We start from the raw sequence: 288,358 nt of genomic DNA, 5'->3' as shown, positions 1-288,358 counted from the left end.
GCTAAAGAGAAAATGACTGATCTCCATGCTGTGACATCCTAAACGCTGAATGATGTCATGATCAGGATGCTACTTAATACTGTGTGAAAGTTAAAGGTAACATATGTCCACAGTCTACAGAACCATCAAGACAAAATATGAAAATTATCAAGGAGACAGATTTCTATTCCTGACCATAGCACAGAAATATGCTTTCTCTCTGATGAAGAAAAAAAAAAAAAAGTGAGATCTCCAAGACCAACACTGATGCTAAAGGTGAAGGGTTTTCTAAGAAAAATAGCTTTTCATACAAGATGCCAACTGAATTTTGCTTGAAATGAATCAGCATACCTCACCACCCTGTTCTGCTGCTTGCCAGCCTGAACACACATGCAAACCAATACCACCACTGCAGAACCCGTGGCATCACTTCTGTTTTTACAACAAGAAACTGAGGGGACTCCTGTGGGGGCAGCATCCTCCCCCCAGCCCTCCCTGACCTTTCACTCATCACCCTGCTCAGACGACAATCATCAGCAGTGTCTGCAATGGAGGTGTCTGGTCGTGACTGCTGAACCAGGCTCAGACAGCACACACTCACCACACATGGCTGGTATGCAGATAGAACTGGTAGTCAGACATCATACTCCCTGAACAAGGGACAGCCCAGAGCTTATTAAGCAATCCCTGCACATCCGCACACCAGGATCTTCCCCTGGAGGCAGGGATGCCTCTCAAGGTTACTCCTCAAGGTCAAGAGATTCCTTATTTGTCACAGATATGGATGAGTAATAGCCAGCTTCTTGAAACTTTAATCTTGGAAGACTGAAAGACTTATCTGCTAATAGCTTGCTACCTTGCTATTCAGTACTGAGTGATATGAAGGAGTTATTGCACGTATAATGGGAGGTGATTCTTCACCTCTACTTAGCCCTGGTGAGATCACATCTGGAGTACTCTGTCCAGTTTTGGTCTCCCCAGTTCAGAAAAGACAAGAATTTCCTAGAAGGAGTCCACAAAGATGACCAAGGGCCTGGAGCATCTCCCTCATGAGGAATGACCTGGCTATATGCTGCCTGGGGAAAAGAAGACAGAGGGGGGATCTGATTAATGTTTATAAATATCTAACGGGAGGTGGGAGACAAATGAGGGGAGGATCTCCTCAGTGCTGCACAGCAATAGGACAAGTAGGAATGGCCTAAAACTTAAAGATATAATGCTTTAGACATAAACAATTGGCCAGATGGTCCATCCTCAACCTCAAGTCTCAACAGGAGGGTTCTCCTTACAGTTTTGTCAGACTTTGTTCTCTGTTCAGTACATAATCAAGTAACCTTGTTATCACAAATTTGTTAAGTTAAAAAAGCTGCTTTGTTAAATCACTACTTAGGGCAACATTCATCAGCACATTGCTGTGTCTCTCCTATGAGTGTATAGCCTCACCTGCAACACCTCCTCCAGGTGAAAGAGGAAAGCTTCCAGAACAGACTAAAATAACTTATGTCTTCAAAATGCTCTAGTATTCTGCTGCTTGTACACATCACCTCAAGAGCAGTCTTATAAATCTCATCCATGAATGGTGATTCTTACATGAATCTACCCAACTCTACACCAACAACTCCATCTCATGAAGATCACTTCAGATGCAGCTGGTCAGCATCGCAGTTATTTAACCTCACTCTGTTACTGATACAGATACAGGCCATGATTGACTCCAAGCAGTGCGGTGCCCCTTCAGCTACATGTGAAGGACATACACCTGAAGAGGCCAGTCCTTCACTGGAGATAAGCAGCAGCAATAATGCAGAGTACTGGCACACAAAAAATGGACTGTTCCATTTGTTAATGCCTTCAAGAACCAAAAAATGCAGTTTGCCCAATCCCACAACATTCCAGCAGCAAAGCGACATGTTAGAGCAACCAACTCACGGAAAGTTTCCTCACATAAGAGAGCAAAAACTTAAAGTAAAGCAGAAGAAGCATGTTTTCACTTGAACATGGTTACCCCATACTATGCAGCTTGTCACTCAAGATATAATTCACCTCTGCCCTCCACGTATCAAATGAGAAAGAAATCTTGCCAATCGGAAGTTCCATGCTCTGATCAGAATAATGTTATTATTTACAAGGAAAAAGACTGATTTTCAAATTAAGAGCTGAAACACCACTTACATAGCTACCGTTCTTAAAACCAATGGGTGTTGCACCTCTTGCTGTGAAAATGACATGCTGAACTGGAACTCTAAACCTACATTCAAGCTAAGAGCTGCTGGTTCTGTTTCCCATATGAATGCCTCAAGGCATCAGTACAACACACCTGCAGCTCCCACAGACTTCACTGATGTTGTCTGTGCTCAACATGTCAAAAAATCTGGCTAGAAGTAAGGGATCCAACTAATAACCACTCATGAAGTCACTGGTTTGAAGCTATTAGCTCAGCATCAGGCAGGAAGTCTGCAGCAGGAAAGATGAGTCTGCAGACAAACGCAGCTGCAGTCTTTAAAACATCAGCTACAGCAGTTTATTGTCTGCAGATTTCAGTGGTCGTTTCACAAGGCATTCCGCCACTCCTCCAGCAAAATGTCATTCTCCAAAACAAAGGAAGTATAAATTAACAAGTCAATTTTACCTTTATGTAAAAAATATATGGAGTATGTTATTTCCCCAGGAATATCCAAAGCAAGACTCCAACACACACACAATCCTCCTAAAAATACAAAAAGGAAAAGGAAGTTGACTGGTCCACTGTCCACAATGCACAAAATTAAAGCAAGACTGTTTCAATTTAAAACCTAATAACAACCTCTCAAAAAAAATAACAGTTACAGTAACATAGACCACATATCTCGAAGCATCATTTACCTAGTGAAACACAGCAAGGGAGAAGAGAGGAGGCAGAGTGGCACAATGGAATTCAGAGTTCTGACATGACCAGTTCTTTTTAGAAGTGGCACATTTTTAGACCTTGTCAGTCGAAGCCTTGCTTGCAGCCACAACACTGACCAAGCCTTTCTCTCCACAGCCTGTTTTAATATCTAAATATTTTCTGTTAAGAGACTGTCAAATATGCATGGAACAAAGCAAAACACAATTTGTTTACCTTCCAATCAGTAGTTCGATATTGGCAGCAGCATGGCATGTTAGTAGAGCTTTCTGACTAAAAATCACTGGCACTCTTCCCTTTCCAGTTCGAAGAGCTATCACCTCTTTTTTTTTTTTTACTTTTTACTTTCTTTTGATTTATTTACTTCTTTTTTTAGGGAAAAAGTCAAAGTTTGTCTCAATTTTATTTCAGTCAGTATTTCAGTACAGTACTCCGTGCAAGACCGGCTCCCTCTACTCCATCCACCTTAATTCCAAATCAGACTGACAGACTGTTTTGATTCCATTGGCTGGTAGCCCTTCATCCATCTCTTATAAAAACTTTAATCAGCTTTCACCAATGCTTGGCAAGCTGCTTTAGCATTCATACCAGAAACAGCTTCTTAACCACATTATCCCAATATAGTTGGGAAAGAGAACTGTAACTGTTGGCTCTTTTACCTTTGCTGAAAGTTTATCACTTAGGACAAAATAAATAAATAAAATTAACAACAAACAAATACAATTTTGTGAAAAATAAAGGCCTGTGTATACAAGGAATACACACATACACACAAAAAAAGCACAAGAAAGAAAAAGTACAAATACAGAAGCGCAGTTACCAAGGTATGCTATTGGTTAAATGCCTAGTACTTCAGACCACAGCCTTGGTACAGCTGCAGAAACACACCACACTTCTGGAGAAGGTAAATCCTTTCCTGAGGTGTCATTTTTTTATTCTTACCTGACTGAATGTTGTTAGGAAGCTTGATACAGTTTTGCTTGGATATTTGAGTTATTTAAATGGACAGGGCATGCTGCCAGAGCACTTGGCATCTCTCAGAGAATGCATAATTTTTAAAATAGCAGCATCAGGACTCATGAGGAAGAATGGAAAAGCTCCAGCAATCCACCACGCTGATTTATTACCAACAGCTCCCTTCCAACTGCAAATGTCTTTCTTCCATGCAGGAGGCTACTGTATACATCGCTCTCTAAATTGTACAGCAGTTGTGCGAGTCAATTTGTTCAGACTGAAGTGTCAGTGAGTGTACATGCAAGTTGATCACAAAGAACAGTGGCTATGGACAGCTGTTAATGAGATGTATATATTCAACACTAGGATACTGGTGAATTATCAGTAAGCTGAACTACAAACAATAGGAAATACCAAATGGTGCTTTATTAACACAGATGAAAACATTCAGATCAGCAACTGTCCAAACATTATTACATCTGATACTGTCCTGACAGTCCTATTAGTGCAGTCAAAGACTGAGAACGTGAGAGAAATTCCTTTCTTACCCTTACTAGTGATCTCTGCAAATGAGAGTTGGGGTGGGCTTGTTTTGTTATCCTATTGCATCTCTATGGTTAAAGCTTTCTGCCTTTGCATAAACAAGTCTCCTATACTATCAACTTCAAAATCCCTTACAAACAGATGAGCCACAATATCAGAAGACGCACATGAAGACATACTTGGACTCACGTCTTCTCAAAAATAAAAGGAGGAAAATAATCACAACAAAGGGAAAAAAGAGCAGCATTTAAAACTAACGCTTTAGGCAGCAGCAAGTTACTGCACTTGCAGTAAGAAAACAGCAATTACAGCTCTGCCATTTCAGAAGCAAACATCATACCACTGAAACAGCAAGTCTCACACGAAGAACACACGAAGACAAATAGTTTCCTGTAGGAACCTTAACTTCAAATTTGTGATTCTGGTTAATGCAGAACAGATGTAAGGCCGTAAAAATTTCTCAGCATGGCAATCGAGCTCCACAAGTTGAAGATGATGCTGAACTTGCGCATTGCTTACTCGTACTGGCACAGGAGTGACTTGCTTTGACTAACTTCAGCCATCCTTCAGCTCTCATCTAGACTTCCACTACACAGCTAATGAAGAAATATGGATAGAAGCAACCATCCTCTGGAGAGCCTATTTCTCTCCTGAATTATAGTCCAGGTGTTTAGCTTTTAGGCAGGTACATTTTGGTGAGAGTAATTCTCAGTTTATGCCATCTTACTTCTTGCATTTTTTTCAGAACCAAACAAATTCAACTGAAAGTTACTTCTAAAGTGTTAAAAGAAAACTTTACAGTCCAGTGCTGTTTAAATAACAATTGAACTCTTAACATACAAGGGTAATTTTGAGACCAGAATTGCCTTATCTCAGCTAATCTGGAAATACACAGGAGATCTTATCTGGAGACATTTTGTCTTGTGAGTGCTAAGGAACAGAGCTACTTTTCTGTTACTGCAGAAGTTTGAGAAAGAATGATTTCATTCAGAGGTCAGGTTGGTGGTGCTCAATAACAACCAAAAGGGAAATTACATTGAGTATTTAATTATGAAGCTATGCCAATTATTTTGTGCCAGGGATATCTAAACGATACAAATAGGGATATCAGCATTAACAGCTGAAGCATGCTAGCAGCTCCACAGAAGGCACAATTCGTGCCTCAAAGAGCCTGCAGTCATCTTGTAAGCTACCACAAATGAGAAATGCAAAAGGGAACTTCAGTGTGATTACCCACAATGTCCTTCAACAACTGCATATGGTCTGAGCATCAAAACCATTTTTTTTTTCAAACTGTCATTAATCAAAATGAATTGTACAATGTAATCCTCACTTTGAAACAACATTCAGCGAAGAGCCAAATACAATGAAGTGATTCAGTAAGTGTAACTGTCAAATTATGTTTTACATTAAGCACAATGTTCAGCCTGTGAAAGGTTCCACAAAACTTAAATACAGCGTTGTCTGATGGAACAAAAACCTTTTACTTCAGGGTAATCAAATAATAGAATAGAGGGAGGAAGACTGAATCTCATCCTGATCTAAAAGGTAGTGCCTGAATCTAAAATAACCTTAGCAAACAGCAGTTTGAAAGGGAAACACGTATACACAAATCAATAACTTCTTCCATTACTGTACGTGCAGTCTGTGTATGAAATGCAACTGAAAAAGACTTTGTCTTGCTAACAGAACAAAATTAACCTAACCTGTATTTGGTAAATGGAAATGTGGTTTTCTCTTACCTCTAATTCCTTCTCTCTAATCTTTTTAACCGTATCATCTGCTTTTGTATGAAAAAAGGAAACTGTATTTCACTTTATTTGCATTAATAGGCACTTCAGTACAGCCTCAGCAATTCACCTGCATGCATAAAAGCATCCTTAAAAAGCAAGATGTGAAAGCATCTCTGCAACAAATCATGCCTCTAGATGACTCTGCAGACCATTTAAAGGTTAATCATATACCTTCTCTGCTTGGCCATATGGTCTAATTTAGAAATTGAAATTGCAGGCATCTGTGATGAACGGATGTCTCTTGAGTCCAGTATTTCAGAAAAGAAACAAAACACCAACTCATAACATGCATTAGGATGTAGGCAGAGTCCTAAATCCTAAAGGCTTCAGGAACACCACAACATTCACATATTAAACCATTAAGCATAATGTCCTTAGTATCACATGCTTGGACCTGTTTTGCTGTATGGACACACTACATCACTTTTTTGGAGCTAGGCTACCAGAACATTTCTGGCTGACAGCTTTATTATTAGAGCTAATATATAAAACCCAAGTTAGTCTCCAGCTCAACTTGCCACGAAGCTTTCAGAGGATAAATAAACTCAACAACAACAAAGTAGTGCACAATTGCTGCCTTCTCCCCAGTTTTCTGTCAGGCATAATCTAAGGAATAAACAAGTCTCACACTTGCAAAAAAAAAAAAAAAAAAAAAAAAAAAAAAAAAAAAAAAAAAAAAAGGAAAAATGTGTATAATGCCTTACAAAGGAATTTGTAATTATCAATTATGATTTCACTATATGACAATTACATGTGGAGATGACCGTAATATCACAAAATTTGCTCTCATTCATTACCTGCTTTACTTGTAAAAACCTGAAGATTCAAAGACTTGGATGCAACATCTTGGTCTTCACAGTCATCGTATCCAAAATTCACAAATCTAGGAGCAAATACAGATGACTACATAAAACAGTCCTTCATCCACAGGGATTTATCACAACAGAAAGACCATGAGAACAGTGATAACGTAATGAAAACGTATTAATTGAATTATAATCAAATATTGTCTAATGAAAGTTAAATAAGGCTTCAACCAATGATCTCAATGTTGCCAAAAATGAGAATCGTAAGGCTGCACTGTTATTAGAAAATTTTTTTTAATACAACTGCATGATTTCATATTCATTTATTGCAGTATAATCCAACCATTCCTATGCTTGAAATGTAAGTTAGTTGTAATCCAGTAACTCAGAGTGCCTGAGAACTCAGAAGGTTTTGCAGCCCAACTGCACCACTCTTGTACCTCTCAAGCTACATCTAAATCTGCAAGTAAGCACACCAATTTCAGTGGGTGTACTTGAAAAGGAAAGGATAAAATCATCCTCACGTGGATCCTACGTTACCACAACATCCTTTTTCAATCTTGTGCTGGCTGTACTTTAATGGCTTTTCAGGAGTAATAGAAAATCCCAAGTTGGAAGAGACCCACAAAGATCATCAAGCCAAATTTCTGGCTTCACACAGACCTACCTAAGAATCAAACCCTACATTTGTGAGGGTAATCCAAACACCCCCTGAACTCCAGCAGCTTGGGGCCATGACTACTGCCCTGCAAAGCCCATTCCAGAGCCTGAACATCCACTGGAGAACTTTTTCCAAATATCCAGTCTGAACCTCCTCCCCTACTGCAGTTCCATGATGTTCCCATTTTCATATCTTTGAAAGAAACAAGTACCATGTTTCCCACGTGGAACATGCAATAGAAAACTGCAGTCCATCTGCTTTGTTGGTTTTTATTTTTGTTGGGGATTTGGGGTTTTTTTGATTGGTTTGGTTTCCCACTACCCCTCCCAAAATGATTTTTGCTTCTATATGGATATTTATACCTTTCTGCAAGAATTTAAACACATATATATATACACACACGTATATATATGTTTTTACCTATTAAAATATATGCATGTACATAGTATTGAAGCTCTTACAAGACTCGAATTTTTTTCAGTACTAATTGCAAAATACACAGTACTCATTCAGGGCAACCTACAACTGCAGCAGCACTGTACTGAGCTTTCTGAGACGCTCTGTCCAGGATGTAAGACCTTCAGTTACTGACATCTGAACTTGTAGCTTTTACCTCCGTTGTTATTGATGAAGAAACACAGGCCTTTCTGAAACATAAATTCAACTGCGTGTAGAAAGGTGAGAATGAGATGAAAATGACTGAGTGACTATTCTGACTAGATTCTTCTTCACTTCAAAGGAAGCTTCAAGGCAGACCAGCTCAGATGCACCCATGTGCACCACAGTCACAGACAGAATCAGAAGTGTCTTTAGCCTTTGAAACTGCAGGCTGCTTGGAAATAGCATACTGGAGAATAAAAAGAACACAGGCACTGCTTCATGGACAACAAAAAGGAGCTACCAATCAGTAAAACATGTAACACAACAATTAAAATAGAGAGCTTCCCTTGACAGGAATCTCAACATCACTAATACAGCATGTCCAAGAATGAAGCAAATCCCTTTAAATAGGCACCAAATACTCAGAGAAAGGACTCTTTAGCCTATGGCTAACTCTCCAGGAAAATTATTCTCAAAAATAGTACCAAAAAAACAGACAAGGGCAGAATTATATTTTACTGCTATCCTTGAGGAAAATACGAGGTTTGGAGGTTTGGACAGTTTTCCTATAATTGTTATGTACCAGTCCCACACAGGTAACTCCAAACACAGATACATGGTTCTAACAGTAAATTTACCAAGGTTTATAAAGCATTAGACCATACATGAAAAGGAAACAAAACAAAAAAACCCTTACTTTACTTGTTTGTCATTTACAGAAATATCCAGTTGCGATTCCAGCTGTTAAAAAAAGAAAATTATCATTTACTGAGGTCAGTATAATTACTGAGCATGATTAATACTTCATCCCAGTGAAATGTGTCACACACATTTCAACAGATTGAACATTTTAACAAAGAAGTTTATGTATCCTCTAATCACCATCACAAAAAAATCAATCTGAAAAGAGATCATTTAAAAATATATATATTAACTGCAAGTAATTCAGCTGCTGGGATGGAAGTATATTAACAATTTTATGTTCAGTAATTTTTATGTTCTGCTCTTTGCCTTTGGATAGCTAAAACTGTCACAGTACTCCAGTTTTTGTCTAGTGAGTTTGATAACCCCACTTTTCAACACTTGAGTATCGTGTCAGCATGATGTAATGAATGTCACTTACTTGTAGGTCAACAGCTGTCTAGTGGCACAGAAATTATCTTACTATGGCATAACATGAATCTGAATGTATTTTTCTAAATAACATAAAACAAGGACAAACATCCTCCCTCCCAAAAGGCAAATCCAAAACCAGTCTCCCTCTGCAAAACATCTACTATTGGAGATTATACAAACACTGAGATTGATCTCATTATTAGTGTTCGGAAGACAAAATTAACCCAAAACTATCATATAAAAAAATACTAGTGACTTACTGTTGAGTTAAAATTTTCATCAGGGTAGAACTGGACACATTTTAAAGTACTCCTTGATTCCTACAATTAAGAGGATACATTTTGTAGCTAATAAAAAATTAAGTGTATTTCTCAGACTGAAAAGTGACCAGACAACGCACTATTCCACACACACACTTCTTTGCTAACAAATATGTAGAAATTAGGGGACAAAAGAAGACATTAAAAACCACATATACCCCCCACAATAGCACTCTGACAAACTTCCTTCCTGTCCTAGATCATTATCTACCAATCACCTCTAATTGCGTGGGCCTTCACTTGAAGCATACCTCACACAAGCTCTCTCTCCTTCTCCACTAGGTTAAAAATACTTTTCCGCAGCTACCTATGAGGAAAAAGGAACCATATCTGGCTTTAGCCAGTTCAAAAAGGGTATCTCAGAAACAAAACCAGGAATATGTTTCACAATCACAGTTTGCTTCCTGTTATTTCCTAACACATATTTGGTGGCTAAGAGGTGAGAAAAGCAGATTTTCATGCACGCAGAATACATCAAGTGCAAACAGTCCTTCAGTCAAATTGAAAAGAAAAAAAAAGTGAAAAACTTGGGTATTTCTAGCCATGAACTTGTCCTCATTTGGACTCAAGTCCGTGTACAACATTCTTTCTGAATACGAACTCTGTAGAAAAGAGGGAATATACTCACTGCTTTTCAGTAGATTTAGATCTTTTTGAACAAAAGACTTCTTTAAAGCAAAGAAAACTACCAAATTCACCAATCTTTATAGGAACCACTGAGCCTATCTGACTTCATGCATGCACACAAATGGCAGTCAAGGCAAGTGTTGCTTTTGATCTGGATTCTTCGAGACACTGACAATAAAGACTGCTATAATGAAAACCCAACTAGCTCTATTATTACCCCATACACTCAAAACTATGTTGCCATGAGACAGGAAAAAAAAACTGAATGACATTTAGTTCACCTTTGGAACAATGTAGAAGAGTCTTTGTTCTGTCATATCCCACTGTGCCCAAATGAGATCATCTGCAACTCTGGCTCTTGGAAGCTGACCTGAGTTCTGAATCACCTAAAAGGAAAGAAAGAACATTAGAGGTCATCAAGCACGGTTCTATACTGATGATTACACACAGCATTTGCTTTAAAGAGAAAAGCAACAACAGAAGGGCTCAAATACTATGGTACTTGAAGGGAGCATGTCCCTTGTTAGTAGCAGCAGAACCACCTTTGCTGTGTGCAAGATGCTGAAGTTCAAGATCAGTTTTCAGGGTATTCCAACTGTCAAATATTCTGAGATATCCTTGACTACAAGAAATTCACCGCTTTTGCTGCGCAAAGTATATGAAGAAAAATAGATGTCAGCCTTCATCAAAGGCAAGAGAAGGGGTGAAGAGTGAAATACCACAGCCAGTTTAGAACCAGCTACAGTAACTATTTAGGGAAGATGGCTTAGCTCTGAAAAGGATTTCAAACTAAAATCTCACTCGTGACAGAGAGGAGTACTGGTAGCAGAGTACAAGCCAGAATTCTGGACAATTTTTAGGACTCTATGAATGCTCTCTTGAAAGATGGAGAGAGATTTCATGTCATCACAGCACAGACTTGTTATTCCACTGTCAACCACCACGCAAAATCCATCGCCTCTAAAAGCAATGTTACACTTTTAGAATACCATGAAAGACTTCAAAATGATGAAAAATCAGGACTTCAATATTTTGCCATCCAAAGACTAGTTTTTCTCCATAAAATGAAACACTGGATTTTATGATGCAATCTGTCACTATACTAGAAGTATGCTGATTAATAATTTAAGCAGAATATCCACAATCAGTTTGCTGAAAACTAACTAATGTTTAAAATGTGAAAAAAAAAAGATTACAGGGGAAAAAAAAAAGGTTGAAACACTCACAGTACTGAGAGCACTGTGTTCTAAGGGTTTGTTTTAAATAAATTATTTCCTGGGATACGTGGGCATTCAGAAGGAAAAATTAGGAAGGTGATTTTACAAATATATTGAAAGATTTAAAAAGAAATATATACAATTTCTTCTTCCAAACTGTAACATCCAGACAAGTTTAGATCAACAGCAACAAAAAACCCTAACTTTCCTCACAAATTACTTGTTAAACAGTTTTTTTTTAATCAGCTTTGTGGTTAGAGGAATACATTGTCAAATTACAAAAATAATCAGCTAGAATTACAGAACAGACCCTTGAACTGTCAATTAAAGCAAAATAACAACCCTCAAACCCCAAGATTTTTCAAGACTTACCACTCTGTGTTCCTCTTCTGCGACAACATGGATATCAAACTGTTCAATGTCTTTAAAACAACACAAAAGATTTAAAGTTATAGCCATTCATTTTCAAATGCTTTTATATAGTCAATTAATCTAATCTCTGGGAACCCATAGATGACATCTAGGTTAGCAACAAAGATGGGTTTCTTCAAAAAGATGGGAAAAGCCTCTCATTCTTTGACATGAGGGGAAGGTAAGAGGGATGAACTGCCTTTTGCAAGTGTCCCCCTCTATCTACTCACTCGCACCAGAGCGAAGATCCCACTAGATTAGGCTGAACACACACAGTTAGCTGGATCCAAGGTGCTTTTGTCCCTTTCTTATCCCTTCCGTTATGCTGTTAAATCATAAACCATCTGTCATAATGAACTGGGCTGCTCTGAATTTATACAAACAGCTACAAAAGTCTAATTCAGCTTTTCTAAAAGTTAAGATGATCAATGAATGCATGAACAAAGGGGAAAAAAATGCAAAGTCGGCCATTCTGCTAACACTGGAAAAAAGCCTCAGTGAAGCACACAGTTTTTGAAAGACATTCAGGACATCGAGAATGGTTTTCTTCTCGTTGTTTTTTTTTCCCCACAGTAAAAGGTTATGACAAAATAATCCATGACGATCAGACTGAAGTAAAAAAATGACAACGTATTCTCAAAATATCAACTCACATTTATCTTCTGAAATGAGCAAAAGATGACTTTTTGTAGAAGTATTTCTGCCTTCCACTGGATAAAGAAACTATACAGGAAGTTTTACAACAGTAAGTAAATAACCAAAGTTGTTTACAACACTCATCTACAGTATCTATTTAGCCAAATAGTTACATATGTTTAAATAAAGCCAAGCACATGCATGATATTCAATTAATAAGAACATCTAGTATTACAGACTATAAGTTATCAATCACTATTATTGTAGGAGTAGGTGAATTGCAGAGATTAAAAAAAAAAAAAAAAGAAGTAGGCTTCATGTTAAGAGAAATGTTTGAAATATAACATTTTATGATGTTTCTCATCTTTTCAAATTTATGAAAACATTGGCACATAATCTCTGTAACATTCCAAGAAACGTGAGACATTTCTGCACTCAATCACTTTTGCACAGCAAATTATTAAAGTTTGTATTTAGATTGTTTGAATGATTTACCTGCACTCGAACACAGCTATCCACAGCCTTTAGGACTCTCACATTATTAACGGGATGAATTTCAATCAGCAAGGTTAAATACTTGGACACTGCAAAAAGGACATGTTTTAGGTAACTGTCGTTTCTTACAGTACAAAGTTGTATTGCTAAGGGAGAAAAAAAAAGGAAAAAAATTACTTCTAACAGTTTAAAACAATGCACTTGCAGTACCTGACTGTAACAGCTGGGTCACTCTTTCTTCCTCTGTATACTGACGGAAGCTGACTGCTAAACAAGAGAAAAAACACAGCACGTTTGCTATTAATCTCACTGAGCATTCTTGGAGAATAAATATCCCAAAACTTCTACAAAAAAAAAAAAATCTGTATTTTAAGGACCAGCAGGAGCTGCACTACATGTAGGAGGCATATATAAATGCAAGTGACAGAAATAAGCAAACCAAATTTTTCTTTCAATAAAACAACAAAAAAAACAGCTGTACTGATTGTACATCAATTACATTCTTTGGTGATGCATCCATTCAAATGCACAGACTGCTGTGAGCAACATATGGCTCAAAACAGACTGAAGTAATTCAAGACACAAATACAACATACTACTAAACTAAATTACCTTTGCCATGACAAAAAAAATTGATGAAACATATTTACCCAGTAATGTCCTTTCACTGTTGATTGAACAACTGATTATGCGTAGATCTTTCTCAAACGTATAGAGATGCTACAGAGAAGTACATTTATGATAAATTATATTTTAATTATATCAAGAAAATATTTTAATTACTCCTCCCTAGGAAAACACTGCTGACCAGTTCTTGTTTTTTTTTTTTAATTTCAGAACCAAATAATCCCAAGGCCAGAAAAACCATACTTTAAGCCTCAATTGTACTACTACTTCTTCTCATTTGTTTGTTTCTTATTAGCTTTTCTGAGCTCCATGTTGCCACTGGAGCTGCACAGCAAACTTTTACAGCAATATGAAATTTCACCAATTTGCAAAGGACCTTCATCATGGTTCCAGCCGCAGAACTGTGGGACCTTCCATTTTAGAACCATAAGCAGAAGCACCAGACTGAAGAGGTCCACATAACAAAACAGAAGAACATTTATTTTTAAGGACGTGCTCAGAGAGAAAAGAGGTCTTCAATTAGTTGTACAGAAACAAAGACTCAAGGCACTACACAGTGCTGCTCCCAAGTCATGCAGAGGTTCTTTACTCTTAACAGCACTGAGTGAAATTTCAGAACCTTCCCATTCTCTCCTCTGTTTCAAACACACCCATAATTCCTTATGGACATAACATACTGTGTTGTAAGGCATCAAAGCCTAAAATTCTACAGCATTGTCCTTACCAAGCAGAAGTATTGGACTCACCTCATTCTCTTTAGTTTGAAGGTCATACAATCCAATGTGGGTACTTTTCTGATTTCCCTATGGATGAAAACAAATCAACACTGACAATGCATATACACATTTAAACACAACCTTTGGTAATTTTTTTTTTCCTACTCCTCTTTTTTCTCCTCTTTCACTGACACACACCCACTTACACTTCCCTTGGTACTTAATTATCTCATTCCAAGAAGGGGAGGCAAGAACATTTATTTTTTTTCCTGATTGAGAATTAACACACAGGGCAAAGCTGAAACACAGTCAACAAGCTGTGCCATATGCCACATGCCCCTCTCTCACTTTGGTTCTCAGCTGTTTTTAGTTATAGGCAGTACAGGAAGGAAAAGATAACTCTAAGAACAAAAGGGGATCACAGAATGCACAGCGTTAGAAGGGAACTTGAAGATGACCACATCTGGTGAGGTGTGCCCCATGTTGTGTCAACATGCTTGGTCTTTAAAAGGTGCACCTGAGATCACAGAACCCAAAGCCCTGAGAGCAGCACCAATCACACAGCCAACCATTCACCTGAAACTATGCTGGCCCAGGAAGCCTGCAGGCTGGGAATCCAAACCTCACTGCTCCAAAACGGAGCACAGAAACATCATCACACAACAGCTTCCAGTGACCTTGCTGCAGGTTGGAAAAAGGATTTCAGCTCTACCTTAAGAAACAATTATTTGAAAGTCAAACATATTTCATGAGTGCAAATTACACCGTTAGCCTGCTGCTTATTGATAAAAACCATACAATGATTTTCTTTTGTTTTGGATACTCCTAAGGCTTTACAGAAGACAACTTTCTTCCTGGTGCATTTTACCATAATTTCAATTTTCAAAGTACATTTTAATTAAAAAAATTCAATTCTGCCCTACAGTACACACTTCATTTCAAATGAAGCTGAAATTCACTTGCATACTGTAGGTACATGTGCTAAATTGAAATTACATCCATCTACATAGCCTTGTACTCAAACAGTAAACATCTTTGTTTTTAACTGCTGCTTGAAGGGTGGGGGAAGAGTGTAGAAATCTATGGTTATTTACAAAGCATCTTGCTTTGTGATGTTAAAACAAAAGTGTGAGTATTCTCTTTCTCAAAGGTCTATTTGCAAGTATCTCATTATTGCTGTGGCAATGACAAAATTCTTCTAATTTAAACAAGGAAAACAAAATGTCTTTATGTTAAGATGCAAGCCTCAGGCCTACTAACTTAATATCAAGCAAATGATTTCACAAACAGCCATTCTTTCCAAAAGTGTCTGAAACTCTTACCCACAGTACTTAGCTACTGAAAAATACAGTTTACAAGATTGGTAGCAGCACTGCCAGTGCCCATTTCTGTACATAAGCTAATACACTTGCCATCAACTTCTCTGCAAAGATTCTTCCTACAGTTTTGCAAAACAGAAGCATACCTGTTAAAAATATCTTCCTTTAAGCCAACTCTCAGGGTAAGAAAAGACAGACACTTTAAATCTACGGTATTGTGCAATACTCCAAAACTCATTCTCCACCTATTCCTGGCTTTAGGGGCATGCACTTGGTTTTCTTCTATTTGGTAAAGGCTGTTTTCCATTTGCATTTATTAGGGGACAAGCCAGCTTTGCTTAGTTTACATCCTTGCTCGTGCTCTGTCCTCGCCAACAGTGTCACTGATAAAGTTTGCTGAGGAAAGAATCACATATAGCTGTTCTTGCAACAGTCATAGCTCATGAGTTATAAATAGTTTATAGAGAAAGGGGGAAGAGAGAGAAAAAGAGAGAGGTTGAACTTCATTCAGGAACTGAGTAAGATCTGTAGTTGGTTGTAGTTGTAGTTACAGTAATCGTGATTTCTCCAAAGTAAGTTTAAGGAAACAGACGGATAGTAAAGGCAGTCTGTTTTCTCCAAGTAAGCATTCTAGTTTGATGGCACTCATTAATAGAACAAAACAGCCAAGTGCAATCAATAGTCATCACTTAGAACAAGCCTGCAACAATCTAAAAGAAGTGTCAAACTGGGGCCTGACACTACTCCTTGTTCACAAAGACACATACACTCTTCTCCTTTCTTTATAAATATGAACAGATACTCCTCCTGAAAGGTTAACTCCAGAAGCACAGAAGTGTATGCATACATCATCAATGGACTGTATCAGTAAAGAAAACAATTGCATTGAATCCTTGTTAGTAGTAAAGAGTAAAAAGACAAATGTGGACACACAGCCCCACCAACACCTGTCTTGTTTTTTTTCTCATGAAGAGACTCTTTAGAAATACCATTCTAATCTTGAGACAAAAAAAACAGCCCCAGTATTCCAGTACTGCTTTGAAGTATCACCATCCCAAGGTATTTCTGCAGCTCATTTAACAGAGCACAGAAGGCTCAGCATTAATAACTCAGGTCCCTGTCTGTTCCACTCCCAGCTCCCTCTCAGTAGAGGAAGAACCAAGGTGCTGGTTCTTGTGCCAGCTGATTCACCCAAGAAGAGAAAGATCTGACTACTTTGTAGCAGTAAAAGAACAGGAAAAGAAGCAACAGTGGCATCTCCTTAGGGCTGATATGTGAGTAGTAACAACTGCAGCACAGCCCTGCACTTTGCTACCTTCAGCTCTGGGACTTTCTCATCCAACCACACACATCACACCAGCTGCAGAGATCCCTTTATTCCTCAGATCAGGAAGCCACAGCAAACATGTCTGTAACTCCTTGGGTGAACTTCACTTCCAGATTCAGGGAGCTAAGTTTACATATTTGAATCCTCCACAGCATCTCTGGCACTTCAGTCAACAGAGCCTAGTGAATATTTGTCTGCCTCCTCCACTTTGTACAGCTTCTCCCAAAGGCTGTGGGAGATGGGATGCTACAGGTGGCCATTTCTCTAAATTCCAGCTTCTGTCACATCTGCACCAACTACAATGGCAGCTCAGACACCTAGCATGCAAGCAGACACCCACGCTGAGATGGGGTGTCCAGCTACATCTCACCCCTTTCACCAGCTGCAAAAGCCCAAACAACACTCAAGGCAGTTGGACTCTTCTATCAAAAGCCCAAGAAAGGAAGGAGTCACTCAAAGCTTAGCGTGAGATTCCACTGGCACTGGAAAGCAGCAACATCACACATATGCAGGTCTCCTGTAGAGAGCTAGATGGATCCGTTTCATTAAATCTGGATAGAACTTCAAGCAATGCAAAACTTGACACTTTCTTCAGTATTGTTTTTATGATTACTGTTGTCTTACAGATTCTCCTCCCTAGGCACGTACTAAAGGAAACAGCCACCCACAGTTAAAGTCTGTTATACCTTGATGAAGGCCTCACCTCTTCCCTTAACCCTGGGTAAGCTGGAGAGTTGAGAGAGAGGGGAATGAAAAGCAGCTCTATTCTGCTGGAGCCTACTATCTCCACTCTGTGCTTTCCAAGAGCCAAGACCCTCCAGAACCCACCCGAGTTTTCAGATTGCTCTGAGCTGCACAGCAAAGAACGACAGCTTGTCTCCTCAAGGGGAAACCTTCACAAACCATTCAGAAATTTCTTGGAACTACATGAATTTCAACCTGATATGAAAAGGATAGCTCTAGTACTTCAGTACATTGAATAAGCTAAGGTGACTTGAGACTACACACAATGAAGTGCTACAGATGCAACTTAAAGCAACAAAAAGGTAGTAGCAGAGTTAGAGTTACAAATATGGCATCTTAACATACACATTGGTAGGACTGAATAATTAATTGAAGCAGTGCATATGAATCTAGCAGTCAGATTTCCCTAAAAAAACCTCAGGGTGAAAGAACATGCTGCTTATGAAGATTTTATCTGTTATGGAAATAGTTTTTCACTCAAGGCGAGATTCTGGCCCCCAGAAATCAACTGCTTTACTCTCCACTTCATTCCTCTTAATGTTTGTCTGAAGTGGAGATGGATATTTTCCCATTGCCCAAATGTCCAAGCTGCAACCTAAGTTTCTATGCTCTAGTTCTTCTTGCAAGAAAAATAAATAAATTCATGCAAGGACTCCAGGAAGTACAGGCAAACACACAGTAATATTCCCAGGAATACTTTCACAAAGCTCTGAGACAGACTTACCTTCCAGGTATAAATAATTTTTCCATTTCTTTCAACATTTACGATGTAAAGTGCTGATGAATTCTCTGAAGTATCTGAAATGATAACAAAAAGCACAAGATTTTCACTTTAGTTCCTCATACACAGCCACATTTTAAACAAAGATACCAGGTACGTTTTACATATATGTATTTGCACATGCCAGAAATGACTACCTTTTGAAAAAAAACAGATCAAATATTTCTTATGCTGTGATTTAACTCTCAAACTTCAAAACCAAAGGTCCTCAGAACACTACACAGAGATAGATGGAGCATGAGGAAAAGTGTCAGCTGCCCCAGCTCCCTAAGGAATGCTTAGAAATAAATGATGCCTTCAGAGATCAGCTCTACAACAAAAACAAGAGCCACAACACCAAACTGTATATACATGCAACATATTTACAGGTAGAAGAGAATTAAGCAATGCAGGACAAGAGAAAGGAAAACACTGGGGGCAAAAGAAAAGTAAAATACCATAGCACAGATAACAAAAGTGCATCTCTTCTCAATTCTTTGTATTCTAATCACAGTAATCACCAAAAGTGTGTTTATCTTGGATGGAACTTATTTAAAGAAGAAATTTTGCTCTTAGTAAGCTTGAGAGCTGCATGACTGGCCTTGATTTTAAGATAAAGGTAGCGTGTAAATATGAAGAATTCTCTGCAACTCCAGGCAAGCATTACTTTGCAGTTACCACAAAGCCTTAACTGGAGAAAGCACTGTGAAACTTAGTTTCACAAGCCTAATACTATGAACATTGCTAGTGCAGATTGTGGTGTTAAGAAAAAACTGTTCAGAAACATTATCAGAGGTGAAAATTTTGATGTGGGAGGACAGAGAAAATCCTCAGCCAATATTTAACAATACATCACTTTCTACTAGCTTGGTGTTTGATACAAATTACATGTCGCCATACGCTGTCTGTGGGAATATGTAACCAAAGGAGAAGTGGCAATGAACCCTGGCTTGGGAAAGTCCTGCAGTAAAGCTTTGCATGCAGGATCACAACTTCTTCCTCATCTCACAGCTTCACCAAGCAGATGAAGGGCTGCAAACAAATCCAATCCAACCTGCCTGCCCAGCAAACAAGTCTTATCAACGTGCTCAAGACAACGTGTTTTGATTTCCTGAAAGCCATTATATGGAAATCATACAAAAATGAGTGGAATTAAGAGAGCTGGGCTGGTTCTCTTCACCTACCACTCCCCTCCCTTGATCGCAGCTACTCCCAGCTCTCACACCATTAGGAATTCTCACATGCTATCACAGGGCTTTCAAGTCTTCAGAAAATAAAACAGTAAATGCAGAGAACTAAAATATCTGAAATCACTGACCAGAGGCACCAGGACGCCTAAAAATGACTTGCTTTCTGCAAAATTATTTCTCTGATTATTATATATTATTTCTCTGATGTTTAAAGTAATCTTTAAAGATTCCAACCTCCCATGTACACATTCCTAATATATCAGCATCACATTCAGAGGAAACAAAGAGTATACACAAACAGAAGCTAACATGCAATGCAGAAACGTTAGTATTGTGTCAGACATCCCTTCCAATCCAAATTCTGATTCTGTATTATCAGAATTATTGAATAAAAAGTCTGTCACTCTCCCAAGCACAGGTGAACGCCTTCCTGCCACCTCCACAATGAACACAGAGATTAACTGATTACACGAGTTTTCAGAATTTTACCTCAAAACCCTTTGGGGGAAACCCTACGCCTCACAGCTCCTCTGTGTACTTCTTGGTGTACGTGAAATAAATGTTAACAGATTTTGTCACTGGCACCATAGGAAGCACCTTGGTTTATGAAGCCAAAGGAGCTGATACGCTCTGACTTAGAGCCACGCAGGCTTTCCGTGGGACAGCAAACCTTTAAAGAGGGAGGTAGGTTAGTTAACTAAAAGCAACCAGGGCACCTGGACACAGTGCACAACCAGCCCGTGTTCCTACTACAGCCGCGGTTATCGTGCTGTTCAAATCGATGTTCAGACGAAGGCTTTCAGCAGTTTCAGAAAAGCAGAACTCTACCTGCTTCCTTGCAGACAGATGAGAACTACCACGAGCACAACAGCGATACCACAGGGCCACCAACACGGCACACTCACTGCTCCCAACCACCTGCTCTCGTCCGATTTTAATTAGCACTTATTTACCACACACACAGAAGGAGAATTTCGGTTGCTTTATTTTCGGCTAAGCGTTTTTTTGTGTTGCTGGTTTTGTGTTTGTTTTTCTTTCTTTCCCAAGAAAGGGCTGTGGGGCAGAAGAAAGAGGGACGTTAAAATTCCTTTTGGAACAAAAGGGAAGAAAGGGCTACGCGTGAAGAACCAAACGATGTGCGAGGAGCACAAGTTCCTTCGGACGTGAGAAGTGCCTCAAGGGCACCGGCTGCGCCACCCTGGGCCGCACTGACCGAGGGCAAAGCCCCCCCCACACACACAGACACGGCGGCAGGCTCAGCCCACGTAGCTCGGAGCGGCACAGCCAAGCACAGCAGCGGGACAGGCGGGCTCAGCCCACGCAGCTCGGGTCGGCCGCCCGCCCCACCGCCATTTCCCGTCCCCCTGTGGCCTCAAGGCGGCCGGGCCCGGACGGAAGGAGCGGTGAGGCCGCGCCGGGAGCGGCTCACGGGGACTCCCGCCAGGCCCGGTTTCTCCGCCCGCCGGAGGACAGCGGCTAGAAGCGGTGAAAGGGAGGGAAGGAAAGAGCGGGCTCTGCTCGGCGCTGCCCCGCGCCCGCCAGCGCAGCGTTACCTAGAGCCGCGGCCCAGCCCTGCGCCGCCAGCCAGGGCACCACGTCCCTCTGCAGGTCAAACTCGGCCGCCAGGCGAAGCAGCATGGCAGCCCCGCGGCCCAACCCGGCCACTCTCCGGCCGCCGCCGCCGCCGCCTCTCACCGCGCCGGCTGCCGCGGGGCGGCCTCCGCCACGGGCCGGTCCCTACGGCCCGTTCGGCGCCTATTGGCAGGTGTGAATGTCAATCAACCGGCGGCCACGCGGAGTGGCCGAACGCGGTCCCGCCCCCCTCAGTTGGTGCGGTGGTGCGGGTCCCGCTAGCCGTCCGGGTGCTGCCCGGAGCCCGGCGGTTCCCATTGCCACCTGCGGGACGTTGGCGCCGGGAGCTGCGGTTGTGAGTCCCCGCGCGCTGTCTGCAGCCGGCTGGTGGCTTCAGGTGGTCTGTTTTGTCCGTTAGAGATGAGGGGCCGAAGGAGATGTTTCTCCTGAGATGTGCTGCGAGGAATATTGATGTCTCAGGCTTTCCTCGAAGAAAGATTCAGAGCACTTTAAGCAGTTGCCTGTGGTTTAGGGCTGGTGTCAGAGATGAATGTGGAAGCGGTGACTGACAGAATGCCCTGCTTGTGGGTCTGCAGCCCCACGTTTGGCTGAGCAGCGTTCAGCATTTCCCGTCCCTGCACAGTCCCTGTTTTCTGTCATTACACAACCTGCAGGTGTGTGCTGGGCACATTGAGCCTCTCAGCACAGATGGCTTTGACAGAGCAGCTCGGAATGTGGGATGCACCCTGAGACCAGGCCTGGCCGGATCCTTCCTTCCATCCAACTCAAAACAGCAGAGGGGGAAAAGCTTGGTGAGATCCTCAGGGTCTTCAGGCTGAGTTACTGGGTTTTTGTTTGCTTAGGTGGGTTTTTGTGGTGTTGTGGGGTTTTTTTTGTATTTTTTTTAGCATTTGAAAATACTTGTAGCACTGATAAGATGCTGTTCATGTCTATCTATAGTCTGCCTGTAATTACCATTTCCCTTCTGGCACGCGCTGATGTCAGCAGCTAAAAGTGGCACAAATGTGGACAGGCTGTAGTAGCACGTACCAAACCACTGCACCACAAGGACAGAGCAGCTTCAGCCAGTTCTAACAGCCAGTACTGAGTTTTTACCCTCCTTGCTAAGCTTGGGCTATATGAAGACCAGGCCAGAATCAGGTACATTAGCTGAGTGCAGACAAGAAGCACGTTGTCACTCAAATGCAAAGCAGACTTGCTTTCTCTCAAACTATTGATAACTTTTACAATTCTATTACAAGTTTCAGGATGAGTATTTTTCTTAAAGAAAATTGGATCAAGTGATTGTGCAAGAATTTTCAGCTGATGTTTTCTCTGTTTTGAAATAGGTCTTGACTGGTATATTTGTTTTAAAGGTAGAAGCAGAGAACAGAGATAAGATCCCTAACTGATGCTTTTTCTAAGAGATGAGGCAGGGATAATTCATGGTTATGACTATTTGGAGTTAATGCAAAAATGTTTGGAGTTGATTCAAAAAGAGAAGAAAGCAAAGGATGGAAGCCAAGCCCAAGAAATGACTGATTCTCTAACTATGTGCAAAAAGGAAAATTTTCACATGGAGAAAATCTCCTGCCATGAGCTGCAGAGTTCAGCTAAGGCTAGGATGAGGCCCAATAGCAGGATTTTACATTGTCCTACTATAAAGCAGAAAACGTGGAGGATAAAAGCCTGCTCTCCAAATGCAAAAGGGGAAAAAGAAAAAGAAAAAAAAAAAGAAATTTAGACAGAACTCCCCAGTTTGATGGTTTTTTGTTGTTGTTGGTTTGTTTGTTTGATTTTGTTTTTAAGGAAAGAAAGAACAACTGTCACTGTGCTTTTGTTTCAAAATCAATCCTGACAGTACAGTTCTCAAAAGACAGCCCACAAAGCTGATGAATAAATTATTCTCTAACATTTACAGACTGAGAATCAAAAGATGATGCTGTTCTTTTAAGGTATGTTGTGCAATATGTGAAAGGCCTTTGAGCAGGAGGCAGGAGTTAGCCACGGTAACTGCTGAGTGTGCCATGGAACTTAAGCTAGTCAACATAATAAAAGAAAAAGAAAAATATTCTCATATGATATAAGCAGGTGAGTAGGTATACAAACAATTGGGTATAGAAGAGATCCATTCATTCACTTGTGGCTCATGCTTGGGATCCATTCCACAGTCCTTACTCAGTAAAACTGTGGTAAAAGTTTGTACAAGGCTTCACAGTCAGGTGTGAAAGGAAAAGCCTTTCCTGTTGAGAGATTTAAAACTAAATTTCTGCTAAGTCTGCGTTCCCACTGCAAAGGATTTGCTCTTCATTATTTTTGTACTACCAATATTTGTATTACCTCCCTAAAGTTAACACACACTTTTTCTTGAGACTGCTGGGATAGAGTGGGACTTCACTTCCTTTGCACTGTCTTGGGAACTTGGAAGCATCTCTGATGTTGTCTCTGAACCCAAGAGATGTGCTCTCAGAACTTACCGGTCTTTGCAGTGAGACATAGGAGGAAATGGTAGCTGGACAGATGAAAAGATTTGAGAAACAGGAAGGGATGACTGTCAGGCTTCAGAGATACAGAAACACAGGAAAAGCAACAAAGTAGAGCTGGGGAAGATGGGATCCACAGGAGCTGAAGGAATCGAAAGGAGCAAGGAGCCAGAACAGAAGAAAGAATCTGAAAAAACAAGACCTAGGCTTATAACCTGTTTAGAACTGAAGTCACACAGTCCTCCCAGAAATTAAGTTGGAATTCCTGAGTTTCTCTGTTGAACAGCAGACTATTTGAAAACCACTATTTTCCAGTGGCTTATCCATATAAAAAGGCATGATATTACTTCTCCCTGTTTTGTTTTTTGTTCCAGTGATAGAAGCTTCCTTGTGACTCTTCAAGATCCAACACTGCTGATGAACCTTGGGAGCTTAGGAATGTAATTTTGATTCCATGGAGTAATTAGCTGTTCTTTTTGTTCTTCCTCAAAAAAATTACACAACTGTATATGAAAAATATGACAATTTTTTGGTTCAGAAAACACTTTCATTTGTTATATCTTTTTTCATTCCTAAAACATAATCCACTCTATTAACAAAATAAAAGTGAAATCTGAAGGAGCAAGAATTGTACACTACAAGATGAATGATATTTCAAAGAGTTATCTAGTATGAACAATGTTTTTTGGCAATTTTTTATTTTTGAATTTTAACTTTGTCATTATAATTTACAGTAATGATGTACATTGGGACTGTCTATGTCTGCATTCAGTTCCTGAAAACGTATTTAGGAGAACACATATGGTTTGCCTGCCTGTTCATGTGTTTATCTAGCACAGATAATACCAGAAATACTTCAAATAAATGAGCTTTGCAGTAAATTCAGAAAGTAATGCAGTTTCTGATTTAATTTTTTTAAAATTTTTATAGGAAAGATCATAAAATGCTGAGAACTCATGTCAGCGTTAACCTGAAAGTGAAACTCAGAGTGCCTGATTACTAACATGTAAAAGATAGCCCATCTTTCAAGAAACAGCAGACCGTTGCAGATTTGGGATTTTTTGTACAGTCTAACATGTAAGGTGGGGCAGAGCAAGCAAGCTGTCTTGCATGAGAATTTGCAGTGCCACAAAGGAAGCTACATGTGCTCTTTCTCCTCAAGATAATCCCTAAGTGTTCACTACAGCAGCTGTCACCTGAATAGTGCCAAATACTTTTAACTGGGATGGAGTTTCTTCTTTCTCTTCCAGTGTTCCCCTTGTTATCTGATGCTTTTTTTCCCTTACTTCCACCTTTAATGTTCAAAGCAAATATCTATTTCCTTTACAACTGTAAAAGATAATTCACAGCTTTAGATCTCATTATATAAAACTTGTGATTTCCTGAACTGGCAATCTGGTTATACGTGTTATAGGCTGTATCTGCAGGACCAAATATCCAGACTGAATTCCTAGAAGCACAACACATTCTTTGGAAACCACAAAACTGACTCATTCAGTGTACTTCAAGTAACAGTGCAGAGTGTGATACCAATTCAGTCCACATACAGAAAATTAAAAGCTTGACACAAAAACCATAAACATCTAAAAAAATAACCCTTAACATTTTCTTCTGTGAGCTTTGCATTAAGGCAGGGATCCTGATATAATCCTAGTAAGGTCAGCTTTGCTAGATAGAGGAAGAAGCTCTTGTTTTTAAGAAAGAATGCTTATTCTTGTCTCTGCCAAGTGAAATTAGTGCTATAATCCATTTCTGAATTTTTCTTCCTTTTTCTTTGCATTGTGAAACCAAACCAGGAATTTCACTTTCTATTTCTATTCTGTTTCTCTTAGAAAAAGTTCTTAGAAAAAGATGACAGATTACATTTTTCTACTTTTTTTTTTTTTTTTTAATCAGGAACCTGTTCCTTTCCTACTAATGGGAGGACCTCCCTGGAGTTTTTAGCCGAAGTGGTTCTTGAACAAAGTCAGCATTAATAGGCACAGCTATCATCAAGGGACAGTGGCCCTACTGATTGCACTGCAACCTGCATCAAGATTTTCTGCCGCTGGCAAAAGTTGTTGTGCTAATTGCACATGTGCCTATCATCACTTTACAAACAGATCATGAGGCAGGAATTACAAAATCATACCTTTAAGCAAGTGTGAGGCTGATATGATTGACTGCCAACTTGGCATTAACCAGTCTAACATGCCTTTCAGCTCTCAAGAGAATAAAGACTCGTTCATGCCTATCAATGAGAAGGAAAAAACTGTATACAGAGCCATAAATCATTGATGTGTTCCACATCAGGAAATTATACTTAAGACTTCTTATCTTAGTGGGAACCGACAGAATGAATATCTGAAATAATTAGTTAAACTCATGACAGCCTGGCAAACAGCTCATAACTTCTTTTGAGAGTACTGCTTACCAAGGCCACCCTCTTTTCCCACCACTTGTGCAACAGAGGATTTATTGTGATCTTGTCTGCACAGTTGTTTCCTTGAAGAACATTTTAAAGCAGTTGAACACAAAATATAAGTCAGTTGGTTTCCTCAAGGAGATGGCCAATATGTTTACTAAATCCTCCAGAAAAAAAAACCAAATAAGATACCATTAGTATTTTGTAGTAAGAATTAAAGCTGTGATTCAAGAGTGGTGGAGTAAAAAATCCTTATCTCAGCATATGAAAAATGTCTCATTCATTATCTTTCACCACAAATTGTCAACATAAAACAGAGTAGATTCATGGAAGTCAGTCAGTATCCATTACAGATCCAGTGCTCCGTGGACATGTTTTTCTACGCTTTGTTTAATAATTAATCATAGGATATAATCTTCTAACTACTAATGATAACATTTCTGTTGTGCTATTCATGCTCTACTGAACAATACCTTATTCTTTAAATAGTGCAACTGAAGTCCATGACATTCTCGAGCCAATAACGTGTTTCAAGTCGAGGAGACTTTGCAAACAATTAAGGTATTCCTCGAAGTGAGGGAGGGAAACAGACCAGGGTCTAACACAATCTGTGGCCATATCCCAAGTGGCCTTTTTTTCCCCACCAGTTCTCTCCTCATGGCCCAGGCACTAAGACTCCTTTGTTCTTCACACAGAATAACCCCTACTAACACTGATGAAAGCTCTGTGAACACACATGGTCTCGACAGCTGTTGAAGGAACTCCTTGCTCTGTTTAATCTTCCAGCTACAGCCTTATTAGGTCTAGTCAGTAGTGTTTTTTGAAGCTTGCTGTTTTTTTCCTTTCTAATCTTTCAGTTTTGACTTCGTTTTGCTTTGTAAGAGAACACTGTCAATACTCTGCAACAGATTCATCACTGTTAAGGAATAGATGTAATAATGCATTTATCAGCATATTAATTCCAATTAGCTTTTAGATATGCTTTTATTTTCAGTGTTGTGTTCATTTTAAAATATAGAAGAAACATTTAACACGACGTAACTTGTCTTTCAAAAGACAAGATACACTGGGGACTATAAACATGGACAGCACAGGATGAACATATTGGTTGAATTTACCCTCACTGAGCTTCACCTTCTTGAAAATAGGATTCCGGTGTGACTGCTTTTTCTCATCTACTACTAGTTAATGAAGAAAGATAAGAACCCCAGAGAGCAATTGATACAGCCCAAGACTAGCACTTATTTTAGGGCACATTTTGTAAATCCAACCCAAAAGCGGATGGGCCTCCCACTCCCTCCACCTGCAGTCATACCTACCACCCACATGCAGCTGGAGGAAAGCAGGGCTGCAATTAGAAAATGTCAGCAATTAGATCGCACAGTGCAATTTGAAAAGAGTCCCTGAGGGTGTGGTTTGATGAGCAGCTGATCTAACCACTCATGGCCTCGAAAGGAGGTGTCTTATTCCCCCCCAGTTTGCTTGCTTGTTTTTTTTTTTTCCTCTTTCCCTCATCCACAGGTCGTCCTGCCTCTGTTTACCAGCCCTGCTGCACATCTGGTGCTTCTGTGGTCTGTTGATTTTTATTTAATGATTTAGTTTTCTGCCATGTCATTAAGGTGTCTCAGGTCACAGAAGGCTTTTACAAGTGCAGTTATTGTAAAAGGAAGTACTGTTAATGTGCAGCTGGCAGCAGGGAAGGGAACAGAAGAATAGGAGACCTCCCCGTACTGGCAGCAGTGAAGTGGCAGAGCCGCACAGCACATTCAGAGCCTTTGCTGGAGGTTTTCTAACATTTTCCTTTTGCTTCTGCTGTGAAAGAAACAGTCGTTTTCACCCAGCATTGCTCTTGGCCGTTGCCCGGCCACCACCACTGGCATGGCTTCCAGACCAGAGAAGTGATCCAGCTGAAAAAGAACCCTGAGAGAAGAAAGCAGAAGGTGGTCTTTTTAATATCACCTACCCATCAAGTTTCCTCCTTGATGGAGGAAACCTTTATACCCACAAAAATATTGTACAGAAGTGGGAACGAACCACTGGTGCTGGGCAAAGGGCCTTGGGGCAGTGCAGGTCTCAGTGCTGCAGCACAGTTAGGACCTCTTCCATTTCTGCCAAACCACAGCCTGGGGATTGGGTTAGTTGTCCACGGGGCCTGTGCTTCTTCCCACTTACAATAAGCACAGTCCAGGTATGCCCTGTTAGCTAATGTGAGTTAGATGACAAAATCCCATACTTGTATCATTTGCCTCATTTCCTGTTTCCACTGGAATCCTTAGAAACTAGTTTTTAATACCTTATTTGTATCATAACAACCTTTCCTTTGATACAGTACAGCAATTCAAATATATTCAGATTAGTCTCTCAAATCTGAATGCATTTCCCTGGCACATGCTAAAAATATCTTTAATTTATTATACACATTAGTTCCAATAAGTGCCACATTAATAAACAAAGAGGGTGTACTTCATTAGTCACGCGGCGATTTCTTTTTCCAAAATACATTCAGAATTCTATCATCTGACCTCCTTTAATAATGAGGTATTTATAGGATCCGTAAGGGCCCTATCCTCCAACCATGACTCAGCCAAAACTCACGACTGACCTTATCACCTCCTGTTGGCTGTTCTTATAGCCTTGCTCATGTGAAGAGCTTTTGTTCACTGACCTGGCATGGGGAGCATATTCTCATCAGTATGATGTTGCAGGCTTGATGCCCAGTTCATCTGCACTTGGTAAATGTCATAGAATCAAGTCCTAAGCATGCATATATTATTTTCACAATGTTATATATACAAAAACAAGGGAAAAATATGCAGCCAATTTCAGCTTCCAGTACCACGGGGATAAACTGAGCCTGAGTACTTTAGATTTTCACAGCTACAAACAAAACAATTGAATCCTCCTTATTTTGGAAGAGAGTGCATTTATCTTTAGAAAAAGCAGTTACCAAGTTTCTGAATCATAACAATTATTACTAAATAAAACAGTCATGTTTTTCAATGATACAGAATCATTTTAAAGTAAAATACCGTCGCAGTGTGAGGTGACTGCACAAGCTCAACATGACAACAGTAAATTGTATCATTTAATGTCATAATTATGCCAATATTCCTATGTTAGAAGAGCCGAACCTTCTGAAAAAAAACACCCAGAAGATTAAATTTTGATGATGCATAACAGCAAATGATTGTAATGGCTTAAAAACAGTGTATCACACGATCATGAATTAGCCAGTAAATCACATATAACATCGTTAGAACATTTCTGCCACACTGGGTTAGCTCAGTTATCTATATACACCGGTATCACAGACGTGGATACTACTAGATGTTAAAGTAAAAGATGCAAAGAGTCCATAGCAAACAGAAAAAAAAAATTCTCATGATCTATAACTACTATTGTTGTTCCTAATAATTATTTTTCTTTATGATATACAATGATTACCTTTCTTAGAAGCTAATATCTCATCATTAGCGAAGCTGAATAGAAAGGTGGGTCTGTATCAAAAACACTCTCAACAGTCTACTATCCTTCAGTTTGTCTGAATGATTCTTCCATTTATAAAGGTTCTAAATAGATAAAGTTCAGATACCATCTTTCCAAAATATATTGTTACATTCCTATCTCATTTTCCTATTTTGTCCTTTTAAAGTGGAAGAATCCAACATTTCAGGTGCTTTTCTAAGTCCCTAGTGCTTTTTTTGACTCAGATCTCAAACAATTCTGTTTCCCTGCATTGAATTATACTCATGGCAAATCTACATTTATTAAATATATGAATCATTATTATATTATACGAAGGTGGTTTGTAGCTCCTGTATTTTACTTGTTCTTTTGAAAATGAATGAGCAGTATAGCAGAGTCTTCAGTTAGCTGTCTGTTAAAATGCCTAGGCCTTTTTCTTGAGTAGTTACAGTAAAGGTAGAATCAGTTGTGTTTATGACGAGTTGAAGCAGTTCCTTCAATCAGCACTGTCATGCACTTATCAGCATTTGACATCATCTCTTGATACTGCCAGTTGGGATACTTTCACAAGCCTTTGGAGCTTTTTTGTTTTCTTTTATATTTCTAATTTCAGCTCTTTTATTCATTCCAGCTCTCTTATATAGTCCTCCTGTTTAATGACAAAGGTCACTGAGCCTGATGTCTGAAAGGAGCAGTCTTTATGCCTTGTCTTTTTTTTCCTCCCTAAGGTCTCCAGGTTCACTTCCTTACCTCCAAAGCACTGCTGCTTTAGATTGCTTTAGATCAATTTCCCTACAAGCATGGACCAGCCAGCTTCCTCCTTCATCTATTCTTCTGCACTCCACTCCTTGTGCCTTCAGAAAAGGTCAGTTCCAGATGCTGCACGGAAAGTAGCAAGAAGCACTGTGGTTGTCAACTAAAGATATTCTGCAACTGTCTTTGGAGCTGAGTTTCGTTCTGATCTCTAAATTGTCAGATTTCCCCAGAAATAGACAGATACGTGGTACAAAGATGAACATTTAATATTACAGGATGTTCTGATTAATTAGAACTCTGTGTCTTCTTGTAGTCCATAAAAATGTATAATTCCTTTTTAAATTTTGGCCTCAGTGATCTTTTTTATCTACGGCCTAATTGGTGAGTACATGAGAAGTAAGAGAGAGGTACAAAAGAGAATTATTTAAGAAATATTCTTGTCTTCATTTAATTGCTTTGAGTTAAATTCAAACTCCTGCCCTATCTTTCTTATATAGCACTTTTTAGTCGTCTAGTGCTCTTTTCAATCTTTTCTAAGTTAAATACAGTCTTTTAAATTTGTCTTCTGACTAGAGGCTTTTTATGTGTATAGTCTTTCCTGGACAACTTCTGAATAAACGTTTTGGAATACTTTCTTTAGAAGACAGAAATAAGGTATCTGCATTTGATTTTTCATTTCATCATCACACTCTGATGATAAAGAGCGTAGTTCTTTATAGAGATAGAGCTGCTGTCCCATCATGCTGTCTTTAGGCTTATTTAAGTCTGTCATCGGAGACCATCAACAACTTGACCTTGTCCTAAAAAACTCTCGCTGTATAATTCCTAGAAATCTCTTTAGTGTTAATTTTGTAGATACATACACATGCTGCACAGCAGACTTATGATACTATTAGAAAATTAAATAGAACGTTATCTCATTAATTTTTTCATTCTTAAAAGTGAAGTTAAATGTATTGTGCCTGTTTCTCATTTTTAATTGATCAGTTTATATTAACTTCCGTGTTATTTACTTTGCAATCCTTCTGCTGTTGCCTTATTTGTATTACAAGAAAAATGTGAGTTTAGCCATTGCTCTCTCCTGGGGAGAAAAAAAAAAAAAAAAAAAGGCAAAATGGAAGTGATTATTTGTGCTGTATAAAACTTCAGATTAACTGAATCTGATGGTGTTGGATTAGATCTAATTCCATCTAAGCAGCATCTTGCTTCTGAGAGTGGTCAGTGTCCACTGCTAAAAGATAGCTATACAAAACATGAAAGGCTGTGTCTACTACTTCTGATTCAGAAAGGATCAAAACAGTTTGGAAACTATTGATTATTTTAGCATCCAGAAATTCCTGTGACAATTAGTTTCATGATGTGGTAAAAATGCAGAAGTACATCTGTCTGTTTAATTCTCCCATCTGATAATATTGTTCACTGTACCCTATTTTTTATTTTAAGAAAAGCAGTGCATAATTACACTTTAATCAGGATTTTAAATATATTTATCACAATTTCTTTACTTCTCATCTTTATTTTAAGGCAAGGAATCTGTTTAATGTCTCTTTACAAAACCTATCCTCTACTTCTTATCCTCATTACTCTTAGTGCTTTTCTATGACTGCGTATTATACAGAGGTTTAATCCTTTGTAGTTGTTGTTCTTTGTTTTGCTGGGAAACTCATGGATCCAAAATTTGTATCTCTTCCATTGTAATAAGATTCCCTGTGACTTGTTTTTATAACACTGCCTATTTGCTTGTCAAATTTTTTCCTAAGACTTCTAATTTCCATTTACTACTTTACTTTCCATAAGTATCTTTTATGAAGGCATGTAAATGAGCCATTTGTTTTTCAGAGGCACAGAACCCATCTAAATTTAATTACCAATTAGAGATCACACTGCATTTGTGCTGCAGTTCCTGTGTCAGGAGCTGGCAGGAACTGAAAGGCAGCTCTTGCTAGGGCAGCAGGCTGGTATGAACGGCCAAACCGCTGTAGAAGCAGGCTGCGCTTGGTGCTCTCCACACCGAAGGCTTCAGAACGGTGACATGAATCGATTTCAACAGTTCCAGTAGGAAGCTGTATAGCATCACTGCTTGCCAAACCCATTTTCTTGCCTGCTTGTGACCCATGAGGAAGAGTGGCCACCACACAGACCAATCGTGCCTGGCAGTTTCAATAGAGTCACAGAATATCCTGAGCTGGAAGGAACCCACAAGATAACTGAGTCCAAATTCTGTCTCTACAAAGCACCACCCAAAAATCAGATCCTGAGAGCAGTGTCCAAACGCTCCTTGAACTCCAGCAGCTCCGCGCCGTGCCCACAGCCCTGGGCAGCCCGTTCCGCGCCCACCGCCCCCTGGTGCAGAGCCTTTCCCGAGCCCCTTTTCCCGCCCCTCCCCTGACGCAGCTCCATGCCGTTCCCTCGGGCCCTGTCGCTGTCACACAGAGCAGAGCTCAGCGCTGCCCCTCCGCTCCCTGTGAGGAGCTGCAGTCGCCATCAGGCCTCCCCTCGGCTCCTCTGCTCTGGGCTGAGCAAACACAGGGAGCTCAGCCTCTCCTCACACCTTGCCCTCAGAGCCTTCTCCATATTTACAGCCCTTCTTGGAAGCTCTCTAATAGTTTTATGTCCTTATATTGCGGTGTTCACACGTTTGCATGTCCTGGTGGTGCTGTGCAGAGAGCTGTGCAGGGAGGTGCTGGGCACACAGGGAGTGGATCCTGCTGTGGGGAGCAAGATGCTCACCCAGCGTTTGTCTTCTGCATTATTCAAGGGCTTCAGATGAGTTGCTCTGAATTGCTTCTGCACTGAGCCTAAAGAGAGTGCTGCTGTGCAATACTGTGCAGGGTGAATGTTTCTTCACAATTTTTATTTGTAAGGACTCCATGAATAATAGCTTCAAGCTGTGTTCTCGGCTAGAAAAAAAATTACATCCAAAAGTAAATACAGCATTAATTTTTTTTTTTTTACTTATTTAGGAGCTAAAACACCAAAGAATGTTCTAATTCTAATGAGTTGATTGCTGAGTGACTTCATGCTAAAGTGAGGTTACAGTCATTAGGGTACCTTAAATACATATTGCTATTTTTTATTATTATCATTATTGTTATTTCTACTGTACCTAACCTGAATTCTGAATGTTCTGGGCTCCAGAAAGCTTTCCTTTTCCATAATGACACAGTCTTTTCCTTTATTCTAGATATCAATTCTTTATTCAATTTCTTTATTCTAGATATCAATGTCATCACTGACATTCCTTCTTCCAAATAAACCAAGCTATGATAGTTTAAAAAAAAAAAAGTATTGAAAAAAAAACAAGCAAACGTGATCAGTATTGATCTCCTTTGCTGAAAATTCTGAAATGCTATTATTGGCTCTTGATGTTAAGATCCTATTCGTAGGTCATTTTAAAAGTCAGCACATCTCCATTTACCTGAACTAAAGCCAGTGAAGTCAGTGGAAAGTAATTCAGCCCACTGCTGGTATACTGTTTGTCATTTCTGGAAAGGTTCAAAGTTGTTTGGTGTATGGAAAGTTTGCAGAGGAGTAACTGTTCTTAAAAACAAGATGAAAGTAGAAGGTGCGCTGTTGTCCCCACAGTGATGAAGCCACTCTGAAGTTAGGCAGCGTCCTGCAGAGCCACACTGCCAACCCACAGGTTGGGCTTTGCTCATGCAACTGAGGGTGACCTGAGAGCACTGAGTGAATGCACAACGTGCAGACCAGAGTTTTATCCTATGTCTACTGATCTAAAGATGGGATTCCCAGGGCATCACGTTCCCCAGGCCACAGAGATCCCCCCAGTGCTTCATTTTAAGATGTGGAGGTCTGTAATGCCATACCTTCTCCAGCAAGCAAACAGGCTCACAGGGGAGCACTGTATACTTCTCATTTTCAAACCACCAGTGTAAGAATAGCTTTCAGTGAACTGAAAACACCATATGAGTATATTTGCTTGTGCCTGCTAGCTTCAGTTTTGTCCAGTTCTGCAGTTCTGTTGTAATGATTTCTCTTTGAGCACAGTTTTGATAACAGCCATGTTATGTGCAGGGGAAGCTAGGATTTTTTAAACACACTGCTGTTCCTGGAAGACCAGTTTTATCAGAGCAGACTGGCTCTTTCAGGTGAAATGCCATGAATTTACTTGTGAATTTTGAACACACAAAGTTTGCAATAGCTATGTGACTGCTTCAGAAAGCAAAGTAAGAAGCAGTCTGTGGTTAAGGGGGAGGAAGAGCCCTGTGGTTAATGCAAGGAGGAAGGCTTTGTCTTCTCCAGGCTACAAAGGGAATTTTCAAGAAGCAGCCAAAGGCTAATGAAAGCATCCAAGCAATCGAGAATTACCTAGGAAACGAAACCTCTGAAGCTGTTTAGCCAATAGAGCAGGAAGGGAGAGAGTTATTCCCTCACAGCAGCTTTATAACTAGCAATTTCATAATGTGAAGCCATGCAAGCAATTTGTGCAAATAATGAACTAGCAAAACTTGCAGCCATGAGTGGGGACTGCTGCTGAGCTAAACTGGGCTCAGGCTCGGTAGTTTGCTGAGGGAGTTGTGTTTGTAAAGGTGAAGGGGATCTCATTCTTCCTAGTTCATTGGGATTGGACTAGATGGGGGTATAAGTGGTGCTAAAGCAAACAAGCATAGGAATTACTACTGGCTTGATGGATAAATCTGCAAGTTTTAGCACAAACTTGTGTGTAAGGCATGTATCAGTTTTTCTTAAAGCAGGCATATTTGAACAGTAAGGTGTAGCTCTGTTAGGATCTGCAAATACCATACATCATCTTCTATTTTTATCTGTCCAACAGTGAATCCAATGTCATAGTAATTTTGTTGGCTTATTGGTCTCAGACTGTCCCAAATGCTGCTGTCCCACGAGTACGTAGCTGCAGCTACAAGAACTTAGATTTTACAGCATGAATTTTAAATACCATCCATAATCAGATCTTTCTTTAGATTTTCATCTTTAAGAACTCATATAGAATACAAAATAAATGCAAAGAGAATTAGAGGCAGGTACTAAAGTCTTGGAAATACAACTAATAAATATAAAGGCTGGAAAAAATTGTATGCAACAAGAATAATTTAACATGATTAGTGCAGTATATGCAGGCTTTCTCTTTTTTTTAGGGGAAACAATGCCCGAATTAAAGTCACTTATAGCTTGTCTTCAGGCCAGACTGACTGGAAAATGCTTCAACTTCAATAAAATGCTGTTTGGTTTAGTCTAAAACTAGTAGGACGTGAAAAACCTCAACAAAATCTCATTTAAATATAGTAATGTCCAATTTCGGTAATGTAACATGTATAAACAAGTTGTCCATCAATTTGGTTGGCAATTTTGAAAGATTTCCACTAGATGCTCTGCAATCCTCTGAAGCATGTGAGAACTACAAATACTATGCACTTATTCTGTCTGCTATTTAGAGAATAAACGTAGCTTACTTTTACTGCTTTTTGTGCCAGTGTATTTTAGTCCTGCTTCGGTGCAGTTGGTGCAGCAAGCTTTTGCTCAAAGCTCAGCTAGAGTTTTCTATGCTCATGGCTACTGCTTGTGCTTTTGACTCGCACTGGGGATTTTCTGGTGTGAAACTGGAACATAATTCAGTTTTGATGTGGATTAAAATTATGATGTAATGTTTGTAATGTTTGCATTCCTTTTGCATATTTACAGGTTGTACTTATGGCAAAAGTATGGATGCACATTTAAAATCAGCTGTTAGTTACCCAGAGCCTAGATAGAGAGGTATTTTCCTGGTGGCAATAGAATCATATTTTAAGGGGAAGATGTCTGAAATTTATCCACTGGTTCCTTTTTTTTTTTGTGTGGTCAGGTTTTTTGTTGATGGTTTTCCTTATTGGTGTTGGTAAGTAATTCATCTAACTTAGAATAACTGAGTATTTTCAAATATGTCATTTCAACTTTCAGTTTCTAATTTTACCATATGTAACAGTCAAGACTATATTTAACTCAAGAGTTGGGATTTTTACCAAAAAAAGTTGTAAATTTGTGAAAGCTGAAGAGAGCAAAAGTCAGGTTTACGCACAGCAAAGGAGTACCACCAGTGAAGACTTGGGCTGAGAGGCCAAGCTGAACCAAACCATTTAATGGGTTTGTCCTGCCTAAAGGGTGATGCAGACAAAATAGCTGCAGTAGGGTAGCTGTTTTCGGTTTTGTTCATTTCAACCATGTATTTAGCAGAGCTGTAGGCAATTAGCCATAAGAATGGACAAAACAGGAGTGTATTGTTCAAATGTTTCCACAATCAAAGAAAACAAGCAGAAACCCAAGCTGGCTTGTCCCACTTTGTGAAAGTCCCCTCAAGTCTCGCAAAGATGGGGTGGTGTGAAATGTGTTGAATTTATGATAAAGAATTCTTTGAGAAAATTCTGAGGGCATAAGCCACATTTCTGAAAATTGCAATGACTCGAATGACCTCTTGTTCTGACAACTGCAATTTTAAGCCTCTGAGGCTCAGATCTGTAATCAAGATAGGGGGAAAAGAAACAGTGATGTGGGTAGCACAGGCAGAACTGGATTGCATCAGAATATGGTATTTGTTTTCTTGGCTGACCCAATATAATATGCAACCTTGAGATAAAGAGTAGGAATGAATCTGTAAGGGTATTTCCTTTCTCTTAAATTTATTCACTTATATAATCATTTTTAATTAGTCATTTAATTCCAGGATTGATTGCAGCGCTGCTGTGTGTGGACAGTCCTCCCCCCGTGCAACTACAGCACAGAAAAGCTGAGTGGGATTTCAAGGATCAGTCCTTGTCTGTCCCCCCATACTGCACTGGTCAGCTCTATCCTACACTATCTTCAATAAAAGTGTGCCCAACCATTCTTAAAACTTCTGGTTCTTAAATCCTTTCTCATCTGTAGCCTCTTGAGGTAGCCTATTTTGGTAGAATTTATGTTGGAATTACTTTCCTACTGCCTATAATAAATTTCCCATTCTATAAATTAAGCCAGTTGCTACTTGTTCTTCCTTTTGTGAACAGAAATAGTATTTCTTGTTAGTGGCAAAAACAGAACCCAAGGTCTGGTCTCACCATGACATGAATGGTGGCTCTTCCCAGTGGCAGTAGTTGTACTGCAGTTTGTTGTGGGGATATGACATGGGCATTCAGGAGAGGAATTGCCCAAAGCAACTCAGCAGGGGCAAAACTAGCAAAGTGTGAGTATTCCTGCCTTTTTTTAAGCCTCCTTTGTAACACTTCAGTAGCAGTGCTGGATAACTGTTTAGATGCTTGGCTTGATCACTGTACAAATCCTCCTCCAGTATTACCTGAGATGAAACTCGTACAGCTGCAAAGTACAGACTTGCAAATTCTGCATTCTCTTAACCTTTCTTCAGCTCCAAACCTCCCTGCTGAGATGAAACATCATATTCCTGAATGTGAATTGGTGATGGCACCTTCCCTGAAAGGAGGCAGGCAGAGTCTTCTCTGTTTACCACAGACCTAAGTATTCTGTTTAAAATATAGTGGGACTTTTACAGAAAATTCAAATTAAGTGCATATTTTCACATGGGTTGGAAGAACGGGAACAAATAAAAAATGTTAATGACTCCACATCTTGCATTCAGTGCTCTAATGGAAAACCCAAGTGCTCTGTTTCCCAGCAAAATTTCTTGGTGCTAATTTTCCTGCAGACAAATTAGTACTTGGAGTGCTAATGTGTGTTTTGCTGTGACTTGTGAGACATATTTAACTGTTTTATAATATTCTTTTGTAGGTGCAGTAGCAATGTATTGCCTACATAAGATAAGCATTTTCAAAATGTAGATTTTTTTGTTTATGCATCATTATTCCTGTAATTTGAATTGCATACAGAAATTAGGATGGACTTTTGCATTGTAAATTGGCTCCTAATATGCAAATTATAGTTCATACATGGAAGTTTTTAGTTAAAGCATTGGGAAAATAGACACATAAGGTGCATTTTTTCGAATGAATCAATAAGGAGATATGTGAAATATGCAAAAATATGTTGAGGTAGATAAAGTGTCGGCCTTGACATTTTTGACACTGATCATTTACATTTTCTAGAAATGAAATGAAGTTCAATAAAATGCCAGACATGCTTTTCCTTACTTTGAAGAAATATTTCTTACGGTTAAACAACACTTTGAATAGTTAAGCTCATGCATTTACCTTCTGGAGAAGAATGGTCTTCTGTGGTCCTAACTTTAAGCAGTAACTTTCAGTGAAATCTTTCCAGAGTGAAAACTTGGAGATTTGGTTCCCCTAAAACAAAACATGACATAGAGTTCATAGAAAAATTCTTACTGCTTGGAATGGGCTTTCCTTCTCAAAACAAACAAGCAATGGGATGATACATCTGTGCTCTGTGCCCACTGGAGTCATTAGAAAATCTGACATTAAGAAAAGGGAGTATTATAACCAGTAATTAGCATTTTCTACAGCCCAGCCTGGACTGCAAATATTTCTTTGCATCAAACGCACAGTCACCTAAAGATCTAAATGCATTACGGCTCTTTGGAGTTGAAAGAAAACCTCACATATAGGCTATGAGCTAGTTCCAAGCAGCCTCCAAGCCTATCTCTACAATTAAACATTTGGAGCTCTGCAAATGCATTTTATTATTTTTTTAATTAAAATTATCTTGAGTCAGTATGCACACAATGCAAAAGATTAAAAGATAATTCAGTAAACAGATGAATAAATGATAATCAAATATTAATAATCTTTCATCTGTTATTGATAGAGGCTACAGAAGACAAGTCTTCAGGTGGTGTTCTGAAACACAGGAAGGCCATATGTGGAGATTGGTAGAAGGTACACAAAATATACAAAAAAAGCAAACACCTACTTAAGATTTGTTGGAGAAAAATCAACAAAACCTCTGTAGGTGATGTGCTGTTTCACAAAGTTATTAGAGATCCAGAAGGCAAGGGTGGCCCAGTGTTTCTAGTATCTTTATGTTTTAAGATTTTAAAATCTGAGACTCCCCACCAAGTCTTTAAATTGAGGTATCATATAATAAAAGAAGATATTCTCTTCAGGGTTCTCAGCTTCATAATGAAGGACATTATTCTATGAAATGGAGGTGGATACTACTCAAGAACAGTCATAAAACCCGTATGAAAAAATCACGGCTCTCAGGACTGAAAATGGTGAAAAATTATTCAAGATAGCCAAAGATGACAGCTATAACTACAAATACTGAACAGCTAGGATATCTTCTATATGGAGAAAGAGAAAATAGATTTGGACTCTCCAGCTTACAAAAGAAAATTTAAGAAGGGATTGGAGAGAACTCTGAATTTGTGAATGCAGAAGAGTCTGGTCACCATTTGCCATTATGGAGGGAAGGAAATCAAATTGTATCCTACCAGGTAACAGATTTTAATTGAATAAAGTTCATTTTACTTTTTTGCATAACATGATTACACCATGGAACTCAGATTTTGGATATGAAATAGTGTCAGGAGCAGAAGCTGGCCAGTTCTCAGATGCTGTCTGGTAACCATAGTGTAGGATGGGTCACAGAGCAGGATCCCCTTCAGCTGCAGTGTGCCAGTGGCTGTGGAGGAGTGCTCCATGGAGGTTTCTCAATGGACTGGGATCTGACCAGCTGTGGCTGTAACTACAGAAATGTTCTATTTTCTTTACTGAAATTTTAGAAAGAAACACAATTGAATTTAATGTTTGAGTTGCTGAAATCTTTCCCTTGATCTCTGTGTCTACCAAATACCATCACAAAAAATAATGAGGGGGCATAAAAATAAACAAGTTGATAATTTTAGTTGATAAGGCTTTTAGTAAATATCATTAGTAGACTGTTACTTAACCATTGTGCTGGGGCACCATTATCTGTAGCATGTCCCACCTGTTGAATTTGAGAGGAGAAGGAAATGGGGAAGAGGATCAATGGATGTCACCTGTAGTTACACATACACTGATGTGTATCGAGTGCATTCAGGAAAGCTATACTTTCTGTACTTAAACTGAATTCCTAATCCTAATGTTATCCTATTCCAACCAACATCACTGGAAAAACTCTCTCTCTGTTAACTGCTTCTCCTGGTAGAAAAATTGACCAGATGATATTCCTCTCTGCCTGTCTCGTGAACAGCTATTTCAAGCTTATAAAGTAAGAACCAAGCTTTTTAAAGCTTGGCTCTTGAATCTTATTCAACTTGTAGGCATGAAAGCTCTTAGTGAGTAAAAAACTACGTTTAGTTACCATCTACTGTAATCCATTATGAATGACCAACTCAAAAAGTGGCAAGAAAATAGTAACAGAAAGTGTATTATCATAAGCATTGCTAAAAATCAGCTTTACCTGTGAAAAACCACCTGAGATCACTGTCAGGGTGGAACTAAGAAGTTTGCAGTAGACAGGTTTGTGATGAATAATGCACACAAAAGAAGTGAGAGGATGAAATCCTTAGTGTCCATAGGCCATAACATGCACCCAACCAAATGAAGTAGTAACATTCAAAAATACTCAAAATAATTACACAAAAATAATTACCTTCAAAAAAGGCCATAAACACTATCCCCACACTGCCCTGGAGGGGCCTCGGCTGTGCAAAAGACCTGGCACAAATAGGAAGGGCTGTTAGCAGCACATTTGTCATTTGGGGCATTTGTCTGTTTAAAACATGATTCTTTGTAAACTATGAATTAGTCTGTTCAGTATTGATGAACTATATTTGTTAGGCTGTCAGCGATGAAATGAAAGGAATCTGCAATGAAAGTGTATTCACAAGTATAATGCTTCCTTTCAGAGAAGTCAAGCATTTGAAACCAATGCAGGCTCAGCTTTTTGGTGTTGGAATTCTTACACAGGGCTGACTGCTGAAAGCAGAGGGTATGCAGGAAAGCTTGCTCACTCCTGAGCATGTGGAACCAGGAGAAATGCTGCAGGCATTTGGGCTGCCTCATAAGCAGCCCTTGGAGCAGCCTTGTGGCAGGAATAGAGCAAATGGAGGACACCAGTGCTAAGGGAGCAGAACTGTGCTTGAGCAGAGAAAGATTTGGTTCACCTTGTCCCCAGAAGGCTTATCTGTTGTCATGCAGCAGCTGGCAAAAGCATCAACCTCCTCACAAAAGTAGGAAGTCATTTTAGGAACAGTAAGGAAACTTTCCATGTTTGGTTGTGAGATGCATGAAAATCACAGTGCATCTGCAGAAAGCTTGAAGTCAGGCAGAATGAGAGTGACAGCAATGGCAACAGTCTAGGCTAGCCCTGGATAGGTGAATTGTGAAACAAACACCTCAAAAATATTCTGGAGGAAGGTTTGGTTTCTCTGCAGCCAAGTTCTCAGGGAGAAAGCTTAAAAGATGAGAAAGTACAGCATGTAACCTTATAGAGGCCTAGAAAAGAACTTTGAGAAACAGGCCTCCCTTACTCAACTGCAGATGTAGAAGGTACGCAGCCAAGAGACAACGCAGTTACCTTGATCTATAAATGACCTCTAAGAAATAGACACAAATATTGCTAGGATTTAAATGAAGAAAAAGGCCCAAGTTTCTGGATGGCTGGTAGAAAACTCATCAGTTCTTACAGACATTTGAGAGAAGAAAGAATGAGCTGTAGGAAGAGGACCAGGCCTAAGAGAAAAAAAATACTTTTTTCTGAGGAAAATGCACATATCTGGAGAAAATCCCACAGAACTCGTGTTGGTATTGCATTGATGAAAGAACATACAAGAATAATTAAAAGAAAATACATGAGGAAGAAAGAAAAAGATTCCTTCACTCTACAGAGAATGCTAAGGATAAAGTCCCATAAGTTTATGCTGATGTGTGACGCTAGTAGAGCCTGGAAGTGTTTGGTAATGAAATTGAGCACACTTGTGACCAGGAACTGCTCAGAGTGGAGTATTGCACTGCTCTTATTGAAGAAATTCAGCTAAGTAACTTGTTAGTCAGCGAGGAAATGAATCACAACAGGACAGCGTTAGCAAATGACATCCATGATAAATGTATTTCAGATAACAGGACACATTAAATACCTCAGGAATTGCAAATATTTGAAAGGTATGGAGATTTCATAGACACACTTGCAAGCCTGTATTATTCAGAGGTCAGCGGACTTTGAGAACAGTGTCGAAATAAAAAGCAAACACTAACTAAGCCAAATGAAGATAATTAAGACCCTATGTATCTTGGTTTACTTCACTACCAAGCCACACCTCTACCCTTCGTGAGCCTTGTTCACATGTATAACACAGACCAGAAAGATGAGTTTGGCAAAAAAATGCAGATGTATAAGCCTGTTCTCATGACCTGAACCACCTAAAATTGGCAAGGTAAAGAAAAGAAACCAAACCAAACCCTAGGAACCTACCACCAAGCAGAGAAAAGACAGTTCATTTGCAGACAATGAAAACAACCACTAAATGATATAAAACCTGTCTTTCAAGTCAGAGAAGCCTCATTCACTCCAGATTAAAGTGATATTCCAAGTAGAACTACCATCCTTCTGTTTTCTCATGAATATATCATCTTTCTCACTTGGAAATCTCGTCTGGTCAGATGCAGAGATATACTCATCTCGGATTTTTAGGTGTGCAGCAGCTCATTTCCCTGTATATCTGATGACAAGCACGCAGCTGAGCATGTAGGGTTGACATGGACATTCACAGAATATTGGAGATATTGGGTCCAGGCGCACAGTAGGTTTGATGTTTCTCTGAAAACAGCAGCCATGCCAGCAGTTTGGTCACACATGCACGGAAGGGATGGCACAACCCAGAAATTCCAGTAGCATTCTGCAGGAAGCTCTTAGTTTATAATCCTAATTCAAACTATAGCAATATATATTGATCATATACATATATTATTTATATATATTATCTCTATATAAATAATATATATAGATCAGATATTTACCTGGCCCTGTGCTTTGTTTCCAAGAGCGAGCACCAAGTGTGAGTGTCCCAAAAAGGTTATAAGAATCCTGGACAGAGCCTTTCCAAAATATTTTATGAGCTTCTAGTGATCAGTCATTCTAGGGTTTCCTAAACCAAATGCTGTGGTTTTATATTGAACAGACCTTGGTGTCCTTTCTTTCAAACTTTTTTTTTTTTTAATTGAGGTACGTTTTCAGCATCCACAATGTCTCAAATTCTGCTGGTCAATTACATGAATGAAGACTTCGCTCTTTATTATTATTTCTTAGAAGCTAGCATCTCATTTTTATTTGATTTTTCATATTTTTATACTGAAAAATTATTTCCTACTCACCTTTCCAGAACAATCCTTATTTTCTCATGGTTTTTTTTTTTAGTGCTTTTACTGACAAAAGCCTTCATCTATTCAGTTGTTCTGTTTACTACAACTGTTCCATATCAGTAACCACACTTGCTAATGCACATGCTTGCACTAATTTGTGTGTATTTTACCATACTTCTCTATCTTTCTTCAGATGAATGCATAACTACAAACGCTCTGGAAGTTGCAGGCGTGTCATGTGTTTATACAACAGCAAAGGGATATTTTTCTCACATATTCTTGATTCTTTTTCTAGTGATTGCTGGCATCCTGTCTGCATTCCCTTTGCATCTCCTGACAGGGAGCTTTTGTTGCCTAGTCATTAAGTGACTGGGTCAGAAGTTCTGAGTCTGCAATCATCTAGAGTCTATATCACTGACTAATTCACTGTTATCAGCAAACATTTTCATTCCTTTTCTACAGTTTTTGATCATTGTGACCTGTGTTGAGCAATGCAGACTTCAGCATAGAGCCATGTGTAACGCAACATGTGATTCTTTCTACTGTGAAAGGCAATTGTTTGTTCCTCTCCCTTATTCCCATCCTCTGGACATTTCTTCATGTCTGATTATCTTCTTCTGTAGCCTCTAGGGAGACAACTGTTCCAGTGCCTTCTGAAAATCCAGGCAGATGGTATCAAGCAGACAGATCTGTGTTGCCAGCATGGCTTATTAACTATCTGAAGACTTGGGTAGATTTGTGACGCATGACCTCTCCTTACAAACACCACAGTACCTTTTCTTCACTGTAACATGCTTATCCTGGTGTCTGCTAGTGCTGTTTTTTGGATGTCCATTTCTGTGAGAATCTAAGAGACCATTCAAATTTCATTTAGAATTAAACAAAGGAGAACAAAAGATCAGGCAGCATGCAGATATGAGAATATGAACTTAGCCATAGATCAGGCTTTTCAGGATCTGCAATTCTACAGAGCTTATTAAAACGCAGTTTATTTTGTTCTACTAGTTTTACAATACCACGTGTCCGTTGACTTCCCTGTCTTTCTATGATGGAAATAAAGGATAAAATTAAAAGCATGTTAAAGCCATTAAGCAGTACAACCATCCTCTTTAACATTCTGTTTTAGGAGTTCCTTGTGGATCTGAGAGTACTTTGGTTCTCTGTAGCTTGATATTTAGCATTCAAAGCATTCAGGCACTATATTACCTATTCATTGCCTCTGCCAGACAGAGTAAAAAAAAAAATAATTGGATTATTATGTTACAGGCTCTCAGGTTCTTACTTACTTGGGAGGAAAAGAATGTACTCCAAAGAGATTTTAATGGATTCTGCAGGTATCTCCAATAGGACAGTCTACACATTTATAACAGATTTGATCTGTGAAATGTTTGTCAATTATGTGGCTTATTGCAGGAGATTTCCTTGCCACTTCTTCTGTACATACATCCCTCCAAAACACAAAACCCATGGCCATTTGCAAAAAAAAAAATAGCAAATTTCAGGCAGTGCATCTATCACAGGGCATGTGCTGAAACTTCAGAAAAATATTGATGGAAAAGATCTGCTTCATATATTGTGTATTGCTTGCAAATATTGCCATCATTAAGAAGTACTCAGGTGTGTTCTCTGTTGTGCACATCTTCGAATTGGGTTTGTTGTTTCTTTAACATGTGAAAAGATGCTGACTGTACCAAAGCATAACTTTGTTTGCTGCTCTGCCCCCCTGCTAATGCTGAAATGTAGCAGCTGCACTGAATTCTACCCTCATCCTTTGTGCAAGTATTCTTTTATCGCAGCTGAATCATTGTTTTCTTCCTCTTTCTATTTTAGTTCATAAATTTATGGATTTTAGTATCTATTTTAGTTACTGTAAAACAAAGAAGCCCAAAGTCTCTATACTCAGAAAATGAAATTACATTATCTACTGGATGTTATATAGATCATGCTAATATTTTTGATTCTACTAATTATTTAATTCCATCACATTTAGTGCAAGCATCAATAGATTTGCCAGCAGATCTGCTTTTTTGAAAGGATGTTCCATCATCATAGCCTGCTTGCAGAAGCTGAAATTTCATGACTTTTTTAATGGTCATGTATTTTATTATGCAGCCTCAGTCAAAGGTGATTAGTTCAAGGAATGTAAGGTAAATATGCAAATCTCTAAAACAAAGAAAGCAGTGGGCTGTCCTGAGGAGGTGATCTCCTGGGACGCTGCTTACAAGGGGAATCTCTCAAAATGCAGTCTTGGGCACAGCACCATTCAATAGTTCTGTTTGCTAACAAACAAAGGTAATAACGCACTAATGACATTTTTTTATGGTAGAACATGAAAGACATATTTAAATCAATAGTAGAGCAAGAATGAAGAAAGGAAGTCCTTGACACTGAGAATACAAACAGGCTGGAATTTCAATCAAACTGCATTGTCATGGAGCCTGCATTTACATCTTACCATCATCTAGGCTGTGTAAAAACCCTTACCCTCTGTGCTTCCATATCCTGTTATGTTGCAATTCCTCTTTCTCATGGCTTCTGCTTACGTTCTGCCCATGCCACTGAAGATGCTCATCTTGGAGCCTCAAATGAGCCAGGCCCCACCTGTCTCCTCAAAGCAGCTTCAGAACAATGGTTGCAGAACCAAGATCTTCAGCTCACAGCCAAGACTGTGCCTGTGTTCCTCATCCCACAGGCTCTGTCTTCCTAAAAAAGCTCTTCTGGACTTCAGGGGGAGAAAACACAGGGTGACTTATGTACTTACCCAGCACTCCCACTGGACCTGAGGAACCAGGATTGAATCAGACTTTCTGCAGAAAGACGCATCCTCAAATGCTGGGTCAGTTGGCTTCCTTGGCTGCATGTCCTACATCAGCGTCACAAAGCTCACATCAATGATTAGCTGTTAATGGAATGTGCCAGGAACGTCTGTGGCTAACTGATGGCTGCTCCATATTGCTGTTGCAATACAGGTTTTATGGTGGGGATACTGGTGGCTATCAGGGTAATTCACTTCACTCCTGTGACCATTCCTTGCTGCTGTTCTCAGGCATCAAGAATTGTCCTTCAGGGCTGTGCCAGTCTACTCTTGCTTACTATTAAGCAGACAGACTCTAACCTTCCTCCTGCGTTCTCTTCTTTTCCATCAACACTGCAGCTATTCATTATCTTTTAACTTTCATCCCTGGCAAGCAGACACAGATAGTAGGAAAATATTTCAATAAAACATAATCTGAAACTTGGCACATATCTAATCACCCTTATTCAAGAAAGATTAATTCAACTTAACAATTTAATTCAATTCTCCAAATAACGAGGTAGTTAGGCTAAACTAGTCACCACACCAAAGAAGAACAGATGGAAAGCTTACCATCATCCTGGGTTCTCTAAGAAAACTCCAAGAGAAGCCATCTCCAAAAGAGATCCTTCCCTACTGGTAGTCAGCTCTTAAATGGGGGTCAGGAGAGGTGCAGTCGGGCTCCACCCCTTCTGGTAGGGCAGGTGAATTACCTTCACCTGTGCTCCCAGAGCTGACTCATTGCTCACCTCAGGTGGTCGATCAGAGGTTCAGGCCATGATTCAGCAGTTCCCATACAGTTGCTTAAATACATGCTGCAGAGTTACTCCTTTTCTGAAAGACTTGTTTTCTGAGAGAGGCATAGTCAGAAATCAGAAAACTCATAAGGAAATAAAGAGTGTGGGGGGTGCCACGAGAAATGTGTGATGCCATTCTGCATGGGCTGCTTTAGAACTCCTTGTTCTTCTTAGAATAAGATACCTAACCATTTCTAGATTTCATTCTCAATGAATTTATTTATTCTCGTGACAATGTTGTCTAAAAGCTAAAGTAGAATCTTCTCTCTTTTTTTTTCTTTTTTAAAATACCTTGATGTGTGTATAGGGCAGTCATGCCCATCTTTAACTTCTGTCTCCAGGGTCTTATTTTTCTCTGAAAGAAAAGGCTTTCTCTTCTCCATTTCATGCAAGCCCCTCTGGATATAAGTGCAATCTCATCACAGAAATATTCGTAAGTCAACACTAAGACTTTTAAAAATATAATCTGAAATGTTCTGTCTGATCTTGAAAACTGTCATTTTAAAAATGAGTTCACAGAGAGAATTGGCTTTCTTACCTCTATTCAAGCTGTTTATTTTTAGCTGAGCGTTACTGAATATGGAAGCAGTCCAGTTTACATCCTGGTTCGATTTCCTGTTTACTGGAGCCAGCATGGTGTCACCACTGTATTTCTGGACCACTCTGGAAGCCTGTGTGCAGCCTTCTTTCTGCATCTGAGCAGTGCTGTGCTGCACAATGGAGCTATTGTTGTGCTCTCAGATAAAGAAATATGAATACAAATGAATGTGGAATATGTTAGGTTTATGTCATTTGGTTAAAAAAAAAAATATATATATATATGTAACTGTAAACCTCTTCTTGAAATGTGTGGGAAAACAAAGTCAGAACCATACCTGTATTTGTCTGAAGTTATCATAAAAATAAAAATAGATCTGATTGCACATAGGGTGGCTCCCTATAGCACAGTTTTAATGGGCTGACAGAGGAGGTGTGATTTTAGCCTTCTTTTCCTTTTCCTTTTTTTTTTTTTTTTTTTTTTTTTTACTTCAGTCTGCTATTGTTTCTTGAATTGTAGAGCTCACTGCTTCCCTTAAGAGAGTATTAAAAATATATATATTTTTAAATCTCCAGACTAGATGAGAATCTGAGCTGGCCAATATAACCACTAATGGTCACAACAACAGGCAGCTCACACAAGGAACTCTTGGGGAGCTCAATCTCCTCAGCGATTCTGATGCACTGGTAGCAGCAGCCTCAGACCTTGTTATTGTTTTATTAGGATTGTCAGAATGAAATGGCATTAAAAATATAATCTGAAATGTTTTGTCAGATCTTGAAAACTGTAATTTTAAAAATGAGTTCACAGAGAGAATCGGCTTTAAAATTCTCTGTCCAGGGAATGCCAATGCCAGGTAAAGGAGCAGAGTCTTGTCATTATGGCTCAGGTACTGTCTAATCAGTTCTACTTTTGTTTTAGTAAAGACAAGTTTTAAAGAAGTGAAAATATTTTAATTTCTATCATTTAATCTAAAAGGATAGAGACAGTCATTAGCCTGAACTGTATTTAAGGACAATACAAATCTTGTTACACCAATGGACAAGAACCTTGAAAGAGAACTGATAAAAAAAAAAAACACATTAATTCTGTTGTTGCTGAAGTTGACAAAAAGAAAAAGAAAAACAAAACAAACTAAGCAACAAATGATGTAAAGCATATTAGCTTTTATACATCTTTCAGATTCACTTAAGCGAGATTTTTGGATTGTTTTTAAAGAGGTGCTTAAAAGCTGTTTTTTGTTTAAATAACCCTTTTCAAAACCAATTTCTGAGTGAGTGCCTCTAATTAGAACACCCAGAGCCTTTCCCTTTATCTTCCTAAGCATGCTGATTCTGTTAATGCTTATTTCTGATTCCTGTAGGTGAAGCTTTGGGAGCACTAACATCTACCATGCCCTGTGCGCAGGCTTTCCTTCTGCTGGCGGTATTTCCATTTCAGATTTGCTGCTGCACCTGGGGAATACCCTTTACAAAGGCTTTGTCAGAAGCAGGCAAATGAGGTTCCCCTGGAGCAGCCCCAGAGCAGCCTACAACAGCGTACAGCTGCTGGAGCAGAACAGACCTGTGTCAGGCGGGCAGCGTCATCCAAGGACAGCACTGTTCCTCTTTTAGACATGATTTGCCCAATTTGAATACGGTCAAAAGATACAGATGGAAAATAGCTGCTCATTTTTCCTCTCATGTTCAATACTGCCGATCAGGTCTGCCGCTGATTTCAGTGTTCCTACGTGAGGGTGAAATGTAAATAACAGTCACACCTATCTGGAATACAACAAAACCATTGAAAAAATAGTGATCAAAAAGGCACACAGCAATTAATTTGTGTCCCATGTGCTCTTTATTCCCACATGGTTAAAATCTTGCAGAAAATATTAATTGCATTCTGAAATAAACTTTTTTCTTTTCCTTTTTTTTTTTTTTTTTTTTTCTGGTTTTTGTTATTTTTTTTTTTAATTTTATTTTACATTTGCAAGGATCAAAATACCTCAGCCAACAGAGTTGCATCTTGAATCATATGAAAACCTGAAAATGCTAAACAGAAAAGTTCTGTGTCTGGACAGTACTGCACAGCTGCTTTCCTTTTGTAACAGGTCCTGGTGGAGGCTGAGGCTGATGATCACGATGCATGTGCTTATTTTAGTGTAGTTAGTTTCAGTTGCATGTCAAAAACCACGTTAGACTCGAATGCTGTTACAGTAAGGACTGCAGCAAGAGCAAGGTTTGTTCTATGTGTGGAAACTGCATGCATATGGGGGAGGGGGATGTTATACTTACAGGGGAACCCAAATTATGCACAGGTTATGAATGTCAGTAATTATGATCTAAAATATTTATTACATGTATAAGAAATATTGTATTTAACGTGTTTTAGTAGTATTGAGCAATGAATCCCGGAAGAGCTGTAGTAAAGACTGCAAGCAAATAATTAAAAACTGAGCAAGCCAAGTAAAATCCAATTGTAGCAGCAGTATTTCCAGAGGTAATCATAGGAGTCTGTCATTACCTGACTAAAGGTTACAGAGGCAAATGTCAAGAAATTCAAGGGTCACATGGCACTTAATTGGTTTGGATGGAACATATTATAAAGAGATCAGGACTTTATGACTCATTTAAATAGCGATTAGCTTCAGGTTTAGATCTGAAACAGTTTACTTGTTGTATACAAAAGTTACAATGCATTTCCCTCAGGTTTAATGTTCTTGGTTTTCTTTGTGTTCAAAGTACTTTAAGAATCCACGGGGATTCCCATTGCTTGGTTCTTTGCTTACAGGCTAAGTGGTTAAAAGGTAAATTGGCCTCAGACAGAAAACCTGATACGATTTTTTTTATCCTCGTCAGAAACAAGTGACTAAATGCAAAAATGTTCTGAGGGTCAGAGTATACAATAAGTATTTCATGCTGATATTCTTCAATGTTTCACTTAACTATTTTCAACCAGCATGAAACATTTTGACATTTGTGGAGAGACACAGTGCTTTTTAGTTTGTCAGATCAAAGACAAATGTTTCATTTGGACTTTGTTTAACATTTTATGTGTACCCTTGAGCTGTTGAACAGCTTCCTGGCATTCATATTCTATGTTCCAGTTCTTTCTTTCATGTGTTGGTTCCCCATCCCAAATTGTGCTGTCTTCAATGGTAAAGGCATTTCTGCATCTGTAAATATTACAGTGCATTGTTTTTGTCAGAAAGCAGAAAAAAAAAAAAAAAAAAAAAAAAAAAAACTGGGGAAAAATTGTTTCCTGTGGGAAATTTAACCTTTACAGAACAACATTTTCCACTGAAATACCACAGTTTTAGAAAACTTCCAGCCAACTGTACTTAAAGCATATTCCAGGAGTGTTATTTACAAGCTATGAGTGTCAGCTCCAGTGTATAGCTCCAAATGATCTCAACTATAAAAAAAACTTTTCAGATTCTCAGTACAGGTAAAATTAATTGAGATTCCATGCACAAGATATGTCGATCAGAATGTAGCTATAATTACAGAAATACATCAGCATTACTAATAGGTTACTTCATACTGGTAGCTGAAATTGGAGAAACTGAACATTCTTGAAAGGAGGAGGAGAAATTGGTGAAGTGATCATTGCAATGTAGTCATGCTGAACCGCAGGGCATGGACAACATCTTGTTTTGCTGGACAAAGGAGATGATGTCCTTACTTGGCATGTAGGGGTCTTCCAGTCTCCCTTCCAAGCAGTTCTTTGATGTCTTCCTGGAGCAGTTTTGTGCAGAAGTGTAGTGTTTTCTGAACATAGCTCCAAGTTTACACCAGAGCTCAAATTGGCATTGCAGCCAAATAGCTTCAAAGAGCCCATTTTGCATCACAGCCTTTGGGAAAACCAAGGGTTGGTGAACTAGGAGATTTGCAACTCGCATCCATCACCTGAGTACAGGCACAGCCTGGACACAAGGCATTCACCCATCAACACAGATACCTTGTGGGAACCTGGGAAGCTGCTTGTGAACAGCAAACCTGGATGCGCACCTTCCTCGTGGCAGCCAAAGCAGTGCATGGCAAGGCAGAACGCGATTTACAGCAGATAGGCTGCGCGTGATCCATTTGACTTCCTCCAAGAACATACCTGTATGGATTGTTAGGACAGTTGTTAAGACAACCCGATTTACTTGTACAGATCTTATTTGCAGCTTCCTGTTCTGTTTATAGTGTGAGTAATGCAGCTTGTGTCGTGCTCTCTTTTTCCACCTCTCTCCTACAGTTACGCAAATACACACTCATGCACATATGCTACATTGGTCAGATGTCTGGGTTTAACCCAGATGGTTTGAGTTTCAGACCAAAAGTCTCTGCTAAAGCATTGCTTCTGCTGCTGAAAGTTTAGGTTTCTGTGCTCACAGCAAGGAGATGAGATAGATGAGTGCAACATTTGCAGGGCTGAGCTAGGTAGAACTGGTGCCATTGGGTTGAAACACTTAGACATGCATATGCAAACAGTGCAAAGCAGAGGTCTCCACCCAGGTATTTCTAATGGCTTTGTTTTATAGAAGTCTGTTTTGGGTAGTGACACACTTAAACAACACCTGAGACACTGTATGTTCTTATCACTTAATTCAGAGGAAAGGTCACTGTTGCACTTGATAACTTATAAGTTTATTACACTGTGATATCAATTATGAACTAGGCCAGATGGGTAATTTGGATCCTATTAATAGGCGGCAAAAATGACGTGAGAAATCACGACCTTTCCCTCTCTCCTAATCAAGTCTTCTGCAATGCTGTTGCGTAAATAAATGAGTGAAGACTCATGCTCAAGACTTTTCATCAATTGGTTGCTTTGTCCCAGATACCACTTTTCTAAATTTACATGCCATCTGGCACTGCTATCAGGTTTGCCAGGATAACTGCCGAGCAAACACAGCAACCTTCCCCGAGGCAGAAGGAAATCAAGCAAGGTGCCATGAAAAGGTTGTCAGATGGCACCAGTCACAGCTCACTGGCGTCATCTCTGTGATCTCTGTGCTCTTTTTATCTGTGGCTATGCCTTTATTTATTTATTTACTTATTTTCCTGTAACGCTCCTTATCAACGAAGGGGAATAACGAGGCCCAGAGTAGGAGGAAGAAAAGAGGGTTTAAAGCAAGAACAGCAGACGTCTGGGTGGCTCTTCAGGACTGATTAGCTTACTTACAGAGAGAGGTGCCAGGGATGTGAAGAGGAGCACATCTGACAGCCAATGTGCTTGTGCAGTTCTCAGCCAGTGCTCACATGCAGTGGAACAGAGGTTCCAGTGCAGCGGGGCGAGCTTCAAGCCTCACTGCCTCAGCTCAGACATGACTCCCTTCCTCAGTTCCTTGATGCATCTTTGTATCTGCCATGTTAGTTCCCATGAACATCAACTGCTTAAAATAACCCTTTTACAGGAGGTTGCAGCCTCTGGCAAATCGTGCAAGAACACTAACCCTCTGCATTTCCCAACCTCTGCCGGAGATGACTGCTACTGCAGCAGAAAGAAACATGTCCAAGTACAGCAGCCACAGTTCAGTGCTACACAGCTCAACATTTTCTGTCACTGGGAAGCTGGTGTTAAGTTAATGGGCACCGAAATGGGCTGAGGGCGGTAACACTCCATTTAGCTAATTGTTAGGAAAGTAAGTGGTCATCTAAACCCGTAATACCCTAGATAGCTACAGGAAAAACAAGCTAACATAAAGGCTTGTTTCTGTGCTACAGCTAACTGAATCACCTAAGAAGAAAAAAGCTTTCAGTGGAATTATATCACAGCTCAGCTCCCTGGCTGGTTTCATGGCACAGCCCCACAGGGTACATGCGAGGAAAGGGGCAACGGGGCAGAGCGCCTTCAGCAGGCAACGCTCCTCAACACTGAGCTTCGGCATTACACTGCTAGAAAGGATAGAATCAACCACATCAGTGCATGCCCTGCACCTGTCCACCGTTACAACTGTACTTTAAGAGACTCAATGTTGTATATTTATTATTTTATAAGGCTTTGTACACATGCTTCAAATTATTTTGCTATGCTAACGTGAGGTTCAGCAGAAGTTACACACGTGATCAGGGCACAAATACAACGTTTTAAAGAGGCTGACTAATTTTTCCTATGAAGAACTGACATACATTTGTACATACAGTGGAAAATACCAAGCAGCTTTATTCTCAAAACACAGTAAGTCACACTTCCCAAAGAATTAACTTCAAAACCTCTCTGCTGGAGAGCGTTTGTTGTCTTTTTAAAACTGAGACTCAGAACGTTAACTCTTCCTTTTTGCTTTTATTGAAGCCCACCACAAAGCAGAAGCAGCGTTTTAAACGCGATATAACTCAGGTTAGTAACACGTCACCGTAAATAATCTTCCCCACGTAAAAGCCCGGCGGCAGCAACGCTCTTCCCTCCCGCTGGCTCTCGGACGCTGCCGGAACGCGCGCTGCTCCCTCAGGAAGACGCGTCCCCAGGACGCGCAGCGGGCGCTCCCCGCTCCCCAAAGCCTCAGCTCCGCCCCTCGCTGACCCCTCCCGCCGCCCCGGGAGCTCCGGCAGCGCTCCATCCCCACGTGGGGCCACTTTTGTTAGAAGAGCGCATCGGCGGCAGCGGGACGCGGCGCCCGGAGCGGCCCGTTGCCGCCGCCCGCCATCTTCCCGCCGCTCCGCCTTTACCACAGTGGCGCCGCCCGCCTGGCCCTGCCTCGGTCACGGCCCCGAGGCCCCTTTCCATGGCTTCGGGTTTGCCACCCGCGGGGCCTTTCTCCTTCGTGGCGTTGGAAGGGATGAGGACGGGTGCCGGAGCCTTTCCCCGCGGCGCCGACACGACTACGGGTCCCGGCACGCCGCGAAGCACCGCCCGGCCCGGAACGGCGGGCGCCCGCCGCCGCCCCATTGTACTCCGGCCAGAGAAAACGCCGCTCCGCTCCGCCCGGACTTCCAGCCCCCCTCCCCCGCCTTCCGAGTGGTCCCTTCCAGCGCCAGTGCAGCGCCCTTCGGAAGAGCCCATCCGTGGGAAACGGGAGGGGCCGACGCCGCGGGGCGAGGCGAAGAGCGGAACGAGGTTCTCTCCGGGGGCCGAGCCGGCCGCTGATGAGCGTGCCGGGCAGCCAATAGGACGAGGAGATCGTCAGAGAGAGCCAATGGGCGCGGAGGGGGCAGGGCTTTCTCCGAGAGGGGCGGGGGCGGAGAAGGCCGGGCCGGGGGCCGCCGCGCCTGCGCGGGGGGAGGAGGTGGGGACTTCGTCGTGTCCCTGCGGCGGCGGCGGCGCCTGGGGAGGGTCGGGCGGAGGCAGGCAGGATGCGGGAGGCGGCCGGGCGGCCGTGAGCGGAGGGAGCCGTGCGAGCGGGCCGCGGGACAAGGCGGGACCGGGCAGGCCGCGGCGGCCGGAGGGGCTCGAGGCGGAGAGCGGGCGGCCGGGGCTGGGGCTCCGCGCGGCGGGGCGGCCGCGGGGCAGGATGAGCCAGGAGGAGATCCTGAGGAAATTCATTAAGCGGGTGCAGGCCATGAAGGACACGGACCACAACGGGGAGGACAACTTCGCCAGCGACTTCATGGTGAGGGGTGGCGGCGCGGGGGGAGCGGGCCGGGGGTCGGGGGGCTCGGGGCCGTGGCCGTGCCGTCTCCCTCGGCCGGAGCGGGGCTGCCGGGCGTCGTGCAGCTGCGGCGTGCACCGCGCTGCGCAGGGAGGGGCCTTGGTTCGCTCCGCGGCAGGATCTGCCCCGCTTCTCCACCCCGGGGCTGTGGGAAAAGGCACCGGGAGCGTCAGACCGCCCCCCCTAACACACACAGCCCTCCTTCCTTCGGCAGATAAAGGGACGGCGAGCTGTGTGTCTGTGTGTTGGGGGGGGGGGGGGAAGGGAGTACTCGACCGCTGCGCGCGGGGCCGCCGCGCTCCGTGTCACGGGGGGATCGCCCTCCCAGTCTCCACTGGCCGCAGTGCCGCCCGCGGAGCCGTGCCGGGTGTTCCCCCGGGGATATCCATCCTCCTTCCCTCCCATCCCCCACTGGCTCCGTCCCTTTCTTCCCGGCCGAACTCGGTGTCTGCCGGGGGAGCCGTCGGGAGTCGCCCCTTTCCCGTCTCGTCCCTCCCGTTCTGTTAAAGGGCTGGAGGCGATCAGCTCGGGCTGCCGGCCGCGGCGCTGACACCTCTCAGCATTGTTCAAACAATGCCAAAACGCGCCGTGACCCGTCGCGGAGGTGAAGGCGAGCGCCGCGTGCGCGCATCTCCGCCTCTCGCTCCGTCTTTATCCGCCCGTTTGGGCTGACCCCGAGTCGCCGGCCATCCGCAGCCGTCAGCCCCGCATCGCGCCGCGGCGGCGGGAGGGGCCGCGGATGTTGCGCAAGAGCGGGCGGTGGGAGCGCGGGGCGGAGGGCAGCGCCGGGCGGGGGCCCGTGGGAAGCGGCTGGCGGGGCCGCGTCGGGAAGTGCGCGGCTGTGGGAAACGGGGGGGGGGGGGGGAGGGGGGGCGCGGGGGGGCGGGCATGGGGGGAGCGGCACTAGGGCTGGGGCCGTGCGGCTGGGCTCAGCTTGGCGCAGCGTCGCCGCGGCGCGATGTGAGGGCTAAATGCTTTGGCAGAACCCTGTCGTTTAAGTGATGGTTTCAGTGTCGTTGCCGTCGGACGCGGCCCGACTGCTCGCGCCGTGCTCTTCGCTCTGCCTCGTTCGCATGGGCTGGATGCGCTTTATGGGAAGGGCGGCGCAGGATGCCGGGGCTCTGGCGGCCTTTCTGCTAGGCGCTGTCTGCCTTACATCTGTAATCGGCTTCTGCCGTCTCAAAGCTGATCCGCAGCCTAATGCCTGAGCTTCCTTACTGCACAAACAGTTGTGCCATCCTTTCTTCTACGTAGTGACACCTCTGTGGAAAAGTCGATTTTGTTTCCAATGCCGTGTTTATTTTGCTTTCACTTGAATAGCCCGGCCCTAAGCTTTCCTATTGCTCACACGGAGCACCAAGTACTGCTAGAAAGGAAACATGAGGAAAAGGAGCTCAGAAACCAGCTTTAAGGCATTTCAAGATAAAGGTGTATTACCAAAAATAGCATTAAATGCCCAAGCAACGTCCCTAAGATGGATTACATCCAAAATGTTTTTTCTTCTATTTCAAACTTTCTTGTTTTATTTCTGCATAATAAATTACAGGAGAACCAGGAAACCAAGATGCTGTTCGTTGGTGTGAATACTCATGTTAGTCTCAGCATTCACCTGCATGTATTAGAGAAGATAAAGGTTACTGTGGTGATGAGAATCACAGTTACTGATTATTTTCACTCAGATCATCCTCAACTTGTGGTTGTTGTTGTGCTTTTGGGATTTTTATTTATATATGTATTCATTATTTTTGCAGCACAATGCTTAGGTGCTCACTGAGGTGATTGAGGAGGAAAAAGAAGAGAGTTGAAGGGTGCAAAAGGCTTCTGTACTGTTTCCTTTAAGATTTAGCAATGATGCTGTGGGGAGGAAGAGGAAAGCGTTATTTTCTCATGTAAGCGCAGGATGTATTGTTGCTGCAATGCAATGGCATGTTTGTAGAAAAGGAATTGCAGTTACTCATCCTTTCATTTCCAAGTCAAAATGGGGTCTAAAAATAGGAATGGCATAGTGGTAAATGCAACTGAAGGTGGTTCTTTGTGTAGCATCTTTATTGCCTTTGAGTGTTGACTAATTGGCTTACAGAATTATGGTTAGGGCACAGTGAATGAACTAAATGTATCTGACGGGTGTCAGCGAGTTCTGGAGGAGGTGCTAAAAATGCTGGAGCTGTGGTCAGGTAGGCTGGGTTTGGCTGGAGTCACCTGCTGGTCTGTCTCAAAGTCCAAAGTGCCGATCAATACAGCTGCTATTTAGTGATGCTCTGGGTATCCCTGAGAGCGTGCTCTGCTTGGAAGGGGGAGGGCTGGTATATTTATTTATATTTCTGCTTACAAGGTAAATGATATTGTCTCTTACTGGTGATCAGATGGATTTAATCTTAATTGCTTTGCATTCATAAGTAAGCAGGACTTTATTAGGAGATCTCTTGAGTGTTACGGCTGTGTACGGTTGGGTTTAAGTGAAGCGTGAGTCTGACAGCAGTGGAAGCTTGCCAGTGCATTTTGCCATGGGCAGATGTCTGTGGCTCTAGGGACAGGTAGGCCTCAGGTAATCAAGGTTAGGTTTTCACTCATGTGCTTGCAGTACGTGCAAGCTGACACTGATACCTGGGTAAGAAGAGGAGATTACTTCCTCGTGGTGCTTTGTGTTGTATGAGTACAAGCCACCTGGCCTGGATTCTCGTTTTCTGCAATGAATATGTCTCCTCTCAAACAAGGATTGGAAGTCAAACATTTTCTCAATGAAAATAGTTTTCCTAGCCTCTAGTTTTTGGGAAAACTTCAATAAATACAATTTTGCTGATGTTCATTTAGTAAGTCCACAGGTATTACATTTATTTTTCTTATGTGAAATTTTAAGCAGGAGTGTTCTGCTGCTGTCATGCTGTCATTTCTCTGATGTAGGTTGCCATTGTAATGTGGGAGAAATGAGTGATGAAACAGCATTTGATTTTTTGAGATAATGCTTTACAAATGCTTTGCAGTATATATCTATTTGACAGTATTTGGGTTATATCCCTGATTAACCTGTTCTCACGGAACACAGAGAGTGGCTGAATCTTTCTGCTTTTTGCACTGGGTACCATGTAGGAGACTCAGCTTTTTGGAGACAGTGCTATAAAGACCATCCTCCCTTGGATCATCAGTCTAAATACTGCTAATGATATTGCTTAATGATTTTGCAGAGAGTTACTGGGTCTCAGGTTGTCTTTATACCTTTTGTTCAAGAGAACGCTGGTAATTAATTCATACAGGTGAGCATTGCCTCCTGTCTTCTGTTCATTCCATCAGAGCTCAGACTTCTGGGTTTGGAGATATTGTAGAACTTGATGTGCTGTTTTCTAAAGTACAAGAGGGATCTTGAACAGCTTATTCATTTGAATTAGATAAAGAGGTTTTTTTAATAGTGTAGGTGTCCCTTCTAATCTCCTGGTCTCTTTTTTTTGATGTAGTTCAATTTTAGATCCTGCTCTCTCATTACTTCATGGAAAAAAAGAGGAGGTGGGATGTTATTTACTTCTGAGGAAATTGCATCACCTCAAAAATAGCTGAGACTACCAACAGTGGAATGACAATCCTGGCTGTTCTAAGTTACTGATCAGGACGACTCAGTTACACAGTAATAGCCCACAAACTGATGATAAGAGTGCCATTGATTTTTTTTTTTTTCCTAATTCTTGTGCAATCTAATATACCATCAAAGAGAGGACAATACATTCAACCATAGCACTTAGGGAACACCCTTCTTAAAAGCGTGTCTGTACACTGATGTGCATTTGTGTGAACTTCCCTATTTGAAATACCACTGATGTACCTCTGGAGTACCTGTGAATATAATTGTTTTAGAAGATGTGTAATAAGGAAAATTAGCAGAAAGGGTTAAGAGTCATGTGTCTCCAGAACACATTATCAATTACTTTTATGTGCTCTTAAAAAATGAAGTGTACAGATACTTCTGGATGTGATGTTTTGTAGTGTTTACTTACTGGATGAGTTTCATGCTTATAACACAGTTTGAAGCATGAGCTCTCCACTTCGACACATACATTACAGAAAGCACAGTGGCTTTTTAAGAGGAGCAGTTTGTATCTGCTCTGGCTAAACCAGGGAAACACTTGGTTGGAGTCCACTGAGCCCACTGGCCTCTGAAGTTTTAATTTATAAAGTGCTTGCTTGTTTTTTAAAGAAGACTGAGGCAAATTTTACTTCGTGTAAGTACAGGTTGGTAGGAAATTCATGTAAACTGGGGGCTTTTGGGGAAACATCAACAATTCTGAGCGTTTGTCTTCCTGTAATTGTGATAGACAGATGTTGGCCTTGGAGAACGCGCCCATAAGTACAGATGTGTCATAAGCAGCTCTGCTCTTACGGATGTCAGTAGGTTGCAGACCACTGGCTCATGATGAAAGTGGCTGTTCTATTTTGTCTCCCACGTGAGGCTTTGCATGGAGTGTTAACATATTCTTGAAGCTTTATTCCTGCTAACTGTGTTTCAGTTAATGCTGTTAATTCGATCTGGGGCGTGGGGGGAGCAGATTGCTTCCTTGTGAGCAGCGGTAAGTCATGCACGCCATTCCCAGAGCTTCCTTGCTGTGCAATACTTCTGCTTGGAGCAGTATGACCGCATGGTCACTGCAGTCACCCTCAGCTTCAGAGGCTTCTGGAATTTTGGGAACTGCTCTTCTGGAGATGTTATATGAAATACAATGTTTTGTGAACGCCATGAAACTGACAGCTTTGTCCTGTTCTGAGTGCTTCTCCTGTTGTTTCGAAGATGCCGTTCTGAGCTCTCATAGAGGTGGCTGAATACAACCACAAAGCTCCTATAGAGACTTTGGGATATAAGATCTTGCAAACTAAAATTGCAGTAGTTCTTTCAAGCAAATGAAACTTAAACAACTTGATTGGGCAATACTCTGGGTTTTGTCAGAGAACTTATTTTCTCTCCTACTTTATGTACTGAAGGTTTGTGTATGGCCTTTGGATACTGTAAAAATGCCCAGGAGGAACATATGATAGTCTCATCGTTGCACTTTGTGGCATGCACCCCAAGTAATGTAAATGGCATGTCAGGTACTTAGCTTTTATTCGGATCTCAGTCCTACAGTGCCTTTTGGTGTAAGCAGGTATGCACAGATACATACTTCCTATATAGGCAGATGCTGAGAGAGATGGAGGTCTGAGAGCACCATAGTTCATCTGCACTGCATTCTAATCTGGAGCTCTGCACAGCCCCATATGTACACGTCTGTACATATTGGTACACATGTCTGTATATTTCTGCATATGTGTGATTGCTGTAGAAACAGTTTCTTGTTTTGAGGTATGCACAATTTACCTTAAAACTGTGATGTGTTCAGGCTATTTTTCCTGTGTGGAATTGTTGTTAAATAGAAGTTAGCAGCTCTGCAGGCAAGGAAAGGTTAATCTGAATATCTGCTTATTTAATGCGTATTTGTTAATAGAAGTGCAACGAAAATCCAAAACTTTTAGAATTAATCTGAAAGCCATTAATCTGTAGTAAATAGGAATTGTTTGATTTTCTTCACTGTTACTATTTAAAATTCGTGGGTTGTGTGCTGAGGATATGTTCAGTATGTAGGAAGCTTTGGCCTAGAGAAAATAGCAATGCATTTTTAGTGCTGGGAGCAGCAACACGAGTACATGTGGTAGAACTGAAAGCAGAGGATAGATGACAATTTTCTTCTTGATTTTCTGAAACACTTTCTTTAGGGCGAGGCATTGAAGGTCATTTGTGGAACTGAGTGGAGCATAAATGAATTGAGTAGTGCAAAAGCTCTCGGTGCTTTTGGGAAGTGCAGGATTTTCTTTAAGTGAAGCATGGATATTCAGTTCTATTTCTGCCAACTAGCATGGGGATGTCGCAAAGAGGCTAAGCTCCTGGTTTCCCTGCTTCGTCTGATTAAGAACTTGACAGTGTAAGGTCATCTCATGAGCAAACATGAGATTTGGTCAGAATATGTTCCTGGAAGGAGAGCACGCTGATCCAGCTGCGGGGGTTTGGATCCAGAACTGCAGCTGTGGGCTGTGGCTGCACTGTTGGGTCACTGCCTCAAATCCTGCACCTTCCAGACATGATGTGCGGCTCTGGCCCAGTGCCACTGAGGCAGTACAAGAGTTAATGAGGAGCTCTGCTGGGAAAGCAAGTTCCTCAAAAGATGAGGAGGGAGAAAGGGCAGTGAAGGACCATTGTTCTGAGTTGGGAGCCTTGTTTTGAAGTGTCTTTGCGTAATGATATCAGAATGATTAAATCACGTGAGACTTGCAGAGGAAAGTTACAGCTTGTATCTTGGAGGGCCTCTTCTATCTTCCCTTCTGCCATCAGCTTTAACTGTCTTAGGAGTTACGTTCTAAAAAAGATGATACAGAAAAAATCCCTGAAGATACTAAATAGGAGGTATAAATGGATGACCTAGTTTGGGTGACCCAATTTTTGTCTTGCTACAAATGGATATTTTCATTTCTTAAGAAGCTGATCATCAATTTGTGGGAATGCTTATAGGTAATGTTGCTGTAACAGAATTGCATTTTGAAAGGAAAGTTTGGAAGAATTGACTCAGCAGCTTAAAAAACAAGTAAAAAATAGCTAGCTGATGTAGCTACTGACCCCAGTGAGAAGAAACAGCTATTGTAAGAGGACTGAAGCTATGAATGATGTTTTCTGGTGGACTGAGAGGTCCGTGAGATCAAAAGTGCAAAAGCAAATAAAGATAAGTTTCATTCATTAGGATTTCTAGAAGGAAGCATCAGCAGTTCTGAAGGAAGTTCTGCCATTATGCTCCTGACAGTTACTTGTTTTATTTATTTTACTTCTGAACTCCCTTAATCTAATAAAAACAATCAAATCGGTGAGCGTTATTAATGTGCCATGGGCAACTAAATCAGGAGAGTGAAAGTAGTAAGTGCTGTATGGATTAGTTGCCTTGTTCAATGTTTAGGTTGCTATCACAGACTTTCTAACACAGTTGCTAAGTGATCATAAGCTTATCCATGTAACTTAGATTTCTTCCTCTTTTAGGGGAAGGGCTATTCCCTTACTCCTGGGTATGTTGGAGGGCAGGCCTTGATTGTTAAACATGACTGAAATGTATTAGTTTTAGGCAAGAAGTCTCAGTTATCAGTTTCGGTGTCTGAAGTGATGGACTGGAAAGCTCCCGAGGGGTAATTAGTTTAGTTAAAGCCATGCTGCTTTAAAGAACATATGCACTACTTTCATCTCTTATTTAGTTACAATTTTGAACTTGTAAATTTTAAACAAACTTGTCTTTCATTAACTCCCTTCTTATGTAGTCGTGTCAGTCCCAGCCGGTTTTGTTTATTTCTCTAAGGTCGGTGTTCAGTGGTGTTCTCTCAAATGGTTTTGCATCTTGCTGCATTTGTGTAGTGAGTCTGTCTTATTGCCTTGTCATTCCTACTGGCTCGTGTGGATGACATCTGCTTTTTGCTTTTATCTAAGAACACACAGATGTTTTGTACCCTTTGTGATCGCAGGAAGAGCGGCTTCTGCATGGATCAGTGAGATTAAGAGCAGCGCTTGTTTTGGTTCTGGAGAGGTACTGACTGTCTCTCTGTTGTGCAGCAGGACTGCAACAGGAACGAGTGGTTGAAACTTCTTATTTTAGACTAAATTAAGCAGGGAGAGTCAATGGGAGGCTGAAAATGAAGTGTGGTATACAATTGACATGGCCTCTGCTTTGTGCTTTTGTTGAGGATGGGCCGTAAGCAACGATAGCAGAGATGTGCTCTGTATCTTATCTGCTGCTGGGTGGATAGTGTGGATGAGAAGCCGGTTTCTTCTGCTGAGCCAGAGAGCTGCAGCTGTAGGTTCTGGTCTGTGCAGGTCTGGCTGCACTTCAGAGCCCAATAGGCGTGGTTCCAAGCTGCTGACCATCTCTGAGAGCTTGGGGGGGCTTGCTGGTTTGGAATAGTGAACTTCTTCCATTGTTTGGTTGCTTTTTTTAATAGTCTATATGTCTATCATTTATGTTATTATGCCATGATGGTACATGATAAAGATGGCTGTCTGGGTCCGCATTTCGAAGGATGTTATATGGCTTTCCTGTCCATAAGTGCTCGAGGGACTTGCCAGCGTGTATTACACATCATGGTGAAGTGACTGATTGCTGTGGGAGCTGCGCAGCTTCTGAGAAGCATGAGTGGTCTTCCACTCTGTCCTAAATGTTTTACTTCTTGTTGGACTGTATTTGACTTCCCAATGCATAACCCTGTGATGGAATAGTGTCTTTTCCCAATGCACCCAGTCTCCTGGTAGCATGTATGGCACTTGCATGTAGCATCCTACTGGTACAGATGTTCTTAGGTTTGTTGCCCACTATTTGCACAGCCTTACTGAACAGAACTGAATAATTAAAAGAACAAACTCAACAAACAAACCCAAGTGATGGGCACAGGGTGCTGCACTTTGATGGGGGATGTCTGGGGTTTGTAAGGTGTTGATGGGCTTCTGTGGTGGGAAATATGTTAGGGTTTGCATTTCTGCAGTGAATCAGCTTCTTTTTACTGCCTTTCTGTGTGTAGAAATCAATTTTAAATCTTTTTTTATTTTCTACGTCAGTCTTTGCCTGCCTGTGTAGAAAACAAAATTGTGAGTTGTAGCTGCGCTTTCTTTATTAGTTGCTGCTCTCATATATTGTGATTATTTTAGCAAATAGGTAACTGTTAATTGAAATGAATACAGCTGTCCAGAAGGAGTACTCAGTGGGATCATTTAACTCAAAATAAAGCTGGAAAATGAAAACCTATTCTGGAGGGAAGGAAATATGTAGGTTAGCTTATCTGCTTCAAGAACCTGGGAATTCCTACAGAAATGAATTCATTATAAATTGCCTCCAGGGCAGCACCCCTATTGCCCAAACTGTGAAAGGAAGGAAATAATCTTTCAGATATGGTGAGCCTCCCCAGATCACTGACTGTTTTGTCGTTCACTTTTTGTCTGAGACTTCCATTTTTAGCAGTGTAACACACAAAGGTACCTTGTTGGTTTTCTTAATGACCAAACTAAGGTGTAAAACTAATTTTAATTTGTTTCCTGTGAGGTGGCATCAACGTAACTGAGTGTAAATGGTAATGGAGAAAAATGACTGTTTGTAGGCACGTGGAAGGATCTTGTGCTTCAAGCACTCGCTGGAGTTGATTGTTCACGAAGAAATGTTCTGTTTTTTATGGACACTGTACTTTTCTGTTCCTTCCAGTTCGCGAAGTGTAGGCCTAGAAGGGGAAATATTACTTACTTTGCTTTCTTTAACTGATTTTTGCAATGAAATTCTTAACATCAGGGCTTTGCACTTAAACCTTTGGACACCAGTGTGTTTTCTAAACTCAGTGCTCAGGGTAAGTTGTCCTTATGCTGGACGTCAGGCTTTACAAAAGTTGCTCACAAATCTGCATTCTCAATGTTTTTATACTTTTCTTTACAAATGGAAGTTTTTCAAAGGCTGTTCCACAGAACTGCTGTGGGAATTATCATAAAAATTGCTCTACTGTTCTGTAGAAATGTTGCACCAGTTGTTTCCTAAACTGGCGCCAGACACTTTTTAAGCATTTTCATCAAATGATGAAATTTAGCCTTTAAACAATCTCTTAAAATTTAGTTACAGCGAAAATGCAGACTGGAAGTTGCTTAGAACTTCAACTTACTGCTTTTTCTGTCTGAAGAGAACAGGTAGAAACCTGAATACATCAAACTGTGGCTGAGGGAAGCCTACCTGTATTTTTATTTTTCACTAATTCCACGAATCTGTAGCCTGTAAATAAATGATTTGAATTGGGAGACCATTAACAGTGTCGTTTATAGACTGCCATTTCCTAATGGGAAATATTTAATGCTAAAATTGCTCGCTAGTACCAGTGGTGAGTTTCACTACAGACTGCCCTGCATGAGAGCATGGCTCTGGCCACGTATAGGTGATTAAACACGATGGTACTTTTGGTGCAAAGCTATAGCAACACATCCTCCTGGTGCAGCACTTAAAAAAGCATTGCACTGTGTAAATGGGTGATTGTGTGAAAACGAAGCCAGCATCCTGTTTGTACAGTCTTATAGCATACATAATAAGCTTCCCTTCCTGTATTCATAGAAAAAAAATGTTCTGTGTCTGGTAAGGTAAGGCAGTGTGACCATCCAGTGAAAAATGTGTGCATATTTAAAAATAAAATAAAATAAAAATAACAGCAACCTTGGTAATTGTATTTTTTGCTCTTTAGTGGTGAAGATAACTTCCAGACATTAAATGTACATCAGGCCAGGACATGCTTGGAATTGAGGGAAAATAGTAGGCAAGTAAAAAGAGAATTCAGTCAAGGATATAACGAAGTGATGAACTGACGTATTTCAGAGATACTGACGGTACTGCGGAGGTAAATAGGAGCGTATTGAGTTTGATGGGAGGATCTTGTAGGGCACGTCAGGGAATCACTGGAGCTAGTTTGAGAAAGCAGATGCAGAAGAGAATCCTATTCTCGCATTTCATGGCTGAGTCCTTTAGATGTTGTGGGGTCACTGAAGTACTCACTGCTTTTAAATCTCCAGAACTGAGTCCTGAAGTGGTGAACTCACTGGATCTTGCTGATTGTGTGCATTTTCCAGCTGTGTTCCTTGTGGCCTATTCCAAGAGGAGTGACAGTCACAGAATAGACAATATTTACTTTAAAGATCTGATTTTTATTTTTTTTTTTCCTTTCCCTGTTAACATAACAGATTCCTGCTAGTGTGGTTCTGGAATTTAATGTCAACAGGCAGCAACTGAGAACATAAAATGCTCTCTTCATAGGAATTCATCTCACTGCTTTTATATGCTGGTACTGAAGATTTGTTTGGAGAGATCACAACTCTTCACTTCCTGTGTTAGGCCAGCTTAATGTGTATACAAGTGTCATACTGAGTGGAAAGTACATCAAACCTTTAGGCTTGTGAACTGGGCTCGAGAAGAAACAACTGTGTTGGGGAACTTTGCTGGTGCAAAGTGTGTATGTTACAGTACGTGTCCTTCAAAAACCTCCATAGGCATTTGCAAGCTAGAAGAAATGCTTGCACCTGTGGGCTTCCTTCTGCATTTGTCTGCTGCTGTCTCTTGATTTGTCTTGAGCTTGTTGGATCTCTTCTGAGCACTGCATAAACACAGTACCCTTTTAGGAATTCTACAATTGTCAGCTAGTAGTTGAATTATCCCCCTCAAGTGTGTAGTTTTCCACTGGGCTTAGTACTTGTTTCAGATCTTATGCAAATTGCAACATGTGTATTTGATTGAGCACATATCAACAGCGATCCATCTTGGATATTTTATTTCCAGTCTGCTTCTGAATGCTTCTTTTCTCCGTTCCCCTTTACTACTATTATCCTTAGCACTGTATTTCTGGAATGGCTTCTTGATTTTTAAACCATCAGTTTTTTACTTCTTTGGGAATGCTGAGTGGAAGGAGGGAGTGGAAAATTGTGTGAACAATGTGCCTGTCCTCATCTTTATCTTCCTATAGTTGAGAAACTTCAGAACAAGCTTTAGGTTTATACAAATTATTATGGGTTGAATGAACTGAAGGCAGGTGACTGTAGTGTAGATGTGTCTGTACTTGGCATTTCAAAGTCAGGAGGCAGTAATGCTGCACATCTCATCCTATTGCTTGTCATGCCCTTACTGTCTCTTAAGGACAAATGTGTATTCCTGTCTGGACTCATTAGCATTAATAGCCATTCTTGTTGCTCACTGGAATACTGATGTGCAATGCTAGGAGCAGAATGAGGGGAAGGAAGCCTTTGAGGGAAGGCACCATGCAATGATTAAAGGTGCCAAAGCTTTAGGAAAATGCTGCTGTTCCTACAAGTGAAACTAAAGCAGATGTTGCTGCAAGGCTCAGCTTAACTGACTGTTGGAATTAAATTGAGGTATATTAAAGCTATTGATTTTGTTTGGAATGCTGCCATGTCCATTGAGGGAAAGAAAGATTGAGAAACTGGGTATGTGTCGTACTTGGTTAAAATAGTGTCTTTTATTGAGTGCTGGATGCCATTATATTTGGAAAGGAACATGTCTCACCCCAGTGTAAACTGCACACAGTTCCTGGCCTATTTCCTTGCTAGAAGTGTTGTAGTAGGCAATGAGAGCTTCAGAATTTTAGAAGTTGATTTTTTTGCTGACATAAGACATACCTGTTTCCACACTGAAAAGCAAGTCAAATAATTTTTGTGGATGTAAATAGCAGTACAACGTGTTCCACTGAAGTTATTCAGTACTGTGCCTCACTTTCCTAGTTCTTTTTTAATGTTACATGAAAATCCAAACTCACTTCACTTCTGCTGTCTCCTACCTTACTCTAACATTTCAGACTTTGTTCTCTCTTATCTACCTTTTCCCTGTGTAGCTTTGATAGATCTGTTCCAAGGAAGTAACTTCATAATGCAACTTTCCTCTCTTCTGTGCTTCATCTGCTTGTTTTGTCACCCTGAAGAGCCATGACCAGTGCTTTTCCATTACCTTAAAGTAGTTGTGTCAATTCTCTACTTTGAAGGCTGTACTTGGTAAGATGCTATAAACTATACCCCTTCTTGAGAGAGGTAAAAAAACTATTTTGATGGAGACTCACAGAATCACAGAATGGCCAGGGTTGGAAGAGACCTCAGGGATCATGAATCTCCAACCCCCCTGCACATGCAGGGCCACCAACCTCCCCATTTAATACCAGACCAGGCTGTCCAGGGCCGCATCTAATCTGGCCTTAAACACCTCCAGGGACAGGGCATCCACAACTTCTCTGTGCAGCCTGTTCCAGCACCTCACCACTCTCTCTGGAAAGAATTTCCTGCTGACATCCAACCTAAATCTTCCCTCCCTCAACTTCAAACCATTTCCCCTTGTCCTGCAGTTATCAACCCTTTCAAAGAGTTGAAGAGAAATAAGCAGTAAGAAGTTTCAGGAGGAAGATGCTCAAAAGCAGGAGGTTCCCTGTGGGGATGACGTGGTGTCAGGAGGGTGCACACAGGTTAGTTGGCTGCGATCCCTCTGGCTGCAGGGAGGGCACTTCGTGTAACGCTGAGTGAAACAGGCAGCAAAAATGAACAAGCTGTGTTTGTGCCAGGAATTGTCACCGGGATTTTACCATCAAATAAGGCATAGCTCCGGTTTCTGCAGACAATGAGCTTTGTAATGCTGATCTCCCCGTGTCTCTTCTGATTTGTTGGCAGTCAGAGCTTCTCACCGAGTCACCTTGCTAATTCTATCTTTATCTTCTGTTTCTCCAGTATGAGAATGTGGATTTTACCACAGCTGTAGCACAGTCTCAGAGTTTGTTGAAGTGTGTCTGTAAACAGAGAAGAGGCATTTAGTATTGAGCAACTTTCCTGCTCTTAGATGGGCAACTGTGGGCTGCAGCCAGTGTCGGGAACGAGTTACTGTAAGGGCAGCCTTTGGTCTAATATGGGGAAGGAATTGCAATAAAGGAGATTAGTGGCTTAGGAAAAGAAGATGAAAGAAAAGAGAACTGAAAGAGAAGTCTAAGAAAATATTTAAATTGTCTGGGGCGACTGTGAAGTGATTGATATGAAAACAATAAATTGACTGTATAAGAAGCTGTTGTTCCTTGTGTTAACTGTTGCTTCCCAGACAGTAAAAGCAGTCAGACTGCCCTTTGTCTGCAGCTGGTGGGGATGGAGCTCCATTCTAATGGCAGTTCATTGATTGTGAAGGGGGTTGGCAGTCTTGAAGAAGCAGCATGGCTCACTGCAAGCTTTAACACCTCCAGAACTGCAGAAGTAAAATATACCTATGTCCACATTTTAGAATCATATCGATAACCAAAAACTGTTCTTCCCTGGATGCCATGTGTTAGCTCCCCTAATCTACCATGGAGAATGGCAGATGAGTGCACACTGGACACTTCCAGCTGTAGCCAGATGAAACTTGGCCTAAGTCTGAACTGAGCCATAAGAATTGAACACAAAATATTTACTTTCTTTCAGGTGTTACAGCTGTAATTTGCCTATGAAATGTAAAGGCCTAGAGTCTGCTTTTGCGATCTTATATTTTTGATAATGTCTAAAGAAACTGAAGAGTTGTATCAAATCCCATTAATCCATTAGTGTTTGTGATTCACAGGGTTTTCATAGTGTTTAAATACTTAATACAGAATTATTAATTCTAACTTACTAATTATTAAACCAGAAAGGAAATAGATGCGGATACAGCATAAATAAAACTTGTAGAAAATGTTGTTGGACTTGGGACTTGGTTGGGATGCTCTCCTTATTGCTGTTATTGCTTTAGTGGGCCACTTGTTCATTTAAATTATCAAAGTAATTAACTTTGGACAAAGACAGAACAGCAAGAAGAGTGTTCTTATTGTATATATGTGCACAAGGGTAGAAAAGCCTGACATTATTTCCTTACTGAGCACAGTTGAGTGGTTTCTTTGTACTCTCAGCCTATGAGCCAAGAGGTAAAACTATTGAAGACTTGCTCAGGCAAATGTGAGTTTGTAGGAGATGTGGTTTCTTAAAAACATGAAGGAATGAACAGCTGAAGTGATCTGAAGACTGTCCTGATGGCAGCCATGATACTTGGGTCAGAGCAGGAACATGGAGGAGATGGTATAAAGCAGCCAGGAAAGCACAATGTCACATAATGCAGCAGATGTATTCTTAACTGGGGAGAAAGATGATTTAGATGAATTTTAGGACCTTAAGGTATTATAGGGTTTCTTTCAGAATATTAAAAAATGTCCTAATATGTTTCAGCCTAATGCCTTATTTCTTTATTCTGACTAGTGGATAATGAGAGAGACAAAAAGGAAAAAAATCATCCTCCCCATTTCTCTCAGGGCACGTTGAGTTCCTGCACTGATACTGCTTCACAGCCCATCCTTGCCTTACTTATAAATGCTTTACTCTTTTACTGCTGTATAATTTCTTTTTGTTCTACTTCCTCTTTTTTTTTTTTTTTTTAGTTCCCATTTTAAAGGAAAAAGTTGTGGTGAATGTGCTTTGCCTGTCTGGCAAGGACGTATCAGTGCCAGTGGTTCTTCTGGCTGTGACTTCAGCCAGGTGCTGCACCTGCTTGAGCCCAGACCCGGATGGCTTTCCTGCTGGGAGACTGAGTGAGAGGTGTGTCTGGGAAACTGCTGTGATTCCTTTAAAAAGAGAGAAATCTGTATTTTGTGATTCACTGGGTACTTTCTAATTTGGCACGTTTATGGTTCTAAAATGAATTTCTTGTTTTCTAAGCTTCATAGCCTTCCCTGTCTCCTTCATGAGAACTACCATGTTTCTTGTGCTTGCTGTCAGTGTTGTGATTGGTTCCTTAATAACAGAGATCTTATGCAGTCCCAGCTATGCTCATGTATGTTACAGAATCTCAGCTTGACTTCCCTTCAGACCTTAACCAACCTTGCTTGCCTCTGCTTTTGTACTGAAGCTGCTTCCCCTTTGGCCTGTCAGTCCCTTGTCAGTTCCCCTGTTGCCATTAGTTTCCCAATCAATCCAGAGTAGAAGATTCCTTTTATATTGGTGTTCTCCTGGGCTCACACATACAGTTTTTATGAGTATCTAGGTTTAGTTCAAACTCATAGAAGCACTCACCCACCCTTTCTTCCTGCAGCAGGCACATGTGTCTGAACTTTGACTTCTGCTCTCTCCCTCTGTAGGTGTGGTGTTTCTATGTCTATTACAGAGAATTTCACTCTGCTATGAGCATTTAATCTATTGTTTCTGAGCCTAAGCCTTTAGGCCTGGCTTCATTTAGGCTTAGAGAAGTACTATTCTTTTCTTTTTTTTTTTTTTTTTGTCCAAAAGTATTCTGTGTGTTGGTTTAGCTTTCGTGAACTTCGGTTACTTTTTTTTTTTTGTTAAGAGCTGGGAAGCAGAAGTGCAGCCTTTCTATCGCCAATTCTGAGTGCCTTCATATCTTTTGATATGTACATTTTCTCCATTGTGTTCTCTGAAGCAGCTCATGATCTTCAAACTCTCCCCATAATCCTAGGGGTTGGAAGGGACCACTGGAGATATCTAGTCCAACCTGTGCTAAAGCAGGTTCCTGAGACAGTAGATCACACAGGAAAATGTCCAAGTAGGTCTCGAATATCTCCATGGAGAAGACTCCACAACCTCGCTGGTCATGTATTTCAGTGCTCTGGCACCCTTACAGTCAGGAGTTTTTTCATTACATTTGTGTGGAACTTACTGAGTTGCAGGTTTTGCCCATTGCATCTTGTTCTGTTACTGCACATCACTGAAAAGAGCCTGGCCTCATCCACTTGCCTCCTGCCCGTTAGCTATTTGTAAGCATTGATGAGATCTGTCTCCACCCCCAGCCTTCTCTTCTCCAGGCTGAACAGCCCCAGGTCTCTCAGCCTTTCCCCATAAGAGAGATGCCCCAGGCCCCCATTTGTTCTTTGTGGCCCTCCACAGATACATCCTTTGGAAAGTAACAATTTTGAGTCTGTCTTGATGGTTTTGAGACTTAGGTTTTGCAGCAAGGAGCTCTGCAGAGACAATTCTCAGTAAATGGTTCAGTTTCAGTGTGTACTATTCCAATAATCTGATTGAGTTGATGGAACAAAACTGATTCATAGGAGTAAGTGCTTTTTTGGCTGAACCTTGGGACCAGGGCTGTGTTATTGTTCTGTGTGACAGCCACAAATATTACTTTTGCTGCTGCTGCTTCAGTGGGGGCACAGGTCACCGTAGGGGATGCTTTGTAAGGATTTCCTCTTAACAATTGAGCTGATGAGCAGGAACTGTAGGTCACCTTCTTTTCGTTGGCTTCCAGTGTTTCCTCTGCCCAAGAGAACACTGACATCTAGTGGATGGGTTCCATATGCACTCTGCAAGCAAACTGCTGTTCTATGGCTATCTCTGGTCTGTGAGGCTCTTGCCGAAATTTGTTCAGATTCTTAGGATTTTTCTCAAAGGGGAAGAAAAAAAAACAACCCAAAACAATCGAGAAAGCAACCTGGCCAATGTCAAGTAACTTCTCTTGGGGTTTGAGATTTAAGGGTCGCATTGTCAAACCAGTTGTTGCTTGTTGGGAGCGTTTTGTTCAGTCCTGTTGAGTGCATGTGAGCCTCAGATGTTTGCAATACAATGATTTAAGATACTGCTTTCCTCAGTCGCCCTCCCAGCCTATGAGGAGCAGCTGCTCCCTGCACTGCGAGAGAAGAGGCGGATGGGGCAGTTTGCACCTCTGAGACAAAGAGCTCCTCTAAGCTGCCTTCAGGTCTGGGCCTCTCCTTCTGATGAAGCTCAAAGCCCGGTGATGCGCAGGAATGTTTTCTGCAGCTTGTCCCACACATCTGGTGGCTCAGCTGGGATCTGGTTGGCAGGGCAAGTTTTAGCAAAAGCACAATTTCTCCTGAAACGTTTCTAAGCAGAGGACAGCACGTAGCTTTTATTTTAACGTTAATATTGCTTAAAGATAACAGAAATTTCAGGTGAATTAATGAGATCCTACTTCTTTAACGAAGAAAATAAACACTGCTAGAAAATGAATAGTTGAATGGCCAGGTGTGATACCTTAAGGGTGTTGCTATTGAGCCGTTGTCTGTGAGCAGCTAGCATTCCTGCTGTGGGTTACTGTTTCATCTCTGAGGGTTAAAGTCATTCTCCACAAGCACTTGTTAAGCGGTGACATACTGTTGGGAGGCTTGTTTACCCTGCAGCCACTTTCTAAATGAGGTTAAAATGAGGCAGTTCCAAGGTATCTAAAATCGAAAAGAATTGTCAGAGAAAACATGGCAGTGCTTAAAATGGGAGCGTTAGACTGAAATGAATTGATGACAGTATCTAAAAATGAAAATGCTGCTTCCTCTTCCTGAGAAAATGTTACATTTTGTGCTGATGAGTGCTAAGGTTGTTTTATTAATTGCTTACGTTCTTTGGTTACTGCCATAGCTCGTTCATCGCTGGATGTCCCGTGCCCCATTTCTTTGTGTGACAGCTAAAGCAGTTACAAACTGTCACTCAGCTCATTTGGTTCTTAGTCACACGGCCACCATCACTGTTAGTGATCAGTGTCTTCAAACCTTACTGTACTTCTATTAATCTCAAGTCTAAGTAAAAAGTCTCAATAGTCATTGCTTCATTGCTTCTTGTAATATTTTCATCTGCTTTATTGATTGCTTTCTAGCTTTGTCATCAGAAAGTCTATTAGCATAATCTGCTTTTAGTGATAAGTCATTAATGAATATGTCTGACAGGACTAACACAGAGCTGTGTGTGTTGTTGTGTTTTTGTGATGGTTTTTTATTGTTAAGAAACTCTACTGGTGAAATCCTTTCCATCAAATGGTTTGTTTGGGATTTTTTTTCCACTGTTTCTCTTAAAAACCCCGGTCTGGCCTGAATTCTTATGAAAATTCACACGCTCTTTGCAATTGGCACTGAGTCAAACACTTCTTCAGGGCTCGGATGAGAACAGCTTCCTTTCCCAAGAAAGGAAATGGGCTCTTCTTGCTATGTCACTTACTCCAGAGATGAGAATTGCAGATAAGAATCTTGAGGTTAGATCTGAAAGTATTCCTGTACATTTCTGAAATTCCTGGAAGTAAACCTGTCATCCAGAACTGGGTGTGTTGAATAAAGTTGTTTGTATCCCAAATAGAGGCTTTGGCTGTTGTTTACCAAACAAGCAGTCTTGTTCTACCTTCTGGATTGTAAACATGCAGCTCTGGAAAGCAATAACAATTGAGGTTTACTTGAAAAACATGATCAGCACCTTGACTGACAAGGTGCTTGCCTGAACCAGATTTATTTTACTTGTTGCTTTGAGTAGCTTTATGGTTTTTGAAATTTGGTGCTGTAGAAGGGCAGTGTTTAACAGAGGAGCAGATTGAGAGGCTGCCTGCAGAGTATGGGCATGGAGGGAGGCTTTGTAGATTTCTTTGCAATTGAGTGTATGCCTCATGAGGTCTGCAACATAGAAGAATTTCTGAGATATCCTGTTAATTAATTAATTAATCCTGGGCTCCATCAGAAGAGGGGTGGCCAGCAGGGACAGGGAGGTGATTGTCCCTCTCTATTCTGCTCTTGTGAGGCCCCATCTGGAGTACTGTGTCCAGGTCTGGAGTCCCCAACACAAGACGGAGCTGCTGGAGAGGGTCCAGAGGAGAGCCACTAGGATGATCAGGGAACTGGAGCACCTCCCCTATGAGGACAGGCTGAGGGAGCTGGGCTTGTTCAGCCTGGAGAAAAGGCTGCAGGGTGACCTCACTGCAGCCTTTCAGTACCTAAAGGGAGCCCATAAACAGGACGGGAATCAACACTTTGAAAGGGTAGATAACAGCAGGATAAGGGGAAATGGTTTGAAGTTGAGGGAAGGAAGATTTAGGTTGGATGTCAGGGGGAAGTTCTTTACAGAGAGTGGTGAGGTGCTGGCACAGGCTGCCCAGAGAGGTTGTGGATGCCTGCTTTTGTCTGAGTAGTTTCTTTATGGCTTTCTGCTCTGAGAATGGTCTTGGCTCCTACATTCTCTGTTCTTTCTGCATAGTCTGATGGAAAGGTGAGCTCTTTCAAACAGGGATGCATTTCTTAACCAGAAATAGACAGGTGGAACAGATTTCCACAACTAGCATTGCAAAGTTTCTTTGCCTATTTATAAGTATCCTGGTGGTGATTGCTAGGGCTATTGCAGTTGAAGTCTTAGTACAAGTTTGTATCTTTCATGAGACTACTTCTTTCTGGCTCTTAAAATGCTATTGAACTCCATCATAAATAGCCTCTTTATAACTAGCACATTCCTTGGCTTCCAGACACAGCCTTGAAGAAGGAGTGAAAATAGTTCTAAGCGTGTTTTCTGCAGTTAATAGAAATGTATTTTCTACTTGATACCTTTATTTCCCCCTCCGTCTTCCCTCTTTTTTTTTTTTTTTTTTTTTTGCTTTTCGTGTCAACTACACACTTAAATAAACTCAGCTGTAGTATATATGTTACTGCATGGATGTACTGATATCAGAAGGGTGGTTTTGTGCTTAAGTCTGGAAATGTAATGACTTTTTTTTATTTATGGGAGCACTCCTTAAAACCTTGTGGCTGCTGTATTTGCCAATTACAAACTAACATAACTAGTGAAGGGTATCCTCATCTTGCCTGCTGAATAACAGGGGTTCTACACTTCCAAAAGTCTCTGCACATAGTGTATTTCTATATAAGTTCACGCCTGCTTCTGGGAAAAAGAGAAATTTATTGTTAGACTTCTGGTGAGAGAGGAAACCAATGCCCTTTTATTGCTCACATATCCAACGTCAGCATGTTTCACACTGAGCTCATGTCATCACATAATAATTCAACTGTGATTGAAGTTGAGTCACAGTTACTAAAGAAAGTCACGTAAATGAAAGGAGTAGCAAGTTTGAGTTCCACAGATGTTTCAGGAAGGTAATTTGGCCTCCAAGCTGGATTTTAGTTGCAATGCTTCTTGAACATACACAGCTATGCTTTTATTAGAGGATTTGTTAGGCTCCTGCTTTTCAGCATCAAGTAGTTCTCTGTGAGCCTTGCTGGGCGGTGCCTCTGTTTCAGCTCCATGGGCAAGAAGTAACTGATAAGAGCCATAGCAGCCACAGCTGACTTTGCTGCGGGGGCAAGCGGGGACAGGACGTAATACAGCTCAGCAGTGTGGTAAAGGCAGTGTGCAGTTGGAGTCTGACTATTATGTGAACCCTGTCCAAATATTTGACTGATGATCTCTGGAATTTGATGCCTCATTCTGCATACAGTGAAGCCAACAGCAAGGGAGTGGTGAAGGATGTTGGGAAGAAGTTTTAACAGCAACAGATTCTTTAACTATGTTAATTCTCCCTGAAAAAGTTGACGAACTAAATGTTTTTCAAAGAAGGGGGCTGAGGTGATATCTACTTAGTTCCTAACGTTTCTAATTTGTCTGGGCTGTACAGTATCTGTATTGTCTGTTTCAGCTCCTGCTTTCAGCATGCTTTTTGCTGGTTGGGGTTGTAATGTGCAGTAAGGCAGAAGCTCTGAAATGAAGGAGCTGTGGAGTTGCTGCCAGTGGTCACTGGCTCTGCCCCTCGTACAGCTCTGAAGCTTGGGTTGATTTCAGATGCCTGACTGAGCTGGAGTGAAACCTCCTGCCTGTGGGGTGTTCTCTGAGGAGAAAATCTCAAGTCATGCTTAGGCACTTCCTTCTGTGCTTCCATGGCTTGTTTGTGGTAATGCTGCTACTCTGGCATGTGTTTTTATTCCATCATGCCCCTCATGTTTTGACTTCCCCATCAAACTTTAAGTGTGCTGTAGGAGAGGTAGGTAGGACAAGTCTCTGCTTTGATTTCTGTTTCTGCTGAAGGGCCCGCTCCAATTAGCGTCACTCAAGTGGTGACTCAGTTCAGGTATGATACTGACAGTGTCAGCATCACATTCAGGACTGTCAGCATTTGACTTCAGAGCTAGGTCTGTCTGGGTGATGGTCTGTGCTGTGCTTTCCTCTCCTGGCTGAGGGAAGAAGAAAGGGAGTCTTTGAAGACAATTCTTACCTCTGTCTGTAATCAGTTTGGAGTTTAGAAATGAGCAAAAATGCTCCAGCTCTGGTGGAATGGAGTGGAAAGCTCATCCTACTTCTCTGAGTTGCTTTGGGCCCAGCTTCTCAGCAGACCTCCTCTCTGGTGCTGCAGGTTTTTCTCCTTGCTGTTGGTGACTGAGATGAGGATACTGTTCAAACTGCTGTGTACATCTGTATATATGGGTACATCTCTGCCTAACATCAGTGAAACTACTTGTGGTTATGCCATATGAGCAGCTGAAATCATTGGGACGTAACAAGACTGAGCAGTCTTCCTCTTGGTTCTGGATGCCGTTCAGCAAGATGCTTGCATCATGATTCAGGGTTTTGGGTACATTCCCAGCTGACCTGTGGTTGTGCTGCTGAATCCAGCAGTGGTTCTGTGGGCTCTGTAAATGCCTGTGCTGAGTGCACATGCAGATGACATCTTGCAGAACAGCTACAATAAAGCAGCCTGTCCTCCTCCTCCCACCCCCAGTGTGCCTGAACCTTTTCTGTAGGAAGCTGCTGAAGGTGGGAGGGTTATTCCTCTTTGTACCCTTGTTGTGCTGTGGTACAGGGCTTCCTGCTGCTAAGGAAGTATGCATGTAATGAGAACCGAGCAGTCAGCCAATTCTTTGTGCCAGCTATTTACAGGCATCTTATGATAAGACCTTAAATTCCTAGTCAGAACTGAATGCGGATTCAACTGAAATGAGACTTAAATGTGTCTGTCAGTTTCTTGAACAAATCAGCTGAACTATTGGAATGCTGGCGGTAAAATTGTGTAGCACTGATAGAGTTGGCATCTACAGTCTCCTGAAGAAAAGGTTGCAAAAAAGGTTTGGAGGTGGGAAAACTTTTTTTTCTTCTTTAGTGCAAGATATGCGTTGTATTTGGTAGGTTGACATGCATAGCTACGTGGCAAGTTTTAAGAGTTCTCACAAAAGAAGTTGTCGTCATTTGTTTGCATTAACATGAATATTAGTTCTTTTGAAAGCTTGCAGAAGGTTGTATGGAGGACAACTCAAGCCCTTACTGTCCTGACTTGAAAGCTGAACTGCTTGTGAAAAAGGAATTGGTGAGAAGATTGGTATGACATACCAATCTTCATACGAAGATTGGCATATGTTGTATGTTACAGTTAGCTCAGTTTTGAACTGTATTTAATTGCTGTTTTTTTCACTAAGAAGCCCTTGGCTCTTTTTGCAGCCCTGCTGATTGATCCCACTGTAACAATTAACTGGAGTGCTGTAAAAATGTTCTTACAAATTGTTCACTGTAGCTTTCTGTAGGAACGTTACCTTTGCAATCACACAGCAAGGTAAGATGGATAAAAGCTGCATGCGTTCGAAGGAAGACTTGAGAAGAAATTCAAGGTTAGATGAGAATTTTTAATACACTTATTCTGTCAGTGCACGCATAAAAATACTGGAACCTAAATGCTAAATGAGTAAGAGGATAGCAGCAAATCCAGTCAACCTGGAAGTTATGCTCCTAAGCAGGAAGGTTCTTGGGGTATGAGTTCTGTTTCCTGGGTCTTCGTGTTTTGTTTCCTTATTCTGTTTGTGTTTGTTTTCAAGAACTGAAAATGTTGTGGCCTGTTAGACAAACATGAGGTTACTTCCGTTAGGAATTATTGCTGTTAGGAATTATTGCTGAGCTCCTTTCGTACTGTTAAACAGCATGTTATTTGTGGGATGTGCTAATTATAAATGCCTTTTCTGTTTTTGCACTGAGATGTGTTTCCTAGACTTCAAACCAAAAGTCAGACTGCTTCCGCATGACATATTTTCACATTAATGGAGATGTTCACATTAATGAAATCACAGAATTACAGGGGTTGGAAGGGACCTCATGAGATGATTGAGTCCAACTGCCTGCTAAAGCAGGTTCCCTACAATAGGTAGCAGAGTTAGACATCCAGCTGGGTCTTGAATATCTTCATAGAAAGAGTCTCCACAACCTCTCTGGGCAGCCTCCTCCAGTGCTCCATCATCTTTATCATAAAGAAGTTCTTCTGCATGTTTGTATGGAACTTACTATGTTCCAGTTCCAGGCCATTGCTCCTTGCTGGCCATGCTTTTATAATGCATCCTAGGCTAACTCCTTGGCCAGTTCATCACTCACTGTGATTGCTGATGTTCTGCCGGCTGTGTTGTCCTGCACATTTTCACTTGACGCATTTGTAGCAATAGATCATGCTAACGCAACTGCTCCATTCAGGGATAGAAAAATTACAACTTCAATTTGAATGTGCAAATTAAAATGCTGTGGAGCTTCTAAAAACATCTGAAGTCATATGTTAGTAACTTAATACGGGATAGTGAAGTTTTGGTAGTTCAGTGTTTTGCTTTATCTCCTTTAAGCAGGGGGTTTCCTTGTGTGTGCTGTCTGCCTTGGCTAATGCTTCTTTACTGAATTTAAATCTCTAAATGCTGCAATAAGGTGAACTCTGAGAAAACAGCCGGCCAAGTTCAGATAACACAATGCAATATGCCACCTAATATTGGAACAGTGTGGATCCCAGTTTGCTACCTAATTGTAGAGGGACTTCTCTTTTATAGGGTTCGCACAAGCTTCCTTGAACACAGTGGAGGTTTTCAAATGAGCTGTCTTCCTGCAGTGAAATACAGAAGATGGAACTCTCAGTGGAATCTCTACATCACTCCTGCCTATTAATCACTTCAGCAGTCCTTTGGAGGAGTGCCCAGAGCTCGAGTGTCAGTGGGTTTTGCCAGAAGGGAGAGCTGAGGTAGTACGGGCTCCCTCAGAAGTTTGGTTCTTCCGATCAGTTCAGCTTGCAATCTGTCTTAGCTGGCTGAAGCCACAACGCAGTCCTATTTCAGGGCTTTGTTTCTGAGAAATGGGTTCAGTCTGAACTATTTCTTACAGCCAAAGCCATGCGGAAGTGTTGAGATGCAGTGAAGCTTTTTTAATAGAATTGGATCATTTTCCTGTCATTGTTTATACTTAGTGTTTGGGAAAGCTTTTTCCTTGCAGCACGAAGTCTAGAAATTCTTAAAAATAGTTCTTTGCAAGCTGACAGGAATAACTGGGAAAAGACTGACATTTGCCACAGGCATGGGCTGTTTTTCAAATGCTCCCAAGGCTCAGTGGGAAAAGGCATAATCCCAGAAATGCCCCGTGCTTCCTGTGCTGGCAGTGATAAAAGGCAACCAGGTCTCTGCATGTGTTCCTTCCTGTGCAGCCCGGAGCTGCAGAGGTACCCATGGCTCCTCTGAGAATCCATGCTACAGCTGAGCTCATTCACATCATCCTGCCCTGGTGTTTCCCAGAGCTCTGGGTGATCAGAAAATGATGTGGGGAAACATCAGTTAGATTTGGAAGGACTGTAGGCTGGAATACTTGCAGAACCAAGATGGTTTTAGGAGAGTTCCTTACAGGTATACTTTCCTCTCTGCAAAAGATGACTGGGAATTCTGCTTTAGTAAAGTGTATTAAATTACTGGGAGGAGAGCACAGCTGAACATCATGCACGTGTTTTTATTCCCCTGCATGCCAGTAAGCACAAAGAAATGTTAAGCTTATGCTGGAAAGAGCTGTCTTAGGAAATGAGTGCATTAATACATCATTTCTTTTCAAGTGTTTCCTGGTGTTGTTTTATGCTTCAACTATTAAAAGAATTATTATAGAAAATTTCCTTCAGTGTTCAGATTTTTTGAGTATTTGATACACTGTAGTGAATTTTGAGAAGCAAAGTACATTCTTGTGTGATCAGTGCTGTCTCCCAACCCCGCTGCCACAGCTGTCCATACGGAACCTATGAAGCCTGTGGCTGTTGCCTGTTATCATGTGGCAAATGGGTTGTGGAAGCCTTGGAGCACTCCAGCAGCTGAGTTTAATGCTGTTATGTGCTGTTCCTTAGGTACAGTCAGAACAGCAATGCTTGCTTCAATCTGCCTTTTATGCTAAGGTTTTGGAAAGTAAGTCTTAGGAGAGTTGCAGAGGGTTTTGAATAAGCAAATTCTTGGTGAATATTTTTCACGTATCCCTTATGGAGGATCCCAAGAAAGAGGCACAAGAGCTTAGATAACTTAAATAAGGTTCAAGCTTTCAAAGTGAGTATAAATATTTTCCACAAACAGCATTTTTCTAGAATTAAGCTGTATGTCTTAACAGAATCATAGAATGGCTTGGGTTGGAAGGGACCCAAGGATCAACAAGTTCCAACCCTCTGCCACAGGCAGGGCCACCAATGTCCAATCTGGTACTAGACTAGGCTTCCCAGAGCCCGTCCAACACATCCTTGAACACCTCCAGGGATGGAGCATCCACAGCCTCTCTGGGCAGCCTGTGCCAGCATCTCACCACCCTCTCTGTGAAGAACTTCCCCCTGACATCCATTCTAAACCTTTTCTCCTTGAGCTTAAAGCCATGCCCCCTGTCCTATTACCTGAGTAAAAAGTTGATTCCCCTCCTTTTTATAATCCCCTTTTAAATACAGGAAGGCTGCAATGAAGTCTCCTCACACACAGCCTTCTCCAGGCTAAACAAGCTTGACTTTGTAGGGAAGTGCTCCAGCCCTCTGATCATGCTTGTGGCTCTCCTCTGGACCCTCTCCAGCAGCTCCCTGTCTTTCTTATGCTGGGGACTCCAGACCTGGATGCAGTACTCCAGATGGGGCCTCACAAGAGCGGAGTAGAGAGGGACAATCACCTCCCTGTCCCTGCTGGCCACCCCTCTTCTAATGGAGCCCAGGACACCATTGGCCTTGCGAGCTGCAGCACACTGCTGGCTCACATTCAGTTTTTCATGTCACGCTTTCTGAAGTGTGAAATAGACACACAGTGTTGACTGTGAAAGTCAGAAATGTTTTTTAAACTGACTGGATGCAGTTCTTTTTCGTGCACTAGGATTCCATGTGTTGGATTTCAAGAGTTGGTTTGTCTCGCTAAAAACACTGAAGTAGAACTTTAATCACATTACAGAATATAAAACCACAGTGGAAGTTGGAATTAGGCTTCTGAAACCCACCTTGTTCCAAGGACTTGCCCCAGCCCTCACGGGGTGTTTGTCACCATCCCAGTAACCACAGCACAGTGAGCAAGCAGAATTAAACTAGAGTATTTTTAATGAGAATGAAAGTTAAGGCCTTGTGAATGTAGTTCTTTGTCACAAATATCTGGTTACTTTTTGTCAACTTTATTCTTAAAGGAAGATGCGAATGAAGGTTTGTGAGGTCCTGGAATAGCTGTTGTGGTGAGTGTGGAAGGGGTGTGGGGCTGGTCTGTGTCCCTGTGTGTGGCTGTGCGTCTCCTGGCAGTTCCACTGCCTTACTTAGCCCAAGTGAGCATTGCTTTGTATTGCAGACAGCTCTGTATGATGAATTAGCATGAAAGTAGACCGTGACAGATCTCGCTGGATATCTTTCATTGATTTAACGTAGTCTGAACAAAATTCTTTCTTTCTCTGCCCTGCCATTACCCTGTTCTGTCACTGAGCACATTCTCCTTGCTCTGGTCACTCCAGGCTGTAGCCTAGGAAGCACTGCATCTCTTGCGCCCTGAAGCAGGCTGTGTGCACACTACAGTGCCTTTGTGCAGAAGCCTCCTTTTGCATGCAGTGTGAATTCTGCTCCTGTGGTCCAGCATTCCTCCTGGTGATTCAAGGCTCAGTTTTCAGAATTCTTTCCTTACTTTTAAGTGAAGACATTCCCTTCAGAAGCATAAAGTAGGTACTATTCTGTGTAGCTCAGAATACTACGCTAAAGAAGTATAAAGATAGTTATTCTTTTTTGGTTGCTCTCATGGCTGTGCTTACTTACCTGCTATTACCCATATCACAAAGCAGCGGACAAATATGCGTGACAACAATGAATCCAAAAGTAATTTAGGAACAGAGATGTGTATTCTGCCACATTTCTTCCCTGGTTTTTGCCTCAGAGCTGGCCTGTGCTAGTCCTGCTTTCCACTCTATTTTGCAGATTTTGTAAGGGAAAAGGATATGATGAATTATCTCATTGGTCTCCAGAGAATGCAAGTTGGTACTGGGCCATTTCTGGTGCTTTCACCTTGCAGTAGATCCATACTATACCCTATACAGTTGTTTTTTTTTTCTTGCCCACCTTTAAAATAGGCATAGCTTTTTGATACCTGTTATTTCTCCTGTACCACTTCCTCAGGTGTCTTTTTTCACAGAAAACAACTTCTGCTTCTATTCATGGTGTTTAGAGGTTTCTTTTCCCTCTAGACTTTACTCTGTTACTTTTTCTAAGCGCAATCAAAGCACTTGTCCCAGAAAAATAAGAGGAGATGAAAAATAAAATATTGAGATGAGGAGCATATTTGTGGCTATGCTTGGGAAGAATCACTTTCTTTTTGTGGGGTTTTGTGTTTTTTGGATTGTAGGCTCATCACTTCTTTCAAACTACTTTTCAGTCTTACAATTGTTGGCTGATATAGCTGAATTATATTTGCTATTTGTAGACTCCCGGTTCAGTGTCCAGTCTTAGCACTACCAACTTGTGTTTTAATTTGACAAAGGTAAGGGCAATGTTAAATAGGGCAGTGAGTCCTGTGTGCATTTTTAAGAGGAAATGTTTTACTCAGAGGGCAGTGAGGAACGGCTGCCCAGAGAAGCTGTGGGTGCCCCATCCCTGGGGGTGTTAAAGGCCGGGTGGGATGGATGGGGCTTGGGGCAATCTGATCCAATGGAGGTGTCCCTGACCCATGACAGAGGACTGGCAGTGGATGGTCTTGTAAGGTCCCTTCCAACCCACACGGTTCTGTGATTCTGTGGTTCACCATTCCCTGGTATTCTTTGTCTGTACCATGTCATAAACTAGAGTTCTCCAATTGTCTACTATATCACAGAAAATCACGGAAACACCAAGGTTGAAAAGACTTACAAGATCATCCAGTCCAACCATCCACCTGTCACCAATAGTTCTCACTAAACCATGTCCCTCAACACAAAATCCAAACGTTCCTTGAACACCTTCAGGGTCAGTGACTCCACCACCTCCCAGGGCAGCCCATTCCAGTGCCTGACCACTCTTTCAGAGAAGTACATATGCAGGTTGTGAATTTGCTTTTGGTGATGCAAAGGTTAGCATGGTCTGCGTGGAATCTTCTTGCCTGGGACTGTTAACAAGTCTGCTCAAGAATCGAATCTATTTGTTGTATAATCTTTTCAGGTAATATATTTAGCACTTTGGTCAGTGTTTGGTCAGACTTTCTGTTCCACCTAACATTGTAAGTTTTACAAGAATAGTGTTAGAAAACAAACAAACAACAAAAGAAAACAATGCACTAATTCCATTAGTCGTCCTGGCATTCAGTGGCTTCATCTGACATAAAAGTTCTCTTTTTATAGAGAATTATAGAGCTTCTATATATGCTTTTTTTAAACAGTCTTTATTTTTGCTCTGTAAACACCACTTTTATGAACTTGCATGTGTATTAGGAGAATCCGTGCAGTTTCTGTCCATCATTTACATGTTTTTCACTGTGTCCAAATTTCATGGAAGGATTTTTCTGTAAGTAGCAGAAATACTAAATTTCTTTCTTTTCTTTCTGTTTTTTCTGGAGGAGTCATTGAAGGGAGTTGAATTACCAACTCATTTTTCCTTTTTGGTTAGGCTGATTGCAGTGATTCTTCCAAGTGTTTTTGTAGTCTTAGAAGAATTCAGGAAGAAAAGTGCCTTTCCAACTGGTTCAAGAGTCCTGTCTGCATGTTGTTGTGCAATCTGTGACAAACACAATGTGCGTTTCTGATTAACAACCAGCCTTCCACAATTCCACAGCCTAAAAGAAAACCATAAATGTTTTGAGAGTTCAGGACTGATTTTCAAGCATCAAAGATGAAGGGGAAGCATGAGCAACCTGTATCCCACTCCCTGCACAGGACCCCCCTCACTGGAAATACTGACTTTTAAAATTCTGTCTTCCTGCTGCCCGTTCTGTGTGCTGCTCCCCTGGCAGTGACAATAGTGACTGTTTAGCAACTACTGGTGGTGGCTGGAAGCCAGCGTTTTCTTTTTGAGGCCATCAGGTTCCTTTTTAAATCTGTGTGTCAATTCAGAATAAGATTAGGTACTTTTCTCCCTTCTCAGTTTAAGGTTGCAAGTACGTAACTTGAGTGGGATGAATGAAGCTGTACTGCTTTTATTTCCTGCACTGCAGGAAGGGATGAGAGAGTTTTTATTAATAGAGGCTTTGCTTATTTCAAATCTAGAAGATTTGCAATAGGTGCAGAGTGAGAAGGTTAGAAGGTTCAACAAACCTTCTGTCACCCACTTCATTAAGAACAGCGTATACCTGAGCAGCAGGGCCTTTGAAAGAAAGACCAGAGAAATCTGGATGAGCTTGAAACTCAGTGGGAGTTGAGTGTTGGGAGCTGATAGCTGCCCAAAGCCAGGTTCTTCCTGCTCAGTTGTCAGTGTGAGCTCAACAGCAAAATAACAGCTGTTCTTAAGCCAGCATGATCTGTGATGTTCCTCCGGGAATCCTGGACAATAACAGATGTTTGTTTCTCACATGTATTCTTGATAATGCACTCCTTATTCCCTAACATGGCAGTGTGTGTTCTCATTAAAATGCAGCTGTGTGACCACAGTCTAGCAGCTTATTCAGAGTTCTGTGTAGAGTCTTTCCAAGTTGGTTGTAAACTGCTGTTGAGCAAAAAGTACCTACCGGGTAATCAGGCTTTAAAAAAACAACAACAAACTGGTGAAAACTGTAAAGATGTAGGGGAAGTTTTTTTGAGTGATCTGTTTATCCATATACATCAATGAAGCTGATACCTAGCCACGTCTTTATTGCCTTAAGGCTTGAAAAGATAACATAAATGTTTTATTTCAGAGATTAAGAAGATTATCCACAAAATACAGAACAGAGAAGATCTATCCAACAGCCACTGGTGAAAAGGAAGAAAATGTGAAGAAGAACAGATACAAGGATATATTACCATGTAAGTCTTATTTGTTTGTTAATAGAGGATAAAGGAAGGATAATAGAGGATAAAGTACTCTTAATGTACTCTAAATTTCGTTATGTAGTTAACAACAACAAACAAAATTAGAGATGCTTTGAAAGATCATTTTCTTGGAGTTTTTATTTTTAACTTGGCAGGCAAAGTGGAGATTTATGTATTTTGCTGGGGGAGTTATCACCCAAATATACAATATTCGCTGGGTCTCAGGCCATATCAAGCTGAGGCTTTCATTTTAACTCTAGGACCTTACTGTGTCCTTAACTGTATGTATCTTTTTCATTTTCGTGATGGAAAATGAACATCAGTGTGAGATCTCACTGAGATTTTAAGGAAGCCCATGTTTGTGGTTTGAAGTAGAATTGATCTTTTCTTGCTGGTTCATACTCTGCAAGCCATGTCTGAGAGCGATCAATGTTGAGTATCTTCTGTTTGTATTTTGCTATGGCCCAAGTAAAATGGTTTCATGTTCAAGCACACAAAATGTGACTCAGAGCAGAATTTAAAATTCTAAAACCAAGTATACAGTTATAACAGATCTTGTGACAGGATTGTGTGTTGCAAGTTCACTTTGTGCATCTCATGATGCCACACATCTCAGCAGTTCTTGCTGTGCTCTCAATATGAGTAACTGTCAGCAAGATTAAAGGCTGGCCTTCTGACAAGTGCCATTTTTCATATCCCAGAAGATTAACGACAAGTCTGTTCCACTTAGCTCTCTCAGAAGTGTTTGAAGGCTTATAATCCATTTGAAGCTGAAAATGTTCTTAGGCATCATTAGCTTTCGGCTTCAAGATATAGTCTGGTAATAAACTCTGCATTTCAGACTGTGGTGTATCTGTGGGTTTTGTTTCTCTAGAGATGGAGTTTTTACCCCTTTCCAGAGCTTGGAGCTATGCTTCCAGCAGTCAGCTTAGGCACAGAGCCACAGGCCCCAGATTGCTTAACAAGGTGGGCATAATGGCTGCTGCTGTGGTGAGAAGGCAGGACATGCACGGCACTGAACTCAAAAGCAGCAAAACAGTGAGATGTTATTGGGCTTTGTTTTAATTTGTGAGGAAAAATGTTAAATGGGAACAGTGAGAGAGAGGAAGTTGTTGTTATGATACCTTTATTCTGCTTATTCCTTGCAGGCTTATTGATAATTAGATAAAAATACAAGAAAAATTCTGTAGCACTGAAGCTGAATCCATGAGTCACAACAGCCATTGTGGCAATAAGAGGCCATAGCTAGAATGAGGGATGAGCTTTTCTTTTAGTACATTGAAAAAATCAAAGCATGAGGCATTAGGATCTGAAAGAATATACAGTGGGGAAAATGAGCAAACCTCAAAGCTGATGATGAGGAAATCGAAGGTAAACATTCAGTTGAAGTGAGAATATCTTTGAATGCCAAAAAGTTCTAGCAGTGAAGTGATGGGAGACCAGCTTGACAGAGAAATAAAATCCAGAAGATGTTTGTGAGGAAGAATGGGTATGGTACTTATTTTGTAAATGCAGAAGGTAGCTTACAAATGCGGCTTAATAGGAGATTAACCCTGTGTATCAGAAATGATTACTACTACCAGAGAGATCAGTTCTTCAGTACTAACTTGATGCGGGCTTCAGAGTAAATGCGGTATGACCATGCGTGCTCTTTTACGAAGCCATCCTTAATGACACTCAAATTAACCGTGGTGTTCACTGATTACTTGAAGACACCAATTTGTAATTCTGAGCAGAGCCTTTAAGCTATGTATAAAGCTCAAGAAAAAAAAAAAAAAAAGGCAAAACCAGTTAATCTCCTGAACCTGGAGCTTGCTTTAGAATTTCCTTTGGAGAATTGTGTTTTGAAGCTAAAATGGGAGAAGAGCTGAGCTGTGGCAGATGAAGGAAGGCTGGAAGTGCTGACATCTGGCAGCTGCTTTAGAATTTTGGATCTACTGTGCTGGAAAGATAGGAGCCCTCATTAGCCTATAGTTTTAATTACTTTAATCCATCACTTAAGAATACTTTTTAGTATTTGTGAGATCACTGTATATTTATGAAGATTTCACACTTTTACACTGTACATATGATAGTGTATTACAGAGTAGTATGTTGTAATGGTTTCTCTGGGTATTTATTTTAGTATTGCCTTTGCATTCATTGAGGTTTGTCCAGTTTTAGGAAGCAACACACAGTGACACAAATGTTTTCTGCATGTTATCAGGCTCTGGAAAGAAATTCCTTGTCTTGGGATTTTTGGAAGAGTTTTCAGTAGAGAATTAACATTCAGCATGTACTTCTTGAGGGCACTTGTATTATCAGTCATGTTTTGCACCAGCAAAACATCCCGACACCCCAAAACCATTCCTATTTCTTCTTTTTGGATGGACTTGTTCTTTGTTTTTTATTTAATTTAGACTCTTAGTACAATTTCAGCTGCCTTATGGCTTAGGAATCAACCCTGGAAGCAGGAAGTATTAGAAACTACTTGGGCAGATACTGTTTCTGCATACACTGTATGTTCTCCAATTCAAATCTATAGGATACTTTCTTCATTCTTCATTTCCAATTTATTGTGGTGCTACATTAAATTGGTTCTTATTGTGGAGACGTTTTGAATGATATGTTGGTGCTTTCTAGGAAACGCTGGTATCAGCCAAAATGTTGGCAGAACAAATCAAGTAGTAAAGGATATTTTTAAAAGATTTCTGGGAATTTTGATCTCCAAAGATGTATTCTTACAGGAAATGTTCTCAGAGATGTTCCTTAATGACCAGTGTTGAAATTTGAAATGTCAAAATCTTGTAAATGAGGGAGTTGGCTGCTTCAGGTTAAGCAGGGAAGGGTTCTGTGCCGCAGCCAAGTGCCCAGCCCTGTGTTTGAGGAGCAGAGGTCAGGCTGTGCTGAAACAAGAAGCCACAGTGCATGCGTAGTACTGTAATAGCTGATGGCCTACTGAGACCTGCCCACAGCTTTAACTAGGCAGGTGGTTGTGCTTTACTCTTTCAGCTTTATGGATACAGTAGGCGTTTGTTTAGTTCTGTCCATCGTGGTCTGTGATAATGTTGTGTGACTGCCACTTGGCTTACTTCTAATCAATTGAATTTCAGGTTTATTTCATTAATGGACCTGTTTCTCTGATGCAGGTTTTTGGGAATGCTTTTTCAAGGGTTAATATGTCCTTCTGATACTCTATTTACAGTGTGTTCCATATTTACTACTATGTATTGATTTACATGTTGTAATTCTTTACATTAAAAAATATATTCTTCTTTCAGTTGATCACAGCCGAGTTAAACTGACCTTAAAAACTCCCCCCCAAGATTCCGACTACATCAATGCAAACTTTATTAAGGTATGAATTATTATCCTTATGGGTTTAAAATTTGGTCGAAGCTTTTATTTCAGATCAGTGCAGCTTTTGTGTTTTACCCTGAGATTAGAATTCAGAGCTGGGAGGAAAAAATGTTTTTTACTCTGGCTTAAATAAAATTTACAAACCTAATGTCATTTATAGGACAATATTGTAACCTGTATTGCTTCAGGTTTAAACATAATATTGAAAAACCTCATTTTAAGGTGACAGACAACCAAACTGGACCTTTATACCATAGCAAAGTTTAGATAGAAATATTTTGAACAATTGATGCTGTTGAAAATGCTGGATATTAAGAGAAGCTGTTTTTAGAACATAAGTGAGGCATTGTGTGTGACAAACTGTGCCTGCTTCTATGCATTCTTAATGTCTGTGGCAGTAGTAGTTGTACCTAACACTCTTAAAACCAAGGCGCTGTAAATGTCTTCAACCTTTTTATATAAACGCTTCAAAATCTTTGGGTTTTGAAATAATTGTATTCCTTGCATTTTTCAAAGGGAGTACTTTAACAGAAAAAGAAATATTCCAAAGATTTCACGGAATCGTAGGGGTTGGAAGGGACCTCCAGAGATCATCGAGTCCAACCCCCCTGCTAAAGCAGGTTCCCTACAGCAGGTCGCACAAGGAGGCATCCAGGCGGGTCATGATGACCATGACATAAGTAATAAACAGTGCAGACTTACACCTTTCAGCAGTGCAGCATACAAAATTGTTAAACTCAATGCTTTCTGTTGCAGTCTCTGCCACTGCAGTAGCTGTTATCTTAGGCCTACTTGAAATCACTGGCAAAATTATGACTAATGTCAACTGGATTCCTATTTCATGTTCACCTTTCCTGTTGGATCAAAATCAGAGTTCTAATTTTACATAATTATAAATGAAAGCTTTTTATTCAGTGCAGATAAATTGTCTTTGTAAACATTAATGGTTCCTTTGTGCTGTCCTAGGGAGTACATGGGCCGAAGGCGTATGTTGCTACCCAGGGACCATTAGCAAATACAGTAATAGATTTCTGGAGGATGATATGGGAATACAATGTGGCTGTAAGTACCTACTTAAAAACAGGAATTGTGTATTACCCTATTTCATGGTACATCGATTGTATTTCTTGTTTGAGCTAGCTATTAACAAGAATTTTGATGGTAATTTAGTAGAGGTTTGTCTCAGAATGCTACTTAAACTACAAAATTAACATCTGTGTGTCATTATTCAATTCAATAATGTAATAAAATGTAGTTATTTGATTATATATGAAATAATGTTTTTTTATGAACAGTTCAGTACTTAATCCCTTCTCCTCCAAGAGACCGTGCCATTTTGACTCTTAATGTGGACAGACAATCGGATGCAGAAGGAGCATTAGAAACAAAAGGAGTGTCTAACTTTTAGTTACGCTAATTCTGGATAACTTGTTTTTCTGAATTTTCTGAGTCTCTTCAAACAGTTATTGTCAGGAGTTAAATTTTAAGTACTATTCAAATTGGATTCAACGAAGAAATTTTTGTTTCTGAATTTTTTTTTTGGTTTGTTTTTTACCAGACCCTTTAAAGATAGCTGCTTACTATTGTAACAAGTAGGTACTTTGTGGTGTTTTTTTGGTGGTGTTATTCAGATTATCATACCTGAAATTTCTTTGCCTAAGCAATCTTGTTTTAGTTTTTGACATAGTTTTTTGCACTGATTTAAAAAAGCAGTCTGTATTGTTATAAACAGATACAGCAGTGTTTTTTCTTATATTTAGCAAATGGTTCTGCATTGTTACAGTAGTACAGTCTGGCTAAATGAGTAAGATACTTATATGGGATTGCAGTGATTTCAAATGATCCAATTAGGTAGGCTTTTAATATTTTATTAGTGTTTTGGCTTGTTTTGTGCAGAATAGAACTCGGACACTATTTTAGTATTAAAAGAATGTGCAGCTATAGATCAGTTCCTTCAGTAGCAGCCAGTTAAGGAGTATCTGTATTGTCTTAGCTAAAAGCAAGCAGTAAAGTATTTGTGATCTTTCTTCTATCTAAAGCTAGCTAACATTTTTCCTTTTCAGATAATTGTAATGGCCTGTCGAGAATTTGAAATGGGAAGGGTAAGTGTACTAAATACAAAACTAAGTGAGCAGTTCCTGTGTAGGACAACATGTCATTACCTGTTAAACTGTGTGTGTGTGAATTCTGTAACTATAAAAGTAATTTGATTGAATGAGAATACACTTATTCCTATGCACAGAAGAAAGGATGAATGTGACTGCTCTTCTTTGTTCATAGTGTTGTGTTATGGTCTAGGAGTTCTGTCAGGATGTGCATTATGTCTCTGTATACAGAACTGAACTGATGGTCTGTTTCTGCTCGTGTTATTTTGAATTAAAGAAGTACATCTTAGTGAGATGTATGCCAACCATCAAAGCACCAATTCCTTCAGAATTTCCTCTCAAAATTGATACAGCTGCAAAAACAATCCATCTTTTAAAATCTATTCTTAAGATCCAAGAGGAAGAAAAGCATTCCGCAATTCTTAACTCTGAACTTGGGCAAAAACTGGATTAGCTCTTGTTGCCTCCCTCTGTACGATGGATGCATGCTTGCAAATATGCAGGCAGTACTGAAGTTCATGTTCTTATTTACAAAGACTCCACAGACTATATTTATTGATTTAGTTCTTGTGGGGTTTTTTTTGTTGTATTTGTTACACCAAAACAAAGGACTCCTTACTTTCTTAAGAGACAGCTTCAGCTGAAATAGAAGAAAATAGAATGAAATAGAAGAATAGAGAACAAGGCATTAGTAACTGTCATTTTGTCTGCTCTTTCTGTTGTTAACCATCTTTCAATATCATGTACCAACTAAATTAGGGTTCTTTGCTTCAACAGAAAAAATGTGAACGTTACTGGCCATTGTATGGAGAAGCAGCAGTAACTTTTGGACCATTTTGTGTTTCATGTGTAAGTATTAAGCTTTATAAAAGAGTTTTGCTCCATTAGCTTATAGTAGGTACCCAACTCGTGTCAGGCCTTGTGTTATGGAAGAAACATTCAATTGTTCAATATCAAATTTTACTGAAGACACAAAAGAAAATGATGGAGGGTGGTATGTGCATGGAAGTCTTGCAGGATTTTTGAATTCATTGTGATTTTTTTTAAGCGGGGGTCATGTGCATTGGATTTGTTTCTTGTTGTGCCATTTCTTTAACTTTACATCACGTAGTTTTGAATGTCTGTAGCTGATCAAGAATGTAGATAATATTCAAGTAGCTGTTTCTTTACATTATCGCTTATGCTTTCTAGATCTGTAAGAGGAATAAAAGTAACACTGCATTGGTTTACTTTTTTTGAGGAACATGAAGTTAGGTATCATAAATAAAGTAGATACTAGACTTTTTCTTCTCTTCTCCTGACAGTATCTTTAGCTTTATAGTGGTAACCTGGCTTGTATCAGAAATAGTGCTAGCAGCAGGAGCAGGGAGTTTATCGTTACTCTGTACTCAGCACGGTGAGGCCACACCTTGAGTGCTGTGTTCGGTTTTGGGCTCCTCATGGCAAGAAAGACACTGAGGCCCTGGGGTGTGCCAGAGAAGGGCAAGAAAGCAGCTGGTGGGGGGTATGGAGCACAAGTCTCATGAAGAGCAGCTGAAAGAACTGAAGTTTAGTCTGGAAAAGAGAAGGCTCAGGGGAGACCTTATGGCTTTTTACAACTGCCTGAAGACAGGTTGTGGCGAGGTGGTTTCCCACATAACTAGTGATAGGACTGGAGTGAATGGCCTCAAGTTGCACCAAGTGAGGATTAGACTGGACATTTAGAAAAATTTCTTCTCTGAAAGAGCGGTTACATGCTGGAACAGGCTGCCCAGGCAGGTTGTGGTGTCACTGTCACTGGTGGTGTTCAAGAAATGTTGATATGTGGTACTAGGAGACATGGGTTAGTGGAGAGAGAGTGGTGAGGTGCTGGCACAGGCTGCCCACAGAGAAGTTGTGGATGCCCCGTCCCTGGAGGTATTCAAGGCCAGATTGGATGGGGACCTGGGCAGCCTGGTCTGGTATTAAATGGGGAGGTTGGTGGCCCTGCATGTGGCAGGGGGATTGGAGATTCATGATCCTTGAGGTCCCTTCCAATGCTGGCCATTCTGTGATTCTCTGATTCTGTGATTCTGTCTTTTCTAACCTTGGTGATCCTGTGGTTCTATGATTGTGAGGTATTCAGGGTGTGAGTAAGAATGAGGTATGCAGGAGCATAACCACAGAAATAATTATAGGATTGTAAGATTGGTGTTTCCTGGGTGGAAAGTAGTACCTGGTTGCCTTTGTACACATCTGGTGATGTATCTTTGTTTCTTCCATAAATTGAGGCCTGTATATTGTACTTACTGACAGTTTCAGGTGCAAGTTATTCACTTGGAAAACCCCAGTTTTTATTTTAAGTGAAAGCAAAATCTTTCAGAAGTATATTGTTTGCAGCAAGATATGTTGCCTTTGGTTTAGAATCAACATTTTAATTGTCCATCTTTGGAAAAATAACAGATATGAGAACTGTAAATTAAAAAATGAAAACAAACACTGAGTTTGGATTTCAGTTATGTCCTGTATGTGTTCTAGTTACATGTGTTTGTTTCTTTTTTCAATTCATTACTGTTTTATCTTCTTTAGGAAGCTGAGCAAGCAAGAACAGATTACTTCATTAGAACGTTATTACTTGAATTTCAGAATGTAAGTACGTGAGGAATTCTGGTCTTATCTGTGACTTAATGGTTGCCTAGAAAGTTCTCTGCAGTGATACAGCGAATGGAGCTGAAGAAAATGTCTTCCCTTTTATTAGGTGATGATTCTGTATGTATGTAAATTGTCAAATGTAGAAGTGATGTTAAAAACTACAGTACATAAGAAAAGAGTAGTGAAACTACATTTCTTTTTGGTTGGACAAAGGCATGTGGTCTTTATTATCGTGCATTAACAGCTGGAAAGCTGCTGTGAACCTAGAAATATTTTATTCTTTACCCAAACTGAAAACCTGATCACAGGCTGAATCAAACTCGTCAAAAGAGACTGCTTCCTTTTAGCCTTTTTTTTGGGCTGAGTGTAAGTACTTGTTAGAATTCATTCCATAATTTTTAATCAAGAGGGGCTTTGCAATGCTAAGGGATATTTCTTATGCCCATTAATACACTTGTCTTGCTAAATAAAGCAAGAGTGACAATATCATGATTTTTTTTTTTCAAGATTTCTATTTGTAGCTTTGGGGGAAAAAACGTTTTTAGCATTTAAAATGGTAATATTTGTGAAAAATGTGGTATATTCTTGCTGAAGTTGTGTTGTCTTTTTGGTTGGTGAAAGTCTGCAAGGGGAAACATGGGAGAAATGTGTGTGATTATATAGAAGGATAAAGTAGAAATGTACTTTTAAAAGAGAGCTAAGATGAATTTTTGAAGAGTTATCTTAGTGTTCACGAATATGTCTGGTAACTCAATTCGTATACGGTATTTGTTGGCAGTTAAGTAAGATTACAATCTGTCTGACTGTGGAAAAAATAGTTAATTTATCTTGGTTAAAGTCTTTAGTCCCAAGGAGCTGCTGTAAAGCATGAAATCTGCTTTGTAAACTGAGTATCAGAAGTGTTGATTGTAAGAAGGAACTGTAACCCGTTCAATGAAATAAGAACACTTGTATTTTCATGTAAAGGCCAAGAGTGAATGAACTTAAATTCGAAATTTGAGGTGAACTATTTTTCCTGAAAGGAATTCAGTAAACAAAAAAATAAACGTGTAACACTCCTGCAAAAACAGGAAGGTTGACAGTCTCTTTTAACGAATGCTTGCCATCCTTTTTGGCATGATAAATTAAGAAATAATCTATTGCAACATAACTCATGTTTATTTTCTGTATTCCATTTCAATAACTGATATCACAGCAGTTGTCAAAGCCGCTTATTAATGCGGTGCCGTTTGAGGGGTGATTTGTGTTTGCTGTGGCTTCCTAGGTGTTGGCAGCAAGACGTGTGCAATTCATTTCTGTTCGTGTTTTCTGAATGCTCACAGCTGACCATCCTATGAATTTTTTGATATGGCAGCAATTAACTGCATAACAGTAACTGGTTTTTGCAGCGTTTACTGGTATGGTGAATTAAAAACAAAACCGAAAAGATTAAAAACCCCAAGGCAGAATCAGGTATTTTTATTACCCAAACTTCGAGAAATGGTTACTTCAGAAACCATAAGGGGTTCCTTATTTGCTTGTCCATACCATACATGCAAATCATATTCAGTTGCTTGACTTCTGTATTTTTTTCAAGATTTCTTTGAGGTTTCATCCTCGTGATAATAAAAGATCTATGCTGTATATGTAAAACACATACTGACAGCGACTTACAGGCTTATCTTGAAGAATTCTAAATGTAGTCTTGGACCAAGGAGGTAAATCTGCTTTTGTGGCAGAAAGATCCTTCAACACACTTTCTAGAATGTTTTCTAGAATAAAGACAACTTTTGTCCCTTCTGTAGAATGTTCAGTGGGATATCATTCAAAATACTGTGGGGGAAATTAAGTCATGTGAATATGGGAAGTTATCCTAATTGCCGTGAGGAAAACTAGTTTGAAAGCTGAAAATTATTATGAACTAAATCAACGGGATTCTTAAAAAGTTACAATAAAGAGGACTATGAAGATTCCTTTTCATTTCTAATTTATATATAAAAAGCTTAGATTTAGAAATTATTTTTTCTGACTGTTCTGCCGATGTGGAAAAATGACTCTTTAAATGTAATTAAGTGGAAGTTCTTGATGGACCGTAAGTATTTGTCTTCCCTGCCAATGACATTGATTTCACATAATCAGTTGGATTTATTTTTGTTTTCTTACACTGGACATTCTTTTGCTACCTACAGTGTTTTCACAGATTTAATAAAAGGAACATTTCCGAAATAGTTGTTTCAGTTGGAAGACCATATAAATTTCCACGTTCAAAAGTCCACCAGATTGCTTCTCAGATAACTAAAAAGAAGATGGTATAGGTCCTTTAACCTGTAACCTCTAATAATGACAAAAATTTCATGCTCCTGCCTCTCCAGTTATTTTAAGTGCATGCTGAAATCGAGAGATGTGTCAACAGCATGGAGAGCTTCAGTACCAGTGGCTTTCCTGTGGGCAGTTTGGGTAATAGTGAAAGTGAGAATTTGAGCTGTTCTGTAAGGAATTCTGGTAGCTGAGCAATTGATGTGATTTAAAACCTGCTGTTTACCTACGTCCTATTGTGAAATGAGCAACTAGGATAAAAGTATACGACAGAGTTGCAAGTGTGAGCCATCTTGGATGTAGCCTGAATTATTCTAAGTTCCTCAATTTTTACCTGCATGCACACTTTATTTTGCAGTCTGTCAAAGCGACATGACAGAAAATTTCCAGTTATAGCAGCATGACTGGAAAAGGGGGTGGTTTCCTGATGGTCTTTGCTTTCCTTTCATCCTTTCAAAGTTGAAGACTGTAGGGATGGAGAATCTGCAAGATGGTGCAGCATTATGGGTCCTATATCCCATGTGTTCATGAGGTGTTTTCTTTACTCCTTCAGCAAACTGTCTTGCAATGTTTTCATCCATGCACCTGTAGTACTCAAACATTTCAGAATTTCCTGGGTTTTTTTTAGCTGCGTAAGTTGTAGGTGTTTTATATACTAAAATGGCTTTGATTGTCTGGGCTATTAAGGAGCTTCACTAAATAATTTATTTCACACAACCTCCTCAAATATGCATTGTAACTAACAACTTTCATTCCTCTCCCTTAGGAAACTCGTAGTGTCTATCAATTTCATTATGTTAACTGGCCTGACCACGATGTCCCGTCATCTTTTGATTCTATTCTGGACATGATCAGTTTGATGAGAGAATACCAGGAACATGAAGACGTACCAATCTGCATACACTGCAGGTATCAAGTACATTTAGTTTTAAAGTTTATATACGTTTTAGAAATTTAGACTTCTAGTATGGGATGGGCTAGTTTGATTCCAAATTGCAATTATTTTAGTTTATAAAAAGGAATATTTCCTCATGTCAAAACTTGGCTCAGGTTGATATAGTCCCCATATAGTGCACGTCACAGTAGAATTCTATTGCAGTTGAGAACATTATCCCCATGGCTCTTAAAGCATTCATCTCCTCTTTAGGACAAACTTCTGAAGATCTCTTGTTGTGGCTTAACCTGGCAGGTGGCTTCTTATCACACAGTTATTCACTCACTCCCCCTCTTCCCAGGGGGGTAGGAGAAAGAATCAGAAACAACAAAATAGGACACATGGGTTAAGATGAACTATTTACTAAGATAGAGAAAAGGAAAACAGATATGACAATATATATTGTATTATACATTTATTTATTTATTTGTTTGTTTGTTTGGCTATAAACATGATCATATATATATATATATCATATATCTATATCATATGTATATATTAAAAAAGCAAGTAATGCACAAGTAATTGTTTTCCACCCCCGGAGTGATGCCCAGCTAGCCCCCCAAGCTGCAGAAGAGGGTGCAATTAACTCCCTCCCTTCAAAACTCCTTCTGCTTAATGTCACGTGGTATAGAATAACTCTTTGGCCAGTTTAAGTCAGCTGTCCCAATTCTTTTCCCTCCCAGCTCCTTGAACCCTTTGCTGTGAATTGCCTTGGCTTAGCAGGCAACAACAAACATTAGTGTGTTATCAACATTGTTTACTGTGCTGCATGTAGGAAAATACTCAGTTTGTGTTAGTTAGCCGGGGAATTATGAATCCTCAGAGGCTTATTAATTTTGGGTGTTCTGTACAAGTGTTAGAGAACTCTTCCATCTTAAAGCAGCATGCAGATAACTTGCTTTTCTAAGCAATTAGGTCTAAACCTAAAAGGAACTTCTTTAGCATGGAGGTTAGTTTCACTTTGTTCTGTTTTTCTTGAGTGCCAGTACAACTTCACAACTATGTATTGATACATATTTATTGCAGTGTAACTCTATCTGGAAAACTAGGTGTTTATGCATTAGGAAGAATAACTGCTACAGGTCACTGTCACTTTTTTCAGCTTGTTTGCTAGTAACAAGCAGACAATACAGGTGTGCTGCTGAAGCAGAAAAATGCGGAAGCTCTTTAAATGTGTTCCATTCTTCTGCTTAGCATCTGTCATTAAACTTGGATAAAATCGCTGCTGTTGAAGCAGTGGTAACTAGGAGTAGTGCGAGGAAAGAGGCAACGAAAAAGTCAATATCAAAATGTCTTTCATGACTGCAGTTCTGGTCAGCCACAAGAAACTTGCATTGGAAGCTTTAATTTTGCTCTACTAAATTTGTTATTTGAAAATGTTATAGGTTTAAGCTTAAAATGATAACTGGGTAAATTAAATGTTTTTGGTTTTACATGGGTTCTGGAAATATGAAAATTGTAGTGCCTTTTCAACCATTTAAAACAGTTTCTAATGTACCTGTTTATGTTCAAAGTGCAGGGTGTGGAAGAACAGGAGCCATCTGTGCCATAGATTATACATGGAATTTGCTTAAAGCTGGGGTAAGGAACCTTATAAGAAAAAATTGTGGCGTTCCATCATTTCATAACAACAATTGATTGAGCTTCCAAATGTTCTGAAACTGTGAAATGTCTCTGTGTTCTAAAATTCTTACGACAGGTTGGACGTTTACCTTCATCACATTCATGGTGTGAACTTTCCTTTGACATCAAGTTTTTATTTTTTGGGGAAAAAAAAAAGCACTGAACTATATTCCTCATTTGGATATGTTTCAGTTTTAAGTGATTTTGAATGTTGTTTCCAGCATCTCTGATTTTGCAGCTTTTGAAGTCTTTATATTTAGATTGTACAGAGATAATGTCTTCTGGGGGTTTCTAGCTTGTGAAATGTTAATGTTCAGATGTTGTGTTAATGCTTCCACTGAATGTCTCATTTTCAGAAAGCTTTTAAATGCTCTCATCTGGTCCAAATGAAATGTTTAAAAACAAGTTCTGGAGAAGGATTGCTTTATAAAAGAATTTTGAGTAGTTACAAAGTCAAGAGAATTGATTGTTTGCACTTGCAGAAGTTAGGCATCCAAAAATATTGCTATTTTACAAGCAGTTACATCAATATAAATGACTTCCTTCTATATTTCAGAAAATACCTGAAGAGTTCAATGTATTTAATTTAATACAGGAAATGAGGACGCAAAGGCATTCTGCAGTGCAGACAAAGGTATAGTTTGTTTTACAATGCATCTTGTGATAATATACCACTCATTCTCTATAAATGTCTTTTGCACTAATTTTTATCTGATAAACTACTATAGGAGCAGTATGAACTTGTCCATCGAGCCATAGCACAACTGTTTGAAAAGCAACTGCAAAAATATGAGAGCTGTACGGACTGGAAGATTGCAGATGGAGTGGTATGTGCCTTTCCCATATGAGTTTTCATCAGTTGTAACTGTGATTGGGTTTTTGTTGTGAAGTCTTATTTTCAATTGTTCCTTCCTGTTAAGGAAGATGAATAACTTGGTTTGCTTGGTTTTTGCTGAGTAGGGAGTTATTCTGTACTTAGCTTACACTGAAATTTGATTGTAAGAATTTTTGATAAATAACAGAATAATTGCCACATACACCAAATGCCAACTGTGGTGGGAGAAGCAATAGAATTTTAGTATACATGAAATGCAAAACTTAGTTTGCACGTAAGTTTGTGTGTATGAACTCAGCTTAATTCATCCAATTTTATTCTCCCTCCCTCCCTGCCACCACTGGACCCAATTTTAAACCAGTAGATTTGCATTTATCTTACTACTGCACTTTGCTGCAAAAAATCTTTAATGTTAGGGATTTAGCATTTTTATATGGTTCTTTGTAGGAAGTCTAAGGCACTTTTCATTCCTGGATTTTTCTGTTAGTTCTCTTAAGACTCTGTCAATTCGTGCAATAGTTCTGAGGCTTGTAAGTCATCACTGAAATAACCTAATGGGCTAAGTACAATGTGGGTAGGACAGGTTGTTGTAAGTGAGTTGAGTTTGATATTCAGCATAATTGGAGTGGGAATTTTCATTTTACTTGTTATAAATAAATGTAGTAGCTTTTGGAATATGTAGATCGAATAGGTTTGTACAGAACAGATTCCTAATGACATTACTTTGTCTTTAAAAAAAAAAAAAAAAAAGAGGCATAAGAGTCTGCAGTATCTTCTGGCTATTTGACTTTGATCTGACCTGTATCTGCACTCTTCCTAGAATCAAAAATGTTTCATGTTATTGACATATATTCCTGAACATCTGTGGTCTGGAAGAAGTGCTGAATGAGGTGACATAGTTTTTTGATGCATGTCTTAGTGCCCTGGAATGCATGTTTACTTTGAGATGAAACTAAGCCTGCTGCAGAAAGTTTTCAAATCACTCTGTTAAATTGTAGTGGAATATGTTTACATTCTGTCCTAGATCTTAGTCTGCCTATCAGAATTGAACATTTATAATTTATAGCAATAGTGGGGCAAGTGAAAAGCATTAGAATGGGTATATAGGAATAAACTCATTAAGTTAATGGGTGGTTGGAAATGAGTAATAGGTGGAGGAGTTCTTGAATGTTTTGGTTGTGTCTTGTCTTCTGGCTTTGAGCATCTCTTAAACATGGACATGTTTTCTGTTACCAAGAAAGTACTTTGCTATGAAACAAAATTATTACTTTATACTTGTGGAAAGTATGGATACTATAGCAAGTGTAGAATCCTGCTTATGTGAGGGGTTTTAATTGTGTTCAGTGAAAACAATTCCAGATAAAAGAATGGCTCTACTTCTGATATAGTACTATTATAGGATGCTGAAATGTGTTCTTTTTTGCCCGCTTGTTATATTATGAATATTATATTCATAATATTATCTGAAGTTTTGGAGTACTCCATAAGGTTGACTTTGTAATTTTATTGTCCAATTGCTTTTCTTGAATTGAGGTACACTTTGTAAGCAGTCTGCCAGCAACATCACAGTAAAAAGTTTATCTGATTGGCAATGAGTAGCAGTATTCATGGAGATGTAACTTAGACACAATGCTGAACGTGTGTTCCTGTGAACTTGCCAACTCTGCCCTGCTGGAAACAATACTGTACAAAGTCAACAAAAATGCACTCAATGTTTAGAGTTCAGTTAGGTTGTATCTTAATTACTACGTTTTGAGAGAAGAATTCAAAGTCATGTAGAAAATGCATGTGTAGTAAAGTATAATGTAATTACTACATACTACTACACAGTTGTACTTACTGTGAATTCTTAGAACTGTAAATGTGTTTAAAATAATACGCAGTGTCTAAAGCACAAGTAAGTGAAAGAAAAGGTTTCTTTAAACACAGTACTTTCAACTGTCCCACTACTAGACAAATTCCAGAACAAAGGTGAAATAACGCTCGGAAGTAGGAATTTCACAACCAGGTAAGTGAGTGAGGTACTAAATTTGATGATCAGAACTATTTTTTTATTCCCTCCTTGAATAGTTGGACTCTTGATGTCTCAAACAGTCAACTGGGGGCTGAGTCTAAGACTTGATGACTTGGTTTGAAACATCAAGCTGAGTCTTAGACTCAACCTTCCTTCCACTGAAACTCTTGGTCATCCTGTTTGGAGTTGCCATCTCTGTTTTTTTTCTATTAAATCAAAAGATTACACTTGGTTTTAATTTTGGAAGTTATGCAGCAGGTGTGAGCTGATTTGTGTTGATCATTTGATAAGATATCAGAGCTTTGTCAAAATATTTTTGAGTTATTTGAGGGGCATCTCTGTGGGCTGAAGTGCATACCATGGTTGTCATGGAAAAATGAATCAGATGGATTTTCACGAAGTTGAATGTCTTGTATGTAGAAAAATCAAGATTGTTTAAGGGACGAAAAACCAATAAATATACAATTGTCTGCTGAGAAGTATTTCTTACTTTGTCACATCTTGACAGTAAGAACCATGCTACAGTACTGCAAGTCTTTGTGGTTTTCCCTTATCCACTTTATTAATAGAACTTTTTCTCCAAAGCATGACATCGTTAGTACTCTTAAGAATCGCTCACTCTTGTAGAAGTGGCACATTTGTTACTGTAGTTTGTGCTTCTAGAAGCTGTGGAAGAATCTGCTGCTGTAAGAAGAATGTGGATATTCAAAACATTAATGGTTTGACAACTAGGCCAAAAGTTTTAACCAGTGAAATTATCATCGCTGTTTTGCACCTTGGAGAGAGATTTTGGACCATTATAGCACTGTGAAGAAATCTTAGGTGTCTTGGGAGACATTTATCTTGCTGTCTATGATCAGAAAATTGTGTTCACTCTGAATCATTTGAGTGTATTATTTCAGTCTATTTCCTTTATCTGCTGATGCACTGTGGTTCTCAGGCAATAAGGACTAAAGGAATGCCTTGATTCCTTTTGAGGGAAACCATGGAATTACTTCTGGAAGAGTCTTTGCAGGATATCTTCTAGTAATTTCCTAGTAGAAAAAGCTTCTGGCTGACATGACGTTTTCTGTATGTTCTTCTAAAAGAAAATATTGCAGTTCCTGGGCAGATTCCTCAGTTGTAGGGGATGCCTTGGACGTCTCAGTCCAGAACTGCAATTCTCTAGTTAGTCATTTAGTGACAGCTCGGTTTCATACTTCGAGCACAGGAGGTTGCAGATGGTGAAAGAGACTTTCCCTTGGGAGATGATAGCAAAATGTAGGTCATCATACCAAGTTGAATTCAGAAACGGCATCTGCTATGAGAATTCCTTGTTTGTCTTCATTAGCAAAGGAACATGAGTTACTCTGCACGTATTGATACAGGCCATATAAACTCTGCTTCTTGTCCAGGTGATTGCCATGATTCTGATACAAGCCAGGATGCCATTGGCCTTTTTGGCCACTTGGGCACACTGCTGGCTTACGTTTGACCAACACTTCCAGGTCTGTTTCTTCCGCAGTCTTTCAGCCACTCTGCCCCAAGCCTGTAGCATTGCCTGGGGCTGTAGCTGAAGTGCAGTACCCAGCACTTGATCTTGCTGAACTTCATCCCACTGGCCTCGAGCTCATTGATCCAGACTGTCTAAATCCCTCTGTGGGGCCATCCTACCTCCAGGCTGATCAACACTTCCTTCCAACTTGGTGTTGACTGCAGATTTACTGTTTTAATGTGGGTGTACTCAATCCCCTTGTCCAGGTCATCAATAAAGATACTAAGCAGGACGGATCTCAGTTATCAACCCCTGGGGAATACTACTCATGATTGAAGTCCATTCACCACCATATTCACTTATATGTACAGAACTTTAGTATGCGTGTGTTGGAACACTTGAACTGTTCAGTATCTGAGGAATGTAGAGGGTAAACCTAGGAAAAGTTCCTATTCATTTTTTTATATGCATACTGTTACCCGTGTTTTCTTCCAATGAGAAGCTTGCCTAGATAGCATAGGTAAGAAAACTTTGTTCAATAAGAAAGCAGGTCATTTGCACTCTTACTAATCAATTAAAAAAATAAGTAATATAATTCTCTATGTTGGCCTTTATAAAGTATGTATGTTGTCCTGTTTTTTTCCTAAGCCGATACTTTTCTTTTCAAAATAGTATTCTGCCCTAAAATACAACATCTGTTCAGACAACCAACAATGTTGTCTGATGCCAGTAAGCTGTGATTAGGAAGGCTGGAAAGCTTTTTGTTAATACTGCCATCTGCTCTTAGTGATGAGGTCATTCCTGTGAGATACCCTATATTTGCTTTTACAGTCATACTTCTCTGTTGTTCTGTATGGTTACCAGTGCAGTTATTTATATTTATGACAAAGGTGAAATCTCTGAGTTGGTATCACTCAAGGATGCTTAAGATGCTGGTTGTTTGCAACTCTTGTGGCAGCTGAGAACAAGTAACAGACTTGCTCCGAGAGCTCAGTAAGCAGTATTTGTTCAGTTAAAAGTAAGAAGAATAAAGTAAGAAAAGTAACTGAGTACTGTTATTTAAAAATGTTGCAGCAGCTTAAAGTTAATGCAAAGACTTCTACGTGGGTTAGTGCATCTGGCCTTCCTTCTTGTTGTTGACAACCTTTTAAGTAAAAATCCGTTATCTCCTGGGGTATGAATTGTATAAAAGTGAATTGATTTATGTTGAAATCCTCAGTCTGTTCAGCACAGTGTTCCTCTTTTTTTGGTGACAATTCCTATGTTCTTACTTTGAAGTGACTTAAAAGTGATCCTGATTTATAAGCTAACCTCTTAAACACGTAATATGTCTGAAGCTTTCCCAGTGTATGACAGAGTACTGCAGCGTCTCTTCAGTTACTGTTGCTTGTCTCAAGCAGAGACTGAGCTACTCACTGTATGAATATAGAACTTCAAAATTTTTGATGTATATTAGCTTCTTCAATAAGCTTTTTCTTCTGCCTGGGAGAAAAGTGTATCTCATGCAAAAGTCTGTTCAGAAATGCTTCTCTTTACAAACAGAAGAGCAGGGATGCAGCTCCCGGGTTGTGTCCTAGACTAGTTGAAGTTTATGTTGTAGGAGGCCTTTGCCAGTAACTCTTTGAAAACCAGGGCTTAAATGTGACATCAGTGCTACTGTAAGCTTCTGCTCTGGTGAGCTCTGATGCTCAAGGGTAGGAAACCCTTCCTGTGCAATCTCGCACTTTCTGGTATCTCTGCCTGATGAAGCTTTGAAGTGCTGTGGTGAAACAAGGTAGAGCAGCCTGCCCTCCAGCGTGCAGTTGCATTCATTGTTCCTAACTTTAGATTCTAGTTCTTACAATTAAAAGTGCCTTTTAAGCTCTAAACACATCCATAGTGATGGCTGCACACAGGAGGCAGTCAGATAACTTTTATGGCCTGGGATGGGATGGAGATGGAAGGAGTCACAACTAATGAGCTGAGAACTGAATTGATGTTGAATGCTGTAACCCCTTGCTTCTTTGGCCTCAGCTTTCTGAATGGCCGATGAAGTTAGTTTTCACGTATGTTAAGGATGAAATCAGTGTGTACGGTTACCCAGTGCCTGAAGCAAAAAATCTGGAATTTTCCATTCTTAGTATTTGACAGGAAAGTAGTAGAGGGATCAGATGTCCTTGTTACGTGGTGATTTTTCATTCCATCAATGTCTGGAATGTTGTTACAGAGATTTTTCTAAAATTTGCTTGTCTAGAATAGTTTGAAGCTAAATTTAAGAAAATTAAGAGCCCAAAAGACTTCCACAGTGTGTGGGAAAGCAAGGCATCAATACACTATTTTAAAATACGAAGTCCTGCATTCAATTTACAGATATAGCATTATACTGATGTTTGTTTTTTCTTACTATCTCATCAGCCATTTCAGTTGCTCTCCTTTTCTGGACAATCAGTTTCGGAGTGGTGTGCTGTGTTATCAGCACTTTGTGTGCTGAGAATGATTGTTGAGGTAGTACTGATGCAGTAAATCTCTGAAAGGGTTTGATTTGCAACAAATGTTATTGTTTTAGCTTCTTAATAGGTACAAAAAAGTAGTGCATTAAGTGTGTTTAATCTGTTTCACAGTACATTTCACATTGCTACCCATTGGGTAGAGCTTATTCAGTGTGCAGTTAGGTGCAACTTGGTCAGATACTCTATTTTTCTGTTTCTTTGGGAAAAGGAAGTCGCTATTTATAGTTTTCAACTGACAGAGACTTAAAGAGAAACTTTCGTAAAGATGTCAGCTTTTTGGCAAGTTGAGTGAGTGTGCTTTATTGTTGCAAAATGTGAAACCACGTATCTGGAAACAAAAATTGGCAGACCATGGTTTGGAATTCAGGCTTTGCTTGTAATGTAGGCTCGAGACTCAGCTAGTAGAGCTGACTGGTCTGTTACTTTTATGCCTGTTGTACTGACTGGTCTCTAGAATGTGAGGTCTTCAGCTTGGCTGACAATAATGGAAGCTTCAATTGTGATGGTCTAAATGTGAGTGGCTTTTATCTGCTAACTGAATCTCACTCCATAATACTTGAGAGGTATGCAGCAGTGGTCAGCAGGACAAGGAGCTCCCTGTTTAATTTGTCTGAAAGGGCTTACACAATCTGCTGACACACAAACAGTAGGGCATCACTGCTAGTGTGCATGTAGCATGTTCAACTGGAATTTATGCGAGGGTAGTTAGCAGTTGAGATAACTTAGTTATCACCTGTCTTGCAAAGGAGAAAATGTTTGTCACACTTGCATTTGACAAACATTAATTAACAGGGAGTTTTTTGATTGTTTTGTATGAGCAGAGGAGGTCAGTCTCTGTCACCTCTTATGAACAGATTGGCTGAAAGAGGGTAAGGGTTCTGTTGTCTGAACTTGGTATTGTCCTTTGAAATCCATTGCATACATTAGAGATGTTTGTAGTTCTTTTTTTTTAATCACTTTTCAAAATGAAATTATTGGAGTTTAAAAAATAATAATTATTGTACACTAAACTTGAGAGCACTAAATTTCTCCTTTGTTTTATTGGATCTTTGGCTGTAGTGTGTGTATGGAAATCGTTTATCAACTTTAGACTCGTGCATATTGTTTTTTCTATGTAGAAATGTGTATATATAAAAATATATGAATGTGTGCAAATGCATGCGTATCTAATATATATCTTATGTACTTATGGTTTTCCTCATGTGCTTTATCAAGTAAGCTGAACTTTATTGTAGACAAATGGGAGATTATTTGAGATGTTTTATGACAATGCATTAAACCTTACCAACTTGTAAATTAAGTATTGCCTTGTGTGATGGATCTTCAGAACTCAGTTATTTTGCTTATCAGCTTTACAGCTATGATTGAAAACGTTTTCTTTTTATCAGGATGAAAACAATACAGAGAACGCTGTGAGTTCTTCAGATGCTCAGAAACAGGATTCTCCACCACCAAAGCCTCCACGGACCCGCAGGTACTTTATTATCATAATATAGTATTCTAAGCTCTCAGATTAAGTTGCTTTGTATATTAAGAAGTAGAATCAAACTACTGATACTACAAAGACTTTGTTTTTTTTCTATTTATAAACATATATATATATATATAATGAAAATAGAAGTCTTGTAGTAAGCTCTGTAAACAGAAACCTTTGATATCTTTGTAAAGTCTGTGTTTGAATTTATCAGTCTTGCAATAATGAAATTCAAGTAGACAAGCACATAAGATTAGATGGATCTACTTGATCCACTTGATTATAGCAGCAATAAAGCACAGTACTGCAAAAGATTAAAACAGCAAAATAAGCTAAAGAGGTGTTAGAACCCTCATTTTTGGAGGTGAAAGCATAACGGAAAGATTATTTGTTTATTGAATAAAACATTACCTCACAGACGGGGACTGTTAATGACTAGGGCACACCAACCAAATAGTTTCACTTTGTAAGTGGGAAATTGATCTCACTGGACCTTCCATTCAAACAGAAGAAACATAAAATCCACTCCAGTTTTTGAAGTACGTAGACTTTGAAAGAGTTAATGTTGTCTGTCCATTTGCCTTTACCTTTACCTAAAATGGTACCCAACCTGAGCATGAGCTGAGAAGCTCTTGTGTACCAGGCTAGTATCTGAAAGGATGTGGGGGCCTTTGGCAGGTGATCTTGCCTGTTCTCAGTTATCTGTAGTTAGATGGACAGGAGTTGCTTCAGTTCTTGCTAAGCACTGGAGTTTCAAGATGTTTTGTATGACACAATAACCATCCACTTACTAAATTCTATGCAAGAATGCTCATATAAGGAAAGCAGTCAGTTTTTAAGACTATGATCTAACTGGTGTAGTGCAAAGTCAGGTCAGTAGCAGGAATTTTTTCTTTCCAGCCCTGTATTTGGCAGGGTCCAAGTAATGCCAGAAGATGAGTCTATTTTTGAGGGGCTGACAAGATTAGATCAGTGATTATATAATAAAACAAATTTTAAATTCTAAAGCAGGTTAGGTTTGGTAATGGAGGAAAAATTACAAATGTGTCTTAGTAAAATATAATTGGACATAAGGAACTATTTGAAAATTGGCAACTCAAAATGGGTAGCAGTGTGCATGTCAGTATTGCAACATCATCTTGTTCAAGAAATAAATGTAGTTTAAAACAGGCATGTAAGTATTGTACTCTAAAACCAATTAATAGTTTAGACCAGATCTGGAATACTGTATGGGGTTCTAATGTCTACTTACTGAAGATATATGCAAACTACCACAGGTGAATTTGTCACTCAGCTTCTTTTGTTGTCTGAGAATGATATTTGCAATAATGTAACATTGGAAATAGTATTTGGTAATAATCATTAGTGATTAAATAAGAATGTTAGTAGTCATTATGGTTAACTTATCTCATTAGTAGTTACTTGAAGCAGAAGGTAGAGAAGATGACATTGAAAGAGAGAGATGAAAAAGAGTTGTAGCTTTCTACAAACACAACAGTTTGTGCTATGTAGATAACACCATTTAACCTTGTTTAGATCAAAGGTAATGTATCTAATTATGTAGATAAAGATTATAACAGTGAAGCCTTATAATCTGTGTTAATGGTGAGATCTTAACTCAGAGACTATTTATAGAAGATATGATTTCTATCCAATAGGTAATTCCCTTACTGGTTAATGTTTCCTGAAATAATTTTAGATCACTACTTGCCATTTTTCTGTAGTCATGTAATAATCATGTATATAATTCATAGCTAGGCATGCGTCTGCTCTCTTATCTGCAGATCGTTGTTCTTTACTGCACAGTTAAGTTAGTATATTTTCATCTCTGTTATAAAACCTGATCTTTTTTGGGCTTTCTTCCATACTAATACTTTCCTATCTGCCAACAATGGCAGGAAGGTTTGTTTCTTGTAGGTGAATAGATGGAAGTGTTTAGCAAAGCTGCTGTCCTTTTAAAATGGAGATAATTTTTTTTTTTTAAAAACCATTAACTGCATCCTTCATGGAAGAAGCTTCTGAGGAAACACTTTGTTTTCCAATGGCTGTGTGTACACAAAATACTTGCATCTATTTTCTTGATGTGGGAGATAATTTTACAAATCTGTAGTATGATACTGTCTGTGGTCTGGAGGGTTTTATTATTATAAATGTTTTGGAATAGGTAAATACTTTTTTCCATGGTAAGGACAGCAGTGGAAGACCTGAATTTAATCTTAGCAAGAAATATGTAACTGTTAAACACGCGTTTCCATCCAGCTTGGATCTCAGGACTACATTTCATGATACGGTGATGATTCTGACTCCTCTTTGCTTTGACACACTTCAGCTTAATGATTGAATGAGGTCGTGGCATCTTTTCTGTAGCACTTTCCAATGACTAACCACTATAAATTGTAGAATTTTTCCCAGGAAGGTGTTTTTCTTGCCTGTCTTTTATTACCCCTGCATGTAGTATCTTCCTGTATTTTTTACACAGGTTCTAGAATTGTATTGCCTTCTGACCTTTCGTTTTATCACTTTGTAATGCTTTAATTTACATTACTTTTTTAGTAATTCATTTGCTACAAGATTTGTGAATATAGCTGGTTCTGTTCACTGAATTTGCATTCAATGTTAACATTTAAACAAACAAACAAAAAAGAACTATTACTCCTCAGTTATTACTGAGGTAAACAGGAACAACTCATGCTTTGACAACATACATCAGCACCTTATTTTAGAGACTGCTTGGCTCTGTAATTTGCAATTACTTGTGAAAATCACCTTGAAGCTTAAGTCTGTGTTAAATATTGCTTGAAAAGCATTCTTTCCCTCTTTGTGAGACTTGTCTATTTTCAGTTGAAGGTGGGAAGAGTGCATGACTAAATTTTGTCTTACATTTACGACCATAGGTAATCAAACTGCATATATATTTAAGACATATATTTCAGTTGGAGCTTTTGCTTTAAGTCCACAGGAGATAATTGGTACATCAGAATTTGTAGAGACGATGTGTTTAGCAAACAGTCTCTGATCTATTTGTGTGTTCAGTAGTTCATTTTAAAATATTTGAGAGGAAAAAAAAAAGGTTAATTTTAATCAGGTTGTCTGTGTAAAACTCTTGAATGTACACAGAAGATGACACAATTTGAAAGAAGTTGAGAAACTGAGGCATAAACACATGAAAGGTAACAACTCTGTAGTGCTGCAGTGCACTGAAGACATACATGCTCTGAAGGAGAAAAAATACTAAAATATTATAGCTGTTTGACTTATCTTTCAGTTGTGCTTGCAATTCTGTCTAATGACTAAATTTTACTCCCCTAAAATCTCCAGTAGGTGACTTCCTTATTTATTTCTCATGCATCCTCTATACATTATCTGTAGTACAGTTAATGATAACCTCACCGAACTGCAGCTGTTCTCCCATATGGATAGCAGTGATTTAATGCTTAAGTTCTCTGACTTCTGCCTGCTTATGCAAAGTTTAATTTTCCTGTTTCATTTATGAGGGAGGATGTAGAGCTTGGTATCTATTTTTAGTTGATCAGAGCCACGTTCCTTGACCTTGACATCACTCTCCTATCTGACAATAAAACCCTACATGATGCTTCACAGAATAGCCATGGATTGCTTGAAGTGTTTTTTTTCTTTTGACCACTGGCCAACTTTTATTTAAATCTGAACCCACATTGCCCTGCTTCTGATAACATGGCCCTTTTTCATTAGGGCTAGAAGGGCCTCTAAAATGTTCAAAAAAATAGAAAAATAGCTCTCCTCCCAAGATTATATGTTATAATGACATGTATGTAATCAAGTTGAAAAGATGTTGAATCTTGTATTAGCCACTGCAATTTTAAACAAAATCTACTATCGGGAAGTATTTTTCCTGTAATAAGTCTTTTTCTGTCTTGCTACAGACTTCTTTTTTTTTTTTAACCAGTGATAGACTCTTGTGACTTCCAGAAGGAATAGATACATGCCTCAAATTTCTCATGTTCTTTTAACTTCTTGCTTTAAAATGGTTTTTTTTTAATATTTTGGAGGCAAGTGCCAAACTTCTTGAAACAGGCAGTGTATTCAACCATTCCTCCTACCCCCATTCTGTGCTGTCAGTTACTTCAGCAAATAGCTGAATAGTCCTATGCTCATAAGCTTTTATCACTGCTGTTCAAGTTCTGTTTCTTAAATAAACCTTTGAGTGACTGTCTAGAAACATCCTCACAGTTGTCACATGCAGCTTCCCACGACTCAATCCTTTGGCTGGGTGGCAGCTTGGAGATGGCACCAGGTTCATGGCTTACCTGGCAGCTGAGGGGTCAGTCACTGCGTTTGAAGTATTTGGAAAGCAGGACTTGGCAATAAGATGCTGTACTTGCTGTTCAGATTGTGGCAGTAGAAACAGGTGGAAAAGCAGTCTTGATTACTGAAGGAAAATCCCAGATTGTTACTTCTGTGGAAGTGCAGAGGTAGCAGAATTACCAGGCAGTCAGTAACAGTTGCATACAAAGAGACATTGTCAAGGTTGAGTTATGAGGAGGTTTTCTATTTTTTAGTGTGCTGATTTGACAAGTGAACTGGAGAAATTCTTGCCTTAGCACTATGTAAAAGCAATGCAGGGTTAACTTGTATCTAATACAGGAAAGGTATTTTCAAACGGTCTGTCATTCTTCAGTTCATTGAATCTCTTCTGTCTCAATATCCACTTACATGAGCTTTCCTGGAACTTTCAATCAAGCTATTTTTATTATACTGCCTTGTGTTTCCTGTTTTTGGAATAATGTTAGCAGTTGAGATAATTTTCTGCCTTTTGGGGGAGAAGTGTCTGTAGAGCACAGCTGTTGAAGGAAATGCCTGAAGAAAGCATTATGCATCAGACCATAATGCCCAACATTGTCTGGCAAGACTTTCAGAAATAGCTTCTGCTTAGTGAAGAGCTTTTAAAGGTGTACTTATCCCAATATTTCTGCTTTCCATAAAGAAACAAAAGCATTATTTCTAATGCAGTATGTGTGTAATAATAACCCTACGACGTTAGTAAAGTGGAAAAAAGCTTGCATGCTCAGAGAAAGCCAGGAAGTCCCGGGTGACATCTATTTCCCTTAAGAAAAAAAACTCCCAAACACTGGTCACCTAATTTTCAGAGAATGAATATTCTTCAATGTTAATATGATAAGGAGTGATTTTTTTAATGGATCATTTCCCGTTTGATTACTCTGTGTTCTCATTTGTGAGAGAAATAGTTAAATGTAATAAGTAACTTAAACAACTCTGTTAAGCAGTGTGTGAGGGATGTCTAAACGGGTGTGAATTTTGAGTTGCTGACTTGGATAGTACTGCTCTGTCATCTGCTCTATTCATAACCTCAACAGGGCAGTTTGATACAAGAGAATCAAATGGAGAAGAGATTTCATTAAACAGTAATCAGTGAGTGGTATTATGAGCTTGTGGTCTTGTCATATCTGATTTAATACTAATTTGTTAGTTAATTGTAATGATTAATGGTATATCTGTACCAGATAAGGATTTAGTCTCACTGATTGCAATATAACAGTGGGTCAGGAAAATGAGGTCAGTGAGGGCAAACCTTGTTCAGCAGGAGGATTTAGTGGTGGTTATTTAAAAGAATCATAGTTGGTAAAAGGGGAGCGTGTAACCATTTGTGTGTGTGAACTCTCCCTTCTGGCATAGGAGGGGGAAAACTGAAGGGAAATTTCCTGTTGTCTTAGTGTGTATTAAATTGGAGAAAGACTTTTTTTGTTCAACTTATCTTTACTAACTCAGACAAATAACTTACTCCCTAACCTGTTCATTTTTCAAGAACAGTAAAACAGCAAAAGAGTTCCCAAATGATCTTTAGTGAAGCTGCTTTTATGTGCTTTGTGTTGCTTCTATCTTAATGTAAAGTGAGATAGTAATATATGGTCGCATGAAAAGGAGAAGCTATTTGAGGCCCAACCCTGTATCATCCAGCAGAGAATGGAAGAAAGTAACTGGGATGGCTGCAGGAGTTGGGTTTGGGGATTTCCAAATACAAAGATAGTAATTTTGGAGAGAGAGTTTGGAAGCTGGAGAGCTTGCAGCGTTTCAGTGGGTGGAGATACCAATAAATGAAAATCCAAACAATTCTCTCTTCAGTTTGGAATCCCTTGTATGAGGGTTTTGGTTATCCATTTCATACTGCTATATCCTTAGAAAATGCTAAGAAAATCACAAGGATTAAATTCAAGCTATCGTCTGCCCTGGATCAGGTAAACTTTCAGAACTGCAGAATATCCAAGTGGGGTAGCAGTCTGTTGTTTTTTACATAGCTGCTCCTAGTCTCAGCAATTTGCTCTGCTTTAATTCTTTTTAGACCTTACTTGCAAGTTGGGGAATTAATAGTATTGCTTTGATTTTTATCTGTGACATGTAGGCACGTGATGAAAGCTTGCCTGATATCTGTCTGTATAGACTGTCAGGAATCACTGTGCAATGCTTTGGTCTCTAGCCCTATTCACTATAACTCTTACAAGCAAGTGCACTGTAAACAGTGTGTTTGATGCTTTTTAAGTGATAGACAGAAGAGGCATGTCCTTGGGCAGTTCAGTTTTATAGCTGTTGAGGTTTTCTGATTGTCCTCTGTGCTTTCCAGTAACCTGGAAAATGCAATTAGGATTTCTGAATCATTCTTGCTTCTTGTTTTGCTGGCAGACAAAGATAGACTGATGTATGTGAGCAGTGTGAGAAGAAACCTCAGCATAAATTACTGGGTAATGCGCTGAAAGGATAATGAATGTAACTTGGAGCCTTGTGATTTCTATATAAGCCTTTTACCTACCTTTGTAATGAATACTTTCTTCATAACCTTGCTCAGGAGGTAAACATCCTTTGGCCCATGGAGCTGGCACTCGCCTGCTTTCTCTCAAGTGAGGGGGGAAAAAAAAAAAGCTTTTTCAGTTTTCTGATTGCAACAGAAGGGAAGTGGAGACTTGTCTAGGAAACCTGAATGCCGTGATCGACAAGGCAAATGTAATTGTTAATAACAGCCCTTTTCCTTGGTCTGGTCCATGTTTTGGCAGTACTGACTGTCTCTGTACAAGTTACTGTCTGCTTAAAAAGAACTTCAAAAAGATGCATCTTGTTTCTGATTGTGTTACGTGACTGAGTTGAGCCAGTTGAGTTTTCTGAACTTCCCTGCAGTTGCTGAAACTTACCTATGTTGGACTCCAGACTTCAGTCAGAGCTCCCTTTACAGAAGATACGTAGGAGGAAGAGATCTAATGGTAGAGCTGTATGTTTCCTGGCAATTGAGTGGCAGCCTGTATTTGGATACCAGCCTTCACTTACAAACTCCAGAGGCTTGGTTTCTTTGTTAATTGATGGCACATCATGAAATTTTTCTTTTCTGCAAAATCTGTCGAGTCTCATCCTTCATCAGTGGGTTAGCACTGTATGATTGACTGCTACTGAGAGGATGGCAGTTTCGTGTCAGTAGCCTCAATGCACAAGGTCTGGGCAATGTAATCTGCTGGTCCTTACAGCATGAGATTTGTTACTGGCACATTTCCAGGTCTATTAGGTGTGTTACATTCTTTCAAGTTTTCCACAACTGCAAATGCAGTCAGACAGACAGGTCTGTCATCTAGCAAGCTAGTAGGAGCTTTTGCCTTTTTGAAGGCCTCTGCTTTTTGTCTTTAGCTTTGTTAATAGAAGTATATTTTACGGAAGTACTGTGATGGGTTTCTTTGAATAGGTTCAGTTCTACAAGGTATTGGAATACAAAAGGAAACCTAAGGTCTAGCAGTAACCTTTCAAGAGAAAAGAAAGTTCTGTGATTACCTTGTCTGCAAGAGAAGGTTCTAGGCCTCCTGCTGCAGAGCTGGGTTTGGGTGATTTATAGTTATCCCAAAAAACTTAAGATGTATGGGGTTTAGTTGGTTGTTGCTTTACTCAAGGTTACCCTGATACTGGGACCACCTGAACCAGTCAGTAAAGACTCTGGGAACAACCTGTCTAGCTGGCTGGGAGCATCTGTCTTCTACTGATCACTGTCCTGGACATTGTGCTGGCTTGTGTCTCTGCACAAGTGAAATACTTTCTCATGAAGATGAATGACTTTGCCAGCATCAGGCCAGTTCCTCAGTCTCAGCATATGGCCAAATTGAAGTCCTTTGCAAACCTTAGTTCATCTTGTTTTGATTATATCTACTGGATCGAAGCCGTTGTTTCTTTAAAGTACTTAATTGTTTTTCTGTTCTTTTCTCTCAGTTGCTTTGCTTACGTGATGGAAGGAAATATTTTTAAAGGCTCTGAAATGAAAATGATTCCTATTTGTAGACAGGATCTTAGTTGTGCAAAATATTTGATAGTAAATATTCTTTATATAATGTGAAAGTCAATTGACTGTATGCCTGTAGAGCTCCTCCTTTGAAAAAGCTGAAAATGAGCTGCAGTAATTGCCAATAATCTTGATAATATGCACTATAATTTGAATGGTGCTCTACTGTGAATGTTTTTATACTGCTTCCCTCATGTCAGTTAAATTTGATCTGCGCTGTTAGCCTTGCATCTATGAAACAATTAAATACACAAACATAGTGAAATCCTTCTGGACGTATGAAGTAAAATAAAGATGTTTGGTATTAGACAAGCTGTATTCTAGCTCATATAAGGTCTTTTAAAGATTTTTTTTCCTAGCTTTATTGAAAATTATATTCCCTATGCTGAATTCTGTTGAGCTACTTCTTAAATAAGAAGAAAGCCAAGAGTAGTGGAATGCTGCCGCAAGAGGGCCTGGCAGACACATCTCTGAAAGCATGCTTCTGGGAAAGGATGTGAGCAATCTTTAAAGCATCAGTGAGGATTAGCTTTGGCCTGAATTTATACCCTGTTATACTGAAAAACTTTTAGTGTGTGTTGACATAATTCTTGCCTGTTCCATGAGTCATATTTTATGAACGTCATTTGTGTGCAGTGAAAGTGCTTCTTGGAGTTCAGTATTGGTATCAAAGCATTACTATGGCAGTCAGATAGATGGTTATCTAAAATGTTACCAAAATACAGGAAACTTACATCATTGTTTCTTGCAGTTGCCTTGTAGAAGGAGATGCTAAAGAAGAAATATTGCAGCCTCCGGAGCCTCAGCCGGTACCACCTATCTTAACACCATCTCCTCCATCAGCCTATCCGACAGTTACTACGGTGTGGCAGGACAATGACAGATACCATCCAAAGCCAGTTTTGCACATGGTCTCATCAGAGCATTCAACAGACCTCAATGAGAATTATAATAAAACCACAGAACTTTCAGGAAAGAGTGAACCCAGTGAACGTATGGAGAAAAGGCTGGAGCGCAACTTGAGCTTTGAAATCAGGAAAGTACCTCTTCAGGAGGGCCCACGAAGCTTTGATGGGAACTCCCTGTTGAACAGGGGACATGCAATTAAAGCTAAGCCCGCATCATCCTCTGTAATTGATAAGAACTTGAAGTCACAGGAGCAGGTTTCAGGGGATTCATTTGTGGATGCTTCTAAAAACTCATGTATGGAATGCAGCGTGCCACAGTCTAACACAGCCTTAATACCTTCACCAGAAAGTCTGCAGGGCCAGCAGGTGTCTGATGCTCCACCAAGACCAGATCGCCTGCCTCTAACAGAAAAGGGACACGCCAGGTGGTCGCTGCATGGGCCTGAGAATGCACTGCGTACATCAGTGTCTGAAGACGTGTCTTCAGATGGCTTATGTCACGGGGTTAATGCTCTCTCTCTAGTATCGAACACCACGGTTGAACTTCCTTCCAGTGGTAAAGGTGATCATACTGCTGTTTCTCTTCGAGCGCCCCTCTGTTTTACTAATCCCCTTCATTCAGATGATTCTGACACAGATGAAATGAACTTTGATGGAGCCATGAGCAGAAGTGCATCTAATATTTCAACCGCAAGTGCCACTGTTTCTGCTGCCACTACTACCGAAAACATTTCTGCCAGAAAAATATTGCCAATGTCAATTGCTAGGCAAGACTTAGCTGCTGTAATGTGTTCTGAAGATGGCAAAGGTATGTGTTGCTGTGTTTTGGAAGTGCTAGTCTTTATCCTGGTTACATCTGTAGAACGGGGCTCGTTTCTTTACAGTGCAGATTTTCAAATGGGAATTTAAATGGCGTCGTGTGGCAGCTTTGCAAAGGATGTAACTCTTCCTCAGTTCTTCATGAGAGCTGTGTCTGTTAGATTATAGGAACTACAGACCTCACTAATCTGCTTCAAAAGCATTATTGCATAGTTAATTGCTGGTTTCTGTGTTACTGGTTGCCACATTTTTCCCTCGTGTTAGAATTTTACTTTCTGATTTTTTGCTGCTTTGGTTTTAGTGGAAGTATCTATAACAGTGCCAGCTTTGGGTAGCTGAAGTATGCTGTATGTGAAATTCCTGTAGAAATTCATGCTTATTGGTGGAAGTGCTGATCTTAAAAATGTAGGTGCATTTTCTTTCACTGTAGCAGTCTTGGAAGTTGCTCCAGATTAGACTGTTGTGTTTTCATAGCACTGTAAATATTTAGCCCTACTTTCCTCCTCTTCTGTCTGTGGCCAGAAAGACACAAAGTAACAATCCTGTTCATGTGAAATTAATCCAAATTCTGCTTCAATAATTATTTTAACCAATGAACTCAGCTATGCTTTGAAAATCTTACTGCTTTTTGGAAATTATTTGAGCAAGGGAAGTTTGCACAAAATGAGGCAAGAACAGTTCTGCAGAGTGCCAGCATGCTTCATTAAAGGTAAAAGGGTCCTAAAATGTCCAACTTTGGTTTTCAGTCAGGCTGGCGCACTTAAATCACATGGAGGACAGAACTGGGAAGAAAATTAGGCCTCAGAATCTAACAGTGCAAAGTCCAAGAAAGGAAGTGGTGAGGCAGTGCAGCTGGAAGGTGACTGTGCTTCTCTGTGTAGATCAGACTTTTGCACTAGGCAGTCCTTAAGTGATGCCCTTGCTTCAGGACTGTGTACACCTTGTGCCTTTTTCTCTGGCAAGAATGAGTTCAGTTGATGATGCATAGTGCGGCCAGCTGCTTCAAAGCTCACATATTCAGAAAGCTGAATTATTTCCAACTTTAAAAACACTATAGACTCTGTAATTGTTATTTATGCACACAAAACAATACAAGCATATAAACATACCTGCAGTTCTTAACCCTGGGGCACATTAAAAGTGTTCTGTAGAGCAAAGGCAGAGAACTTTGTCATAGTTTCTTTAACATTTAAGTAAGCAGTCCTTCTCAAATAGCAGGCAGGTCCTCCAAAACCAAGTTATTGTGGCAGTACTGACTTTTTTTCCTTATTGCCCAAGGCAGTCACTATTTATCACTGTTTGAACACTGTTACTTCCATACATATCTCTTCATGTAGATGCTCTAAGAACACAACACGCAAATGTAAAATAAGAAGTCAGAAGTAGGATAAAGAATGGGAGAAACATCACACAGCATCTTTTTCTGTGTAACTGCACGTGGCAGTTATTCTGAAATAACAGTACAGCCTTGGTGCTGGCATGTTGCTGAATTCACAAGAATGGCATAATTTTATTTTATTCAATTTTTACAGTTCGTTACTTGTTTTTCAGGGTCAGTCCGGTTTGTTTGTGTTACATGGAACTATTATTGAGCACTTCTCATTTTAGCTTAGGATCATCTCTCATATCAAAAGATTGACTTCAGAAATGTGTTCTTTAACTGAACTAAATGTCTTAACTAAATTTCATTTAGATGCTGATAATAGTGAAGACTCTTCTCCCCCACTCCCAGAAAGAACACCGGAATCATTTGTATTAGCGAGTGAACCAAGTGAGTTTTTTATGCTCTGTGACAGTTGTGGAGAAAGTGTGGAATTCCTTTCAGTGTTGTATTTGGATGCTGCTGCTTTTTGGTTAGTTTTGAGGTGTTAGAGCAAATTGTAAAATGGAATGAAATGTAGCAAATTTAGTTGATTATTTTGAGCTTGCTTGATAACTTCCACAAGCACTTGAACGCAGTCAAATTACTTCTCAACTTCAGACCAAGAGTGCTATGGTGTGGTACTTCATTATGCTGGAGATGTCAGCGTTGGTTCTAGTGGAGCTGGTTTTCAGTCTGAACTGTATGGAAATAAAGTAATTTTTCCATTTGGGGAATTCCTTTGATATTTTATGTGGCATTGCTACTGCAGGTAGGGAACAGGAAAACACAGGACTTCCTTTGCCCAGAATCAGATTAGCAGCAGAAAGTGAAGAGGAAAGATCAAAAGATAATGACATACCATAATGCAGTGCTTGTGGTGAACAAGTCCTGTTATGCTAAATACAGTTTGCTATTTGCCTGAAGCTGCAAGAGAAAAGTGATACTTACAAACTTGCTGATATCTTTGCTTTTCACTCATCGAACTAGCAGCTGTAGAGAATTCAAAAGATAAATGAAAATTAAGTCACAAAACAGAATGATGTTTGGTATCTTACAAACAAGCAAGAGGAAAAACATAAAACACAAAAATACTCCTGGGGTGGAGTAGTTTTTTACTCGGGTTTTGGTCTGTTATCACTGTGCAGAACTTCCAGAAACATGTCTGAAGAAGGGAATGCAGGTATTTTCAGCCTAAACATATTAGTGCAGTAAGCGTGTAACAGCGTACAGTAAGTAAAGCTGAGTCACAGGGATCCTTTTGTTCGATATGCTGTGGTAGGAAAATACATAATTTTAGGACTTCTGTAAGAACACAAGCAATACTTATCTCTTCAGGCCTGAAGCCACTAAAAGTACTTCAGTTTTGATTGTGTTTTTTCATTATTTCAGCAAAAGCTGGTAAGGCTGTCCTTTCTTGTGGGGGCTTTTTTCTGCTAACTGTGCCTTTTTCAGATCTATTATTGTTAAGTTCAATTTTAAAAACACTACTGAAAAATTCTTGTATTGGGTAGGAACCCCTAAAGATACAAAGTGTGAATAGAAAATGCACAACTGTGTTTGACTTCTGCTGTCAAGCCTTCCTGAAACTTGAAAACCCTTCATGAAGAGAGTTTCAGGTTGTACAAGCTTTTGATTAGAATAAGTTGCTTTATATCATGTTGCTAATGCTGTGTTCTAATGCCCCGTCATGCAGAGGATTCAAGTATGAAGATTTTCATGTAATTCTTCCTAGGCACACCCTTACCGAAGTCAGCTATGATTGCACAGTCTGAGTGGAGCATACTGCGTGATCAGCATCTCCCTGAACAAACAATCTATACGGTAAGCAAAGGAAACTGTACTAATTATTCATTTTTAGTTTCATTTGGAGCTACTGAAAAAAGCTCATTTGGAGCTAATGAAAAGGCAAAATACATACAAAAAAAAAAAACTAGGGCTGTTGAGCATCTGCAAGCCAGCTGATTGTTGCCCTGCTGTAGCTGCTGAATTGATGTGTGAAGAGCAAGCTTCCAAAAAAACTGTTTTTAAAGTCCAGCAATGTCATCATTAATATCCCTTAAACTGCACCTTCTAGAATGTAAATAAACTGCTTTTACAGGGCTTGCCCCTGCCCTTAATCAATCATAGCACAATTTGAGCTGGAAGGGAATTGCTGTTTCTAATTGGATTACCTGCGCAGTGTGTGTCAGAGCAGGGCTTTATCCAGTTGAGTCTTGAAAACTTCCAAAGACAGAGAGCTCATAAAATGTGGACAATCCGCTTCACTGCCTGAAGGTTTTATTGTATCTATATTGATTTTTAAGCCATCCCTTCTCTAACCATTGAATTTCAGTATTCACATCAATCTGCTAATTGCTCAAAGTCAGTCAGTGTAAACTCTTGGTAAAAATTCTCAAATTTACACAAATTCTCTTTGCATTTCTGCCTTTTTCTACGCCTCCCCCAATGATGATTTACTGCTGCCTTTGCACACTATTTAAAAGATTGCCAAAAAGGCGGGTGTGAATTTCCAGGAACTTTAGTTTGAGAGAGAAACCATTCAAGTTTGCAAACAGTCTGTGATGTGATCCCTTCAAATTTTTTGAAATTTTAAGTGCAGTCCTGATAGTAAAGTGTTAATTAGCTACTGTAACATTTTGTTTGTGTTATAGCGAGTCTTTAGTGCAGGAACAAGCAGGTATTCTCACAGATGTTACACATTCTTTGAGGATATTTTTATCTTTAACTTCTTTTGTCTTCAAACTAATGAAAAGCATTTAGTAAAACTATTGTAAATATTTCTCATCCACAGGGTTTGAAAACAACTTCACCTGTAATACCTGGTAAGTGATGGAAAAGGTTGTGGCGGTTATCATTGTTTTTTGTTTTTCCAATATGAGAAAGAATGCTTCTTCCACTTAGCAATTTGTCTAGCAACCCTGTAAGAGGAAACAGTTCAAGTAATTCTAGCACTTGAACTGATAGAGTGCATTGGGTGTATTTTTATTAGAAGATCAGAAAGTAACATTTTTTTTTTTCTGGAGATGCAAATATTTCACACTCTAACTTTGGAAAAGAAATGTGATTGCTTCAAAAGCCATTTCCAGCCCGCACTGCTTCTGTTTCCTCAGCACGTCTCTAGAAATGATGGTAGGCCTGCCACAAATGAATCTCTCACTTCAAAAAACATATTTCCTACCCCCAAAAATGTTTAGGCCTTGACTTGGCTCACCAAGTATTTTAGGTATATTTTCAAAACATTGGCATTTCTGAAAAGGCTGTCTGTTCCTTAAACTACTACCTGCTTTCTCAGGAAACGCTGTAAGTCACATTGAAAAATTAATATGCTTTTGGTACACTAAAATAATTAAGACCAAAATAACTGAATTTTCATCTTTGTTAAAATAAAAATATCTTTATTCAGCTAAACTAAAACCTTCCTGTGTTACTGCAGTAGTAATTGTGGAAGCTTGTAAATTTATTTCATGTTACTAAATTACAGAGAAGCAGGTGTTTCTGTATGCATTGCATAATTAGCAAAGCATTGCAGTTTTGAGCTTCTGAAAAGGTTTCAGTAAGCAGAGCAGTCCATTGGCTGTTCAGTAGTGCAGCAACCTGATCAAACAAACGGCTTCAGCTGCGATCTTGGTTGATCTGCCACGCACCTTCTGTGCATGCTGGAATGGGCTGTTGCAGTCTATTTGGGCTTGTGTTAAGTGCTTGGTAGAGCTAATTTTAAACAGTGAAATAGTGTTCCAAAATATTACAGATTTGCTAGTAGGTGATTATATAAATAATGGAATACATAGTTACTTAATGTGTCCTTAAGCACCTTCCATTTAGAAATGACGTGGACAGATGAGTTTGTATTGATGTACTAAATGGTACATTGTGACCTCTGCGGGTTTTAGACATCCTTTCAAACTTCCTTAAAAGGACATTTTGTATTTGGTAAGCAGGGAAGTGTCTCTGGAATTGCTGAGCATCTGCATGTGAACGATTTTGAAGTGTTTTTAAGAAAAATGTGCTGTTCAATCTTTTTTTGTAAACAGTATTTGATGCACTTAATGTTCCAAACTGAGCTGTAGTTAAAAATAGCACCAAGTTCTGCCTGAATGAGCACTGCATTCAAGGAGTGTCTTTGTTTTCCAGGTCGTCCTGAAATAAGCAACAAAACACCAACGGATGTTTTACCTCAGATTGCTTTTTCTGGTTCCAGTGATCCGAGAGGTCAAATTTCAGATCTTCCCGCAGAAATAACAGATATTGGTAATTGCAGTTCATTCAAAGCTAACTGCTTGATATTTGAAACAGGAGATTTCATTAACAGTACTGGTTTGGATAGCTGCTGCTACCTTCCTCCGATTTACCAGTGGGCAAAACCTGACCAAGTAAGCTGGTCCTGTCTCATCAGTGTCACTTTTACCCAGAATGAGAAACATGGGTGTTCTTGGGCATTAATCACTTCTAAAGTTGTTTTAATGAGGGTTAGGTTGTAGTTGGACTTGATGATCTTTAAGGTCTTTTCTAACCTGAGCAATTCTATGATTCTATGATATAACCTCTGTAGAACATTGGAAGCTTTCAGAAATAACATTTGGAAAAACTGCTTTGGTACTCAGGAGGAAAAGTATCAGTAAATAATAACAAAGGCTGGAATACTGTATGTACTGATACGTACCTTCCAAAAGAGGGTTAAATAGCGACACACAGACATGGGCAATTTGTATATAGTTGCATTTTCTATGGCTTTAGTACCTTTAGAGTTTTTGATACCAGAAAGCAGCCTTTTTAGCCCTGAGAATATAGCTGTTATGTAGGAGCTGGAGCACATCTTACAGTGGTCCTTCTGACTGCTGCCAACATTGGTGAGGTGGTGTTGTCCAAGTGCACAGCAGTATTAAACATGTGTGTTTCTTTAGGTTTTGGTAACCGCTGCGGAAAGCCCAGAGGACCGAGAGAGCCACCTTCAGAATGGACATGATCCAAGACTTATGGACATACTATCAATAAATTATACTGGAAAACTCAAGTGCCACTGAACTAGAAAAATAGTATTCCACTCTTCTGGGGGGCAACTAACACAGAGCAGTGTAGATCTAACTACCAGATGGTACACCTTTACAGTACATCCCACGCAAAACCTTAAACATTGTTCACAACAGTGGATTCCAGTATTACAACTTAACTTTTTGCTGGGGCCATCTACCTGCCTTATTACACTTAGGAGAAAGTATTACATATGATTTATTTTGTAACTTCAAGTATTATTGCCTTAATGTCTTTTAACCCTGTTACACGCTGCTTGTAGACATATGTTAATATAGTAATACTTCGGACAGATTGTGTTTATGGACTACTTTTTGCTAACGTTTGATTACCGTGTATGCATTATTTTGTATATGTACAGGGCAAGTATATAATTTGATAAAGTTGCAATCATAAAATATTAACAGAAGATGTAAGAAATCTCTGCATGATCTAAATTTTTGTGTACCTTATTTGTAAATTATTTGCCCTGAAGTTTTAGAAAATAGTTTCTGGGGTTTTTTGTTTTTTTATGTTTTTTTTTTTTTTTACAGAATTGCTGGACACACACAGCCAGAATTGCAGGTTAGCAGAGATAAAGATTGTAATACATTTTGTAAATTGTAAGCAAAAGGTTATTTTTATATTATATACTGTTTAATTGTCAGACCTGATTTGTTCTGGTTTTCATCTAGTCACAGAGATTCAGTAAGTGCCTTGGAACAATATTGAATTCTCTTAGCCTGTGTATGTTACTTCAGTGTTTTGAGTTCATCTGGAATTAGATGATTGAAAATATTTGTATGTTTCTAGTATATTTGACCTGCCAGTAAAAGAGAAACCGTTCTACATCTTCAACACTCCTTAGTTTTCATTTTGATGTTTCATCAGTTGCAATTTGTAGAAAATTCATCCCTGTCAACTTTCTGTAGAATAGTTTTACAATTTGAATGTGGCATGTTTCTAATTTGGGGAAAACCAGAACACTGGTGAAAGGACTGTTAAATACCACTGTCTTCTCTCTCAATGGTAAGTACCATTTTTGTTGTTGGGAAACTCTGTATGTAAGAAAACAACTTATATGAAGGTTCAAGTAGAGCCCTTGCAGCTACACTGTATCTTGGCAGTATGTTACATCGAGAGTTAATCCTTATAAGGATTCCTTACTTAAACTTTTCTGTAATAGAATCTTTAAATTAAAGAAAGTAAAAATTGCAGTATGGGTGTTTTTACTCTTAGGAAAACAAGTGTATTCAGAAGCAGTCTAAAACAGGTGGGAGGGTGGCAGCCTGGCTTAGTTTATAGCTTTTGTACATGAATACAAATAGTGATCCTCAGGTCTTCATCTCTGTTAATGACTTAAAGCTGTGGCTAGCAGTAGTGCCTGACATGTTCAGGGTAAAAAAAGCTTATTTTAGGTAGAGGAACTGTCTATTAGTCTGAATTTTAGCTGTGGAAATGTGTCAAATTGTGTATTTGTACCTTTAGGGCCTCTCTGCTAAAGGAGACCTAATGCCCAGGTGGCAGCCCTGCAAACAATTTGCAAAAGATACATAACTTGCAACAACTGTTTTGGACTGTGGAGAAATCCCAGTGTGTTTGGTACAAACCACAGCGTGCCTGCCTGCCTGGGGAGTGCTTTCAAAGAACTGAATGTGCTTGAAGTACTTCACCTTAGCTCCCCCTAGGTATGATTTTGCAATTACTCATTAACAAAAACTCACTCACAGATGCCATTTGGGCTGACCTGTATCAATGGCTGCCTGCTTTGTAGCAGCTGGCACAGCTGGACTGTCCTGCAGCCTGCAGAATGAAGGTGGTCCAGTTACACTCCTTGCAGAGAAGATGAGCTTTGCCTCCCTCTCACAGACGTCCCGCAGTTCTGCGGTGGGCTGTTGTTACCTCTGGGCAGTCCAAAGCACAGACTTCTTGAAGCAGCTGCTCCATAAGAAGACTTCCAAATGTCTGTTAGGTGTATACTTTCAGGGTCATTTCTATTTCTCTGTACCAGGAATGTATAAAATTACACAGATTGTGGATAGTCCACTTTTCACATTTGACTCTTGCTCATGGCTGTCAGAAATCATGTGTACTGTGCAGAACTTCTAGGCTCATATTTTTCCCCTTAAATTTGCATGAGTTTTATGGTATTCCAGGCTGAGTTTGTCATAGCAGATCCTCAGCCTTGCTGTAGCAAATATGAGACTGAAACCATCCTGCACTGATTTTTTTTTTTTTTTTTTTTTTTTTGGTACTGATTTTTGCAGTCTTTGGCAGATCTGTTTTACAGCTCATGGTCGCGTGCTTACGTTCGTCTGAATTTAATATTTTCCTTATTTCATTTCAGGAAAACTGACAGCTTTAAGTGCAAGGCCAAAGCTGCCCACGTCGCTGTGTCTGTGGGTGGTAAGAGATGAGCACAGTGTAACTTCAAACTGTAGCTCAGTCTAACACAAAAAAACGCATGTCAAAAACTTAGAAAAAGTTCACAAAAATTATCACTGGATCTGAACTAGGCCAAATAATTAGACCCTGTGTATTGAAATCAGCCTGATACGTTCTTTCCCAGAGGGTAGCTCCAGTGTTGGTTGTTTCTCCACTGCTTCCCAAGGCTCTTCAGCCTCAGCCTTCAAAGTGCAGCATGAATCAGGTGTGCAGTTGGCTCAGTGTGACAAAGGGCCACGCACTGCTCAGCCCAGTTTCATTTCTCGCTGTCTGTTAAGAAAGCTGGCTGCATTTGCATGTCATTTTCCTTAAAGAAGTTTCTCACTCACACCTGTGAAAGCAAGGAGAAGTCTGAAAGGATCACCTCTGGGCTTCTGTGTATTGCCAGCAGGGCTTGGTTTTCTTGGCAAGTGGGCTTTTATAAGGATGGATGTAGATGAAGGGCAATACCACAAGCAGGTTCCCAAACTCTGTGCTGTCATGATGGCTGCTTTTAGTCCTTAGTTGTACTGCCTTGGAGCAGTGTTCTGCTGTACAAGTGTCAAACCGTGCTCTAGGTGGTAGTTCCCAGTGGGCAGAAAGCTGCATCACTTTCCGAGGGCAGTTCTCTTTGGTTTAAACACATTGGGTAGGACATGACCGTGGGCTGATCTAACTTCAGTTTGGGGACTGTGTGCTCTCAGCTGCTGTGTGACATTGTGCACATCCAGGAAAATACTTTTTGTTTGAGCTACAGTTGGGGGCTGCCCTTACCAACAACTCTGTGATGCAGTGGGGCCAGAAAGATCAGGTGAGAGCAAGTGGGGATATGGGAGGGATGCTCGATGTGTAAAAGTCAGGGGTTTTGCAGCAGAGGAGGATATTTACAGTCTGCAGTTAGAATGGGGTATCTTAATGTCAGTCATTTTCGTCAGGTGGTGGTCCAGTGAAGGGCCACTAAGGTGATGACAGGGACTGGAGCACCTCTGAGGGGCTGAGGGATCCACGCCTGCACAGCCTGGGGAAGAGGAGGCTCAGCAGTACCTCATCTGTGTTCCTAAGTACCTGAAGGGAGGGTACAAAGGGGCTGGAGCTGGGCTCTTGTCAGTGGTGCCCAGTGCTGGGACACAAGGCAGTGGGCATAAATTGAAATACAGGAGGTACCCTCTGAACCCCAGGCAGCACTGCTGTGCTGTGCAGAGGGCTGAGCACTGGCACAGCCGTACAGAGGCTACGGATCTCCTCCTTGAAGATGTCCAGAAGGTGCCTGGCTGTGGCCCTGTGCACTCTGCTCTGGGTGAGAATTCAGGAAAAGGAATAAGGCGTTCAGGGGAGTGAGGAGGCATCTGAAACCACAGTGATTTAAAAACTGGTACCAAAGAGTCCCGGAAGGCAGCCGGGCTGACCATAATGCAAAATGAAATTTCAGGAGACCAAGTGAAGAAAAAGGCATGGAGGTGAAAAAGAAAAGAAATACTAAATGTTTTGAGAGGCAAAAAGCTCAAGTATTACATACACACGCCCCCATGGGCACTGCAGTGTCTCTGAAGCTCTGGTGGGGCTGTGTCCATTAAGGTATGTGTGTAGAAGCAGTGGGCCTCTCAAATGTTTATTGTAAACTTCAGTGACATCATGCTAGCAATGTGTGGATGTGTTCATTGCAGCCATTAGCTCTCCTGATGCCTGTGAAACAGGAGAATGGCATTAACCCAGTTATCTGCCCGGAATGAAGAGTAACGTGGATGATGCTGGTGTATGCAAGCTCAAAAGCAAGGGGATTTACTATCTGAGAACTTCTAGGAATGCAAACCATTTTATAGTGGTCTAAGTAGATAAAGTGTGAGTTGAAGCTTTCTACTGAGCCATATAGAATTCACTTCCCTCTGTCACAGGGTTTGCAGGGCAGCATGGCTCTTCTGAAAGTCACATACTGAGCACTGCCAGGGTCCTGCTTTTTTAGCAGTGTTGTAATTCAGTCTAAAAGCCTTTAAAGCCGCATGGGATTCCATGCTGCTGCCACAGGTGTGTTGTGATGGGATGTTGCAGGCAAAGGGCCTTTCACGTGGCATCGCTGCTCTCCAGACACCACCTGAGGATGGAAATCACTCCAGGGAGGGTTTTGCTGCGTGGGCTGAAAGCTGAGCTAAGTGCAAGGAGCGTGTGAAATTAGGGCACAGTGCAGCTTGGGCAAGCCAGTGCAGTGCCCTCCTGAACCCTCAGCGTGTTCTGGGCCTGCTAGGCAGCACGAGGCCTGCACGGAGATAGAAACAAGCAGCAGCAGCAGCCACCAGATGCCAGGCTCTATTGGCGGGACTTTTTTCTGACCTTTTCAACGCAAGCACTTGATCAAAATATGCATTTGAGTGTTGGGCTGTCAGTAAATCTAGAATTCCCCGCTTGCCCTGAGGCAATGCTGGGCTGTCCCCCCATCACCCTCCAGCTCTGTACCAAACGCTGAACTTCCCTTGTCCTGAAGGCTGTGTGGCAAAGCTCAGAGCTCTCTTGATGCAGACCATGAGTGAAGAAAGCCTCGTTGGCCTGGTGCTCCCATCCAGCGAAGGGAACTCCTGGAGGGCTGGTGTCTCTGCAGGCTTAGCTGGGAACAAGTCTTGATCTGTTGTGCAGCTGTATATCTTGGCTCTCTCCTCCACAGACCACTGCAACGTCGTGCACCCTGTGAAGTACTTACTGTGGTGATGCCAAGTCAAGAAATCAGGTTTTGTGTTTTGGCTTAAATCCTGCGCAAGCAGTTGTGTGAGTAACTTGGGCATGTAGGCAGCCACAGGGAGCTCAGTGCAGGGCTGTTGAGCAGAGTGTGCAGGCTCACGTTTGTGCTCTGGGGCTCTGCTAAGGGCAGCAGGCAGTGCTGTGCTGGGGATTTCAGCTGAGGAGGGGGACATTTCCTACACTTCCCACTCTGAGCGACAGAGATACTGGTCCTCTGGATGGACCTGTTGGAATGTGCTCAGAGGAGGGCTGCGAAAATGATCCAAAGGATGGAACGCCTCCCCTACGAGGGCAGTCTGAGAGAGCTGGGGCTGTTCGGCCTGGAGAAGAGAAGGTTCCGGGGAGACCTGAGAGCAGTCTTTCAGTATCTGGAGGGGAGCCATAAGGAGGAAGGGGACAGATGCTTCAGCAGGGTCTGTTGTGATAGGACAAGGGGAAATGGTTTCAAACTAAAACGGGAAATTCAGACTGGATGTAAGGAAGCAGCTTTTTTACAGTAAGGGTGGTGGATGCCCCATCCCCGGAGATACTCAAAGCCAGGCTAGATGGGGCTCTGAGCACCTGCTCTAGCTGTACGTGTCCCTGCTCACTGCAGGGGGGTGGACTGGATGACCATGACTGGGATCTCTTGGAAAGAGTCCAGCGGAGGGCCACGAAGATGGTGAAGGGCCTGGAGCATCTCTCCTATGAAGAAAGGCTGAGTGAACTGGGTCTGTTCAGCCTTGAGAAAAGAAGACTGAGAGGGGACCTGATCCAGGTCTATAAATATCTGAGGTGTGGGGGGCAGAGTGGCGAGGCCGGACTCTTTTCAGTGGTGAGTGGAGACAGGACAAGGGGAAATGGCCAGAAACTGCAGCATAGGAAGTTCTGCACAAATGTGCGCAAGAACTTCTTTACAGTGAGGTGACGGAGCACTGGAACAGGCTGCCCAGGGAGGTGGTGGAGTCTCCTTCTGTGGAGATGTTCAAGACCTGCCTGGATGCCGACCTGTGCGACCTGCTATAGGGAACCTGCTTTGGCAGGGGGGTTGGACTCGATGATCTCTGGAGGTCCCTTCCAACCCCTACAATTCTGTGATTCTGTGTGACTCTGTGACCTTCCAGCTCAGGTGATTATATGATTCTAAGCAGATCACAGCTGAGATCACACAGAGGACTGGGCTTTCCAGTCAAGTGAAGGAAGAGCTGCACTGTTCTGAGAGCAGGCCGTGGTTATAACACAGAGCACCAAGGGCTGCCCCAAGTGGCTCAGTGTGCTGGATGTGCCATGGGCCAGCAGAGGAGAGCTGTGCTGCAGGACTGTGCCTGCCTGCATGTGTTCTATCTCCAGCCTAGTGGCAAAAGGAAAAAATCACCTTTGTTAATCCAAAATTAAATCACAGAATCACAGAATGGCCAACGTTGGAAGGGACCTCAAGGATCATGAATCTCCAACCCCCCTGCCACATGCAGGGCCACCAACCTTCACGTTTAATGCTAAACCAGGCTGCCCAGGGCCCCATCCAACCTGGCCTTGAACACCTCCAAGGACGGGGCATCCACAATCTCTCTGGGCAGCCTGTTCAGTACCTCACCAGGTACCTCACCAATCTTCAGCTACATTTATTTAATTTTTTTTTTTTTTTTTTTTTATCAGCTCTTTCTCTGTTGCTGTTCCTTTTTTTTTTTTTTTTTTCTTTCTTGCTGATCACTGCCTTGCTGCATCTCTGGAATAGTTTTGTGGTTTGCTGAGAATGCTGTGTGCTGAATGCAACCAACTGGTATCACTTAGATGGTGTGATACCAGTGCTGCCAGCACTCTTCTCTTTGGGATTTCTCCCCTACTAAAGGTCTGTCTTCATGCCCTGACTGCTGTTAGGAGAGAGAAGGTTGGAGCTGGTAGAGCCGATTCTATATGCTGCTGTGATATCTGAATACCACTGAACCCACCAGTTGAAGGCTGGGAATTAGACGTAAAATTGAAATAAAATAGCTCAGTATGTTACACAACACAGTTCAGAAACTGCAATAGCCTGTGAGCTTTGCTAAGGAACGTGGGGTTACATTCCAGTTCGTGTTAACAGCTCGCACCACAGGTGTGGTTTTGGGGAAGCACATGTACTGTGATTCAGGAACAAGTTAATCAGGTGGTGACTCATAGCCCAGTCCTGGGGTGAGCAGAGAGCAATCTGAGCCCTGCAGGAGTGATGCACCACTGCCTGGTGGGAGAACCTCGTCCAAAAGATGGAGGTAACGCATCCCGGTCTCTGCCTGGTGCAGAGTGAGGTGGGTGCAGCAGGAGGAACAGGGAGCTGGTGGTGGCTCAGGAGGGAGGTGGTGGTGGCTGAGTGGCAGCGGGCACGGGGAGGGAGCTGCCTGTGCCTGCGGGTGGTGGAAAGCCCAAATGAACTTGCTGAGCAGGTTCCCAGCTCGGAGAGCTCCTCGGAGGGCAGGAGGGGTGTGGTTATGCAGCAGGGGTGCAGCACGGGGAAGTCTCTGCTGTTAAACAAATTGCTGGGGTTTGAGTTTTTATAAAATCCACGTGCGGGGATGGGCGTATCTGTGTCTGAACAGGTTCTGGAGAGATCACTGCCCGGGTGGGAGAGAAACTGGTGGTGGCAGCCAGCAAGGATGGTGCTTTGGGACGTCCTGAGGAGGTGGGGAGACCAGGGATGAGCTCAGAAGCAGTGATTGGCACAGTTTAGATTTTCAGACCTTTAAGTGTCACCTGAACAGTGGCTATTTGAAGTCGTTTCTGTGCAATGAATGTATATTTATCTGAACGTCTGCAAATGTGCACTGCTCTGATAAGAAGAAAGCAGTACAAGTAATGATTTTGATCGTGTAAATCAGCTGTTATTGTACTGAGACTAGTGCAACAGCTAGCAGATCTCAGCAGTGCTGCTGGCTGGCTCTTTCCTCTTCTGTGTCCTTAGACAGCAAATAAATACAAGTTTAAAGAGGCTGAAAAGAACACTGAAGTGGTAGATTTTTTTATTGTTTTTAATCTACCCCACAGAACTGTAGGTAAATGAGGACTTTACATTGTGCATAATGCATGGTATCCAAGCTGGCCTTGAGTTTAACCCTGTTACTCATTAATTTCTCCTGTTCAGTTTTTCTGTTTAGGGGAACTGAGTCCCACTTGGTTTGGGGCTCCCTTGGTGCGCAAAATAGGTGGGTTTTTGTTTGTTTGTTTGTTCGTTTTTTAACTTTTCTAATTAAAAATCAGCGAAGGAATAAGGCCTTTGTTGGAGCTCAAGCAGTGCTGGCCTTCTCTTGGTTGCACCAAGCGTGGGGCTCTTCTCCAGCTCTGCCTGGTAGGTGGGCTTGCAGCAGGCTTTGCCTCCTGCAGGGAATGCTGCTGAGAAGCAGTTCTCTTCCTGAGCTTGTCAGAGCACCCAGGCTGTGCGAAGTGTTGTTGCACATCTCCGTGCTTTGTGTTCTAACTCAGGGCTCCTCTGCATCACTTGTGGCAGTGGGACAGCCCTGGAGCACCATCTGTCCCCACCCATAAAACCCACCAGGAGTTCTTGCAGAACAGCTCATTGCGTTGCTGTGCCTACCTCAGTATTTAAAGCAATGAAACACATCCCCGTTCTGCTAGAGAGCAGAACATGCGAAACAGTAACCCTAGAGAACAGCACTCCGCGTGGCTCCATGGCATCTCGCAGTGAACCTCAGTTACGATATTCAGAGGGTGAGCTGGGGCCAATTTTTAGCTCCATGATACTCATTTATCAAGTGAGGCCTTCCCAGTATCTCTTCTTCCTGTGATGAAGCTCCATTTGCTCCGTGAAGGATGGTCTGGCTGCTTTCTGGCCCAGCAGCCCTGCTGACTCTTGCCCCAGCGCTCGCTGCAGGCCGGGGCTGCCCATGGTGTGTGCAGCATTCCTGCCTCCAAGCAGGGCAGGGCTGTGCATGTCTCAGCACACTCGGCCACTGCAACGTGACGTCAGCAAGGTGGGGAGGAGTCGGGTTATTGCCTGTGTTCAGGATCCAGGTGCGGTCGGTCTGTGTTAGGCTCGCTTTAACATCGTTCATTCCATCATGACTGGATCCCAAAGCCCTTCCATGCCACCCAAGATATACATTTAAATGCTTTAGGTGTCCTTATTTCATGTAAGTATATTCTAATGAGATGTAAGTGCAGTATCTTCCCCTCAGCCAGCCCTCATGTGAGGACTTTTCTACTTGCATGGTCTAGAAATTTCAGGCACAACAATCCGGTTACATCAGTACAACAGAGACAACCCAAGGATTCTCAAGAATTCCAAGAAAACAATGCTTTTCTGGTCTTCTAAAATTAATGACACTGTGACATGATGGAAGCACGTTCTCTACACACAAGAAGGCTCATTTTCCCCTCGATTTTCCAAGGTGAATAGATTGGCTTTTAATGAACTGCAAGGAAAAAAAAAAAATAAAGAAAGAAAGAAAAAAAGTAATAGCAGCAATAATTGCATTTTGCTTATTTTGTAGACAAAAAAAAAAACAGTATGAAGATGCCTAAGTGTTATCAAATGTTTTCAATTTACTCTTGGCACATTTATTTCCACGCTTGAGCTAGAAACTGAATGGATGCCAAACCAAGAGAATGGGTGCCTGGAAACCAAGCTGTCAAGAATTGAAATAACGTTTCAGAAAGCCGTACTTTTATTTGGAGACATCAGCAAGGTTCTGTTGCATTGCTCTGGTAAGCGGCAAAGAGCATAAAGCCAAAGGCATTTGATCGGTCTGTGTGCAGCACTTAGGTGCAACAAGACAATGTATTTAAACAAATGTTTTGATTAATAATCCATTGCATTTGCTTTTGATACTTCATAATTATTTTCATTAAAGTGGCAATATGTTTGTAGTAAGCAGTACTCTGCCAAGCTTATCCTTAATGTGTGTTGGACACTGAACTGATACATGTCTGGCATTTTTACTGTTATGGTTTTGCCTCTTTTGTTTTTTACGGTCTTGACAATGATCGCAGATGTCCCTAAGTGCACACGGAATGATAGAGAGAAGCACGTTGATCTAGTTTCCACAATCCATTTAAAGTCTTCTGGAAAAACTCAGCTCCTATTGTCTGTGCACTGTGGGTTCCGTATCCCGCTGCAGCCACGCAGATGAGTGATTCCCACAGAGGCTCTCGAGCTCATAAATCGCAGAGCAGCCACTGCAGGGTGAGGGCTGCCACACAGCCACTGCTGTACCGCTCTGTTACAGTCTGGTTTAGGGCAACTTTTTTTACAGAATCATAGGGGTTGGGATGGAGTTCTGCAGATCTTCTAGTCCAGCTCCTGCTACAGCAGGCTGCCTACAGCAGGTTACACAGAAAAGCAGTTGGGCGGGTTTTGAGTATCTCCAGAAGAGGAGCGTCCTCAACCTCTCTGGGCAGCTCCCAGCATCCTGTCCTCCACACAGTAAAGTTCTTCCTCATGTTTGTATGGAACTTCCTACGTTCCAGTTTGTGTCCACCGAAAAGAGTCTGGCCCATCCACTTGCTCCCACCCTTTAGATATCTATAAGCAGTGATGAAATCACCAGCCTTCTCTTTTCTGGGCTGAACAGCCCCAGGTCTCTCAGCCTTTCTTCACACAGGCGGTGCTCCAGGCCCCCAGCCATCTTTGCAGCCCCGTGCTGGACTCTCTCTAGCAGCTCCCTGTCTTCCTTAAACTGAGGAGCCCAGAACCAGACAGTGCTTGATGTTTTACTATAAGCATTTTTATTCTGCTGTTTCTTTTTTACATTGGAATGAATCCGTGATTCTAAACAGGTACTTCTGCAAGATGCGCGCTTTCATTGCTTTGTACAGATTTTGCCTTCCCACTGTTATAAAAATGTAGTAAAATATTGCGTGCAGTACTGAAGGTAGGCCTGCCTTTTTATTGTAACACTGAAGACAACCTATTCCCAAACGGCCTGTATTTACAAAGAAAGACACATGGATATTTGATTTCAATATTTTGGGATGGATGCTCACCGTGAGAGCAGCACAGCAATTTAATGCACTCTGTCACTCTGCAAGGGCTGAAGAAGGGCTGAGGACAACACTTATTTCACATGTGCCACACTGCAGGAGGATCGGGAGAACTTAAACACAGAGCTGGCACTGGAATTTCAGGCATTGTATAATTTTCCTTGCTGACAAACGGATAGGAGATAGCAGCAGAAAGCCTCCAAACATTAGCCACACTGCACTCCAGCAAGCAACAGTTACACACAATTGGGTACTATGTCACCTTGCTCCGCCATGGAAATTTCAGAAGAACGAACCAATGAAAACTTGGCGTTGTGTTTACAAGCAGAACGTGCTACCCGGGAAAGCAAAGGGAACATCCTCGTGCTGCTGGCCGCGCTGCCTCTGGGCCGCGGGCGTGGGGCCGGGCTTCGCAGGGAGGCTCCGGGGGCCGTGCCAGTTTCCTCTGGGCGAAAGCACGAGGGATTCCTCCTGCTGAAGATCGAAGCCCTTAGAAGCGCCGTTCTTTTGTTTCTCAACGTTCCCAAAGCTGAGAGCTTGAGCGTACAGCGATATCTTACCCAAAGCACAAGCGTACCGAATGGGCTTGACGTAGTGCTGACGTGCTGCTGATAGCAGCAGGGACTCAGGGCTTTACAGCCTGCAGAGTTGCCACGAGGCGCATAAACTCCTCATTTGCAGAGGTACCAGAAGGCAGGGGCTGTTCGTCCTGCCTCGGGCAGGCGATACATTCCTGCGAGGGCCACGTCTGGATGTCAGCAGTGAGGTTATCGTACAGCCCGGCAGCAGCAGCTCAAAAGGAAACAAGGCGCGAAGCAGGAAAGACCAGCACAACCAATCCCAAAGCCCAACTCCGGGCTTTATTCATCTTCTTACGCAGCGAACGCAAAACTCAACAAAGCGCTCCGCTCAGCAGCGGCCCGACAGACAAAGCCCGCAGCGGGAGCTGCCCTGCTCTTCCCACTGCGCCGGGAAGGAACGTTCCCAAGGAAACTCGCCGCCACGCGCGGTCAGTTCACGCGTAGCACTCCTCCGCCCGACCGCGCCGGCTCCGAGGAGCGCCTCCCCGTGACGCAGCCCCACGCGCCGGCCACCACCTCGCCGCCCCGCGCCACAGCCGCCGGCCTGGGCTTCGGGTTGGGGTTATGGCTGGAGCCGGGCCCCGCCCCACCGAGCGCCGCCCACCCCCGAGCTGCAGCGCCCGCAGCCCCCACTCCCCAACTATACGCACTCGGCCGAGCTCGCCGCCCCCAATCCCCTCAGAGCCCGCCCCTTCCCCGCCACGCCATTGGCCGATCGCGCCGTCTCTCCGGCGCCGCCTCCGCCGATTGGGCGAGGAGGGGGCGCCCCCTCGTCCCTCCCGGTTCTGTCGGTTGAGGCGAGCCGAGAGTAAATAGAAGCAGGAGCGCAAAATGGCGGAGCCGCCGAGCTCCGGTCGTGGCGCGGCGTCGCCGGAGCGAGAGTCGTTCTGCGTCAGGCCGGGCCCGGACGCGAAGGCCTCCCGCGGGTCGCAGCCAGCCTCCAAGAAGCTGAAGGGAGCCGACGAGAGGGGCCCGAAGGGCACCAAGCGCGTCAACGGCGAAGGGGGCGGCGGCGGGAGCGGGAGCGGCAAGCAGCAGCAGCAGCAGCCGCTGCAGCAGCCGCTGCCCGCGGCGGTGCCGAGCTACAGCAACCCCGCGGCGTGGGGCTTCGCCGCGCTGCCGCCAGGGCCCTCTGTCAGCGCGGCCGGCTTCGCCTTCCCCTCGCCGCTGCCCCGGAAGCTGCTGCCGCCCGCCCTGCTGCTGCCGTCCGCCGCCTCTCCCTCCCCGTCCTGCCCGCAGCACCGCCACCATCGGCACCGCCCGGCTCCGGCCGGAGAGGCCGCCAAGCCCAAGAGGCCGAAGGAGAAGCGAGACAAGGAGAGGAGGAAGCACGGAGCGCTGCCCGCGCTCGGAGATGGCGGCGGGGCCCTGAGCGCGGCGGGCCGGGAAGAGAACGGCGAGGTGAAGCTGCTGCTGCAGAAAGGTGGGCGCCGCGCCGGGAGCGGCGGCGGGGCGGGGCGCCGGGGGCAGCACCGTGCGGGGCGGGAAGCCGTGTGGTGCGGGGCGCAGCGGGACGGCCGTGCCGAGCAGGGGAGGGGAAGCGCGCGTCGGCTCCGCGGGAGCGCGGTATCGTAACGTAACGAGCGGTAAGTGCGCGGGAAGGCGGCGGCGGCCCGACCGCCTTCAACGCTGTCAAAAAAGGGGGTGTGGAATTAGCTATGGCGTCAGGCAGAAGCTGCCAGAGGCCTGAGGTTTTCTTACCTATTAGGGAAGTCAGGGTGTCTGGTGATTGCCTGGAGATCTGCGAGCAGAACTGAGTTTCTGCCGTTGCTACGGAGAAGACCGTATGTTTACGCAAAACATATTTGTGAAGAATTAAAAGCCATCTCATTGATTGGGCCGTTAATTTGACGGGCGAAGTCGTGCCCTTTGCGTTGAGGCGTGCTGACCTGCGCGGCTCCTGCAGCTGCTCCCGGGGCTCCTGGCTGGAAGCTGCTGAGCGATGCTGCGGAGCGCTGCCTTGGCTCCTTCCTGGGAAGGACTAAAATTGCCGTTGCCGCTGGATAAGGCGTTAGGCCGAACTTGGTGCTGGCAGAGACCGACGGTGGGTGCTTAGAAAGTGCAAGGCGGTGCACGAATCTGTTTTTTATTTCCAATATATCCTCTCCTGGTCTTTGGTGACCTTAAAGCAGATGTTGGTGCGATTGCATTTATGTTAAAAAAGAAAGAGCTTGAAACGTTTGCTCTGATGAAGTTTCTTTCAAAGGAAAGATAAATTCTAGCATTTACGTAGGCCGAGCTTGCTTCAGTTTTGGCTTCTACATTGTGCTTCCAAGGTGAAGATGAATTCTCAGTGTGCCACTTTTTGTCCAGCTGCATTTTCTGCTGGTTTCCACTAGTATCTGAGTCTCTGGTTCAGCTTTAGATATTCAGGTTACATTTGAGATTTGGGTTTTTTTCTTTTTTTGAATTGTGTGTGTTCCTTTGGTTCAGCACATTGTATGCATCTTCCTATTGGGGTCTTGATCACTACTGTGCAAGCAGGCTCAAAGTGCATCGCTGTAATGCTTTCAAATATTTCAGTTCTGATGAGCTTCCTTTTCTTCATTCTTGTTTGAAAGATGAATTGTGAAAAATCTTTAGAAACGATTTTCATTACAAACTTAGTTTTGGTGAAACCTTTTTGTTGTGCTCAATAGCTGCTGAGAAACTCCCACTGTATCTTCCTTGCCAAAATGTGGAAGTAATAACCATATTCACTTGGATTGCCATGATGTCCTACGCCACTGTGCTAATAAATCTGTAAGAACAGTATTACAGTAATGGGATGAAATATTCTTGCAAGTTGGTGAGAGAAATGATGACAGTGATGGTGTCAATGGAGTCATTATTTACCCTGGTAAAAGCCTGATAGAGAACATCCTGTAGCAGGGAAGGATGCTTTTTGTGACGAGCACAAAGTTTTAACTGCTGTTTGCTCAGAACAGGTGTTTTTAGCTTTAATTTGTTTTTGAAAGCTTGAATACAGGCAACAAACAACATTTTCCAAGGCAAACGATCCCTTTATGGTGTCAGGGTCTCAAGATTTGTTTAGAGGAAGCGGTTTCTGTAACTATAAGTTGGTGACAGTTTTGTGCAGGGTTGGAAAACTTTGTGTTCACTGAACTGTGTATTTTTTTTTTTTTTTCAGAATTGTGGGGTGCACTGCATTCTCTGCCGTGAGCATCCTGCCTTTTAGAAGTGGCTCCATATTGGATATGGATATATCCATATTGGATATGGATATATCTATTTATGTAGATTAAAGATCAGGTTTGTGCTGTTGATAGTGTGAATAATTTACTTGGAAGGAGGAAGGCAATTATGATGCAGGGACTAAAAGAATGACCCAGGAGAATGAGGGAGGGCATTCAGAATGCTCACTGCAGAGGAAGATGAAGAGTGGTATGGTAAGGCAGGGGGAGGGTGGTGTGTTCTGGAAGAGGATACCAGAGGATTTCAGGGTCCAGGGTATTTTGGAGTGTGTGAATTTAAGATCCTTCCATGAAGGAGGGAGGAATTAGCATTCAGAAGTTGTTCAGGAGGGAGGTGATCTTGGTATGGGGTGAAAAGCTCATAGTTAGATGCTGTGGAAAAGGAAGGAAAGATAGAGGAAGAGGAAGATGGGAGAGAGAAGTGTAGGCAGCCTGCAGGTGTGATGATGGTCAGCTTAAAGGATTTCATATAATTAAAAAACAAAACACCCACAAAACCAAAAAATCTGAGAGGCATGCTTGCACAAATTATATAGGGAGAAGGTAGGGATTAAATGTGTCCCTCCTAAATGAATGAGTTTGTAAAAGCTGTCATATGTACAGCTGGTAATGCTTTCTGAAAATCAGCCTAATGCAGGCAAATGCAGTCTGCTTTTTCTGCAGTCTGTGGTTAGGCAGCCTTCTTTGCTTGCAGTGCTGTGGAAAATGAGCAGCAACATGGGATTGGCAGTACTGTTCTTAGCATTCACAACTGATAGATATGTCAGTTTCTTGCCTGCCAGAAGGAAAATGGTGCAGCTTAGGAGGCTGTGATCTAAAAGAAATGACAGTGATTGAAAAGTAAGCAGGTGGGACAGGTGAGACTTCCATGGTTGTTATGAGGTTCTGAAGGTGCAAAAACTCCACTGTCTCCTTTGCAACTGAAGTGCATGTGAATTGCATGTAGGTACAAGAGGTGCAGTGAGCTTGGTGCTGAGGAGGCTGCTGGGAGTTGGGCTTCTGATCTGTGTTGAGCTGTGTGCGTACCCTTCTGTGTGGAGCAGTTTCTGAGCTGAGAGAAAAAGCTGGTAAAGGAGGAAGGGCCTGTGTGAGCTTAGAGCAGGGAAAATGAGGAGTGAAGTTAGGGGGAGGAATGGCCAGATGTGTGCCACGAGGCTGCTGGGACTGCGGGGCAACAGGAGGCATCACGGTGCACAGTGATGGGGAGTGAAGGAACATGAGGGCTGGATTTGGAAAATGGTCATCACAGGGCTTGCAAATGGAGTGGTACCCATAGCATTCTCCTAACTGTAGTGCTGATAGCATGGTGTGTTGACACAGAGGAGGAAATGGTGAGGAGTTTGCACCTACCATCTTCTTTTGCACCTACTGTCTCTAGAAGAGCTGAATATGAGAGCTGATGTCCTTGGCCTGCAGTGCGGTTCTGAGGCTGCAGAGCCTGGCTGTGAGGTGCCCAAGGTGTTGAGCTTGGTTACGGCGCAGATGGATGATGACTTTGAGAGGTGTTTTCGTATCTCCTTCCTTGAACAAATGTTCACTCTATGATTTTTCTGATCTTTTCCTTCACTGGAAGGACCTTGAACTTGCAGAGTCATAGCCAGGCCTGCCAGCCTGTGGCTGGAGGAGGTGAATGGAGCAGAGTGAGTCTCGGGGTAATAGTCTGGCATGCAGAGAGCTGGGAAGAGCACTTTGCCACCTGTGTAACTTATCCTGCAAATGAGGGATCGAGTCTGTTTAAAATAAGCTTAAATTTTACTTGACAAGTCTATTTTGGGTAATGGAATTAAAAGTTATGTAACTAGTTTTGTTTTAAAAACATGGTGTGAATCTGATGGAAATGTCTGCCTTACCAGTTTATGACTCTACCAGTTCAGTTAGTTATTTAACTGATAGCCTGCTCGAGCAGTTCATAGTTGAAATAGTTTTGTTAGCAGTGCAAAGCTCAGATGAGCCACTCCCCACTTCATCAGCCTAGGGCGGCTTGTTTTTGTGTTTTGTTTTGTTCCAGGCTTACTGCAGGGCCTGAGCCAAATTCATCAAACATCTTCTGTGTTTCCTTGCCATTTCTGTGTACAGCTTCCCTCTCTCTCCTTCCCTCCTTCAGTTTTTTTTTTTTTTCCTCAATGATGTCTTTGCTGATAAGGCTGCCTCAGTATGCAAGCAATTACAAAACGAGATTGGTATTTTTAACTTGCTGATGGGGTTTTCCCATGTGAGCAAGAAAGCAAAGCTGAGTATGGTTCTGTAGCTCTTAGGTCTTTTTTTCTGCCTCCTGCTGCCTTTGAAACATAGATTAAATAGTGTTTTAGAACAGTTGCCAGCGACTCTTCGGATACCTTTGTGGCTTTGACTTGCGTGGCACTTCTGGTTTGTAAACCTGTAAAACATAGCACTTTTCAGACTTTCTGAGTTCAGCTTGCATCTGGCAGAGGCTCATTTCATGGTCTAAATTGGGTTGGAGAAAGCTTTGGACATAATTCTGTTTCCCTGCTTTAGATCTGGGGCCACCATCTGATGAAATAGATTGTCTTTTTCCTTCTGCTAAACGTTACCTTTTTCTGATATCTTCTCCTTCCTTTTCCCTGTTTTTTGGTACTGTCTTGTTTAACTCAAACACCATCTTTGCCCCCAGCTGCTCTCGGTTCAGCAGTCACATCCACACTTGTGAGGCCTCTCCTCTGAATTCTTTGTTCCTGTCTGGAAGCACCACGTCCTTTGGTTGTAGAATCGCAGGTCGTTTTTCTCACTTGAGGGAAGTGCACTGAGTGGTCAGACCTGAAACCTCTTTGCAGGCTGTTTTTGCAGCTGCCACGTTCTCTGCTGCTGATTTCTGATGCAATTCTCCAGTGCTCGTGCTTCACATTGGCTCATGTGCCGCTGCATGTGGAAGGTCTCCTTTCAAACTGCAAAGATCAGAGGAATGGCGGAGATGAAGTTGAAAGTAATTGCAGGTTTTCTGTTTCTGAAAAAGATCTTCCTTCCCTCTCGTTTGTGGAGGGGTTGGGGGAATGCACTCAGCTGGCAAGGGGATTTCTGTAGTCATATTGTGCATTTTAAACTTGAGTTACTGAGTGGGTTGTCTATCAAATATTCCTTTTTTTTCAATAAAAAACTGCTGGGACTTCTTTTGTCTCACAAGTATTTTAAGGGTTTCTTTTTGTACGACAAGTCAGGAATGTGCTCAACAACAGTACAGGGGTTGTCTGACAGGATACAAATGCAGGTGACAGAACCGTTAACGTGGTTACATTAAATGCACATAACATGTCTGTGTACCACACTGAGGTGAGTTTTTTGGGTTTTATTTCATGGATATTTGCATTGAGAGTAGGAGAAACCAATGGAAAGATGACCGCAGGGCCGCCCTCCTCATCCCCTTTACCTTCGGTTCTGGTACTGCTGATGTTCACCATACTGATGGTGTCCATTAGAAGTAGTTTGTAAATATGTTGCCTGATGTGCAGTGACAGCCCTTAAATCAAAGGGAGGAGGGAGAGGCAGGATACTTTGAACATAATCTCTGGCTGACTACTAATGTGGGTTACCATCTGGAAAGCTGATGCGAAGCAGCTGCAGCTTTTGGCTCCTGACAAGGTTCTGAAGCTTGTCTCGTAACGCGCAGACGTCCAAGCTGCAGTGTAGGCCTGAAGGTGCAAACTTCACAACGTGACAGCTGCTACTTTGTGCATAATCCAGTGCAGAGCATTTTTCACTTATTCAGTATGTTCTTGATTTTCCTTTTTCCTCTTGAAAGCTTGCAGTAAAGAACTGATCACATCTCTGAAATCTCAGTGGTACGGTCTGTCAACTTGTGTCAGTATTTGTTGTTCATGAAGGCGTTACAATCACTGTGAGAAGATATCTAGTTAGGAAGTGGAAAACTCCTTCTACAGCCTGAATTAATTCAGTTAGCTGTGTGCATTCATTTAGAATAGGAGGTGCAAAATGTCTTCACAGTGGATTGTTTTCTGCCTGTATGTAGCACAAGGCACACTGCTGTTGCTGTATTTTCATAGAAAATCATAGAATCATAGAATCACCAAGGTTGGAAAAGACCTAAAAGATCATCCAGTCCAACCGTTCACCCATTCCCAGTAGCTCCTACTAAACCATGTCCCTCAACATGACATCCAGCCTTTCCTTGAACACCCCCAGGCGCGGTGACTCCACCACCTCCCTGGGCAGTCCATTCCAGTGCCTGACCACCCTTTCTGAAAAGTAATACTTCCTCATGTCCAGCCTGAATCTCCCCTGCTGTAGCTTGAAGCCATTCTCTCTGGTCCTATCACTAATGACACGAGAGGAGAGGCCGACCCCCAGCTCACTACAACCTCCCTTCAGGAAGTTATAGAGAGCAATGAGGTCTGCCCTGAGCATCCTCTTCTCCAGGCTGAACATTCCCAGCTCCTTCAGCCGCTCCTCATATGGCCTGTGTTCCAGACCCCTCACCGGCTTAGTTGCCCTCCTTTGAACACGTTCCAGGGCCTCAGTATCTTTCTTGCAGTGAGGGGCCCAAAACTGGAGGTCATGGATGTGCTGTTTCTATACCACAACCGTTCTGTGGTTGTTAGAAGTGGCAAAAGTTGCTGCTATGGCATAATGCGAGCAGGATCACCTGCTCCTTGGAGGCAGTCCCTGAAGCGGCAGTGAGTCGTAAGTCAGGCTTTTGTGGACTGCTGGCTTCCTTGAGTGCCGTATGTCACAAGAAGGTTATTGTAGCAGAAGTAGGCATTGGGCTGATGGGAAATCGCTGTCGGCTGTTCCCTGTGTCAGGACCCAGTGGTGAGCAGCATGAGGCATTGATCATCCAGCTGGGTTCTCACCGTGTGCATTGTGTGGGTTTCTGGTTGATGTTAAGGTCAAGGACTGTGCTATGAGTGATGTGCTGATAAAGCTGGAGGTGTTAGCTCAGATGTCCAACAGAAGGATTGGTATTTTCCCAGGGGCTCGTTTCGTTGCTTTTTCTTTTTTAAATTGGAATCATATATGGTTTATCTTTTTCCTGTCACTTCCACGGTGATGGATGGCATCGTGATTGTCGTCTTCCCCTCAAAGCCCTGCAATGGTAACATTTAAGATTGGTATATTTTCCATTTTCTGAGCAGACAGAGCAGACTTGGGAGGACATTTAAAAAAATTTTAAAATCATTTCGATCCATGGAACAAAAAAAAAAAAAATCCTCATATTCAGTACTTGAATAATCTTTTGGTTATCCCTTACCAGAGCAACTTTGTTAAAAGAGAGAAAGAGCACATAAATCAGCTTAAATAAAACTGAGCTTTGTATTGTGAAAATGCCTGCTGGAATGGGAAAGCAGTGATTAATATGTAGATATGCTCAGGTGGCTTCACTTAAAGGTAATCTACAATTTTGATGATGTTTTGGCAAGGGGGTCATAAACCTTTCTGTGAACCTATACTGTATCAAAGGACTTAGTTTCATCTTTTATTTAGACTTGAGCATCTTTTTGTTCATTAGTTTTTTAAAATACTTTTTAATCAGCTTTTAGGAAAGTGCTTCCACCCCCCCCAAAACAGCAACCCTATGGCAGATAGTTCCACAGCTGTTTGGTGACTTGTTCTGGTGACTAACTTGTGCCTTTGTGTACTTTATTTAATTTTGTTATCTTAACTGAAAAAAGTGAATGCAGTGGGATGGTTTTTGGAGTAGGAGTGTTGAATCCAGCTTCCAGTCACTGGTACCTCTGTGTCTGCTGTTTTTTCTCTTGTAGTGCAAGACTTTTCTGTTAAAACTGGACTTCTCTCTGTGAGTCGAATGATCCCGTCACCTTCCTTTGGACTCAGATGATTGATCTCCTCATTAGTATATGAAAGTTCTTAATTCATTGATTGCTTTTCTGAGTGTTCAGTACTCCATCATAGTGAAGGCAAACCGTTCTCCTGGCAGTGCTGTGACATACCAAGGTAGTAGCTGTTGGTACTTGATGTTCTCTTGTCCCAAGTTGCTGCTGTCTGTATTACATTCTCACCTGGAGGACTCTCTTATCCTGCTAACTGCTGCAGCTCCAGCCTTTTCTTTCTTCCCCTTACATCTGTATTACAAGTGGTATTGGTGGAAGATCACTGCAAAGTATCTTATGGACACAGCAGGGTTACTCCAGTCACCTCTACCTTTTTGCGGTTGGGGGGTGGAGCTGCTCTACACATGAAGCAGGGACCAAGCAAGGTTTGGTATCAGTAGCAGCTGTTCAGAGATCTAGCAGCTATATGAGAAGTTCCAAGCGCTGTTAACTTGCTCAGTGAAACAAGTTTTGTCCTATTAGTCATTAATTGTACAACACGTAGGTTGTTAATTGCCTAATAGAGGGTGCATTTGTCTTAAAATGGGCTTTTCTTTTCGTGTTGTGAAGAGGTTTCTTGTTTCTTGGTTGAGGAAGTGAGATTTGGATTACGTGGTGTACAGCTGCAGGGGATTGATCCTTTCTATTGGAGAAGCCGCTCAAAGGGATGTTGTTCTGGGGCTTTTTGGAAACTCGTAGGAAGCTCCAGCCTGCACTGAACTGTAGCAGATGTTCTGGGCAGCACCGTATGTTGGCAGGAGTTTGTGTGGAGACTGTTTGGAGAGCTGAGCTTGTCTGTCCTGGTTAGATGCCAGATGTGTATCTTAACCATGTGTATGGACTGTACGCTCTGTTGGGTGCTTTACAAGTTACTGACTGCAGTTTCCTTTGTGGTAAACTGAATCTTATGGGAATTTGGTTGCGTTTTATCTCTGTGTCCCATTGGAAGCTGTGAAGTGGGCCATCTGTCACTGCAGAACTTGAGAGCTCTGTGTGAGTTCTGCCGGCCAGACTAGAAAACATTTATTTTCCTCTGAAGATGTTTGACCTGAAAATTCAGCTCAGAGGGAGGCAACCTGACAATTTATACTTGTCAGCTGGGACTCTCAATTGTTTTTACTCTCTTCAGTCTGTGCCCTGGTCCTGTGGTAGCTTGGTCCTGTCATTCTGCAGTGGAATTAGTTGTTCCAATCCTTCCTTGGATGCATCTACGGTATCTTCAGGTACCGTTTGCTTGTGGCTGTTGCTGGAGGAGGTCACAGGACACTTCCATTGTTTCTTTTGGCTGGAACTTGCTGCCATCATCCCTGCTAATAGCTTTCTAGATCTGAAAATAAAGTGGAGGTTCTTATAGACTTTTGGTTCATTCTCTGTTCTTACACACTGCTTCTATCAGAACTGCAGGATTCCTCAGCCTGGGTTGCTTGTCTCATGCCTACAATAAAGGATTCTTTCAGTCTGTTTTTCATCCTCTTTCAACCAGGCTCAGCATTTGTATGTGCTCTTCAATCTCTCTTTGATTTCTAAGTGATAGAAGTCAAGTGTACCTCTTAACAGTATGCAAATGCTGGGAGAAAATCTCATTTTTTTTTCCATGATAATGGTAATCCTGGCAGAGCTGAGCACTGATGCATGCTTCAAGTCAAGCCTGCTGTTACTGCCTCCTTGCAGAGTGAATGTCTGTGTATAATCAATGAATATTAAGATGTTATAATTACAAAATAAACAAGAGAGTTTAGCAAAGCAGATAATGATAACAAAAAGAGAACAGATAGAAAGCTTACCTCTATCCTGGGCTTACTTACAAAACTCCAGAAGAGATCCTTCCCCCCTGGTAGCAGCTCTTAATTAGGTCTAGGTGAATTGCCTTCAGCTGTGCTCCTCTGGCTGACTCACTGCTCGCCTCAGGTGATCAGTCAGAGGTTCAGGCCGTGACTCAGCAGTTCCCATACAGTCTGCTTTCAGAGTGGTCAAATCTGTTGTATAATTTATTGCCTACTTCATACTTCTGTGTTGCTGGGATCTACAATTTGGGGGTTTGTCTGTGTGAGGGGAGCCAATTGGAGAGGAAGATTAACATCTGGTTCATCTGCTGTTAGGAAATACAGATTTGTGCTGCTGAGAAAAACGTCTGGGTGCTGTAGTCTGCTGCACAGATCTGTCTGATCTGGAATCCTCTGTCACAGAATCATTGGAGGCCTGGTCTTGGGCATGGTTGTTTCATTTGCTTGGAACTAAGACTTCTGACAGTGTGAAGCACAGCTACCTTATTCCTTGTTTTTTTGTTTTTTTTGTTTTGGGTGCCATCAGAGGTTTTTCTCTCTCTCCACTGCTTGCACTGATCTGTGCATAGGCAGCAGATATGTGTCACTTGCCATCTCTCATCATTTTTTTATTTTCTTTTGTTTTGACTTTACCCAAAATGCATTCTTCCTGGCTGCTGGGCACGTGAGTTCCATGGCTTTGTTAGAAAACTTTAGAATGAAAGGTAGGAATGCTGCACAGTTGTTACAGCATTTGTTTATGTAGATGACTGTCAGACCCTTGCAATTTTTAACTATTGACATGCTTCAGAAATAGTTTGGTCATATATTGCATTACAGAACTGAAGGCTTTTGTTTGGTTTCAATAAATATTTCCAGTTTGTTAGTATTGAAGATACCTGTGTTTATTTTCTGTGAATGCGTGGGGTAAAGTAAATAGGTTTCTCCTTATGTCCATGTGGGGTTAAGAATACAAGCACCATAAATGGCACATCAGTGTTGCCTCTCAGCTGTGTTACTGACAAAGTGTTCTGAGACATGGCATCGTGTAGAAGCCTGAAAAAAGTGGGGTGTTCTTTTCCCTGAGGAGGTTAAAAAGCCCAGTAAATCTATAGAGGAGGTCTGAGAAATGAGACCTGCAGTGTTGATTGTGAGGCTTAAATGCTTCATCTCCAAGGTGATTCTAAAGTCTGCTTGAAAAGATAAGTCCTAGAAATTTAATGACGAAGACATGACAAAGGCATGACAATGTGGAGTGACTGTCAATAAAGTAAATGAATAAATAACTGCTTGAATTAGATCTTCTATGAAAATACAGATTTTTCCAACAAATAGTAAACTGGCATTCCTTTCCATCTCACACTGATTCTCTTAGTCACACCTTACAGCTGTTAGCACAGTATGGGTGTGGTTGGTGAACTGGACAAAGATTTGTTTTGTTAGTTGAAAACCTTTCATCTTTCCAGCCATCTGTGGAAGCCTTAAGTCAGGTGAGATTTCTAGTGCAGATGCACATTCAGGAAAATAGAAACCCCTCAGTTCTCCTGTTCCTAATCGAATGTGTGGAGCTTGAGTTTCTAGAAATAAGAGCTGCATCCGAATGAAAAATAAGGACAGAGGTTTGTATGAGTAAATAAAAATGGTTGTTAACTGTGTAGAGCTAACAGGCTGAGTTGTTGGATACAGTTCTGGTGTAATACGAACAAAACTGGTCTAGGTTCTATAAGCTTATGTTGAATTATACAACAGATAAATATTAGCTTTCCATATTGTAGGTCCTGGGTTTTCCTTGTAACACCTTTTATCCTCTTAATAGGGCTTGCATAATACTAATGCAAAATGTGCACGCGACAAAGCTTGCTGTTCCCACTTAATCATAAAATATTTGCATTTCAGCTCAAATCAAAGAGAAGATGAAAGAAAGGGAAAAGAAGCAAAAAGAGAAGAAGAAGCACAAAATAATGAATGAAATAAAGAAAGAAAATGGAGAAATCAAGTTACTGCAGAAAGGTAGGTTAAACTGCATAGTGTTTTTCTTAGCGGTATTTAAAACCTTTGTAATTGGATTGAGTGCTGAATCTTAATACTGAGTTTTTTATTTTAACTTGAATACCATTTTCTCAGCATAGCTGCTATAATGCTTGTAATTTAAAACTTTAATTATAAACTTGTCAACTGTGTTAGGTACTGCGATTAAAAATAGAACTCTTGCCACAGTGCTTCTTGCGCAGAGTTCCTGAAAGGCAGCTGAAGGGCAGTATGGTTCTTGGTCTCAGCCACCATGGGTTCATGAGTGAAAGGTCCTGCTTAACTAACTTAATTTCCTTTTATGACAAAGTCACCCATTTAGTTGGCCAGGAGGGGCCAGCTGATGTTATCTTTTTTGATTTCAGTAAAGCTTTTATACTGTTTCTCATACTGTCCTTCTGGACCAAATGCCCTCTCTGCAGCTAGATAAAAACGTAATGTGAGCAACTGGCTGACAGATAGTGTCAAAGGGTTATAATAAATGGGGTTACATCAAACTGCTGGCCAGGCACTAGTGGGGTACCCCTGGGCACTGTTGTAGGGCCATTTCACTTTAATGCTTTCAATAAATGACTTGGATGTAGAACTGTAGGGTGTTTTGAGCAGGTTTCCTGACAATATTAAATTGGGAGTAGCTGTTGATTCTGTCAAGGGTGGAGAGCCCTTGCAGGGAGAAATCCTGCTTCTCTCAGCCTCTCTTTCTGTGAGTGATGCTGTGCTCCCACAGCCATTTTCCTGGCCCATTGCTGGACTTACTCCAGTATGCCCATGTCTGTCTTGGGCTGCTGACCCCGAGTTCTGTGTAACACTCCAGATGTGTTACACCAGTGCTTAGTCAAGTGGAAGAAAAGTTGTCACCATCAGCCTGCTGGCAGAGCTCTTCCTAATTCTGTCCAGGAGGCTGTTAATGATGGCTTATGGTCAGTTTGTCATTTGTGAGGACCACAAACTCCTTTCCATCTAGGCTACTTTCCAGCCAGTTTTGTCTTCAGCCTGGATGGGGGCATGGCTTTATTATTCAGTGCAGTACTCTGTGCTTCCCCATGTTGACTGTGTGAGACTTTTATTGGCTCAATTCTCTGCAGCCTATTGGGGTCCTTCTGGCTTGGCAGTACAACCTTCTTGTGCATCAACTGCTCCCTCCTTCCAGGTTTACACTGTCTGCAGACCTGCTGAAGAGAGTGCGTTGCCTCACCATCCCCATCATCAATAAAAATGTTGTGTAGCGTTGTCCCAAGGTATCAGCACCTGGGATTCTCTGGTAGTGGCTGTCCTACTGGGCTCTGTGCTGCAAATCACAGCCCTTTGAGCATAATAGTAAAGTCTGTTCTTGATCCCTCTGCGTTTGTTGAGGCTGTTTGAGTAGATCCAATATTTTTTATTTTCAGACTCTGCTTTCATAGTTCAAGAACAAATTTCTGATAGATTTTTCTGCTACTATATCTGATGTAGGATTTCATTTACAACAAGAAATAAAACCCCCATATCAAAACACTGTCTTCAGTGCATTCATATAAGGTCATGGACAAGCGATCGTGTAATTACTGTGTCACAGTTCAGAGTATAAATGCAGCTCCAGGTAATTGCATTAGCAACTGGCAGCTGGTCACCTGTGCTGATCAGTCTCAGTATCAGCTTAGACACTGTGGAATGTTCAAGCTGATGACTTCCTGTGAAAAGATGCAACTTGTTTTTGTGTAAAAGGAAGTTGGCGGTTGAGATACTGAGCAACGCATAACTGCCTTAACAGTGAGAATGTTCAGGTTGTGTTTCTGTGCTGTTCTTTCCTATCTTGTGTGCTGAATGGCAATAGAGATGGGCCGCAGGGTAAGAACTTGCAAAGACAGCAACTCTTGTTACACAGATCTAATGAGAGACACCTAATGAGGATATTGCACCTGAAATGGTGCTCCATTGTTTAAAGTGGGTGTTTAATAAAAAAAAAAAAAAAAGGCATGTGCCACGGGTTGTGTAAGATTACCTCTGCTTGTTAGAGCTAGTTGAATAACAGAGTGTGTTGTCCTCACACAGAACAGTGCTGTAAGTGGGTTAAATGCCTGGTCTGTGTTTCACAGTCTCATTATCAGACAAGAATCATATTTTGGGTTTCCTTTAGAAATTGTGCAGCAATGTTTTGTAGAGGCAGTGCTGGGTTTTGCTGTGTCTGCAGTGTCCTGCAGAAATGGCTCCTGTTTCAGGGAAAGAAAGGGAAGTCATTAGGAAAGCAGGCAGATTCCCTCCGCTGGGTTTACATCCTGTTCAGAACAGCAGTTCTGGATGTGTCTGTGGGCCTCCTGAGATCTGGCAGGGTGTGCTTAAGTGTTCTGTGATGATTGTACAGCATTTCCTGATTACTTCTGCTGATGTAGCTTTAAGTGCTGAGCTGAGGGCCGGAGAGCGAAGGCTGATGTGCTTGTAGGTGCAGCTTGTATGTGTCTGTGGTCAGCATCTCTGTGACCTTCTGAAAGGTTGGTAACTCTTTGTCTAAGGATATCTTCTTCCTGGAACAAAATTAAGCTCTAAGCCCTCTTATTCTCAGCTCAGAATTCACTGTGTGGACTTGAGAGCAGAGAGACTTCAGTGCCTGTCTGTGAAGACCACTCACTTCCTCTTAGGTGTCAGGTCCAGATCCTGTTCTAAAAATGTCACTGACTGTCTGCTGAATGCTTTTATTCTTAAGTTGTGAAGGTGATGTTAGTGTTTTGATTTGTCTTTTTTCCTTTTTTTGCCATTTGTTTGAGACTTTCTTTAAGGTGATGGTGGTGATAGGCTGTTTAGCTTCAGACAGTTAAACCAGTGTCCAAGATAAGGGTGGCTAGCTTGGGGAGAGGAAGTCAGTACTGAAGCTTTGGTGCTCTTTTAGGGAGTTGCTGTCCAAGCCTGATTTTAGTGCTTCAAGCTGCATGCTGGCAGAGTTTGCTACTACTGTTTGAGAAGCTTAAGGATGTGGGCTGTTCATCTGCCTGAATTTGTGTTGCTGTTTCTGTTGAAAGCAACTTGCCCTAGTTTGGAGGACAACTCTGAAAGGGCTTTTTTTTTTTTTTTTTTCCAGCTCCTGACTTTCTAAAGGAAACATTTTCTCTTTCAGTGAGCCTGGTGGCTTTTGTATGCATCTGGGGCTAAATGCTTTTTTTTTTTCTGTCATCGTTTTCACTAGCAGGTGTGTTTTCTGCAGAACAAGACCATGTAGTTGCTGCTGCTGCTTCTCTCTAGTTTTCTATTCGGAAGAAAGACCTGTGTTTTTTGGAAAAGAAGAAAACCTAGCAAAAGCATATTGTTTAATGTTAAAGAAATATGAGCAATTTAATTGTGCACTTCCAAAAATCTGCATGGTTGGGAAAAAAAAAAAAAAAAGAAAGAAAATTGAAATATTTTTGTAAGGAATTTTTACATTGCTGTGATGACCTGGTTAAAGGCTACTGGAGGACCTGCGAGAAAAAGAGGGGGAAAAGAAAAAGGCTCATTTGTAAACAGTATCATCTTTTTTTCCTTTTAAAGCAAAACAAAAAGTCAGCCCTATTTTCCTGATATTTTTTATTTCTAAAAATGCAGTAGGAGAAATTGTCAGTGTGTGTCTACAAGGTTAAATGTGTTGGCTCACGGAATGACAGAATACAGGGAAGAGCTGAGAATAAACATCTTACTGGTATTGAAGTCTGTATGTACAAATTATTTTCGAAAGCTTTTTTTTGTTTTGGAATTACATTTAATTGTACTTTCTCATGAACCTTCTAGATTTTTTTTTTTTATAGATGGGTTCTGCACAGAAGTGATTATAAAATCCGTATGCATGCAACCTCCATCTGAGTCATACTGCATGCTTTTTCCCCACTTGCTATATTTGGTCTTTGTGTTCCTCTACAAATCCTCGAGTGTTTTCCTTATTTAATACACTTGAGCGGATGGGGATGGAAGATGCTGAGGTAAGAGCACAGGAGGTGCAGCCCCCCACAGACTGTGTGCAGCAAGTTGCCAACTTCTACCTGTAAAATAGATGCATGCAGAGTAAGACACTTAAAATAACAGGTATGGTACCTGTGATGAGATCATCTGAGAGCAGAGCTTTCATTCCTGTGGGCCTCAGACATTTTTCAGAGATAACACATGTGCTTACCTTGCGTTTCCAGTAGATTGCTGTTACGAAGTTTTATGCAGACATCTTCATTTCCACTTGCTCTTTGTTCCTCCCCTCCTCTTTACCTGACTGCCTTGTTTCTACTGCTGAAGTTGTTGCTGCCTGTGCTACTCCTGCTTAGCTAATGCCTTCAGTTGGCATGGATTGCTGAGACCCTGAGTGGATCCAATAGTGCTGGACTTGGGTGAGCCTTGCTGTGGTACAGTTGACATCATGGCAGCAGCTGCCAGCAGGAGGAAGAGGAAAGCTGCACTGGCACTGAAGGAGGGGAGAAAAAATCCACCAGAAAAAAACAACCCAAACCCCACACTGCTGCCTGTGAAACCTGTGCAAGCTGACAAGTTCTTTGTGTAATTTCTTTGAAAAATATCCAAATAATTTGTCTGAAGGACGTAAGTACGAATCATAGGCATATGATGGTAGGCTGTGGGTATAATGTGCACATGTATCGCTGTGAAGTAATCTGAATGTTTTCAATGATTCTATTTCAAATACAAGGAACTCAGAGGCAAGATTTGCAAGAGAATTGCAGCGCTGTCATACCTATGGAAAGCTCTTCCTTTGAGATCAGTGCTTCTGCCCTCAGGCTGTTATTGCTAGTAAATTGTTTTGGTTAACTTGCTAGGTGATTCCAGGCAGAGTGGATGCACACAATACAATCACAGGGCAAAAGATAAACATTTGGTATGTGTGAAGTTGGCTTCCTTTCTGGAGCTACTGGAGAGAACCCAATGTAGGGCTATAAAGACTAAGGGGACTGGAGCACCTCTGAGGAGGGGCTGAGGGATCTTGGCCTGCACAGCCAGGGGTGGAGGAGGCTCAGGGGGACCCATAAGTACCTGAAGGGAGGGTACAAAGGGGCTGGAGCTGGGCTCTTGTCAGTGGTGCCCAGTGCTGGCACACGAGGCAGTGGGCACAAATTGAAATACAGGAGGTGCCCTCTGAACCCCAGGCATCACTGCTGTGCTGTGCAGAGGGCTGAGCACTGGCACAGCCGTACAGAGGCTACGGATCTCCTCCTTGAAGATGTCCAGAAGGTGCCTGGCTGTGGCCCTGTGCACTCTGCTCTGTGTGTCCCTGCTGGGACAGGGGTTGGGCAGAAGGGCACAGAGCTTCCTGTCAACCTCAGCCACTCTGTGATTATAATTTTTATGTCATAGATTAATTAAAATATTTTTTTCTCTGGACTGACCAAAGTCTTCAAGAGGTTTGGTATGGTTTACTCTGCCTGCTTTGAAAGTGTGCTTTTTCCAGCAGGGTGAAGGAGGCCTGTATGCTTCCTGTGCTTCTTGAAATAGAAGGCTTCATTGGCTGAAGATAATGAAATCAACACTTCCCACTCCATAATGGATTTTTAAAATCCAGATGTGAAGTTGTACAGAACTGTATCATTATTGGCAGCGGTGATTTTTGTTCTCATTTTTCTATTTTAAGTGGCAGTACTTCCTATAACACTCTTGCTCTCTAGGACTGCGTGTTTTATTTATTTATGGGTTAGTGAAAGGGGTCTTGGCTACTCCTGTTCTGTGCTATTTTTTTGTTGCCTGTGGCTATGAAGCTTAAACTCTCTGGAACACAAGGGGTAATTCATCTTTCTGGCTCAAAGTGGAGTTTCTGTGCTTATTCTTTGAAGACACAGTCTGAAGAAGTGGAGCGGAACTGAATCTTGATTCCTGTATGTCAGTACCTTCAGTTTGAGTTGCAGTGAGAATGGCATAATGTGCTTGAGCCGTATGCCTGACTAGCCACATGGGACTGTGGGAGGAAAGGAAAGACCATTAATGAGTGTATTTCTTACCTGTCCCCCTACTGGAGAGTAGAAGGCGGAATTTCTTGATGATGCTGCAGTAAGAGATGGTTGGTACAGCACCAAAGACTTCAGTAATGTTTTGCAGCTGCTGACAGGAGTACCCAGGCTAATGTTAAGCTGCAGAACAAGTACTATACCAGCAGCTGATTCATACTTTTTGTGCCTCCTAAAATGAGGAGTAAAAAGATTCAGTGTTTCTGTCTTTGAGTTGAATTGGAAAAAAATACGGAAAAAATGGTCCCTTTTGAGACTCTTTGCTGATGTTTTTTTCCTTTGTGTGGCCTCCCACCAAATGCTCTGTAGTTTTGGTGACTGAGTTCTCCCAAAGCAGGGAAGTGAGAACTGACTTCAGTGGCTGCCTGCAGTTACAATTCCTTGCTGACTGCTGCTGGCAGTCAGGAAGGCTGTGGGGTTAAAGGAGTGACTTAGCATTATTATTGATGTCTTCTGAAACTTCTGAAGTGCTCCCTACTCTGCCAATAATTTTGAGGGCTGTAACCTCAGAGTTGAAACAATTGGATGAAATAAGAACTCTGTGGCTTCTGCGAACGTGTAGTGTTCAATGAAGTAAGTCTGCGGACAAAGCAAAGTACTGTAGGTAACTGTGGAGTTCTTTTTACTTACACAAGTAAGTGCATTTGGAAGGAACTAATCTGCAGTTACCAAAGTTGAGGCTGTTTGTTGTCATTTTAAACAACAACATAGTACTATGTAATAATAATGGTGCACTGGAATATTTGTAGAATTCCAAAGTTTTGGATCTCAGTCCAGCCAGTAGATCTTGCTCTGCGTGTGCCAGGGATAATGTGGCACTGCAGTAAATAAGTTTTTAACCAACCTCGAGGGAGAAACTTCCATGCAGGTATTTGTGGTGGATTCATAGGATCACAAGGTTGGAAAGGACCTACAAGATCATCTAGTTGAACTGTCCTCCCATCACCACAAACTGAGCCATCATCCAGCTCTAGCTCCTCATCCAGGTGCCTCTTGAACACTGCCAGGGACAACGACTCTACCACCTCCCTGGGCAGCCATTCCAGTGCCTGACCACCCTCTGAGAGAAAAAGTTCTTCCTTATATCCAACGTAAACCTCCTCTGGTGCAACTTGCAGCCATTTCCTCATGTCCTGTTTGTTGCCTTGGGGAAGGGGCCAAACCCCTCCTCACCACAGCCTCCCTTCAGGAAGTTGTAGTCTCCCCTGAGGTCTCCCCTGCGCCTCCTCTTCTCCAGACTGAACAGTCGCAGCTCCCTCAGCTGCTCCTCACAAGACTTGTGCTCCAGACCCCTCACCAGTTTCGTTGCCCTCCTCTGGGTTAGTGCTCATTGTCTGATGTTTGTGGTGTATTAGGCCTGATTTGCATAGAAGATGGTTAAAAATCGTCCAGAGGGAGTTGTGTTGTTGCTGAGTATATGCATGCATGAGCAGCATGTGAAGAATGGAAATCTGTATTCATTCCTTGACAAATACAGTTCAAGTTCTATAACTCTAGTCATGAGGCTATTGTTAGCCAAGCAGTAACACGGCATTAAAATGTATTTTTCTTTGGTCTTTTGTACCCCAGGGAAGTATGAGCTCAGTCTGCTTCTTAACACCAGCTCAGGGGGAAGGGTTCTCTAAACACTGAGGGACGCTGAGTTTTTCTTCCCTGTTGTTGTTTGTTCCTGGAGTCCTACAGGAGTTCTGACTCACCTTAAGAAAGAAGCTTTTTTAAGAAAGAAGTCACAATCTTCATCTGTGTTTATGTTTCTGAATCATGCAGTGGAAAAAATGCCTTGTTCACAGGTGCTTGTTAATGCATCTCGGAGTACAGGGACAGGATGTTGTCATGCAATTCAAAATGTCTCATAGCTTGGTTGATGCTGGACTCCTGCAGTTCTACGTATACGTGTTATGTACATGTATGTTGTGATTGCTAGAGAGGACTGAAACAGGTGTTTTGAAAGCTTACTGCCTCAGTAGTAATTAGCTGAGAAGTGAAATAAATGAGCTTGCATCAAGGGCTGCATTCATACTGCTTAAACCAAAGCTAGTTTGGATATGTCAGCGTTAGTGTTGAGATCTTTATTTTGCCTTTTGGATGACTTTCTTACATTTTCACCAAATTCTAGACTGTCTGCTATGAGACGACTTCCCTGGCATCCTAGGAAAGAGACGCTGCGTGTATGTAGCTCTTCTTTTCTTTATGGCAACCTTTCTCCGAGTGTCAAAGCAGCACTGTAGGTTTTGGAAAAGGCAGTGCATTTTGCTTTACAGCACTTGTATATATGCAGCAGTGAAGTGACTGAATGGGTGTGGTTCTGCTCCTCTCTACAGATAATACAGAAGAAGAAGATGGAAGCACTGTATTGGGCATTGCTGATAGGAATTGTATTTCAGCAAACTGATTCCTCTCATTGTTCAAGTCTTGGCAACTTCTGAGCAGCTATAAACACCTACTTCAGACTGTGTGTTTAAGTTCAGCAGAGCAGAAGCCTGAGGCTAAAAGAATGCCACTTTCTTCTTTGGAGTTCTGTTCAGGTTTTGCTGAAGAATACTACTACTAGAAGTCATTGCTTTCCATTTGGTGTTTGTATTCCTCAGGAAAATGTCAGCTGTGTGCTATAATAACTGAATGCAAGTACTCTAAAGTTGGGTCTAAGTGGATGTCAAGGCAGTTTGAAGGATATGCACAGTTCAGTGGATGTGTGTGCTGTAGTAGCTGAAGGAATTTTCAACTAAGATATTACACTTTCATGTGCAACTAAAAAAAAAAAAAGGAAGACTTAAAAATCTGAGTCTTTGCAGTGAGGTTTGCTGGGAACTTGTTCTTTGTGTGTGTGTGTGTGTGTGTGTGTGTTAAGGCAGTATTGTGTGTACAGGGTTTCTTCCACTTAAGAAGTCAGCCTCTTTTGGGGCCTGGAGTGGGCAGGTGAAGGCAAGGTGGGGGGTGGGCAGCCTACCTCAGCAGATCAGACTGCTACTGGCAGGAGCTGGTTCTGCTGCTCCTTTCCTCTGCACGCTGTCACTTTTTTTTCGGTGCTTTAGCTCCTGTCAGGCAATGCCAGGAAGCAGTTCTGTTCACTGATGTAGCAGCAGACAAGCAAATAGTTTTCTGCTGAACCGTTAAGTCAGTTTGTTTTGCAATCAGATGAGCATCAGTCAGTACAAGGAGGAGGTGCTGTGGAATTGTGTGCCAGGAGCTGTGGGAGAGAGATGAGTGGGAATTGGGCTCCGCTTATCCATGGCCATGAGCCATGCTCAGCTGTGTCGTGCATCCATATTTGAAGGCTGAACAAATAACTGAGAATCTGACATTTTTCTCATCTGCCAGTATTGTGTTTATAATACAAAAATCTTTCTCTGAGAAATATGACATCCGGAGTATCAGACTGGTGCATACTCTAAAAATAATGTTTCCTGAGTACATCATTGCTGCCAGTATGAAAATAGAGCTCTTAGCAGAATTGCAGTCTTGTGTAGGCAGTAGCTTAAGCCTGTGTGAATTTGAGGGAGGCTCAAAATGACAAACCAGCTTTTCAAGTAAGGCTGTCTTTCATTTTCTGCTTGAAGTGCCTTTAGAGATGTTGGTATGTAATTTTTTCAGTTGTGTTTCATTCTGCTATTATTTAGAGTCCTACCTGAAGTCCTTTCTTGTGACTTTTGTGTCTCAAGGTCTTTTTCCTGTCCATTGGCATTGTTAATCTTGAAGAGAGCGTTCATACATTGTCTCCCAAGGGTGGAGACGGCCATTTTCGTTTCTCTCTCTCCATAGCTCAAGCAGCAGTTCAGGCAGCTCTGTTACTTCCCATCATAGTTGTTCTGGTGGGCTTTTATTACAGCTGTTTGATCTTTCTGTGGCTGTTGCTCTCTTGGTTTTCAGTTATCTTGGAGTTGAAAGTGGCTTCAGTAAAAGATCTGTGGGAGAGAGGTGTTTGGAGATGAGGGGTTGCCAGCAAGTATTTATTTGGCTGGGTATTTTTGTACAATCGTGTTACCTGGGTAAGCGTGTACAGATGAACTTTCAGTACTTGATATGTATAAGAAAAACTCTTGCAATCTGTGAGCAAAAGTAAAACAAATGAACAACGCCAACAAGCAACCAACTAAAAAACTTGCAAAAAAAAATCAAAAAAACCCCCAAACCCTAGCCCAAAAAACTACCTCTCCCCCCCCCCCCCCCCCCCCCCAAAACAAAACAAAACAAAACCAAACAAAACCAAACCCCACAGCCCAGTCTATACTGTGCTTGTACTCCAAGTGAACAGAAAATCTCCCTGATGCTGGAAGGGCAGTTGTGTTGGTTACCAGGTTTAAAAGAAAAGTTCTGTGGTTAGCTGTTTTCTTTCCTTCTGAAAGCTTCATGGAGATGGTATGAAAACAAACCCAGGAAATGATAGATGTTCTTTGTGTCAAAAATGCCTTAATCCCTCTTAAGAAGGTTTAGAGTACTTAAGTAGGTGTAAACCAAGTTAACTAAACTTGTTTTTACATCTGGGTTGACTGCAGACCTTTTTGGATACATTCAGACCAAGTTCTTAAGTTTGGTAGTTTATTAATGTACTGGATTACATTCAAGCTATTCTAATTGTGTATTGTTAAATCAGTGTTTGCTTTTAGTGTGTTTTAAAAGCACCACTGCTGTTAAGACCTTACTTACCTAATTAAGTGCTGTTTTGTAACCTGAAAAGTTTCTATTTTGTCACTCATTCATTGAGCTGCCTCTGAAATGTATTTGGTGATGTGTTCAAAAAGAAAAAAAGTCAACCATGGCACTTTGCAGAAGGCATTGAATTAAATTGGTTGCTACTTGAAAAGGCTTCTCAGGAGATGCAGCCAAAGACAGAGAATGGGACAGAGTGAAGATCGGGTAGTCTTTCTTCTTCTGTCTGTATGCTGTAGAAATTGAAGTTGGCAATTTTTGAGATAGTTTTGTGCAAATACAGGTTCACAAGCTGTACAAATAGCATATATTGCAATTAGTAGTAATTTAAAGTCATCTAATTGCTCATGTTCAGCTAGGACATATAAGTACTAATCTTTGGTCTGAGGGGTTCGTTTAATGACTGTAGATGTATTAAAATATAAGAGAACACATAGCAAGTGGCTTCTTGCTTTAACTTCAGATTATGTTGTGTTTGGTTGCCAGTGATTGTAACCCTGATGAGCATAACTCCCATCCCTTTCCTGGCCTACATCAAGTTCTGGATCTGAGTTGCTGGTCCCTGGAAAGATGTGGGCTCTGCCTGAAAGCAAGAGAAACAGGTTGGCAGGTAGCCCCTGCTATCTCTAGAGCTATCTCTAGCTCTACCTTGCTACTGCATTCAGCACTCAAATTCCATATGTTATATATGCAGATGGCCATACTGTTTGGAAGTGTTGGACTTCAAGTATCCTTCAGTATAGCAATGAATGTTCAGGTTTAGAGTGGTGCAATTTTTTGGATACTGCAGTTTTTTGGATACTCTCTTCTGGTGCGTTGACAATCAGGAGGGAGAATGCCTAATTCTGTAGTCTGTGTTCTGAGGTTTGGGTTGAGATTTTATGGTCTGTAATATGGAACTGTTCTTTTGTCATAAGCCACCGAGTTATTTTTATTTTCCTCACATGAAACTAGTGCCATAATGACACCAGTCCAGTACCATAATGTGGGTGGCAGTTGATTTTTGTCAGGTGATGATGTTTCCCTCAGGTACCTTGGCATCCTTGATGAGTTATTGCTTACTCCTGTAAGGATTAGGTAGCTGCTTGCACGTGTATCTTTCCTTCCTGGTCTTCCCATGCTAAAAGATTTTAGAAGTGCTGTGGCAGAAAATGTTAACAAAGAAATAGTGACTTGTATCTACCAGATGAAGCAGTACTATTACAAAGGTCTGTGCTGTTTTTACATTAAGTTTAGCCTAATGGAAGGACAGATTTTCATGAGGATCCTGTGCCTTCTGACAATTGAATGTGGTTAGCTAAAAATGAGATTGTGCTCGTAGTTTGCTACATTAAATCAGATTTAGATGGGAGTCTTTGTAGCTCTTAACTGTGTGGATTAAGTTAAGAAATCCCGGAGCCCACTTCCTTGTTTAGGCTAAGTAAGCAGCAAGTGACCTCAGGGCACTTCTTCCCACTACAAGATGAGAAAATAGAAGATAGGGAGATAACGAGCTTGCTGCCTGCGCTTCAGAAGTCCCGGAGGCATTTGTAACTGCTGTTGCAAACCTCAAGAAACTCAGAGGCAAGTGGCTTAATTGCTGCTGCTTCTTTCCAATATCTGCATAAATTCCAGTTCCAAACCTTTTAATTACCAGCAAGAATGTGTGATTCTATTCACCAGAAGTTGTGATCTTTTTACTTCTGTAAGGACTGCTTTGTGAATTACTTGAACTGAGGATTGCAAAATTAAATTAGTCTGCTGAAACACAGCAGTAGAGGCTGCCTTGAAAATTAGTATGCTACCAAACATTTGTAAATTTGAGGTTACTTAGAAATTGTGCATTTCATTGCAAGATTTCTCTAAACTTCTGTGTCTGAACATGCTTATTTGGAGTCGCTGATTGTGAGTGTGACGTGGTTAGTAATTTGATTCTATGAAATCATGATATGAGATTGTATCAACTGCTTTGTTAGACTGCCCTGAAGTCTAGAAGTCTTTGGCTTATCTCATTTATTCCAGCCCTTGGCACCTCTCCCCCAAGCACTGGAAGAACAATGCTTACAGAGGAGGCATTTATCTTCAATATTGCTTGAACACAGTGTCTACTAATGACTACTTACATGCACAGATGTGCCCTTACATCTTATTTTCAATTTAGCTTGCATATTATGTAAGGTTATGAGGTCTCTTTTTAAAAACAAAACAAAAAAGCGTATGGTCAGGTTTTTGGTGTTTCCACATGTATTTCAACAACGTTCTATTTTGTTTCTGGAAGAATGCCATGTAAAGCCATCTGACAAGGTAGGTCATAGCAACATTTGTAAGCAGCTTGCTGATGGTTGATATTCATTGACTGTAAATGTCTTGTTTGGCAACGTTTATGGACAGCTGTTGTGTAATTGATCTGAACTTTCTGGTGTAGAAGTTGATGAAGAGCACTTAGACAGTGTGGCTGTGGTCTGTGACCAGTTACGAGAGTAGCCCTGGAAATCTTTTTTCTTTTTTGCTGTAAGTTGTTTTTGTTCTCCTTTATGTTAATCAACAGTTGTAGCCTGATCCTTGTGCCTGTCCCTAATAGTCATTTTCATTAAGATACACATTTTGGGATGTGTGCCTTGTTGAATGCTTTGATAACTTAATCCTGATCTCTGGATAAGTGTTCTCTATCTGAATGTGCTTACAAAGTCTTTTTTTCTTTTGACAGCTGGGAAGGAGAAACCAAAAATGAACGCAGAAGAGCTACAGATAAAAAAGGTTAAGAAGAAAAAGAAAAAGAAACATAAAGAGAATGAGAAGAGGAAGCGTCCAAAAATGTACAGCAAATCCATTCAGACTATCTGCTCAGGACTGGTTTCTGATGTTGAGGATCAGGAAGCCAAAGGCATCATAGATGATCATCTTAAGGATTTCAATGGGAAAAATATGGATCCCAAGAAGGACTGTGAGTCCAAGATACCAGAGAACAGTGAGTTTCCATTTGTCTCGTTAAAGGAGCCACGGGTTCAAAATAAACTCAAAAGGTTGGACACATTGGAGTTCAAACAGCTGATTCATATTGAGCACCAGCCTAACGGAGGTGCATCAGTTATCCATGCCTACAGTAATGAACTCTCCCACTTATCTCCTGTGGAGATGGAGAGATTTGCAGAAGAGTTTGTGGGTCTGGTTTTTAGTGAAAATGAAAACTGTGCAGCTTACTATGTAATGGGTATTGTTCATGGGGCAGCTACATATTTACCTGACTTTTTAGACTACTTTTCATTTAATTTTCCCAATTCACCAGTGAAAATGGAGATTTTGGGAAAGAAAGATATAGAGACAACGACTATGTCAAATTTTCATGCTCAGGTAAGAGGTTATATATTTTACTTTCTAAAGTCATGTAATGGTTTCAAACAACTGTGAAATGGATTTTCTTAGAATACAGTCACCATTTAGCTGTGCTGAGTGGATGAAACAAGACTGGAAGCAAGGTTGTTCTTTGTTAGTTCTGCAGTGCTAAGGAGCTTATTAACTGAGGAAAAGTTGCATTTTGTGTGGGAGGGGAAATGTTTGCATGCACGTGGTCATAGGTTTCTTTGGATTTGTCACTGTCTGAAGCCTGAGTTTCTGAGGGCTAAAATGACTTAGCTGCAGCTCTCTGGGCATCTAAACTGTAGCTTTTCTATATGAGCTTCTTCATAAAAACTGAAGTACTTTAATACATCAGAAAAACGTTACACATAAAACCTTTGTAGGGAACAGTTAAGGAACTTCATATGTAGTTTGAGACTTCTAAATCTGTTCATAAAGGAGAACTTGACAGTGGTTCATAGAGCTATTAATTTGATCCTTCCTGGTTGCGTTTGCCCTCAGTTAGTTGTATTCCCTTGAAAGCAGTTAAGCTGTGCGGCAAAATGGCAGGCATCTTCTGAATCAATTTCTTTCTGTTTTCATTTTCAGGGAGAGATGACTGTATAGTCTCATAGCAGTCACTACAGGTTAAACACCACCTTGCTATTTATAAACTTGCTGTAAATGATATGAATAGTCTGTATGCAACAGTAATGTATTTCAGGTCCTGTAAGTTTAGGAAAAGTGCTTTCCTAGATTGCAACCTTGGTAATGACAGTATTGTGTAAAGCTGTTAGAGATAACCTGATACTATTATGAGGACACTTAGTCCAATTTTTCTGTCTGTATTGACTTTAGTTCACAGTTAACTGTTTAAGTTGCTTAGAAATAGATTCCTATTTGTGAATATTAAATGTTATTTGGGACACCTATTAACTATGTTAGCCTTATTTAGACTGTTATGAGGAGTTCAAATGTGAGTCACGCTGTTTGATTTAAAAAGATACGCTTTTGTTTCTACTACATAAATATTTGTGTGGAGCACTGCTGAAAAAAGTCATGCAGGTCACCTGCAAGTGTGTATAGAACTGAATTGTTGCTGCAAGGGAATGCTTGCAGCCCTGGTTTAAAGAAAAGAAACAAACGAAAAACCCATCCACTGCCACACAATGTGAATGTTCTGTAAATCCACTAAAATGTTCTGAGTTTCACCAACAATGCAATGATTCTGTGTACACGATACCTTATGGGAGCTCCCCAGAGCTGTTCTGTCTGATGCCATTTCACATGAGGAAGCTGGATCTGTGTATGTATTCTCTTGGGCAGCATTAATGGAAACATAACTGTGTGCTAATATCCATCTTAAAGACATACTTAAGAAATGCCTGGACTTGATTTCTGTGAATTGCAATGGAACTGTTACTGGTTAATTTGATGTGACAACAGTAATATCCAATATCCGCAGCTGAATCACTTCTGTGGTCACTGCTTTTGAGATCGTTTCCCTACTCTACTGTAAGTGAAGGAAGAACAGAAAACGTAGTAGATGAAAGAAGCTGAACTTTACATTGCAGCGTTTAAATCATTCATTGACTTTGTAGTCATCAAATCTACATTTCACTTGTCTAGAGTCTTAGTTCTGCTGTCTTCCTTTTGTTTTCTCTATTTTTCAGCAAGCTTTTGTAGCTTTTTATCACTTGTCAGGATTTGGTTGCGTGACAGACTGCTGGGCTCCTATTACAGTTTTGCTCGCATAAGAGGTGCCATGTGTATAAATGATGTGTATACGTGTACGCCAGACTTCTTCATGTGGTCTTTTACACAGCATTACTCGTATCTGGAATACAGTGGTCAATACCTTGGTTGACTAGCTATTGATTCTATTTTTCCTTACTGCTGTTATTTTAAAATCTTCTTCTGTCTGCATACGTTCTCCATGTTACCAGGTGACTTGCTGCAGCTTAGGTTTCCTAGCTCAGTGTTTCCTTTTCTGACTGGAGCCAGTATCAAAGGTTTTTGGGAAGGAGTTTGAGGGCATAGCAGTTATAGTGGTACTGTGCCACAGGGCTCACCTTCCACAGGTGTCAGAGGGCCTTTTCAGATCTGAGGGCTGTGAGTTGTGGTTTTTGACCTCTAGCTGTACTTCTGTTGCATGAATCTCACTTGTTAGTGTCCACCTCTTTTTTTCTTTTTGGTTTTCTGTGTCTTAATTTAAAAAAAAGTACTGAATGATTACATAACCTGTTACTTTTTTGGGTGCAGTTCGACACTATTTTCCCTTTGTGCTGAATTTTTTGTTGAACTTGAAGAGGTTGTTGTTGTTCTGTATTGCCTTGAAATTTTAAATGTAGTTTCTCTTCCTGCATTGCAAAAGCTCTGTACTCGTGTGTTATGCGGTGCTCTGAGCTGCTTGTGCAAAGGTGAGTGCGTTTCTGATGCCCAGGTAGGAGCTCAGTGTGTCTGGTTTGCTTTGAATATCTGTCTTAACCTTCTTTAGTATTAAAAGTGTTCAGTATTAAACTCATCTGTTGCACTGTTTAAACTAAAACACTGAAATGAGGCCAACATCAGTAGGTGAAGTTCTTTGGTTGTTTTTGAGACCTCTTTGTGATGTGTGTAACCATTCTGACAAACCTGACATTTATTTAGCAAATATATTTCGTACCACCAAAGTGGTATGAAAAGAATGGTCCAGAGAAGGAGGAATGAGTTAAGCCTGGAGCAGAAGTATTGGAGTGTTGTATCGGAGGTGACTTTAATTTTTTCTTCCTCTGCTGGATTCTTTCAGTACCACTCAGTGAGCTTCAACCCTGTTTTATCAATTCCTTTTTCCCCTGTGTCAGATAGAAGTGATGTATTTTCTCTTGTTGGGAGATGAGAAATGGGGTGAAGCTTGTGAGACAGCTGCAGTAGGTTTGAGTTGGGATTGGTTCTGTTTCATCAGAGTGAGCTGTTAAATTTTGGAGAGAAAGAAACTGGAGAGTTGTACGTCACCCATCTCAGGTCTGTACTTAAGCACTGCTAAGTAAATTTTTTTTGTTGTTAATATAACAGTTCTTTTGTGAATCATTTCTTGATTGAGGCTTGATGACTATAACTAGACAAAATGGAATTAGCTTGGATGTCCATCCCTGGATTCCTTCATCCCTGTAGACTGATAGCTGCATCGTTTACCTGATAGCTTTGAATCTTGTCAAGTTCTTAGGAGCATTATTAAGAATGCTCCTGAACGATCAGCTTTTGCCACCTGCTTGGAGCTCATGTCACTTGAGATCAGCTTGTTAGTGCTGTCGAGGCACATTGCTTAACATTTTGAAGCTGTGATTGTGTCCTTGTGCTGGGCAGGTGCAGACTTTGTATCCTGCTAGAATCTCAGAGCTCAGGCTTCATGTTCAATTGTAGCAGTGCTTACTGGGTTGATTTTTTTTTTTTTTTTTTTTTTCTCCCCGCTCTTCAGCCTGGTTGGAGAAAAAGCATAATTTGTGCGGGTAGAAGAAACCCTGAGCAATACAAAACAGTTTCTGTGCTTCAAGGCAAGGCTTGACTGTGTTTGAAGCCTTATCTGACACGTCCTTATCTGATGTGCTTGCTGAGATCTCCAGGTGATTCCACACTTCCCAAGGGAATCTGGTGAACAATCTTCTTTTCTTGTTTGTCCTCTTACCTTAATCCTCTCTCTATTGCTTTTATTCTTATCAGTAGCAGACAAGACAAGCACCACATGCCTCTCTTTTAGTGTTTTCCAAGTTTGACACCTTATATCCTTAACTGATACATGCTTCCTGAGCCCTCTTTACGCTGCTCTCTGCAGTCAATCCTTCTTGTTGATGTTGAATTTAAAAAGAAGACCAGTGTCTGGTATGTTGCTATTGTAAAGGAGTATGAGAGGATTGCTTCAGGTGGCTCATAAATGATTGCTCTTGGTTGCTTACTCCTGCCTTTCAGAGCAATTTATGATCTGTTGTAGCAGCAGCTCTTGCAAAGTGAGTCAATTCTCTTTTCATTTTTATGTGCAATCAATTATGTGTAGATACAGCTGAGTATAGTTTTTGCTTTCATGCAACTTGAATTACATCCTGTGCATTTAGAGCCCTTTCGGAGATGTTGTTTTGAACCTTTCCTGTAGCAGGCTTGGAGCTTTGTGTTACCTGCAGCTTTGGTAAGCACATGCTATTCAAAGGAAAGATCCTTGGTGAGTATCACAGTGCAGGGCCTTTCATATTGATATTGTTGTGATGAAATGGTTCCACTGTTTGCAGTTGCTAGATTCTATTTCTGTCCTTTGAGAATGCCTATACTATCATTGAAGGAAAGGTTTGTTTGTTTTTGTTTGGCTTCATTGTTCTTTGGCTTATCCATACTTTCAGTTTTTGCCATTTTATTTTTTAGGCTGAAACACTTAGCTTATTTCCCCCCTGCCCCCAGGTGCTTCTAGGATAAGTGTTTTTGTCCTGCTTCTCTCACCACCTGTTTGTATAAGGTTGTGTGTTTATCTTACACCTTGAAGAATGTGTTTTGACTTCTCACTGAATTGCTGCAGCTTGCTTTCTGCGTTGGCTACCTGCTTTGTTACTGTAGGGGAGGTGAGGATGATCATCCTGAAGCCCATCTGATTTGGGACAAGCACTGTATGTTTTGCACCATTTGAAGTGTGGTTGTATAAGTTGTCAGAGCTTGCCTAGTACCTCTTGCTGCTAAAAGAGGATGTGCTTGTTCTTGCTTCCAGCTGTGTGTCCTTGTGCCAAGCTGTGGCGTTTCTCAGAGCTCATGGTGAGCCAATTTGGTTTGTTAATCCAGCTGAAAATTTTGTCTGCTCCCATATGATTGGTTTTAGTTCATGGTACCAGAGGGACAAGTGCAGGACTACACAGTCAATCCCATTCTGTGACAGCAAGCGATTTACTGCTTCAGAGATGGAACTTGACCCCTTGCACCTTCGGAAGTCTCATATTCCTGTGTTAATTGGAGTAGATGTGGGGTATTTGGGTCGTGTAAAGAACAGTAAGTGTGCAAGAGGAAGGAATGCAATGGTGATGACGCTGATGTTCATGTAGTCACTTCTCAGGTCAGTGGTCATCCTTTCTTTCTGACAGTTCTGGGAATCTTTATCTTTTATTTTTCTTTCCCATCCTCCTCTTTCAGCAGGTTTATCTTTGGAGAGATTTTCCTGATGTTCACTCTTTCTGATTTGTCAAATCCTGCTTGCTTGAACATACTTTTTGTCTGTTCTCCTACTTGAGGGGACTTGCTGAAAACATTTTTTTTTTTCCACAAAAATCTGAAGTGTTTGCATGCTATTTTGTTTTCTTATCACTAAAGATTTGTCTGTTTTCATATATTGTGTTGTTTGCCTTGATTCAGTGGTCAGAGGAATTCTTTATATTATACGTTATATGCATCGCATCAGTTGTTTCAGCTTTCACTTTAGGTAGAATTCACCTTGCTTTTAAGCTTTCTGAATGTTTGTTTGGTTGAAGCTGTAAAGGTTATGAGTAGATGCTTGCTGTTACACAAGTTTCCCCATAATAAGGTATTTTTTCGTCTTAGATGATGACAAAATAGAATTTTTAGCTTGTTAAAACACATTGTACCATTGTGTGTTTATCTCATAATGTGTAGGATTCTGCAAGAGACTTTTTTGATGGATGGTGGCAGCTTACTGTCTTCAAAGCAGAACTGTTCTTGTTTATTAAATGGTGTTGAACAGAGAATCAGTTCACATGGAATGACATCAGAAGCCTGCGTTATTTGTTTTGCATGTATAAGTTTGTAAAAGTTTGCTTGTGAACAGTGTTACCAACAGATACCAAATGAGTTGTATGTTGCTTGTTCTCATTGGGGTATTTTGTATTGAGGGAAAAACAAACTAAACAAAACTGTCAAGGTATGCATTGGAAACATGGAGAGAATCTGAGACTGAATGTTGTCAAAGCTCTTCTTGAGTTAGAGTTGTGTAATAGCTACTTTGGCTTGGCAAGATTGTTTTATGTGAAGGTTGGAATTCTTTGTCAACTATTGCACTGGTTTTTGTGTCAGTGGAATACAGAATATTAGGTTATCTTGCTTCTAAATAGTTGGATTATCTGTCCTTTGTTGTTTGAGGATTTCAGCTGTGATGTGAATGAAGTATGTGAAGTGATAGTATTGACTGCAGTCATAAAAGGACACTGGTGGAACTGTACTGTGATAAAAATGCTGGGATGTGTCTCCTGAAACTTCTGTTCAGAAAGAGGCATACCGTGTGTGCGGTGTGAGGACGAGGATGATCATCTCTGTCTGTGGCACAGCTAAAGGAGGAGGTTGAAGGATTAGGGAGCATGATGGAGTGAGACAGAGATAATGAGTGGAGCTGCTTCCTGCTATTCCTGAAAGAAAAGCACTGGGGGATGCTCTGCAAGTAGTGGTGGATTTCCTACTCTCTTGTCATCGGACAGGAGCAGGGGACTTAAGAGATGGGGAGGAGTGGAAACGGGTCTCTGCTTGGGGTGGCAGGGAAGCCCTCTCCCTGCCTGGCTTGCCTTCCCAGGTGCCCTTACACAGTAGGTCTGAGGCTGTGCAATGTGAAGGACAGCTCAGTGAGGATGTTGAAGAAGATCCATCCAGAGAGTTGTCTGGGACTTGTCAGCAGGACTGCCAGTGCCTGGAACGAAAGAAGGGTGGTTGTCATACATGGCTCCCTCTGAAGGGAACGGAGCTCCAAATAAGCTAACCAGACCCACAGGGAAAGTCTGGGTCTGGGTCAGGGACATTGCTAGGAAGCTCCCTGGTCTGGCATGGCCCTCTGGTTATTACCCATTTCTGGTAGTTGGCAGAAGTGAAGTCATGTGGAGAAGCCTGAGGGCTCTTAACAGGGTCCTTAGAGCTGAGACTCTAGTGGAAAAAAGAGTGTTTACCATATTTGGAAGGAAGGCTAGCCAACTCAGGAAGAGTACAAAGATGTTGCTAGGGTATGCAGAAGGGATATTAGAAAAACAGTCATAAAATGAATTATAGAATCATAGAATGGCCTGGGTTGAAAAGGACCTCGAAGTTCATATAATTTCAACCCCCTGCTGTGTGCAGGGTCACCAACCAGCAGACCAGGCTGCCCAGAGCCATGTCCAGCCTGGCCTTGAATGCCTCCAGGGATGGGGCATCCACAACCTCCTTGGGCAACCTGTTCCAGAAGTTCAACAAAGACTTATCTGGCTACCACTGTTAAAGATAATTGAAAATGTTTTTACAAGTACATTAGCAACAGGAAGAGGACCAAGGAGAATCTCCATCATTTGTCGGCTGTAACAAGGGACATTACCACTAAGGCTGAGGTTCTCAATGCCTTCTTTAATAGTTAGACCAGTTATCTTCAGAGTACTCAGCCCATGCCCTTACTCTAGAGTTCAGGATGCTATAGTCCTGCACTTTGGCTAAATGGTCTTCAAAGGTCTTTGAACTTTTCTGTTCTAATCCAGTCATGGGAAAGAGATGAGATAGCAGATTCTCAAGAGCAGCTGAAAGTCTTTGTGTGCTTGCTTGCAGCTCTGAACCACGGAGCATGTGTGCTGCTGCAGGAAGATGTGGAAGAGAGTGAAGAGCTAGAGCTACTTCAGAAGACAGTGCTTACTGCCAGCTTCTGTCTCCAGTGGCAGAATTTGTGTTCTTTCTGGCCAGGCATTCATTGTTATGGCCTACCTCTTAAATCTCTTTCTTAAGATAAAAATAAATAGAATTCAAGGATGTTAATGCAAGTGCCAGCTCAGTGTCCTGACCTAGAGTGGCAGAATGCTAAGCTACTTATACCAGTGGAAGACCCATCCACTTGCATGTTAGGTTTATCAGTAAACTGTGATTGATTCATTTATGGTTGTCTGTACTTTCAGGAAGTGTTGTTTGGGTGCTGCAGAATGGATCTGTCCAGTAAGCCATGAATGAAAAGCGTGTATGCCTTACCTATCCAAGTGCCTTCATCCCGTGAGTCCTGCCACTTAGTGTCAGTGCAGACAGCTGAGGACTGACTGATGGAGATTCAACAGAAATGAGAATTTGCTATTGTTTTGTAACAAAATCAGCTGTGTCAGTGCAAGAGAGCTGCAGGAATGTATAGTTAAGGATTTGGGGAATAGGGGAATGCTGCTCTTCTCAATACAGCTGTCATGGTTTGCCGTCACATTAACTCAGACATTCTGTAGAGTCGTACTGTTTGTCAGTCCTCTGTGGCCTGGGTGTGTGTGACGTAGTTGATTGGAAGAGGGTTTGGCTCTCGGTTTCTGAAAGGCATCTTGTTACATCAGTGTAGCTTCTAAGGAGGACACAATATTGTTCTGCGTTGTATGCTTAATCTTTTCTGGAGTTGCTGCTAATTATCCTCTGCCCTACTGTAATTAATAGGAATTGTAATAGTCTGTTTTGGGTGAGGACTATAATTAAGCTGTGCTTCATTGTTTTCGCTGCACTTTTTTTGCTTTGTTGCTTTGGATGCAGAATGTGTAGAGATGCAGTGCAAAAGAAATGCTGTACTTGTTTGTGCAGTAATCCATCTGCTCTTCCCTCTGTTTTGATCTTGGTCATATTTCATCTGATAATACTGCTGTGTTGTTTAGCCTGTTAAATAGGAAACCAGAAGGGGAAGTGATCCTGATCAGTCTTGTGCTTAAGTGTTTTATTCATGTAACAAGGCAGATAAGATTACTTAAAAACAGAACAACCTAACAACCTTCATGCTGTGTTTCTGTTTGAGTTTTAAAAAGTTGTTTTTTGTTTTTTTTTTTGCAAGGGGTGAATGCTGTGGCCTTTAGAGTGGGAGGAGAGTGGAAGAAGTCTTAGCGTACGAAAAATAAAGGAGTGGTTGTCATTCTCTCTTTTCCTGTACCAGCCCTTTGTGGGCCTTCACTTCACTGTGGAGTTAGTCCAGTTAATGGACTCACAGAGTGGCTGTGTGGGAGAGGATGGTTAGCTGAGGAACTACACAGAATGTAATGATCTGTAACTCAGGATGCTGCATAACTTATAGAAAAAGTAAAAATTTGGTTAGACTTAAGTATGCAGATCAGGTAATCAAGGTAAGAACATTTAGTTATTACTTAACTGGTTAGGTTGTACTTGAATAGTCTTTCACAGTTACTGCTTTCAGAATATAATTTTCTTGAAAGACAACATTCACTCAATCTTGCATTCAGGCTTGAATTATAGGAAGTACAATTGTTATACATCTTTAATGGGATCTTCTGTCTTTGCTGACTTTGTAGTAATTGAATTCTTAATAATCTTAGGTATAATGAGGGTTTATGTAGGACTTGCTATCAATCAGAAAATGTAAACACATTAAAAGTGTTTATTGAATGCGGACTTGGAGTGACAGCGACCTCAGTGTAACTTTAACTGTCATATTCTACTTATAGGTAAAAAGAACATACTCTCATGGTACGTATAGAGCTGGCCCAATGAGACAGATCAGCCTGGTTGGAGCAGTTGATGAGGAAGTGGGGGATTACTTTCCTGAATTCCTTGATATGTTGGAAGAATCACCCTTCTTAAAAGTAAGGACAGAAGGGAATAGGGTGGGTGAAGGGGGATGGTGCTCTGGTAGTGTAAAATCAAGTGACTGTGCTATGATGTTCACTTAGATAATTGAGTTGCTTAATAAACATGCTCACTCTGACAGATAAAGACTGCTTTAAGTAATATATATAAATTCACTTCAAAATTGTGCCTTGTATTTCCCATTAGTGTACGCTGCCATGGGGAACACTTTCTAGTTTAAAATTAGAGAGTCGTAAAGACAGCGATGATGGTCCCATTATGTGGGTACGTCCAGGAGAGCAGATGATCCCTGTGGCTGACATGCCAAAGTCACCTTTCAAAAGGAAGAGGTATGTTGATGCATTTTGCTTGATAAGTGTTTGGTTAGTATTCATTCTTTGAAAATTCATTTTAATTCATTTTACTTCTAACATTTTGCTGGCTTATATGTTACTTTAATGTAAATTGTTGAAAGTGTTCATCTCAAAAGATACAATTTTAAGTTGCTTTGCCTTACAAGAGTAGTTTTGATTGGTGATAATGTGTTTTTTGTTTATTTTAAAAATATTTTTATTGTTTACTGTCTGGCCAAGGGCACTGCTGGTTCTCTCAAGAGTTTTAAGAAGAATTTAAGGTTACCATCTGAATATTCCTCATGCAATGAATTTACAATATAGCGAGGTGAAAACTGCAGGGAAATGTAAATAGGCATACAGCTATTGATATATGCCTGGAGACTGGTGGTGACATTCCTCTTCTTAAGTGTGATTGAATTTTTAAAGACCTCAAAGGACAGGGGCTTCTCTCTCATCTGAAAGATGACGTGCCCAGCCTTAAATCCTGTTTCTAAGTTTTCTTGTAGTACTGGGTATAAGCACTAGCTTGAGAGTGAGAATATCTGCTGCAGAAATTGAAAATTATACTGTGCCTTTGGAGCACTCTTCTTCAGGATTCAGGTACATAAAGGAAGCAGACAAGGAATGGACGCAGGGTCACATGCCTCAGGAATGTACTGTGAAGGGGATACAGGTAAAGTCTGAGTCTATCTGGAGATGAATTTGGTAAGGTGTAAAGAATGTGAAGGGCAACAAGAGGGACTTCTGAAGGTGTATGTGCAGCAAGAGAAATGGATAGGGAAAATTTAGATAATCTGCTGAATGGGGCAGAGGTCATAGAGAAGCGAAGAGCAAGTTACTCACTGCTCCCTTTGTGCTGCTCTTCACTGGTAGGTTTAGTCTCCAGTATTTCCAGGTCTAGAAGACAATTGGAGGGCTGGAATGAGGACTGTTTGCCTTCAGTGGAGGTGGATTGGATTAAGGAATTTTTTAAACAGATGAAATATGCAGAAGCACCTGGGGCCTGGCAAGATGCACCCAGAAGTGCTGCAGGAATTGGTCATATTGCAAGGCTGCTCTTGATTGTCTTTGAAAGGTCGTGGCGATTGGCCAATGTTCTTGAGAACTGGAAGAAAGCAGATAGCACTCTAATGTTTCAGAAGAGCAAGGAGCTGGACCTGGGGAGCTACAGGCCAGTCAACCTTGCCTTGACCCTGGGAAGAATGTGACTTTGAAACATGAGGGACAATAATAGATATTGGGTGTAGCTGGCATCAGTTGGTAAATGGGAAATGGTGCCTTATCAACCTGATGGTCTTCCTGATGACAGGGCGTAGAGAGGCAGGTGCTGATCTCTTTGGAGATACCAGTGAGAATCTAAGGAGTGGCATGGTGTTGTGTCAGAGGGTCAAACTGGGGAGTAGGAAAAGGTTCTTCACAGGAAGGTGGTCAGGCCCTGGCATGGATTCTGTAGGGCTGGAGTCGTGGTACCAAATTGCCAGGGATCAGGAAGCATTTGAACTATGCTCTCAGACACAGGGTTTGAATTTAGACTTGATTCTTACAGGTCTCTTCCAACTCCATTTATTCTGTGAATCCATTCTAATCTACAACTAAATGATTGGCATAATGGATGAGGGTGTTGCTAGGGTTGTTGTTTATCTTGGCTTTAGGAAGATTGGACACCTGTCTGCCTAACCTAACTTCCTAACGTTCAAATTAATGAAGGACAAGCTAGACAGATGAAGAATGAAATGAATCAAGAATTGGCTTAATTTCTGTGCTCAAAGGGTTGTGATCAGCAGCTTGAAGTCTAGTTGGAAGGTAGTCTCTGTTCAATATTCCCATTAATGATGGGACATCAGCAAGTCTGCAGACAGTATAGAATTGGGAAGGAGTGATTGATGCACGAGAGGGTTGTGCTGCTAAGCCAGAGGACTTGACAGGCCAGGTCTTATGAGGTCAGCAGAGAGAAGTTTGGGATCTTGCACCTATGAGGAAGTGTGCATCAGTTCAGGCTGGAGACTGGCTGAAAAGCAGCCTGATAGATGAATACTTGCCAGTCTTCATGAATGACAAATTGTAAGCTGTCACTGTGCCTCTGTAACAAAGCAGGTCAGCAGCTGTTTGGACGGGATTATGAAGAGTACTGTCAGCATGCTGATGGAGATCATTCTTCTCCCTTACTGGTGTAACACATCCAGAGTGTTGTGCCCTTCTCTGGGCTCACCAGTCCAAGGCAGACCTGGGCATACTGAAGCAGATCTGGTGATATGCAAGTTGGTTACTGGAAGAGGTGGGATTTAGCCTTGTGAAGGGAAGGCTCAGCAGTGTTGCAGAAGCATTTGATAGGAGAGAGAAAAAGAGGAGAATCACGCTTTTTCAGCAGTGCCTGGTGACATGAGGGAATGGGCACAAGCTACATTACAAGAAATTTCATTTAAAACAATAGCAACAGAACCAAACCCCCTTTACTGCATGGGCAGTTGATCCCTAGAAGAGGTTCTTCAGAGCTTGTGCAGTCTCTGCCTTCAGAGATGCTCAGAACTTGACAGGTGACAGCCCTGAGCAACCTGCTGTGGTTGTGCATGGGAAGGTAGACCACATGCTCTCTAGATGTCATGTGCAACCTGGCATTCTAAGTAGCTCTTGAAAAAATGTTTTGTGGCACGCAGCACAGGCATAGGCTGGATACAGGAAAAGGTCTTGTGTCTCTGTTCACCACTGTGTTGTGTCCTCCATGCTCACTAAACTCTGAAGAAATCTTTCTGCTTCTCATTCTTAGTTTTGTAGTGTGGAATTAAATATGCATGCATGTTTTCTGACAGTTCAGTGGAAACACAAATGGTAAAAACTGCTTGAAGAATGGTTGTGGTGTTTATCAAACTGTTGCACACACTGTGAGCTGGTAGAAGATGAATGCTCTTATAGCATGGCTCAGGCAAGGTTGAAGCCCAGGCTTAACCTTAAATATGAAACTCCTGGGTGCTTTGTCAGGGTGTGTAGATGAGAGAGGCTGAGTCATCAAGGCCTTTTAATGTACTTAGGAACCTGACAAATTTTTTTGTTTGCATCAGTATTCTGATTTTTTGCTTAGCTCGTTACGTATTTTGTTTGCTGTAAGGGTTACTGTCCTTCTCATTGGACTGTATAGTCTCACCATCCTGTTGGCTGTGGATAGAAATCAGACAATTAAGGGAAATTTCTGTATCACCAGTACTGTTTTTGTTCTACAGAACTACCAATGAAATAAAAAACTTGCAGTACCTACCTCGAACCAGTGAACCACGTGAAATGCTATTTGAAGACCGGACACGAGCCCATGCAGATCACATAGGACAAGGTTTTGAACGACAGACTACAGCTGCTGTGGGAGTGTTGAAGGCTGTGCACTGTGGAGAGTGGTATGTGTTGACTGACTTACTCAGCTGGGCGTCTGGAAAATATTTACCTCAATTTCCATTTATTATCAAAAGACAGAGCACTCAATAGGCTAATCTAGCATTGGAGGTATTTAAATAATACTTTGTAGATAACTGGATTTTTTTCTATCTCTCCTTGCACCAGCTGTGCTTGTCTGCCCTTTTAAAGACTGCATACAGCTTGCAGCGTGGCTGAAACTGGAAAGGTGCCCTGCAGCAGCAGTTTAGTAGCTGTGATTGAATTGCTGTAATGAAGTTAGTGTTGGATGTAAAAAATTCTTCACACTTTTGTTTTAGTTTAAATAACACATGCATATTGAGCTGAATTTCTGCTTCAGAGGTGCAGGTGAAGGCGTTTTGGCAATTCTGTGTGTTGTCTGGATATGAGCAAAATTTTTGTTTTTGCTTTAAAGTCATGGCTGCTGTAACTCTGACTTACTAATGGTAGATTGCATAAGAAGAATCTTCTTGGAGTCTGTGTGATGGTCTTGAGTGTCTGTCTGAAATTCCCACGTGTCATTCAGGAAATGAATTTATCTTGTTAGAAGCTATTTACATTTTGACTGAATAAAGAAACCCCTAAAGCACGTGGGCTTTGTCACCCAGAGCAAAGAATCTTTGTTTCAGGAACTTCTGACCTTGGTTTGGGGGAATGACCTTAGTTTTGGAGGTTACCTTTTGTATACTTAAATAGAACCACCTTTTGCTCTTTCTATCTTCCTGCCCAGAATTCCCTTTGGATGAGATAATGCAAATTTATGTTACAGTGCAAGAGTTAATTGAGATAGGAAATAATTGCCCCTGGGAGAGAACTAGATTGCTTAGAAGTGAACGTGTTCTTATTTCTGGCTCTGAGATTTTATGATTTACTTCTCATCAGGCTCATGACAGCTGGAGCTTCAAAATCCCAGCTTGTTTTGGTCGTGTGAAGCTGGAGTGAATTAAGATTGAGGAGTGGTAGTAGAGCAAGAGTTGAGCTACCGCGTAAATCTGAGGGAGGTGTGATTGAGGAAGGGGGGAGAGAGCATTGTCAAAGCTTTATCAAGGAAAATGTGAGAAAACAAACTCGTCCCTAGAAACTGGGAAGAGTTTAATGTGATTTAAACTTATCCAGGAACTTCCTATCCTCACCCTGTCCCTCCATAATAAGATCATCCCCTCCTGGATATCATTACGTTTTCGTTTACATTCTACAAGTAAGTTTTCCCACCTTTTATGCTTTTCAGAATGAAACCACCATCTTCTCTTCTAGGTTGGAGCTTGTGGAAAAGCGAATCTGTCCAACCTCCATTAAAATTCCTTTTAAACTTATTTATGTGTAAATTGAGAAGTGATCTGGAGATAGCCAGATCTACCAGACAGACTTCAGCCTAAGGGAGAGGAAGAAAGAATGAGCATTTCACTTCAGCAATAGAGACTGAAAATGTATCTTTTAGTGCGGGGAAAAAAACTGGAATTGATATATGTAATAAATTGCCTCTCACTGCAAGAATGATATTGAGGCCCTGGAGGTGGAGGGCAATGAAGTTGTGAGGGGTCTGCAGCACTGGTCTTGTCAGGAGCAACTGAGGGAACTGGGATTGTTCATTATGGAGGAGGCTCAGGGGTGTCCTTATTACTCTCTACAACTGCCTGAAAGGAGATTGTGATGGGGTGGAGCTCGGCTGCTTCTCCCACATAACTATCGATAGGACGAGAGGGAATGGCCTCAAGTTGTACCAGGGAAGATTCAAATTGGATATTGGGAAATTCCTCTTCTCTGACAGAGTGGTGAGGCAGGGGCACAGACTGCCCAGGGAGGTGGTGGAGTCACCGTCCCTGGAGGTGTTGGAGAAACGTTGAGATGTGGCACTGAGGGCCATGGGTTGGTGGGAAATGTTGGTGATAGGTGGATGGTTGGACTGGATGATCTCTGGGGTCTTTTCCAGCCTTGGTGATTCCGTGATTCTCTGTAGAGGAGAGAAAAATATAACACAATTGATGGAATAAAAATGATGTATTTCAAGCTACATTTGACCTCTGTGATAACTTCTTTCCCTTTCTACCTGTCAGTACAGTTTTGAGAAGGTACCATGCTGTATTTATAAGCCCTGTTTAGTTTCTTTCGTATAATGAGACATTACTGCAACACATTAAAGTAATTTCAGCTATTATCTTTACCATGGCTCTTAAACTGTGAGGGGTTTTATACTAAACAAAGCAATATGTGTGGAAATCTTGAAAACTGTATTTGACAACAGAAGTAGAACTTGGAGCTGTGCCAGGAGTGAGGAGGGCACAGTGGAAATAAAAGCACACGTTGTAACAAGAAGATACCATATATTAAAATATTTTCTTTCTCCTGAGGGGAAAATAAAGTAATTCTTAGACTTGCTGAACTGAGTGGTTAGTTTGTATTCAGTGTAAGAGTGAATAGAGCACGGAAAGATAGCTGCTTGGTGCTTGTAGGGCAACATGCCTAGAAAAGCACTTAAAAGATAAGAAATTGCTTTCCTCAGCTGCTGAATTGTTTGGGAAGTGCTGGCTGTGGTTGTGATGCTAATCTTGGGTTTTGTGGTCAGAGGGTACTGAAGAAGAATCATGCTTTATGTGCAGCAAACTAGTAGGGGTGGTGTGCAGGCTTGTTGGTACTTCTTGGGTTCTTGGGCGAAATGTATCTGTGTTAGTATTGAAGGGACTCCTCTATACCTACAGCTGAATGTTTATATGGACAGCTTATCTTACCTTGAAGAATTTTGTTTGTGACTGTGCTTGCCAACAACTTGGAGAAACAAAATAAGCTTAATGTATCCGTATCAGCTTTATGAAGGGATTGTGCTGTTAGGAGATTGAAATTTTTTCTTTCTTTGTGGGGCAGCAACATCGTTTCCTCCTGCAAATCATTAGGGCTGTAAATCTGTTGTTACTGCTCAAGTGATAGAAGTGGTAATTACATGTCTGGCCTACTTGGATATTTTTAAAGGATTTAAGCAGGAAGTCTTACAATCCTTTGTGCTCCTGGTCTAACTATAGAAGTAGTAGTGTGGTAGCTGACACAGTGGCCAGGGCATCTCATAGTTTGGATTGAAAATCTCTTTGGACATCTAAGTGAACTGTTTCCTGAGCATTTCACTTGCTTCAGATTGTACAAAATAGAATATCCGAGTTGTTTTGCTAATAATCATGTTTGCAAATGCAGAATTAAAAATTCCCTGGCAATTTTCTGTGTTTACAGGAAGAATGCCATGTTCTGTGGTATGATTGCAGTACAGAGTTGGTAATCATTTTGTTGCTTGTGTGTAGAGGTAGGGAGAAAAGTCATGACTAAAAAAACCACTTACTGTCCTGTGTCCTGACATAATGCTTAAAGCACTGAGCGAACACTGCTGTGAGAACTTGGCTTTGGGCTGAAATCCTTTTTATTCTCCGTATATTCCCTGATTAATCTCTGCATGTATGTCTGAGTTAAGAGTTACTTACTTTACAAATGACATTAGCTCCAAATGCAGATACGTGTCTTCCCTGATGTAAACTGTACTAAATGTCTTTAAAAGATAAAAACGTAACTGTATATCTGACATAAAAAGTAGATTCACGCAGCAGGTATTTTCATGCTGTTGATTAGAGCTGGTTCTTCTAAGCTTTTTGCTTTCAGTGCTGAAAACCTCTTCAGGAGGATATAGAAATGGAGGATATAGAAACAAACGGAGGGAGGTGTTTCTATCTTCATAAAATTGGGAGTACAATATGTGACGTAAAAATTGCCCTGTAGTTAAACCAGGCTTTTTTTTTCCTCTCTGTAAACAGCTTAAACTGTTTTTTTTTCTTTTTTTTTTTTTTTTCTCCTTTGTTGAGGTCATGACCTGAATCAAATGAATGCATCTCTTCAGTTTGAGAAGCCCAACAAACTTTGCATCACTGCCTGCTTCTTAGGACAAAACCAATACCATATGTATGCAAAAACCACAAATAATTATCTTCATGTGCTTTGAAAACATGGTCAGCAATCTATGTGGTGTGCTCAGAAATGCATGGATCTGTTCTGCCTGTGGGAGCAGGTCCCACCTGTGGCCCAGCTGGGAGGAGGAGGGCACCCAGCTCCCCAGGGACATGCGGCCGCTGTGCTGACCCTGCATGGCAGCCAGATGCAAAGGGCATCTCATCAACAGATGTTTCTTTTTTGGGGGGAGGAGGGGGAAAAAAATCCCTCAAAATCACATGCAAATCTTAGCTTTATGTAGAAGAACTGAATTTTATTTTTAGATTGGGAAGTGGTAAGGATTGTAGCTGTCGTGGCATTTGTTAATTAATTCTAGATAATTCCTTTGGAGACATTATTATATAAATGGTGCTTCTTTCAGAGAAGTGCTGTGGGACAAGAGGTGATTTCCTGTAACAGTTTGAATACTCAGGGAAGCCATAATTCAGATCTTGCTCCTCTGTAGCTGTCTAGTTAGTACAAGCACCAGTGTATTTTTCAGGGGATGCTGTGAAGGATGCTGGTGCTTGCTGCTCACTGGTGTTGTGGCAGATGAATTAGAACCAGCTTTATTCTCAAGTCTGAACAGGGTCTGTGAGGCTCAGATACCGAGCAGTGCTTGCAGCAGTCTCACTAGTGTTACGGTGTGCTTTGAGGTACCTGATGGGTGTAACGCACTAAAAAGTGTTGGCAGAGTAACCCTGACATCTCTGGGCCACCTGTCTTTGCGAGGCAGATGGAGGTCAGTAAAAGTATGGAGCTTTGATTTTTTTTCATTGCTTCTTATGTTAGCACTTGTTTAAAAAATGAAAAACTAAGATAATTCATTTAATCAGCATCATGAATTGAACTCATGATTGAGAACAAGCCATTGTAGTCAGCTTGTATTCTCTGAAATGTGGTCTGTGTTAGAATTGCTGAGTTTGTGTTTAGATGATTTCCTTTATCCTTTGTTTGCAGATTTCCTGTATTATTCTCTTTACCATATTAGTTTCAGCCTCTGACCATGCAATTCTTGCCTTCCTGTAGGTCTGAGCAGCCTCGTATAACCAAAGATGTAATTTGTTTTCATGCTGAGGATTTCTTAGAGGTAGTTCAGCGCATGCAGTTGGACTTGCATGAGCCTCCACTCTCACAGGTAAGCACACTGTGAACCATTCATTAATTGTCCTCTGCAAGTGCTCGAAGTTTTCACCCTTAATTTTTTTTCCTTTTTTCCTTCCAGTGTGTCCAGTGGGTTGACGATGCAAAACTGAATCAGCTGCGAAGGGAAGGCATTCGATATGCCAGAATTCAGTTATTTGATAATGACATCTATTTTATCCCGAGGAATGTTGTGCACCAGTTCAAAACAGTTTCAGCGGTGTGCAGCTTGGCGTGGCACATCCGGCTCAAGCTGTATCATTCCGAAGAAGAAGCTTCTCAAAACGCAAGCACTCTCGAAGCAGGGACCTCTGCAGACCCCAAGTCTTCGGTTATGGGACTTCAGACTGACAGCAGGATTTGTACAATAAGCAGAAATACCTCCGAAGACGCCAAACTTTCAGACGTTCTGCAGCAGGAATTTGTGCCGATAAAACACGAACCTATTGCATCTCACCGAATTAAAGAAGAACCCATGAATGTTGATCTTGCTGAAAAGACTGTGGCGCCCCATGACAGCAGGGGCCAGAATGTTCAGACTAGATTGGATCAGGTTGAGTTGACGGCGTTTAAGTTGGAAATGGGTTCCAAATTTGAACCTGGCAGCAAGGACTTACAAGGCAAGTTGTGCCCCGGCAGTCACGTACATCCGGATGATACGAGACAACATAGTTCATATCCAAAACTGCATGGACAAAGAGAGGATGATTTTTTGTGCTAAATTTGTATATATTGTTTTAAATTCCTTTTTAAACTTAATGATGTAATAATGTAAAGATTCATAAGTTCTGTGAGGCAAGTTTGTGACTTGCCTTCGCATCTGTTACAGAAGATAGTTATGTAGCTTTGTAACATTCCTCAGTGCCTGTCCATAACTGTGAAGTATCAAAGCACTTAGGGCCAGATGCACTGTAAACACTGCAGGTTTAACATAAAGAAGTCTTTAAATAATTTTGAGTTGTAGGTTTTAGAGTAGAGCTGACATTTAACATATATATTTTTTGTAAGATGAGCCAGAATTCTTTTTGACAATTCCAGGCTTTTCCATAGAGCTTATTTATACCAATTTTTTCATTTTAAATGTGTCAGCACTGTAGTGTAAATATCTTTTTTAAAAATCTTTTTAGTGTGATTTATACTGAAACGTGAGCCACTTAATAAAGGTTCATAATAACAGATTGGTTTTATTTTTGGGTCTGCAAAAAATAATTCAGTTAAACTGCCTCTGTCAATGGTTCTGTTTCTACCTGCACTAAGGCATAGGATGCTCTCACTCCGTTGCGGAGCGAGGAGCTGCAGCAAACTGAGGTAGAGCGGAGGCATTCTTTGTCAGCCAAGACTAAGTCAGAATGCAAAATCAGCCCTCCCTGCACAGCTGCTCATTAAAGGCGCTCTCCGAATCCTGTCATCACTTGTTGATGTGGAACAGAGACAAACGTTACCCGCAGCCTTTCTGTGTCAGGAGGTTGGACACCAGTGGGCTCCAGGAGTGCTGCCGGCGTCTGTGTAGCTGGGCTGGGCAGGGTGGCAAACTCCTTTTGTGCTCATCTTCTACCCCTGCGCAGCCACAATTCATATATTGCTTTCCACGTTTTAAAAACAAAGCTCATATCAGTTATCTGACTAAATTAGAACAAAGAATGTTTTTAAATGGTTACTCAAACTGAAGCCAATATAGCTTGAGCGGCGGCCTGACGCTCACTGAGGCAAATTTGGATTAAGATTGCTCCACGTGCTGATAGTGCAAGGCAGTACAGATAGACTGGCCAGTGTGTCTGGTAGGAAGATTCCTCGAGTCCCAGGTTAGAAGTAACAATTTCTTCATCAGGAAAATGATAGCGGTTTCCAAGTTTGACTGTTCACCTCTTTCTACTCTGTGGAACTCCGTAGTTTTCCCAACCTGTGTTCTGAGAGAAGAGGTTACAAGGCTAGCTAGCGTCTGATGTGGTAATGGCAAACACTGTAATTTAACTTATTTGTGTGTAACGTGTTGCTGTGTAGTACAAACACATCTGAACGCTGTTTCTTTTTCAGGTAGCTACAAACAGCAGTAACCTGCCCTGCAGCCTGTCCTTCAACTAAATATTTAAAACTTGAGATTCTAGGCCTGTTGTTATTTTTGAAGCCCTAAAGTCTCCAGGTTCTGGGGGGCAATTTTTTTCCCCAGGGCTTCTTGAAAATTACACATCCTTACAGGCACAAATCAAGACCTTTGATATGCTTAGTGATCCACTTTGGCTTCAATTGTAGCAATAGAACAATGTGTTGTTTTCTTTCCCAGGTGTTGTCTAGTTCAACTACCCGAGGGCCTTTTGGTGCAAATATTTCTTGCTCCTAGGTTGTTAAAATTGTTACTTTGTACTTATGCCTGGCACTGAAATCAGCCATTTACCTGTCGTGTGCCCTAATGTGTTTAAATCTACAATAGGTCTGTTGAGGAATTATTAATTAAATCAGCATTTGAATTGCTAAATGTTACTCTTACGTAGCCATAATTATGTATTAGAGAAGCAATAGAATCATGAATCTCTTGGATGTGGCGAAATCTAATTGCTGTTTTCATGACTTCTGGTTAAGAGATGACTACCAGTTTTGCAGCCTCAGGGATCTCGCTTCCCCCCACTCCATAAGCAAATGGCTCACGTGTGCCGCGGTAAGTTACCACTCCAGCATACTCGGATTTGAGGTGTTGATTGGTTCATGTAAGGATTTGAGCCTTTGCGATAGAAACGTGCTCTCAGCTCCCATTGGACAATCTGGAATTTTCCACCCATAATCTCCTGGCCTTGCAAACACGCCGTTCTGTAGCCTTCCATTCCTTTTCTTTGTGCCAGCCATCAGACAGCAGGGAGGAGCTGCAGGTCGTAGCTTCTACCCAGCACGCAGCTTTTCAAATCCATTAGTAGACAGCTCCAGCTTTATGAGAACCAGCCAGCCTTGACAGATGCAGCTTTTTTTAATTTTTTTCCCCTTTGAATCTCATTTGTGTTCTGTTGATCCGTATGCTGAGCATTCAATTTTTTTCCTGTTGGATTTCAGTGAAATTTATACATCCCTTCCCCCTTTCCCTCTTCCCCCCCCCCCCCCGATGGCAGACTTTTCTGTACTGTGGGTCCTCTCCAGACTGAAGAAATCAATATTTGAAAATAGTGTAGCAGATACGACTTTATGCTTACAGTAGAACATTTTTCCATTTGAAAACCTGCTCAGTGGTCCTGGCTGGTGTGCTCTCAAACTTCTGCTCAGGTATGTCTTCATTCTGACATTTTGCTTCTTCACTGCCCACGTTTTAAATCCATTTTTTTGTCATTTTCAGAATTTTGAGAGAGAAGTAGCAGCAGTTCTTACGATTTTTATGCACTGTTTGTTTTTGAGACAAATTAGATTGTGACTGTTAGGCAGAGCTTGAAGAGAGGACATGAACAGGACACAACCAATGGCTGTCAGAAGTGCCATTGTACACAAATGTGCACAGGGTTTGCATTGACCAGCTGCAGTGGGATACACTTGGCTAGCTTTGAAAACCAAACTTTGTCCTCTACCTGTGGTGTATTCATCTTGATATGGTTGCTTTTCAAGGAGGACGATTTCTGAGAATTTCAGCTCCCAAGTTGTTCATTAGTCTGATAAAAATCTTGGTGTCAAGTGGTCCTATGCGATATCCTCTGCTCCTGTTGCATACATCAGCTTCACATCCAGACTTTTGCTCCAGCAATAAATCTTTCCTGCGCTGCGATGGACTGACACCAGTCTTTGCTTGTTGCTTTTTTCTTCCCCCTGGATTTCAGTTTTTTATGACTCTGTTACTTTGGCTGAAATCTCTGGTGTTCTCTTTTGGCCCATGTTCTTCTGCAGATGGAAAAAATCCACGTGAGGCACAGTGCCTGTACTGCAGTGGTGGTCACATCCGTGTGTTTGCCGTGCTGTCCCAGCTAGTGACACATGTGCAGAACCTTAGAGATGTTTCCATAGATCCTGTACTGTTTTTGTGAGTAGCAAAGAGCTGCGTTGTTACTGACCTTACCAATAGCTCTCAAGATGGTAGTTACTGTTTTTGTTACGATTACTGGAGCTTTTGCATCTCACTGGCAGCTGGCTTCATGTGTTACGTACAGGTGTTGCTGGTGTTGTGTCACCCCCAGCCCTCTGATGCCTGCAAATTGACTCCAAAACAGCCTTTTCATTACAGGTACTGCTGGCATGCAGATTTCCCCTTCCTTGTTACTATAGTGAATATTTCAATACTTTAATGGAAATATTAATTCTATCTAGTATTAGAAATAAAGTATTATTTCAGAGGGTGATGATTTAAGTATTCATCTGTGAAGGAATTCCTTGGTGATGAATAAAATTGATTTTTAAGTAAAAATGCACGTGCGCAGTAAATATATTGGCATTGCAAATAACGTAGGGAATGGACACGTGAAATGGTTGACTGCTGTGGAAACAGATTGGCAGAATGTTACGAACTTGGAACATTGAAGAAGTCTTCCAGGAAACATAAGGAAAATATTCTTTGTTTAAAAATGACCATTTTCTAATATGTGCATGTGAATCAGAATGCTGAATTGATGAAAAAAAACCCATGTTTTCTTTATGCTCACAGGAAAAAGACCCATTGTGAGAGGGGTTACCAACTGACCCTACTGATGAAAGCTGTACTAATTCTGATCAAATGGTATCAGACATCTTTGCAGGCTTCTCAGCTGTAATTGCATTCATTTTTGTGACGGTCAGACGAAGCTGAGTTCACTTAGGCAGCCAGCGCCTTTGACCTGACTGTGAATGTGTACGAGTCAGAAATGGGAAGGATGACTTCTGACTGCTGTGTGAGATGCTGTTAAAAATGCTTTCCTGGGTTGTGAGTCCCTGCTACTACTTGTTTGGTACCTTACTGGGTGGATGAAACGCACTTTAAAAACTGTGTAATAGGTAATGCTGATGTTCTGTGCCGTCCTGCTGAGTTTCCTGCACACGTGAACACCTGGAAACCTTTTACTCCCATTGGTCACTCATTTCATTTTCCTTAAAAAATAGAAACAATTCTGCTGTGTGTGCAGCTTCTCACCCAGAAGCAGTGATTAACTTCGTGGTATCTAGGTTGCTAGTTCTGTTAGAGTCATCGGATGTGGACTTTCCCAATCTCCTGTATCAGATTCGGGCCGCTGTGTTCCTTTGTACTGTGATGCTGTTATTGCTTCTGCTTTAGAGCTGTTCTGTACTGAAGTGCCAGGGAACCACTGGCTGCCTTGTGTTCTGGCCACACTGATAGACAGCTTTCTGATGAGGTCATTAGTCCTAAATAGTCCTTCAACATTTGGTGTATGGATGTGATATTCTGATGCGGTGATTAAAGGAGAAGATTAAAGTTCTATTTTTATCAAGTTTTATTTCTCAGTAACTATTTCAATGTTTCCTTCTACCGACTGATTTCCACTTCACTTGAATGAGACTGTGGTGTGTGGCAGAGGTTAGGCTTGTGTTTTAAGGGCTCATTTCCATGGAATTTTTGTTTTTTAAATCTGGTTGCGTTGTAGGGCAGTTAGCTGAGAAAGGTGCTCCATAGAGTTCCAAGGAGAAAACCTTGCCAATTAGACCACTTTTCTATTGGGCAAATGCGAAAATTTCCCCGAGATAAAGATTTTGCTTCTGTACTACTGTGTGTATTTGTCAGAAATAGTACTGCTTTCATCTCTTAAGTCATCCTGTAACTCAGTCCTGTGCTATCTTATTTTGAATGTTGTCATCCGTGCCAAGCAGTACATTTGGATTGCATGTATGCACATTCTTAAAGTGTTCAGGTTCAAGTTTGGGATGTATGTTGCACAACTGTATCTTCCAAGAACAGAGAACTTCATGCTGTTCTACGATGCTGACAGATCAAGAAAAGCAATAGAAATAAGTAATGGAAAAATTTAGTCTCATGGTCTTTTACACATGTGCATTGAATATTTATTTTCCTGAATCTGACAAAAGTAGATACTCATCTATAATGCATGCTGAAGTGTTCAATCTTGTATGAATGATTTGAATAGAAATAAATGATGTAGAATATTTATCACCATATATATGCTATCAATATATATATTATCTACATATCAGTCATCAGGATATGATCAACAGTGTTTCATTTCAGAAGAGAAAACCTTTCAGTCGCATTCTGAAGCAGATTTCTCCCCATGCTCCGTGTCACAGCTGCGCCATGCAACTGGGACAGGCGTTCTCTGCTGTACCACCACGTCACTGGGTGTGACTTCTGGCAATTCAGGATGAGCCATCTCAGCATCAGCTTTCTGCATCCCCTGGTGCTTTATCAAATCTGCCTTTTTTTTCACTCATCTTGGTTCAGTGCTGTAACCAATGCCTTTGAGAATATGGTAGTTTTAAACAGCTGTAATTCCTGCATCAGCTTCTGGAGAGTCACAGCGAAATTTGGATTGGATTTTTCTGAATGAAGTTATGATAGCGGAAAAAGGCAGAAGAGTGCAAAGGTATCGCAGCTGCAGCTCTAAGTCAGCGTTAGAACCGATGCGAAGTAGTGAATCAAAAGGGATATTTTTATCATCAAAGACCAAGAAAAAAATTGCAAAACTCAGTGTTTCCAGGTGGCTGCATCCTACAAATGTCTCTTGATGAGTGAAACTGTGCATGACCTATGCAGGACACCAGGAAGAAACTGCTGCTTCAGCACTTCCAATCAGAGATTCATTTCCAGGTTTTTAAGTAGACCCTTAAAAGTGGATGAAGAACAAAATCTCCCCACAACAACAACAACAAAACCTGAGAGTAGGCAGCAATTGTGAGGAGATTAGAATCATAGATTTGCTCAGTTTGGAAAAGACCTTAAAGATCATCGAGTCCAACCACAACCTAACCATACTACCTGAACTCTAACAACCCTCCGCTACATCATGTCCCTGAGCACCACATCCAAACAGTTTTTAAACACATCCAGGGATGGTGACTCAACCACCTCCCTGGGGAGCCTATTCAGTGCTTAACAACCTTTCTGTAAAGAAGTTCTTCCTGATATCCAACCTAAACTTACCCTGGTGCAACTTGAGGCCATTTCCCATCATCCTGTCACTAGTGAGAACAATTTGAAATAACTGTGCTCAGTCCTAGTAAACTGGAGATGCCAAACTTCCAGATAGTAAGAGCGTCTGTGAACTAGAGGGATTTGTGAAGGAGGCACAGTCATTTCTGCAGTTCATCTTGTAATACAGCAGGTCCTAATGAGGCTGGTTGCTATTCTTCCATCAGTTACTGCCATCTGTTAACATCAGCTTCAGTGAGGAAATCTGCACTGCTCTTCTGAGCAGGAGGGGTTTTGGCTTTTTTGCTGCTGCTTCTACCTTCTTTGCCTCTTCCAAATGAAGATCTTTTTTGTGTTTTCTTTCCCATGAGAAAAACTTTCATTGTGCAAAATGTCGACCGCTTGGATTTCTCCTCCCAGTGAGCCACAGTGCTCCACGAGGACGGGTTTTTGGAAAGCTAAAAACCACAGGCTGGTGCCATGGGCACACGTGTCCTTCTGTCCCCTGGGAGCACACATGTCCTCACCACAGTCCTGCAGCCAGGCTGGAGGAAAGCCCAAAGGTATTTGGTCACTAGCGTCATGAGTTCCCACCCGTTCTCAGCCCTGCCAAGCAGCTGCAGAAAGGCCAGGGATGCTCACTCTTACGCTTGGTGCCCTAAGATACCGCATCAAGGTAAGTGGGCCCGGTGAGTCTGTCATATTCTCCATCAGGCCTTATTCAGGACTGAGACCCCCTCACCTAAGTTCAGGTGCTGGTTATGTGTTTGCAGCAGGTGGCTCACAGAAGTTTACCATGATTCGGAGGTCGGTGGGTCTTTGCATAATCTTCACCTTCATCATTTTTTCATCATTTTTCATCCAATAAACATTTTACATGAAGCCTGGCTTGCCAGCTGTAGAACATTACAGAGAACGCATCTCAGCCATGGGAGCCAGAGAAGGTGCACTGACTGTTCCTTACGTCATGTATGTATGTGCACTCATTTCCCATGGCAGGCAGGCTGGGGAGCTGAATGCCCTTCCTCCTGCCCCCAGCATCCTGCTACACCCAGCTGCAGTGCTGTTTTCACTTCAGGTTCACAAAGATGCTGAAGCCTGTCCTTCAGGAGTGAGCAAGAGTCTGACTTGAACACATAGGCATTGCTGAAGGCTTTTCCAGAGCTAAGCAGGATACAGGGATGCCTCCCAAAGAGGAATGCTGCTACCGAAGGAAAGAAAATGTGTTGTGCCATGGTTTTTTTTTTTCCTTCTGGAGGGAAGAAAAGTTCTTATTTCAGCTTCCCATAAATCGTGATGCTTGTGAACTGGGATGGAGTACACAAATGTGCTTAGCAAAAGCTGATGTGTTATGACATTCTTTACAACAGCTAAAGAATAGAAAGATTTGTCGTTCCCTGGTTTCCCCATTTATAGGGGAGATAGGGCAGCCAACCACACAGAAGCAGCCTGAATGGATGCTGAGAAATCCTTTGTTAGCCCATGTTCCAAGCCATGATCCAGTGCTTCAGGCTGCAACGGGTCCTGGTTGCTATGTATTTATTCTATGTCTGTACGATTGAAGAGCAAGCAAAAAATCTAGGGACAGAGGATGAGCTTCCCTTTTAAGAGGACATGCAGTTGAATGCAACTAGTTAATATTTTTCCCATGAGGCATTTTAATCTAATCAATTGCTGTTACCTCAGAAGTCTTTCCCTGGCTCTTTTCACTCACTGAAAATTTTTCTTGTACCCAGAAAACGTAAATGGATCAGCATATTCATAATTTTGTCTTAAGAAACCCAGACTTGAATTTGATGTTATCCTGGCTCCTGGAAGAGGACTTCCAACCCACACAATAGGATTCTTGTTCACATCTTCCCAGAAGTCCCATTCATTGTATTTGGCATATGAAGAAGTACTTTTGCTCACATCTGTGTTTGCTGATGCTCCGAAAAGCCAAAGCTTCACCTCCATGGATTTAATACACCATAGCATTAAAAACTATTTTTTTCCTTAAAATACCACTTCCTGCAGGTACAAATGCATTACAGCAGCTGCAGTCTCTTAAAGCACAAGTGACTTCTTACTGGGATCATAATTATTGTTTTCTTCCTCTCTTCTGAATGTTAGGCTGCTGCCATAGTTCAGCTACTCACTTTTCCCTAGGTGAACATACTGTTTATGTTTCAGCACTTAAGAACTCAGTTTAGTTTCAGTTTTTCATACCAAAAGAGGATTCTTATGTCAAAAAGATGTCGCTGAGTTACTTTTTTGCTCTTTTTAGTGGCTTCCATTTGTTACTGATTCTTAAATTTGAGTGACAGTATAAGACATAAATAACTTTCTTACAAGGATCCCCTAAGTGCTGAATTCAGTGGATAGAACATCTGTGGTTCCTTCCAGTATCTATCTGCACGGGAAAAGGCTTACCTTTACTCCATGTAACGAACAACCATATTAAAACACCTTATGTGGAACAAATACTTTTATTTACAAGAGAAAGTACGACCATTTGAAAATAAAAAATGGTACAAGTCTACTTCTGGTCTTCAGCCTGGCATAGGTCACATCTCCAGCATGTTTCCTTGGGCGGCATTCTGGCTTAGGGATCACATTTGTGGCAGAACTAATAATCCAGCAAATCGGTACCAAATCTCCAACTGGAGAGCCACACGCAGCTTAGTCTCTTCTTACATAAAAAATATTGTATCCAAGTTCAATCATACCCCCAATAAGCAAGGCCCACAGTGGGATAAATACATAGGCTAGTTTCATCGTGGTGAACTGCTGCAGCTTAGCACAGAGGGCAAGGCAGAAGGCCAATTTGAGCAGCATTGCAATGAGATACCAGGTTTTCTTCTTGATGTTCTGGGAGCCGTTGCGAGGGTCAAAGCCAGACTTGCAACGTCCAGCCATCTTTACAATTAACATAACTAAAAGAATAGTATCAAATATCCAGACTGGAATGAAAATGAGGAACCAGTTCCATGGTGCTTTCTCATCCAACTTCAGCACCAGCATGATGAGGAAGAGTAATGTAAAAAGCCATGTCAGTAGTACTCTTTGTGCCAGGGACATTCTCATTTAAACAGCTTGGAGAGGAAGTCTGGCAAGTGGTCAGCAACCTAACGAAACAAAACACACAGGAGGGCCATCAGAAGCTGTCATTATACAACCACCAGGCATGTTCTGTGCACATTAATAGCACCTCTTTCTGTCAAACAGCAATCTTAAAATACTGAAGCTTATGGATAATGCTTGCATTGCGGCAAGTATCTAAAGTATGCAGGCACTGGCTGCTAGTAGTACATCTATTTACTGGCCTGGTAGTACGTTTAAATCGCAGTATAGTCATGATGAAAGAAAAACAGGAACAAATTATCAGTCATTGTACTCATAAAGGTTTCTATATTCCTAAATGAGACTTTTAACCACTACAGCTACCAGAAGACTTTCACTACAAGTCTAAAGTACCAACTGTAAAGCAGGAACAGGAAGAACTACGATCCTCCTTAGTCGTCCAAGCTACAACAATGAATAATTACATACCAGTGAAAAATAGGTTTCATAAGCAACTATTTTCAATATTTGAGATTTAGATATGTCATAACAATTAATTCTGTAAAACAAATATTGTTTTGCTTGAAACAAACTGAACTTTGCTCTGTTCCAGCTGACAGAACCTAGCATCTGACCTTTCCTGCCTGCTCCCAGAGGGGCAGGACGAGCCCCTTTCCCCCGCAGGCACTGCTGGCTCCTGCTGTGGCTGCTGTTCTTACTGATGCTTACCAGATCCACTAAGTCTATTCAACTCCCTGAACAGGCAGAAAACTATTAGCAACATTTCCCTTCTAATTTTTTTTTTTCCCCCCACATTAGAACACTAAACTGGACTAGGGGACAGGCATTCTGTATGCCACTAAAATCATCCCTCTGTCATCTGATTTGTAATTCAACCAACTTTCATTTTTGCTAAGTCTTTGAGGGCAAAAGTGGGAACTGTTTTAAGGAACAGATCTGGCCAAGCCTAAAATAATCCAAGTTGGAGTTACTGTCAGTGCAGCTCTTCCCTCTGGCCCTTGAGTGACCCCCAGGCCAGTTTCTTGAGCTGAACAAGTGAAAATAAAGTTTTAAATACTATTTCTGTAGCTTGCTCAGACTTTCTAAGGGTGTGATGAAAGCCCATTACTGAAGGGCAAAACTGGGACCCATCCTTGAGGATGGGGCAGAGCTCAGCAGCAACATATACATGGGATTTAAATTGCTAGGCAGGCTGAAAAAAAAAAACAGATGGAAGTTCAGCTAGCATTGCTCTGTCTGTAGGAACACACATAAACCAGCTGTCAGACAGGACTACAGAACAATTATTATAATCCACCTTAAGTATTTCCCGCTCTTTGAAAGTATTTCCAGGATCCTCAAGTACAAGTTGATGGCTACGGTGAAGAATGCAGCGATCTGAAACTTTCAACATTCCCTTCATGAAAACATTCCAGAGAACTCGTTCTGGAAATCATCACGACAGGCACTACAGGGAGGAGAACCTCTTATGTACAAACTGAAGGAAGGAGAAACCAAAGAAGCAGACTGGAAACTTGTGCCTGAAAGGCAAAAGGAAATTCAACACTCTTAGAAGTATCGGGTTATTGGATACTCGACGAAGGCGCTATCAACTGTCTCTAGAGAAAACAGAATCAGAATCATTTGAATGGGAAGGGACCCTTTAAATTCATCTAGTCCAACTCCCCTGCAATAAACAAAGCCATCTACAATTAGATTGGGTTGCTCACAGCCACATCCAGCCTGACCTTGAAATGTCTCCAGGGATGGGGCATCTGCCACCTCTCTGGGCAGCCTGTTCCAGTGCCTCACCACCCTTATTGTAAAAAAGACAAAAAAGAAAGCTACAGAAGAGGTGTTAGATGGAGCTTCTTAGTTAGAAAGTTGCTCATTTCACGAGGTTCAGAACCACCTCATGATTTAAACAATTTAAACAAGCAGACAAAAACCTATGCAAGGGACGTGACGCTGCCTTTCATTTCCGTAGTTAAGGGATGTACCTGCATGACTGGACAAGAACTGCAGGGCTCCACTCAGTTCTATAGGTTTTTTTGGGGTGAAAATTCAAAAAATCCAAGGGTACTTCTGAGATCTTACAGTCCTGTAGTACAAGCACGGGATGCTAAAAAAAAATCTAAAACCTGGCAGCTGGGGATACAGATGGCAGTGATGGAGGGATTGATGACAAGGAGAACGTGACCATATTTTGTAAAGAAAGAAAGAACAGTATCTGCAAGCAGTTGGAAGCGAGCTGTCACAAGCTGGCTAACCTTGGGAAAGGGATGCAAATCTGGTACGCACCTGAACCAGTTCTCTGAAAGCACTGAAGTAATGTCAGTGGCAGAGTATAAAAATAAAAATGCTGTTAGCTCCTAATAGGACTCCTGTAATTAGCAGGAAGTGAAAATTATCAGTGACGAGAGACTATGCAAGTAGTATTACTGACCTCAGTGGATGAGCACAATAATTAGAACACTGTGCTAGCTAGCTATGTCCTGTTTAGAAGGAAAACATAGAAAGTTAAACACAGCACTCAGCTCTGCATTAACAACAACAGAGCTACAAGTGTACACGTAAAGCCCAGAAGTTACTTACAAGTTGTAGGAACTGAAGCCCAACTAAATATAAATCTAAGGACTAAGTGACGTCTTAAGGGTGACTCAGTGGGTACCCGACCAACGGGACGCATTCCCGTAGGCCCGCGGTAAGTACTTTCACTCGCTCTTTGCTGGGCGCTCCTTTCCCTGCCGTACTGCGGGGACAGCAGGGCCTGCAGGCGATGGGCGGAACGAAGCGCAAAAGCACGGGGTTGCCCAGCTGGAAGGGGCCGACAAGGAGCACCAGAGCCGGGCTCCCCACAGGAACGCTCCCAACTCAAACCTTACAGCGGTCTGTTTGTGTACAGTCTGACAGCGGGGACTCCGGCAGCCCGGAGCCGTGACCGCCCCTGCAGCCCGCGCAGCTCCGTGCCGACCGCCCACAGCTTTGGAGCCTTTCTTCCCAACCCCCGGCACTCGGCACCCGAGCCCTTCCCTCAGGGCCGCGCTGAAGCATCCCGCCCGGCCCGGCCTCAATCGGGCTTCCCGCGAGCCGAGCCGCCCACCGGACGGACCCCGACCCCAGACGGACCCCGGAGCCCTTCGCCCCCTACGTACCGCCCGGCCCGGGGCCTCCCCGCGCAAAGTCCCGGCACATCCCCAGCCTGCCCGGCTCCGCGCAGGCAGCGCGGCTCCGCCCGCCCCGCTTTGCCACAGGAAGCTCCGCCCCTTTTCCTCTCCATTGGCCAGCGGGGAAGCCTCTCTTACCGCGCTCCCGCTCTCATTGGGCCGGCGAGACGCCCGTCAAAACGAGGCCGCCCTCCTCCCTGCCGGCGGTTGGTGGAGGTTCGTCCTTCTGCCCGCCTGCCTCTCTTCTCCCCGTCGCCAATTCGCTCAGAGCGCCGTCAATCGCCCCGTCTCCGCCCACCCGCAAAGGAGCCCCACGCCCTCACGGGCGCGCGCTCGGTGGTTGCGGCTCGGGCGCGCGCCGGCTCCTCCTCCTCGTTTCCCTCTCCGCTCCCCCCGCCCTCAGCTGTTGCCTCGCGCGCCGCCGCTCCTCGCAGTCTCGCGCTCCCCTCGCTGCCCGTTGTTTGCGGCGCGCGGAGCGGTAAGGTCGGGGCGCGCGGGGGGAGCGGGCGCCAACTTCACCTCAGGGCTCGGGGAGGGGGGGGCGGGGGGCCGCGGCGGGTCTGGCAGGGCGGCGGGGTGCGGCAGCCTCGGCCCCTCCGATCGGAGCCTCGCGGGGGAGCGAGGCCCTCGGCCTCCGCGGCGCGGAGACCCCCGGCGCGGGGCGGCCGCGGCCTCGGGGCAGGGCGGGAGCGGCGCGGTGCGGCGCGGGGTCTGCGGGCGGCCGCAGCGTCGGGCCCTTCCCCGCCCGGAGCCGCGCGGGGCCGGTGCCGGGTGCCCGGGCTCTCGGTGTTCCCCGCCCTTACAAACGCCGGATTTCAGCACCCCCATCCCCGAGCTCGCCTCGCTCCGCGCGCCTTGCACACCCGCCCCTTTGCCCTCCCTCGCCCCGTTTCTCCCCTTCCCGCGCCGACCCGCGGAGTGCCGGCCGCGTCCCGCCGCTCGAACCCTCGTGCCGCCCCCCTGCCGGCGCATCGGCGCGCGGAGCGTTGCTGGAAGCGGCCGCGCGGTGCCGGAGCTGTCCCGGCGCGGCTCAGGTGTCCTAAGCGCCCCGCGCCTTTCGCGGCGCTCCCGCATGTTGCCTGTCACCCGGCGAGCAGCGCCACTGCCCTGCCTCTCGTTCTGCCCGTGTCTTAATTAACCCGAGAAAGTAATTAATTGGAAAACTTGTTGAGAGTGCTTAAATTAACGCTCCGAGATGTTTTTTTTCTCTTCTTTTTTTTTTCTTTCTGATGAAGATTCCCCTTCCCGCATGTTTAACACTTCTGGCGCTCTGCTTCTCTGACAGGGATGATATGTGTCATCAGCACCTCGCCTGCTTCCATCTTCCTGTTGATGCTGGCGGTGTCCGTTGCAGCAGGGCCTCCCTTCAGGCATCCTGTAGCATCCCCCCCTGGATGCCCTCACCGTAGTGGTGGTTGCTAAGGGCTGAAATCCCATGTTGGGGTGTTTTTGTTTTGCTGGGTTGGAGGCTAAAAGCGTTCCTCGATCAAATCTCAGGGTTATAAATAGCCCTGTGTATTTGGCTATTTCTGTGGCTCTGACGGTTTTAGTGATCTTCTTTGATTTGCCTCTTTCTTTGTGACTCCCTGGAAAGGATAATCCTGATAAGGGATAATTCCTGAGGAGCCTTACTCCTGTCCTGGTGAGGTGTTTACAGACTGATGGACTTACGCACATCACACTTCTGTCAGTTCTTTTTCCTTCTTTCTTTCTTTCTTTTTTTTTTTTTTTTTTCCCCCAGAGATCTCCCTTACAGTATTTGTAAACAGTTCTGAAAGCAAAGATTGAGAGCAGTATTCAGAACTCAGCCATTTAAGCTCTTGATCCCCTTTTAAAGTGGAGTATTGGTGCAGCTGAATTTTCAGTTGCTATGTTTTAGTGTCAATGTATGTTTGTATTCTGGATGTAAATATTATAGAGGCTAAAACACTCTGAGTCATCTGAAAAAGAATTTGGAAACCTGGTTTGTTTAATTCAGTGTTTGCAGAAGGGTTTTTTCCTCTTGCATTATGTGGAATGTGCCGTACAAATAAATTGCCAGCGTGTCTGAGCCCCATGGAACGTTTGGAGCATTCCAGCGGTGCTGGCCTTCTCCCAGAGCAGACTCAGCTCGCCTCGCCCTGAAAGTTTGTCCCGGTGGCACCCAGTGCTGCACAGTGCTGCCTCTGGGAGAGCTGGGAGGGCTGTGAGCTGTGGAGTGGGGTGTGAGCTATCGGGCTGGCGGTGCTGCAATAGAAAGGACACGTGGCTGCATTTGGGTTTCCACTGGGCTTTGCTTCAGCTCCTCAGGCTGAGCTGTGTGGTTTCTCTTTGAGTTGGCAGGGGTCACTGAGAAGCAGGGGATGTGATTTCATTCCCAGTTCTCTAAAGCTGTGTATATTGCTCCCCTTACTTTGTCTAAATACTGTGTCTTACTCTTTGTTTATAGTAGAACTTGGGAAGGAAACAGTAATTTCATTTATTATCCTTTTCTCAGGACTCTTGTGAGTGAGAATTCCAAAACAGTCTCTGTTTCTGTGAGAATGCTGGAACAGTTTTTCTGGGTCTGTGCGGAAGATCTTAACATGATTGATGCGCTACAGATTCATGACCTAACAGTTTCTGTGAACTTTGTGCTGGGCTTTCCAAGAGCACAAGACCTGTGCAATTGCTTGACCAGCTTTTTAAATGGTCTGATAGTGGTGGAACAAAGGGGAATGGTTTTAAACTGAAAGGAGAGATTTAGGTTGGATGTTAGGAGGAAATTCTTTACTCAGAGGGTGGTGAGGCCCTGGCACAGCTGCCCATAGAGCTGTGGGTGCCCCATCCCTGCAGGCGCTCAGGGCCAGGTTGGATGGGGCCCTGGGCAGCTGAGCTGCTGGGGGGCAGCCAGCCCATGGCAGGGGGTGGGGATGGGTGGGCATTAAGGTCCCTTCCAACCCAGACCTTTCTGTTATACTTAAATCTTTGTCAGTCTTCTCCCATTTGAGTGACTTCTTCAGTCAGTCAGATGACACAGCCAGGTCTCACGATGATGAAAGATGTTACCTGCATGGTGACAAATTTTTGTGAAATTTTTGGCAGGTGGTGGCCCACAGCGATATTCCCAGCAGAAGGGCAGCTAGAATAGAGCCCTGTATTGCTTCAGGAGAGCAGCAGCTGGCAGTGCTGTGTGTTGAGCTGTGAGCCATGGTGGTGCGCTGCTTGCTCAGCCCAGTTGTTTGTGCAGCTGGTAGTGCAGGTGAGATGGGGCTGGTAGGACACCGGATGGAAAAATGGCAACAGGCTTAAATTAATTCTGCCCACAGGGCAGCATAGGCCTGTGTTGTTTTTTTCTTTTTCTTTTTCTGTCTTTCTTCCTTTCTTTTCTTTCTTTCTTTCTTTCTTTTTTTTTTTTTAAATATTGTTTTCTGTTTTGTGAAGAAAACAAAATAAAACTTTTGGGCTGCTGTTCAATGACAGCTGACCACTGCTTACTCTAAGATATGGAGCAGCATGATAAAGAAGAGGCTTTGAATGCTTTAAATGTTGTGTTTTCTTGTTTGAGTTTCCAGCGCTGCTGTTCCTAAAGGTCTGACTGATTACAAAGCTTGACTACTTAAAGAAGTCAAGCTCAGATGTTTGAAAGAAATACAAAGAGGTTAATAAATAGCCTATGGAGGAATCCTAATTCCAGTCCCTGATTGTAATTAGGGTTATAATGCATTGCAGTGTAATTTTTGGGAATACTTTCTATGTAATCATAGAATAACATAAGTTGAAAGGGATATCTGGAAGTCACTTAGCTCATCTGAGCTTGGAAGCAGGGCCAGCTTCCAAGTCAGAGCACACATTTGTACATATGTACAGATACCCATTGTGTTATCAGTAAATTTGGAAATGTATATATGATTTTTTTTAATTTTCAGTTGAAGGGGGATATGAAGAGTTTATAGAACTGTTCTCTTTTTTTCTTAATTTGTGTAAAAAGGGGATTTTTTCAAACTCACTTTTAGTGGGGCTACTGCTTAAATGAAACATGTGGTGTTCAGTTGTGACTATTCTTGTGTCATTTGAGGTGGGCTTGATAGGTGGATTCCAGAAGGTCTGGGTGATGCACTTGCTGGACTGACTCCAAGCATTGCATTGACTTCTGTTTGCAAATAAATTTGTGGTTCTCGCTCTTAAATACTAAAATTGCAAGGTGGGAGAAGAAATTAAAACCACTTAGCATCGACTATGAAGTCATGCACACCTTGTGTTCAGAAATTGGCCAAGACCAACTGCTTTTTGGGGCTAGATGGTTAGCCGATGCCAGCCTTAAGACAGCTGAGCAGTGCTCTGAGTTCAGCTGCCTTAAGGGACAGTGTGTTCTCTGCATGCCATGTTGTACTCATGTACTCTTTCCTTGGCATTTGCTGCTGGGCACTGTGGGCTCAGCTACATAAAGAGTTTATATGGCTGGATGGATGGATCTTGGTGATCTGTCTGGATGTTGTCTGACATTCTGGGCTGTGAGGCTTTAGATTCCTTCAGCTGTGTGTCTATATTTGTTCTTAGTGTTATTATGTGTTTGAATAGCTGTTTTCTTCTGGAATCTGAGTGAAGTCCTTGGCTTCAGTGACTTCCTGTGGCACTGGGTTTGTCAGTTGCATTGTGTTGCAATATAACATTTCTCTGTTCAGAGTTTGGCTTTGCTTTAAGCTCAGAGAGAAGTTCCCTTTATTACTAGCTGCTATTTTCTTTACCATGCTTTCCGTGTATTTCTTAAAATCTCACTTAATTTATAATTACTTCTCTGTTCATTCTTGCTGATCTCAACAGGAGAGATTTTGAATTGTTTAATAATTCACAGCCCTTCTCAGGGCGCCTTCCTTCTTTTCCCCAGTATTTCAGTATTTGTCCTTAAACAAAATACATGCATTTCTGGCCAGGTTGCTTAACAGCAGTACTGGAGTGTTTTCATTCTTCGGGGGACTCCGTGCTCTTTTGGCTGTAGAATATTGAATGGCAGAGCACACAGAGCTACCTAATTTCCTTTCCAGATTTGAGATGCCTGATTTTAAAGTGTAGTGTAAGCAGATCACTTTACCCACCCTATAATATGCATTACTGATATTAGATTTTCTTTATATTGCCTATTTATTGTTAAATTTAATCTATTTTCTTTAGTGTTGGTAATATAATTGTAACAACCGTTTGGAAATATTACTATTTCACTTTTCCTTTTCTCAAGTGCGTAACAAATGAATACAGTGAGCATTGCTGGACCTATTTACAGCAGCTTGAGGCCTGCAGTAATAAGGCAGATCTCAGTTCTTTCAATTTGAGGGTCTAGAATTTCACAAAAATTCTCACTGCTGGAGGGAGGAGGAGAGGGGAAATCATGTGAATGGGTTCAAATGATCTGCTAATGACAGGCAGTTGATACTTGGGGAGAATGCAGGGCGAGAACGGGTGGAGTTTGCTGCAGTCAGGGCTGCCTCACTCTGAGAAGTGATGTTGGCCATGGCTTTTCCGGAGTCAGAAGGTCTGTGGAGCTGAATTGGGTGAAAATTAGGCTTTTATTGAGTCGTGGCAGTGAGTTCCTTGATGCTGTTTGCTGTGCAATGGGCTCCAGTGCTGGTAAAAAGAGCAATGGAAGTGACTGGGCAGAAAGGTGGGCTATGGCAACTGCTTCAGGATGGTTTAAAAAGTGGCAAGACTCACTAGGCTGCAGTGACTTTATTCATCTGCCCTGGGAGTGCCTTCAGTGTCTTCAGGGAGTGATATCTGCTCCAAGTTCCCTTGTCAGAGCTCAGGGAGCCAGCAGGAATGTGGGGCATCTCCATTTAGTCAAGCCGCTGCCAACACCTGCTGGAGCAGCTCTGTGATGGATGTCTGTGGGTCTTCCTCACAGACGTGTAATGGTCAAATTATCTGGGAGGTGCTGGTTTCTGAGTGCTCTCATCCCCAGTGCCTTTAACTCAGTGTCTCCAGAACGAACTCATAGCCAGGACAGATTTGTACTGGACAAGGCACCTCTGTCACTGCAGCCTGACAGAAATGAGGAGGCTGGGGAAGCATCAAGAAAGCAGATTAGGAAGATTGAATGTAGTTTTGGGGTTGGGGTGCTGCTATGTGAATGAGAACTTCTGTTTCCAAGCTAGCAGCCTTGAATTTGTATGCACTTTGCACTGGAGCTGAACAGGAGGGCTAGCAAGTGAGCTCTGTGGGATTTAAGTAGCTTCTAGGCACCTGAATAGGCAATAAATGGGCCGTTTTATTCAGACTGGATGCTGCTAATTAATCTTTATTATCCAATTAGTCTATTGCAGTGAAGAATATTGACCTCAAAAATTTGTTCGACTTCCTGGCTGTTTTTCAGTTCTTAACAATGTTTGCTTCTCACAAACAGCAATCTCCTTAGAAGTCTGTGATGTTCTTGCAAAGGCTCTTTGATAGTCCATGTGTGATTTATCACTTGCTCTTGTTTATCACTTAGATGTCCAAAAGCACTAATAGTCTTAAGACATAATCTACATTTGCAGAAACAGGATGGATGGCTGCCCCTATCAGGTAGTCTTTCAGGTACAGTGGTGTTCCATTTTTAATGATGGCACCGAGGCGCTTGCCAGATACACGTGTAAGGCTCGTTGCTCTGCCATTTCTTGCTCAGATCACTCAGGCTTATTAAAAAATACAGGCTCAGCATTCCCTGCTGTATTCCTGGGGAAGGGTGGCTGTTGCAGGAGCCTGCAGCTTTCTGACAGCTCAGCCGCTTCGTGCCTGAGCTGCTTCAGAAACTTGCTGGGTAGCTATTTGTGGAACATGATGCAAAGATGGTCACTGAGGGGTGGTTTTTCACTTCCTGACTGCACTCATCGAGAAGCCACAACTCTGCTTTGCATTGCCTGATGACAGAAAAACACTCCTTACTAACCAGCGAGTAAATACTTCCAGTGGGTAAGATTTATTGCAGGAAATCACCGGTGTATTTGGAGACACGAGGAGGAGAACAACAGTGCTGCATTTAACTTCAAGGCAGCCATTGTATTTTGGAATTGTTTTTGAGTGTTTCTTAAAAAGAATGCAGGTATTAATGAAATGATAATGTGGGTAGAAATCATATTTCTTAATGAAGTTGTTATAGTTCTAAGAGCAGATGTATCCTTGCAGTATTTTGGGTATTTCTTATTGTAAGACTACAGATAATTTTAATGGGGTGTGTATGTGTTTGTTCAGTATTCAGCACAAAAAAAACCAGGAATTAAAAAAGAGCAAAGCTTGACATCAACCATATAGAGTTCTGTTCTTTTTTAAAGTCTTTTTAGAGTTGTCTTGTAGATCTAGCATTCTGACAGCTATTACTACATTCAGACTGCAATTTTATAGCTGACATCTCCCATAAGAGGCAAAATTGTCTTGATTATAATCCCCTTTAAGGGCTAGAATTTTCACCACTGTATTGAACAATAGAATATGTTGAAGTTTTAGAAATGTTTTGCTATTTAAAATGCATTGCAGCAGGCTCAGGAGTTACTGTGGGAGGTGTAGAATCCCAGATGTCTCAGTTCAGAGTCCTTCTCCCTCCGTGTTGTCAGTGGGGCAGCTGTGAAATAGCATCACGTTGTTTCCAGTGGAGCCATGGAAAGAAGCCATTATGGAACAAAACTAGGAATCTTACACAGACCTTAAGGCTGAGGACAGAGATTCCAGAAATGGCTACAGCAGTTGCAACAACTGAACTCAATGTTCTTTTCCCAGAACCTGAAATAAATGTCAGAAATCCTGATACTCAATATTTTGCTGTTATTTCACACAGTTTTGCAATTCCCTGGTAAAACAAGCATTCTCTGGGAGGCAGTTATTCTGTTATTCTGCTGCTGCTTTGCCCTTCAAGTGCTGGAGATTTTTAATTGTGGAAGTGACGATGCAAAGGCCAAGCCTCCTTTCCATCAAAATTCTTTCTCACTGCTTGCTCTGTGCTACTTGGTTATAGAATCATAGAACGGCCTGAGCTGGAAAGGACCTTAGAGGTCATCTAGTTTCAACTGACTGTGTTAGTTCCAGGCTGCAAGCACACACTGCTGGCTTGTGTCCAGCTTCTTGTCCAAGTCCTTCTTTGCAGGGCTGCTCTCAAGGAGAGCTTCCCCCAGTCTGTATAAACACCTGGGATTGCCCCGACCCAAGTACAGCACCCTGCATTTGGCCTTATTGAACCTCATTAGGTTCACATGGGCCCACTTCTCCAGCCTCTCCAGGTCCCTCTGGATGGCTTCCCTTCCCTCCAGTGTGTCAACTGCACCGCTCAGCTTGGTGGCATCTGCAAACTTGCTGAGGGTGCACTCGATGCCACTGTCTGTGTCATTGATGAAGATGCTGAAGAGCTCTGGTCCCCAGACTGACCCTTGAGGGGCTCCACGTAAGATTGGCCTCCACCCTGACACAGAACCATTAATCACAACCCTTTGGCTGCGTCCAGCCAGCCAATTCCTAATCCATCAAACAGTCCATCCTTCAAATCCACACCTCTCCAATTTGAAGAGAAGGATGTGGTGAGGGACCATGTCAAAGGCCTTGCAGAAGTCCAGGTAGATGACATCCAACACTTTTCCCCTGTCCACCAATGCCATCACTCCATCATAGAAGGCCACCAGATTGGTCAGGCACGATCTGCCCTTGGTGAAGCCATGCTGGCTGTCTCAGCTCACCTCTTTATCTCATATGTGCCTTAGCATGGCAACTGGAAGGATCTGCTCCATGATCTTCCCAGGCACAGAGGTGAGGCTCATCGGCCTGTAGTTCCCAGGGTCTTCCTTTCTCCCTTTCTTAAACTTTCTATAACTGCATTAACTTTCTGTTATGGATGGTGATAAGGGGTGTGAGCTTCTAGGAAAGAATAAGCATGCAGCAATGGAAATGGGATCAAATACCTGGCTGTGGGCAAAATAGAGAGGCCTGAGGGATTATTTCTCTTTTTAAAACTGACGCCTTACCTGAGGCACAGGGAGGTGTGGCTGTGCTGCCAGATGCCTGGTGTGGTGGTAAATAATGTTTGTTCAGCCTGTGTTCATCAAGGGCAGGGCTTGATATGCAGCCACAAGCATGGAGCCCGATTCACATCTGAATGTTGCTGTTGCTGGCCTCGTTCACCCCTCAACAAAACAAGTAGCTTGGGATGTTCAGTGCTTTTTTCCCAGGTTATTTTTTTGGTTGGTATATATGTATTTTTAAGTTCTGTTATAGATGGAGTGAGAAACAAGGCTTGAGAATTCCGTTCATGAACAATATCTCAAGAATGCTGGTATCCAAATTTAGCAGACTTGATGTTCTGTTGGGAGAGCAAGTATGTTAATTCCCTTTTGTTTACAAACTAGCCTGACCTTGGATTACAAGGCAGCGACTTAAGGGGCCTAAGCTGGCATGGCAGCAAGAGTCCTTGTTGTGCTGGCTGCTAGATGGAATCCTTAGGTTAGCAGTGCCTTTGTTTTTTGTTTTAATTTAAATTCTTTTTTTTTTTTTCTTTCCTCTGCCCTTTAGCTGGTTGGGATTCTGTTAAGGCTAGCTGAAAGCAATGTGAGAACATTTCCCCTGAAAGGTGTGACAAGATTCTCATTTGTTTGTATGCAATTTGCAATTCTGAAATGCTGTTTGGAGGACAATACTGCATAGATAAAGTACTTTGACAGAACACTGTGTGCATTATATGGTATTTGATATTCCTTTTAAAAGGGGAAATGTGGGCCTAATGGTTTATTTGTAGTGCACATGTAAAGAATGTCATTTGAAACGCTGCTTCAAGGATGTGATGGTGGCACAACCCCATGGATGTGTGCAGAGGAAGGATGTCTCTTGGTGAGTGCTGGTGGTGCAGCTGCATTACACTGATATTGCTGTTGGTTTGTTCCCTCCTGACATAAGAGCCTTCAGAGTCAACAGGGGATGTGTGATGTGAATAAGCTGTTTATTGGACTTACTTAAAATAAAGTATCAAATAATGACAACAGTATGATGGTAATGGTAACTTCTATTTTTATGTTGCTCTTGGGAAGTAAAGAAAGATAAAAGGTTTTTCCTCTTCTTTTTTTTTTTTTTTTTTTTGAGTACCTGATACAAATGTTGCTTCAGTGGTAGCTAAGGAAAGCAGTGCAAACCAAGTTCTGCTGTTCTCACGGTTTTATACAGTGGGTTTTTTTTTTCCTTTTAACCACCTTCAGCAGCTTGCTGCGTAGGAATGTTATTCCAATGAAAGAGGAAAAATTCATAGCGTTTTAAAAACCTTGTAGGACAAATTGCACAGCTGTGTGGTTGTACTGCTGCTGATGCTTAGTGATGGTGAGGACTTCATTCCTATTCATAGTGAGCTGAGATGGGCCTTCAGGCTCCGAGGCTGGGTTGTATGCTGACCATCCACCTTAGCATTGTTATAAAAGGAAGACATTCCTTGAGACATTTCCAGTATCTGGAAGGGAGCTACAGGAAAGAAGGGGACGACTCTTTGGCACAGTCTGTGGCAATAGGGCAAGAAGAAATGGTCTTTAACGTGGAGGGTGGTGAGGCAGTGGAACAGGTCACCCAGAGAGGTGGTGGGTGCTCCCTCCTTGGATACTGTCAAGGCCGGCTAGGAGCAGGCTCTGGGCACCCTGATCTGGCTGTGGTGTCCCTGCTCATTGCAGAGAGTTGGACTAGGTGGCCTTCAGAAGTCCCTTCCAGCTCCAAGGATTCTAGGATTCTATTCTATGATTTAGAATAAATCATAAATATGAATTTAGTGATTCACAGCGTTTACTGACAAGAAAAGCAACCATTTGCTACTACTTCCATGCCTGTGTTGTATTTTCAGTGATGGTTTTGTGCTCACTGACATTGCTTATTTAGTCTTCCAATATTTCTAAGTCTTTATTTTGGCCTCTCCCTTGGTATGAGGAGCACAGCTTTATTCGGAACTTCTGAGTTCAGAATAGAATTCAGTTGTTCAAAATAGAATTTGTTGTCTATAGGCTGTCATTTAGGAAGGTTTGCATTTGTGTCTGACTGGGGACTCCAAAACATTTCGGTTATGAGTAAAATATCTGGTATCTAATCCTGTGTTATACAATAAGCACTATGTGCTGCTTGACTGAGCGTTTAAATTGCTGGAAACATCTAAATATACACTTTAGTGGCTTTTGAAAAAGTGCTTGTTTGATTGCAGGGTGTAGTGTGCATTTATTTAAAACGGAATATGATTATGCTCTGAAATGGAAAAGAAACAGCTACAAAACCCCACGTCTGAATACGGATCAATGTAGTCATTTGCTTTTAGTTTCAAGCAAGTAATGAATTTCATCCAGAACTGTTGCTTGTTATTAATTTTAACGGTGGGTTTGATGAAGTGGTAATAAATGGCTCAGGTAAGTGCTGCAGAAATGTGACTGAGCTTATGTATTTCAGTGTTCCATCTGAGTTACAGTTTGTCTTTAATATTGCCCTTAAGTCTCCAGCTAGTTCAGATGAAGCTAATCTTGCCGTAGTGTCTTTGCACAAGGTGTACAAGTGAATGTGGTGCAGCTGAGTGTAAAAGCAGGTCCTTGTCAAGCACACGTGTGTGTGTTTGATGTGCAACATGAAACAGATTCAGAGAGAATCAGATGGAGGACAAGTTAGAATAGGTGATGCCCTGCTGTGCCTGTGTTGTGCCTGTGTTATGTGTCAGCTGCTTTGATGTGCTCATTTTGCAGATTTGGTGGATCTTAGAGCCCAGCACGTACAGCCTGACTTCAGGATTGATAGCAATACAAATTGTCAGCTGAATAAAATGTGAACATACATGCATATAACATGCAGAGTTCTGAGCTTGTTGCAGTCTCTTGTCAGAGAGCTTTTTTAAAGGTCCCTTCCAACTCTGAAGATTGTGATACATTTTACCTGCAGGCCATATATTAAACTCATTTTGCTGCCTTCAAAAAGGGCAGACAAATCACAGCCCTTTCAAGCAGAAACATGGTCTGGAAATAATTGAATGCATTTTTTCACCTTTTATTTCAGTGTTGCATCAGAAAGTGCTGTGTATCTGTTGAAGAAAGTGTGTGATATCTCCTGGTGGAGGTATTTCCACACAAATGTTTAGCTGAGGTTGGTGAGCTGGGACATCATTCCTGTGGCTTTGTGTTACCTCATGTATCTTTGTGGTTGTGTGTGGTGGAATTCACTAGTGCTTTAATTAACATTGGAGTGGGCTACTTTTGAAGAAACGAGAAGGAATTTAAGACGTGCCCACACTGTATTCACAAGGCAGGGGAAGGCAAGGGATACAAGTGTGATCAAATCCTGTATGTGCTGGTGGTACGTAGATTCTTCCTTGAGCAGAGGGGCTGCCTTCGTTGAGACTGAGCAAACATAGGTCACGTTGTGTGTGAGGGCTGTACGTGTCAAAGGAGGTGGCACAGGTTTGTCTGTGGTTATGTAGCCAAGTATTTTAAACTGAAGTTTATGGGAGTGTTTGCAAACGAAAACAAATCCTGTTTTAAGCTTTGTGTGGGTGAGAAGGAAGGGTAAGCAATCTTGTGATATGCCAAGGTATAGCCTGGTCTGTTAGATAGAAGTCTGTGATGGAAGTCTTTATTGTACTGATAAATTCTTAGTTGCTGATAGTCACTCTTAGTTAAACTTCCACTGCTATTAGAAACCCAATTACAGTTCTTGATACAAGTGATGGCTTTGCGTTTTAACTGACTTGATGTGGCTTCTGTGCTGATGTTAACAACAGTTGAAGAATGACAGTGTTCTGCTCTAAAAGCACTGTTGTGATAACTCTGAAATGAAGCTCTGAGCTCCTTTGTGTTGTGTTGTAATCTTCTTTAACATTGCATGAAGGATAATGAAGTTTTACTGTTAAAAATCATAAATAAAATGCTCAAAAGATGCTGTATTTATTAAAAAAAAACAAACAAACATGGAACTTGGTGAAAGATGAAGATATGTTGCATTATGCTCCTTAGAGATTCACAAAAGCTGCTATACAATGAGTCTGTTTGTTGAAGATCTGTACTATAGTGTTTGTAATGCATATGCCAAATTAAAAATACAGCATCTCTAAAGTAGCACAAGAGGTGTGCAACAAGAGGCAGGGCGGAATGAATGAGTACATGTCAGTGCAGCATGGAGTTTTGCCATGCGTCTGCCTTCTTGTTCCAGGAGTCTCTGGGAGATGGGAGCATGGATGGCCTTGTAGCAGTGTTACCTGCTGTGTTCTTACACAGAAATGCATGATCAGGAAAATTCATTGCTACTTTTTTCTTTCCCCAAAACCATGTCGAGTTCTTGGTGATGAAAAATGTACCATACCGTGTCACAACTTACCCCAGTGCTTTGGCATTTCAGAAAGATCTGATTTCAATCTATTGCATAATTTGTTTCCACCTGTAGAGTGAGGGACTTCAGTACGCCCCATGGGCTCTTTTTGAACTGGGCTTCAGTTTGGAATACTTGTTAATACATATAGAGAGATTGAAAAGGAATCAGTGAATTGAATGGTTGTTAAACACAAGTACTGAGATGTACTGATTGGAAAATATTTGTTTCCAGTTCTTTCTTTCTTTTGCTTCACTGGCTGCTTCCTGCTTTAATTAACAGCGTGAAATGCGAGCACTACGTACACCTCACTGTCATTAATCTGTTCTTAAGCAGTCTGTGAAGTATTTGGTTTTGGTTTTAGTTATAATACATTCATCTATAAAAGAACTTGCATATTATTATAAAACATCTGGAAAGGACTCTGTAATTCTCAAGTGTGCTTTCAGTTAATTTTACAGAATGTCTGCTGTGAGAGAAAATGGGCAATTTGTTCTCTTACTCTTCCACGTAGAAGTAAAAGCAGAGTGTGGCCAAACCATGACAGGAGTGGAAGAGTGATTTGTAGGAATGTGATCATTTTAATTCTGCAGCTTTGTAATGTTTATTTTCTTCATACTTTTTTTGTTCAGTGCTAACTCTGACTGCACAAAACAATACTTCGTAGTCATTTTCAAGGGAGAAAGTTTTACATAGGCTGAGTTCCTCCTTCTCATATCACTGTCATTTGGTTCAATGCTTAAAAAACCCCAAAGCCTCTTCCTGTTTGTTACCATTAAAACAAGTGTGTGACTCTTCTGTAGCTCCTTCTGCCTGAGCTTTGGTCTCTCTTCCTGAGTGGATTAATTTTGTAATCACAACAGATATTTTTTTTGTGATCAGTGCTGTTTTTGTTCTTCCCCAAATACCTACTAGTTTGTATGAGCTTTTCTTAACACTTTATAACGCTTTGATCTCTTGGCATCAGAATCCTTACGTGGCCTTCTGCATTTAATGAAACTTCCCCGAGGTTCTCCTGAGATAATACAGCACCGTCTGTGTGCCACTTGTGTTACACTGGAAAGTGGAAGTAAAGTTCTGTTTCTTTCTGTTAACAGCCTAAAATGACTGGGTGAATTCAGTGGAATAAATGGCGTCCAAAGTAACTGATGCTATAGTTTGGTACCAGAAAAAGGTAAGCTTTCTGTTTGTTTTTATGGTGACTTCAGGGAAAAAAAAAAAAAAAAAAGTTGGCTTATTGCATTGTATGTGTAAAGTATAATAAATGTAAGTAGTGCTGTGTTGCTGGTTGGTGTTCTGTGAAAGGGAGTAGCTTGGAAGTCTGCCTCTGATAGTAAATAAATGCCTGATGACAATACCTTGCAGGATAGAACTGCTTTTGGTCTGGCTATTGATTTCAATGTAATGTTGATTAATGTACTCATGTGCAGGAGAATGCTGCTTCTATAGTACATAAAAGAATCACTGTATCTAAGTAGAAAGTAAGAATTCAAACATTCTCTGTTAGTAGCAAGGATTGATGTATTCCAGAGCCAAAGGAGGTTTCTGTAGAAGTCAATTAAAAAAACTGAGAATGGAGAGAAGCCATAAAGAGAAAAAAGATCTTGCTGGAAGATGTGCAGTTACAGTTTCTCCTGATAGTGTGTATATTTTGTTTCGTATCTGCACAGAGAAATATTGATGTCTGACTAACTTATTATTTTGTCAATTTCAAGTTATTGCATCCTCTTGACATTCGTGTGCTGGTTGACTTACTCAGCTAAATTGTTTTTAAAAGCATGGCGAATTTTGCTGAGTTTGGATGTAGAATTTAAGGTGTGATGCATTTGTTCTATTTTTCCTTATCTCTCCGTGCTTCAGTAGGTTCCTGTTTTCCTTGGTCCAGTGGCTTTCCTTTGGTAGTACATGTACTGCTCTTAGAGGGAATAATGGCAATGGTCTTCAAAATAGAAACTGTGGTTAACTTTTACTTTTAAGCACTTGTAGCTTGTGGAAATCTGACAGAACTGACAACCTGACAATGTCATCTTCTCTGCTGTGAATTAAAGGTGCAGCTGGAAAAGCAGAAAAATGAATTCTGCTTACTTAATTTATGCCCTGTATTCAATTATGTATTAAAAATTTGGGAATCATTCAGAACTTAATGAGAATTTTTTTGTGCTTTATACTGTCTCTCCCTTCCCTCATTCAAGCTTCAGAAAAACTATTTTTGTCACAGAGAAGATTATATGGGCAGATTAAAGCACAACCGACCCTTGGGTGCCCACGAGAAGCTTGCATCTCTTCAGCTCTTTGTAGAGTTGTAGATGGCAACTTTCTTATTTGTACATTGAAAAAAAAAAGTCAAAAAACATCTTGCTGAATTTCTTCAGTAACAAAGTTTGGAATTGTTGTTACATGGCATTACTTCTCAGATCCACTTGCTCTTTCCTGTCTGTACACACATAGCTGTAAATCCTCGATAGTGTCCTGGTTTTTCCTGTGGTAGCATGGATGAGGTACATAAAGGCAGCCATGTGCAGTGGAATTGCGTGATGTTTTCAAACCATTTCTTGATTGTGGGTCCTTTCAGTTGTTACAGAGATTTGTAGGGTGATTTGGAGGAAGATTTAATGTAACGAAATTCAGTGGAGGATCTCATGGAAGGGAGAAGTGATGCTTATTGTAAAAATCTTAGATTAAGCTGATTTTACCCGCTTCTCAGGTCTCTGAGGTTTTGTGGATGGTGATGGTGAACAATCATGGACAGATTTATCTTTATGTACAAAATGGTCATTTGATGTGAGCAAGAGTCTCAAGTCTCCAGAACTCTTAATCAAAGGTCCTGCTCTTTTTTTTTCTATTGTCTTTTTTCTTTTTTTCTCCTAGTTTGAGGTACATCTGTGGTCCTGTTGGATGCTTAGGAAAAGAAATGCTGTTTGTGATTACCACAACTTTCCCTCCTCTTGGTGCTAGGAACGCAGGGTCTTCTGATGAGTCCCTGTGCTGTGATGGTACAAGGAGCAGAGCAGACCTTCTGCTTTGGATGCCAACAACTCTTTCCTCAGTTTTACTGTTCCCAGGAGACTGCTTCTGACAGGACACCTCACTGTCAGAACAGGTCGTTCTTTTAAGCCTCGTTCTGTTGCTTTTTTCCAGTGATTGCACACACATGGTTCTGCTTAGAGCATCCAGATCAACAGCAGTATTTCTGCTGCAAGTCTGCAGGTTTTCACAAAGGTCTGCTCAGGCAGAAAGTACAAACTGTCTTTGAGGCAAAGGATTGTGATATGTGACCACCATTACTTCATGAAAGACTGGGCTGTCTTCAGGAGAGGTGCGATGTTGCATTGACCTGATGTCAGTGTTTTCCATGGTGTGAACAAAGATGAATTGCATTCAGTTACAATCAAGAAGCTTTCAGAACTTCTTTCTGAATGAGAGAGTGGAGTCTTACTTTGGGACAAATTCAGAGATGTTGCATTTCATGTAAGTGTTCATGATAATTAGATGGTGACCTCAGGGTCCCAATTTAGTGAGAGTTAGCCTGGATCAGGCTGGTAACTCCTGGGAATTGTTAACTTTGTAGTGCTGTGTATGATCCTTTCCTAAGAAGATCTTGAACTTTCCACCCATGTCCCTGTTTTTTTTCCACCATCATTTACATGGCACAGTATTTTTTCTCCATGGATTCATTGTACTTAAATTTCGAACTGGGAAATGGAAGAACTGTGCTAGAGATGAGTGGATAGCAGGCATGTTTCTTGTTCCTCCTGAGATGTTTCTATTATGTGATTGCTTATGATGGCAAAATGCTGAACTTGGCTTTCAATTCTAAGCGCGTCACATTTGTCCCTCTTGCCTTGCTTTTCAAGTTTGTTGAATCCTCACTGTTGTAGCTGAAATTGAAAGTGGGGAGAAATTGATACTTAGCAGTAAAACATTGTTCCTGGGTCAAAAGAGAACTAGGGTTGCAGTAATTATTGCTCAGACTAATGGCTTGCCTATATGATAAAATGAGGAAAAAGAACTATTATTTTGGAAAGAGTTTTTTTCGCATAAATGAGTTGATATATGAAGATCCTAACAAAGAACATGAAGAGCTTAGACTATCTCTAGAATACAAAGAAACTGTACTTGAATAGGCCCTTATATGTACTCGAATAGGACGCTTGTGAAAGAGGTATTAAATAGATAACTTACTCCATGTGGTTTGGTTTTCAATGTTGGTATATTTTTAAACTTGCCTTTATTTTGCACTAGATTCCCCTCTGTTGAATTTCAAAGGTCTGCTGTCTCCTCAAAAGTCAGGCACTTCTGGACTTCTGTGGTAGAGTTACGCAGTTGAGCTCTTCCAGCTGCGCTGGCATAGAACTGCAAGTTCTCCAAGGAGCAGCACCCAGGGCTCATTGCTCGTGTGACTCATTCTATTGTCTGCAGTGGAGCTTCTCAGGGGAGGATGATTTAGTAATGTGCTTTATCGTTTAAAGGTCAGACTTTTCATTGTGTAAACTTGTGTATTGTTGTTGCAATAGATGCGGTGTGCTTGTAGTGCAGAGGAGCTCTTTATGACCGCCTTATAAAAGTGCTTTATTAGTTCTTAATTACTTTTATTTGGATTGCAGGGTTTGTTTTAACACAGGTTTGTTATCTGAGATCAGGGCCGCACAGGCGTCGCTTTCCTGGTACGTGGTCGTAGGAGCTCCCCTGCTGCTGCACGAAGCGATGGCGCAGGGCGTGCAGTGTGGGCATGCTGGCTGTGTAGGAAGGTGTATAAATGAGCTGCTGCGGAGCTCCTGGGCGTGCGGAGGAGTGCCCTGCTGAGATGTTTGCGTGTCTCAGGGAGGTCAGACAGGCGAGTGCCGGCTTGCTGTCAGCACGTGGCTGCGCGGCTCTTGCAGCAGCGGGTGTGGTGGGGCTGTCTGCGCTCCCTGTGTCAGTCCCTGGCAGCTGCCGAGCTCAGAGGCGCCTGTCTGTGCTTTGTTAATAAATAGCCTTAGGATTATGTGTGCGTATTCGAAGTGCTGTGTCAATAGCAGCACCTGAGGTTAAAAAGAATGAAATCAGTTGTAACCTGAAATACTGCTTCGAACTTAAAATCTTCGTGTTCATTTATTGTAATACTTTTAAGGTTTACAGATAGTAATAGGTGTGCAACTTCCGCTCTGATTTCCAATTTTACAACTATATGTTAAAACCCAGGGTATACCAAGGAATAACTAATGGTAAACCAAGGAATTTACCATAACAGCTTTTTGGTTTTTAATGCTTGCAGGAGTTCTGCTGCAAAGATGGAGGGCTTTGCACACATTTGTTAACAATATTGCAGGAGAGAATTAAGTTTTTCCAACTCTTGGGGGTGGTTGTCGGTGAAGGCAGAATGGAACTTAATGAACCTGAATCGTGCATCTAATTGCTTATCATTTAACTTTGCCAGCACAGCTTTATGCTGCTTTGGGTGTCTTTTGGGTACTGCTGTTAAAGGGCGCAATAAAACAAATGAGATGTTTTATTTGCCATGGTTTTAGAGGGCAAAATTAGAGTTGTAATTGCATTAAGGTCTGTAATGTTTAGTGTTTTATAGCTCATTATCCTAAGATTATACTTTCCAGCAATATAAAGAGAGCAACAGTAATTATATCATACCCTGAAACTACTTTATTTCCCTCTTGGTATTGAATTAATGTGATGCGTTGGTGACCCTGGCACACAAAACAGTTTTTGCACAGGGGTCTGGGTGTGTGGCTGTATTACTGAGAACTTGGGATGCTAAAACTCTCAAAAAGTTCAGTCTTCAAGTGTCAAAACTTGACAATAATCGGAGCTGACTATTTTTGAAAATGATGTTCCCCAGGGTTCAGTTTGGGACGAGGTTTGTTTATGTGTCAATGATGTTGATGAGGGGACGGAGGATCGAGTGAACCCTCAATTAAGGTTTGCAGATGACACCAAGTTGGATGGGTGTGTTGATCTGCCAGAGGAAAGGAAGGCTCTGCAGAAGGATCTAAGAAGGCTACACTGATGGGCAGAGTCCAACTGTATGGCATTCAGCAGAGCTACTTGCTGGATGCTTCACTTGGGTCATGACAATCTCAGACAGCAGTATAAGCGTGGGGAAGGGTGGAGAAGGTTGCCTGACAGGAAAGGATCTGAGGGTGTTGGCTTAAAGCCAGCTGAATGTGATCCAGCAGTGTGCCCAGGCACTCAAGAAGGCCAACGGTGTCCTGTCTTGCATCAGAAGTAGTGTGGCTGGCAGAACTGGGGAAGTGACCAGTCCCTCTGTGCTTGGCACTGGTGAGGCCACATCTCAACTGCTGGGTCTGGTTTGGACCCCTCACTACTGAGTTGCTGGGATGTGTTTAGAGAAGAGCAATGAAGCTGTTGAATGTGCTAGAAAGCAAGTGTTGTGAGGAGTGGCTGAGGGAACTTTTTGGATTGAGGAAGAGGAGGCTCAGGGGAGATAACAGAATCATGATTCCATTATTCTGTGAAAGCACCGAGAGGACAAATATGTATTTAACAAAGCTGCTTTTCTATGTAGTACTGAAATCGTCAGGTTGTCAGCTGACCAGTAATGGGGATTACCTTCAGCACTTTGTTTCAGTGAGTCAAAATTCAAGTCTTACGCAATTGATCAGAGTCGCTCAAACCCACAGCGTGGCTGAACAAAGCAGCTGTATGCTGTGCCTGGCTGCTGACATTCATGCACTTACTGAGTGAATTTGTCAGGGTGCAAATGCAGTTTAAACTGTAAGAAGCTGAATGTATCTGTGAGAGAGCGAGTGAGCTGCAATTCCCTCTGTAAGAGTGATTCTTGAACTGTGTTTGTTATGCCTGGTGAAGTTATAATTTAGTATTTCTTTTCCCAAGAGAACTGATTTATCTCTCAGTCACATAGCAGGATGTTGCTGGCACAAGGAATGGATGCTGTGGGAAGTGGAAGTAATCAGGAGTAAGGGCAGTGCTGTTTCAAAATTAAAGTGGCAGTGATGGTGAGCTTGCTGGATTTTTGGTTGTCTTCAGGGAACAATACTAAATAATGAGGCTGTCTGGTTTTCTTTGTCCAGTTATTTCTTGAGACTGCTTCGTTTTGTGCAAACGCATAATTGTAAGAAAAAAAAAATGTTGCTGAGGGCTTAAACCTTGAAGAACGACTGGGTTGTAGCCATTGTGTAGGCAGTGGGTCAAGGGAAGGGATTGTCTCTCTCTGTTCAGGTTGTGATATGGCATGTAAGGTGCGGTGCCCAGTTTGAGGCTGTCCAGTAGAGGAAAAGGCATTGATGTTCTTTGTCAGGCCCAGCGGAGGGCCATGAAGATTGTTCTGGGGCTGAAGCGTGTGATGGGCAATGAGTCTGAGAGACCATGGTTTGTTCTGTCTGGAGAGGGCAAAGGGAAGAGCTCACTGTTTTCGCAGCTGCCATCTGGGTGGCCATGAAGGGACAGAACCACGTCTTCTCAGAGGCGAGCAGGGATTGCAAGAGAGGCAATAAACACACATTGAAATAGGGGAAATTCAGGTATAGGAAAAAAATGTTTCCTGTGAGAGTTGCCGAGCACTGAGTTACGGTCCCAGAGAGGCTGTAAAATCCCCAAACTTTCGACACGTTTAGAACTTTCTTGGCTAAGTCCTTGAGAAACCTCCTGTAATTGGAGCTGCTCCACACAGGAGCTGAGTGTCCTCCAGAGGTTCCAACCTGCGCAGTTCTTTGATATGTTTAGTCTGAGATTTGGAGATGAGTGAACTTCATAATGGATTGCTCTGTACTTTGGTGACAAATGGAATCTTGTGCAGTTTGTGCTTTTTTCTTTTCTTTTTTTACTGATTAGTTCTTTTAATGCACAGAAATGGTAACCTAAAGAAAGTTAATTCTAGTGTTCGGCATATGTCACTAGGAAGTGGCTTAGGGTGGGTCTTGGTAATTCCTTTACTGTATATTCTGAATATACACTGTTTGTGTCTGTATTTATTTCTGAATATTCTTATGCATAAAATTTTTGTTTAATTGTGAGATGAAAAATAAGGTCTTTCATGTTTTTAGCAGATCTGCTAAAATCTCCAAACTGTTACTCAATAGACAGTAAGGAAGGCTGGCTGATGTTAAGAAGAGTTAATATGACATTATTGACCGATACAGAGAAAGTATTTTTACATAGATGATAAATGTTTAATTATCCATTATTTTACTCTGGAAATAGTATCTTTGAAGGAAGCTTTAGTAAAATTATTGTTCAGTGGAATGGCTCTTAGTTCACTGCAGTTATTGCCTGTTGTTGGGCAATAACTTATTATTATTAGTTGGTAATTTACACAATTAATAATAAACAATTCTTCATTTTCAAGCTGAAAGAAGGTAGATTTAGGTTAGATATAAGGAAAAGGTTTTTTACGTTGAGGATGGTGAGGCACTGGAACAGGTTGCCCAGAGGTGCCCCATCCCTGGAGACTTTCAAGGTGAGGCTGGACCAGGCCCTGGGCCTGGCTGCATGTCCCTATTCATTGCAGAGGGGTTGGACTACATGGCCTTTAAAGGTCTCTTCCAGCTCTAAGCATTCTGTGATTCTATGATTTTACTCTGCACAGTTGGTTTTGCTTCTCCTTCTGGGAGTAAGGGAGAAGGAAGGGAATCCCAGAATCTATTAGTAACTGTTCAGCAGTCCTACATTCCAAGATTTGCACTTGAGGTTATACAGCTTTTATCTCTTCATTTTACTTCTGTGTTTGAGTAAAAGTTTCTAAACTCGTCCCTATTGGCAGACGCTAATAGCTGAAGCTATTATATTATACATCTCTGGCTACAAACTGGGTTTGTCTTAGCTTAGCCTGTCTTGTCAGTGTATCAATGATAAAAGAAATGGGGGAGGGTCAGAAGTGCAACAAACACCTTGAAAATGGAAAAGCATCCTGAAAAAAAAGAAGTCTTAGTAGTAACAGATCAAGAAAGATAACGACACTGCTGAACTACGAAATTATTGCCTTTACTGCAATGTGGATCAGTTAGGTAGAAATAAAAGAGGGTTTAGAGTAACTTCTAATAAATTTGTGCATTGAGAAAATAAAAAATGTTTTGTCTGATATCCATAAATGTATACTTGAACATACACTTAATATGAGGCTGTGTTTTTTTAAATGAATAATATTACATGTGTATAAATTATTTATACATCAGTCTCAATACTAAAAAACATTCTGTTGTAGGTTTGTACAGTTTTTGAAAAATGTTGGACTTCAAAAATTAATAAAGTGTAGTAGCTAATGTGTTAATACTAAATATTTTAATAAGATGTTAAAAACTTAATTTCCTTGGTAGACAGCCTAAGGAAGCAACTTCACTTTTTATTCGCCAAACTCTGTAGCTTGTGTCCTTTGGATTTGAAGTAGTGTTTTGATGTTGCTTGTAACAATGTGTAGCAGCTTTAATGGACAAAGCTTAGCATGCAGATTTCATTATGGATAAACATTAAACTTTTAAGATCCAGCAAGAAATGCGATGTGTTCTTAGGATTATAATCTTCATTAGCCTTCTTTGTCATAAATTATAAATGCCTCTTGAAATATTGATCGATTCCATTAGAATCCGAAGGCTCTGTGAGTATTGGGCTACACGTTGATACCATCGCTGCATTAGCTTAAAGTGAATATCAATGTCATTCACAAAGCTCAAATTCAGTCTTGATGCACACGTGGCCTATTGATCTGTTTATGAGAATGACGCTGGGAAGCAGTAATTTGCAGTGCAGAAACCCTTAGCACTGGGCTTTATTTGAAACCAGAATGAGCTGTTTCCAATAGCTTAACGTTTAGTTGTTCACATCTAGTTGTTATAAAAACTAGCTGTAAAAGTGTCAAACACGTTTTAAATAGACAAGGAAATGTGCTCATGTGCTTTCGGAGCTATTTGGTTGGGAAGAAAGAAGCAAAAGTGTTGCTAACCTCCTGAGTTTATTGCTGCTTTTTAAGCAACGTGACCTTCCTCTGCTCGCTTGAAGTAGTGCAATTTATGGGATCAAAGTTGAGCTCATCTTGTCATCTCTTGTTTCTGAGAAAGATTTGAAGTATATTTACATGCATAGTGTTTGAATGAATCCAGTGGCTTCTGATGCTTTCAGTAAGTTTTCAATTTGAGACAATTTTTGGAAGTTGCAATAATGGGTTACAGTTTGTTTTCACCTTGAAATAAGTCTAAAAATGAGGTTAAAAATTTCTAAAAAAAAATATAAGTTTAAAATGTTGCAACACCTTCTAGGTGGAACTTGCTGTCATGCCACCCACATCTTTTTCTGTCCTTGATGTCTCCCTGGCTACACCTGAAGCAACATTTTCCATTGTGAAAGAACATTGGCAGGGTTTTCAATCTTCACTAATCCTGCATGTGCTGAAACTTGTAACAGCTGCATGGTGAATAGTTGGTAATTCTACAAATACGTAACAGAGCAGGGTTCCTTAATCTACTCATTGGGGCATTTATTGAAGCAAGCTGACTTGACTGAATATTTTAGAGGTAACTGGTTTGGATAGACTGGATAGAGTCTTGTTATTGAGGAAGCCTGTGGTGCATGATTTAATCTAAATTAATACAAAATATCTGCTCCAAAATATCTACAACAAACAACAGGTTTGTTGTACCACAATTTGTTCCATCTGTAGCATGCCATTGACATATTTCCTACTAGGGGGATGTGTTGTTGCTCATGCTTGGTGATGGAATCATGGAATCACCACGTTGAGAACAGACCTACGAGATCATCCAGTCCACTTACCACCAGTATTTCCCCACTAAGCCACGTCCCTTAGTGCCACATCTAAATGTTTCTTGAACACCTTCAGAGACAGTGAATCAAATACCTTCCTGGGTAGCCCATTCCATTTCCAGCCATTCAAGAGCAACAATTAAAGATAGGCTTATCACATTACTTGAATTAACATATTGTTAAGAAAGAAAGAAAGGAAGTTTTTTTTTTAAGGTTAATTTATTTTTTTCTGAATCCTTAAACAAACAAAAAAGCTGTAGAGTACAGCCTGTCATCCACTTTTGATTAGCTGTTTTGTAAATGAGGATAAATTCTTTGATAAATTAGGTAAAAATTGGGATAGTGTTGTGTACTTCCTTAATTTCCTTCTGATAGGTTTGCAAGAGAAGTATAGATGGATGCTTGTGCTGTTTGAGAGAAGGGAAATTGAAGATCAGGTGCAGATTTGATGGCTGAACTTGCATGTGCATTCCCAAAAGTGCCTCAAAAGGTTTCCTAAAGCACAAAATGCAAAACTGAGTGGATTAAAAAAAGTAATAATAATTTGCAAGAGATTGTAGTGATAATTGCTCTCTGTAGCTGTCCCTAGAACTCTTTTCTGTTTGCAACAGTATGCCTTTATTTAACAGCCCTCTACTCAGATTTTGATAATTGACCATGATCAGAAAAGATTGGCCAGGCCAGTACATATTGTAAAAGACCATCTTCCTGTCCTCTTCTCTTATTTTACCTACTGCTGCAATAATTACGTTATGGAGTAATGTTAAAAGAAAAATATCAATGCCAAAATCCCTGCTTGTGTGTTTTGGAGGCTGAGGCTGCTGCCTAGTATGTTGGTGGGAGAAGATGAGTAAGCCCAAATGAAATTTGGTCGACTGACTTGCTTCAGATGTCTTCTGGGATCTGTTTCCCAGAATTCCTATAACAAGTGATCTATTGTTTGTTTATGTGAAGAACTCTCTTAAAGACTCTTTCAACTCTAAAACAGTATGGGTCATGAATGGGATTAGAAATACAGAGTTTGCTTTGCAATTTTCTTGGCACAAAGGCCTCCACTTTTGTTTCTTGCCCAATGAAGTGGGAGGCAGACTCTTCTGTCTTTGTAGAAAGAAAGCTTGTTGGGAAGCGAGGGGGGAAAGACCCAATATTGAGCCATACAAAAAACTCACTTAGGACTCTAAGAAATGAAATGTAAATGTCATGAAAAACAGGAAGATCTGAAATGTCATTTAAAACGTATTTAGGAAGAAGCCAAAGCAATTTGATACAAACATCTGGGTGGAGTGCTTATTCATGTTGACTTTTTAATTGCTGGCGGTTATCCAGATGGAGCCAGCTTTAAACTGGCTTTATTTTAATTAGTTTAATTAGAGCAAGTGCTTAATCTGCTCAGTACAGTGCCTGACTTGTCCATTATTTTCCATGGTATAAGTGCTTTTTCTAAGTGCAAGGTGCTAAGCATGTCTTATTATTACTAGAAAATCGGTAGGTTTTTCTTTTGGTATTTTAGGATAGTGAGCTAGAAATTGTTTGGATGCTTGTATCTTGTGAATAGGAAGTACTAAGCAGATATAAAAATAAGCCATGGAGTAATCAAGCAGTGAGGTTTTTTCCTTCCCATCAGGTGTTTGGACCAAGCTGGTTGTATCAGCTTTCTTTACAGTCAATAAGGAGACTTAGAGTAAGTTTCCTTCCATACATCTGCCTTGCTATTGTGACTCAAAATCAATGTAACACTTCACTGGTCAGAGCTTGGTAACAGGAACCAAGGTTCAGGTATGAGGCAGTAAGTGTGGGTGCGCGTGTGTGTCTGTATGAATGTCTAAGGAGAAAACTAAAAATGTTTGGTGAGGGCACTGGCTGCTCAGAGAGGCTGTGGGTGCCCCATCCCTGGAGGTGCTCAAGGCTGGATGGGGCCCCAGGCAGCCTGAGCTGGTGGAGGTTGGGGCTGGGTGGCATTTGAGGTCCCTTCCAACTTAAGCTGTTTCTTGGTTCTACACTTAAAACAGATCATTGCTGAGAAATGTCTAGAAGCTCTGTGCGCTATTCAAAGCAAGCTGGTTCTCTTTGGTAACTTCTTAGAAAGATGCATTGTCTCACATATTGACTTATTCTTGTCACTTTATCTTACCCTTAGTCTTATAAATACCTGAAGTTTTCTACAAAACTGTGATGAGAGTAGAGCCTGGAGAAAACCAGTTGCTTTTCACTATAATTTTTTAACTAGAAGCTTGTTCACATTCAGACAAAACTAAGATCTTTAGAAGAGCTTTGGGAATAAATAGACTGGCAGCTTAATGAGAGTCTTGGAAACCTTAGAACTGACAATCTTCAAATAATGCTTGTTCTCTGGAAAAGAAAACAGTACACTATGGTATAAGGAAAAGATTAGTTGAATTTCAAAATAGGTCTACTAGGAGTGTTATTTCATCAGTGATTCATTGGGGAAAAGGGCAGTTTCCTGATATTCTTTCTGCATTTTGAGTTTTCCCTGACCTGGAATCTAGCTGCCTCCCAGCCTGTTGGTAACGTCTGCTGCCGTGCAATCTGAAGAGATGGAAATCAAGACAATGGAGCTGTAAAAGTGGGTGGTGAGGAGCAGGAAATGTAGAGGCAGCCATTCTAAAATAACAAGTGGAAGATCTGGCTTCAACTAACTGTGAATTGTATTTTCTTTCAAGTTAGCTGGCAGCAGCTGCACTGATGCCGGGCAGCCCCGCAGTGAGGTTCTGGGCTGGCTGGCCTCAGCCTGTCAGGCTCAGCAGAGTTCTGGGTCAGCCAGGTCCTGCCCAGTAGAGATGGAGCATGGAAGATGATGACTGCTTTGACAATAAGTCTCCTTGAGGAGATAACCTGCCGTCTTCATGTTTGTCTGAAAGATAGGTTGATTTTGTACTGTCAATTTATTTGAAAACCTAATTTAGATTCTATTTTTTGTTCTTTTTAGATTGGGGCATATGATCAACAAATATGGGAAAAATCAGTAGAACAAAGAGAAATCAAGGTAATACAGTATATCAAGTCTTTTTTTTTCTTTTGCCAGTTATCGGTAATGCTGTAATTGTATATGCTGATGTAATTTACAATGTATGGGATATTCTTTAATGCTGGTGAAGCAAAAATAGACTTCTGGAGTGTAACCAAATGAAACTGGCATAGTATACTCTATTTATATGACTGCTAAATCCACAGCATTTAAAAGTTCTACATCAGTCTGTACTTCGGTGCTTTTTTATTATTGTCTTAAGCCAGAGCTTAGTTTATGAGTGCCTCTCTTTCACTCTGTGATGAATTCTAACGTCAGTTATCTGAGCTCTCCTTATTTCAGTTAGTTACCTTATCCCTCCAGTTCACTTTTCCTCCTTTATGATGCTGTCATTGTTTTGTACAGTTTATTAGACTGGTAAGTACTTCAGGCTTTGTGTCCTGAGAAAGCAGTTAACAGCAGTTTTTTGCATTTTGGTTTAACTAACAGTGCCATCAATGTCTGCCGCATTGCTACAGCGTTCTGGGGAAAATAGTCAATCCTGTGTGTAGTACTTCTGCTGATTGTAGATTGTGTCATACTCTGTAATGTTAAAATTAGTTTCACTGGTGTTTTCTTGCAATTAACCTTTTCTCTTCAAGTACTGCATACAAGAAATACGCTATTACTGCATGAGCTTAAAGGCTGTGTTAATTCTTAGCATTAGTAAAATACACATTTATTCAGCATTCCTGTGGGTTTTTGATTGTTCTTCTCCACTACTTCAATAGCTAAATAGCATATGTTAGGGAGATCATTACACAGGAGCTCTCACCAACCTGATCTCTCTATAAAATCTACAGATTAGCTTTTAAATCAGAGATGATATTTTCAGAAGTGCTTCCGAGCCTGATAAGGAATCTTTGTGACACCACAGTTGTACAACATGCCCCGTTAGGCAGCATGAGGAACCTGAGCTGCTGCTGGTGCTGAGCTGGCTGAGTGCAGCTGCAGGGACACCTGGGGACTGTGCAGCTCAGGTGCTGGGAGCTGCCAGGCAGCCCTCCCTGGCACAGTACTGCTGTGTGCCGCATGAGGTGCAGCTTTGATTGCGGCCATACGCTGATGTGATCAGAAGGCTATTGCACGACAGTTGCATCTTGTGGTACCCGCTGTCTGAAGCATGCAGAGAGGTGGTGCAGAAATGCTCTTGATATCAGCACAGCTAATTTCAAACAAAGGTGTTGGCGTTATTTTCAGTGTCTTTTCAGTGACTGTGAAAACCAGTTGCCATTACAACAGAAGTTCTTGTAGCTGCCGTGTAATAGGGCAACATTCAAATAATTTATTGCAAATATAGTCTTGAGCCTGTGGGAAATTCAGCTTGTTTGGTTTATAGGCTGATAATTAACAAATAAACAATGGGAAAAATGATAGCGCCCAGAAGAGTTAGCAGTGATGGGGAGGCTTTCAAGGGGAGACTGGACGGAGACCTGGACAACCTGCTCTAGTTGTGGTGTCCCTGTCCATTGCGGAGGAGCTGGTCTAGATGCCTTCAGAGGTCTCTTCCAACCCTGAGGAGTCCATGACGTAGCATAATGAAGGGAGCAGTGAAAGAGGTTGTTACCTTTAGGTGTCATACATTAAAGCTTCTATCTCAAGGCCATTATAATGCTGTTTATAAATGAACTTAACTAAAGAAGTTAATAAAGAACTTAACCAAGAAGTTTTTTTTAGTAAAAAACAGTAGTATAAACTAATATTAATAGGGTAGTTTTAACTGAACTATTAATTTTAAACTTTGCGCAGTGGAGTTTTTACAACAGTAACTATTTTTAAGAGCTTTTATTTAAACTTTGTGGTTTTTATATTAGGTAGCAGAAATGTGTTAATTACTGAATAGAAATTATGTGAGTTAATGGGATGGATCTGAATAGTATGGAACATAATTATTTCTTAATTAACCTTATGTTGGAACACTACTGTTTTCCGCATACATCACACAAATTCGTGACACATGAATAGAGAAATTGCATCTTAATAAAAGGAATTCTTTCACTGTGTGTGGCAAAAAGTAGAGCTACCAGTTCACTATAGTTCATGGACACTGAAAGCACTTGAGATTTGACCAGTGACATTTTTTAAGAATGTCACCACTGCTCTCCCTATGAAAGATGCATTGAGTTCCATTGTTGACTTTTTTTTTTTTTGAAAAGTTCTTTGTGCAGAATGGAAATGGGCACAGGGGTAAATTGTTCATAGGACTGTCTGTATTTCCAGTGGGTTATTTCTTCTAAGATGCACATATCTGTTTATTTAGACTTCTGAGGAAAAAATCATGAGGCCCATAAGCAGCAGTACAGTTGAAATGTATCATACAGTATCTTCTATTTTTAATCTTTAGAACCTTTTATGAAATAGAGTGGCTTGCTTATGCAAGAATTCCCAGGAATATATAGCTATTTATGGAGTTACAGTAAATTCAATTTCTAAGTATGGGCTTCCACATAAAATTACTGCAGTTTTAAGACTGCTGACCTATGAAAATCTTGTACATTAAGCAGTGCTAAGTCTGCAGTAAAACAGCATTTGTCATCTTAAGAACACATTTTGTCCTAACCACCCATCAGTTCCATGTATTAACTTTGTTTAATTTCAAGCAAACTCTCTTCTTTCTAATGGGCCTACCATTAGACTATACAGCTAGTTCCCTGCCAACAGTGATTTGTTTTTGTTGGTTTTGGTTTTTATATTATAGTGTTATTTTAAAAATAAGTACAGCTGAATTTAAGTGCAAGAAATATTTTGAGCTGTGCTATTTGAAAACATGCTTTATGTAGTTGCTATGAAGATTCACACGGCTAGATGTCATTGATCTTTCATTTTTATTAATTTAATTTGTATAATTTTATCTAAATTTAATGCTTATACTGAAGTAATACATTTTTTTTAACATGAATGTAGTATTACTGTGTTCGAAATCTGCAGTTCACCAGCAAATGGAACTGCTATTTGAATGAGCACAGTTAAATCACTTCCATTATAATTCCATTTGTATCCTCAATATTTTTTTGAATTACTGTAGTTTACTATGTCTGAATTGTACATGGAATCATTATTAGCTAATGTGACCAGGAGCTGATCTGAAGGCATCAAAATAAACTCACAAACATCTGTCTCTAAGCATCACATCTTAACATAAAGAATAAACTTGACAGTTTTGTGAGGAAGTTTGGCTCTTCTATAAGGAAAGGTGCTGTTTCTAAAAGAAAGAATAAATAGAAGCTTTTTCTTTTTCCCTGCTGCTTCCCCATGTTGTTTACTTTTTCTTTTCAATAGGCTGTTCTATATTCAGTATTGGGAATACCAGTAGTTTTCTAGAATTTGGACTTCTGACAGCAGAACTTGCTGTTGGTTAGTGGCTTTTGATTTGCTGTTGATTAGTGGCACACATTACGGTGTGATTTGCTGTTTAGTTTTAGAATTGAGGAGTTCTAATATGAGCATTTGATGAAGTTTAATTAGATATCAAAGGAGAAAAGATTCAGGAAAGTAATTTTTTAAAAAAAAAGCTCTGGAAACCTAATACGAATGTACTACTAATTGTTGCAAGTGTGTGCAGATTTTGTCTGTATAACCCGAAGCCATGGGGAGTGTGTGCTCAGTGCTTAACAACATTTTGGATCTACGTAGTTGGATCAGTAATTGTTCAGGTTTTGTTTAGATTGTCAAGTGTGAAAAAGGCATTGAATGGTGCCGTGTACCTCAGAATGTTTTGTAGTACTTTAAATCTCTGAAGTTGACTTTTGTCTGAGAACAGTATAGGTTAAACACAATTACTGACCATATCATTATTATCACATCACATTATTTCTGTATTCTGCTGATGTTCAATATTTGCATATTTCAGGGTTTGAGAAACAAACCAAAGAAAACAGGACACGTAAAACCAGACCTCATAGATGTTGACCTTGTACGAGGTAAGTCTTGAGCTAGAAGAAGCCAGATTTCTCAGAATTAAATGAACTACCAGTCTGTCTTGTCATAAGCTGAAGGCTCAAAAAACTGGATTTAAGTTTTTTGAATAGACCTAGGTTTTGAGAAAAAGAAATCAGTGGATTTCTATGGATGATAGTTTGAGCATTATCAGTTCAGCAGTCTCCTATTTTCATACTTCCACACTTCTTTCAAATCTTCTGATGGTTTGGGGAAAGATTATGTTAAAATTTTGGAAGAGTAACAGTTATATAGGCATTAAATATTTCTTACACATTTTCAAGAGCAAAGCAACAAGAGAAGGTCAAAGTGATGTAAGACTTCTCAAGAAGTATTTAATCTTTATTTGATCTTTATTTAATTTTCCTCATACCTCACGAAGCCTGGGGAAAATGTTATCTAGATTATTTTTCCATGATCCCAGCAGCCAGCTTGTTCTCGAAAATACATTCCTGTAGTGCTTGTTGAATTCAGATCTAGAATTGGCAGAATCCTTGGTCTTTGCTAGCAGTCGTGGAGTTGCTTATGCACATGTGCACGCTCCAGTTGTGGGTGACATGGATACACAGACTCTCTTAGAGCCATAGCTCTAAGCAAATACTAGAGTTTTCTAGGTGCCAGAGAAAAGGGAATTTGCAGGAAGCAAGAAGGGAAAGTAATGGAAGGATGTGAAGAAAGAGTGTGTGAACGAGTGAGATGAAAAATGGTATAGAAGAAGAGACAGATGAATTAGTCTTTACGTAGCTTTCCTTCTCCTAGAGCTAGTCATCAGTTTGACTGATACCGCTGCACGTTTCTCAACTGTATTCCACTTTCCTGGCTACAGCAGTGCTCTATGTTGATTACCATCAACGTAGATGCATTTAGAACTATGCATAATTACATTTAATTACTGATCTTCTGTCTATAGCTACTTAGCATCTCAATTTATTATTAGTCATAAAATGAAATACATTCTTTTTCTCTCTTTTTTTTTTTCTTTTTTTAAGGATCTGCTTTTGCTAAAGCAAAACCCGAAAGTCCTTGGACATCTCTGACCCGCAAAGGAATCGTGAGAGTTGTTTTCTTTCCATTCTTCTACAGGTGGTGGCTACAAGTGACATCGAGAGTCATCTTTTTTTTGGCTGCTTGTTCTTTACCTTCTTCAAGGTAGAATTGGATTATAGGATCAGCTTCGACTGAATGCCTTAATTTAACCATTACTACTTCAATATGTTGCTTTGTTCACTTAATACTGTTAAAACTCTTTCTAATGTATGCTGGAATAGATTGCAAAAGTGTCTTATGATTAGTTCCTCTTTTACAATTGTATAAAGGGGACATTTGGAAAATTTGAGGATTTCCTTGCAGGTTTTCTTCAGCACTTAGCACTCTTGTTACTTTGGCATCTCTGTGTATGATTTAGGTTTCTAGGACTAATTGATTTCAAGACTGAGAGTCACCTGAGAAACCTTTGATTTTCTGAATTAGGATTAGTCCTGTTATTTGTGCTTCTTGATAAGAGCTCTTGGTCTGCGAAGGATGCTGAACCTGCCATTATGCATCTTGCACAGCCCACTGGATGATGTGTGATCAATTTTCAGTTCTTCCATGGGTTATCTTGTCACATCAGAGGCAGTAAACTTTAAGCTCATATTTCAGTCATACCTCAGCCATGCTTCTGGATGACTGACAAATCTATTACTTACTGTCCTATATGCTTCTGCTAACTTTTCCATTGTATATGAAGGGAGTATGCATCTTAATTTTACACTTCCTAGATTAACAGTTGTGCAAAGTCATTTTATAATAAACAGAAGGAAATTCTCAGCTTTTAAAAAGGATGATGAATCACCAGTTCCAGTAATCGAAGCCTTTGCTCCTCTTAATTATATGTAGTATAAAAGAGGAAAATTAGAGAAGAAAGAATGTAATGTAATGAGTCAGTATCTAACAGTGTGAAAGTCAGTAAGAAAATAAGTGTATTGGAAGCACGCACAACAAAAAACAAATCAGAAGCTTAATGCATGTTGGGAGCAGTTTAAGCACTCTGAAAAACTAAATGACTGATAAGTTATCTACTGAAACCAATTAAAATATGATGATTACCTTTTCAGTTACCTGTGCAGTCCTCACAGTTATGAATTTCTGTATCATTTGGAAATTGTATCTAAAATTAGAAAATAAAAATATATTACCTCTTGTTTGATGTTAGCAGCTATAGAATTTGTTCCACAGTGATGATGCCCCCAAACTTGAAATATGTTGACATTCACAGAATCACAGAATCACAGAATGGCCAGGGTTGGAAGAGACCTCAAGGATCATGAATCTCCAACCCCCCTGCCACGTGCAAGGCCACCAACCTCCACATTAAATGCTAAACCAGGCTGCCCAGGGCCCCATCCAATCTGGCTTTGAACACCTCCAGGGACAGGGCACCCTCAACCCCTCTGGGCAGCCTGTTCCAGCACCTCACCACTCTCTCTGTAAAGAATTTCCCCCTGACATCCAACCTAAAACTCCCCTCTCTCAACTTAAAACCATTTCCCCTCATTCTGCAGTTATCAACCCTTTCAAAGAGTTGATAACATTCATGTAGGCTGTCAAAAATTTTCCCTATCCCAAATTCTTAGGTACGTGCTTAAGAATTATTATTGCATATATTAGCCTGTGAGTATACTATGCTAAATAGTAACAGTAAAGGAAAGAATTTTTTTCCCTGACTGTAGATTAAAACTCCAGATTTTATTTACATTTGTTTACTTCATAATAAATTATGATTAGAAAACTGTGATAAGAGAAGGAGAAACAGGGAAATGTTTCTGTTCAAGGTCATTGAACAGGCTGGTAAGTTAAGGTAGAAGTAAAAATTTTTTTCTTCTGATTCCATATCCATTTAGGTTATACCACTACCTCATTTTTACTTTTAAAATGTTTCTATATTCTAGTATCAAAACTGATTTGTGAAATCAGTGTGTATCTCATACTGTGCATTTTAGTATGAAACAAGAAATGTGAATATTCATAGCAGTTAAAAGTTTATTTTGGCGAGATACATATATATGTATGTATGCATTTTTAAAATTCTTGGTGATACAACTATTTCAAAGCTTTTAGTGCTAAAAAATAAATGGTTTGGTCTTTGAAATGTAGTTGCCTGCTTTGAGACAGCTTTTTTGGCTCTACATGAAATCATTCTATTTTTTTCACAAAATACAGCACTGTCATTTAGGAAAATACCAGTCCAGATGTAATAAATGAGGAAAGAAATAATTGAATCTGGTAGGAGAAATTTTGTTTGAAGCCTAAGCTGTTGGTAGGAGCAGTTCTGTGGTAGTTTGAACTACAGCATGTTGGCATGTTGTGCAGAAATTTGTGTATTTCCTTCCTGTGTTACTGAAAGGATTGGGAGGTAGGTAATGTTTTGTTAATCTCTGTCATGGTAGGTGTGTGCAGTCTATAGACTCATGTTTTCTGAAATCTATAGTGAAGTTTGAAATGATTTTGTGGAGACGTGTCCTGAAAATCATTTCAAGTGGGTCTGTGAAGCTTGTTGTACTCAGATCAGTATACTTACACAAACTGCATAGTAGGAATCAAAGCTGGCTATTTGTTTATACTTTATACCATATGAATCTGTGTGTTTGAGAAACTCAGATGAACTCATTTAGAAAAAGATGTTGTTGTTACTGACCTAAAGCTTCTAAAAGCTTTTCTAAGTTGTAGAAGTGATTGGGCTGTTCTAACAGGAGTAGGAAGAGCTCTGTAGTTGTTGTCTGTGTATGAGAAGCAGGTTATAGGGTTTATAAGATTAACAAGTAATGATGGGTTGATGGTTGGACTTGATGATCCCAGAGGTCTTTTCCAACCGTACTGATTCTAAGTTTCTGTGAAGAGGAAGCTGCCACTTTCCCAAGCACAAATGCTAGTTGGAGTCCTGGTCACTTCAGCTGGACTACCCTGTAATGTACATAGTTTGTCTTTGAGTTTTTCTTGTTATTAGAAAATCTATACACAAGTGTATGGGAAATTTTGTCTTTTGAATGGAATATGAAGTTCAAAATTCTTTCAGCTAGAGTATTAAGAGTTTCTCGTCACTAGTCTGCTTTGAAATAGATGTTTGATTTCACAGTCGCAAGTTAGCTGAGCTTGGCAGGCACCTCCAGGGGTCACTCAGGCCACCTCTGCTCGGAGCATCATTAGCTGCCATGGGCTGCTCAGGGCAATGTCCAGCAGGGTGTTAAGCATCTCCAAAGTGGAGGGATACAGCCCGTCAGGGAAACCAGCTCCTTGTGTGCTGTCTCCTATGCTCACCTGACTTGTTGGATTGTGCTGTGTTGGTTTCAAGTGATACAGGACTAAATTTATCTCGATTGATTGAAGCATAGCATTTGTTGCTTGATTTTGTTTTTTTTTTCTCCTACTAAATTGTCATCTTAATATGAATTTACTTCCTGTCATACCTAGCTTTGCAAATGCCTTCCCCTCCGCCCTTCATTCTGCTACCATTTTTTGAGCAATATTTATAATATCACAAGAAGACATGAGCGTGAAGATAAGTCAAGTATTCAAATCCTGATTACTGTCTTTCATTTTATTGTAATTGTCATTCCATGCTCTGAATTTCAGGCTTGGTTTAAAATGCTGGTAAAGAACTACATGTAACTGCTTCTCATTTTAAGATAAGTCATATAATAAGTTGGCCATCCCAGACATTTCAAGTATTGGACTCAACTTCATCTTCCTTCTTTTCCAGTTGCTGCTGTAGTGTTATTCTGTACAGCCCAGAGCCCACATAATATACCTCTGACTGAAGTAATTGGGCCAATATGGCTCATGTTGCTACTTGGAACTGTACACTGTCAGATTGTTTCAACACGAACCCCTAAGCCTCCTCCCAGCACAGGGGTTAAAAGAAGAAGGTATAGTCTGTATTAAAGTACTTATCATTTAGGTTTGTTGAACTATTCTGAAGAATGTGCATAAAGTTGTAGGGATTTACAGTCTCTGCTTCACAAGGGATGAGAAATTGAAGCTCCATTTTTATCTGAAACTTTAAAATGGGTGCTTGGTTAGTGCTCTAACATTTGTGCATTTACTAATTTGTGCACTGTTTTTTTTAATACATTAAATCTGATGTTTTTGCCTCAAAAGAGCTTGTGACTGAATACTGATGGAGTGACATATTACTGCAAGTTTTGCTTTAGAACTCTGTGCAGTACTGACCAGCAATCTGTGAGAAGTGTGTTAAAGGAGGTACTGGAAGCATAGACCTGAAAGTCTTCCAGCACTTCAGTGTATATGGTTTGCTACAGTGAACTGTCCCATTATAGTGGGAAGACCTGCAATAGAGAAATTTTGCAGTTTTTAGCCTCAGAGATGAAATTTATCTTATCTTGTGTTTAATGTTAAGATGATGAGTAACTGTTATCTTAGTGTTTGTAAATGGAGTTTGTTAAATCAACACGATAAACCTTAAGCAACGTCTTGAAATTTTGCTTGTTTTTGCATGTCTAAAACTGCTGAACACGTTATAGAAGTAGTAGATTGCACTTATAAAGCTACCTTCCAATTTTAATCTCTTCTGATGAAGGAAATTAAGGAAAGCAGCACATTTGGAAGTACATAGGGAAGGAGATGGCTCTAGTACCACAGATAACACACAGGAGGGAACAGTGCAGAGCTACGGTACAAGCACCTCTTACAGTATTGGCGCTGTCTTCAGAGATATCTGGCATGCCGCTTTCTTTTTATCAGGGTTTGTATTTATTCAAGGCTACATATGTGTGAGATATGCACTATCCCTTTTCCAGAGAAGTAAACATTAATCTGCTGATTAGATAAGAACAAAAAATAAATTGACAAAAACTTAATAGTAAACTCAGCTCAGTGTTTGAACATGCATTAACCTCTTGTTTTTTGACTTCTGAAATTGCTGATGAAATTGCTGATGAAATAACTGTAGAAATGCAAAGTAACTTTGGCTGATTTTATGATAATTGTAGGACTGCACTTTGTGATGTATCAGGAATAAACTAGCTTGGTTTTTCAATTTTAATCCAACGAGAAAATTTTACTCTTACATTTTAGTTGATTGCATTACTTGATAATTACGTGGAGAGAATGCACATAGATGGCCATCACTGTCATCAAATTACACATTTTTCTGAAGGAAAAACCTTCAGGACTCAAGCATGGCATTTAATCTGTCAGTGAGCTATGAAGATACATTTTCTAATGACTGGAAGAAGCATTTAAGCTTGTTATATTTCAGAGTGCTACACATCAGCATTTATTAGTAAAGTTGAATACATGCATATGAACTGGTACAAAATGAAGAAAAGGGATACTGCAAGTTACTACATTGTTTTGTTCTGCATGCTGCATCTTAAATATTGCAACACTAATGTGTCTGTTGTATTCGTGATTTGTGCACTTAACCTCTGGTAAAGCTTTACCTTGTGTTACATTACATTCTGGAAATAAAAATCTGGAAAAATTTTAAAAATATCTAAGAATGCTGCAGAAGTTAATTTGGTCTTTCTGTGTGTAGTTTAAGCTGGTTTTAACAAACTGTGAGCAATAGTAATAGACACCACAGCTGTTCTTTGTGTAACACCACATCTAAATCGGTCTCTGTGTATTTCTTTCTGGTACATTTGGAGTGTGATCTTGTAAACTTTTGAACATTATCTGCTCAGTGAAGATACTGATTTTCAATCAGTATTGTTGGACTGTTGAGGACTGTGAGAAGACTCACTTTCTTCCTTGCCTTCTTCACTTCCTTGGGGTGACTGAGAATGCTATAAGCAGCCTTTAGTCACTCTTCAGCTGCAGAGGTTTGTACGTCTGAGAATGAACCATGGCAGCTTATCCAGATGAAAAATAACCTTTTTTTTTTTTTCCTCACAGCAGTTTCATCATGTAATTTTTCTTTTCCAAAGTCATGCAGATATTTTTATTTGCAAAGTGGGACTGGGAATGAGGAAGCAGGAATGCAACATGGAGAGCATGGGCTAACTGGCTTGAGATTGTGATGTTGCTGAAGATGTTCTTGTGAAACCCCAGTGCCAGGAATTTGTCCTTACTTCAGTTGTGGAAATCTTTAACTTCTAAAAAGCTTTGCAGCTTAGATGAGTTAGGAGAGTTTTTTGATAGTAGTTTGAGCTGATTGCCCAAAGCCTCAGTACTGTCTTAAATTGTCATCTTTATGGATTTTGAAAATAAAAACTGTGTTTGTATGCAAGCTGGCGCATTGCTAATCTGCAGACAGGAAGAGGCTTGCAATCTGCTCCACAGAGCCCATGATAAAGTATCTTGCTGTCTCTTCTTTATAAGCTTATAATAAAATCTGATCCATGCAAATATGTAAAAACTGCCAAAAGTATTTCAGCTGATTTTAGAATCATAGAATGGAATCATAGAATCATAGAACGGCCCAGGTTGAAAAGAACCACAATGATCATCTAGTTTCAATTCCCATGCTATGTGCAGGGTCACCAACCACCAGACCAGGCTGCCCAGAGTCACATCCAGCCTGGCCTTGAATGTCTCCAGGGATGGGGCATCCACAACCTCCTTGGGCAGCCTGTTCCAGTGCATCACCACCCTCTGTGTGAAAAACTTCCTCTTAAAAAAAAAAAGTACTACTCACTTATTTAGAAATGAAATCAATAAAGAATTTTGGAACTAGATAAGGGAAAGTTCTATAGCTTTCTACAAGGGAAGCGGAGTAGCAGTTGCTGCTTTTTAAAAAAATAATAATTAAAAAATGCCATTTAATGTTTCTCCTGGAATGCTTGAAGGTGGAAGGTGGAATGAGACTAAAGAAGATAAAGAGGGATGAAAAGTGTCTGTAACTGCCTTTTCTGCTTGTTACTTAGTCCATTGTCTTGCAGATTAATTGCTCCTTTTTGGATTTTCTTCCCTAGCTGGTGGGTCTTCCCTGTGTATATGGAATACCTTATCTTAGGAACAATGTAAGCCACCTGTCCCAGTTCATACGATGTACATATTAGGGAGGAATTTAATCTGCTGTGTAATTCAAGTTCCTACAGAGCTTCCTGAAGAAGGGCAATGCTTGTTTCCCTACAGAAGCAAAAGAGTAGATTAGATTCTTGATAGTTTTATCAAGTCTATGTTTAGTGGTTCTGTGGTTCTTTTGTTTTATAAATGTAAAGAATAAAGTCTTCATTTATAATACTACTACTTTTTTTTCTTTTTTCTTTTTTTTTTCCCCAGAAGTGTTCTGGGAATTACTGAACACACAAGATTTTATTGCTTTCTGGGTAAAGATTTTCCTTGTTATTTATTTCGAAATACAGAAGCCAAAGTGAAATTCTGCTTTAATGTGATCTGTGTCAGTAAGGCAGAAAGCTGCTATTCCATTTTCATTCCTTCATCAACAATACTTTCTAATTTAGAAATGCAATCATCCTATCATCCTAACTTCTGCTTTTGAAAGGCTTTTTTTTTTTTTTTTTGTGGCATTAGATATTCTTACTACTACATCTACTGATTAGATAGTGGCCTTGACTTTTAGACAGTGTTATGGAAGATGATAGATTGGTATTAGACTTCTCATAAGAATAATAATACTTAAGCATAATTGATAGGTTTGTTATTTAAAAACAAGCTTAATTACTGTGTTTGTTAGATACTATTCAATTATGTCACTGGGGTGTTACTGCATATATGGGAAAGGATAACTCACATTCTGGCTAGCAGACTTGTCAGTGTGCAGAGTGAATTTAAACAAACACGCTCAGAAAGTACTAACAGAGCACGCTCACAGCTGTAAGAAATGAATGGCACATTTGCTTTGAGTTAATAACATTTTAACTTTTTTTTTTTTTTTTAAGAATAAAACAAACAACCCTCATTTGTATTTGGGCTTCTGGTTCTTCTGTTGCCAAAGATACTGTGATGTTTAGTTGCAAAACATCGGTTTCCTTTTCTCTCTGTACCTAATAATATAGTTTTCTTTTGGACACTGTTTCTTTTATAATGTTTATAGGAAAGAATAGTGAGTATTAATTAGAAGATTAAAAATAAGCTTACAAACATTTCATCAGCTGTTAATATCTTTTTACTTGTTTGTGTTCATCTTAATAAAACTAAAACATGGGTTGAAAAGGGTGAACAGGACTTAGTCTGGAAAAAAATCATTAAAATAATGCTTACATTTGTTTCAAATATAGATCTAAGAAAGCAAAAAACTCAATAGATAAATCCACTGAGACTGATAATGGCTACGTGTCCCTTGATGGGAAAAAGACAGGTAAAAGCAGTGAAGAATGTGCACAGGCCCAGGAGCGTCTCTGTGAGGTGATTAGGCCAGAGGAGTTGGGCTGGAGCACCACAACCATGAGAGAGACCTTCAGCACCCCCAGCCATCACAAGGTAAGTGTGCCATGTTGCTTTCAGAGCAGGACAGTTTGTTTGGTGATATGCAGCCTGTATTTGTGTGATGCTGTTGGTGTATTCTCATTTATGTTATTCTTAAAAGTATTTTAAATGAAATTAAGCTTAGAGTGCTGTGGCCAAAATCATGTTAAGTCTTCTGATGTCATTCCTTTTATATGTAGCCTTTCCTTTTTCTTGTCAGAGGCCCCTTACTGGCTGACATCTAAACGTGCTTTGCTCTTCAGTAATTCAGTGCACAATTTCATATGCTGTCACTTGTATCTTTTTTTCAGTCCAGCTGAACAGCACACTTTACTCTTTATTGCCTCTTTGATGCTCTTGGTGTACGTAGGCCCGTCTTTGTGCCAGAATCGAACAGATTTCATATAATTGCAATTTGTAATTTTGAGTTTATTCTGAGCGTTTACCTATGAATCAGGAATCATCTTTTCTTTCGGTTTGTCCTCATAGAAGAGAAGGAAAGGACAATTTTCCTCTCAGTAAAATAGACATAGCTTCCTGAAGCAAGAAATAAGGGTGAGATGGAAGCAGAATAAATGGTTATGAAGGAAAGGAGAACTTTTCTTTCTGGACTTGTTTATCTCCTGGATATACTGTTTTCATCTTGCGGTTCTATAGAATAGATTTTCCAAAGTTTTTTTTCCTGGCTCCATTATCATTTGCCTTCTAATGACTGCCATTACTGCTCTCTTACTTGACTTTGGCTCAGTAGTATATATAATGATTGACCAATCATTGCAATATTGTTTTTCATGATAAAATCAAAGGGAAAGGTTATTCTGCTGGAAGTATATGCCTATACATCTTTATAAAGGAAAGACATTCTGTGGGGGGATTTCATAGCCAATGTATTTAACAACCCCAATAAATATCTGTATGATTAAGTCAGAATGGGTGTGATGAAGTTCATCTCAGGGCAGTAACCTCAGTCTTTTGGTCTGCTCAGCAGCAACAGTTGAAACTGTGATTCAGTTACTGTGATTCAGTTGTCTTCATTGAAGACATTCATTCCAAGCATTTTGCGTTCTTGATGAAATTCAACAAATGATGATTTTTTTTTAAGGGTTTTAGTGATGAGTTTTCTACATGCTTAGCATCACATTGTATACATGTTTGCATTGAAGAGAAGCTGTCAGAGGCTAGAATAGACTCCTCATCTCTGATTCCAAAGCATAATATATACATTTTGTTGCCACCTTGAAAAATAGTAGATAAGCCACCACAGGCTGTATTTTGCATGTCCCTCCCTCTATGCAGCTCATCTGTTAAGAAAGTGAGATGAGTTGACACTGAAGCATCTCAGAAGCCAGAGCTCATTATGGAAGAAAAATAGATGCCTGAATCGCAGGGGTGAAGAGATCGTCTGTCATTTCACTGATGACTGTGCAACTCTGAAGGAAATTTTACAGGGTTCTATGCAGTGGTGTCATAATAAATGAGAGTATACAGAAAGTTTCTGACAGCTGACCAATCTTCTGTGTGCTCTCTTCTTCCTTTTACTGTCAGGTCTGGTTTCACTTCAATTTAAAATCAGGGAAAAGTGTGATAAATTTGTTATCTGGGTCTTCCTTTCACAAACAAACCTTGTGATGTTTTGTAACTGAAAGAAGTAAATGCTGACTTTATACTATATGTGTTGATAATTAAGCGTGACTGCTATCACAAATTTATTTTCTCAAGCTTTTTGGATATCCTGCATTTAGGCCTTCAAAATGTGAATGCCAGCGCTCATGAGCTAAATGTGAACTAGCTATTCATTGTCTGAGAACTGTTTGATACTACAGTTTTATTTTGTAATATCTGCTATATCAATTCTTACAACTGAAAATGCAATATTTACTTTAACGAGGCATACATAACATTGCAGAAAGGAATTGGATTGTAATAGTTTATAATCGGTAAGTATGAGTGTAAGTCTTACTGATACTCTACTTCTTGCACTAGGAGACTCACAGGACTGTGACCAATTTATCAGATGAAGTTTCTAGTGAGGAGGGGCCTGAAACCGGGTACTCTTTACGCCGCAATGTAGAACGCACTTCTAGTGATGGCGCTCTTCGAAACAGAAAATCTCACCATTACAAGAAACACTATCCTTTGGAGGTATCTATTCTTCTGTTGCCTCTTTTATGTAATTTGACTGAAGCTCTAGGCTTCTTGTTGAGTATTTTTTTTTTTTTCTCCGATACTGTGTTTTAGGATTATGTTAAATTGAAGCCATGTTAGTGAAGGAGAGGGATTCCTTTTTGTATAACAGAGTTTGAACTGTGAGGTTTTTATTCAGCTGAGCTTTGTCAATTTTTTCAATTTGTTGTTAAGATCCTTTGATATATCCTATACATCTTGCAACAGATTTCAGTTAGCTCTATTGCTATCTTTTGATAGCAAGTATCTCTTTTGAAAATGTGATTCGTTACAGAAACAGCACTAGTTGGCAGTAGTAGCATTTTCATCATACTAGTGCTGCTGCTTTTCTCCATTTACATCGTATTTTCGATTCATCAACCTTCTTGTGAAGTCATCTGATAGTTTGCCTGTTTCATTCCATCCAAACATTCCATCATGTTTGTTGAAAGCCATTAAGATATTGTCATGAAATCTCAACAAAATTGTTAGTGTTACATTGCAACAAAAACACACAAAAACCTGAAATTTTAAGAGATTTACTAACATCAGAGCTAAGAGGAGGAAGGCAGCAATTCCGTATTAGTAGAGTCATTAGTTGTAAGGGTTCAGATACTGAAAGATAGAAGTGAGGGAGGGCTTTTTTTTTTTCTCTTCATTCTAAAGGATTTCCGCTCTTTTTGCTGATGGTATGCAACTTAACAGACAAACAAAACTTTGAGGTTTTTACAGTGTTTTTTCTTTTTAACAACTGTACTTGCCCCTCCCCCCCCCCCCCCCTTTTTTTTTCCCCAACTAGGACTATGAGAAAAGAATGTGCAGAGTAATTTTGGTTCTGACAGGAGTGTGCTTGTGGGTGGCTGTAACAGGCAGAGCATCATAAGCAAGCCTTCCACTTGATATAAATAATGCCTTCTTAGAAGGGTTCATATAATGCTGCTTTCTCTGATAATAACTACAAAGTCTTGAGGTCTTTATTTTGCATAAAAGCATTCACTAATTTTCTATAATTTGCTTATCACAAACTTCAGATTGAGAGATCTAGAAGACTGATTCATTTTTAACTGTGTGATGTCCTATGTATGTTTAGTTTAGACTTTCTGAACATGGTAATACTTGGAAATGTTTCATATTGCAGAAAATGTCTCTTGACTGCATGCTAGTGCAGCTGGACAGATGTGATTGCAGATGATTTTTTTTTTCCATCTTAAATTTGTTTTCTTTTCCAAAAGGTGCCTCAGAGCTGTAAAATTCTAAAATGTTGTTTTGGGAGGACTGTGTGTAGATACCTTCGGAAATTCAAAAAACATGAATTTATTCTGTGTGTAGTAATAATTCACACTTTTTCTCCCTATCTTTGTGATTGATGCCATGGAACAGGAAGCTTTTCTGTGTTGTTAGCAGCTCTTTTCCCTCAACGTGATTACAAAAGAAATGAAACAGTAGTTTTGAAAACTGAAAGCTTTCTTTGTATTTTAAAAAATAAGTGTGTATATATATATATGTATGTATATGTATATATATACGTGTAAGTGTATGTGTGTATATGCATATATATATAAATATATATAAATAAGACAGTGCTTTCAGCTTCTGTCCTGTTTTCCCTTATTTTGATGTTTGCTTGTCAGTTATTGTTTGAGGTATCGCTTTTTAATCTTCTTGCTTCATTCAGTTCGAGACTTAGCACCCTGTACTGACCATGTTCTATAAAGAATCAATGTTTTGGATATTGTCTTTGGTATTGGAGTTCTATCATCTCACTAAAAAGAGCTTGGAGCAGACTTCTGCTATGTATTTCTTTACAAAATTGATTGCATAAAGTATATGAAGCATGGTTTCCAGGAAGAACAAGTAACTTCTTCAGCTGGTAATGCATTGCAAGTCATATTAAATTAATAGGCCTGCTGCAGTATTTCTTAATTGTGTTTTTCAGTGAAGAAAATTGGGCATAATCTTGAGATAAATTGTAGTAGAAAAAAAGGAATTTTGCTCTAAGAAAGGATGGAAATTGGCAGATGATAGTGATGAGTAGGATGGTACTGCATTTAAAACCTGTCTTGCAGGAAATTGGTTCGTCTAACCATTGAAAGGAGCTTAGAGGTCTTCTTTTCTTCTGAAGAAAACATTAGATTGCAGTATGTGTATGCACTGGGGTATTTAAGTCTCTCAAGAGTAATGTTTTTCTATGTTATTATGTAAGCAGTGCAGTGCATTATTTAAAAATAATGAGGCATGCTTGCTTCTCAACTGCACTTTCTTTAAAATAATTAGTTTTTTATGCATGACTGTGTAAATCACACATCTACCCAGTACTGGTATGGATACTCTCAGTTATTCTTTCTCTCTACACCTATTGCCTGTCTTCAAAGAAGCTCACACACTGTCTTTGGGAAGGTACATGAAGCCTAACAGTGGACACTGAGAATCAAATTGGTGTTTTTATAGATTATTATAGGCAAATAATTTTAAAATGTACTTCTGGGGCATACCAGCATTTCTTTTAGAACTAGGAAAATGATGTCCACATTGCTATTGGGCGCCTTGGATCTTGGATAGCTAGGATTATCTGTCTCTTCTTCCTCCAGGACCTTCTTTTTTCTTGCCCATTTTTTGAAAGAATCCCTCACTGTACGGTGAGTAGAATCTGCCAGTGCAATTCTGAGTCTGCACCTGAAGGAGACACAATCTGCAAATGCCTATCTGGTGTGTCACTGTACTTCAGGCTTATTTTTTTATTCCACATATACCCAGTTTCTGTGGGTGAAGCTAAAGAGGAAGTCTTTGTCCTTTAAATCCCTTAGTCTTGCTTTAATCTGATTTATCCTTTTGTGAATTTTTTTAAAAGCTATACTAACAGGTTGGGGAGGGACAGATATGATAATAACTAGGTAAAGTAGATCAAACCAAACAACATGGGATAGAAGGACAAAGTGGCAAATCAGTTTAAAATATTTAGTGAATTAGGCTTTTCTCGCTCTACTTTTCTATACTAAGTGCAGGTCAGTGTATATGCCTTTAAGCCTTACTTAATATCTTCGATATTAATTCGATATTAATTTGATATTTAATATCTTCGATATTTTCACTAAAATAATGAAGCTGTAATGTGTTTTAGGAGACTTAATTTATCACTCATTAAATCAGAAGTTGGAGACAGGCTTGATGATTGCTCTAAATTAATGAATTTTAAAAATCTGTAGAACAGTTACTTCTTCCTAATGTGTGTGAATTGAGTCTTCATTGTGTGACCAATCCCCCATGAATACAAGGACCACGAACTATTACTTGTGTGGTGTCTAACTGTGCAGTAAACATATAATACTTTCTGATTTGAAATGTAATGGGTGGAACATAAAAAACTGATACACGTGGACTTGCTGCATTTGAACTTACTAACTCTTCTGTTAAGGAAATAGAGTACAAAAACAGCATTAATTCCAATGAGTATTTTAATTTCAGGATACCCCTAAATCAGGTACTAGCTGCAGTTCTCGGTGTTCAAGCTCCAGGCAGGATTCTGAGAGTGCAAGGCCAGAATCAGAAACTGAAGATGTGTGGGAGGACCTCCTACACTGTGCAGAGTGCCACTCTTCCTGTACTAGTGAGACGGATGTAGAAAGTCCTCAGATGAATCCATGTGTGAAGAAAGAATATAGAGATGACCCATTTCATCAGGTTGGTCATATCTGCTGATTTTGACTTTACAGCACGTACATCTTCAGTCTCATCAGCTTTCTCATGTGCTCAGGAAGCCTGGGAGAAAGAACTCTCTATTAAATGGAATAACAGAGCCAAAGTGATTTGGTAGAATTAAAACAAGGAAAATTGAATTTCTGCTACTCAGTAATTAATTTGTCAGATGGAGAGGATATGACAACATATTGTAATAGCCTGCAGAATAGTTTTGTGTTAGGATTGTAGTTCAGGACAAGTATTGATTGATTGAAGGTTCCTGTTGTAGAATCATGTATATATCTGAGGGAATATTTTTGTTTGTATATGCATGTATATATATATATATATATGAAACCACACAGCAAGATAACATATGTAATATCATGTTACGTGTGTATTCTTTATGTTCTTCATACATTTATATCTGTATTCTTTTTAGATAAAATATTTTTTTTTAATTTTATTTTTACCTTAAAGCTGATCATTTATTTTTCTTAATACTGTTCTATAGAAACATCTGGGCAGTAATTTCGGAAAATGTTAGTGTTTGTTGGGCAACTCTTTAGTTGCAGCCTGCCTTGGGTTAATTGGACAGAATCCATTGTCCATACTTATTAGCTAATGATCATGTGTTAGTCTTCATTTGATAAAAAAACATTCAGATGTCAGTACCAGTTATGTTTATATTACAGGGTTTTCCACTAAATTGCATACTACCTGCTGTGAAATATTTTTCTTGTTAAATATGCAATGTATGTTGGCACTGCTTACATCAGTGCTAAGGAATTTAATACAGGAGGTGATGTTACTGATAGCTGAGAAAAAGTCTCAAAAGATAGGCTTGTTCACTCATAACTGAAACTGAAAATGATGGATTTGTTGGTATCCCCCCCTCAAAAAAACCCAACCAACCAATAAAATCCACCCCCAAAGCAACAGGAACAGCAGTTTGAATTTCTGCACTCTTTGCTTTTAAAATTTATTTTAGTTCTTGCTCGTATTCCATGTTTTTTTGAAGTTTAATGTTTTGGTTGGTTTGTTTCATTATAGACTGTGAAATTTTTGAATTTCAGCTCCTGGTGTAGATACTCCCTCTAGAGGAAAATAGTGGAAATCTATGTTTAAGAAAGTCTTTCTGCAGCTATAATTTATGTTAACAATATAGATGTTTTTTTTTTTCCCCTCTAATGGAAAAGAAAGGAAACAATTGAGTACTTAGCAGCACAGAAAGGTTTCGGATAAATACTGATAAATCAAGTTATAACCCCCCCCCTCCCCATACACACACACATACTTTTATTAAATGATAGGATAAATATTTGATAATATGCCCCCCATTCCAGCCTTTCTATTTGATTCAAACAGTGCTGGTTAACCTGGCAAGCTGAGATCAGTTTTGATTGCCTGTAATTGAAAGGGGTGAGACAGGACTGAGGGAAATCGAGAAGTGGCTGCAGCAGCACTTGTTACCTCAGCATTTTCAGGGTCTTTCAGTTCTCAGTTCTTCTCTGATTAGAGTAAATAAATATGTGCATTCATTACTTTAGATTGAAATTACTTGGCTGTTGGGGCAGCATACACTGAATAGAGTCCTAGAGACAACGGCTATTTATTGGGAAAGAAGTGAATGACTTTGAGTATTTAACATACAGTAATGCAGGAGAAGTAAATGCTGTGTAACAACATTTGTGTCAGTCTAAGCACTTTTTTTTTTTTTTTGTTAGTGTATTCCTGACAAAGAAACATTGACATAACAATAGGTTGATATTACTGATGGAATATATTGTTTGTCTTCCCCAGAGTCACTTGCCTTGGATCCATAGTTTGAATCCAGGACTAGAAAAAATAAGTGCAATTGTATGGGAGGGGAACGACTGCAAGAAAGCAGATATGTCTGTGCTTGAAATCAGTGGTATGATAATGAACAGAGTGAGTATTCTTTTTACAGATATTGTGTCTAGGTTCAAAAATAAGTACTGCCTGTACTGTCACACAACCAACATCTGCCTCTGATGTCATGGACCAACAAAATAACATAGGAGACATTACTTTTGGAGTGGCCCTCGTACTTACAGCTCTTGTAACTATCAGTAATAAGAGTGGTGTGATAATAAAATACATTTGCATTGCTGGGTGCTTAGAACATAGCCTCTGTTTTATTGTTCCAGCATATGCTGTGAATATTTATCTCCTTGATTCTTATGGACAACTAATATATTGGGTTAGATGTACATATATCTGAGTATTTGGACACTGAAGTTCAGATTAGAGAAGAAAGCTTTTCTGTTTTAGGAAACAAAAGTGTAAAGAGGATGAATGGGATGTCTTCTGATTCCTGGCATTCCTTATGATTGATGTCATACTGTTTTTCAGCATAGATGATTCATATATTTAGTAGGGTTACATGTAAAATCTTAGCATAGTTTATGGCAATTATCAGTAATTCTGACAAGTTGATATGGACATTTCCAACTTGTCAGAAAGCACTGCATTCACAAACTAAGTTCAGATCTCTGTACCTGCCTCAGAAGCAATATAGTTTTGGATGCAGTCACAGTAGAAGTGAACCTTGATAAAGCCATAACAGCACAACAGAATTCCAATCCTACTGCACTGTGAATGCTTTGATTCTTTTAAAAAACCACATAACCTAGAAGCAGAATGCAATTAGACTATTAGATTAAGATGCAACATGTAAACAACAAAGTCTGATTGGTTGAATTTTGCTAATTCAGTGTTGAATTAATTTTTACTGCAAGGATGTACACTGAAGTGTTTCAATGTTTTGTTGCTGGTGTTTATTCGTGATTGTTGCTGTGCATTAAATGCTCCTGGAGCACTTTCCTTTTATTAGTAGTGAACTACAAAGATGCTTGGTTGTAGGATTCATGTTGTGTAACACATTGTAAAGTGTCTGTTGCAGTAGTGAAACGGTTGCATTAATAAGGACAAGATAAGTTCCAAACTTTACAATGTGCTTTTTTTCTTTTGCTTTTAGGTGAACAGCTATATACCAGGAATCGGTTATCAGATTTTTGGAAACATCATATCTTTAGTCTTAGGTTTAATGCCATTTGTATTTCGACTTTCCCAAGCTAAAGATTTGGAACAGCTAGCTGCACATTCTGCCACTGAACTCTGCATTACAGCATTTGGATCAAATGGAGACATACTGGTTCTCTCAATGGTTGTTATAAGTTTTGTGGTCCGTGTGTCTCTAGTGTGGATTTTCTTTTTCCTGCTGTGTGTAGCAGAGAGAACTTACAAACAGGTACATAAAATAAACCAAGAGGTTTAGTCCAAAAAAACCCAAATAATTTGTTTTGGGGTTTCTTTTATTTATTTATTTATTTATTTTATGTTTTATTTGGTTTTGTGGATATTTTCATCTTGTGTTCATAGTTGCCCCAAGGTTTTGTAGATCGACAGTTCCATATACTTCAGTGAGATTACAGATTAGGAGATGACCCAGATACAAAGGATTTAAGTGTCCTTCAAGCTTGTAGCTAAGCTTTTTTCTTGCATAAGAGCATTTTGGAGGTAAAGCCATTTATTTCATAGTTCTGACTCAGCTCATTGGCCTGTTCTTAGTCATGACCCGGTTTGTTTCAGTGTTCCTCAAGAAGAAAGAAATTTGGTAAAAGAGCTCTTTGAATTTCTAGATTGTTTCACCAGCGTGTTTCATTCAAAACATTTTTGAGAGTAATTGGAAACGGTCTGGTCCAGACCCCTGCCCTGTCTGCTTTGCTGACACCTCTGTCCCAGAGACTGGCAATGTTGCTGTCTGATACTCTCTTACTAGCTCCCTCGTGTAGTTACTTTCTAGCCTGGAAAAGAAAAAAGATAAATAGTTTTCTTACATTGTAGCCAAAAGAAGGGCTTCAGTACAATAGAGAAGCATTGAACTGCTTTAGTTGCCATTTCTGTTGGAAAAAAGTTCTGGGTTAAGCACTCTTTAATGCAAGTGATGGACTTGTTTGATTATCTCCCAAATGTTAATAGCATTGTAGATCTGTTGTCTGAAACTTGAAAAGGGGAATTGCAGTTCTATTTTGGTTTTCATTAAATTAATGTGACTTTTAAAACTGGTCAGTGTATCTCTTCTTTTTAGGACTCTTATTTCTGTGTTGTAATTAACATGTTTTACTTTACCTCGATACATTGTACATTGGTATATTAAGTGAGGCTTTTTCTCCATTTTCTTTTTAGCGCCCTCAAAAATGACTTAACAGCTTCATTATTTTTTCCTTCCCTGCAGAGGTTACTTTTTGCTAAACTTTTTGGTCATCTAACATCTGCCAGAAGGGCAAGAAAATCAGAGGTTCCTCACTTCCGTTTGAAGAAAGTACAGAATATAAAAATGTGGCTTTCTCTCAGGTCCTATCTAAAGGTAAGTAATGCAAATTTTTGCTACCACTTAAGTAGAAACAGTCCCGTGTGCTGTTGATGAAAAGTAGGTATTTGAGTTGTCCTCTGTGTGCCCAGTCCTCTTTATTTTGGCGACTCCTGGCCAGCAGCATCAGCAAGCAGCCAGATGAGAGTGTTTTCCACCTTGGTATGAGGTATGACCGTGTTCAGAGTAGAAGTCTTCTGTTAAGTGATTAGAGCAGGGATGTGTCTCAGGTGAGTATAGTGTGGTAGAACACAGACAATAAATCACTGTAAGAGCTCCACCTGTGTCCTTAACATACAAGGAATTTATGAAGCAAGGGAGCTTGTGTGCATATTTATACTGTGAGTGCATGCATATCACATGAAGCTAGAAATTGTGCCCATGACTTGTAAGACATTCTGATCTCTTTACTGTTTGTTCAACTGAAATAATGAGATGTCTCAAGTGATAGCTCTCTAATGCTCTTTTCATCCCAGAGCATTTTGATGATCCTAGCTCATTTTTTGAGCTTGCAAGTTTTTTTTTTTTTCTATTTTTCTCTCTGCATTAGGTAATGAAACTTTGGTTTCATTAACCTACATCATAGCAGGCTTTTTTCTGTCTAGTCTGTAATGTGTTGCTGCGTAGGAAGAAAGAAGGAGAACAGCATTTGTGCAGTAGAATGTAGCTCTCGTGCTTTAAAAGCTATGTATGTTGACATTGATGTGGAGACTGTCTTGCCTTCTTTCCTCACAGCTGTCACCTATGTATTCCACCTCTTCATATGCCATAAGAAACTATTCTATAATTCGGTTGTTGCAAACAGAAGTGCAGACACACAGTGGTCAGAAGCAGGTGCAGAACAAACTGAAAAATAACCAGTGAAGGGCAGTCATTTTCATCTCCATCTGCTGATATATGTGGTTCACTGGGCAGCTCCATAAGGTCTGCACTTGCATAAGTAAAGGAGTGGAGACAAGCAGCTAAGGAACTTAGCCTTCTCATAATAGTGCTACTGGCAGATACTGGCATAGCATTTGTCCAAATTACACCTGCATATTACCTGGTTGTTTGTCCATCTGTAAGTAAATGAGTTAAAATATGTGCACATCTTGAGTTTCATGCAGGCAAAATGCTGTGTGTATAAGAGCATTTACTGCTGCAGTACCAACTTGTACTTGATTTTTTTCCCCTGTAATTAACCTTCTATCTCTTTTTCCAAGTTCCAAGATTATACCTTGCATATACGCACCTCCTGCTTTTCTCCAAACGCACTGCTAATTACATAAATACAAGAATGAAGTTGTGAAATAGATGCGTGTTGTGACTTGGATGTGTTTTATTGCAACAGGGGGTACTTAAGTATTTAATTAGAAAGAACACGGAAAATGTTCAGTGGATGGAAACATTTTGTTATACCAGTAAGAAATTAAGAACAAAAAAATTACTGGGTACAGTGACATTGGATCTTTCATCACATTGTATTTGTTTCCCAAGTTTTCCTTCTTGCTCTCTTGGAATTGTCACGTGAGAGAATTGTACCTTGATGAGAGTGATGTAGGACTATGATTTTTATATGTTAGAAAGATGCAAGTAGTGAAAACAAAGAGCTATGTGAAATTAAGTCTTGATATTCCATTGCAATCTGATGTCCAGAGTGTTGTTAGCACTGGTTTGATACTGGGAATTAAAGCCCAGTGCTGTAGTGAATTCACTGCTTCTCATCATGAATGAGCTAACTAAACAAGTGGTGTATATATTCTTTTATCATAGCTGTCCTTAATTGTCTGCATCTGAACTACCTCAAATGCCTTTGGGGGTATTTGTTAGGAGCTGTACTTTTAATTGCTATATGTTGTGTGGTACTCAGATTACCAAATTGCAAGCTATGAGCAAACTATGTTCTAAAAGTAAATATAACTGGCTGCACTGAACGTCATTGGTTCAGTGGTTAGGTGGATTTTCACTCACATATGCATCTCTGTTATTTTCAGCGTCGAGGTCCTCAGCGCTCAGTTGATGTAATAGTTTCATCTGCCTTCCTCCTGACTATCTCAGTTGTATTTATCTGTTGTGCACAGGTGAGGAAATCACACATGACTTAAGTAGTTTTTTAAAAAATAGACTGCCTTTTGTGTGATGGTTCCTATTAAGATAAGAGACTCCACTGAAAAATCAGTAACGGCTATTAGAGCTTTTCAGAAGATTAAGCTCCATTCATTGTATTCATTTATTTACTTTAGAATATTATCAGTATGCCACTCTGTAATAGCCAAAGAAACTCACAGTAATTACTGGCATGGTGTTATTACTCTTTTGTTTCTTATCTGTCCTCTTTCATTGTTCATTTTGTAATTGAAACAAGAGTTTTTTCTAACATAGTGCATCAAGATGTGCTTCATAAGGATATAACAACAATTACGATTTGAAGATGCTGATGAATTTGTTGGCTGTATTAGCCTGCCCTCTAGTGGAATATCTTTTTGAAAGCACATCTATGCTTAAATCAGATTTCTTGTTAATAAGAAGTCAGTGCTCCACCTTCTGTTTCAGCGTACAGTTAAGCTTCTGAATGACTTCTGGTTGTATTTTCCACTTCCTTCCCTAGTTAATGCAAATGTGTTTTCACAGTAGTGAGCTATAAATACATTAATAAGAATGTAATTCAGCAGTCATGCTACTTCAATCAAATTTTCTATGTAATTCAGTATACTTGAAGGCATGTTTTGGTTTTCATCCCACATGGTGTCTTTGAAATCGCAAAACAGAGTGTAAAATCATCATGGAATGTAATACATTTTTCTGTTACTTTAGAAATATGAAAAAAATGTTTAAATTCTGATTGAGGCTTTGAATTCACTTTCCTTCAACTTTTTCACTTTTCAACCTTTTCTCAGTTCTAATATCATTTAAAGAATTTTGATTTTAAATTATGATTAAAGATATTTGATACCTGAAAACAACCCTCATACTTATTACTGGGAAATTATTTTTTGGTGTTGGGAAGATACATAACTCTTTTCTTATATTGCAGTATAAATATTAATCTGCACTCAATTTTAATTTTTCCCTTTTGCTTACAGCTGCTTCACATGCATGAGATCTTCCTTGATTGTCACTACAATTGGGAACTAGTAATTTGGTGCATTTCACTAACGCTTTTTCTATTGAGATTTGTTACTCTTGGATCTGAAACCAGTAAAAAATACAGCAATACCTCAATATTACTTACTGAGCAGGTGAGAATTTGTGCAGATATACGTTTTTCTATCTAAATAAATCATTTGTCTGTTAGCTCTTAGGCATGCATTCTAGCTGACTTAAAATGGTTTGAATGTAATAGTTAATTGTGGTGTAGTGGAACAAGTTATTCCAGATCCTTACAACTTGAAGTTCTATTTCTGTAGATACTGAAAAAACTGCAAAGAGCAAGGCAAATGAGAGACAGAGAAACTCTACATATTATTTTGCTTTCATAGGTTTTTAAACTACATTCTTTCTGAGAGTCAGGCCTTGAACATTTTAGCCAGTTCAAAACCTGAAGTTGAAGGCAACAGTCTTAAGTTCCCTGAACTTTAAATAAATAAAAGTTTAACAAGTGTTATCACTTAGCTTTGTACTTGAATCCAGCTTATCCTATTATAATTAATTTCCCTGAAATAAAAAGGAAAATGTAATTCAATATGAGACCCTTGCTTTCATATTTAAGGTCTGGTATCCCTTTGTCTCTAAAATCATAACTTACTTTGGAAGGAAATAGATTGGGAGCTTAATTTGCCTTGCAATGTGTTAGTGGTCATTTTGATTTTAACTTAATTGTACAAGCTTGCAGTGAACTTGCCAGGGAGACACAATAATATTCAGTTATTCTTGCTTACATGATGAGGTCCTTACTTCCTTAACCACCCTACAACAAACCCCTGTAACAGCGCTTCCTTTCTGCAACTTTGCTGCTGTAGCTTGGTAGAAGTTTGTCATTTGAAGGACTACTTGAACATAATGCTGATTTTTAATGTATTGTCAATGGCTGTCATACTGAAATGAAAAGTCAGATTTTTTTTCCAATTTTTTATTTTGCAATTAAATAAAAAGCAAAACACTGAACTTTGCCAGGTCTGGCATGTATATCAGACCAATGAGAATGAAAGCAGGAGTTTCAGGATTTCCAAGGGAGAGCTAGTATTCATAACTAACTTTCTCAGAAGGAGTGTTCTGAAGAAGTCTGGATTCCAGAAGCATTGAAATGATTGATACACTGTTCTTCTACAGCAAAGGAGTTTAATTCAATAATATTTCATATTTTTCAAGGCAGTAGCAGGATTTTCTGCACTGAAGGTGTTCATGAAGTATTCAGTGACACAAATCTTTTTGAAAGAAATTACAGTTCAGCAGAATTATGTTTTATCATTTCAGTCGATGCAAGAATTTCTGGGAATGTTAGGCCTATAAGGTGTGCACACTAAAGAATAACATCTGAAAATGAACTGGCAAACCTCAAACAATTATCAAAGAAAGAAAGAAAATATGTAGACATTGCATAGGTGGTGCTTTTTGACTGATTTGTAGATGACATTAAGCTTTAAAATTGTTCCTGTAATAGTATCAAATGTTGTATCACAAAACATTGTCTTTTTGTACAGAGCTGGGGCAGTATTTGTCCTTAAAAATTAAGAACAAAGCAAAGAAAATCCTGTGCTTGCAGAAATGTCATTGCTGTTCTATCATGTATACTGAATAATCACTTCAGTTTATTATTAAATGCTTTTGAATGAATTCCTTTAGATTCTGCATACATGTTGATACTTGTGTTCTGTTTAAATCAGATAAATCTGTACTTGAAAATGGAGAAAAAGCCTAATAAGAAGGAGGAACTGACACTAGTGAACAACGTTTTAAAACTTGCCACTAAGTTATTGAAGGTAGGAATTAAAATAGATTTACTGTATTATTTATAGCTTAGAAGCAGAATGGACGACTTAATGAATCATTTGTGTTATTTCTGCAGTATCCTTTGGTTTAAACCTGCTCATAACTCGCAGTGATGCTACGTGTTCATACTTCTTCAGTCTCTTATGTTGCTATTGTTGTGAATTACCAATAATCATTACATGCAGTAAGTTCTGTTCTCTAATGTAGAGTGAGAGAAGGTGCTTTAGGATGTGCAGGATGAGGAACCCTCATGAAATGACGCAATTTGATTTTCAAACTTGGTATCTATTTCTAGTAATAAGCTACTAAATTATTTGTATTCTTCCTCAAAAATAATTCCTTTTAAAACTTGATACTGATTAGCATTTCAAACTACAACTTCATTACACTCGATGTTGTCTTTACTTACTGTCACAGAATCACTTCTGCTGTTATGTGCAAGTTTTAAATTAAATTTGTCTAGCTTCAACTTTCAGTATTCAGATCTTGTCATGCATTCTGCTGTTACACTGAAGATCTTAAAATACTGCCACTGATTCATTTATTCTTGGGTTAAGAGGGAATGTAACAACTGCATTTTGATTTCACCTCTTTCATCAACTCTTTCATTCAGTCAAAGATGTGAAGGTGATGTGAAACAGTTCTTCAGAAATGATTTGCAAATACAAAGGTCTTTCCCCTTAAATTCTTTTCAAAGCTGTGCTACAAACACCTCCTGCCATGTTTGAGTATAGCACAGTTGATGCTTATTCCACATGTAGAGTAGAGATAATGGTTGGATTATCATTCAGTAAATCTAAGGCAAAATGTTCAGTGCATGTACCTTTGCTCTGCAGTCAGAATAATTCAAGAACATTAAGATTTTTTTCTTTTTAAATTTTATTACTTATTATGCATATAGTGCTACTTTAAGACCTTACTGCCTGGTTCTTCCACACATTGAACTCCAGTCACTTACCCCTTTGATTCCCATGTAGTTAGCTAATAGCTGAAATGATGGAATGTTTCCTCCAGTCAGCTAACTCCCCACCACCTCAGCTTCAACAGTGTTTGTGGTTCCTTTGTCTCAAAAAAGTAGTGGAACTTTCCATGTGAGAACTGACTGAGCAGCCTGGGACTCAGGATTGACAAAGCAATTGTCTGAGTTGAGAGCTGTGGACCAGAGTCATGGGGTGCTTGGATGAATCAAATACTGAGGGTATCTCTGTAGTGAGGGACCATAGAGCTGTTTGTCAAGAGCTGTTTTTGGAACAAGCAGAAAAAAGGAGGCTTGTGGAAGTGTTTTGTCAAAAATGCTGTGGATGCAGAAAGATTATGTGGATTCAAGGGGAGCCTGGACAAGTAGACAAAATGCATCACATTTGGATATCTGATGAGCTGAAATGTTGGTGTTCTGTGAGAAAACAGGGTGAAAAGTAGTTGACAGGATGCTGAATTCTTGGTGTGATTTGCTCCAGAGTTTTCCCTGCAATTCATGCTGTTTTCAAACCACTTTTCATGTTTTACTCTTTACAGAAATGTGTCAGCATCATGATCTTTCCAACAGAGGGGTGGATTTCATGACACAAATCCCACACCACCCCTTAGTTTCTATGAGAATGTGCCCAAAAGTGAGGTGGGATTTCCAAATCTCCCAAACGGGAGCATTAGATATCCTTAGAATAGAATGGATAGAATCCTTAGTAGTTAGTGATCAACAGAATTATTTCATGTTCAGCACTTAAGTGGACTGGATTGCTAAGAGCTTTTATTGTCAATTTAATAATAATAATGAATTATATAATATTGACTATGCTTACTTTTTTTATTTTACTCCCGAAGTTGATGAGATGAAACCCACAAGCTGAAAGTGTTTCCTTAAAGAGAAATTCTCTGCTGCTCTCCTTGGAATCTTGCTTTTTTTGTATTTGCAGCAAATTTTAGTACTACATTGCATTTGAATGGAATGGTTGTTCATTCTCATTTTACCTTGTTTCGGGGAAGATTCAGAGCTGTGAAATACTTTTTTATTAAAACAGGAGTGATAAAACCTTGTTCCAGACCCAGGATGTAAGGCAGGAGAAAGATTAAGAATTGAAAGTGCTGATGGTTGTTATACTTCACGTAATCCATTTTTATATTTAAAACATATTTTCTTCTTTCTCACGTGTTTCAAGGCCAGGAAAGTTTGGATGACTTTGATCACTCACTAAGAATTGCAAAATTGGTGCAAAAAGGTCTTTGTTCAAGTTCACTACAGATTAATTTTGGCTAATGTTTTGATCATTCTAATGAAAGTGCAAAACATCTGCAGTTAAATAATCGTTAGTATTTTTTTTAATCCTTTATGTTCATTTTCTATCTATGTTCATTACTAGTTATTCTCTAAATTAATAGAGAAGAAAGGGAATTGTATTAGAATAGACACTGTTCATTTTTCATAGCAGTGAAGCAGTCTTGTGGCACTGTGGAATATCTTCCTTTCCTTTTGCCTACCTATTTATTTCTTCAGTTAAACACTGAAGGTGATTTTTAGGAAACTATGAGGAATTGTAAAAAGCTGGCAGACAAAGTAGCTCTGCTTTGCTGGCTCCACAAGCAAACTGACAGATGTTCTACATGGGTAGCCTCTAATTTTTTGAAGGGTTATTCAGACGCCATCGATCAACAGTCAGTGAACACAATAGCTATTTTCTTTCATGCTTTCGTAAGCAGAAGAACGGGGAAATGTTTTACTCCACTGTTAATTGGAGACTGCCTGAGCTATCTAATAACAGTATGTGTATGAACACAAATAAGGTGTACAATTCAATACAGTTTTTTATGCCAATTTGTCTGTTCCATAGAAATCACTGGCATGAATTCTTCCATGTATTGTGCATGTAACATTGGTGAGTCAGTGTGGAGTCCACAACACATTATTTTTCATAACAAAAATATGAAATTATGGGTCATTAATGTGAATGTTGCTTGTTAACTGGATGTAATGATGCTACCTAAATAGACATGAGTCAGTCATATCATTAATGGCATGACAGTCTATAAATAAATGATAGTTTATAAAGTACCCTGACTCTAAAATCTGACTCTAAAAATGTGCTGCATAAGGCAGAATTTCTTGTAGCCTGCTCATTATGACTGAAACATTATGACTGATTTCTCAGAGTTCAGTATATGTTGATGTTTTAAAGTAAATAGTGGCAAGAGAATAAGCAGTTTTAAATGGAGGAAATACCCCTTTGGATACTTAAACCAAAAACCAAACTGTATAATTTCTGCTTTTTAAATGATATAATTGTTTCATGTTACTAGGAACTGGACAGTCCGTTTAGGTTATATGGGCTTACAATGAATCCACTCCTTTATAATATCACCCAAGTTGTCATCCTGTCTGCTGTCTCTGGTGTCATCAGTGACCTGCTTGGATTTAATCTAAAGGTAACTATTTCCCAGCCATTTTTTTTCTCTTTATTATGGTGTTCAGAATCTTACAATAGTTGAATCTTATATTGTAAAATAATTAACTCTTATCTGTGTGAGTGAGCAGATTTGTTATTTGAAAGTGCTTATGAAATTTAAGCTGTATAGAAGAATAGCAACGCAGTTGTCAAAGGAGCCCTCTTAAAATTTTCTGCAGTTTTGTGGTGTTTTGACTTTGTTTAGGACACATAATCACTAAGAATTCCTAGACATGAATAAAGAGACACTTACATGGCCAGGTAGAAGATCTTATTTAACTTCTTGTATTCCAGTTCTGATTTCTCTCTCGAGTTCCTCAATGTTTTTGTATCTTTGTCTTGTGTTGCAGTGAAGTACTACAGTAGATGCAGTATTACTGTGTCTAACATTACAGTCTTGCTTTTATGGCTTGAGAACTGTCTTATTAGGTCATACCTTCCAAACCTCTTTGAACTCTATAAACTCTGGAAATTATTCAAAGATTTGGGGTATGGGACACCTTAGTTTCCATAAACTTGTAGCATAAAGCCTTCAGTTACCCACTGAGTTTGCTTACATCTACTCTTTTTCATATTACAAGTAAATTAATGTAAAATTTATCTTTTGTATTAAATTTTGCATGCAGCACATATGATAAGAAACAGACACGGTATTGCAGCTTTGCTAAATAGAAACTGAACTGGAAATACTGCTTATTTAACATTTTTCTAACTTTTTCAGCTCTGGAAGATCAAATCTTGATAATATGCTAAGAAGATGAGATAACAGTGTTATAGAAGAGCTCATTCATTGACAGAACTGCCTCAAAGCAGCCACTGAATCTGTATTTCAGAAGCTACAACCTCTTAAAGGATGCTGTTTGGAAAACTGATGTGTTTACATCTGACTGTCTTGTGCAATCTTAGTATTTATTTCATCTTCTCACTATTTTATTTTCATTTTAGTTGACATTTTTATTTTCAAAAATATTTGTTTAGATTTGGAAAGGATCAGAGTTGGGAAGGTCAAAAACTGAGTGTCTGACAACTTGAAATCTTAGCAACTGAATACACTATATTACTGTATTTGTTGTTAAAGCTGAAGCCAATGTTGAACGTTTTTAGTTGCGGTAGTGCTGTATGGAAGTCATTTGAGTTAAGTGTGGTAACATGGCTTAGGATTTTTTATTTGCACCGATCGTTTATGAGGATGGAACATGAGAACATCAATAGATGTTTGGTTGCAATAAAGAGGACATAAAAAGTAAAGTACTGACAATACAGTATGACAGATAGCAGAAATATTTTATATTACTATAAGAAACAAGTGGGAGTTTTAATATTTTGAATAATTCCAGGATCGAAACTGATTTAGGCTGCAGTTTGAATATCCTGGGATAGTAATAAGGTATTACATAACAGGTCAACAAGTGCTCTTTGTTAACACTTTTATTAGAGCAATAATTGTAAATGGTTACCATACTGTATAATATTTTGATAAAAATTAAATATTGTATTTATTTGAAATACTGGGCTGTTCTGCGCAGCTCTGACTGTGCATGCTCAATATCTGCACTTTTTATTGTTACTTTTAATGAGAAACTTTATATATATACATATAAATGTATATTAATTGGAATATATTATGGTGAACGATGGAGCAGTATATATTATATGTTAAAGCTAAATATTTAAATAGGCAAAAGACATACTGGTGGAAGGAATGCTATAAGTGACTGAGCGTAAGATAGATGCTCTCCTGATGTACACTATAGTATATGCCATTCATACCACATGGAAGTTTAAGAACAGCTAAATAGCAAACGAGTCTTTCTGGTGGACAGCAGAATGAATGAAGCCTCTCTTCAGATTAATCTCCTTTGCCCTACGCCTCCCCAGCATGGGGTATTCCCTCATGCTTTCCCAGTGAGCGTGAGCCTCTCCCCTTCCTTCTGACACTGCCTCTCACACGGCCCGCTCATACTGACTCATTGTGAATGTTCACCTCATGTAATTGATTTGGAAGTGCAAATGTTGTTTCAGGTAACTTATGTGAGGAGGATTAATGCCACCAGGCTCAAGTGTTCTTGTACTTTTTGTTTCTAAAATAATGGCTTCATGCTGAAAAATGATGAATAATTGTAAGAGGTGGGGCATTACACTATATTTGCTGATCTTCAGAACCTTTAAGCATTTACAGTAATGCATCTTAAACTTCTGTGGTATAAAACTATTTTTATATATAAAGCAACACAAACAAGCATTTTGTATTTTATTTGCCTCTGTACTAATGTTTATTAATGACCAAAGTGCATTCTGGCTTTTGAAAGAATGTATTACTGGAGCTTTAAGAACATACTATCTTTAGTTTCTCATGTGGAAACTTCGGCTGCATCCGATCTGTTTCTTCTTTTTCTGTTGTCTGATGCTGGGATTCTTTTAAAAAAATTAAGTACATTTTATATACAGGTTTTTCCAAATTATGGTACAGAGCTACACAGAACTTAATTTTGCACAAAATATGTTTTAAGAAAAAAGCGCAGCTGGAGTTCTCTAGGGGATAGAAGATGAGGCTGTTGCTTTTACAGCTTGTCACTATTTCAAAGCCACTCTTCAATTTAGAATGGAATTATTTGAAAAAAAAAATCTTGAACAGTGAATATACTGCTTTCAGTACCTTAAGGAAAAAAGAAGGTGGGAATGCGTTGCAGTTTCGGTTGAATGGGAAATTAGTTTAACCACATATACCTCAGCAACTATCACTGTGCTGGATTGTTGCACTAACAATGGTTACTTGGGAAAAGTAAAGTATGTGTGAAATGAAATTAAAAATAATAAAAACCTTTTATTTGCTACCATTAGATATATTCATTATCTCAAAAATGGGAGAGGTTTATCGCATCCCTCAATATGAAAATCCAGTATGAAAATGGAGGCAAGTAGAAATATGGCAGATCTTGCATGCTAATGGTTACTTTTGCCACGTGTTTTGTAACTGCGAGTGTGATCAGGCGTGGAATAAAGCTTTCTATGGTTGATGGTGAAAAAGGAGAAAAAAAGTGCAGCGAGCTGTATCTTTTAGTAATACCCAGCACATTTCTGAGTCTTCTGTTTTGATTGAAGTCCGCGCTTACGAATATGCGTTCTGTTTGATTTAAAACACTTGGGAGGGAAATGTTGCACATGGAGGGCAAGTGGTGGCTGTCAAAATTGAACTTCATTGCAAGAGCAGAAGCTTTCCCACACGTTAGTTATACAAAGTAATTTTTTAATAGGACTGGAGATGCAGATCCCAAATAAACATTTCCATCTGAAAAATACTGCAGCAGATTCAGCCCTATTTCACAGTTGTTTAAGGGATTAATTTTAATCCCCATTTTGACTGTTTAATGTAGTATAATATATGTATATATTTTTCTTTCCAGAAGCTTATTCTTTGGACATGTTTCACTTGTGGCATCTCCCTGGCCACTGAGAATTTGGCACCAGATTGCACCACGCTCTTGTGTTTGTTTGCTCACTTTCTAAATTTGCTCCAAATGTAGGTGGTTTACAAATAAAATTTTCTTTTGAGGGTAATGAAGGATGGTGTTATACAGTAAGAAGCTAACATCTTCTGAGAGCCATTCTTTTAAACATTCATCTCTGGATGGCACCTTAATGTGACAGAGTTCTTGAGTGTGTGTTAAAAATGTTGCCAGGAAGTATCTTAGACATAATGCGTGTTTACTTAGTACCTTCCAAAATGCTCGTGGAACTTGAAGAGGATAGAATATGACTGATGCATCACTGCTTACTGCCTTATTTCAAGTTCTGCTCTATTTTTATCAGTTCTGACTTCCTTAAAGCTGTCTCCTTCAATAAAAAGTTCTGTGTGGAATCCAAGCATCTATCAGTGTTCAGGCAGAAGTGCGACATGAGATGCTGACACACCAGGAGGCTGTGCTGGCCAGGTCTCACTGAATGATGGCCTGGAGAGCTGGGTGGAGAGGAACTTCAGCAAGGGTCAGTGCAGAGTCCTGTGCCTGGGGAAGAGTAACTGCATGCATCAGTACAGGTTAGGGGATGGCCTGCTGGAGGGGAGCTCCGCAGAGAAGGACACGTGAGTCCTGCTGGACAACGGGCTGCCCATGAGCCAGCAGTGTGCCTTTGTGGCCAAGAAGGGATCCTGGGGTGCATTCAAAAAGAGCAGGGGCAGCAGGTCAAGGGAGGTGATCCTGCCCCTCTGCTCTGCCCTGGTGAGGCCACATCTGGAGTACTGTGACCTGTCTTTTGCTCCTCTGTTTAAAAAAAAAATATATATATATATATAAAATTTATATATATATTATTATTTATATTTTATATTTTATTATTTAAATTTTATATATAATTTAATATACATATATTCAGGGATCTCTTAGAGTTCAGCAGAAGGCCGCAAAGATGGCTGGGGGCCTGGAGCATCTCCTGTATGAGGGAAGATTGAGAGACCTGGAACTGCTCAACATGGAGAAGGCTGAGGGGGATCTCCTTAATGTTTATATAAATATCTGAAGGGTGGGAGTTGAGTGGATGGGACCAAGTTATTTTCAGTGGTGCTCAGTGACAGAAGGAGCAATGGGCACTAACTGGAATACAGAAAGTTCCATATGAACATGAGGAAAGAGCTGTGTTCTGCAAAGCAGAAAAGGGATCTGGCTGTCAGCAAGTTGAGTGAGGAAGCAGCCGAGGTCAACCGTACCCTGCGGTGCAGCAGCCCAGCACTGCCAGCGGGCGAGCGGAGGGCTGGCCTTGTCCTGCTCTGCTCTGTGCTGTGCAGCCTCACCTCCTGCACTGGGTGCAGTGTGGGTGCCACAACACCAGGGGGGCATAAAGCTATTAGCATCCAAAGGAGGGACGTGAAGATGGGAAGGCTGAGCCTGATGGCGGCTGCAGCTCCACTCAGGGGCAGCGCTGAGCTCTGTTCTGTGTGACAGCGACAGGGCCTGAGGGAACAGCATGGAGCAGCGTCAGGGGAGGGCTTAGGGAAGGGGTCTGCACTAGAGGGCGGTGGTGGGCACGGAACGGGCTGCCCAGGGCCTTAGTTTAGCAGTTATTTGCAAACAGCTCCTGCCTGCTGTGCATAATCTTATTGTTAATGAATTTTATCAGGGATTAGGTGGCTGCCTCCTGGCAATGCCACAACCCAAACTCAAGTCTCTTGGCGTATGCTTGTGAATTAAATATTGTGAATTAAAAAAAGCATATTTTGCTTTTGCACTGTCCCATACCCATGAATGGATGGGAGTTGAATTACTTGGCTAATTGAAAAATACAGCTAAACAAATGGAACTTCAGTGGTGACTTGGCGGTGAAGCAGTGAGGATGTGACGTGTGGGGAATGAACCATTTTCCTTAGTCACGTCAAAGACTGTGCTGGTCTTTCATTAAACCATTTCAGCAGTAGTTCTAATGGGGACCAAGGCTGAGTACAACAGTCAGGGGTAGGAGATTTCCCATTAAGGAAGTCACCATCCAACAGCTCCGCATGTCCCTCTCAGCACACCCGTGACTGGGCTCCCAGGTAAAGAATGTTCTCTGTTGGACTCATTGACTTGAGTTCCAGGGATGTTGAATTGATCCAAGGCTCCCTTTGCATTCAGCAAGAACACTTACCTTCAGAATGGAATTCATACAGTTGATCCCTGATGTCAGTTCTAGTGATCCTCTGGGGTCATTCCCTCTTGAGTGTAAAGGAAATTACGTGAGTAATTTGGGTTCAGAAGTGAAACTCTGAGATGCCTAAATAAAGGCAGATTAATCCTACCTTTACGTTTTGTTCAGTAGTGCAGCCTTTGGTTTCCACAGCTGTGTAATTGATTCAGCAACCACAAAAATTGAAAACAACCTTTTTTTTTTCTTTTTTCTTTTTTTTTTTTTTCTTTTTTTCCCTTTTCCTTACTCCTAGAAATGAAGATTTCACATACAAGTTCTGCATCACACACTGATGCTCAAGAAGTATTCACCCTGAGCTGAGTACTGCCTTTGGTGAGCTGCCCATCTCCATGCAGCTCGCTGTTTAGCCTGAGTGTGCAACCAGGTAGGTGGGTGACAGTACTGTGAACAGCCACATACAATGCTAGAATAGTATGTGGATGTAAACGAGGGTGAAAATGCAATGTTACAAAGGTCTACAACCTGCCCAGAAACACACCCTCACAGTTTGTGCAGGGAGGACTCTGTGGTGTGTTCCCCTAGCATCTGGAATCTGGTTACCTACCTCTAAAGGAGTAGAGGTAACAGAGATGAGACTTTCCCAGCACCTCTCCTGTCTTATCTTCAGGCTGCAGTTTTGCAGCCAAGTCACAAATTCTCCTCGCAAGCCTCTCACTAGCTGGCCTTTGCTGGGCAGATAACAATAATACAAAAATAATCCAGCAAGGCTTCTGGTTCCAGTCATTTGTAAACCCATACTGTGAAGTTATTCTTCTAAGTGTATCTGGGAGCCATTTGTTCATCTGACCAATATGGGTGGGAGAAGCAGTCCCACTGTGACACCACAGGCTGGTGCTTGAGTTCTGTGCTGGTAACAGGCTGTTACCATGTCTGTGCCTTGTTTTGCTGCTCATGGAGCTGGCTTCAGCAGTGTCACCCTCCCCCGAGTGCAACTGAGTGCAGCTGCATAGTGTTTGCTGCTGTGCTCAGTCTGCTATTTCAACACAGTTGTAGTTTTCTCTTAGCATGGCTTGTTTCGGTGCTGTTTGCACCACGAGCATCTGCACCATTCCAGCTGAGGAGATGCAGCCCAAAGCGGCCTTTTTGGCTGCAGACAGTGCATCGTGGAGCTTCACGCAACAGTGGTCACAGGCACTGACCTTGGAACAGATTGGAGCCAAGCTACTGAAATGGGACTAATTCTCATTGTGTGCAGAGTGGAATTAATACGGTGAGTGCAAGTAGTATGGACAAGCAAAAATGTTGGCCTTGAGGTGGCAAAGCAGTGAAAGACCGCTGTTATGTCCTATTCTTCTTTGCCATGCACGTCTGCATGCTGCATTCCAATAGTGTCACAAATCCTGCCTTCCTGGATAAAAACAGAAAATTAGAAATTTGAAGCATGCAAAGGATAATTGCAAAATGATTATTATAACTTGGAGAAAGCAACAGATGCTTCACTTGTTGCTGTGACTTGCTGAAGGAGTACTAATTTTCTAAGCCTATCAAATACATGCTAATCAGAGACATTCCTGTCTGTTCAGGAGCATGAGATCCCTCCAAACATCCTTTGTCTTGGCCCAATAATACAGTGCTAAGGGATGAACTTCTGGAACCAGCAAAATAGATTTTGCCACCACCTTTATATTTTGTTTCTTTCAAATTTTCTTAACTGAGCAAGTGATCTATCTTGACATAAAATGCAAAGTAATCATTGGTGCTTTAAAATAACACTGTAAAACTCCAGATCCAGTTGTAAAAAATAATTTTTAAAAAAATCTGTTTTCACTAAAGGTAAGGTTAATGCCTATTGAAATTAGTACTGCTGATAAGGAATTAACACCTGGAGCTCATAGGTGGTGGTACACTGAGATCTTCCCTTCTGATCCTGTAGTCTGAACCTGCTGTGACTTCTGTTTAGCAAGATCCCAGCCCAGCTCTACAAAACCAATGGCTGTCACTGCAGTACAAAAAAATGAAAGAGGTTGAACAGTCAGGACAGTGATTGTGATATTGCTGGGAATGTAAAATTCCTTGTACTTTAGTGAGAAAGAAGTCTGGAGCACAAGTCATATAGGGAGCAGCTGAGGGAACTGGGATGGTTCAGCCTGGAGGAGACCTGGAGGAGCTCAGAGGAGACCTTAGAGCTCTCTACAGCTGCCTGAAAGGAGGCTGTGGTGAGGTGAGGGTCAGCCTCTGCTTCCAGGTCACAGTGACAGGGCGAGAGGAAATAGCTTGAAGTTGCACCAGGGGAGGTTCAGGTTGGATGTTAGGAACAGTTTCTTCTCATAAAGAATGGTGAGACACTGGCACAGGCTGCCTGGGGAGGTGGTGGAGTCTGTCCCTGAGGTATTCAAGAAACATGGAGATGAGGTGGCACTGAGGGACATGAGTTATTGGGCATGGTGGGGATGGGTTGGTGATTGGACCAGGTGACCTTAATGATTCTATGATTCGAAGTCCCCTGTGGAATTTCCGTAGTGTTACATCGAATTTTTCCTGCCTGGCAATGTGAAGGAACTCAGTGACATTATAGCCATGTCAGCCTACAGTACGGGCGTAAAGCACTGCACAGCTGTCTCTGTGCAGGGGTCATTTTTATGCACACTTTCTCCATGAGTTGGAGCCAAGGTCAGGGAAGGGATCACAGGGCAGGCATCATGAAATCTGTAGATTTTCCTATTTAGAGAATAGTAGGATGAAAAAAGTGAGGGGAAGTTGTGATGTTCTGCACTAAAAGTCTGAAAGTTTTTACAGCCAGAACAACAACTTAGCAGCAATAATTCTCCCAAACACTGGTTTTCAATCCTGGATGCCTCAAATAGTCATTGACAAAGTAGTTTCTAAAAGCACAGAATTTCTACTTTGTAACATATTTTTTTAAGTGACATTCTCCGCTGATTTTTGTTCTGTAGTAACCAAATGCTTCATGTAGGTAATAACTGAACCTCTATTTTGAAAACCAGTTTCTGTTCCTTACTCAGCAGGATATCCAAAATTTGGTGCTACGTGCCTATTTCAGATTTCCTTCCATACACAGACTCGTGTTTTCAAACTGTGAAGGTTTTCATTGTCTCAGAATACAAAGTAAAGCAAGAGATAAAAAGCGACTGAGATCAACAAGCAGTACTGCCAACTCCCTGCAATGCTCCTTATCTAATTCAGGTATTGGTGGAGAAATTGTTTCCAGACACCTCGGGATGCAGTTGTGAGCATAAGCCCAGACACCACACTGCAGGATGCAAGTGCTCAGAGTTATGGGCAGTACGTACTGAATTACAATCTCGGAGCATCATTTATTCTTTACAGTGCATTTCTGAACACGTTAAGTGTTAATTTTTGTTGGCTTAAGACGCTAGAAAGATTTAGCAGTAGTAAATTACTGGATGTTGGACTAGAAGCAAATTCTCTTAGTGTCCCAAAATTGCAGCAGGTATGATTTTGCAGGTAGTAATAACCAGCTTCAGTACTATCATGTTCAAAGATCAGAGACAGGCTGCATTTAGGTGCACACAACCAGGATGTGCTGAGGTTTGACAACCATGCAGGTGAACGCTGTATCAGATAAAAATAACAGAGATGGGGTTGCATAAGTTGTTTGGATGCTCTGCTCAGTAACATAAGGATTTTTTCAGTGTATTCAGAAGCTTTGAGATTCCTCATGCTACTCCTCGCTAGCCATCAGCTGACAGCTCCCTTCATGTCTTGCAGCAAATGTTGGCTTTGTGACAGACCAGTGTCCTGTTCCTATGGGAATGAACTGGGGGCATGAGGGAAAGGGAGCGCAGCTGGGAGACAGAGAGATGGGTCATGGAGATGTGAGGAAGGAGAGCAGCAGGAGGTGCGTGGAGGAGAACGAAGCACGTGTCCTCATGCATGGGTTTTCCTCCCATGTTTCTCAAGCAGTGGGAAGGGAGAAAGGTGTCTGCCTAGGGGTCTTCGTTCTGCACGAGGCAGTGGGGCAGCCTGGAGCGGGAAGGCAAGAGGGCAGGAAGAAGGCAATGAGCACTGAGAGGGGAAGATGTGGTAAAGGAGGTGTTCATCTTAAAGACCCTGGGAGGCTCCACCTTCTTGTTAGTGCACCTCTGCTGTAGGCAGCACTTCATGTGATTTTTCTCTTTTTCTTTTTCTTTTCTTTTTCTTTTTCTTTTTCTTTTTCTTTTTCTTTTTCTTTTTCTTTTTCTTTTTCTTTTTCTTTTTCTTTTTCTTTTTCTTTTTCTTTTTCTTTTCCTTTTCCTTTTCCTTTTCCTTTTCCTTTTCCTTTTCCTTTTCCTTTTTCTCTTTCTCTTTTGCTTCTGTTTTTCTTTTTCTTTTTTCTTTTTCCTTTTTCCTTTTTTCTTTTTCTTATTTTCAGCAGTAGTGTATCTCCAGGTACTTACACCACGTTCTAAAACATATGGCAGAGCACTTGCCCATATGGGTTGGAAGAGTGATGTGCATTCAGCAGATCAAGCTCAGAACAATCAGAAGTTGAGTTTTTCATCCCAAACAGGAAAACATGGCAATCATCTCACATTGTCTAGACTTTCCTCTCTGTGTCATCTTTACATATTATGCAGCTATTACATTCGTTTCCTTTAGCTTCCTTTCTGCCAAGATCCATCTGCAGCTTGGAATCAGTGAAGATAGCTTTTCATATTCATGATGTTAGTCACAGCGAGCATATTTTGAGTGCTTCTGATGCTCCCATCCGCTTTTGTTACAGTAAATTAATCCTGTTCTGCTGGGGTGATGGAAACGGATTGGGTTTGTGTTTATTATTATTTATCTATGCAGATACTGTAAATGAAACAACAAAAAAAAATATCACGAAGCTCGTGTTTTAAAATAGCAGTCACTCTTGTTTCTCTTAGAAGATAAATTATCAGACAGGTACAATAGACAAAACTCATTATTTCAGCTGTGAAAATGTATTAATTAAAGGTCTGCGCCACAACAAAAATAGGAAGACAAACTTATTGCAGAGTGATTTTCATTCAGAACTAGTGGCACTGCAGCTCGCAGCTAGCTAGACGTGGGGGTTAATGTTCTCCTTCCCAGACTGCTGCTGCTGATGGGATTTGAAATGATTTTTGACAACTCCAAGTAACCCTGCATAACCCTGCACCGATGAGCAGACTGCCGTCAGTGGGCGAGGGAGGGGGCTTGGCTATTGCTGGAACCCTCTCGCATGTGGGAGGGCTGAAGGTGAACTTCAATCAAAGCCTCAACTTCCTGGAGCTTCCTCTGTTGAAGAGAATGTACCTTTATGATTTCACTGCCTTTGGGTCTGTGCAGCAATTTACCAGGAAGCCAAAATCTTTGGTGCAGACAGGGGCTTGGTGCGTGCTCAAGTTTGAAGGAGCAACAGGGTGCTGCACCCCGTCCCCAAATTTCCTGCGTATATCCCATTGGTGCTCTGGAAAATGGGGAAGTGGTCCGGTTTTGCTTGTACAGTGGGTACATCTCTGCTGTTTGACTAGTTGCCTTTTTTCTAGTTAGAATAAAATTTCTGTCTGACACGAGATCAGGAGTGCTTTGCACTCAATCGTTTTTCCCCACTTACAAAATGATTGCGTTCTGTCTTTTTGCCGAAATACACATATATGCATGTATCAATTTTGTGCTTTTAACCCCAGCCTGACACCCCTGTAGCACAGAAAAATAGGCAAATTGCAGCACCGGGGCCTCGACAGCTCTGGCTGGTGAGTGACTAAGGCACGGCTCCGACAGGATCCCATGAGCAGGCGCTGGGTGCTGGGCTCCAGGAGCTGGGCGCTGAGCGCTCTGCCCCGTCCTGCCTGCAGGTGGTGACTGAAAGCTGCGTTTTGAAGGCACAGCTCTGCTGAAGTGCTGCAGTTTGTCGTCACCTCTGCGAGAAATTGGCTTAAGTGTATGTACCTGCATGCAGCTATAGACCCATGTGTGCGTTTAGGATGCTTTGTGTTATATATAAAGTAGGAAATAGTAAATAAAACCGTGGCTAAACTGTCCTTGGTGCTATCCAAGCTGAGTGACAAGCAGCAGGAAAACAGGCTGGCAGCTCTGCTTCTGGTTCTCTGTGTTCACAGTGATACAGGCTGGACTTTGGGAACAATTTCTTCTCAGAAAGAATGGCGAGGCACTGGCACAGGCTGCCCAGAGAGGTGGTGGAATCACCATCCGTGGAAGTGTTAAAGAAATGTGTGGACTGGCACTGACGAACATGGTTTAGAGGACATGCTGGGGGTGGTTTGATGGACACGGTGATCTTAGAGGTCTATTCCAACAGGAATGACTCTGTGATTCTGTGATAGGGCTGTAGAGTGGCCAGGCTGTGATTGGTATGGGGACAGGGACCGCTGCTGTGCATCACCCCCATGAGCCCAAAACCACAAATTTATGTTTGATTTCGACTGAGCCAGTTTTATTTATTTATTTATTTATTTATTTCATAGGGAATTTGCTCTGATTTATATGATTTTGAGCTTTATAAAACTTATTCCTGTAAAGATACAATCAAAATATTTTTGCCCCTCTAGAATTTTCCTAAACATGGAGAGACAAGCTAACCCCTAGTTTACTTCCCTGAAATGAGCATGCTTTGTAAGAAACCACTAAGAAATCACTAAGCTGAGGAAAATCAAGACTACTTCAGGTGGCTTGCACCCTGCTGGGAAGAGCCCATGGAGCACGATGCAGGTCTGTGAGCACTGCTGCCATCACCTCTTCTCGTACCGGGTAGCAGCATTATGGAACAGCCCTGCTGGTCACAGCTCGCCCCACACATGGGTGTGAACCTGGGTGGTGATCTTGTGATGTTCCCTGAAGCCTCTTCCCCACCTTCCCATCTCCATGGTGTCTCTGTGTGCCCAACCAGAACCACTGAAGCCCCCACCCACGCTGGGCTTTACAAGCCTTTCCGTCTTTTGTTAAATATTGAAACCTTTTCTGTCCCTTGGTTAGGTTTTACAGGCTCCTGAGGGAGTGAATTTCCAAAGCCTTTTTTGTCAAAAAGCTCAATCTTCCAGCCCCAGCCATCTCCCCAGCTTGTAGGCTCGCTCCTCCAGCTGTTGCAGCCTTTGATCGTCAGATTCCGTTATGCCACCTGATTGAAGGCATTCAGAACTCAAGGTGAGAGCAGACAGAAATTTACATCTGAAGTGATTTATTAACCTTCTGTAGTTTAAGGTCATGCTAGTTACAGGATATTGTTAGTCCTTAATGTCTGTCTCTCTTTGTGCCATCCGGTAATAGACAACTGGCATTAGTTTAATTCAAAGGTGTCTTTTTTCTTCCACAGTGGAAATATTAGAAGGAAATAAAAACTGTTCCTCGCAAAAGTGATTATGAAAAAAATAACTCCTGAATTCCCATTCTCAAAAATCTGTATGCTACAAACACAGCCTGTTAACGTATCTCCTATGTAAGAAATTGAAAATTATCCTATTAGGCAGGAACTGAATGTCAGCCTGAAAGATACAAGTATGTCATATCTGCAGACTTTGCTTGGTTGTGCTGTCACCTCCCTTTTTCTTGTGAGACAAAAAGTCCTGGATGGGTTAATTCCAGGATGGACAAAATTCAGCTGCATTGCTCAGCATATCATGACCATACCCTTCTACCAGTGCTGATATGCTGTGCAGTGGGGTAAGTTCTAATCGCTTTGTCTCTTCATCATCCCTTAAGCATCCTTTAGAATACTCAGGATGTTACAGAGTACCTTGGCATTCAGACATGATGTAGATGGCACTCACTAAGCTCTCACTTTGTTGCTTTTATGAGGGCTGTCTTTTAATTCCTTGAGAACAGAATGATCATTTCACATACACAGCTGAAAAAATTGGTTAGCCAAGCATTAAAATGCATTATAATGTCAAATGTCTATTTTCATGATAGAAAGTCAAAAATTACTCCAATGTGAGAGATCTTTAGGCCCGTAGAGGTCTTATGGCAAAGGTCTGGATGAGCAAGGCACTTTGTGTGGTTTATGGATGTATTTGTCTGAATGTTTATGTGTGTGTGTGTGCACACGTTTCCCATTTGGACAGCAAAATTATTCTTCATTTTCCCCTCTTCATCAATCATAACACACACACAATGATGCAGAAAGGCTTTCTGCTTCTGCCTCAGTCCTTGATGGAAGAACAGAGTACCCAGACATGGATTTCCTCTACAGTCCAGGAGGACATACTCCTACTTCTTTGACAGACTCAGGCTGAGATTTTTAAAGTATCCCAAATTGTTTTAAAACAACAACAGAAATCCATAAAGGCAATTCGGGGAGAAAAAAAAAGTGGACCAAATAATCACCAAAATCACTCAAAAAGAAAGAAATTGGCTAAGCAGTGTTAAAGTTGAAGTCATAGACTATATGCCAGAGAGAGATGTGCTAATGTGGCACTGAGTGGCGTGGCAACATGGGCATGGTGGTGATGGTTCAGTGATTGGACTAGATGATCTTCAAGGATTTTTCCAACCTTAATGATTCTCTGATTCTATGGCATGTTACAGGCACAACACTTGGAATAAAGGAGCTGTGATGATCTGTGCAAGGATTACACTGTGAGGGAAAGTGTTCACCCCCTGCTAGAAAGAGACATTTTTCTCTGACAGCTTGTGTCAAACTCTGAACTGCTGTCACTTTGCACCCGAACACACATCTAGTGGAAAGCAGTGCTGTCTCACTGGGAGGAGGAGGACAGAAGTTCTGTGAAAAGAATGCGAACTTCAGAAAGAAAGTCTTGAAGTTATCAGCATACTGCTTTTGCAAGCATGTAAGCAATCACTTGCTAACTAGATGCATTGGGAAATATTTGTTCTTACAAACCTTTGGCACCCAGAGTTGCTTACTTTTTTTCTAACTTTCCAAGTATCTTCTTTAAAGGATGAGGGAACAGGAGCAGCAGTGGCTGTGAGAGCAGCTTTGGTTTCAGCAGGTCCTGATCCTCACAGAGCCCAACCCCCTTTGCCCTCTTTTGGGCTGTCCCTGGTCGGCAGAGCTGCAGCTCAGCTGCTATAGGGCTGCAGCCCTGCATCAGCTAAAGGCATTGGGGTGGAGGTGTTGCAGATGAACCTTTCCCTTCATCTCCTTCATGCAGTCTGATCCTATAGATGCTCTCAAGAAATGCTTGAATCTGAAGACATTTGGGATCATTTCAGTAGGATGAATCTGTTCTGGGTTCAAAAATTGGGAAGTTTGGTGTGACTCTGAACACTCTATCCAGTCAATGGAAGGAAACTAATGCTTCTGGAGAATGATTAATCTCACCCTAAAAGCATCATATTAATCTCTTTCCAAAGGGGCCTGTTGTTGTCCTCTGAGTATAAAAAGCTTGTTGGTGCCAGTGTAGAGATCTAAACTTGGATGAGTTGAATTCTGCTCTGTATTTGTATCCTGCCATAATCTGGAACAGGGACAGAACCTGTGACACCAACTTTAATCTTCCTAACTATGGAGCTGCAGAATATTCTCAGTCTCACTTATTCTGCGCTGTATAAATATTTGCAGGGAGCGAGGACTTGCCTTGAACCTTGAATTGCTTATTGTTGTGTATGAGCGTTGCAGTATCACCTGGTCATGAAGGAAAGCTGGAGCAGAAAACACATGCATGTGCAATGCATTGCTCTTACCATCCAATGACAGTAGAAGACAACCCTTCAGAAATGACTGCTGCAATGGCAAGAGTGTGGCAAACGACAAACCAAAAAACAGCTTGCTTTTTCTGCCTGAGGTGATGAGGAACTGCTGCACGTACACAACAGAATTCTTATCCAAAAGGGGATGGCATTGTAGCAGTTTCTTTCTCCCTATGCTTCCTTTTATCTTGTTCTTGCAGAGCCCATGACTGCCTTTTGTACCCTCTTGCTGCCTTCTTTGTGCTGCCATCCAATGCAGAATATTTCATGTTATGTTTTTTGCTGTGCCCTAAAATGTGTGCTTGCTAGCTTCTGAAGTTGCATTCCCTTTGGGACCACTAATTGGTATGCTGTGCTCTGTGTTTGTGACCTTGGGACTTGGTGTCATCCTATTCCTGCAATGCATCCTTGGGGCAGCTCCTCTGCCGTCATCCTATATTTGTGCTCTCAGGAGCCTCTGCTATTTAGTACAGCATAGCTGGTTTCTGATTCCCAGTATTGATTGAGGCTGTGTGTCCTTTGATCTCCTGACAGTGACTCACCATGCAATAGCTAGCTGCCATTCTGGCAGACATAGGAATACTCAAAAAAAAAAAAAAGTTTCAAAGTGGAAAACTAATTAAAAAGATAGTGCATAATGAACAGAGAGAGTAGAGATTACAGACCTTGGTTGAGAAGCTTTATTCTTGTGAAGTTAACCTCAGTTGGTGTTAGGTGACCAGATATCAGCCTGGAGGGTGACATTTGTTCTCCAGCAAAGACTCACATTTTGAGCGGTATTTTTTAAATATAACTACTTCTTTTTTCATCGTAATTTTGTAAGCGTATCTAGTATTAATTTTCTTCAGTGTCTCTGGATGCCATTCGTTGGGTTTCTTAGGCTAAAGGTCAGTCTATGCAACTATACTGCTATGATTTGAGTTCTTATGCCTTGGTGATTTTTTCCTTTGTCAGTTTTATTCTGTGTTTTCATGCCTTGATTCCATTAGATATCATAAAATATCTGGTAGTACCCTAAGGTTACATATATACAAAGTAATTTGGAGTAATTTCTTAAAATGGTGTGATATTAGCTAATTATGAGTGTTCTATGACAATATACAGTATTTATGATTTTAAGGACATCTCCTCTTAAAGAATTATGGCTTCTGTTATACTGGTGAATCACTTTCCTACCGAAAGACCTTAGAAAATACGCTGTTTGCATTTTCTACTAATGCTTCCTGCTAAAGCTGAGAAGATCACCGCTGGATTATAGAGTCAATTTTTTCTTTCCTGTAATTCTGCATATAGACTTGAAGATCTTCAGCAGAACCATGCCAATGTATATCCCATAGCCTAGAATGGAAATGAAGAGTTCAAGTTTATCAGCTCCCATCACGTCTGTGTCCCATAAAAACTAGCATGAATTGACATTTTGACATACAAAGACTCTGCAAGAGGAAGTGCTAAGAAATGCCATTAAAATGAGTGGAGTAAGAGAAGCCATTAAAACTAGTGGATCTTTTAACACTGTGTATTTCACATGCTATAACTGCCTTTTTGCTTCTTTATCTATTACTTCAATGCAACCTTTTACACAAAGATGTGTTAGTTCCTTGCAGTACCTCAGGCTACTCTGGCTGAGGTTCCTGCACTCAGTAGTTTGATGTGAGCATAATTGCGGCTGCCACACGGCAACAACTTTTACTGCTCTGCTTTGCCTTGTAGGGCCCATTTATTCCATCTGAGCCTGCTGTGCTTCCACAGCTAGTCCTGGATAAAAGATTCTAAATACTCTTCTACCTTAGCCATGTCACAGGATGGCAATGGATGGCAATGCAAACTTGACTGGCGAAAATCAGCATCTTCCTCTCCCAGAGTAAGCAGTGACTCCTCAGCCAGCCTGCTGCTGGGCTGATGGTGGCAGGGCTCTGTGCTGCTCTGCATACTATTACTGGTCCTACTGGTGTCAGGAAAATGTCTGAAGTGAAGGGGGAGAACCAAGGAGGTTTACATTGTGGTGGCTCATCATTTGTTCCTTTGGACTTTGGAAGCTCCATGAACAAGGGGAGTGGATGGGTTCTGCAGAGCAGAGCATGGACACTTGAGTCAGAAGCTGTAAGCATGGATCTCTAGTGGAATTCAGAAACAACACACTTGTTACTTTGTCACCTCCAGGTACTCCCATTGCTGGGGTACTTGCTGGCATTTTGCAGTAGCAAATGGAGCTCATGGATGCTAGAGCTTATGAGTGGGGATGAAATAAGTTTTCTGTAATTTGTAAAACATTTTAACAAGCAGTCTTAAAAATGCTACTAAATCCTCTGAATTTCTTCCAATACCACTTAGTCTGGGAAGGAGCTGCTAATCAAAGAACATAGTGAACCTATAAAATTGTGAAGCAGATTTGTAATTGTTGACTTCAGGAGATTGAAGGTGTAGAGGAGATCAGTTCAGGCTGCATTTGCCTTTTTATGCCAGCATAAGAGAAGTTCAATATATAGAGAGCAGGATGAGTGAAGAGAGAAGAGTACTGGACAGAGGCTGATGGAGGAGATTGCCTATGGGGAATTGAGCTGTTGATGCTCTATCAGCAGAGCCTAGTGCAGGCTCTTTCAATTGTGTTAAGCATGAAAGACTGTAGCATCTCAGCTGGATGCTGTGCAGGAAGGCTCTCCATGCTTCTCAAGATAGTGGGGATGCTGCATGCTGTTGGAGGTGTCCTGAAACAGCTTTGTGATCTGCTGCTGCTGGCATGGTGGTACTCACGCCATGGCTTTGCCAGATACCACCCCAAAACCCATCACAGCATCGTAGAATCATTAAGATTGGAAAAGACCTATATGATTATCTAATCCAACCACCAACCCATCACCACATTGACCCCCGCCCTTCAGTGCCACATTTACATGTTTCTTGAACACCTCCAGGGACTGTGACTCCACCACTTCCCTGGTCAGCCTCACCACTATTTCTGAGAAGAAATTGTTCCTACTATCCAACCAACACCTAACATCCACCTGCATTTTTCCTAATATCCATCCAAAAACAGGGATGCAGAAAGCAGGAGCAGTTTAGAAGACATGCTTGCATTCCTCTTACATGGAATGATTTCAAAGAGTAGTCAGTCAGTATTGTTCATGGTGCGTGGAGCTTTAGGAGGTATTCTGAAATATTTTATACTAACCCTGCAGTGCTCCACATTGCCTGCTGGGCTTATTTTTCAAAAATTTCTGGTGTGAGTGAAGTGCTAATTGGAATATATGTTTCATACACAGAGAGCTTTGTGGAGTGTGCAGGGAGAGGTTTGATTTTCCTGCTGAATTAAATACCTAAAGAGCTACCTAAGTGTGGCTCTTTGTAGTCTCTGATTTAGAGACAGGGTGAACAATTTTCTGGTTTATGGACCACAATTTTTAAAATACTTTAGCTAAAACTCTTGGCGTAGCTTTTAATCACTCTGGGGAAGTACAAACACCAAAATTCATTAATATCATACATATGTATGAAGAGAAACTTTGGCGCTGTGCATGAACCCACCAGTGTGAGAGGGAAGTGTTTGGATTCTTTGGGTTTCATGTGGTTTTGCACAACTTTTGAGCAAACAGCAATCCAGAAATCAAAAACTGTATTTCTTAGTAGATTGTTAGAAAAGCATTATAAAAATTCAGATGGCTTCAGTGACAGCAATGACCCAGATTTACCAGGAGAAGAGAGACTGATGATTGCCTGTGTCTCATTCCTGCAGTCTCCTGCTGCAGGCCTCTCACAGTACTGCTGGCTTTGCTGTCCCATTTTAGCTTCACCTCCTACTGTCTCCACATCTGCAGCACCTCTGTACAAGAAATAGGCTTATCCCTTGGCAGCATGCAGTGATCCTTGAGGAAAAGGAGTAGGAAGAAGTATTACAGGGATGGCCTTTTGTTGGTCTGGGATGTTCCTGCATGGATGGGTGCAATTGCTGCTTCCATGCAGAAATGTCACAGCAGTGCCAGCCTGCCGATGGGGCAGCTCAGCACATCTGTAACATGTCACATTTTATTTGATTTTAGTTTTAATTAATTTTCATTTTCATTTTAATTCAAGCTTAAAAGCTTGAAGTAGCTGAAAACTGAGCAGGTCAGCCAGTGGCCACATCACAGAAAGAACATTCATCCCTTGTCTTTTTCCTCCCATCTGGTTTGCCTGTTTTTTTTTTTTTTTTTTTCTTTTTTTTTCTTTGTTTTTCCAGTTTAAATATCTCCCACCTTTAAAATGTTTACAACGGTTCATCTGTGGAAAATGGACAGCTTCCTGCACCAGTCTACCTTCCTGTGTAAGTTACATTCTTACACACATATATATGTATATGTACGACTCTATTCCCTGTTCATTGCAGGGGAGTTGGACTAGATGACCTTTAGGGGTTCTTTCCAACTCATGATTCTATCATTCTATGATTTTTATTTATTTATTTATTTATTTATTTTTTGAGAGGGAAAACCACCCATGTCAGACAGCACATGTGGCGAGTTCCTGAGCAGGAGGGCAAGGTGGGCTCCAGGCCCTGTGTGTGATTGAGGGTGGGTCTGTTTGCTCCAGCTTTCCCCCACGTGTTTAGAATTGATACATTTGTACCTTGTGAGCAAAACCTTCTTTACTGATTAACCAAACCGGTAGAATGACTTATTGCCACAGTGGCACTAAAAGCAGGGAAGGACAGAGCATCATTTTTAGACTGGTTACAATTCAGCAGTATCGCTTTTGTTACTATGTCTCGACAGCAGATTAAAAACAACCCACGCTCTTGAAGCTTAGGGACCTGCGATGGGGACAGTGTGAGATCACATCATTACTGCTAGAAACACCAAGACAAATACTCTGGGACCCCGAAGGGCAGGCTGAGAGCATGTTTGCTGGTTGCAGGATGGCGAAGGTCTCTGCAGAGCCAGGCTATGGACAGGTGGGCAGTGGGAAGACTGACGGGCAGGCCTGGGTGCTGAGCAGGGCCAGAACAGGCCTTGGGGCATGGCTGAGGTCTGAGGCTGCTCCTTTCTGATGCACAGCTGCTGCTGTCCAGATGGAGGTTCTCCTTTGGGAGGAATGGCTAATTAAAAGAGCTCTCTGTTTCCATGACAGCTGTGAAGGTAAAGGTGATGTTTGGCTCTGATGTGACAGATGGAGAAACAGCTTTGGGAGCCTCTGAGTCTAATAGACATGGAGCCCCACGCGGACGATCTCTTCGAGCCCTCTCTCAGTGATGTGAGCAGGCAGCCTGCCCCGCCTGCATAGCCCTTTCAGCAACAATTACAGAAAATATCCTAGGAGTCAAGGGGATGAAAGAGGGAAAGGAGTCTTTTGGGAACTTACAGAAGTAAATCCCCAATGAAATCAGTCATCCCTGGGCAATGCCAAAGCTTTTTCTATCTTTCAGCTCCATAGCAGTGCACCAAGAGACTTTCCCCCTTCACATAGAAGCTCCACAAAACATGTGGAAGGTGATGTCTTCCTTAGCTGAGCTGTGTTCTTCTGCAATGTCTTAATCAGTAGCTGCTGGTGGTTTCTAATAACAAAGGCAGGTGATTTGGGTTGGCCTTCAGTACAAGGTGTCGGGCATGTCTAAATGTTTATATGATACACAGGAGTATGTCAATGACTTGGCCAACATGAATGATGTAGCAGAGGTGTGGAACTTCTGAGATAGAGAAAGCAGAGATTGGGTGAGCAGTAAATGGTCAGATGGTGAGAGAGGGCAAGACAAAGTTCTGAAGGATTACAAGAAAGCAGAATGGAAGAATCAGTCCACTAAAAGGCGACAGAACTGATTGCAAAGGTATGATTAAGAACAAATTGGTGAGGAGCTGTGGAGGAGAGATTCAGGACAGATTTGGTGGCACCAAGGACATCTGGGATGTAGAAGGCTAGGTTAGGATTACAGTACTCAGTAGAGGTGGTGGACATCAGGCTGAAGCTCTTCTTTGATGCAGATCAGGCATTTCTGGCAATAGTGGTGGGCTGCTCTTTAGATGGGAGTTGAAAAATACTGGGGGGGGAAATGGTGCTTGAACTTCTGCATCATTTCCTAGTGGCACTGGTGCTGAAGTGTTAGCAGCCTTAGCACTGAAGACATGGGGAAAGTAGGTACATGGGCTGTGGCCCACAAATGTCCCTTCTGTCTAGGGGATGATAATGTAGTGAAACGAGTGCAGCCTGAGCTCTGCTGTACCTAAATGATGAGAACTGTCAGTCCAGCAGATTTCTATAGGGAAAGACGGCATCTTTGGCAAGGCTGAATGGGAGTTATTCATTATTTATTTATTTATTTATTTTCTGGCTTCTTAATGAAATTTTTGGGCAAAGATGGTACAGCTTGCCTTGTGTCTAGGAAATGGCTCCTGACAGACCAAGATGCCATTGGAATGACCACTTTAGTCTTACTGCATTCCCCCATGCCACCTTTATTTGTTTCATGTAACATCCAGTGAAGATATCCCTGGAACACAGGCTTCTCCACATGTTCTGCTGCTCAACCTCAAGTGTGGGCCTTGTCCAAAGCTCATATGTGCTTGGATACTGCAATAAAGACTAATAAAACATTACTGGCTTATCAAAGGTGGCTGATAGGGGTGAAAAAGTTCAATTTTGAATAATAGGAAGCAAAGTTCTACTTTTCTCCCTAGACCTGGGGAAAGACAACCAAAATTAGAAATTGGGCTTAGAGGAAATGGTTAGGAACCACTGCTGACATTTGTTCTGTAAAAGATCCATATGGATTAGTGGGCAATGCTGGTGGTAGGTGGATAGTTGCACTAGATGACCTTACGTGTCTTTTCCAGTCTCAACGATTCTATGATTCAGTATTTTTTATCTTGAGAGAAGTGCAGCACTCTGAAGAAAGCATCCTGTGTGTTTCCTGTGTTATTTCATACATAAAAAGGGGCCATAGGAATGACAGTACAGTACAAACACTATGTCACCATGCCGTGTTGTTTACAGGAGATGGGCAGAAGCATGTAGGGGTGAGCCTACACTGCATCAGAGGTTTCTCTGTGGTGCTGCTGGGGCTGAGTCAGGCCCATGCTCACAGTTCAGGCTATGCAAATGGAGCTATTTAAAGAGCAACAACTGTTTTTGGAGCATTAAAGACACTTCACATTTGTTACGTGTTTATTGGAATGAAAAATTATGTTATTAGTTCAGCTGGTTGATTTTCTTTATGTGGAACATCAATCTTCTGAAAAATGCAGCTCTGCTGAAACAGGCTCAGTGGATGAAGGCAAATTGTTACTTTTTAAACATGATTTCTAAGGAAAAAAGAAATGCATATATTTTTTATATGTCACATTTGTGTGGAAAAAAAAGCAGTACTTTTCCAGACAGCCCAACTTACAGTGCTATAGTCTGTAAGTGGCAATTTGTTTTGCCTAACTGAAGGTAAGGAGAACGTTTCTGCTCTGCTCAGTGGGAGATGGATTGGGCTCCAGAATGGACTGCCTGGTCACAGTTCTTTTGACATTCTTATGATGCTTCTATAAAGTAAACTGGAAATCAAATTATCCCCCTTTACCCAGCCTGTGAACAAATCTTTTTTGTTTACAGGTTCTAACTAGCACTTAGAGCCACAAAATTCCTTTTGCTTGTATTATATATGCCCAGGATGTGTTTCTGTGATGCTGGGATTCTGACTGCCCTGTTCCCATGTTTCCTGGGACTGGAAGGAAAATTCGAGTTCATGCCTCTCAATCCAGGCAGACATTCCCTGCACCTGTATATCCTCCTGCACCTCACCGTGCCCACACAGAATTGGTTTGGTTGTCTGCGTGTAATTCATTAATTGTTCCCCTCTCTGGAGTAAGAAATCAAAATGGAGATTTCTCATTTCTATCACGCAGTAGTTCATTAATTCTACTCATCTACTTGCAAATGATGTTTCTCTGTGTAATGCCAAAGCGTGTCACTCAAAATTAACACAGACTACGTACAATTGAAAAAAAAAAAAAAAAAAAGAAAAGATTTTTTGGATATATATTTTATTTGACAGTGGTTTAGAATATCATACAGTAAACAAGATTTCTGTAAAAGTTAATTTATCCATAGTGGTGCGTTTCATAAAAATAGTTGCTCACTTACAGCCTTTCTGTGACTATTAATACATGGAATTATATTTATAGAGATAGAGCTGTACAGGGTAAATTCACAGCTAACACTACACAGAAATATTATTTGGAATGGGGTTTAGATGATGTGCTGTCTTCACAGGTTATCGATTACAGCCGCATAAAGCAATTACTGCACAAGGAGTAGCTGTGAACTGTGCAAATTAGAGTTTATGCAAGCATAATCTCCACTGTTTTTTCAGATTTCATTGTTTGCTTTCTTTATACATAAAAATAAGATACTGGGACATGCATCTACACTACAGAAGCATTGTCCAAAATCAGATTCAATAAATTAATGGCAAATTATATTGGAATTATATTGGATTCTAGTTCAGGGGATAAAGATTTGTTGTTTTTTTTTTCTGTTTTTTTTTTTTTTCTTCTTTTTTCATTAAATAATAGTTTTATAAACAGCTACGTGGACTTGTGCTTTTTCAGAAATTATACATGGAATTTCTTTTTCAAAAAAAAAAAAAAAAAAGAAAATAATTATTTGAAAGCTGCAAAATCCTTTACTTGAGGCTTTTCAAATAATGGGACAGGAAGAAACATGCCTATAGATCTCTCAGTCCAGTGCAATGTTTGAGACATACAGCCATGTGCTGATTTCTTGGAACAAAGCCAATCTTAATCTAATGTTTCAGCAGAGCATGTGAGGAACTACGACTGCTTGAGAACAAACTTTTTGAGTTTCTGACTACGTGATTGTTTTTTTAATTACCAATATATTATTGCCCAGGATTTCTTTATTTCATTTTAATTTTGACAGACAAATAAGCATATGCACACTTATACGTACACACACGCATCTATTTGAACCAAGATAGTGACTGACTGACTGAACTTAGACTTATCTCCTGTGAAGGCAGACTGGAATGTTTACCTGGCACTTAAGGCTTGAAATTCAAAACAGACAAGCAAGAAAGACTAAAATAAAAAGAAAAAAAATGGAGGTAGGGAAGAAATGATAAAATGTAAACCATTTTTAAAATGGAAATATATCGAATTTACAGATTGAGGGCACCAAAAAAGTGTATTTCTGTCAATTACTGTTACGTGCCTCAAAGACACCTGCTCTGCCAAAGCGAGGGAATGGAAGGTGAGAGCATCCTAACGAAATGGGGGTAGGTATGAAACATAGCACTGTTGATGAGTGAAACTATCATTTTCTGCAGGAGGGAAAGGCCTTTCCTTAAGGAAACTGCAGCTTTTTCTCTGTAGCAATCTTCCTTTCATTGCAAGGGCCTTCGGGATATTGGAGTTTTGAGCCTGGCCAACTGGCTTGTGTGCTACTCTGCAGGAATTGGGGAACCTGTAGTAAATTGCTTTGGAGAATTATTTGCAAATACAACTCCACCCTAACTCCTTTCCAATGTACAGAAACATAGTTGGTTCACAAAAATGGCAGTAGAAATGGTATCACAGAAACTAATCCACTAGATTCCCAACTCCTCCTGTAGCGTCCAGTGAACTGTGCTACAGGGTGTCACGTGGACTATCCCAAAGTGGTGACAGTGGAGACGTGTCATGGGCGTACAGTTCCAAATGCTTCAAAGAAACCCTTTAACCCCTGTCTAGATATGTCAAGAACAATTTATTTACAACATTTTAGCTCCGTGAAAAGATTCTCTCTCAGTTTCAGCTTGCTCCGTGCAGTTTTATTTAAGGCGATGTTCCAGTTTGCAATTGCTCTAACTTGTTCCAGTTTCTTGATATAAAGTTTGAATGAAATCCAAGTCCTTCATGCAGTGGAAAAGTATGCTAAAGCTACACTGCACTATCCTTCTCTGTTGTACTGTCCTTCATTTGTTTTGGTTTCTTCCATAGCTGCCAAAGTCCCTAAAATGGAACTGGGACTTTAGGGTCAATTTCAAATCTCCATGTTGACTATATGCTTTTGAACTTATTAGATACTGTGCACATTGTCATGGAATTACACACTAATGTTTTCATCCCTCAATGCTTTGTGTATATGTGTGATAGTTAAAATAAATTAAAATAAATCAACGTGAGACAACAACTAAGAAGAATGTTCTGCGTCAATTTGAGACAGTTAGAGGGCGACAGTCCCGTGCTTATCTGCTCATGGCAGAAGTACCAGACTTCAGGACGCCAGGTAGCTTATCTGAGCCGGGGATTTTCCACGGCCCCGGGGAGACCGTTGCCTTCCGAACTGTAGTGTTGGTGCTGCGAGTGCTAATGGGGTGGAGATGTCCCTTCCTGGGGAACTCGCTGGGTTTCCCATCAGGATCCCTCTGGCTGTGATCCATATCGCTTCCAGGCGAGCTGCAGCGATTGCCACTGTATGTCTTGGTAGCACCTGCATCAAGCTTGGCATGGTCAGGTGCTGCAGCTGACTTCTTCTCACTGGTATTTGTGGATCTGTGATCTTCTCTTTTGCTAAGAGATCCTCCCCTCTTGCTTTCTGGCTTCTTCAGCCTCCCAAACTGTTCATCACTGCTTCCAGCACACACGTGCTCTCTCGCGCCAGCCTCCATCATAACGCTGTGTCCCACCGCTCTGCTTTCCGAGGTGAGCTTGCCACCATCCGTCACCTTACTTTTGCCTTCCAAATATCCTTTCCAGGAAGGCTCATCATGCTTTGACCTGTCTGCCTTTTTAGGACTCGCTGACCTTTCTCTTTGCTCTCCTAACCTTTTCTTTTTGTGGCCGTTCACCGAAAGCTCCTTTGGTTTCCTTCCATCGTGTTCCCTCTTGATATCCCATGTTGGTTCTGGGCTTATCTGGTGAGAAGGGTCAGAGGGTGGGGCTATGTGTGATGAGGATAATGGTGAGATTATGTCGTCGAGGGACAGAGCTACTTCCGGCAGACCTGGGGAGGTGGCAGCGGGAGCGCTCCAGGAGCTTGGCTCGTCTGTGGTGGCAACAGAGAGAAGGCATCAGGGTGTGCTCAGCACATCATGCACATCGCACATACAGCAACATCAGCACCCGAATCGCGCTTGAGAATCAGACTCAGCCTTTTAGGGGAAGTGAAACTCCCAGTGGGGTCAATGGGAGGGAATTCTTTACTTAGAGGGCACAGCTGAGGCCCTGGCACAGCTGCCCGGAGAGCTGTGGGTGCCCATCCCTGGAGATGCTCAAGGTTGGGTGGGATGGGGCCCTGGGCAGCCTGAACTGGTGGGCCTGGAACTGGAAGTGGCTTTAACATCTGTTCCAACCCAAGCCATCCTATGGTTCTATGAAAATAAACCAGTCCCACTCTCCCCCAAATAAATAAAGAGCCCAGGAGAAAGAACCACGGGGCTGGTGCTGCACATGCTGTAAACTTCTGTCTTTTTTTATATAGGTTCTGCTTTTCTCTGCCTACGTTAAATTACTCTTAAAATAATAACGACGCGCTCATGAAATCAAATTGCCTCTTTTGTAGCCATATAATGTATTTCTTAGCTGGGCAATATCAGTGCTGTCTCTGAGGACAAATGAGGAGGACTTTCTGCCATCTATAAACATGTCCCCACAAGCATATAATAATTGACAAGAATTTGTAGCTCAGATAAGGTCATCATTGAATTCTGTCTCATTTTTTTTTCTAAATAGATATAATATTGCGCTGTTTATGGCACCACAATTCTTGCAGGGTACTTACAAAGCTCCACCCTTATATCACAGCATCAGCCGCTAAGGCTCTTTCTTGGCTGTGTGTTTTGGATGTCTCCTGGTTACTTAGCCTCAACACAGTATGGTTGGATTGTGCAGATTCTGTTTAATTTAGCTAAATAGACACGTCCTTTGCTGAATCATGATGGTTTTGTTAATTCACTAGTACAAAACACAATATTCTGAGACAGCCAAATGCTTTCTTTTGCATATCTGATCCTCATTTCTTTTGATTAACGTTCAGGCAGACAATGAATCTGTCATGACTAATGACAGCACAGCTCTTATTCTTACCCATCTACACCGAGGTTAGAGAAATCACTGAACTTGGCTAATGTCATTCTCTATTTAGAGAATGTCTCAGGGATCCATGGAAACGAGGTAGAACCTGTGGCAAGAGCTGCATATTTCACGGGGGAGAAAACATAACCTTCTAGCTGGAAAACAAGCCTGGTCTTCTGCGGGTCTGTACTAGCATCCCTCAGTGATACCAAATGCCCTTAAAAGCTACATTTGCTTTTTGCGGTGCTGTGACTGCTTTCAAATTATCATGAAGATGCACATCATCTTGAAAAATGGAGCGGGATTTACTGCCCAGTCTGGGACCTGCAGCTTGTTTGACTGAGACAGCACATTTAAGTTAATAGCTTGATTGAGTGATTGCTGTGTTGTGGATAAAAATAGGAGAGACAATAGTGAGGTGGGTGACGTAAGGGGAGGGAGCAGCGCGGTTAGCTGAGGAGCTGTTTATTTTCCCAGATGGTGTTTGTCATATGCTTTTGCATAATGAGCATATGTGTGGAGAGGATTAGCATTTGAGAGGGGAGAAAGTACAAGTTCTGTGTAAGACAAATAAACTTTGAGCTTAGAATCTAAATGGACTGAGGGTCCCAACTGATTTTTTTTTTTTTTTCAAATCACACTTCCTTACCCTCCAGTTAAGGCTGAGTAATGTACCATCTGCTCCCTGCTTGGCACTCGAGGAGGAAAAATAAATGGAAGGATCAGGCATGTAGAGTTATCAGCTCTTAGACGCTTGTCTACAAAAGGCATTTGCTTCTGTGGGCTTGTTCTCAAAATCTGTAATTCTGCAGGCCACGGTGGTGAGGGAGAAGCAGACCCCACCCAGGCTTTCCTTAGATCCAAAATCCAGGAGATTCTGCTTTGGTCAGCCCTAAAAACCAGTGCTCCTTCAGGGGATCCCAGTCCCTCTGCCTGATCTCTTTACATCTAGAGTGGGACCAGGCAGTGCAGCTCGAATCTGTGCATCAGCAAGGTGTCTGAGCCAGCGCTGAACACCACCTCGGGTCTTCACAAATTAATCAATTTGCAGCAGCATGAAGCTCGGTACAAGCTAATTTATGCTGATCCCTGCAGATTACATTAGCCTGAGTTAACCCCTGCAGAGAGAGGTGGATACACAGGGGCCCCACAGCACTGCACAATACTCAGGGTGGTTTTCATCGGTTAAATCATCAGTACGTGATCGGTAAGAATGAAGAATGGAAACAACCTCCGCTCAGTTTCTGCCTCTTATGGCACAGTTGCACACCACCGCACACCTTCATGGGGCAGAGGTGGAGATCATTTTGATTTAATTACAGTCTTTCTTTCCTAGTTGTGAGATGTTGCTTCTCACTGAGAGGTAGCGAAGGCCAGCGGGCCATAATAAGATCTTGAGTGAGATCCAGAGAGCAGCTGAAGCTATAGAAATAGCTGTTACTTTGGGAAACACCAGCTGTGCACCAGCAGAAGCGTCGAATGGCCTGGAGCAGGAAGGTGCTCTTGGAGAATGAGAGTGCTGCTGCACAAAATGTGCCTCTGTTCAAAGATCAGCTGTTCTTGTCCAAGTGCAAGGAGGACACCATGTGAAAAAACAGGGCTGCAAACACCGCTCGCTGCTCCTCTGGGGCAGAAAGGATAATGCTGTACTTGTTATCTATGGGAGCAGTCTGCTGTTTTATTCCCTGGAGATAGGGTAGTGATGGGAAATCCTGCCCTGGCTGATCAATGGGCAATTTTGAATTTTGAATTTTCAATTTTTTTTTTTTTTTTTTTTTTTTAAAGAGGAATCACCAAATATTGCAGTGAGAAAATGTAGTGGGTGAGAACCAACTTCAGAGTGAATCAGCAGGGGCACATTTGTTACATGTAATACTATGCATATATATATATATCTGTAAGCTAGAAATTGCAGCATGATAGATATTATCAGATCTCTCCTTCTCCCCTAGAAAACACCAACAAAATTAAAACACAACCAACCAAGCAAGAAGTCTTGCAGCTATAGCTTGTGGAAGAGTTTGGCTGCAGGACAATGCCAGGAGAGCCACTGGCTGCAGTGTGACGTGCGGAGCCTGACCTTCTCACAGGGCAGACATCTGTTTCCAGTAGCTGAAGGAAAAAGCTGCTGTGAAACAAAATTGCCATTCCTACTCTCTTGTGATATAGTACTTGTGTGTAAGAAGTTGCAGTGACTTTCTATAAGCTCCAAGCACAGCAAAAACCCAACGTAAGTTGCTTTTCCTTCTAAATAAAAGGAAATTAGGTTGAAAGTCTTCTTCAGCTTTGATAGATGTCCGTGACAGCCAGACTTTGTTGCAAGATTTCCCTGGCAGGTGAGGATAAAATTGATGAGAGGATATTGTAACCAACTTTTCTCTAATATTTGAAAATTACAGGGAAACACCAACATTACTAGTGTGGGGCAAAGCACAGTAATGTAAGTAATTTATAGTTCAAAATATAAACATTTTTAAGAGGTCTGTGCAAACCACAAAAGTTCATTTGGAAGTATTCAAGCAACGCTGAAATGGTTGCTTTTCTGTAACAAACATAAACACAAGAAAAATGTCAAATATTCTTTTAGCAACTTAATGAGCAATTTCCTTTTGCACGTATTCTAAGGTTATGGCTACATTTTGGAGATACTTATTAGTATGTCTGAAAAAGATAATGTTTTGTCCTAATTTTTAAGCTTTATATAAAACCTGCAGAGTTAAGTGCAAACATAACCTACATTTAGTGTCTGTTATCCCAAAGTATCTCAAAACATTTTGCAAGCATAGTCAACCAGAGACAGAGCAATGATTTTACCCTTTTTTCCCCTCAAGGACAAAATGAAGACCACGTATCTTTAATAGAGCTTGAACTACTAATGCCCTAACAGCTTCCAAGCAGAAGTGAAGGATATTGAATTCATTTGAAACTACAGGAGAGATTTAGGGATGATGTAGTTTTAAATTTGTGCTTTTACTTTGTCACTCTGGGTATCATACTTACTGAGGGAGAAATGAATTTTCCAAGTTATACATCTCACTGAAGGCTAATAGATGCCTTCCCCCTTTCTCTGAAGGGAGAAAAGCTCCCTTGACCTACCAATTTAGACAAGATAAATGACCAGGGGGCAGCACTATCATCAGTCACAGTGACGGCATTTGATTTGGTGTAATTTAGTAGGTGTTTTCTGGGTGGTTTTTAGTTCCCATGAGTGACTGGCCTGCAGGTTGATGGCTCTTCTATGAGATGTGCAAGAATGACTCACCTGTGACCTGTTTCACATAACTCTCAGGCAAGGTTTCAATTACTGAGTTAAGAGACACTGTAGACACACAATCTCCAGTGTGTAGGAGGACAAGAGAGAAAGGCAGCCATTTTGGAGGAAGAGGGACAAGGGGAAAGCATCAGGAACAGGAGGTTTCTGTCGTAAGGCTTTTTTATTTGAAGTAGAACTGACACATACGTGAGTAACTTACTTTGCTGTGCCAGCTTATGTGTATTTAACGGACAGGGAATGAGGCTATCACTGACTTACTTGATCCTCTCCTAACTAACAATTAATCCTTTCTCTGGATTCAGATGATCTCTGGATCTCTGAACCACCAGCAAAAGAAGCCCATAGCCTTACTGCTAATTGAGAAGCATTGTGCCTGTCTTACTTTCTGAGCATTGCCAAGGTACCATGTCAGGAAAGAGCTCAGCCTGCTGATGTGTTTATTTAGTAAATTTCTGTAGTAGATCTCATTGCAGTTTGCCTGTCTAAGACTGCATCTAAATCTGGCCTTGCTCTTATCTGCTCAGCTGAGATCTCAGATCAAGAGAGATCACACTTTGGATTTGCCGCTAGGTTCTCCTTTTGCATCAAAATGTTTTAAATAATTGCTCAGTGGTTTATCAGCAATGTAGGATTTTTTACCAGATAAAATTAAGCGGAAGATAGAAATATTAATTTCTTTAATATTTAATAGAAATTTAAATAATAGAAATAACTTCTCACTTTATTAATTAAATACAGTAAGATCTCAATGCCGTATCATATTTCCAAGTGTGAGAACAATATTTTAAAGCTTTGCATTCTTTCATTAGTATGAATTGCACATTTCCTGAAATGTCTAAGCAGCTGTTTTCACATCTTCCCGGAATTATTTTCCTAGGGAGCCAAAGAGTTTTTGATTACATACAAAATATGGTGCTTTTTTTTTTCTCTCCTTTTTGTCTGAAATTATGTACTGCCAGAAGGTGGCAAACAGTTCTTAGAGATGCTGCTAATAACAAAAATGGGACAAATTGTCTCCTGGTGAGTATCCACTAATGCTGGCAGTGTTATACTAGGAATGCATTTGGCTCTTTCTCATTACATCTTGACATGCTTGTGATGTTCCTGATTGCATTGGCCTCCTGCAGCTTTCCTTTAACGCTCTTTAAGGAGGGATATTTCAGAATATTTAAAGAATCTTTAATCTTTCATCCTGGAGCTTCCACAGCCCAGACACAGCACATCCTTTGTCTCCTGAGATAACTGATTCCCCGAGGTGTGGATTGTTAGACAAGCTCTTGATGCCTTCTGTTCAGCTGCCATGGCACAGTATGCCATTCTCCTACCTGTCCTTTCCCCAAATGTCTGTGGCAATGGACAGTGCACCCTCCTTACTTCTGGCTATAAACTTCCACCTCTCATTAATTATTCAGTAGTACTATACAAATATTTTCTCACAAATCACCCTTTGCTTGGCTTAAAATAGAAATCCACTTTTCTTCCACTGCTGTTATCCACATCCAAACCCCTCAATGCCAGCACATTCATAGGATCCTTCTACTATGACACAGTCCTTCCCTTGGCCAGGCTCCATGGCCACGTGCTTTCCTTAGCACTGCCCTCATGCCTTTTTAACAGTGTGCTGTGGGTGCCACAAGTTGATTCTGTGTACAATTAATTTGGCATATCAACTCTTTTCCTTTCCTACAAATACAGTTAATCAGTTTGATATTGTGAAGTCTTGTTTATGATGCAATGAAAACCTAATACAATATCTTACAGTCATGTACCATGTCCATCATCCTACTTGCTTGTTTGGGCTCAGTAATGTCCCTGCGACCGTGAAAGTTTACAGTAACTTTTACAAATGTGAACAGAATTTTTCTGCTTTCTATTAATTTGCTATTTTGACTTTGCACGTTGTTTTTTACGAAGGTTGAGGATGGATGGGCAGAATAACTGGAATGATTCACATGAAGACATGAACAGTCACAGGAAAATGAACTGGCATCTCAGTCCCTGCTTATTTTATTTGTGAATTTTGTGCTGTGATTTTTTCAGAAAAGCAGGATGATTCGTTAGGAAAGACGATGGGAGAGACTGGTGTTAGAAGCATAAAACAATGCCAGCTCCAGTCTCTCTATGATCAAAGTCATCACCTGGTTGTTTTTTTTTTCCAGCATTGGTCTCAAACTGGGATGGGGGCACTACTACTCATGGGAGTTACTGGTGGCATGGCCTTTGCACATGTCCACAAGAATTGAAGATCCGCGACTATAAGCATAGGGTAAGTGAAGGATTTTTATCTCCTCTGTATCTTCAAAAATTTAGTATTACCTGCAGAAAATGTGTCACTGACCTATTCCAACACTGGTAAGCACAGCTCTGCTTCCTGCTTTGTTCTCTTCCCAGTGCAATTCTTACTCTGATGTCCTACTTCTTTTCATGTTACTAATTATTACCGATGAGCAATAACTCAGTTCCTTTGGGTTCATTATATCCATCTTTCATTTTATCCTTTATCTAGATGCCTCAAATATTTTTACAACAGTGATGGTTCATAGAGTCCTTGCAAGGGCCATCTGATGAAACTTCGAATGATCTCAGCTCAGGTAAAATTCACTTTCATCACCATTTCTGTACTGTGCATGGAGTTTTTATAGAAAAAGTGCTTTCATGTTTGAAAATCTAATTTAAGAATTACAGAAACACACTTCAAAAAGAGCAGATTGTTAGCTATGCTTAGGAGACCAAATCTGCAAAAGCTTGGGAGATGATGTTGGTTGTTTGGGAACTAAAAGAGAGAAAGGAAAAGCTTAGACATGGCACAAAGAGGGCAAAACAGCACACTGCAGGGAAAAAAAAAATTAACAAATTGCTTAGAAAAATGCCAAATGGTTTCTTGAATCAGGAAAGTCATCACACGCATTGATTTGTGTGTCAGTAATCTTCATAAAGTGCTATGGAAGAAAACAGGTACAAATTTTTATGTAACTTCTACTTTAAGAGTGGTTAACAAAGAAACATGAAGTGATTGATCTAGCTTGAGGAGTTCCTATTCTCACTCTATATTGTTTCAGATTCTACTCCACACCCAATGCATCCTCCGTAAATCTTGTTCCTTGAGTTAGCTGTTTAATTACAGCACTGTCTCAGCAGTTTTTACTGGCCTAATCACATGAGATAATCATTTAACTGCCTCACAGAGTCAAAGAGAAGGTCTCTGAAGACCTCTGAGAATACATCTGCTCTTCAGCTGAACATGTACATAACTGGTGCTGGGGAGCTCCTTCTGGGAAGCCTTTCTGGAAGCCAGAGATCAAAGCTGAGTGGATTGCCATGGTGGTTTATAATACCCATCGCTCCATATCAGGCCCTTTTTAGCAAGTATGAGTGACTGCAGGTAAGTGGCCTGACAACTTTCAGGTTGATACAGGAGATAACTAAAGAATTCAGAAACACTCAGGGTGTGAGTGTCCCACAAAGCACATAGACAGGGTTGTCTCTGGAGCTTGGATGAGCCTGGGTGCTGTGTCTCACTTTATCATCCTGCTGTTGTTCAGCTCTTAAATATAAGGCACATCCATAAGCAATTCACTGTAATTCTGTTGTATGTATCTAAGCTCTGGATCGTTTCTCTATCATCTCCAACAACATCAGTCAGAAGATAGAACAGGACTGAGGTGATTTTAATACTGTTCTTACAATAGCAAGTATAGAAAAAGGTAACTTTTCTTTGCAGAAAAAAATCACCTAAACTTACAGTGTAATGGAAAAGGAAAAAAAAATAATGAAAGAAAGCCACACTAGACAAATATATTTATATACTTATATATTATATTTCAGAACGGAAACAGGTTAGCTGATTTAGTAAATTAGCTTACTGTTATGCAGTACTAGTCTCCTGGCTATGAACCTTAAGACCAGATGATTATGAGTGCACAGCTTATTGCTCATTCCAAGAGCATTTTTAGACAATTCAATAGATATGGATCTAATAGATATTCCTAGCCATTAAATATTTAAATAAACCATCATGATCACTAATCCAAGTGAATCCGGTAAATTTGACTTCTCTCTGAATGAAGTTAATGCATCTGTATAAATATTGCAGAATTAGTCACTAATACTGTGAAGAGCTGAAATGGAAAGCTGCAGTCTTCACAGTGCTTTTATCCTACGTGGATCATTGCTGTGTCAGTGTTAAGTCTATGGACAGCCTAAGTGCTAGTCTTGAGTGATGCTACTCCAACTACCCATTATGATTCACTCGGTTCTTCAAGTTGTTTGGTACAACTTTTGGAGTGCCAAACATCTCACATCTATCAGATCAGAGCAACTAAGTCAATTGAAACTCATCCCTTTTGGTAAAGAAGGTTTTTTATCTTCTGAGTACTTAGGCAGTAGAACAGAAGCTGCAGAAAACTCAGCAGTTTTCTTCCAGAACCACACTGGAGCTGGAAATTCTATCTGCATTAGAAGTTACTGTATAATTAGAAAAGATAATGACTTTTAAATTAGTTTTTATTAATAGAATTAAGCCACATTAAGTCATAAAAGGTGTTCATAAATATGTTAATAGAATGTGTGGTATTAATGAAAAACATTCTGTAAAGTCTGAATAATTTAAGAGCTAGATATTACACATTTAATTAAAATTAAATATTAAAATTATTAATTATTGCAGCTAAAATGGGTGTTGCCAGTAGGCATCACATTCTGTCTGGTCAATAAATAGCTGTCGTTATTAAATATACATAGATAATACATAAAATTTAGTTAATAAGTAAGGAATTCAGATCATTTTGACTGTTCATCAAATGCCCCTCAGAAAGCTGTTCCCAGCAGGTGATGTGTTGGCAGTTCTCACTTAAGATCACAGCAGGATCTTAAGCAAAACACAGAACTTGGCCTTATTTACAATGTTCATGCATAAATATTCCTATCCTGCTATTGTTAGAAGCTGTTGAATTAATTTAGTCTCTCTTCAGCTATCTCTTTTCAGACTCAAGGCCACTGGGCACGGAAGGGTCAGCCCTACGGACAGACTTGCTGTTGGGATTACTGTGACATCTGACATCTTTTGGACGCTGAGACAATTTTCTCTGAAAACTGTCTAATGAGATGGAAGTGAATGAATAAGTGAATGCAATATTGTAATGTTCATCTCCTAATGAGCAAACACAAGGTACGTGTTGTCAGAATGAACTCAGATGTTTAAAATTCTGAACTGCATATGTGTTGCTGTAGCTAGAAAGATGTAATATTCTCCATGGTCACGTTTGCTAAACATGAGTTGGAGAGTGACAGTTAGCACATACTGTCAAATAATAATAAAAAAAGCATTTCATTTTCTGAATGATTTCTTCCAAGCAAGGAGTAACGATCTGTGAGAAGTCTGGCAGGGTCCACAAGCTCCCATAGCTTCTCCCTGCTGTGGAGCCACAAACACCAGCTGGGAGCTGCACCACAGGATGCTGGACCAACCGCAAACAATGGAAGAAGCTTCCATGGAAGAAGCTTGCCTTCTCTCCAGTAACTGGAATATTTTTTTATGTAATGCTCTATATGAGCATTTAGACACATCAAATTTTACATGCTGATGACTTAGAG

General features: G+C 40.9%; 6 protein-coding genes and 1 long non-coding RNA gene across 15 annotated transcripts in view; 4 read left to right on the top strand and 3 right to left on the bottom strand.

Annotated features, from left to right (window-relative positions):
• The window catches only part of LOC122180754 (gamma-secretase activating protein), a 45,685-nt gene extending 24,295 nt beyond the window's left edge, over positions 1–21,390 (bottom strand). For all 3 annotated transcript variants that reach the window (XM_042872633.1, XM_042872634.1, XM_042872635.1), the window contains exons 1-13: positions 21,279–21,390; positions 18,500–18,573; positions 14,416–14,472; positions 13,693–13,762; positions 13,253–13,309; positions 13,043–13,131; positions 12,565–12,634; positions 11,873–11,922; positions 10,565–10,669; positions 9,597–9,656; positions 8,918–8,961; positions 6,951–7,036; positions 2,609–2,686 (exon numbers count right to left, since the gene is read on the bottom strand). In XM_042872633.1, the coding sequence (XP_042728567.1) occupies positions 2,609–2,686; positions 6,951–7,036; positions 8,918–8,961; positions 9,597–9,656; positions 10,565–10,669; positions 11,873–11,922; positions 12,565–12,634; positions 13,043–13,131; positions 13,253–13,309; positions 13,693–13,762; positions 14,416–14,472; positions 18,500–18,573; positions 21,279–21,363 (925 nt within the window). In that variant the 5' untranslated portion in view covers positions 21,364–21,390. The remainder of the gene's footprint in view (positions 1–2,608; positions 2,687–6,950; positions 7,037–8,917; positions 8,962–9,596; positions 9,657–10,564; positions 10,670–11,872; positions 11,923–12,564; positions 12,635–13,042; positions 13,132–13,252; positions 13,310–13,692; positions 13,763–14,415; positions 14,473–18,499; positions 18,574–21,278) is intronic.
• Positions 21,391–21,569: 179 nt separating this feature from the next.
• Positions 21,570–24,669, top strand: LOC122180758. Its single transcript, XR_006179221.1, has 2 exons — positions 21,570–22,160; positions 24,155–24,669. It is a non-coding gene; the product is annotated as an uncharacterized LOC122180758 (long non-coding RNA).
• A 30,457-nt stretch (positions 24,670–55,126) lies between these two features.
• Positions 55,127–124,556, top strand: PTPN12 (protein tyrosine phosphatase non-receptor type 12). Its single transcript, XM_042872565.1, has 18 exons — positions 55,127–55,258; positions 85,631–85,739; positions 89,006–89,082; positions 90,051–90,146; positions 91,148–91,186; positions 91,967–92,038; positions 93,737–93,796; positions 96,861–97,003; positions 98,546–98,612; positions 99,211–99,288; positions 99,383–99,481; positions 106,855–106,940; positions 115,994–116,958; positions 118,663–118,740; positions 120,065–120,153; positions 121,124–121,154; positions 122,464–122,580; positions 123,234–124,556. The coding sequence occupies exons 1-18, from the start codon at positions 55,160–55,162 to the stop codon at positions 123,293–123,295; spliced, it is 2,367 nt and encodes a 788-aa protein (XP_042728499.1). The 5' UTR covers positions 55,127–55,159; the 3' UTR covers positions 123,296–124,556.
• Positions 124,557–135,828: 11,272 nt separating this feature from the next.
• RSBN1L (round spermatid basic protein 1 like) lies at positions 135,829–185,437 on the top strand. The gene is made up of 8 exons (XM_042872364.1): positions 135,829–136,443; positions 147,675–147,788; positions 161,079–161,722; positions 171,085–171,222; positions 171,413–171,555; positions 174,777–174,944; positions 179,950–180,058; positions 180,146–185,437. The coding sequence occupies exons 1-8, from the start codon at positions 135,852–135,854 to the stop codon at positions 180,782–180,784; spliced, it is 2,547 nt and encodes an 848-aa protein (XP_042728298.1). The 5' UTR covers positions 135,829–135,851; the 3' UTR covers positions 180,785–185,437.
• A 4,111-nt stretch (positions 185,438–189,548) lies between these two features.
• On the bottom strand, positions 189,549–193,383 carry TMEM60 (transmembrane protein 60). Of its 5 annotated transcripts, XM_042872537.1 has the most exons (4): positions 193,297–193,328; positions 192,588–192,636; positions 191,460–191,682; positions 189,549–190,206 (listed from the first exon to the last, which is right to left on the bottom strand). In XM_042872537.1, the coding sequence occupies exon 4, from the start codon at positions 190,163–190,165 to the stop codon at positions 189,761–189,763; it is 405 nt and encodes a 134-aa protein (XP_042728471.1). In that variant the 5' UTR covers positions 190,166–190,206; positions 191,460–191,682; positions 192,588–192,636; positions 193,297–193,328; the 3' UTR covers positions 189,549–189,760. The 5 variants fall into 5 exon arrangements, with proteins under 5 accessions (XP_042728471.1, XP_042728469.1, XP_042728472.1 ...); XM_042872535.1 differs by lacking the exon at positions 192,588–192,636 and having other exon boundaries at positions 193,297–193,378; XM_042872538.1 differs by lacking the exon at positions 192,588–192,636 and having other exon boundaries at positions 191,460–191,609; positions 193,297–193,354.
• Positions 193,384–193,684: 301 nt separating this feature from the next.
• PHTF2 (putative homeodomain transcription factor 2) lies at positions 193,685–255,514 on the top strand. The gene is given in 20 exon segments (XM_042872439.1): positions 193,685–193,786; positions 207,678–207,754; positions 220,256–220,312; positions 220,700–220,711; positions 224,184–224,253; positions 225,259–225,383; positions 225,385–225,418; positions 229,008–229,173; positions 229,845–230,009; positions 233,452–233,653; positions 235,622–235,780; positions 239,264–239,479; positions 241,280–241,408; positions 242,478–242,750; positions 243,738–243,869; positions 245,846–245,932; positions 246,935–247,090; positions 248,675–248,770; positions 252,072–252,197; positions 252,939–255,514. Coding segments are annotated over 19 exon segments (2,271 nt in total). The 5' UTR covers positions 193,685–193,786; positions 207,678–207,709; the 3' UTR covers positions 252,960–255,514.
• A 19,949-nt stretch (positions 255,515–275,463) lies between these two features.
• MAGI2 (membrane associated guanylate kinase, WW and PDZ domain containing 2) overlaps positions 275,464–288,358 on the bottom strand; it is a 708,774-nt gene continuing 695,879 nt past the window's right edge. For all 3 annotated transcript variants that reach the window (XM_042872317.1, XM_042872319.1, XM_042872318.1), the window contains one exon: positions 275,464–278,464. In XM_042872317.1, coding sequence (XP_042728251.1) covers positions 277,665–278,464 — 800 coding nt within the window. In that variant the 3' untranslated portion in view covers positions 275,464–277,664. The remainder of the gene's footprint in view (positions 278,465–288,358) is intronic.

Source organism: Lagopus leucura, unplaced genomic scaffold (assembly GCF_019238085.1).
Source record: "Lagopus leucura isolate 7727_CA_CO unplaced genomic scaffold, USGS_WTPT01 Super-Scaffold_100008, whole genome shotgun sequence".
NCBI lineage: Eukaryota > Metazoa > Chordata > Aves > Galliformes > Phasianidae > Lagopus > Lagopus leucura.
Note: the sequence above shows the minus strand (reverse complement) of the source record. Positions and strands in the feature narration are given on the sequence as shown.

Coding starts and splice junctions, on each gene's coding strand:
- PTPN12 (XM_042872565.1), top strand. CDS start 55,160: ATGAGCCAGGAGGAGATCCTGAGGAAATTCATTAAGCGGGTGCAGGCC. Junction 93,797..96,860: donor TATTACTTGAATTTCAGAAT/GTAAGTACGTGA, acceptor CCTCTCCCTTAG/GAAACTCGTAGTGTCTATCA. Junction 97,004..98,545: donor CCAATCTGCATACACTGCAG/GTATCAAGTACA, acceptor TTATGTTCAAAG/TGCAGGGTGTGGAAGAACAG.
- RSBN1L (XM_042872364.1), top strand. CDS start 135,852: ATGGCGGAGCCGCCGAGCTCCGGTCGTGGCGCGGCGTCGCCGGAGCGA. Junction 136,444..147,674: donor GAAGCTGCTGCTGCAGAAAG/GTGGGCGCCGCG, acceptor TTTGCATTTCAG/CTCAAATCAAAGAGAAGATG. Junction 161,723..171,084: donor TGTCAAATTTTCATGCTCAG/GTAAGAGGTTAT, acceptor TTCTACTTATAG/GTAAAAAGAACATACTCTCA.
- TMEM60 (XM_042872539.1), bottom strand. CDS start 190,165: ATGAGAATGTCCCTGGCACAAAGAGTACTACTGACATGGCTTTTTACA.